The sequence below is a fragment of the Oncorhynchus mykiss genome, chromosome 29, assembly GCF_057628025.1.
Source record: "Oncorhynchus mykiss isolate SJ-2025 chromosome 29, ASM5762802v1, whole genome shotgun sequence".
Lineage (NCBI taxonomy): Eukaryota > Metazoa > Chordata > Actinopteri > Salmoniformes > Salmonidae > Oncorhynchus > Oncorhynchus mykiss.
In genome coordinates this window covers 43564639-43852996 of record NC_143050.1, presented here as the reverse complement: position 1 = coordinate 43852996, position 288358 = coordinate 43564639, and the positions used below count along the sequence as shown (strand labels likewise).

The 288358-nt window shown below is 43.0% G+C and overlaps 2 protein-coding genes and 1 pseudogene across 5 annotated transcripts; 1 reads left to right on the top strand and 2 right to left on the bottom strand.

Annotated features, from left to right (window-relative positions):
* Nucleotides 1-63374: 63374 nt before the first annotated feature.
* Nucleotides 63375-216628, top strand: LOC110509506 (netrin-G2). Of its 4 annotated transcripts, none has more exons than XM_090227289.1 (17): nucleotides 63375-64049; nucleotides 65197-66005; nucleotides 91716-92359; nucleotides 154343-154515; nucleotides 156834-156869; nucleotides 158341-158511; nucleotides 167712-168050; nucleotides 177271-177402; nucleotides 177534-177659; nucleotides 188935-189054; nucleotides 189182-189283; nucleotides 189469-189585; nucleotides 189757-189888; nucleotides 191787-191864; nucleotides 193258-193425; nucleotides 194174-194308; nucleotides 215442-216628. In XM_090227289.1, exons 2-17 carry the CDS (start codon nucleotides 65787-65789, stop codon nucleotides 215666-215668), a joined length of 2919 nt encoding a protein of 972 aa, XP_090083415.1. In that variant the 5' UTR covers nucleotides 63375-64049; nucleotides 65197-65786; the 3' UTR covers nucleotides 215669-216628. The 4 variants fall into 4 exon arrangements, with proteins under 4 accessions (XP_090083415.1, XP_090083418.1, XP_090083416.1 ...); XM_090227292.1 differs by lacking the exon at nucleotides 158341-158511 and adding an exon at nucleotides 158245-158258 and having other exon boundaries at nucleotides 167639-168047; nucleotides 177265-177402; nucleotides 177510-177659; nucleotides 215442-216625; XM_090227290.1 differs by lacking the exon at nucleotides 158341-158511.
* Nucleotides 216629-255099: 38471 nt separating this feature from the next.
* Nucleotides 255100-262112, bottom strand: LOC110509508 (dolichyldiphosphatase 1). Its single transcript, XM_021590409.3, has 9 exons — nucleotides 261800-262112; nucleotides 260601-260701; nucleotides 260181-260265; nucleotides 257532-257631; nucleotides 257312-257410; nucleotides 256955-257083; nucleotides 256665-256754; nucleotides 256491-256553; nucleotides 255100-255369 (listed from the first exon to the last, which is right to left on the bottom strand). The coding sequence occupies exons 1-8, from the start codon at nucleotides 261873-261875 to the stop codon at nucleotides 256517-256519; spliced, it is 717 nt and encodes a 238-aa protein (XP_021446084.1). The 5' UTR covers nucleotides 261876-262112; the 3' UTR covers nucleotides 255100-255369; nucleotides 256491-256516.
* Nucleotides 262113-270131: 8019 nt separating this feature from the next.
* On the bottom strand, nucleotides 270132-274704 carry LOC118945259 (mitoguardin 2-like; annotated as a pseudogene).
* Between the last annotated feature and the right edge of the window lie 13654 nt (nucleotides 274705-288358).

Here is a 288358-nt window from a genome sequence, read left to right as displayed (position 1 = left end):
TTGAGAAAAAAAAATGTACTGTGTAACATGTCCTATTACTGTCATCTGATGAAGATTTTCAAAAGGTTAGTGAAGGATTTATTTTTTAATCCTGCTTTTATAATTTTATATTTTCTGGGACAAAATGGCTGCCTCTTGTCTTCGTTTCGGTGGTGGTCTAATATAAAAATGTGGTGTGTTTTCGCCGTAAAACATTTAAAAAATCTGACATGCTGGGTAGATGAACAAGGTGTTTATCTTTCATTTGAGGTATTGGACTTGTTAATGTGTGGAGGTTAAATATTTCTAATAATATTTTTGCGTTCCATGCGCCACGTTCCAGCTGAACATGGGAGGGGTCGTTCCCAAAAGGGAACCCTCACCCGTCATCTTAAGCTTCGGCTAATTATACCACTTACTATTGAAGTTATGGCCAATTCAAATGACAGAACAGTAATTTTAGCGGACGTTTCCACCACATTTCTGCATAAAATCTAAAGGACACATACAGTACATATTGTACACATGTTTGCATATGTTTTTTTCACTTATTCTACTCAAATGTTATAACTGTTCAAAAAAATAAAGGGATACACTTAAACAACACAACACTTCAAGTCAATCACACTTCTGTGAAATCAAACTGTCCACTTAGGAAGCAACACTCATGCTGTTGTGCAAATGGAATAGACAACAGGTGGAAATTATAGGCAATTAGCAAGACACCCCCATACTTATGTCATTTTATTGTGTTCTCCACACCACCTCAAACATTTTAAGTCATCATTGGGATGTATGTATGGAGATATGGCCATGACCCTGCCCAATTAGAACCAGTGTAGCTGGTTGGCGTTCATTTTATTATTATTTTTTACCCCTTTTTCTTCCCAATTTCGTGGTATCCAATTGTTGTAGTAGCTACTATCTTGTCTCATTGCTACAACTCCCATACGGGCTCGGGAGAGACGAAGGTTGAATGTCATGCGTCCTCCGATACACAACCCAACCAGCCGTACTGCTTCTTAACACAGCGCGCATCCAACCCGGAAGCCAGTCGCATGTGTCGGAGGCTACACCTGGCAACCTTGGCAAGCGCGCACTGCGCCCGGCCCGCCACAGGAGTCGCTGAGACAAGGAGATCCCTACCGACCAATCCCTCCCTAACCCGGACGACGCTAGGCCAATTGTGCGTCGCCCCACAGACCTCCCGGTCGCGGCCGGTAACGACAGAGCCTGGGCGCGAACCCAGGGACTCTGATGGCACAGCTGGCGCTGCAGTACAGCGCCCTTAACCACTGCGCCACCCGGGAGGCCTGGTCTTTAGATCGTAATAGGTTATTAAATCTGCAATAGCACTATGGCTAGACATAGTAGTTTAATAGTAGTAGTAGTAGACATGTAGTTTACTAACTTTGTGTAAAGACTGAAAGGTCTCTCATAATGGGTTACCTGTCTCTGCTGAACAATGCATTTCTATGGGATTTTACCTAAAGTGATGTGTACAGGGCAGGTTTCCTGTCACATTTCTTAAAAGTGACACGAAAACAGCATGTCATATTATAAACTCAGGAAAAAAAATAAACGTCCTCTCATTGTCAACTGCAGTTAATTTTCAGCAAACTTAACATGTGTAAATATGTGTATGAACATAACAAGATTTAACAACTGAGACATAATCTGAACATGTTCAAAAGACATGTGACTAAAATAAATGGAATAATGTGTCCTTGCTGTGAGATGTTACCCCACTCTTCCACCAAGGCACCTACAATTTCCCGGACATTTCTGGGGGAATGGCCCGAGTCCTCACCCTCTGATACAACAGGTCCCAGACATGCTCAATGGGATTGAGATCCGAGCTCTTTGCTGGCCATGGCAGAACACTGACATTCATGCCCTGCAGGAAATCACGCACAGAACGAGCAATATGGCTGGTGGCATTGTCATTCTGGAGGGTCATGTCAGGATGAGCCTGCAGGAAGGGTACCACATGAGGGAGGAGGATGTCTTCCCTGTAACACACAGCGTTGAGATTGCCTTCAATGACAACAAGCTCAGTCTGATAATGCCTGAACACACCGCCCCAGACTATGACGTCTCACAGTACTGACATTGCAATTTATTGCCCTGGCCACATCTGCAGTCCTCAGGCCTCCTTGCAGCATGCCTAAGGCACGTTCACGCAGATGAGCAGGCATCTTTCTTTGTGCTTTTCAGAGTCAGTAGAGTCAGCCTCTTTAGTGTCCTACGTTTTCATAACTGTGACCTTAATTGCCTACCGTCTTTAAGCTGTTAGTGTCTTAACGATGAATTGTTTATGGTTCATTGAACAAGCATGGGAAACAGTGTTTAAACCCTTTACAATGAAGATCTGTGAAGTTATTTAGATTTTCATGAATTGTCTTTTAAAGACAGGGTCCTAAAAAGGGACGTTTCTTTTTTTTGCTGAGTTTATATCATTACAATCAGTAGACTTCAGGGAGCCCCATATAATAATCATTAATATTATTAAATGTATCTATTGGAACTAGCCATGAAAACATTCACAAGAAACAATATGTTTGCATATGTTTTTTTCACTTATTCTACTCAAATGTTATAGGATACACTGTTCAAAAAATAAAGGGAACACTTAAACAACACAATGTAACTTCAAGTCAATCAAACTGTCCACTTAGGAAGCAACACTGATTGACAATACATTTCACATGCTGTTGTGCAAATGGAATAGACAACAGGTGGAAATTATAGGCAATTAGCAAGACACCCCCAATAAAGGAGTGGTTCTGCAGGTGGTGACCACAGACCACTTCTCAGTTCCTATGCTTCCTGGCTGATGTTTTGGTCACTTTTGAATGCTGGCAGTGCTTTCACTCTAGTGGTAGCATGAGGCAGAGTCTACAACCCACATAAGTGGCTCAGGTAGTGCAGCTCATCCAGGATGACACATCAATGCGAGCTGTGGCAAGAACGTTTGCTGTGTCTGTCAGCGTAGTGTCCAGAGCATGGAAGCGCTACCAGGAGACAGACCAGTACATCAGGAGACGTGGAGGAGGCCGTAGGAGGGCAACAACCCAGCAGCAGGACCGCTATCTCCGCCTTTGTGCAAGGAGGAGCAGGAGGGGCACTGCCAGAGCCCTGCAAAATGACCTCCAGCAGGCCACAAATGTGCATGTGTCTGCTCAAATGGTCAGAAACAGACTCCATGAGGGTGGTATGAGGGCCCGGCGTCCACAGGTGGGAGTTGTGCTTACAGCCCAACACCGTGCAGGACGTTTGACGAATAATTTTGCACGCCCAATTTTTCAGTTTTTGATTTGTTAAAAAAGTTTGAAATATCCAATAAATGTCGTTCCATTTCATGATTGTGTCCCACTTGTTGTTGATTCTTCAAAAAAATACAGTTTTATATCTTTATGTTTGAAGCCTGAAATGTGGCAAAAGGTCGCAAAGTTCAAGGGGGCCGAGTACTTTCGCAAGGCACTGTATGTAAAGAAAAAAGTATTTAATACGAATATTTCATTTCATGTTCCCTTACTTTTTTTGAGCAGTATATATATATATATATATATATATAGCATCTTCGGGCCATTTTTTGTGTTTTTCCCAGACCCCATCAAACATTTTAAGCCATCATTGGGCTGTATGTACCAATTGTTTATGGAGATAGGGCCATGTGAATTGTGTCCAATACCACCCCATGCAGCTGGTTGGCGGCTGTACAAAAGCCCTCAGTTGAGCAGCATACTACTGAGATGAACGTGATCAACCAAGTTGATTTCAACTGTTGACTCTCTCTTAATGCCACAAACTAGTCAATCGTTACCTGACAGCCTAACTAAACACCTTTAGTTTGGATTTACATTCCTCACTTTCTTTCCAGTGTGTGTGTCCAAGTTAAGAAATTAGTTTCCTATTTTCCATGTTAAGTAATTTGAGATATATTGGTTTAATATTTTCAGCCTTATCACCTTTTCCTTTTATGTTATGCAACCTGCTCATAATGTATCTCTGCAAAACTCTCTGCAGAACCACACAAATCCCAACTTTACCAAGTCCAACCACAAGTCTTTTAATAATTATGTGAACTTTAGGACTGTCTCTGTCATCTGCTTGCTGTCTGGCCGGAGCAGAGTACCCCTGGTGACATCTATCCAACCAGTTACCTATCTTGGGTTTCTTAGCCTTTTTTCAGCGTCCATATTGGAAATGACCTCCAGTGGGGTAATGGACAAAATCTGCGATGGTATATTGAAATGGCCTAGCTGTGTGTGAAATTTGGTGCCGCTATCACGAAGTCCACATATTTTTTTCAAGTAGCTGGACTATGGTCAAAATGACCTCAATAGGACCCCTACTAAAGTTTTAAGAGTACTTTATGATCAGAGTTATTGTCTAAATTATCTGTGGTGTTTATTAAGTGGGCAGATAACATTACAAAATCCGTTTTTTTGCAGACGGCGCACTTCCACATCTGCAGTGAAAGGTGATGGCGCTAGAGTGGTGTTTGTCAGACCATGCGACATCCGGAAAATCGGTCTTCTTACAAAATTGTATGTAGTGTCCAAACGGCATACAAACTATTATGACCGCTCTATAGAAAGTTGAGACTCACACGAACCCGAAGGTGTTCACTATTTTGCTCTATGACTCCCACAAGCGTCTTCGACACGTCTGAAGTCAGTTCAGTTGATCTGCCAACTTCTGTCCGTAACTTCCGAACAGTTTGGGCTCCACATTAACTCCACAACGTGATTCTGAGAGCACTGGACCTCAGCTAGCAAGAAGCTAACACTTCATGTGACAATCTGAAAATCTAATTCTAACATGAGCATCTGACATAAGCATAAATACTACAAAACAAACTTGTATACATTGCAAATGATGCTTAATATGAGATATTCAGTACAACAATTAGATAAAAAATACTATTTGCTCATCAAAAATAACGTTTGACCCACATTGGATTACGACAGCTCTCCAGTGTAATTGCTTCTCTATTACAAATGGTTTCCAATAGCTTCTTTAACCACAAAGTCAGATTCCACAGCACAAAGTCAAAATTGGCTAAACATTTAGGCTATTTAAGGTTAGGGTTAGCGTTAGGCACAAGGTTAGCAGTGTGGTTAAGGTTAGGGTTAAGTTTAGAGTTTGAAGTCAAATTTGAAGACACATTTTTAAATGGCTGGGGTTTATGACTTTGTGACTATACTGTAATGAATACAAGCTATGTTTTTACCACTTGGCTACATAAATAGTTGAATAAATAATAACAATTACAGACATAAACAATTATGTAAAAAAACGCTATGCAGAGTAGGGCTCACACAGAGCCAGAGGGTGATGAGGTCAGGATGTTTTCCTGATCACATGACCAGACCAAGGAAAAACAATTTTAGGCTAGGAAAATTCCGGAAAATTCCAGATACCAAGGCCAGAGAGAGTGGGAGAGAGAAAGAAAGGTGTTTTGGGCTCTAACAATGGACATAATTTTGTCTCCCACTATGAATCTGTGTCGTGATGAAAAAAAGTCTGACGTGAGAGACACCTCTTCTCTCTTTCCTTCTCTTCTCGCTCTCTGCAGAAGTCAGTCAGAGTGAGAAAAGAGGAGAAGAATCAGCCTTTGAAACAGTGTGTCCCGGTGTCTCTCTCGGTCTATGCACAGTGCAGAAGGAGCTGGACCACATACTGTAGTTAGTTATTACTCTTCAGTTATGAAGCACTGACATTTGCCCCAGTCTGGAACACATTTGTCTTACTACCTTCCAGCCACCTGCATTTTTCCTGTAGAACTGCTGGCTATGGAGATATCTTCCTACCTACAGTGCAAGTAGCTGAGACGCACACAGATGACACTATCAGATCTAATGGGTAGCTAATTTATTTATATACTCAGGTGGGTCAGTGACAAACATCTGCATAGTTTCTAACTAACACTCATAACCCACTCAGTCCAACCAGATATTTTTTACTTTAAGATAATGAGAAAACACATAATGTCAATGAAATGACACCCAGCAGAGAACAAGCCACGCACCACTATCCTTGTTCCACAACCTCAAATAGTGACCTCTACAATACTGAAGCTCCCGTCACCAATGCCATAATCTCAGTACCCACAACCACTCTGTCACAGGAGACTACCAGTGCTATTACAGGAGAACCTAGAAGCTTGCCACGCGAGGCTGTAACAAGAAAAGTCTCTTGAGTCTTTTGATTCCAGGAACTTCTTAACTTCTTAACATCCCTTTGAATTTGTCAACCTCCCATGACTCCCATCTCACCATTACTTTAATATGCAACGCCTCATCTACACATCACATACTCTATATCACCCCACCTACTTTATATATCCACCAGGATAAGCCAGCAGTCAAGGTCATAGAAGTGTGGTAGCAGGATTACAAGATGATGTTATCTTCATGCACCAAATGGTTGTTTTATGAAATAGAGTAAGGTTCTTAGGACTCTCTCTCTCTCCCTTGCTGAGTTAACTGAGAGGAGTCTTTATGGAGCTTGGGCTTGCAACTGATTAAGTGATGGCTTGGTGATAAAAAAAAACTACAGCTGGCATTCCATAGATCAGATGTGATTGGTGTCACTGAGATAGAGAGAGCCTGGAGGAACAGAACAAAGGCCTCAGTATTCCTAATTATCCTGGCATTTGGGAAACAACCAGTGGCAGATGACCAGAGGATGAACCCAAAGTGGCTTATGGTGCCCCCCAAAACTATATGGGAGGGGTGGAACCAAGCATTCTGGGTATCAGCTATATAAACTGTGCAATGTCTGTAAAGGGTAGGCTGTTGGCCCAACAGTCAAGACTGTAGGGTCGACGGTTTCAGTATTGCAATAATTAATGAAATAATGATGATTGTTTGAAGAAATTACCAAGTATCTCTCTGTACTAAATTTCCACGACAGAAACCATGGATGTCATATGAACCGGCTCATAGGATTGACCTGATCTGTACTGTCCTAATGATCAAACACTCTATGATAGAGTGAACACTTAATGGGTGGGGAATACTGAATACCGGGAATACTCTATTGGATTACTGAACCCACATGGAGAGGACAGGTATGAAATAAAACTGGTAAAGCTGTCACGCCTGCTCCCGCTCTTCCTACCTGGTACTCGAAGGCTCCAGGCTCCCCAGCATTACGCACCCCTGCCACCATCATTACGCACACCTGCATTTCCTCGTCACCCGCATCAGCGATTATTGGACTCACCTGGACTCAATCACCCATGTCATTACCTCCCCTATATCTGTCTGTTCCCCAGTTCCGTTCCACACGTCTGTGTTTTACCCGGTTTTCATGTCTATTCTGATCTAGCATCCTTTCGGTTACTGGCCCAATGCTCTAACCACTAGGCTACCTGCCACCCCAACAACAACAATTGAGTTGTTGTTGACAAGGGTTCGAATGCAGGGTCAGATAGACAAGGACTAAAACCTCTGTCTGTTACATATGCACAGTTAACAGGTGAAACTGATGGACTAGCAAGCTCCCTGGTTAGATAGCCATTGTAGCTAACATGACTGCATCTATAAGTTAGCAAGCTTTGTGGTTGAAGGTTTCAAACCAAAGGAGAGAAAGATTTGTCTAAAGAGAGGAAAGAAAGGAACAGAAGGCTGAAGATAATATAATAAGATAATATAAGATATATAATATAATAAATATAATATAATATAAGATAATAATGGACGGTGAGGCGTGAAGAGAAGGAGTATGTTGTAGAGAGTGATAAAGAGGGTAGAGAAACAGGGAGAGGGGGATAGAGACCGGGGACAAATGGAGAGAGTGGTGAGAAGGAGAGTGGTATAAAAAGAGCGACAATGAGTGTAAGAGAGAGACTTGCGCCAGCGTAATGAAGTAACAAAGTAATCAATCTCCAAAGTTTAAAGGGCCGATGAGATTGAGGTCTGTGGTATTTCCTGGGTTGGGCCCTCATAAATCAGGATCCCTGGAATACACGGATGCGAGGGGACAGGTTCCTAATCAGCAAACTCATTTTGGATATAATGCCGTCTGTGGTGCCCCCAGTGATTGAACAAGTGGACCTGTGTGGACAATTCAGTCCAATTCAAAACCCTGTTTTCCCTAACTCTAACCTTAACCCCAAAACCTAACCTTAACCGTAACCCTAAACCTAAACTAATTCTAACACTAATTCTAACCTTAAACCTAAAAATAGCATTTGACCTTGTGGTGTTCCCAGTTGGTCACATTTTTGTTTGTTTACTATTCTTGTGGGGACTTCTGGTTCCCACACGTATAGTTAAACACGTCCACACACACATGCACATGCACAAACCACACGTGCAGCCGCAGTGAAGTAATTTGATGAAAGGGATCAGCATTTGATGTGAGAGAGAGGAGAGACCAGGTCAAAGGGGAGGTGGTGGTAGTATTTCGTAACTCTATTTCACCAACCTTTGGGCTTTTTAGCTCCTGACCAAGCACTTAATATTCTCATGCAGTGGATTATAATGGTGTTGGAATTATAAATCTTCACACAGATAATGATCATTTTATGAAAATTATACAAAAATTTGACTTGTTTTCAAGCCAAATCAATAGTCTCCTGGTGTCTGTAGCCAACTAAAACAGTAGGCTGAGCAGACGGAGCCAGAAGACAGCATGGTGGAAGAAGTATAGCAAACATGGTGCCGCTTCTTATCAAATGTCTCCTGCCGTCTCAGACCGGTTTTAATGAGGAATTTGTGTTAAAACAGATAAACAAACAAACTGTGATTCTGCCATTCAATCGTAACCCCCCTGCCCCATGAAAATAATAAACACACATTTTAAATATCTCAAAGTCTAAGTTTCTTGTGCCGATGAGCTTTCTGGTTTTTCTTTTTGCCTCTCTCTGAAGGTTTCTGCTCTGGCTGTTACACGTTCTTTCTCTCATAGATTGTTTTGGGTGCCATGACTTTTTCTGTTTTTGATTGAGCTGTCGGGACAACATGTTCTTTGTCATTACAGTGCAGAGAGAGTATTTCCTTTGACTCGTTAGTAAGCGTAGCGGGACACAAATGCACGTACACTGACACACACACACACAGCGCACACAGATTAGTGTGGGCTAGCTGCAGGGGTGGATCAACACTGGGTTCTGTCTACGGCCTCGGTCAACAAATGATTAAAGCCAGAGGAGAAGAGACGTGCACTGACACACACACAATGCACGTACCCATGTACACACGCACACACAAAAACACATCTGCACAAATATATCCACACATCCACACAAAACAGAAAGACAAGTCATCAGCTTTTCATATGTTGTCAAGAAACAGCACACACCCTGCCCACAATCCTGTTTGCTTATGATGACAAGTTATGACAGAAATATGGGCTTTAGCTTGGACACACATACAGCACTGTACCCTTTACAATTCAACACATTCACATATTCCACTGGAAAGTAAAGCATTCTACTGTATAGAAAACAGGTTAAATAAAGGAGGTGGTACTACTAAAGGAGGAAATGTGTCTCTCTCTCTGCGATCATTAGTTTGCCATATTAGTTCCATGCTCCCCTCAGAGCAGGAATGGAAGAGAGGAAGAGAAGGAAGGGAGGAGGAGAGCCTGCGACCTTCTGGGATACAGAGAGACCAGCGGAATAGTGCCTCTCTCTGACACTACTGATCCCTACCAACCTCCGTCCATTACACACAAAACTCTGATGCCGGTGCAAATATCAGTGATTGTGTAACACTCAATGAGTGAATTGGTGTGGAGTCAGGCACAGAGAGCAAAGGATTCGGGAAAAACACGCTTTAATGTCCAAAAATTAACAGGAACAAAATAGTATACCCAACACAGGTGTAACTATAAAACAAAATAGTCCCCTGATGTGAAATACTAGGACAGCGAGAAAACCCAACAAAAACCACGAACACCTCTCAGACATTCGGGAGAACAAAACAAAGTTACAAAATTACACCCAAAACATGATGTTGCCACCCCCATGCTTCACGGTTGGGATGGTGTTCTTTGGCTTGCAAGCCTCCCCCTTTTCTCTCCAAACATAACACTGGTCAATATGGCCAAACAGTTCCATTTTTGTTTCATCAGACCAGAGGACATTTCTCCAAAAAGTACGATCTTTGTCCCCATGTGCAGTTGCAAACCGTAGTCTGGATTATTTATGGCGGTTTTGGAACAGTGAACAGTTCCTTGCTGAGCGGCCTTTCAAGTTATATCGATATAGGACTCGTTTTACTGTGGATATAGATACTTCTGTACCTGTTTCCTCCAGCATCTTCACAAGGTCCTTTGATTGTTGATTTGGGATTGATTTGCACTTGTCGTGTACGTTCATCTCTAGGAGACAGAATGCATCTCCTTCCTGAGCGATATGACAGCTGCGTGGTTCCATGGTGTTTTTACTTGCGTACTATTGTTTGTACAGATGAACGTGGTACCGTCAGGTGTTTGGAAATTGCTCCCTAGGATGAACCAGACTTGTGAAGGTCTTAGGTCTTGGCTGATTTCTTTTGATTTTCCCATGATGTCAAGCAAAGAGGCGCTGAGTTTGAAGGTAGGCCTTGAAATACATCCATGGGTACACCTCCAAATGACTCAAGTGATGTCAATTAGCCTATCAGAAGCTTTTAAAGCCACAATATCATTTTTCTGGAATTTTCCAAGCTGTTTATGGGCACAGTCAACTTAGTGTATGTAAACTTCTGACCCACTGGAATTCTGATACATTAAATTATATGTTTGTAAACAATTGTTGGAAAAAATACTTGTGTCATGCACAAAATAGATGTCCTAACCGACTATACCGACTAACCCAAACTATAATTTGTTAACAAGAAATGTATAGATGTTTTAATGACTCCAACCTAAGTATATGAACACTTCCGACTTCACCTGTAAGAGTGAGAGAACATAGAGCTATCGTCTACTGCGGAAAAGTTTATCACTGATGTGTACAAGAGATCATCCACTGCTGTCAGCACCATTTCAACAGTAACATTCCTGGTACAAAGAATGTGCAATGAGGTCTGTGTGTAGCTGGTTAGGAGTCAGACGCAGGACAGCAGATATGAGCAAATAAACTACTATACTCAACATAAATCAAATGCAATACAAAAGAGAGCCCATATAAACGGACCTTACTACATACAAAATAATCACTCACAAAAAAGCCATATGGGAACAGAGGGTTAAATAATGAACAAGTAGAACAGCAGCCTCTGGTAAGACAAGGGGTGTGGGTCTATGTATATTTGTAAACAACAGCTGGTGCATGATATCTAAGGAAGTCTCGAGGCTTTGCTCACCTGAGGTAGAGTGTCTAATGATAAACTGTAGACCACACTATCTACCAAGAGATTTTTCATCTATATTCTTCGTAGATATCTATTTACCCCCACATACCGATGCTGGCACTGGGACCACACTCAATGAGCTGAATATGGCCATAAGCAAACAGGAAAACTCTCATCCAGATGCGGCGCTCCTAGTGGCCGGGGACTTTAATGCAGGGAAACTTAAATCTGTTTTACCTCATTTCTACCAGCATGTTAAATGAGCTTCCCAGTGACACGAGCCTACCAGATGAGCTAAATTACCTTCATGCTCGCTTCGTGGCAAGTAACACTGAAACATGCATGAGAGCATCAGCTGTTCCGGACGACTGTGCCGCAGGGCCAGACGGATTGCCAGGACGTGTACTCCGAGCATGCGCTGACCAAATTGCAAGTGTCTTCACTGACATTTTCAAACTCTCCCTGTCTGAGTCTGTAATACCAACATGTACATGTAATACCAACAGCAGACCACCTTAGTCCCTGTGTCCAAGAACATGAAGGTAACCTGCATAAATGACTACCGCCCCGTAGTAATCACGTCTGTAGCTATGAAATGCTTTGAAACGCAACATTATCCCAGAAACCCTAGAACCACTCCAATTTGCATACTGCCCCAACAGATCCACAGATGATGCAATCTCTATTGCACTCAACACTGCCCTTTCACACCTGGACAAAAAAAACACCTATGTCAGAATGCTATTTATTGACAACAGCTCAGCGTTCAACACCATAGTGCCCTGAAAGCTCATCACTAAGTACATCACTGGAGCCAAGCTTCCTGCCATCCATGACATCTATACCATTGTGGTATCAGAGGAAGGCCTGGGACTAAACACCTCCCTCTGCAACTGGATCCTGGACTCCCTGACAGGCCGCCCCCAGGTGGTAAGGGTAGTTAACAGCACATCTGCCATGCTGATCCTCAACACAAGGTCCCCGCAGGGGTGCATGCTCAGTCCCCTCCTGTACTCCATGTTCACTCATGACTGCATGGCCAGGCACAACTCCAACACCATCATTAAGTTTGCAGATGACACAACAGTCGTAGGCCTGATCACCGACAACAATGAGACAGCCTATAGGGAGGAGATCAGAGACCTGACCGTGTGGTGCCAGTACAACAACCTCTCCCTCAACGTGATCAACACAAAGGAGATGTGAACTACAGGAAAAGGAGGACCGAGCACGCCCCCACTCTCATCAACGGGGCAGTAGTGGAGAATGTTGAGAGTTTCAAGTTACTGTGTGTCCACATCACAAACAAACTAACATTGTCCAAGCACACCAAGACAGTGGTGAAGAGGGCACGACAAAACCTATTCCCCCTCAGGAGACTGAAAAGATTTGTCATGGGTCCTCAGATCCTCAAAAGGTTTCACAGCTGCACCATTGAGAGCATTCTGACTGGTTGCATCACTCCCTGATATCCCTCAGCCTCCAACCGCAAGGCACTACAAAGGGTAGTGTGAATGGCCCAGTACATCACTGGAGTCAAGCTTCCTGCCATCCAGGACATCTATACCAGGTGGTATCAGAAGGCTGTAAAAATTGTCAAGGACTCCAGCCACTCTAGTCATAGACTGTGCTCTCTGCTACCGCATGGCAAGCGGTACAGGGACGCCAAGTCTAGGTCCAAGATGCTTCTAAACAGCTTCTAGCCCCAAGCCATAAGACTCCTGAACATCTAATCAAATGGCTACCTAGGCTACCCCCCCCCCCCCCGCCTTTACGCTGCTGCTACTGTCTGTTATTATCTATGCATAGTCACTTTAATAACTCTACATACATGTACATATTACCTCAATTACCTCGACTAACCGGTGTCCCCGCTCATTGACTCTATACCAGTACCCCCTGTACAAAGCCTCACTACTGTTATTGTACTGCTGCTCTTTAATTATTTGTTGCTTTTTTTTTCTTGTTTTTTTTAGTATTTTTCTTAAAACTGCATTGTTGGTTAAGGGTTAAGTAAGCATTTCACTGTTGTATTCAGCGCATGTGACAAAAACTATTTGATTTGATCATTTATGAAAATGTATTATTAAAAGACTTTGAAAAGTCTTTACAACGTTTTGTGTTTACTGGGTTACATCTATATAGTACAGTTAGTAACTAATTTCCCTTTGTAGATCATTCACCAATGGATCAACATCTATCAGAAATTAAATGGCAGATCAGATTCATTGACTTGACTCATTCTGAATGGCTGAACTCTTAGTATTTGTTGATAATCTGGGCTGTATCAAATTGTGTGGCGACAACTCTCAGTGACACATGAGAGATCCGGCCCCTCTCGGTGTCAGATACATAACATCCTGGAACTCAGGATGTCGCTGAGCCATAGCGATTCTACTGGAGCCTCAGGTCAGAATGGCACAAACAGTTGTGATTCGTACCTTTTTGCAAAATGTCAAAATGTGGTACATATAAACTGATACCAGGCTGTAAAATTAACTTTAAACTGTAAAATGAAACAGACCTCAATGTCATTCAGAAAGTAAGCATAAGTAAGATATAAGTTAAACAATATCGTGGAAAAAGAACATCAAAAGAGCATCTGTTTCTTTCACACGCAAAAAAAATGCCTTTTCAGTTCTATACAGTACTTTCTCTACATCAATGGACCTCTCTCACTGGTTATTATGATACAGATCATTTAGAAAACATAACCGAAAGCAACAGAACGTTTCTGAATAAATAAAGATGGTTTACACTAGGATTACATCTCAGAGGAACTTGGCAGTAAATGTTGGGCCATTTGAGATGTGTTTTTTGTGTGTTTCAGTTGCCTCTGTTGTGTTCAGTCTGTCTATGGAACAGACGGAAGCTATGAATCCATTGTGGCTCCCCCACTGTAAACCTACTGTTCAGAGCCACCACAACTGGGCCTGTTGTCTTATCCTTTGTATCCTGTGATGTATGTATTACACTAGAGTGCATGCACACAAACACACTCACACTCTCTCTCTCATACACACACACACACACACACACACACATTGACGCATACCCAAGGTAAGCACTTGTTGGTTCTGATCCAACAGAACAACATGAACTAGATCCAGAGCTGGGTTGCCCCTGGTCCTGAGTAAGGGCCCATTTAAGTCCCATAGTTCTGGCCCAGCAGAGCCCTACTGCCCATTTATGACTAACTGGTTCCAACCCAGCAGAGCCCTAGCAGTCTGTGTGGGTCATGGCGATGTGAATGATATATTCCGGCCCAATGTGTCTTTTCCTTCTGGTTGGCATGGTGCCAAGCAGCCTAAATATCTCCAGTTGCAGCGGTAACAGCCTAGGTGTGTGTGTACGAGAGGGAGAGAAAGAGGAAAGATCAAATGTGTGTGTGTGTTTCTGTGAAAGAGAGAGAGAGAACAACAGAGAGAAAGAGAGAGGGAGAATAAAGAGAGACTGTGTGTGTGTGCGTTCTACTTTATGTCTTTATCCTGGCATCTCGCTGGGAGGGGATAAAGCAGGTGCTTACATGGCTCAGCGCTCCCCTATGACTAGTGTCAGCACCAGGGGCAACCTCTACCGTGCGCCCAGCTTTAATCACTGTGTTCCCTGCCATTACACACACACACACATATATAGAGGTACGTACACACACACATTCGCACTCTCTCTCTCTCACACAAGTGCGTGCACACACTGGGGCTCAGCACCCATGGGGCGTCCATGGGGAACCAGAAAGCGGGTTCATCTGACAGTGATCTAGTGACTGGGTTGTGAGAGTCACACAGTAGAGAGGAATGCTCTATTGATAACAACTGGAGGGAATATCCCAGAGGTAGGTGTGTGTGTGTGTGTGTGTGTGTGTGTGTGTGTGTGTGTGTGTGTGTGTGTGTGTGTGTGTGTACGCACGTTCATGTATGTGTGTAAAATACTCTGTGCTGAGTGGCTATTCCCAGATATGATCAGTGGAAATCTTATTTTTTCTGCTGTCTGTCATCAGTGTGTTCTGTCAGCCCGTTATCTAGATGGAAAGATCTGTAATTACATGTTATACAACACCTCCTCAGATGGCACTGACACTGGGGAGTGTGTGTGTGTGTGTGTGTGTGTGTCTGTGTGTGTGTGTGTGCGCTCATTATTCTCCTAATGGGTATGTGTGTGGGACGTTTTTCATGTGATAACAGATGCACAGCACTGTGAGGAGAGAGAGAGGGAGAGAGACAGATGATATAAGCTGGATGAAAATAGTGCATTTGGAAAGAATTCAGACCCCTTCCCTTTTTCCACATTTTGTTACGTTACAGCCTTATTCAAAAATGTATTAAATAAAAAAATGTCATCATCAATCTACACACAATACCCCATATTTTTTGAAATGTTTGCAAATTTATAACATTTATAACAGAAATGCCTTATCTACATAAGTATTCAGAGCTTTTGCTATGAGACTCGAAAAATAGCTCAGGTGCATCCTGTTTCCATTGCTCATCCTTGAGATGTTTCTACAACTTGAATTTACCAACACCTGTGGTAAATTCAATTGATTAAACATGATTTGGAAAGGCACACCCCTGTCTATATAAGGCCCTACAGTTGACAGTGCATGTCAGAGCAAAAACCAAGCCATGAGGTCGAGGGACTTGTCCGTAGAGCTCCGAGATAGGATTGTGTCAAGGCACAGATCTGGGGAAGGGTACCAAAAAATATCTGCAGCATTGAAGTTCCCCAAGAATACAGTCGCCTCGATCATTCTTATATGGAAGAAGTTTGAAACCACCAAGACTCTTTCTACAACTGGCTGCCCGGCCAAACTGATCAATCAGGGGAGAAGGGCCTTCCTTGGTCAGTGAGGTGACCAAGAACCCGATGATCACTCTGACAGAGGTCACGAGTTCCTCTGTCGAGATGGGAGAACTTTCCAGAAGGACAACCATCTCTGCAGCACTCCACCAAGCAGGCCATTATGGTAAAGTGTCCAGACGGAAGCCACTCCTCAGTAAAAGGCACATGACAGCCGCTTGGAATTTGCCAAAAGGCACCTAAAGGAATGTCACACCATGAGAAACAAGCCTGAATGCCAAGCATCACACCTGGAGGAAACCTGGCACAATCCCTATGGTGAAGCATGGTGGTGGCAGCATCATGCTGTGAGTGTGTCTTTAAGGATTCACATGTGAGGTACTAAACACCCAAAGATTTCAAGACTAAAAGTCTTGTTTATTCTACGGTTGTGTTCGTAAACTCAATCTGGAGTGACAGAGTTCGCTCTGGGCATTCGTAAACTCAAAGTGAGGGTCATTGTCCATACTGTCCCACACAGGGTCCATACACTAACTGCTGGCCCAATACTCTATGCCTGTTACACAACCGGCTCGATTGTGACCAACCGGCTCGATTCGGTCTTATGTAGCACCATTTTAAATGCTGTTTTTTAGATTGAGTACAGACTCAGAGCTAGAAAATTGAACATCATACACTCTTATTGAGGAAGAATGGGAAAGTAATTCTGCTGTGAAAGGTGATAAACTCACTTTTGAGAAAATGGTGTTTGAATGTTTTGGTAAACCTACTGGAGTACTCTTCTTTGTCTCCACCCATTCAACATCGTTCACACCCTATTAAGCCTTAACCCCGCCAATGTCTTTAAGGATTCACATGTGAGGTACTAAACACCCAAAGATTTCAAGACTAAAAGTCTTGTTTATTCTACGGTTGTGTTCGTAAACTCAATCTGGAGTGACAGAGTTCGCTCTGGGCATTCGTAAACTCAAAGCGTTGTCTCGGAGCGTTCAGAGTGAACACTGGACGCTCTGGCCGAGGAGTAAGGTTGATCCAAGAGTTCTGGCCTAACATCAGCAGTCAAGCACCACAGCTAACTAGCTAATGTTGGCTAGCTACTTCCAGACACAAATGAGAGAACAGTTCACACCATTTTACTCGCCCTAGCAGAGCTAGTTAGGCTGTTTTTATGTTATCCAGAGTGTTGGTGACTGTATCAGTGTTGCTGGCAAAAATGTAACTATGTTTTTTTGCCAATGTTTACTGACACCGGACATATTCAATGGATGTTGAGCGTTCGTAAATGTGTCAGTTATTCTGCACTCTGGCACACTCAAACGAGAGTGCTCTGAAATCGGAGTAGATAGCCAGAGCAAATTTACCAGCTACGTCTATCGACATGACATCTTGAATATTCTTTTGAAATGGTTACTTGCATAGTGGAGTCTTTTGTCTAGACATGTAGCTAGCTAGATAGCTAAACAATTAACCTTAAGCCAAACTAGTGGACTAAGGACTTTAGAGATGTGGAAAGGACCAAAAAAACGGGGGAAAGTTTACGGGAAGGTCCCGTGTAGACGGCATTGCTGTAAGGTGCACTCAAAATCTCTTGCAGTTGAGTAGCCAGCCTAGACCATTGCTCAAATGTTGCTGTCATATTCCTACATGTTTCTCCTTTTAATGGTGTTTTGTTGCAGGTTATTTCATTTTTTGGTTATTGATTGACAAGATTTTAAAACCAAAGCCAGAATGCGACATTCTGGCAGCTTAGGTAGGACTGTGGCATATGTCAGTGGTAGCCTACCCTTTCTATCCACTCCAAACAGGACACACAAAAGCAGCGTAATTGCTGTTGAATTCACCAATGTGAGCATATCAGGCTGTAATTTCATAAAGTAGGCTAGATGACTAAACTGACTCATTTATACTTGCTTGTGTGTCCTTTGTCCTTTAATAGTAATTTATACCCACGTGTGAATCCTTTATACTGTAACTAAATGACAACCAAGATGACATTTTCTGTCGGCTACTGCTACTGTTACATCAATGACACATTGGAACCCAAAATGTGGCATGGACATTTAGCCTACAACAAGTTTAAACTTTCGGTCTGGTAGAAGGTTGTTCAGTGCCATCAGTGATGATATGATACAGTGCAATGGCTGGCTCATGTTTGGCTGGGTGTGTGGGTCTGTGAGGAGGGGTGTGTGTGTGTGGCAATGCCATTTGGCGTGCAGCATGTTGGCTTGTAGTGCATCGCGGGCGGTATGGAAGTGGGCCAAAATGAAGATAGAAATCTGCTGGTCTTGTGTTTGACACATATGCTCTACTCTATCTCTACTGAGCATCTCTAATAAGAAGTCTGATCATCAGAGAGACAATGATCTCCTAATGATGCCCAGCTAACGAGCGTTCACTAACCTGATAACCCTATGGAACCAAAGTTTTACACATTGTTTAATAGCATTCTCTGTTTCCCTCTCTGATTCTATCTCCTTTCTTAGCCAGAGAAACGGAACTGTGTTTCGTTGGAGGGAAGGAGTGGAGGGAAGGAGTGGGTGGAGATCTGGACCAGGATTAGCCCAGCTCTGTGTGGTGGAGATCCCAGAACTGCAGCCCGACGACTGGATACGGTCAGGCTCGTCTACTGCTCTCCTTCTGGAGCTCAGGACTTGTCCGTTAAAGTAAACACCATCAATGTGTTTGTCCTCCTCAATCCCACAGATGTCACACCCTGATCTATTTCACCTGTCTTTGTGTTTGTCTACACCCCCCTCCAGGTGTCTCCCATTATTCCCAGTGTATTTATACTCCGGCTCCCCTCTATTTTCTCGGGCAGAGGGTTTGGCTGTCTACACGGGACCTTCCCGTAAACTTTCCCCCCGTTTTTTTGGTCCTTTCCCCATCTCTAAAGTCCTTAGTCCACTTGCTGTTTGTCTTCTTTTTCCCAGTACCCTCCGTATACATCCCACTTTTCATGTGTCCAAGATTAAGCCCTTGTCTCACAGGCCTTTGTCTCCTGTTTCCAGGCCCACCTCTCATCCCCATGTCATCGATGGCCATCCGGCATACACGGTGAGATGCATCCTGTGTGTTTGACCACGGGGCAGGGGTTTCCAGTACCTGGTTGACTGGATGGGTTATGGCCCAGAGGAGAGGTGCTGGGTTCCTGTTAAAGACATCATGGACCCGGCCCTCATCGCCGACTTTCACCGGCGGCACCCCGGTCAACCTTGGTCAACCAGGTTTGCACCCTGGAGGGGGTCACACCCTGATCTGTTTCCCCTGTCTTTGTGCTTGTCTCCACCCTCATTCAAGTGTCGCCCATTATTCACCAGTGTATTTATACCTGTGCTCTCTGTTTGTCTGTTGCCAGTTCGTCTTGTCAAGTCAACCAGCGTGTTTTTTCCGTGCTCCTGCTTTTTTCTAGTCTCTGTTTTTCTAGTCTTCCCAGTTCTGACCTTTTGCCTGCCCTGATACTGAGCCCGCCTGACTGACCATTCAGGCTGCCCTGACCTCAAGCCCGCCTGCCGCCCTGTACCTTTTGGACTCTGACCTGGTTAATGAACTTCTGCCTGTCCTCGACCTGCCTCTTTATTGACCCTTACTTTTTAATAAATATCAAAGACTCAAACCATCTGCCTCCTGTGTCTGCATCTGCGTCTCACCCTGTGTTGTTATAACAGAACTATAAGGAGCAGAACTCAGGCCAGACAAGGCTTAAATCCTTTTTTAAATCTCTTTTCTTTTTTTTCCCCCGGTACCATCTCTCTCCCTGTACAGAACAATTGTATTGCATTTTTCTTTCACTGTATTGTCCCCTCCCCCCCTCTTTCTCATACCTTTCCCTTGCTGTGTAAGATCACTATAGCTTTTCAATTTTCTCATACATTTTTTTTAATCTGCTCTGTGTATACCACTCTTCCAAGCTTTAGTGAGTCTAAGCTCTCCCTTCCCCCCACTCCCTTTCTCCCTCCCTCCCTCTCTCTTCTTCTCTCTCCCGATCTCTCTCCCCATCACTGTCTCTGTCTACATTGAGAATAAACCGCATTCAGGCCTTTCCGGTGTTACCCAACACTCTGAGAGACGTAGGGAATCTTCCCTCTGTCAGCTCTCCTGACAAATCAATGAGCAACGCTAGCCCACTAATTGAGTTGACTGTGTGTTTGTGATGTGGCTCAGGATCTCGTTTTTCTACGTTGTTAATGGCCCTGTTTCACGCCTCGGTATCTCTCCTCCTCTCTCTCTCTCTTCAAAAGACAAATCCAATAATCCATCATCCGGAAAGACTTATGTCGTGTTATATTTTTTATGATACACACACTCTCACACAAACATATACTCACACTCAAACCCACACACCAACACATAGAGTTTTGGACCACTGAGGGAGGATCAAATTCATATTTTATACGTTTTTCAATGTTGGTTTGCTGCATGTGAGAACTACAGGCTTTTTACTTTGGCCCATCAAGATACGGCCTTCAAGTTTTTGTGCATTTTTGAGTTGGTCCCCACCAAATTTAAGTTGATGGTCGTCCATATTCCTCTATCTCTACTCTCTTTCTCTCTCTGTCTCCTTCTCTCTCTTTGTATGAGAACAGATGTTTTCGGAGAACTTTATTTTATTTTTCACATCCTTGGCGCGTAAGCTTTTGCTTCAGAGAGTACTATTATGTCAGAGCTCTATACAAATATTTTGAAGGACATTTGTGACTCGTTTCAGGAAACTAGGCGTATGTCGCGCGTCACTGCTTCACAGGAGAGCGATTTGAACTTTTTTTTAAATCAAAATGCCTTCTGCAACATGTTAACTTTCATGTTCCCTAATATCAAACGTTATTGTGTTAGCTGTGTTGTTGGCTAGCTCCTTTGAACAACAGTGTCCTGACGAGTGAGCAAATTTTCTATGTCAGGGGAAACCGTAACTCATTAAATCAAATCAAATCAAATCAAAATTTATTTGTCACATACACATGGTTAGCAGATGTTAATGCGAGTGTAGCGAAATGCTTGTGCTTCTAGTTCCGACAATGCAGTAATAACAAGTAATCTAACTAACAATTCCAAAACTACTGTCTTGTACACAGTGTAAGGGGATAAGGAATATGTACATAAGGATATATGAATGAGTGATGGTACAGAGCAGCATAGGCAAGATACAGTAGATGGTATCGAGTACAGTATGTACAAATGAGATGAGTATGTAAACAAAGTGGCATAGTTTAAAGTGGCTAGTGATACATGTATTACATAAGGATACAGTCGATGATATAGAGTACAGTATATACGTATGCATATGAGATGAATAATGTAGGGTAAGCAACATTTAATAAGGTAGCATTGTTTAAAGTGGCTAGTGATATATTTACATCATTTCCCATCAATTCCCATTATTAAAGTGGCTGGAGTTGAGTCAGTGTCAGTGTGTTGGCAGCAGCCACTCAGTGTTAGTGGTGGCTGTTTAACAGTCTGATGGCCTTGAGATAGAAGCTGTTTTTCAGTCTCTCGGTCCCTGCTTTGATGCACCTGTACTGACCTCGCCTTCTGGATGATAGCGGGGTGAACAGGCAGTGGCTCGGGTGGTTGATGTCCTTGATGATCTTTATGGCCTTCCTGTGACATCGGGTGGTGTAGGTGTCCTGGAGGGCAGGTAGTTTGCCCCCGGTGATGCATTAGCTCATTGTTATGGATGTATCCAAATAAATGTCACTAGTAAACAGCTTAAACAAATGCAAATGCAGCTACTTTTCTGTTATGCTGCACTTTTTGACTTGACTGTAAGTTAGACGTAGCTGGCTAGCAAGCTGGCTAGCTGGCTAGTTGCCAGCCAGTACGGCAACTTAGAACGAACGTTCTAAGAACAAACAAAAACAGAACAAAAAGACTGAACAACTGGGTCACGTCTCTAGAACGAACGACCAGCCAGCTTGGATAGCAACCCTTGATTTGTGTTGGGACTATATCTTGTGGAAGGATGTAATAGTATGAATAAATTCATCAAAATAACGTTTGTAATGAACATATGTCAATCATTATTTGAGTATGTTGGTAACCCATTGTATGAATGTGCTAATGCCCCAGGGCCAATATATCCTCCAAACACTGGCTTCACAGGCATTATCACTTAATTATAATGACACCTGGATTTCGGAAAAATCTCTTTTGAGTTTTGAGTGGATTAACACCTGATAACAGAATGACAGTAACATAATGACATCATGTGTCCCTGATATGTACTATACAGAAATACATAATTATGGATATGTTATGCATTCATTGTGATGTATCCTGAATTGGTACATAAAGGTAGAAAAGCACAATATCCTCCTTGGCATGTTTGGGTATTATTCAACACAGCTATTATTCTAATGAGCTCCCTCCCAAACAAGACCAAATGTGGTTGGTACAGATCGGACCAAATCTGAACAATCATAGATGTCTATGTTTCACAAGTTTGGACATCACAGTTGAGAACAGTGCAGCACAGCAGAGCAGAGTAGAGTTCAGTACAGTACATTATACTGTACTCTAGTGTGCTATACTGTACTAAACTCTACTGTACAGTACTGTACTATACTGCCCTACAAAGGCACAATGCAGTAACTACACTTTTGCAAAAACAAAATATTTAAGACTGAAATCAGGCTTTTTATTTATCTTGTGACAAAGTGTCCTGGTTCAATGATGTTTTGTTTCAGAGAAAATGGAGTGTGATATTTGCAGTAACTACAAAATCCAAGTAAAAATCCAGGCAAACAGTAGTAACTGAATGTACTGCACTTTGGTTTTGTTCCACTGTGTACTGCAGGTACCCGCTCTGCCATACAAAAGCAAAGAGCAGTAACTACACAAACAGTGAATCACAGAAAAAATGCTTTAAAGTTGATTTGCTGTCCATCCAAATGGACAGAGATAAGTGATATTGCACTGATGTATTATCTTATTTTGGAGTGATTGTTTATGCATATCAGTCAAATAAATTCCCATGCAAAGTCAAACGGAAAAAGAACAAGAAAGTTAAATTAACAGATTTAGATTGAAGATGGTAAATTGTTTTTTTTTTAAGCATAAACATTCTGCGTGATGAAAAAGTCCTTAACTTATGGCGCAAAAAAAGTTTGAGGGTTATGAAAATACAACATTCAAAACATGAAAGCATAACTATATAAAACCATTAAATACAGTTGGAATGTAAGTTAGAACTCTCAAACTGTTTCCATCAAACAGAAAAACAACAAGAAAGTTAGAATAACACATTTAGATTGTAGATACTGCACTTTGCTTCTGTATTACCCATATCATTCTTTAAGGTCATACAAAGGCTGAGTGAAGTATCTGCATAGGTCAAATCAGTAGTCATGGTTGATATGCATAAAAATTACTTCATAATAAGATGATTCATCGGTGGATTATCACTTAACTACCTATACCATAGATGGCTTGCTAGTAAAAATACTTTAAAGCCATTTGGGACCCTTAATCTCCTACTTCTGTGAACTTTCATTAACCTTGTCACGTCTTCTCCCGCTCACCTGCCTCTGGCGCTCTACGTCACTGGTCTACTAACCACCAGTCCTGGCATCCCATGATTACACAGACCTGACAGCCATTATTACACACACCTGTGCACCATCTTCAGTCACACCTGTACTTCATTACTACCTTGATTACTTACCATTTATCTAGCACTCTGTTCCTTCAGTCATCTTCTGTATACCACCCCTACCTTGACATGTTATAACACGCACTTCCTTTTGAATGCAGAATGAGGAAGAGCTCTGTTTTCTTGTTTTAAAAAGTTTGTTGTTTTGAAAGTGTGTTGGAAAGATCTTAGTAGCTAGATAATTTCTTAGTTGGGATCCCGTGACGGAGTTGGCATCAGTTGCTGGGACTGCTAGTCTTTGTCCAGTGATCCAGATGACCAAGGACGGGTCTGAGGAGCTATTTGGCATTGCAGCTAGCCTAGATGCTAGCTAGCTGCATATCAAGCTAGCAAGATTTTGAGGGATTGAACACAGCCCGCGACATGGTTAGCCATTCTGGCTGGGACTGCGGATTGTCCCGAGTTTGTGGCTGTCTAGATCCTTGCTGTTTGTTGTTTTCAATCTTCCCTGTGACCTGCCCTGTCTGGAACTGCAAGGCGTAACCTACGTTGCTAGCTACCATGACAAACTGGAAACCCTACCACCAGCCCAGGCCAATAGTCAAGTTCCTGAGATTCAAGGACCAAATAGCTGTTCTGGAAAGAGCCAAGAACTTGAGAGGAACTTATATCTTCCTCAACGAGGACTATCCTGAAGCTGTGCGCCAGAATGGGAAAAAACTGATCCGAGCCATGAAAGCTGCCAGAGCGTGTGGGGACATGTCAACTTACCAGTAAATGCTAATTAAGGCAACAATGGGTATGCAAACCAGGAATTGAAGAAGTTTATTGTGACACGCAATTGTCATCATGTGTTTGCATCAGGGGCATAGACAAGAATGGGCCTGGGTGGACTGACAGGTCCACCCAATCAGATTTATGTGGTTCAAGCATTGTTGTGGACTTAGATCATCACATTTGTATTTTTTCTATAGAAAGTGTGAATTTGAATCTATAAAGCTCACACAGGGTACCTTTCCTTCGCTGAGCGTGTAGGTTTTTTGGGGGCAAAATTTGAGTATATTCACATCTCCAGGCACGACTACACCACTGCATAGGGCCAATGGAAGGACAGTCTCACAGCATTATGTTTTTGTATTTATTAAGGATGCCAAGGCAGCAGCTACTCTTCCTGGGGTCCAGCAACATTAGGACAGTTATATACAATTTAAAATGTTACATTTCATAACACTTTGGTGGAACTCCCAAGATTCTGAGCATAACTTTCCTCCTTTAGTCAACAACGCACCAGATAACCAGTCCATAAACTCAGACCTAATAAGCCAGTAGCTCCCAATCATAATGCAAAATACAACCATTAAGCATTTTCCAATCGAAAAGTACAACTATTACTTCCCATTGCAGAAACATTTCACCACTTTGTCTGTTTCATATCTGAAATCATCTTTATGTTTATGCTACAAAACCAACTTTTTAAGAGGTTTAAAAAATAGGGTCTATTTGACTCAACGTTCCATGCCAAACACTAAGGCATTGTTGGCAGAATAGACGGAAGCAGTTCAATGCATGATTAATATCATTCACCAATACATTTCTTGGGAGTTCAAAACATATTGCTATCAGGTTGTAAATCACAGCTGACCTGGTACATTGTTTGCTGCCTCTGTTTCAATTTCAAAGACTCAATATTCTGGACAAAAACGGACGAATGTAGGTATGGCTGGGAATGTAAATACAATAAAACTAACAAGGGCAATGATCACAAGTCAACAGGCTAGCATACTGCACAAGACACCAACTAGATATGTCCCTTGTTACCTGTCTTTTTACCTATAGAGTAACATCCCTGGTGCTCTCTGTCTCTCATTCTACTCTTTATTTTTCTCTCTCTCTTTCTCTCCCTCTCTCACGCCCTGATCTGTTTCACCTGTCCTTGTGATTGTCTCCACCCCCTCCAGGTGTCGTTTATTTTCCCCAGTGTATTTATCCCTTTGTTTCCTGTCTCTCTGTGCCAGTTCGTCTTGTGTGTTTACTCAAGTCAACCAGCGTGTTTTTCCCGTGCTCCTGCTGTTTCTATTCTCATTTTGCTAGTCCTCCCGGTTTTGACCCTTGCCTGTTTCTGGACTCTGTACCCACCTGCCTGCCTTGACCTCAAGCCTGCATGCCAATCTGTACCTCCTGGACTCTGAACTGGTTTTGACCTTTTGCCTGTCCACGACCATTCTCTTACCTACCCTTTTGGATTATAATAAATATCAAAGACTCATCTGCATCTGGGTCTCGCCTTGTGCCCTTTTAACCCCGCACACAAAATAGTTATTTTTTGGCAATTTGAATGCCCAAAAATACAGTGATGAGAACGAAGCCCATTGTGAGGCCCATTTTTTTTTGAGTATCTGTGTCCAACAAATGCGTTTGTGTATTCCCAGTCATGTGGAATCCATAGATTAGGGCCTAATGAATTTATTTAAATTGACTGATTTTGTCATATGAACTGTAACTCAGTAAAATCTTAGAAATTGTTGCATGTTGCGTTGATATTCTTGTTCAGTATATATTTCACAGTACTATTTTTCTTACTGTAAAACATACATTTACAGCAGGGATGCTGTATGCTGTAAAAATGTTTTACAGTAAGGAAAATAGTGCTATAAAATATATTACAGCATCTCCACTGTAAAGCAACATTTCAGTATTAAGCTGGCAATCCTAGCGCCCGTATAATACTGTAAATTTACAGGGGACATTTTTACAGGTGCAAAGTAAAACAAGAGGGAGATAGACTTTTGGCGCAAGTGCATTGGTCATCGCCGGCGAGTAAGCTGCGCATCATTGAGTGAGTCAGGGAAACTGGAAAGCTTTTTTAGGCCTACAATTTCCTACTCATATTGTACAATGTGTGTGTCTCCTCACACCTAGGCCCAGGCTATTAATGGATTCAAGACAGGGTTGTTTTTTATTGATCTCAGATTCTCAGTGTCAAAGTAGCCTGTCATTTTGATCTTTTGTGCTGTCTTAAAAAGATTCTGCTAAGTCTCCAGTCATGTAAAATGACGTTGATATTTCCCGGATATTTCCCGGAGCGTATAGACTAATAATATTCCCCATGTGTGCAACTTCTACTCTATTGCTCTATGCCACTACACACATGCGATGATATCCAGGAAATACTTTAGAAAGTTGTTGTTTTTTCATGTGTTTCTGTACCTCAGAGCCCCCCAGGTAACCCTCTCAAGCTCACTTTTGTTCCGGCACCTCCCGATTTACAAATTAAGCACTGAAGGTGAGCTATCTTGAAATGCGCTCTGCATTCTTTGTGTGTGAAGACCTTAGGGATGCCTTTTGTTTGAATTGGGAGGCTGGTTGTCAGGGTTTAACCTTAGTCGGGGACACAACCTCTTCTAACTGCATTATAACAGGGTAAGTACCTCAAAATGCCTGGCTGCCAATGCACTGAATGCACAGTTCAGTGGAGTGTGTGTGTGTATGTGTGTGTGTGTGTGTGTGTGTGTGTGTGTGTGTGTGTGTGTGTAACCTTCAATGGAGACAGACGTGGTGTAGTCTAGAGAGCAGGGGAGTGTGTGTGAAAGGCACCTCCAGAGGACCTGCATCGATCACCAGATCACACAAGGCAGCTGAGGAGATTCACTCAAGCACAGGCCGCCAAGCAGAAAAGAGTCCACTACACACACACACACACACACACACACACACACACACACACACACACACAGTAAATCACTCCTCTAACTCAATCTGTGTGAAAAAACGACTGGACTAACGACCAGAATTTGACTACTATTGGATTTAATCATCAACTCAATCCCTTTACAAATGATGAGCATAAATAATCCCCTGAGGCTTCATATGATTACTTCCACTCATTTCACTTTACCACTACAGGTCTCAATCTCTCCACTAACAAGCAGTGAAATCTCAAAGGAAGATCAGCCTACATAGTCCAAGGGCCACCCACCAAAAACCCACCGGACACAAACTAGTTGAATCAACGTTGTTTCAACATAATTTGTCAACGTATTGTGATCTATGTGGAAAATGTATTGGATTTGAAAAAATTAATCGAAATAAATTGTTGTTTTGAGGGTGAAATTTCAACCACAGGATTATGTCATCATGGTAACCAAATTTCAACATAAACAAACCTTCAACAAAATATATTGAATTTGTACCTTTTAAACAACATCAGATCTTCAAATGGTTCCATCTACAGCTACCCTTTGGTCTCACGTCCACAATGTAAATAGTCCGGGTGGCCAATTTATTAACTGTTCAGCAATCTTATGGCTTGAGGGTAGACGCTGTTAAGGAGCCTTTTGGATCTAGACTTGCCATGTAGCAGAGAGAAGAGTCTATGATTTGGGTACCTGGAGTCTTTCACAATTTTTTGGCGCTTTCCTCTGACACCGCCTAGTATATACCCAGCTAGCAATGAGGAATCGGCCCAGAAGCGTCCCTCTTCTGGGGGTGCAGGAACTGATTGAATCGGCATGGAATCGGGTGTCGGACACGGCCCGAAATCTAAATGAATGACTCCCCAGAATCGTCCCAAGTACATTGGGCCATTTCTGTCTCTGTTTCAGCCAACTTTGCTGGCATTTTACCAGAATCCCCCAGAAGCGGCCCGATACAAATGTAAATAAATGTATCCAACATTTTATACGTACATATTATACCCATCCACCATGTTTTTTTACCCCCTTTTTGTCACATCCAGTTGGTAGTTACAGTGTTGTCCCATCAATGAAACTCACGTATGGCCTCGGTAGAGGCGAAGTTTGGGAGCCATGCTTCCCCCGAAACACAACCCCGCCAAGCCGCACTGCTTCTTGACACAATGCGCTTAACCCGGAGCCAGCAGCACCAGTGTGTCAGAGGAAATACCGTACATCTGGCGACCGTGTCAGCGTGCATTCGCTTAGCCAGCCACAGGAGTTGCTACAACGTGATGGGACAAGGACATCCCGGCCGAAAAAAAACCCTCCCCTAACCCAGACGAAGTTTGCCCAATTGTACGTCGCCTCATGGATCTCCCGGTTGCCCCAATACATTTGGGCCAGATAACTCACACCGGAGTCGGCCCGAGCCCCACATAATACATTTGGGCTAGGTATCTCACACAGGAATTGGCCCGAGCTCAATCGCCGCGTCCTAGCCATAAGCAATACTGCCGAAGGTGGGCCAGACTCGGGCCACATGACATCAGCTGAGTCTAACTCTCAGCCGAGTGCCCCAACCCTCTGCCGAAATCCACTATGCTAGCTGAGTAGGTCCTAGATGGCAGGAAGCTTGGCCCCAGTGATGCACTGGGCCGTACGCATTACCCTCTGTAGCGCCTTAAGTTTGTATGCCGAGCAGTTGCCATACCAGGTGGTGATGCAACCGGTCAGGATTCTCTCAATGGTGCAGCTCTAGAACTTTTTGAGGATCTGGGATCCATGACAAATCTTTTCAATCTCCTGAGGGGGTAAAGGTGTTTGGACCACAATAGTTTGTTGGTGATGTAGATAGCAAGGAACTTGAAGCTTTCGACCCGCTCCACTACAGCCTCCTCGATGTGAATGGGGGTGTGTTCGGCCTTCCTTTTCCTGTAGTCCACGATCATCTCCTTTGTCCTGCTGACGTTGAGGAAGAGATTGTTGTCCTCGCACAAAACTGCCAGGTCTCTGACCTCCTCCCTATAGGCTGTCTCATTGTTGTCGGTAATCAGGTCTACTACTGTTGTGTCGTCAGCAACTTAATGATGGTGTTGGAGTCATGCTTGGCCACACAGTCATGGGGGAACAAGGAGTACTGGTGGGGACTAAGAACACACCCCTGAGGGGCCCCCGTGTTGAGGATCAGCATGGCAGATGTGTTGTTGCTTACCCTTACCACCTGGGGGTGGCCCGTCAGGAAGTCCAGGATCCAGTTGCAGAGGGAGAAGTTTAGTCCCAGAGTGCTTAGCTCAGTGATGAGCTTTGTGGGTACTATGGTGTTGAATGCTGAGCTTTAGTCAATGAACAGCATTCTCACATAGGTGTTCCTTTTGTTCAGGTGGGAAAGGGCAGTGTGGAGTACGATTGAAATGGCCTCATCTGTGTATCTGTTGGGGCGGTATGCTAATTGGGGTGGATTTATGGTTTCCGGCATGATGGTGTTGATGTGAGACATGACCAGCCTTTCAAAGCACTTCATGGCTACCGACGTGAGTGCTACGAGGAAGTAGTCAGCTTACCTTCGCTTTCTTGTGCACAGGGGCTATGGTTGTCTGTTTGAACCATGTAGGTATTACAGACTCGATCAGGGAGAGGTTGAAAATGTCCTGGTAATTTGTCTGTGTTGACCTGTTTAAAGTTGTTTGGAACAGCTGGTGCTCCCATGCATGCTTCTGTGTTGCTTGCCTCGAAGCAATCAAAAAAGGCATTTAGCTTGTAAGGTAGGCTCGCGTCACTGGGCAGCTCGTGGCTGGGCTTCTCTTTGTAGTTCACAATAGTTTTCAAGCCCTGCCACATCCGACGAGCATCAGAGCCGTCGTCGTCATAGGATTCAGTCTTAGTCCTGTATTGACGCATTGCCTGTTTGATGGTTCGTCAGAGGGCATAGCGGGATTTCTTATAAGCATCCGGATTAGTGTCCCACTCCTTGAAAGCAGTAGCTCTAGCCTTTAGCTCGGTGCGGATGTTGCCTGTAATCCATGGCTTCTGGTTTGGATTTGTACGCATGGTCTCTCTTGGGACGACGGCATCGATGCATTTGTTGATGAAGCTGGTGACTGAGGTGGTATACTCCTCAATGCCATTGGATGAATCCCGAAACATATTCCAGTTCTAGCAAAACAGTCCTCTAGTGTTTCATCTGCATTATCTGACCACTTCCGTATTGAGTGAGTCACTGGTACTTCCACTTTAGTTTTTGCTTGTAAACAGGAATCAGGAGGATAGAATTATGGTCAGATTTTCCAAATGGAAGGCGAGGGAGAGCTTTGTATGCGTCTCTGTGTGTGGAGTAAAGGTGGTCTAGAGTCTTTTTCCCTCTGGTTGCACATTTGACATGCTAGTAGAAATTAGGTAAAATGGATTTAAGTTTGCCGGCTTTAAAATCTCCAGTCACTAGGAACACCGCTTCTGGATGAGCAATTTCTCATTTGCTTATTGCCTTATTGTAAGGGTTTTCCTGTGGTGAAGTAGAGGCGGACCAAAACGCAGCGTGGTTGTATTGATTCATGTTTAATAAAAAACCGGGAGCTCTGGCAGTGCCGGACAGGCGGGAGACTCCGGCAGCGCTGGAGAGGAGGAAGGCCCCGGCAGCGCTGGACAGGCGGGAGCACCTATAGGGATGAGATGGAGATACAGCCTGGTGCGAGGGGCTGCCACCGGAGGGTTGGTGCGTGGAGGTGGTACCGGATAGAGCGGACCGTGCAGGCGCACTGGAGCTCTTGAGCACCGAGCCTGCCCAACCTTACCCGGTTGAATGCTCCTGGTCGCCCTGTCAGTGCAGCGAGGTGGAATAGCCCGCACTGGGCTATGCAGGCGAACCGGGGACACCGTGCGCAAGGCTGGTGCCATGTAAGCCGGCCCAAGGAGACGCACTGGGGACCAGATGCGTAGAGCCGGCTTCATGGCACTTGGCTCAATGCTCACTCTAGCTCGGCCGATACGCGGAGCTGGTATGTACCGCACCGGGCTATGCACCCGCACTGGGGACACCGTGCGCTCCACAGCATAACACGGTGCCTGCCCGGTCTCTCTCGCCCCCCGGTGAACACAGGAAGTTCCTGTGTGGCCGCCTCTCTGCTTTTGCTGCCTCCAGCTCGGCTTTTGGGCGGCAATATTCCCCTGGCTCTGCCCAGGGTCCTTTCCCGTCTAGAATCTCCTCCCAAGTCCATCTCTCCAAATAGTGCAGCCTCTCCCACTGCTGCTCCTGCTGCTGCTGCCTCTGTTTCTTCTCCTGCTGCTGCTTTTGCCATTGCCCGTTACCACGCCGCTTGGTCCTGTTGTGGTGGGTGATTCTGTAAGGGTTTTCCTGTGGTGAAGTAGAGGCGGACCAAAACGCAGCGTGGTTGTATTGATTCATGTTTAAGAAAAAAATGATAATCACGAACACTACAAAACAATAAACGTGGAAAACCAAAAACAGCCCTATCTGGTGCAAGAGACAGGAACAATCACCCACAAACACACAGTGAAACCCAGGCTACCTAAGTATGATTCTCAATCAGAGACAACTAATGACTCCTGCCTCTGATTGAGAACCATACTAGGCCGAAACATAGAAATACCCAAATCATAGAAAAACTAACATAGACTGCCCACCCAACTCACGCCCTGACCATACTAAATAACGACAAAACAAAGGAAATAAAGGTCAGAATGTGACACTTATAAAGCTCATTGAGTGCGGTCTTAGTGCCAGCATCGGTTTGTGGTGGTAAATAGACGGCTATGAAAAATCTCTTGGTAGATAATGAAGTACTCTACCTCAGGTGAGCATTACCTCGAGACTTCCTTATTATTAGACATCACGCACCAGCTGTTATTGACAAATTGACACACACCCCCACCCCTCGTCTTACCAGACGTAGCTGTTCTGTCCAGTTGATGCATGGAAAAAACAGCCAAAAATATATTATCCATGTCGTCGTTTAGCCACGACTCTGTGAAACATAAGACATTACACTTTTTAATGTCCCATTGGTAGGATATTCTAGAATGGAATCGGATAGAACGGATGGTTGAGGCGGGTTGCCCACTCGACGACTAATTCTAACAAGGCACCCTGATCTCCACCATCTTTTCTTCGCGCAAACAACAGGGATTTGGGCCTGGTCTCGGAGAAGCAGTATATCGTTCACATCGGATTCATTAAATAAAACATCTTTGTCCAGTTCGAAGTGAGTAATTGCTGTTCTGATATCCAGAAGCTATTTTCAGTCATAAGAGATGGTAGCAGCAACATTATGTACTATATAAGATGCAAACAATGTGAATAAACACACAAAATAGCCCAAATGGTTAAGGAGCCCGTAAAATGGCCGCCATCCCCTCCAGTATTCAACACTGCATTGTTTTACTCCTGACAGTTTAAAACTTTCTGAGGAGTAGCCATTCTTTACTATTTTACAAATAGGGTTACTATACATAACCTTAACCCATTGTATAAGAGATTCTCCAAAATGGAAATATTGCAGGCATTTACAGTGCCTTGCGAAAGTATTCGGCCCCCTTGAACTTTGCGACCTTTTGCCACATTTCAGGCTTCAAACATAAAGATATAAAACTGTATTTTTTTGTGAAGAATCAACAGCAAGTGGGACACAATCATGAAGTGGAAAGACATTTATTGGATATTTCAAACTTTTTTAACAAATCAAAAACTGAAAAATTGGGCGTGCAAAATTATTCAGCCCCTTTACTTTCAGTGCAGCAAACTCTCTCCAGAAGTTCAGTGAGGATCTCTGAATGATCCAATGTTGACCTAAATGACTAATGATGATAAATACAATCCACCTGTGTGTAATCAAGTCTCCGTATAAATGCACCTGCAATGTGATAGTCTCAGAGGTCCGTCAAAAGTGTAGAGAGCATCATGAAGAACAAGGAACACACCAGGCAGGTCCGAGATACTGTTGTGAAGAAGTTTAAAGCCGGATTTGGATATAAAAAGATTTCCCAAGCTTTAAACATCCCAAGGAGCACTGTGCAAGCGATAATATTGAAATGGAAGGAGTATCAGACCACTGCAAATCTACCAAGACCTGGCCGTCCCTCTAAACTTTCAGCTCATACAAGGAGAAGACTGATCAGAGATGCAGCCAAGAGGCCCATGATCACTCTGGATGAACTGCAGAGATCTACAGCTGAGGTGGGAGACTCTGTCCATAGGACAACAATCAGTCGTATATTGCACAAATCTGGCCTTTATGGAAGAGTGGCAAGAAGAAAGCCATTTCTTAAAGATATCCATAAAAAGTGTTATTTAAAGTTTGCCACAAGCCACCTGGGAGACACACCAAACATGTGGAAGAAGGTGCTCTGGTCAGATGAAACCAAAATTTAACTTTTTGGCAACAATGCAAAACGTTATGTTTGGCGTAAAAGCAACACAGCTCATCACCCTGAACACACCATCCCCTCTGTCAAACATGGTGGTGGCAGCATCATGGTTTGGGCCTGCTTTTCTTCAGCAGGGACAGGGAAGATGGTTAAAATTGATGGGAAGATGGATGGAGCCAAATACAGGACCATTCTGGAAGAAAACCTGATGGAGTCTGCAAAAGACCTGAGATTGGGACGGAGATTTGTCTTCCAACAAGACAATGATCCAAAACATAAAGCAAAATCTACAATGGAATGGTTCAAAAATAAACATATCCAGGTGTTAGAATGGCCAAGTCAAAGTCCAGACCTGAATCCAATTGAGAATCTGTGGAAAGAACTGAAAACTGCTGTTCACAAATGCTCTCCATCCAACCTCACTGAGCTCGAGCTGTTTTGCAAGGAGGAATGGGAAAAAATGTCAGTCTCTCGATGTGCAAAACTGATAGAGACATACCCCAAGCGACTTACAGCTGTAATCTCAGCAAAAGGTGGCGCTACAAAGTATTAACTTAAGGGGGCTGAATAATTTTGCACGCCCAAGTTTTCAGTTTTTGATTTGTTAAAAAAGTTTGAAATATCCAATAAATGTCGTTCCACTTCATGATTGTGTCCCACTTGTTGTTGATTCTTCACAAAAAAATACAGTTTTATATCTTTATGTTTGAAGCCTGAAATGTGGCAAAAGGTCGCAAAGTTCAAGGGGGCCGAATACTTTCGCAAGGCACTGTATATATACATTTCAGGTGTACTTTATCAAAAACCTTTCCAAAGTCAGCTATGAATACCAGGCCTAGATTTCTGTGTATTAGTTAGTTGTTGTGGAATTGTTAGATTACTCAGTTTTGCCTTAAAAGAATGGGCAAAGATCCCAGTGGCTAGATATGCCAAGCTTAGAGACATGCCCCAAGAGACTTGCAGCTATAATTGAAGCAAAAGGTGGCTCTACAAAGTATTGACTTAGGTGGAGTGAATAGTCATGCACGCTCAAGTTTTCCGTTTTTTCGTCTTATTCTAAGTCTGATTCACAATAAAACATATTTTGCATCTTCAAAGTGGTAGGTGTGTTGTGTAAATCAAATGATACAACCCCCCCAAAAAAATCTATTTTAATTCCAGGTTTTAAGGCAACAAAATAGGGAAAAAAACCAAGGGGGGTGACTTTCACAAGCCACTGTACCTCTGCTGCAGAGGATAAATTCAGAATGAACTGCATCTCAGATTGCAATCCAAATAAATGGTTCACAGAGTTCAAGTAATAGACACATTTCAACATCAAATGTTGAGAGGAGACTGCGTGAATCAGGCCTTCATGTTTGAATTGCTGCAAACAAACCACTACTAAAGGACACCAATAAGAAAATATTTGCTTGGGCCAAGAAATACGAGCAACGGACATTAGACTGGTGGAAATCTGTCCTTTGGTCTGATGAGTCCAAATTTGAGAATTTGTTGTTGTTGAGATTTCAACAGTGAAGAGGCGACTCTGGGATGCTGGCCTTCTAGGCAGAGTTACAAAGAAAATGCCATATCTTAGACTGGCCAATGAAAAGAAAATATTAAGATGGGCAAAATAACAATGATCCAGTCTATCTGGAGGCCTCTCACTCTTCAATGTTGTGATGCAAAAATACTAGTGAAATGCATAGTACTCAGAATTAAAACGGTTTTACCAGGTATTGTTCATCCTGATTAGACAGGTTTTTTTACATGGACATTACATTGGAGATAATATACAACAACTACTAGAAATAATAGAACATCATGAAAAATCTAAGAAGCCAGGCCTGGTATTTCTTGCGGATTTTGAAAAGGCCTTTGTGTAAAAGTAATGTATAACAACCCTAGGTGTAAAAGAGTAAATAGCGACTACTTCTCAGAGAGTTTTGTGTTGTCAAGAGGAGTTAAACAAGGGTGTCCGCTGTCACCATATCTATTAGTTATGGCCATTAAAATGCTAGCTATTAAAATCTGATCAAATACCAACATTGGAGGATTAGAAATTCAATGCTTAAAAAAAAGGTGTCCATGTATGGCAATGTCTCAAGTTTTATATTAAGTCCACAAGCTAGATCCCTGCAATGTCTCATTGAATATCTAGATAACTTTTCTGGACCTCTGGACTAAAACCTAATTATGATAGGTTGGATATGACATATTGGATCTTTAAAAAATACAACTTTTACATTACCCTGCAGTTTACCTACATAACGGCTGACGGTGAAGCAGACATACTTGGTATTCATATCACAAAATATATAAAATATCAATAGAAATCTTATAAAAATAGACAAGATCCTGCAACAATGGAGAGGTAAATACCTGTCTATTTATTGCAAAATTGCCTTGATTAACTCCTTAATCATATCTCAGTTGACTCATTTACTTATTTGTCACATTCTGACCTTAGTTCCTTTGTTATGTCTTTGTTTTAGGTTGGTCAGGGCGTGAGTTGGGGTGGGTAGTCTACATTCTTTTTTCTATGTGTTTGGCTTAGTATGGTTCTCAATCAGAGGCAGGTGTCGTTCGTTGTCTCTGATTGAGAATCATACTTAGGTAGCCTGTTTTCCCCATTTTGGTTGTGGGTGTTTAATTTTCTGTTTTGTGTTTTCTGCACCTTACAGGACTGTTTCGTTTTTTTCGTTAATTCACGTTGTTGTTTTGTATTTCAGTGTTCCATTATTAAAATCATGAACACGTACCACCCTGCGCTTTGGTCCACACCTTCTTCCACCTACGAAAACCGTTACGTTATGATGCTACCTACTCCTGATGAATCCTTTTTCAAATCGTATGAGCAAAACATATTTTGCTTTATCTGGGACGTTAAACCAGGCAAAATAAAGCGTGCCTATCTTTATAATGAATATGAATTGGGTGGGTTGAGATTATTAAATATAAAAGCACTAAACCTCTCCTAAAAACATTACTTACTCAAAAGTTTTATTTGAACCCTAAATGGTTCTCATGTAGATTACTAAGAAAAACTCATCCCTTGTTTAAAAATTGCCTTTTTGCCTTTGTGCAGATTGCCATGTCTCATTTTCGATTAATTGAAAATGATACTTTTTTCAAAGTATCTCTCTTTTTCAAACAAGCAATGTAGAGCTGGCTACAATTTACGTTTCATTCCTCTGAAAATAACACATTATATGGCTGAACTCAAATGTTCTGGTTGATAAAATACCTGTATTTATGGGAAAGATGTTTGAAAATGGTATTTTGTTTTTAAATGATATTGTAAATTGGAATGGGAGCGTAATGTCTTTCATGGAGTTATCAGAATTGTTTGGGAAGGTCTGCTCAATCCAAGAGTACAACCAATTGATTACAGCATTACCCCAAAAATGGAGGAGGCAGGTGGCAGTGGGAGGAGTTAGGGAACTGGTCTGTCTGCCCAAATATAAAGGATCAAAACTTGCATAAATAGGAAAGTATACCAGTTTCATTTGAGGACCAGGATGTTGACAGCTGTGCCATACAGATTGCAAAATAGTTGGGAAGAGATTTTTGATGTACCATGGTACAGGGTGTATGAGTTGACACTGGTATCTTCTGTGTGTCGCTCTGGATGGGAGTCTGTTAGATGACTAACGTGTCGAGCGGCTTCACTGCAAGTACATTGTGTGTTTTAAACATTCAATAAAAAAATTATAGTAATAATAAATAAGAAACCTTACCCAAGATGAGCTGTGATTTCGATGCTGAATATCATAACTTTGATTAAAGATTAAATAAATGATATGCTACTTTTTTTTATCACACAGTATTCATGTTCATAACATTATCTACATAATGTTGCTGAAATGTAGCAGTTTCATTTTCTGGGTCACAAAACAATACATTTTTGGTGGGTGGCCTTTGGAATATCACTTTATCCGGTATGGCAAAGAAATGGAAGAGAGAGAGAAAAGGCAGATCTAGAAGAGAGGCTTGAAAGAAACAGCTATGCTGCAGGTTGTTAACAACTTTCTTGGGATGACCAGGTAAAGGGCCAAAGGCAACCGTGTGTGGTTTTGGGGGGGGGGGGGGGGTTCAGGGTCAATGGGTGGTCATTCCCTGTTTCCTGGTGAGTGAACAGAACACCTGATGGAGGATGTGAAAAAAAAGAGCACCGCTCCCAAGGTGGAACCACTCACTGTGGGTTGCTAGGAGACCAAGCTGAGGTAACTGTGTGTGGGGGCGGAGCGGGGTATGTGTGTGTGTGTGTGTGTGTGTGTGTGTGTGTGTGTGTGTGTGTGTGTGTGTGTGTGTGTGTGTGTGTGTGTTGTGTGTGATTTTACCCCCAAACAAATCTAAGTTCACAGTTGTCTTGAAAGCACCATGACAATGAGATGTATGTACCATCAGTCTAGTAAAATAAAAAAGCTAATTATTTCAATTCATGCTCAGCTGTGCTTTGCAAGTGCTACAAAGGTTATGTTTTGAAATACAATATTATATGGTCTGAGAATAACAATATTGGCTGGCCCGACATATAGCCAATATACTGCACAAACCTAATTATTTTATTTTTATTAGGTTATGGTTATACTTTTTAAGTCATGTTTTCATGTTTTAAAAAAAATATATTCTTTGTAGATCCCTGCTTGCTTTTTGACTGTGAAAGTAGTCTTGACTCAGAAAGAGTAGATGACCACTGATCTACACTGATTGAAGTGGATTTAACAGGTGACACCAACATGAGATTATAGCTTTCACCTGGATTCACCTGGTCAGTCTACGCATGTCATGGAAACAACAGGTGTTCCTAATGTTTTGTACACTCAGTGTTTAGCCTTGGTGACAAACTGAAGAAGGTTTACATTAGCCTAATTGCCCTAAATCACTATACAGTACTACACTATAGAGAAGAAGAGAAATAGGCAACTATCTCTCAGCTTCAAATAACATCAAACCACTGGAAAGGAAGTACAGTGGGGAGAACAAGTATTTGATACACTGCCGATTTTGCAGGTTTTTCTACTTACAAAGCATGTAGAGGTCTGGAATTTTTATCATATGTACACTTCAACTGTGAGAGACGGAATCTAAAACAAAAATCCAGAAAATCATATTGTATGATTATTAAGTAATTAATTTGCATTTTATTGCATTACATAAGCATTTGATCACCTACCAACCAGTAAGAAGTTTTAAAATGTACACTTGTGTATTGATTTTAAGAAAGGCATTGATGTTTATGGTTAGGTACACATTGGAGCAACGACAGTCCTTTTTCGCGAATGCGCACCGCATCATTGCCATTAGGGATTAGAGTTTGGGCATGTTCCTCTGTCCAGGCTTTGCTGATTCAGGCCAGATCTTACAAAGCCAGGATAGGTATTTTACATCATTATCTTGGGAGCGATTTCCAAGATGGCATAGCAGTTCAGACGTATTTTTGTCCTCGTCCTGTCGTGTATATAAATATATAGATATATTTACAACTTTTTTTTTTCACATACATTTTTAATTTTCCAAAAACTCATCTTCAGAACACTCTCCTGCAATCCGCTTCACCAATTTATATTTATATAAAAAAGTATAATTTACCTCAGATCTGTAATCCTCCGAGAGGCTAGCCAGATATAAGCCAGAAGCTAGCCGGGAGCTAGCCAGAAGCTGGTCCAGAAGCTACTCTGAAGCTGGTTCAGAAGCTAGTTAGCTTATTTACTGGCTAATCGTTAGTACTCAGCTAACCACGGTTTGTGGTCATCGGCTGTCCTTTGGTTCGAGAATCTATCGCCAGTTTTGTACGGCGCGGTGCAGCGCAGCGCGGCTCGGAACGGAACATACCGGATTTCGGCCGCTGGCTCTGGACATCCATACCTGGATCTCACAGCTAGCTAGCTGCTATCCGTGTGACTATCGGCTTTCGTCGATTCCGGAGCTAACATCAATTGTTCCGGAGCTAGCCAGCTGAAGAGTTCCATCAATCACTCCTGGGCTGCAGTCACCTATCCGGACCCGTTTTGCTGCCTACGCGGAGCCCCACCGGGCCTTCACAGTTGGACTGCCGACGTTGTCTACCCGAGGGAATTGTCCGGCTGACTCCTCCGGCGCAACGTTGCCTGGGCGCCCATCTGCGGCCTGCTAGCCGTTGGCTATCTTATCGGCTGCTATTTGAATAGACAATCGGACAATTTTTATTTTATTTTATTTTTATTTATTTATTTTTCTTCTTGGGCCTCTATAACTATATTTATTGTTTTTATTTTTGTTGTTGTTGTGTGATTTGGATTAATCCCCTCTACCACACGGAAACCCACTAATCTACTGACGGAACGCAAGAGTTTGCTAATAACAGACCTCCATTCTATGCTAGCTTGCTCCTTTGCTAGCTTGCTACCGATTTAGCTGTCTAAATCGCCGTGACCCCCAACCAACCTCTCCACTCACTGGACCCTTTTGATCACTCGACTGAGCATGCCTCTCCTTAATGTCAATATGCCTTGTCCATTGCTGTTCTGGTTAGTGTTTATTGGCTTATTTCACTGTAGAGCCTCTAGTCCTGCTCATTATACCTTATCCAACCTATTAGTTCCACCACCCACACATGCAATGACATCTCCTGGTTTCAATGATGTTTGTAGAGACAATATCTCTCTCTTCATCACTCAATACCTAGGTTTACCTCCACTGTATTCACATCCTACCTTACCTTTGTCTGTACATTATACCTTGATGCTATTTTATCGCCCCCAGAAACCTCCTTTTACTCTCTGTTCCAGACGTTCTAAACGACCAATTCTTATTGCTTTTAGCCGCACCCTTATTCTACTCCTACTCTGTTCCTCTGGCGATGTAGAGGTGAATCCAGGCCCTGCAGTGCCTAGCTCCACTCCTATTCCCCAGGCGCTCTCTTTTGACGACTTCTGTAACCGTAATAGCCTTGGTTTCATGCATGTTAACATTAGAAGCCTCCTCCCTACGTTTGTTCTATTCACTGCTTTAGCACACTCTGCCAACCCGGATGTTCTAGCTGTGTCTGAATCCTGGCTTAGGAAGACCACCAAAAATTCAGACATTTTAATTCCAAACTACAACATTTTCAGACAAGATAGAACTGCCAAAGGGGGCGGTGTTGCAATCTACTGCAAAGATAGCCTGCAGAGTTCTGTCCTACTATCGAGGTCTGTACCCAAACAATTTGAACTTCTACTTTTAAAAATCCACCTCTCTAAAAACAAGTCTCTCACCGTTGCCGCCTGCTATAGACCACCCTCTGCCCCCAGCTGTGCTCTGGACACCATATGTGAACTGATTGCCCCCCATCTATCTTCAGAGCTTGGGCTGCTAGGCGACCTAAACTGGAACATGCTTAACACCCCAGCCATCCTACAATCTAAACTTGATGCCCTCAACCTCACACAAATTATCAATGAACCTACCAGGTACCTCCCCAAAGCCTTAAACACGGGCACCCTCATAGATATCATCCTAACCAACTTGCCCTCTAACTACACCTCTGCTGTTTTCAACCAAGATCTCAGCGATCACTGCCTCATTGCCTGCATCCGTAATGGGTCAGCGGTCAAACGACCTCCACTCATCACTGTAAAACGCTCCCTGAAACACTTCAGCGAGCAGGCCTTTCCTGGCCGGGGTATCCTGGAAGGATATTGATCTCATCCCGTCAGTAGAGGATGCATGGATATTTTTTTTAAATGCCTTCCTAACCATCTTAAATAAACATGCCCCATTCAAGAAATTTAGAACCAGGAACAGATATAGCCCTTGGTTCTCCCCAGACCTGACTGCCCTTAACCAACACAAAAACATCCTATGGCGTTCTGCATTAGCATCGAACAGCCCCCGTGATATGCAGCTGTTCAGGGAAGCTAGAAACCATTATACACAGGCAGTTAGAAAAGCCAAGGCTAGCTTTTTCAAGCAGAAATTTGCTTCCTGCAACACTAACTCAAAAAAGTTCTGGGACACTGTAAAGTCCATGGAGAATAAGAACACCTCCTCCCAGCTGCCCACTGCACTGAAGATAGGAAACACTGTCACCACTGATAAATCCACCATAATTGAGAATTTCAATAAGCATTTTTCTACGGCTGGCCATGCTTTCCACCTGGCTACTCCTACCCCGGTCAACAGCACTGCACCTCCCACAACAACTCGCCCAAGCCTTCCCCATTTCTCCTTCTCCCAAATCTGCTCAGCTGATGTTCTGAATGAGCTGCAAAATCTGGACCCCTACAAATCAGCCGGGCTAGACAATCTGGACCCTTTCTTTCTAAAATTATCTGCCGAAATTGTTGCCACCCCTATTACTAGCCTGTTCAACCTCTCTTTCGTGTCGTCTGAGCTTCCCAAAGATTAGAAAGCAGCTGCGGTCATCCCCCTCTTCAAAGGGGGTGACACTCTTGACCCAAACTGCTACAGACCTATATCTATCCCACCATGCCTTTCTAAGGTCTTCGAAAGCCAAGTCAACAAACAGATTACCGACCATTTTGAATCTCACCATACCTTCTCTGCTATGCAATCTGGTTTCAGAGCTGGTCATGGGTGCACCTCAGCCACGCTCAAGGTCCTAAACGATATCTTAACCGCCATCGATAAGAAACATTACTGTGCAGCCGTATTCATTGATCTGGCCAAGGCTTTCGACTCTGTCAATCACCACATCCTCATCGGCAGACTCGACAGCCTTGGTTTCTCAAATGATTGCCTCGCCTGGTTCACCAACTACTTCTCTGATAGAGTTCAGTGTGTCAAATCGGAGGGTCTGCTGTCCGGACCTCTGGCAGTCTCTATGGGGGTGCCACAGGGTTCAATTCTTGGACCGACTCTCTTCTCTGTATACATCAATGAGGTCGCTCTTGCTGCTGGTGAGTCTCTGATCCACCTCTACGCAGACGACACCATTCTGTATACTTCTGGCCCTTCTTTGGACACTGTGTTAACAACCCTCCAGGCAAGCTTCAATGCCATACAACTCTCCTTCCGTGGCCTCCAATTGCTCTTAAATACAAGTAAAACTAAATGCATGCTCTTCAACCGATCGCTACCTGTACTCTACGTCCGTACTCTGGACGGCTCTGACTTAGAATACGTGGACAACTACAAATACTTAGGTGTCTGGTTAGACTGTAAACTCTCCTTCCAGACCCATATCAAACATCTCCAATCCAAAGTTAAATCTAGAATTGGCTTCCTATTTCGCAACAAAGCATCCTTCACTCATGCTGCCAAACATACCCTTGTAAAACTGACCATCCAACCAATCCTCGACTTTGGCGATGTCATTTACAAAATAGCCTCCAATACCCTACACAACAAATTGGATGCAGTCTATCACAGTGCAATCCGTTTTGTCACCAAAGCCCCATATACTACCCACCATTGCGACCTGTACGCTCTCGTTGGCTGGCCCTCGCTTCATACTCGTCGCCAAACCCACTGGCTCCATGTCATCTACAAGACCCTGCTAGGTAAAGTCCCCCCTTATCTCAGCTCGCTGGTCACCATTGCATCTCCCACCTGTAGCACACGCTCCAGCAGGTATATCTCTCTAGTCACCCCCAAAACCAATTCTTTCTTTGGCCGCCTCTCCTTCCAGTTCTCTGCTGCCAATGACTGGAACGAACTACAAAAATCTCTGAAACTGGAAACACTTATCTCCCTCACTAGCTTTAAGCACCAACTGTCAGAGCAGCTCACAGATTACTGCACCTGTACATAGCCCACCTATAATTTAGCCCAAACAACTACCTCTTCCCTACTGTATTTTATTTATTTATTTATTTTGCTCCTTTGCACCCCATTATTTGTATTTCTACTTTGCACATTCTCCCATTGCAAATCTACCATTCCAGTGTTTTACTTGCTATATTGTATTTACTTTGCCACCATGGCCTTTTTGCCTTTACCTCCCTTATCTCACCTCATTTGCTCACATCGTATATAGACTTGTTTATACTGTATTATTGACTATGTTTGTTTTACTCCATGTGTAACTCTGTGTCGTTGTATGTGTCGAACTGCTTTGCTTTATCTTGGCCAGGTCGCAATTGTAAATGAGAACTTGTTCTCAACTTGCCTACCTGGTTAAATAAAGGTGAAATAAATCAAATAAAATAAAAATCGTTTATATGAAATGCAGGACAAGCTAGATAAACTAGTATTATCATCAACCATGTGTAGTTAACTAGTGATTATGATTGATTGATTGTTTTTTATAAGATAAGTTTAATGCTAGCTAGCAACTTACCTTGGGTTCTTACTGCATTCGCGTAACAGGCAGGCTCCTCATGGAGTGCAATATAAGGCAGGTGTTGGACTAGTTAACCATAAGGTTGCAAGATTGAATCCCCGAGCTGACAAGGTAAAAATCTGTCATTCTGCCCCTGAACAAGGCAGTTAACCCACTGTTCCTAGACCATCATTGAAAATAAGAATGTGTTCTTAACTGACTTGCCTAGTTAAATAAAGGTGTAAAAAAACTAAAGAAATTCGGCCAAATCGGTGTCCAAAAATACCGATTTCCGATTGTTATGAAAACTTGAAATCGTCCCTAATTAATCGCCCATTACGATTAATCAGACGACCTCTAATGTGGATACCTGCTAAGCTGATGAGGTAGCATTATAAACACATCTGTAGTGTAATATCTGATATGTGTATTTAAAGTGTATTACATATACAGTACCAGTTAAAAGTTTGGACACTCACTCAAGGGTTTTTCTTTATTTTCACTATTTTCTACATTGTAGAATAAGAGTGAAGACATCAAAACTATGAAATAACAAATATGGAATCATGAGGTAACCAAAAAAGTGTAAAATATATTTTAGATTTTAGATTCTTCAAAGTATCCACCCTTTGCCGTGATGATAGCACACTCTTGGCATTCTCTCAACCAGTTTCATGAGGTGGTTACCAGGGATGCATTTCAATTAACAGGTGTGCCTTGTTAAAAGTTAATTTGTGAAATGTATGTCCTTCTTAATGCATTTGAGCCAATCAGTTGTGTTGTGACAAGGTAGGGGTGGTATACAGAAGATAGCCCTATTTGGTAATAGACCAAGTCCATATTATGGCAAGAACAGCTCGTTCATGATACGTTCATTAGAGGTAACTGCACCTCAGATTGCAGCCCAAATAAATGCTTCACAGAGTTCAAGTAACAGACACATCTCAACATCAACTGTACAGAGGAGACTGTGTGAATCAGGCCTTCATGGTCGAAGTGCTGCAAAGAAACCACTACAAAAGTACACCAATAATAAGAAGAGACTTGCTTGGACCAAGAAACACAAGCAATGGACATTAGACCGGTGGAAATCTGTCCTTTGGTCTGATGAGTCCAAATGTGAGATTTTTGGTTCCAACCGCTATGTCTTTGCTAGACACAGAATAAGTGAATTGATGATCTCCGCATGTGTAGTTCCCACCATGAAGCATGGAGGAGGAGGTGTGATGGTGCTTTGCTGTTGACAATGTCAGTGAATTATTAATAATTCAAGGCACACTTAACCAGCATGGCTACCACAGCATTTTGCAACAATATGCCATCCCATCTGGTTTGCGCTTAGTGGGACTATCCTTTGTTTGTCAACAGGAAAATGACTCAAAACTCACCTCCAGGCTGTGTAAGGGCTATTTGACCAAGAAGGAGAGTGATGGAGTGCTGCCTCAGTTGACCTGGCCTCCAGAATCACCTGACCCAGAACTTTTTTTGTGTTATTATATACAGTCCGAAATAACCTTTGGATGTCTGAGCGGCGGTAACTCACTAGCATTACGACCAGAAATATGCCCTTCCCGAATTGGATCCTTTGTTCGTACGCCCCAGGGCAACTAAACTTATCCCGAAGGCTGCTCCAAGATGCCGGCGGTGGAGAAGAGCAATCCGAGGATCTCCTTCCAGAGGGACATCAGGGACCTTAACATACTCTGTTTCAAGGAATCATGGCTCTCTCTGGATATACTTTCCCCGTCCATAAAGCCAGCTGGGTCCTCAGTACATTGCGCAGACAGAAATAAAGAACTCTCCGGGAAGAAGAAAAGCGGTGGTGTTTGTTTCATGATTAACTACTCATGGTGTGATTGTGATAACGTACAATAACTAAAGCCCTTTTGTTCACCCGACCTAGAATACCTCACAATCAAATGTCTACCGTATTACCTCCCAATATCATTTTATTTGGTTATAGTCACAGCCATGTATATTCTCCCTCAAACCGATACCATGACGGCCCTCAAGGATCTACACTGGACTTTGTGCAAACTGGAAACCACATATCCTGTGGCCGTATTTATTGTAGCTGGGGATTATAACAAAGCAAATTAGGGATGCCTGTAGAACTCACGCATCAGGAACTCTCGACCATTGTTACTCCCCCTTACGGGATGGCAACAAGGCCCTCCACCACCCACCCTTTGGCAAATCAGATCATGACTCCATCCTGCTCCTCCCTTCCAATAGGCAGAAACTCAAACAGGAAGTACCTGTGCTAAATTCTATTCAAGGCTGGTCTGACCAATCGGAATCTATGCTTCAAAATTGTTTTGATCACGCGGACTGAGATATGTTCCGGGTTGCCTCTGAGAATATCATTGACATATACAGTGGGGAGAACAAGTATTTGATACACTGCTGATTTTGCAGGTTTTCCTACTTACAAAGCATGTAGAGGTCTGTAATTTTTATCATAGGTACACTTCAACTGCAAGAGACGGAATCTAAAACAAAAATCCAGAAAATCACATTGTATGATTATTAAGTAATTCATTTGAATTTTATTGCATGACATAAGTATTTGATACATCAGAAAAGCAGAACTTAATATTTGGTACAGAAACCTTTGTTTGCAATTACAGAGATCATACATTTCCTGTAGTTCTTGACCAGGTTTGCACACACTGCAGCAGAGATTTTGGCCCACTCCTCCATAGAGACCTTCTCCAGATCCTTCAGGTTTCAGGGCTGTCGCTGGGCAATACGGACTTTCAGCTCCCTCCAAAGATTTTCTATTGGGTTCAGGTCTGGAGACTGGCTAGGCCACTCCATCTTCAATGCTCTTACTGAGGGAAGGGGGTTGTTGGCCAAGATCTCGCGATACATGACCCCATCCATCCTCCCCTCAACACGGTGCAGTCATCCTGTCCCCTTTGCAGAAAAGCATCCCAAAGAATGATGTTCCCACCTCCATGCTTCATGGTTGGGATGGTGTTGTTGGGGTTGTACTCATCCTTCTTCTTCCTCCAAATACGGCGAGTGGAGTTTAGACCAAAAAGCTCTATTTTTGTCTCATCAGACCACATGACCTTCTCCCATTCCTACTCTGGATCATCCAGATGGCCATTGGCAAACTTCAGACAGGCCTGGACATGCGCTGGCTTGTGCAGGGGGACCTTGCGTGCGCTTCAGGATTTTAATCCATGACGGCGTAGTGTGTTACTAATGGTTTTCTTTGAGACTGTGGTCCCAGCTCTCTTCAGGTCATTGACCATGTCCTGCCATAGGGTTCTGGGCTGATACCTCACCTTCCTCATGATCATTGATGCCCCATGAGGTGAGATCTTGCATGGAGCCCCAGACCGAGGGTGATTGACCGTCATCTTGAACTTCTTCCATTATCTAACAATTGCGCCAACAGTTGTTGCCTTCTCACCAAGCTGCTTGCCCATTGTCCTGTAGCCCATCCCAGCCTTGTGCAGGTCTACAATTGTATCCCTGATGTCCTTACACCCTCTCTTGTCTTGGCCATTGTGGAGAGGTTGGAGTCTGTTTGATTGTGTGTGGACAGGTGTCTTTTATACAGGTAACGAGTTCAAACAGGTGCAGTTAATATAGGCAATGAGTGGAGAATAGGAGGGATTCTCAACTAGCCTCTCAAAGTGCTTCATGATGACAGAAGTGGGTGATAGTCATTTAGTTCAGTTACCTTTGCTTTCTTGGGTACAGGAACAATGTTGGACATCTTGAAGCAAGAAGGGACAGCAGACTGGGATAGGGAGAGATTGAATATGTCCGTAAACACTCCAGCCAGCTGGTCTGCGCATGCTCTGAGGAAGCACCTAGGAATGCCGTTTGGGCCGGCAGCCTTGCGAGTGTTAACACGCTTTAAACCTCTTTGGGCTAGGGGGCAGTATTCTAACGTCCGGATGAAAAGCATGCCCAAAGTAAACTGCCTGTTACTCAGGCCCAGAAGCTAGGATATGCATATAATTGGTAGATTTGGATAGAAACGCTAACGTTTCTAAAACTGTTAACATAATGTCTGTGAGTATAACAGAACTGATAGGGCAGGCGAAACCCAGAGGACAAACCATCCAACAAAAAAAAATGTTCAGCCTACCATTGATTTCAATGGCTGCTATGTTTATGAGGCGAGATCCTCCCAGATTGCAGTTCCTAGGGCTTCCACTAGATGTCAACAGTCTTTAGAAAGAGTTTCAGGCATGTTTTTTGAAAAATTAGCTAGAATTATTAGTTTTTCTTAGTGGCTCCCATTTTGGCTGTAGTGTTTTCATGCGAGCGAATGAAAGTGCGTTCTTTGTTGTTTATCTCCTGTAAAGACAATATCGATTCTCTGTCTTCAATTGTATTGTTCATTTACGTATTGGGATAGCTGAGGTTTGATTATAAACGTTGTTTGACTTGTTTCGAGAAGTTTATTGGTAACGTTTGGGATTCATTTTGTATGCATTTTGAAGGAGGGAAACAAGTGGAGTTTTTGGGGTTATAAAGAAGGACTTTATCGAACAAAATGACCATTTGTGATGTAAATGGGACCTTTTGGAGTGCGAACAGAAGAAGATCTTCAAAGGTAAGGCTTTTATTATATCGCTATTTCTGACTTTCGTGGTGCACCTGCCTGGTTGAAATACTGTTTTCATGCTTTTGTATGCGGGGTGCTGTCCTCAGATAATCGCATGGTGTGCTTTCGCCGTAAGGCCTTTTTGAAATCTTACACAGCGTCTGGATTAAAAAGAAGTTAAGCTTTATTTTGATGTATGACAATTGTATTTTCATGAATGTTAAAAATTTATATTTCTATCATTTGAATTTCACGCTGTGCAATTTCACCGGATGTTGTCAAGGTGGTTCGCTAGCGGAATGCCTGCACCGGAAAGGTTAAATGTCTTACTCACGTCGGCCACAGAGAACGAGAGCCCACAGTCCTTGAGAGCGGGCTGCATCGGTGGCACTGTGTTAAACTCTTTGGGCTTCAATCCCATTAACTTCTCGAGGATAGGGGGCAGGATTTGTAATTTTGGATGAAAAGCATGCCCAAATTCAACTGCCTGCTACTCATCCCCAGAAGATAAGATATGCATATTATTGTAGATTTGGATAGAAAACTGTCTAAAACTGTTTGAATCATGTCTGTGAGTATAGCAGAACTTATGTAGCAGGCGAAACCCCGAGGACAAACCATTCAGATTTTTTTGGGGGGGTTTCATTTGGAATCCAGATTTCTAAGGGACTTACTTGCAGTTCCTACCGCTTCCACTGGATGTCACCAGTCTTTAGAAATTGGTTGAGGTGTTTCCTTTGTGTAATGAAGAAGTAGCCCTGTTCAAAACGAGAGTAACTTCATGTGTACTGTTTGATAGAGGTGCGTGACCAGAAAGGTAGCGTCAGTTTGTTTTCTTCCTGTATTGAACACAGATCATCCCGTCTTCAATTTTATTGATTATTTACTTTAAAAAATACCTAAAGTTGTATTACAAAAGTAGTTTGAAATGTTTTGACAAAGTTTTACAGGTAACTTTTGAGATATTTTGTAGTCACGTTACGCAAGTTGGAACCGGTGTTTTTCTGAATCAAACGCACCCAATAAATGGACATTTTGGATATATATGGACAGAATTAATCAAACAAAATTACCCATTTGTGATGTTTAAGGGACATATTGGAGTGCCAAAAGAAGAAGCTCGTCAAAGGTAAGGCATGATTTATAATTTTATTTCTGCGTTTTGTGTCGCGCCTGCAGGGTTGAAATATGTTTTCTGTCTTTTGTTTAAAACCTGTCATGGATGATGCGAATTTTCGCAGCTTTTTGTAAAAAATCGCGCAACATTTCAAAGTCCTGTTACTCATGCCAGGAATATAGTATATGCATATGATAAGTATGTGTGTATAGAAAACACTCTGAAGTCTCTAAAACTGGTTAAATCGGGTCTGTGGCTATAACAGAACGTGTTTAGGAGTAAAAATCCCTGGTAAAACTGTTTACCAAAAACACAAAAAAATATTTGTCCGCCATTCAATGTATTGTTTAAGGCGACCTAAAATAAATGAGGATCCCCTGTAAACGCCTACAGCTTCCACACGATGTGTGGAATTTCTGATTCATTTATCCTTGGTTACAACATGAATAGACCCCTCCTTTCTTGAGGCGCACCACAGTATGTTGTGAAACTGAAAAAATGGACGATGATTTCCAGACTTGCTGCTATCGAATACAGATTGCCCCGTGATCAATTTGATACATCATTAACGTTTATTAATACCTAAAGTTGGTTTAGAAAAGTCGTTTGAAGTGATTTGTAAAAGTTTATCGGCGACTTTTGTAATTTTAAAAAGTGACGTTGGGTCTTGTAAATGGGCTTTTTGCAGCATCAGACTGGCCTTCAGCAAATTACATTTTGGGTATACAATGACGGATTTAATCGGGAAAAAGACCCAATTGTGATGTTTATGGGACATATAGGAGTGCCAACAAAGAAGCTTGTCTCCTCAGACAATATCATTGTTTGCTTTCGCTGTAATGCTTTTTGAAATCTGACATGTTGGCTGGATTCACAACACATGTAGCTTTAATTTGGTATCTTACATTTGTAATTTCATGAAAGTTTGATTTTTATAGGAATTTATTTGAATTTGGCGCTCTGCATTTTCTCTGGCTTTTGGCCAAGTGGGACGCTACCGTCCTACATATCCCAGAGAGGTTAAATTTGCATTCCGCCCCAAAAGATCCACAGACGATGCAATCGCCATCGCACTGCACACTGTCCTATCCCATCTGGACAAGACTAATACCTATGTAAGAATGCTGTTCATTGACTATAGCTCAGCCTTCAACACCATAGTACCCTCCAAACTCATCATCAAGCTCGGGCCATGGGTCTGAACCCCACCCTGTCAACTGGGTCCTGGACTTCCTGACGGGCCATCCCCAGGTGTTGAACGTAGGAAACAACACCTCCACTACGCTGATCCTCAACACACAAGTGTGTGTGCTCAGCCCCCTCCTGTACTCCCTGTTCACCAATGACTGCGTGGCCACGCACTCCTCCAACTCAATCATCAAGTTTGCAGATAACACAACAGTAGTAGGCCTGATTATCAACAATGACGAGACAGCCTACAGGGAGGAGGTGAGGGCCCTGGCGGAGTGGGTCCAGGAAAATAACCATTCCCTCAACATCAAAAAAATGAAGGAGCTGATTGTGGACTTCATGAGACAGCAGAGGGAGCACACCCCTATCCACATCGATGGGACCGCAGAGGAGAAAGTGAAATGCTTAAATTTTCTCGGAGTACCCATCACTGACAATCTGAAATGGTCCACCCACACAGACAGTGTGGTGAAGAAGGAGCAATAGCGCTTCTTTAATCTCAGGAGGCTGAAGAAATTTGTCTTGGCCCCTAAGACCCTCACAAACAAACTTTTACAGAAGCACATTTGAAAGCATCCTCTCGGGCTGTATCACCGACCTGATACGGCAACTGCATCACTCGCGACCGCAGGGCTCTCGAGATGGGTGGTGCGGTCTGCCCAACGCATCACCGGGGGCACACTGGCTGCCCTCCAGGACACCTACAGCACCCGATGTCACAGGAAGGCCAAAAATATCAAGGACATCAACCACCTGAGCCACAGCCTGTTAACCCCGCTATCATCCAGAAGGTGATGTCAGTACCGGTGCATCAAAGCGGGGACCGAGAGACTGAAAAACAGCTTCTATCTCAAGGCCATCAGACTGTTAAATAGCGATCACTAGCAGCTTGCTAGGTTAGGCCAGAGGCCCAGAAGCCTAGTAAATTTGAATTGATCATACAACCTTCCTCCACAGACTGGATACAGGATAAGAGAGAGAACAAATACATTTAATTCCATTTATAACATCTGAAGTTGCAACCAAACTAACCACCATTGACCAATCAAACGATCCCAAGTTTACGGTAACCTAACACTCACAGGCCCAATCTACACAGGGTGTCACAGCATTTAAAGGCAACTTTTGGGATGAGACAAATGCAAATAAGACAGAATTCCTGAGAAGACATTAATTCATAGTTCACCCTGTACAGATACAAGTAACCACAGAGATAATACATCCATACAGATAGCAGTTATCCTCTAAGAACAAGTTTCAGATTGATACCAGACATGGATAATATAGTATTATTCTATCACATTCAATAGTAAGTCCTCTGGATACTGTAACAAAGATTTACATGTTGGCCCCTCAGAGGGGACGGGCTGACTAGTCCTTGGGCAATGTTCTTTGTTCCTGGACCATTTGCCATGCGGCTCCAGGTGACAGAGAACAGATAAATTAAGGCCGAGCCTACACTACCATATAAATACTGTACATGCTACGCTGATGAGGGATTATATTGTGTTTACTAGATAAATGTAAAAGTGACAAGACATTCAGACCAGCCTTACTGGTAAACTTTGGTAAACTACGTTTAAAAAAATGTTGTCACAGTATACAGATTACACACACTTCTACTTTATGAATAAAACACTGCAGTATTTCAGTCATTGATTAACTTGTGATACCACAGTTTTGACACATGCAACCTAATCCAACCGAAAGAAACACAGAAAGCACTCTGTTTATCACAACCGCATTTAGAAAGCACTCTGTTTATCACAACCGCATTTAGGGGCTGCTATCAGAGCTGTATCACATTAGTGGAAACCAATATTGTTCTCAGGGCAGGTCTGCTGGTTTTAGCTGGCAGAAGTGACTTTTCCAAGCAGGTTAGGTTAACTAACAAAGCAGGATAGGAGAAATAACGTGGCAGGTTAGGTTAACTAACAAAGCAGGATAGGAGAAATAACGTGGCAGGTTAGGAGAATTAGGTTTGGAAAAGGGTTAGGGTTATGGGTAGCTAAAATGCTAAAATTGTCCCTAACGTGACTCAAACATATCTAGCTACGACCAGGCCTGACCTGAGAAAAGTCTTGGTTTCCAATAAAGCGATTCTACGCAATCAGAGTTTACGCACATCATCGCTGTTCCATGAACCTTTTTTATTTTTATTTTATTTTATTTTAGCGGGTAGATCAGCTTTAATGTTGCAGATAGATTGTAATTGTCTGCATCATTTCCAATCCCCCATATATTTTTTTGCAAATATATATGTCATATATATATATATATATTATATACACTACCGTTCAAAAGTTTGGGGTCACTTAGAAATGTCTTACGAATGTTCTTCTTTGTGATCCGAACACCTCAAACTTATAAAAGTCACACTTTTTTACAATCTTCCTCTGTCCATTGTCTGTGTTCTTTTGCCCATCTTAATCTTTTCTTTTTATTGGCCAGTCTGAGATATGGCTTTTTATTTGCAACTCTGCCTAAAAGGCCAGCATCCCGAAGTAGCCTCTTCCCTGTTGACATTGAGACTAGTGTTTTTCGGGTACTATTGAATGAAGCTGACAGTTGAGGACTTGTGATGTCTGTTTCTCAAACTAGACACTCTAATGTACTTGTCCTCTAGCTCAGTTGTGCACCGGGGCCTCCCACTCCTCTTTCTATTCTGGTTAGAGACAGTATGCGCTGTTCTCTGAAGAGAGTAGTACACAGCATTGTACGAGATCTTCAGTTTCTTGGCAATTTCTCGCATGGAATTGCCTTCATTTCTCAGAATAAGAATAGACTGATGAGTTTCAGAAGATAGGTATTTTGTTTCTGGCCATTTTGAGCCTGTAATCGAACGCACAAACGCTGATGCTCCAGATACTCAACTAGTCTAAAGAAGGACAGTTGTATTGCTTCTTTAATCAGTACACAGTTTTCAGCTGTAATTGCAAAAGGGTATTCTAAAGAGCAATCAGCCTTTTAAAATTATAAACTTGGATTAGCTAACACAACGTGCTATTGGAACACAGGAGTGATGGTTGCTGAAAATGGACCTCTGTATGCCTATGCAGATATTCCATTAAAGAGCAGCAGTTTCCATCTACAATAGTCATTTACAACATTAACCATGTCTACACTGTATTTCTGAGCAATTTGATGTTATTTTAATGGACAAAAAATTTGCTTTTCTTTAAAAAAACAAGGACATTTCTAAGTGACCCCAACCTTTTGAACTGTAGTGTGTATATGTACGTGTATATATATATAATTATTTTTTCACCTTTATTTAAACATGTAGGCTAGTTGAGAACAAGTTCTCATTTACAACTGCGACCTGGCCAAGATAAAGCAAAGCAGTTCGACACATACAACAACACACAGTATTACATGGAATAAACAATAATACAGTAGAAAAAGTATATATACAGTGTGTGCAGGTAAGGGAGGTATGGCAATAAATTGGCCATGGTGGCGCAGTAATCACAATATAGCAATTAAACACTGGAATGGTAGATGTGCTGAAGATGAATGTGCAAGTAGCGATACTTGGGTGCAAAGGAGCAAGATAAATAAATAAATAAATACAGTATCGGGATGAGGTAGTTGGATGAGCTATTTACAGATGGGCGATGTACAGGTGCAGTGATCTGTGAGCTGCTCTGACAGCTGGTGCTTAAAGCCAGTGAGGGAGATATGAGTCTCCAGCTTCAGTGACTTTTGCAGTTTGTTCCAGTCATTGTCAACAGGGAACTGGAAGGAAAGGCGGCCAAAGTAAGAATTGGCTTTGGGGGTGACCAGTGAGATATACCTGCTGGAGTGCGTGCTACGGTGGGTGCTGCTATGGTGACCAGTTAGCTGAGATAAGGCAGGGCTTTACCTAGCAGAGACTTGTAGATGACCGGGAGCCAGTGGGTTTGGCGACGAGTATGAAGTGAAGGCCAGCCAATGAGAGTGTACAGGTCGCAGTAATGGGTAGTATATGGGGCTTTCGTGACAAAACGGATGGCACTGTGATAGACTGCATCCAATTTGTTGAGTAGAGTGTTGGAGGCTATTTTGTAAATTACATCTCCAAAGTCGAGGATCTGTAGGATGGTCAGTTTTACGAGGGTATGTTTGGCAGCATGAGTGAAGCATGAGTGAAGGCTTCACCACCCGATGTCACAGGAAGGCCATAAAGATCATCAAGGACAACAACCACCCGAGCCACTGCCTGTTCACCCCGTTATCATCCAGAAGGCGAGGTCAGTACAGGTGCATCAAAGCTGGGACCGAGAGACTGAAAAACAGCTTCTATCTCAAGGCCATCAGACTGTTAAACAGCCACCACTAACATTGAGTGGCTGCGGCCAACACACTGACTCAACTCCAGCCACTTTAATAATGGGAATTGATGGGAAATTTTGTAAAATATATCACTAGCCACTTTAAACAATGCTACCTAATATAATGTTTACATACCCTACATTATTCATCTCATATGTATATGTGTATACTGTACTCTATATCATCTACTGCATCTTTATGTAATACATGTATCACTAGCCACTTTAACTATGCCACTTTGTTTACATACTCATCTCATATGCATGCATTTAGAGCATGCATTTAGTTATACTTGCATTTAAAAGTAGTTGGAAGCCACGGAAGGACAGCACTCAATACCATCTACTGTATCTTGCCTATGCCGCTCTGTACCATCACTCATTCATATATCTTTATGTACATATTCTTTATCCCCTTACACTTGTGTCTATAAGGTAGTAGTTTTGGAATTGTTAGCTAGATTACTTGTTGGTTATTACTGCATTGTCGGAACTAGAAGCACAAGCATTTCGCTACACTCGCATTAACATCTGCTAACCATGTGTATGTGACAAATAAAATTTGATTTGATTCTTTCTAGCGAAATAGGATGCAGATTCTAGATTTAATTTTGGATTGGAGATGCTTAATGTGAGTCTGGAAGGAGAGTTTACAGTCTAACAAGACACCTAGAATATGTGGACAACTACAATACCTAAGTCAAAGCCGTCCAGAGTAGTGATACTGGACGGGCGGGCAGGTGCAGGCAGCGATCGGTTGAAGAGCATGCATTTAGTTTTACTTGCATTTAAAAGTAGTTGGAAGCCACGGAAGGAGAGTTGTATGGCATCAAAACTCATCTGGAGGTTAGTTAACACAGTGTCCAAAGAAGGGCCAGAGGTATACAGAATGGTGTTGTCTGTGTAGAGGTGGATCAGAGAATCACCAGCAGCAAGAGCGACATCATTGATGTATACAGAGAAGAGAGTCGGCCCGAGAATTGAACCCTGTGGTACCCCCATAGAAACAGGCACACTGAACTCTATCAGAGAAGTAGTTGGTGAGCCTGGCGGTCATTTGAGAAACCAAGACTGTTGAGTCTGCCGATAAGAATGTGGTGATTGACAGAGTCGAAAGCCTTGGCCAGGTCGATGAATAGGGCTGCACAGTAATGTCTCTTATCGATGGCAGATATGATATAGTAGTTTAGGACCTTGAGTGTGGCTGAGGTGCACCCATGACGAGCTCTGAAACCACATTGCATAGCGGAGAAGGTGCGGTGGGATTCGAAATGGTCTGTAATCTGTTTGTTAACTTGGCTTTCGAAGACCTTAGAAAGACAGGGTAGGATAGATATAGGTCTGTACCAGTTTGGGTCTAGAGTTTCTCCCTCTTTGACCACGGCAGCTTTCCAATCTTTGGGGATCTCAGACGATGCGAAAGAGGCTAGTAATAGGGGCTGCAACAATTTCGGCAGATCATTTTACAAAGAGAGGGTTCAGATTGTCTAGCCGGGCTGATTTGTAGGGGTCCAGATTTTGCAGTTCTTTCGGAACATCAGCTATCTGGATTTGGGTGAAGGAGAAATGGGGAGGCTTGGGCGAGTTGCTGTGGGGGGTGCAGGGCTGAAAAATGCTTATTAAAGTTCTCAATTATAGTGGATTTATCGGTGGCGACAGTGTTTCCTAGCCTCAGTGCAGTGGGCAGCTGGGAGGAGGTGCTCTTATTCTCCATGGACTTTACAGTGTGTCGTGGAAATGTCCTCTATTTACCAAATCATGGGAGCAAACCACACACACAAGTCAGAGTTAGTTATGAAAGTCCATCTTTAATTATATCAGCTCTATCACAATCCGGTGACTCTCAGGTAACTCAGTGTCTCTCAATGAATTCTCTGAGAGCCCCTTCCACATTGCAATAGCCTTTTGACTTTCAACAGTTCAGTATCTCTAATGAAAAGTTGAGAGTCCCCACACAATGGCAAAATGGGATCCTTTATAGCAAAGATACACAGGATAAGACAGCATCGGCATAATTCATTGTTCAGCTTTGTCTCCTCTCTCAACCTCAGAACCATAAACCAATCCTCCATATCAACAGGCATATATCAAATTGTCATTTAGATACAACCAATTCTAAATACAACCAATCCTGGACAAGATCACACAGACACACTGACTGGCACACAGACATTGTGGAGCAAAATACATGTTTACACATGATGACACTTTGACCTCTCCCCTCTCTGCGGCCCATGCAACTTAGTCTTGACATAGAACAGATAACTGCAACCTCGCCACAGTATTATACAAAAATACCATTCTGATGAGAAGTAACTTACACACATTTGATGAATATAAAACATCTTACATATGTTACCAACAAATTCTGAATCTTCCACGACAAGTGTCCCAGAATATTTTTGAGTTTGTGCTACAGGATGCAAATTTCTGCTTGAAAAAGCTGGCCTTAGCTTTCCTAACTGCCTGTGTATATTGGTTCCTAACTTCCCTGAAAAGTTGCATATAACGGGGACTATTCGATGCTAACTCAGAATGCCAAAGGATGTTTTTGTGCTGGTCAAGGGCAGTCAGGTCGGGAGAGAACCATGGGCTATATCTGTTTCTGGTTCTACATTTTTTAAACGGAGCATGTTTATTTAAGACGGTGAGGAAGGCACTTTTAATTAGAATGGCCTGCTCGCTGAAGTGTTTTAGGGAGCCATTGACAGTGATTGAGGGGTGGTCATTTGACCGCAGATCCATTACGGATGCAGGCAATGAGGCAGTGATCACTGAGATCTTGGTTGAAAACAGCAGAGGTGTATTTAGAGGGCAAGTTGGTTAGGATGATATCTATAAGGGTTTTGGGGTTTGGGGTTGTACCTGGTAGGTTCATTGATAATTTGTGTGAGATTGAGGGCATCAAGCTTAGATTATAGGATGGCTGGGGTGTTCAGCATGTCCCAGTTTAGGTCACCTAGCAGCACGAGCTCTGAAGATAGATGGGGGGCAATCAATTCACATATGGTGTCCAGGGCACAGCTGGGGGCAGAGGGTGGTCTATAGCAAGCGGCAACGGTGAGAGAATTGTTTCTGGAAAGGTGGATTTTTAAAAGTAGAAGCTCAAATTGTTTGGGTACAGACCTGGATAGTAAGACAGAACTCTGCAGGCTATCTCTGCAGTAGATTGCAAGCCACTCAATGTTAGTGGTGGCTGTTTAACAGTCTGATGGCCTTGAGATAGAAGCTGTTTTTCAGTCTCTCGGTCCCAGCTTTGATGCACCTGTACTGACCTCGCCTTCTGGATGATAGCGGGGTGAACAGGCAGTGGCTCGGGTGGTTGTTGTCCTTGATGATCTTTATGGCCTTCCTGTGACATCGGGTGGTGTAGGTGTCCTGGAGGGCAGGTAGTTTGCTGCGCCTTCTTCACAATGCTGTCTGTGTGGGTGGACCAATTCAGTTTGTCTGTGATGTGTATGCCGAGGAACTTAAAACTTACTACCCTCTCCACTACTGTTCCATCGATGTGGATAGGGGGGTGTTCCCTATGCTGTTTCCTGAAGTCCACAATCATCTACTTAGTTTTGTTGACGTTGAGTGTGAGGTTATTTTCCTGACACCACACTCCGAGGGCCCTCACCTCCTCCCTGTAGGCCGTCTCGTCGTTGTTGGTTATCAAGCCTACCACTGTTGTGTCGTCCGCAAACTTGATGATTGAGTTGGAGGCGTGCGTGGCCACGCAGTCGTGTTTGATTCAGGTCTAGTGTGATTTAGGCAAAAATAATAGCTAATGTTAGCCAACTTTTGGCCAGCTCGCTCTCGAACGGTACATCAACTGGCGAAAGCTAGCCAAGTTAATTTGCTTCTGAAACAGGACAAAACAAAGGCCATAAAAACTGTTCATACAAACAACAGCTGTTAATAGTAACAATAGCCACCTCATATCGCTACCTGACAGATAACTAGAGAATAGAGCTGACCTGGCTGTGGTAGCTACCAGCTAGCATAGTTTTTTAATTTACCTCAGTCGAGAGGGGATGAAACATTAGCTAACGTTACTGTACATGTTAATTACAATACCAGCTCAGCACTGCGAATAAACACAAGTTTAGTTTTTTTCTTCTGTTAAGTTAAAAACAGCAGTTACCTTGCTTCAGTCAACTAAAGAGTAGCCAATTTCTGCTCTGCTTGTTTTTACAACTCGGTGAAAGCACATACACACTGAAACACATACACACTGAACTACGCTCAACTCTCCTGTGCTGGTTCAGCCAGCCTTCCAGAAGTTTGGCCTTCACACAGCCTATCAGCCCACTCTGTGGTGTCAGCTCAATCCTAATTCCAGCCTACCGGACTGCTCGGAATCGTCCGCATGGTCCTAAAGCACACCACCGATATTTTCTATAGCAATGATTAAACTGGGCGGGGGGGGGGGGGGGACACTGCAATTTCGGAGTGTGGGGGAGATATGACCCCGTCCCCAGTGAAAGTTGCACCCCTGACAAATTGTAATGTTTTGTTTTTTAGGTATAGGCCTATCATAATAATGGCACAATAATCACAACACATTTTTTTTTCATAACCAAGTTATAGGCTATTGCTTTCATTAAAACTATAGATTGATAAGTTATCAAACTCTTTGACTCAATCTTTGATAATGGATGTCACAAAAATTAACCAGCTTTGAAGACAACTTCAGAAGGGTATTTGAACATGGATAGCGCGTCACTAGCCACGCATCGCCAGCCATTCTGAAGGCGCAGTCCATGGTGCTAAAGCGGACTGGCAGTTTGTACTCTTGTACTTTCTCCACGGATCCCATACGCAGGGCCTACATGAGCCCAGCTGGTGACAGCTGCGTTGCACTTCAAACATTTAAAAGCTGTGACATATATTACAAGAGAAGAACCCGAAGCTACAATAGGCTATGGTGTAATAACAATGTCATGGGGTTTTCTGGTTTACCACTTTTTTATGGTGATTTTGGATAGCGAGAGAGAGGTAGAAAGAGAGAGACGTGTATTTGGAAGGGAACTCTGAACCTCTATCTGGGAACACTGACAGTACAGCATGGCGTTGATCGATAGTTTGTCCTTGCCGCGTCTCCTCTGTCTTTCTCAAAGCTTTCAGATTCTTCTTAACCCTTGCAATGCCCAACTGAGCCCCCTTCACCCATCTACAATTTTTTTTTTAACTCTGTAATGAAGTCTTCATATAAACACTCTAAAATGCCGATGACAGTTGAGAAAATAAGTAAATAAACAGGCTAAATTGGCCCGTGATCGCTTGGAGTCACATAACATGCATTAGGATATGGCATTCATCAAAGTTAGAAAAGCTGTCCATATGATATGAGTCCTGACATCTTTCTCAAAGGCCCACACATGATTTAGATTTGGTCATTTTCCTGACGTCAGCACTGTCACTGACATTAGCTAGTTTGGTCACATCAAATCCAGTTCACTTGAAACGAGACTTGGCATCAGAACATTTCCGCATCAATAAATACGTCAATGAATGACCTCATTTAGGATATTATTGACACGTATGTTTTTGTATTCCACTTTCTGGTTGTAGTCAAATTATTGGACTTTGTATTGCTAATTAAGGTATGCTAAATTATTGGTCTCTATCTTTCTGGCTACTAAGGTGCAGCATGCAGGTGTCTTATTTTTTAAAATGTATTATGTGTTTGTCCTTAAGCCTTGTCTTATCCTTGTATTCATTGATGATGCTTGAGGTGATAAAATACAGTGCCTTGCGAAAGTATTCAGCCCCCTTGAACTTTGCGACCTTTTGCCACATTTCAGGCTTCAAACATAAAGATATAAAACTGTATTTTTTGTGAAGAATCAACAACAAGTGGGACACAATCATGAAGTGGAACGACATTTATTGGATATTTCAAACTTTTTTAACAAATCAAAAACTGAAAAATTGGCCGTGCAAAATTATTCAGCCCCCTTAAGTTAATACTTTGAAGCGCCACCTTTTGCTGCGATTCTAGCTGTAAGTCGCTTGGGGTATGTCTCTATCAGTTTTGCACATCGAGAGACTGACATTTTTTCCCATTCCTCCTTGCAAAACAGCTCGAGCTCAGTGAGGTTGGATGGAGAGCATTTGTGAACAGCAGTTTTCAGTTCTTTCCACAGATTCTCGATTGGATTCAGGTCTGGACTTTGACTTGGCCATTCTAACACCTGGATATGTTTATTTTTGAACCATTCCATTGTAGATTTTGCTTTATGTTTTGGATCATTGTCTTGTTGGAAGACAAATCTCCGTCCCAGTCTCAGGTCTTTTGCAGACTCCATCAGGTTTTCTTCCAGAATGGTCCTGTATTTGGCTCCATCCATCTTCCCATCAATTTTAACCATCTTCCCTGTCCCTGCTGAAGAAAAGCAGGCCCAAACCATGATGCTGCCACCACCATGTTTGACAGTGGGGATGGTGTGTTCAGCTGTGTTGCTTTTACGCCAAACATAACGTTTTGCATTGTTGCCAAAAAGTTCAATTTTGGTTTCATCTGACCAGAGCACCTTCTTCCACATGTTTGGTGTGTCTCCCAGGTGGCTTGTGGCAAACTTTAAACTACACTTTTTATGGATATCTTTAAGAAATGGCTTTCTTCTTGCCACTCTTCCATAAAGGCCAGATTCGTGCAATATACAACTATTGTCCTATGGACAGAGTCTCCCACCTCAGCTGTAGATCTCTGCAGTTCATCCAGAGTGATCATGGGCCTCTTGGCTGCATCTCCGATCAGTCTTCTCCTTGTATGAGCTGAAAGTTTAGAGGGACGGCCAGGTCTTGGTAGATTTGCAGTGGTCCGATACTCCTTCCATTTCAATATTATCGCTTGCACAGTGCTCCTTGGGATGTTTAAAGCTTGGGAAATCTTTTTATATCCAAATCCAGCTTTAAACTTCTTCACAACAGTATCTCGGACCTGCCTGGTGTGTTCCTTGTTCTTCATGATGCTCTCTGCGCTTTTAACGGACCTCTGAGACTATCACAGTGCAGGTGCATTTATACGGAGACTTGATTACACACAGGTGGATTGTATTTATCATCATTAGTCATTTAGGTCAACATTGGATCATTCAGAGATCCTCACTGAACTTCTGGAGAGAGTTTGCTGCACTGAAAGTAAAGGGGTTGAATAATTTTGCACGCCCAATTTTTCAGTTTTTGATTTGTTAAACAGTTTGAAATATCCAATAAATGTCGTTCCACTTCATGATTGTGTCCCACTTGTTGTTGATTCTTCACAAAAAAATAGTTTTATATCTTTATGTTTGAAGCCTGAAATGTGGCAAAAGGTCGCAAAGTTCAAGGGGGCCGAATACTTTCGCAAGGCACTGTATGTCACATATGCAATATGCAGCCAACAAAAATATATGGAAATGTCTGCTCTACCCAAATTACAACCAACTAATGCAGCATTACTGCAAAAATGGAAAAGGAATGTGGAAGGGAGAGAAAGTAAGGAATTTTCCTGCATTGAAGACCATCATTGGTTGAAGAAAATTGTGATAAATAAAAAAAGAGTATACCAGTTTAATATAAGGACCAAAACATTGACAGCCGTGCCCTATAGATTGCCAAAAAGTTGGGAAAAGATTTTTGAGGTACTGATTCCATGGCACATGGTTTATGCTGAACAGATACGCAAAATGACGCCAGATTCAAAATGTTGAATTCATACAAAATTCTTGCAACTAATAGAATGTTATATATGGGGGATACAATCTTCCCAGCTCTGCAAATTTTGCTGTGAGGAGGCAGAGTCATTAGATAATTTATTTTGGTACTGTCCATATGTAGCTCGTTTTTGGTCACAGGTCCAGGAATGGCTGAAGAATTGCAACATTTACCTAGCGCTAATGCTGCAGATAGTAATACTGGGTGATTTGAAAAGCCATAGTCAATCGATCAAAAATATAATTTATACTTTTAGCAAAACATTTTATTTTCAATCTGTAGAAACAATGAGAATAGAAAGGTGCAGAACTTGTGTGAAACAGCACAGTTGAAAAATATATGGCAAATATAAATCCAATATGGATGGTGTTCAACCCGAGCAGTGTTTATGTCCCGAATCTAAAGACGCCATCTATCCAACACGTCCTAAAACGCGCAAACAATTCTGGCTTATCTGCTGCTAGCGATTTCCTGATCCAACTATCGGACCGCTCGGACGCACAGGATGAATCGGTGACAGAGAGCAGAACGATACGACATGGGCTATAGCTCCACTTCCTCGCAGGTCCTTTAAGCAGCGCGTGCTGATCGGCCAGTGGGACGGTTCAGTTTGGTGCATGTCGGCCCACGCGAGAAAGCGTCGAGAGTGAAGTTGCACCGCCCGCCCCGGAGGTTAGCAGATAAAAGCCCTGAAAGTGATTGGAAGTGATGGTGAAAAGGATTTAGCCCAGGCATTAAGAGAGAGAGAGAAGGGTTTGTGAGTACATAAGAGGGAGAGAAGGGTAAGTGAGTACATAAGAGAGAGAGAGAGGGACTGGGAGTAGACGAGAGAGAGATTTTCCACCAAGCTTTTTTCTGCCCTTGAGCATCCTGGGTAAACCCGAGCTTGTAAAGTGGGAGGAGAAGAAACGGGCACCAGCCCTTCCTCAAAGTCAATATTTGCACTTTTGATTCTCCTTCAAGCTGGAAATCACGCTCTTTTTCCCCAACCGCCCGTTTCCAGATCTAGGACACCGTTCTACTCTGTGCAGCCTTCCGCGGTGTAGTAAAAAAGTTACCCGCTGGAGAAGACCAACAAGGAGACCAGACCAGATAACAGGAGTGGAGTACAGTAGCCTACACCTCGACAGGAGCCCGATAGTGTAGATGGAGCCGTGAAAGGCTCACGGCAGAGAGGCGGTCGTATAAAGGGACAGAGAAGCTCTCCCGGATCAGATGAATGTTCTAAGTAAGTCGCAAATCCGACACGTGTCGAAATATTTGATTTAAAAAAAATAAACGAGATTACGAAACCTAGTCTAAAACGCGCAGACTATTCAATTGCCACTCACTATTCTAAATAGTATTAGGCATATACTCAACAATCAATAAAACAGTTGTCACTTCATATTATGTTTAGAAATAATATTATTTATTAGGCTACCAAATTAAATGCAGCCTGAATGGTTGCTACTTTTGATTCGCGCTGCTGAAGCTAGCAGAAGCACTAGTCAGACACACCCCTATACCGTATTTCGAGTTGAAGAACAGCTTTGGCGACTTCCAAACTAAACGCTGAATTTAGCTTTACCTAATTTTAGTGGAAAAAATATCTGTGGATAGATAGCCAAACTGTGAACAGGGTTAATCCAATTAAAACGCATTTTGCTATCTCTGGTCATCTAGCATTTGGAAAGGCAATGCCGTTTCAAACTCTCGCGCATAGGCGGCAGAGGGTCCCTGGTTCGAGCCCAGGTTGGGGCAAGGCGAGGGACGGAAGCTATACTGTTACATTTACGCAGGTGTGCAATCAGGACAGCAGAGTGACGGTGCGTCTAATAATTTATGCTATGTCAGATATAATGCATGGCGATGCAGGTGAAGTTAGGATGCCTCATATTTTATGGAACTGATGCACAAAGTGGTGGAGTGACCTTTTCACTTTCCTTCAAACCCACCTTCCAAGACGCAATGCATATGCTACATCATAAGTTAAGTTTTAGCTCATATGTCTTTCCTGCTTTCATTGAAAGTCCAGGCCCAAAGCACACCACCCACACATTCCCACCTTTTGAAAATTGGCACCAAGCCCTGCATATGAGTAAAAACTTGTGCATAATTCTGGAAATAAGATCTCTGAAATATGTCACCTCCACGATCACAATGACATACTGTTTGCTTACAATATCCTCTCTGTCAGCCTACATGGTTTGGTCCAATTTCTGGGAAGTTCAGTCATAGGCCTACTCTCCCAATACAACTTAGGTTATGTAGCCTAAATGTCCAATATTGGAAAATAAAATAAGCGAAACATGATGAACAAGATAAACTATGCTATGTAGTCTCTCTCTCCCTCTATCAGTCTAATATCTTAATAATTTCCCTCTTCTTTACAGGACAATCACTGAGGCAAGGCTCCGGGCCGCTGCATCACAACCTGATGGCTGTATCTAAAGACGTAGTCCACTCTCCCTTATCATCCCTAGTGGGCAGCTCTCACCTCTCCCAGGCGAAAAGGACCTCTGAAGTATGGATTTGTTCTGCTGATTCTCCAACCACCACCCCCACCACCGCAAATGCAGCGCTGGCGCCACTATGGTTGAAGTAGATATGAAGTTTCTCTGACTTTCGACGCCCCCTGCTCTATTATTTGTCACTTTTTCATATCCGACAACGAAGCAAGTTAGTGTAATTTCCTAAAGGAGCTGTGACTATTTGTAGGGCCACGTTTGTTGAACGGCTGTAAATTGACTTAGCCAACTCAGACACTTTTGTTTCTCTTGCGTTTTGTATTTTTTCCATCATCCCCAAAACGTCCCCTTAAGCTCAGGTGAGCATGCAGACGCATCTCGGTGACAACGAAGTTACTTACTGTGTCCATATGATCCTCAGTCGAGTTCCATGCTCTTCGCCTCAACTCTGACTACTGTGGCCCCCCTCGCCCTTTTCCGCCAGACCCCACTCGTCCTCGGACCACTCTCGTGCCATGCTCCGCCAGGCCGTGTTGCTCCTCCTGCACTGCTTTGCCTCCTTGACGCTGGGCCAGTACGACCTGTGCAAGTCTCTGGTGAGCACGGACGATGGCGCAGTGTGGGAGCAGTATGCATGCCAGCCCAAGGCCCAGTCCATGAAGGACTACATGCGGGTGAAGGTGGACCCGCCGGGCATCACCTGCGGCAACCCGCCCGAGAGATTCTGCACTCTGGTAAGTTGGAAAGGTGGAGTGGTTGGTTTATTGTAATGCACTGCAATTGATGTTGGAAGTTGCTGCAGTGAGGGCGATGAATTAAAGAATGAGTTGAATTGACAGGTCTGAACTATAGTCCAGGGAACATCCAGGCAAAGGGTAACCTATCGCAATGCCTATTTGCAATCAACACTATTTCAGTGTGACTTTGGGAAAGCCTAATTTGTTTGCGGACTTAAATAACACAGTAAGAGGCGATATGCATAGTTTTTGCTCAATAAAGGAAATGTGAGAACAACAGAAGCAGAGTTGGATTAAAAAAAACATACCAGGCTACTGGGCTTAGTCAGGTCAGAACTCCTGATGCAATGTGAATTTGAGCAGGCTTGAGCGGTCCTTGGCCAAGTTTGGCAGGCTCCAAAAGCCATGACATCAGTGAAATGACTTGGCCATGGGCTCGAGCTCACTGAGAGAGGTGCGGAGGTGTTGTTTACATTCACATTGTGTTGGCAGACTGTCAACCGGCTTGATTGCGTTTTCGGGAGGACTTCAAATTTCGCCTGCTAAACAGCATCAAGACGAGAGAGAGGGTGGAGGACCTTTCGTTTCAAGGGCACTCGCAGGGCGAGAGTGGAGAACTGCGGGAAAATACTAGGCATTAGAATGCAAGGCTCAACATTATAGTTCCCGCTTTAATAGGTTGTTGAGTGGAATTAAACTCTAGAAGTAGGAAGTTTGGATAGTTTGAAACTTTTTAGAATAGGCTGTGGGCCTGTTTTAGCTACAGCGTACTGCTTACTTTTAATTGTCACAACTTGGACACAATCCGAGTGTCTACTTAATGTGTTTGGCGCAGGATCCCTATCACTTGGCTGGACAATCCTTGTAACAGCTACCCAGTCAATGAGTCAGTGAGGTGATCAGATGAGGAAGGACTTACAACCGAGGACAGGGATACAGAACTCTAATAGAGTAGAAGTGATTTATTCATTATCCACTGATGTCTTAGAACCACACTTTCGCATACACACACTGTGTATTATACACTCTTAGAAAAGGTGCTAAGTAGTACTGTTTAGGGTTCTTTGTGTTGTCCCTATAGGGGAACCCTTTTTGGTGCTGGGTAGAATCTTTTGCTGAGGGTTCTAGGCTTTTTTAAAGAACCGTCTGTATATGGTTCTACCTAGAACCCTCTATGAAGGGGTCTGCTTAGAATCCTCTATGGTTCTACCAAGAACCATTTAATCATCAAAAGGTTCTCCCTAGAACCGTCTACGAAGGGATCTACCGAGAACCCTTTTGGAACCCTTTTTTCCTAAGAGTGTATGGCGGCTACCTTAATCCTGCATTTTACAAACATATCTACACACACACACACACACTCCTCATTGAGACTAATAACAGGACTCAAGGATCATTTGATAACGTGAAGCAGAGTGGATATGCTCCTTCCTCGGCTAGCTAATGGTTAATGATTTGTTTAATGTAGAAGTAGCAGAAACTGCTGACGGCCTGAGAAAGCCCTCTCCAGTGACTGCTCCTCAGAAGGAGAGCGAGAGAGATGCTGAGGCGTCCTGTGAGAGAGAAAGAGAGAGATGCTGAGGCGTCCTGTGTGAGAGAGATGCTGAGGCGTTCTGTGTGAGAGAGATGCTGAGGCGTTCTGTGTGAGAGAGAGAGAGAGAGAGATGCTGAGGCGTCCTGTGTGAGAGAGAGAGAGATGCTGAGGCGTCCTGTGTGAGAGAGATGCTGAGGCGTTCTGTGTGAGAGAGATGCTGAGGCGTTCTGTGTGAGAGAGAGAGAGAGAGATGCTGAGGCGTCCTGTGTGAGAGAGAGAGAGATGCTGAGGCGTCCTGTGTGAGAGAGATGCTGAGGCGTTCTGTGTGAGAGAGATGCTGAGGCGTTCTGTGTGAGAGAGAGAGATGCTGAGGCGTCCTGTGTGAGAGAGAGAGAGATGCTGAGGCGCCCTGTGTGAGAGAGAGATGCTGAGGCGTCCTGTGTGTGAGAGAGAGAGAGAGAGAGAGATGCTGAGGCATCCTGTGTAAAAGAGAGATGCTGAGGCGTCCTGTGTGGGAGAGAGAGAAATATGCTGAGGTGTCCCGTGTGAGAGAGAGAGAGAGAGAGAGAGAGAGAGAGAGAGAGAGAGAGAGAGAGAGAGAGAGAGAGAGAGAGAGAGAGAGAGAGAGAGATGCTGGGGCCTCCTGAGAGAGAGAGAGAGAGAGAGAGAGAGAGAGAGAGAGAGAGAGAGAGAGAGAGAGAGAGAGAGAGAGAGAGAGAGAAAAAAATATATGCTGGGGCCTCCTGTAATGGCATGGCCCGAACCTGCAGCTAGAAACTTTCACAATTATGTTTCTGAGCGATGAAATATTGATGTTCTCCTTAATGGGCTACAAGGAGCTCCGGACGCTAGCCGCCATTCAGTTCCAGATCCCAGTCTTAGGCTCCCTCTATCCTCCTGGAATGTTCCATAGGGGAGGGGTTGTGGGTGGTACCTGGGACAGCAGATTAGTCTTAGTCATCAGTTTTTATACCAGCTGGGATCTATAGGCTTGAGTAGAGCAGACTGGTCCCTTCCTCTTAGATAATGATGCATTTTTGGCCGATACTGATATCCAATATTTTCCTTGCCAAAAAGAACTATACCGATAACCAATATTTAACAGGCTGACCACACTGCTTGCGTCGCATGTGCGAGCTTTGCAAAAATAAATGTATAAATCTATGTTTTTCAATTATTGCACCCACACTGCTCGCGCGCGCCAAAGAGCGTCTGCGCTGCCACAGGCTAAAATAGAAATCAGTTCTATTTCTGACGCAGATCGCGCTGCAAGTCCTGCCTCTCCCATCTCCTCATTGGTTAATAGAAGCAGGTACCCACGTGCCATCTCCTCATTGGTTATACCCACGTAGGTGACTGAAAGATGAACGAGGGCAGTGGTGGTAATGCACCTAATTTATGAAAGTTGCCAATCGCAATTCAAAGCCAAGAAAAGAAAAAGCATGGAAGGAGGAGAGATGACTAGAAATGATGACCGTTTTATGTGTAGATTAATTGTCGTAGTAGAGGACCTTGTGCATTTCAGGTAAAATAACAACTCAATGTTTATATCCCAGGACAAATTAGCTAGCAACAGCAAGCTAGCTAAATAGGACAAATTAGCTAGCAAGTGCAAGCTAACTTGCTAAATTGCCATAAATGTTTAATGCTTTTCGACCTGTCCCCTAATTAATGTAATTGGTTCAGAGTCTGTTTTGATATTTTAACCTGCGTGTCGTGATAGCGTTTGGTGTGGGGGGACAAAATACATTTATGCACGATGGCCCACGCGCGAAGCCGGTTTCGTTTCATTCTCAACCAGGCTTTCCATGGAACGCCGTTTGGGTCTTTGTATGTCAAAAAAGATACACGTCAAATAACACAATGTGACGTGTCAAATAAGCTTGTTGACCAATCAGGACCTGAATATGACTGCACGTCACATAATAATTGAATGCGTTCATAAATGTTTTACATAGTTACTACACATACACACTATCACTCGTATTTCATATGTCACAACGATTTATCGATACGTATGTTATGATGCTGGTAAAGTATTTCACTGCACAGCCTTACCTATGGATTGTGGCTCAATGACATGGGGTATCAGTTTACTCAGTGACACCCAGAGAACATTAGCATCGTAGCTCTTATTGCGGGACTCTGAAACAACTGTTAATTGAGCCACATTTATTGTCAACCCATGTGCATTGACCACCATTCCAGAGGAAAAACAATACTGTGTGGATGTTTTGGAGTCTGATAACTCTGAGGAGGATGTTGGGAAAATATATATAATGAGTAGACCGTTACCCCATTTCATTGATCCCCAATCCTTAGGTAAAACTGTACAGTGCAATATGAATGTCAACACACACAATAGGCTGACTGTGGAGGGGATTTCACACAGTCAAAGTCCCGCGATAAAAGCTACAGCGCTAATATTTGCATAAACTCTTCATAGTTGTGTCCTGTGGGTGTCACCGAGTAGACAGACACCCCATTTCATTGCTTCACATTACAACCTTATTTAACATTATCTAGTCTAAATATGGCATGATTCCACCAATTGTAACCCTCTGCATCAATTTCAAAGAGGTACTTTTATTTTGAAGGCGAACCGTAAATTCCACTTGTGCCTAATCGTTAATGTGGCTAGCTTCACAACACATAATCCTGTCAGGTCTCACTAGCCAGATGAAGCTAGCTGGCTGCTTTGGGCAACAGGGAGCCAGCTAGCTTCATCTGGCTAGTGAGACCTGACAGGGTAAGTAGCTGGCTAGCTATTTATTTTCATGAACTGAAATTCAATTTCAATAGGCGAACAACAAGTGGCTACCAAGTTAATACCATTAATAAGAATAGTGAAAATGACTGCAGTTTCAACTGGTCATTGTTTTCAGCCTGGTTGTATTGGCGCTATCTAAGTACCAAGCTAAAGCTAGCTAGCTACCCCAGTTGCGAAGTTGCGTTCGAAGAAATAATGCTTTATTACCAACACGGTATTGTAAACACATTGTTCGTGTTTGCTTATTTTCAGGCTTTTTTGTACAGCTTTGACAGTGCTACTGATAGTGGTGGCGCTTGGCTTGCATGCTTAAATTCAGAACACACAACATTCTATAATAGAACTGTGTTATTTGACGTGTCAAATTAAAAGCTTATTTAATTAGTCAAATAATGGTGTTTGACTTGTATCTTTTTTGACACGCAAAGACCCAAACGGCGTTCCATAGTATGTCATGAAGATAATAGCAGTGACGCTATTACTGTGTACTCCGGTAGGGCAACATCTGAAAAATAGCGCACTTGGTAACGTTAGTGTGTACTGGTGCTTTATCAGTTGAGAATGCCAACATCACCCACGACAGGGAACGGTTGATTGTCAAGGACAATGAATTCCATTATCTTGGCGTTAATAGATTTCGCCTTTGATTTGCCTCGCTGAAATTTTGCTTATCTTTCAATTGACTGCTCGATCCACACAGCAGAAATTGTGGGCTAGGTTAGGGATGCTGTGTTGCACATGTAGCGGAACATTTTTACGTGGGGCCATTATATAGGTCAGCTTTCACATCGGCGTTATACTAGACATCAAGCCGAGACCGATGTTTGCATTTTTAGCTAGTATCGGGCGATTCTGATATGTTCACCAATATATTGTGCATCCCTACTCTTAAATCATCTAAGGCTGTGTGTTGTCACCATTCTGCATACTTCATTCCTTCACTGATGTGTGCACTCGCTCCACCAAAATCCTTTATTTAGAAAAGTTAAAAAGTGATTGAAGTTTCAACCATCTTGGTGTTCATCGGAATAAGTAACAAACAGAGAAAGTGTGTGTGTGCATGTATGTTTGTGTGCATGGATGCATACAGTACATGCATGTGCGTGTGTGTGATGGCAGTTCAGTATCTGTGTACAGTATGCATTGGTAGACAGCGCCATGGTGCTGAAATGGTTTGAGCCCCAAAGAGAGAGAGCAGCACTTGGAAGACACCGACGTGGTGCTGAAGTATATGAATGGACATATGGACAGTAGTCAGATCCCAATGCTGTTTTCTATTACGTTATGCAATAGTGGGAAAGATGTAACTTAAAGACCTACATTACAGTAAATACACACACACACCGTGTGTGTGCATGTGTATGTGTGGGTGTTTTATGCATGTGTGTGTTCTGTGTTTTATGTGCGTGCGCTTTTTCACCAATGTATGTCCCCACTGTACCTTAATTATTTTTCACATGAATACACTGTTTCCCCAAAACGAAGGCCGTGAAATTCAGCGGATGCTAGTTTGGTGTTGAGATGGTGTTGAGATGGTGTTGAGGCACAGATTTCCTGCCTTCATTTAGCCCTGTTCCTCCTCTCCTCTGGGATACACTGTTATATTCATCTCCTGTTCATGGGGAGTGAAGCTAGCTATAGGTAGTGTCCTCTGCCAACTGGGCAGTATGGTAACTCCTTTAAACATGGCGGCCCTCTTTCTTTTGAGGACGATTCTACTGTACTGTAGCGAGCTCTCTATACATGGTAGTTGTACTGTTTTGGTGGTGTTTAACCCCTGGGGATGGTGTGTGTGTGTGTGTTGCAGGGAGGGAGGGAGAGAGAGATAATGATGAGGGAGAGGTGGAGAAGATCACATCTTAGCTAAGCAGAAAGATGAAATCAGACCAGCACTGTCCTCGTACACACACACACACACACACACACACACACACACACACACACACACACACACACACACACACACACACACACACACACACACACACAGACACACACACAGACAACAAGCCTGTGTTAGTGTACAGTACGTCTTTCATGTGGCTTGGTTTGAACCAAAACCTTCAATCAAGTCCCTTAGGTAAAGTACCCCCATGAAAATGTATTCCTCGCCGTGTATGTGTACGAGTGTGTGTAGTGACAGATGAGGGATGAACGGAGTGTGTATGTACAGTATGTTCATGTGTAAAAGAAGAGAAAAAACCCTTCCTCTTCCACAACAGATTTTGCCTGTTTTAGAAGGTAGAAATTAGCCAGCTCTAAAAATAGACGAGAGAGAGAGAGAGAGAGAGAGAGGGAGAGAAGCTTAAGCGGAAGAGGAGCATGCTTGAAAGGAGAGGAAGATGGCAGCTGGTAGTGTGGTGGAGTAGAGAATAGCAGAGAGGAAGAGGTGAAGCTAGAGGTTTCACTCTTGCCAAAATCGGTCCAAAATATGCCCAATGCGTTTCTATGGACCTAAGCTTGTCGCCTGCCTTCCTGCCTTTGGGACAACAACTCCCATTGTTATGGCGGAGACATGAGCGTCTCGTCTTTATATACAGATCTATGAGAACAGTCAGTAGATCACGGCTGTCCCAATCTGGGCCCAGGGCCATGCCACCTCCCCCTGCTAAAGCCAGGCTTTCCCTGGCTACCTCTGCCCAGGGTAACATACAGGGCCACCCAAACCCAGCAGGCCTTGTGTTAGGTCTGTGTTCTCCTATCCTGATTATCCAGAGTGGTTGACTGGGTACCGCAAGGGTCTTGGGCAAGACCCAGGAGCTTGATATTGGAGACCGAGGTGGGAAGACCCGGTTCACCGGCAACCCCCGATCCCCTTCGGACACGGCCAGCATGCGGCCGTGCCTAACAGGGAAAGGGGGGATGGAGACGGTCAGGCGCAACCCAGGCAACGTGAAATACGGGGAACTGAGCTCGGGCGAGAGCCGACGCCACCCTCCCGGCCCAGAACACCACACCGAGGGAAGGGAGAAGCCTACCCGGCCTTCAGAGAGTTATAAATACTTGCGCTGTTTATCCACGCTTCGTTGGTCTGTTTCGCTTGACGGACCTCCTATTTGCTTTTGTTAGATGGCCATCCAACCTGCAACCTTTTTTTTACTGTTATATCTGTGTTCCCTTTCTTGTAATGTCACTTATTGCCCACTTTACTATCATCCTGGGCTTATAGATTGAGATCTGCTGTGGATATGGGTACGGCCCGGCGTGAGATTTACACCCTCTACCCCAGATTTTCAAGGGCCATTGAGAGCTCACCGGACGCCGCCGTAACCGCAACTCTTTCCAGGGCTTGGGTCCCTCTTTCGGGGCGAACCCATTCCAGGGCTCCCTGTCCTTCACAAAGAAAAGATAACTCTCCCCGGGATTCCCGCCAGCTTCTCTGGGAAAGGGTTGCGTTACCGCACTGGACGACTCGCGGCCCACTCCGGATTCGGGGATCTGAACCTGACTCTCTTTCGAGTCCATCGCCCCTCCTTTCCGAACGGCGTTCGCCCAGAGAGCATACATCTCTTAGGACCGACTGACCCATGTTCAACTGCTGTTCACATGGAATCCTTCTCCACTTCTGCCTTCAAAGTTCTCGTTTGAATATTTATCCATTTTCAGGGCTAGTTGATTTGGCAGGTGAGTTGTTACACACTCCTTAGCGGATTCCGACTTCCATGGCCACCATCCTGCTGTCTATATCAACCAACACCTATTCTGGGGTCTGATGAGTGTCGGAATCAGGCGCCTTTACCCGGCGTTTGGTTCATCCCGCCACACCAGTTCTGCTTACCAAATGTGGCACACTAGGCAACTCGCATTCCACGCCTGGCTCCAAGCCAGCAAGCCAGGCTTCTTACCCATTTAAAGTTTGTAGAACTAAGAACAGATATAGCCTTGGTTCACCCCAGACTTGACTGCCCTTGACCAGCACAAAAACATCTTGTGGCGTTCTGCATTAGCATCGAATAGCCCCCGCGATATGCAACTTTCAGGGAAGTCAGGAACCAATATACTCAGTTAGGAAAGCTAAGGCTAGCTTTTTCAAACAAAAATTTGTATCCTGTAGCACTAATTCCAAAAAGTTCTGGGACACTGTAAAGTCCATGGGGAATAAGAGCACCTCCTTCCAGCTGTCCACTGCACTGAGGCTAGGAAACACTGTCACCACCGATAAATCTACGATAATCGATAATAATAACGATAATAGCCAACAGCTCAGCACCCCCTGCAGCAACTTGCCCAAGCCCTTCTCCTTCCCCCAAATCCAGACAGCTGATGTCCTGAAAGAGCTGCAAAATCTGGATCCCTACAAATCAGCTGGGCTAGACAATTTGAACCCTCTCTTTCTAAAATGATCTGCCGAAATTGTTGCTACCCCTATTACTAGCCTGTTCAACCTCTTTCTTGTCGTCTGAGATCCCCAAATATTGGAAAGCTGCCGTGGTCATCCCCCTCTTCAAAGACACTAGACCGAAACTGTTATAGACCTATATTCATCGGGTCCTGCCTTTCTAAAATCTTCAAAAGCCAATTTAACAAACAACTCACTGACCATTTCGAATCCCATAACTTGTCTACTATGCAATCTGGTTTCCGAGCTGGTCATGGGTGCACCTCAGCCACGCTCAAGGTCCTAAACGATATCATAACTGCCATCGATAAAAGACGGTACTCTGCAGCCATCTTCATTGACCTGGCCAAGGCTTTCAACTCTGTCAATCACTGCATTCTTATTGGCAGCCTCAATAGCCTTGGTTTCTCAAATGACTGCTTCGCCTCGTTCACCAACTACTTGTCTGATAAGAGTTCAGTGTGTCAAATCGGAGGGCCTGTTGTCCAGACCTCTAGAAATCTCTATGGGGGTGCCACAGAGTTCAATTCTTGGGCTGACTCTCTTCTCTGTATATATCAATGATGTCGCTCTTGCTGCTGGTGTCATACAACAAACCTTCCGTGGCCTCCAACTGCTTTTAAATGCAAGTAAAACTAAATGCATGCTCTTCAACCGATTGCTGCCTGCACCTGCCTGCCCGACTAGCATCACTGCTCTGGACGGTTCTTTCTTAGAATATGTGGACAACTACAAATACCTAGGTGTCTGGTTAGACTGTAAACTCTCCTTCCAGACTCATTTTAAGCATCTCCAATCTACAATTAAATCTATAATCAGCTTCCTATTTCGCAACAAAGCCTCCTTCACTCATGCTGCCAAACATACAAGGGTATGTATGTCCTACCGATCCTTGACTTTGGCGATGTCATTTACAAAATAGCCTCCAACACTCTACTCAGTAAATTGGAAGCAGTCTATCACAGTGCCGTCCGTTTTGTCACCAAAGCCCCATACACTACCCACCCCTGCGACCTGTACACTGTGGTTGGCTTGCCCTCACCGCATATTCGTCGCCAAACCTACTGGCTCCAGGTCATCTATAAGTCTTTGCTAGGTAAAGCCCTGCCTTATCTCAGCTCACTGGTCACCATAGGAACACCCACCCATAGCACACGCTCAAGCAGGTATATTTCACTGGTCATCCCCAAAGCCAACACTTCCTTTGGCTGCCTTTCCTTCCAGTTCTCTGCTGCCAATGACTGGAATGAATTGCAAAATCCCTGAAGCTGGGCTCTTATATCCCTCTCTCTAACTTTAAGCATCAGCTGTCAGAGCTGCTTACCAGTCACTGTACCTGTACACAGCCCATCTGTAAGTAGCACACCCAACTACCTCATCCCCATATTGTTATTTATCTTCTTGCTCAGTTGCACCCCAGTATCTCTACTTGCACATCATCATCTGCACATCTATCGCTCCATTGTTAATGCTAAATTGAAATGCTTACACCTCTGTGGCCTATTTATTGCCTTACCTCCCTACTCTTCTACATTTGCACACACTGTACATAGATTGTTCTATTGTGTTATTGATTGTACATTTGTTTGTGTGTAACTCTGTGTAGTTTTTTTTGTCGCACTGCTTTGCTTTATTTTGGCCAGGTCGCAGTTGTAAATAAGAACTTGTCTCAACTGGCCTACCTGGCTAAATAAAGGTGAAATAAAAAAATGTTTGAGAATAGGTTGAGATTGTTTTGGCCCCAAGACCTCTAATCATTCGCTTTACCAGATAAAACTGCGAGACTTTGAGCGCCAGTTATCCTGAGGGAAACTTTGGAGGGAACTAGCTACCAGATGGTTCGATTAGTCCTTCACCCCTATACCCAGGTCGGACGAATGATTTGCACTTCAGGACTGCTACGGACTTCCAACAGAGTGTCCTCTGGCTTCGCCCTGCCCAGGCATAGTTCACCATATCTCGGGTGCTATCGCACGCGCTCACGCTCCACCTCCCCGACAGAGCGGGCTAGACGAGCCGGTGGTGCTGAGGGATCCCACCTCAGCTGGCGTGCACCGTTCCTCACTTTCATTGCGCCACGGGGTGTGTTTGGAGAAAACCCTCTGACTTGCATGCGCGTTGGACTCCACAACATAACCTACCCACAGGTGCGCCATACGGCCTTGCCTAACGGGGAAAGGGGGGGTTGAGCTGGTCGAGCGCAACCCAGGCGACATGGAGAAGCGGGGAACCGGGCTGGGGCTGAAGCCACCCCCCTGGGTGGCCAAGAACCCTCTGCCGAGGGAAGGGAGAGGCGGGGGGCGTGAGCCCACAGTTTTGTTTTTGGAGCATATTAATGGTCACCAATGGAAACCTTGATAGTCAAGTTTGATCATCTTCTCGACGCTCCGCCAGGGCCGTGACCGACCTCGGCGGGGCCGATCCAAGGACCTCACTAAACCATCCAATTGGTAGTAGCGACGGGCGGTGTGTACAAAGGGCAGGGACTTAATCATCGCGAATTGACCAACTATTCACCAAGCTCTTGATCAGATGTTAGTATTGGGCTGGAAAAAAAGTCTGCACACCAAGGGTCTGCATAGATACATTTTTAGATCATGGCAGAAAAAGATGGAGCTGAACTGGGAACATAGAACAACTAGCTTTTAACAAAGTTGCAAAAACTACACAGAAATAAAAGATTGAGGAACTTTGTCAGGTGCGCCATGACAGAGGGGGAGGAGTTCAACATAAGCAACAAAGGAATGATTCAATCATCAACAACAAATGAATAGTCCTAAAAGAGCAAACCCAGTGGGCACAAAGTGGTTGAATAAAAGTTGTTTCAACTAAATTTGTCAACGTATTGTGACGTGGAATCTATGTGGAAAACACATTGGATTTGGAAAAAGGGTGAAATTTCAACTACAGGATTATGTCATCATAGACAAATATTGTATAACATATGTTGGATTTTTACCTTTGAAACAATGTTCAATTCGTCACTGACTGCTACCAATGTGCTATCATGAGAATGATTATTGAGAGATCTCCACCTAATTACTAAATAGATTAATTGTTGCTATCAAAGTCATTCCAAAGGTTAGGTTTAACACAGCAAATGAAACGTAAAAAAAAATAATAAACGCAACATGTAAAGTGTTGGTCCTATGTTTCATGAGCTGAAACAAAAGATCCCCAAAATTTTCCATATACACAAAAAGCCTTTTAGTGAGTGGGCAGTTCTCCTTTGCCAAGATAATCCATCCACCTGACAGTTGTGGTATGTCAAGAAGCTGAATAAACAGCATGATCATTACACAGGTGCAGCTTGTGCTGGGGACAATAAAAGGCCCCTCTAAAATGCATGTAATCGGCATGCTGATTGCAAGGAATGTCCAACAGAGCTGTTGCCAGATAATTGAATGTTAATTTCTCGCAGGAAGATCCACTAAGTTTCAACCTCCTAGCAGAGGCAACCTGGTTTTTGGCTATAATGTCCTGGTACGGTGTAGTTCATGATGCTGTTAACCTTAACAAGAGCCCCAGGACCACTGGCCCATAACATCAAAGGTCCACCACCATATTTTACAGTAGATATGGGGCTCTTTTCTGCTCATGCTTACTAATTTCGATGCCAAACCCACCACTGGTGTGAGTAGCCAAAGAGCGATTTGATTTGGTTAGATTATATGAAAATAGAGCACTTTGGTGTCAAAATGAGAATGTATAAGCAGAAAAGAACCACATACCTACTGTTAAAATTTGGTGGTGGATATTTTCATAGTTTATAATTCTATTTATTTTAGGTGCAATGTTTTGTGTGTGTGCGTACATGATGTACATGCATGCTGAGACTGTTTAGATACACATGGTTTGTTGGTGGAATGATATCAATAAAGCCTTAGGCGGTTCAAATTCGGACTTAGGGAGGATCTGTTACTGGGCTCAGACAGTCTGAGGTGAAGAACTCACACCACCTCTAAGCCTCCCAATGATACCACTTCACCTCTCTGCCTCTTGGATCCTTGGATGGTGTACAATATTGGGAACATAGCCGAGGGTTCGTAAGTTAAGATTTCCGGTCTTTAGCCATGGGATACTTATAGCAAAAAGATAGCAGGATATCATGTGTCCCTTGAAATATGTCCCCAAAGCTGATGAAGTTGGTTGAGTATTATTTTATTAGTACTTAGGCTGAGTTTCATAAATGGAACATAGGCTAGTGTTACATTTTCCTACAGCTATGGTAGCCATAGGCTCAATCTCCCCCTAGTTCTCTGTCCCTCAAACAGAGCAACTAGTGGTAAGGAGAGATAAGTAACCCTGGGGATTGGGACATCACTGTTTCATTTGCACACAGCAGAAGCTGCCAAAGGATAGCCTATTACACAATGCAGACCTGGCTGCTGGTAATCTGGGCACACTGTCCTGTGGTGGAGCAGCAGCCAGATGACCCAACCCTCATCACCCCTCTCCTCTCTCGTCACCTCTCCTCTCTTCCAGTTCTGGGATTTGTCTCTCATCTTTTGGCCTGCTTTTCACAGCTGCATGCATGTGCACGTACAGCACCAGGCAAAAGTTTGGAGACCTATTCATTCGAGGGTTTTTCTTTATTTTTACTATTTTCTACATTGTAGAAAAATAGTAAAGACATCAAAACTGTGAAATAACACATGTAATCATGTAGTAACCACAAAAAGTGTTAAACAAATCAAAATATATATTTTAGATTCTTCAAAGTAGCCACCCTTTGCCTTGATGACAGCTTTGCACACTCTTGGCATTCTCTCAACCAGCTTCACCTGGAACGCTTTTCCAATAGTCTTGAAAGAGTTTCAAATAGCCCTTAATCAGCATGGAGGTGTGTTGGGTCATTGACCTGTTGAAAACAAATGATAGTCCCACTAAACGCAAACCATATCACTGCAGAATGCTGTGGTAGCCATGCTGGTTAAGTGTGCCTTGAATAAAAAAAAAAAAATCACAGACAGTGTCACCAGCAAAGCACCCCCACATCATCACACCTCCTCCTTCATGCTTCACGGTGGGAACCACACATGCGGAGATCTTTCGTTCAACTACTCTGCATCTCACAAAGACATGGCGGTTGGAACCAAAAAAAGACCACATTTCCACCGGTCTAATGTCCATTGCTCGTGTTTCTTGGCCCAAGCAAGTCTCTTCTTATTATTGGTGTTCTTTAGTAGTGGCTTCTTTGCAGTAATTTGACTATGAAGGCTTGATTCACACAGTCTCCTTTGAACACTTGATGTTGAGATGTGCCTGTTACTTGAACTCTGTGAAGCCATTATTTGTGCTGAATTTTCTGAGGCTGGTAACTATAATGAATTTATCCTCTGCAATAGAGGTAACTCTGGGTCTTCCTTTCCTGTGGCGGTCCTCATGAGAGCCAATTTCGGCATAGCGCATGATGGTTTTTGAAACTTCTTGAAAGTTTCCGTATTGACTGACCTTCATGTCTTAAAGTAATGATGGACTGTTGTTTCTCTTTGCTTATTTGAGCTGATCTTGCCATAATATGGACTTGGTCTTTTACCAAATAGGGCCATCTTCTGTATACCATCCCTAACTCGTCACAACACAACTGTTTGTCTCAAACGCATTAAGAAGGAAAGAAATTCCGCAAATTAATTTTAACAAGGCACACCTGTTAATTGAAATGCATTCCAGGGGACTACTTCATGAAGCTGGTTGAGAAAATGCCAAAGTGTGTGCAAAGCTGTCAAGGCAAAGGGTGGCTACTTTGAGGAATCCAAAATCCAAAATATATTTGGATTTTTTTAACACTTTTTTTGGTTACTACATGATTCCATATGTGTTATTTCATAGTTTTGATGTCTTCACTATTATTCTACAATGTAGAAAATAGTAAAATATAAAGAACAACCCTTGAATGAGTAGGTGTGTTCAAACTTTTGACTGGTACTATATAGACGAATGCATGTACATACAGATGCATAGATGCAGATTCATGCATTCATATGCACACACACACACACCACCCACTCCTCTGTCACTGGGACTCCTCAGGAAAACTGAGCCTGTAATTAACCAAAAGGGTTAGCAAAATAACGCAGACACACACTCTCGGTCTCACAAATCAGCACACACACACATTTCATCACTCATCCTACTACATCTCACTACTACTCCCACTGTCTCTCACACTCACCAGCATCACACTCACCAGCAAGTAACACCAATAACAGACACACACATGTTTCTGTACAGGACAATCACATTTCCCAACAGGGAGACAGAGTCCTCTAGTGACCTAAACTCACATCTTTGAACAAAACAACATAATGCAAGAAAGCAATATCCCCATGTCTGTCCCACTGTGTGTTTTTTTTATTTTTATGGGAGGCTCATTTCATTTGATGATTGTTCTAAACACTACATTGTGTTCTTCGGCTGTCATGGTCTTTATTCCCCTTGCTGGCAATACCTGGAAAGTACTATAACGAGAGAGAGCGAGAGAGAGAGTTACAAAAATAGTTACAGAACATCCCTCTTGTTGGTGTAGAGTCCTACTACTTTTTAGATAAACAGCCACATTGCATTGATATTGTGAGTGATTATTTTTTAATTGAATATATGAATGTTTGGTACGTAGTTCTCCAGTGTTGGGATGTCTCTTAACTTGTTATAATGTTTCCTCTCTCATCAAGATGGATGTGCCCACCTATACTGAGTGTGCAAACATTAGTAACATCTAGAGTAGATGACATAGACTGACCAGGTGAATCCAGGTGAAGGCTATAATCCCTTATTGGTGTCACTTGTTAAATTCACTTCAATCAGTATAGATAAAGGGGAGGATATAGGTTAAAGAAGGATTTTTAAGCCTTGAGACAATTGAGACATGGAATTTGAATGTATACCATTCAGAGGGTGAAGGGGCAAGGCAAAAGATGTCAGTGCCTTTGAACGGGGTATGGTAGTAGGTGCCAGTCGCACCAGTTTGAGTGTGTCAAGAACTGCACTGCTGCTGGCTTTTTCACACTAAACAATTTCCTGTGTGTATCAAGAACACTTAAAAAAATAAAGGAGAGACGCACACACTAGGAGCTCAGATGCAAAAAAATATTTATGTCCAACAGACAAGCTGTCTTCATCAGGGTATAATGACAAACACTGTGGGGTGACTCATTTATATAGTGTCAAAATACACACAGATGTCTAATCCTGGCCGGGTGTTGCCTGATATCATTGGTTAATTGTCATATTAAAAGAGCATGCAAAAAACGCAACATATCAAGAATGTTCCACCAGCCTGGAAACAGCTGTTGGAAGCATTAGAGTCAACATGGCATCCCTGTGGAACGCTTTCGACACCTTGTAGAGTCTATGACCCAAAGAATTGAGTTGTTCTAAAGGCTAAAGGTGGTGCAACTCAATGTTGTTCCTAATGTTTTGTACCCTCAGTGTATAAATTCTCCAAATTACATATCAAAATGTCTCAGCGTATCATACTTAGGTTTTAGTCTTTTTAGGCCATGAATGCTGAGTGTTGGTATCCACATCTAGGTCCCTCAGGTGTAGGGATCGAGGGCTCAAGCAAGCTTCTGTTCCAATTGGGACGTGTCATATTGAATCATAAAACACTCTATACTTTTTGGACCATGGTTATTGAGTGTTCTGAGTAAGACATATGTACCTAAGGAATGAGCAAGCTTCTGTTCTGATTGGGACTTGTCCCGCCCAAAACAAGAACCCACTTATCACCATGGCCCGCTGCATGTAGATACGGCGACAGAGTTCCATCGCGCTGGTCGTCACAGTGACAGGATCCCAGCGAGGATAATTGCTGGAGGGACTTAGCGGTGCCGGCCACCTGCCGTAGCAGTTGGCCAGGATCTCTCTGTGTGTGTGCATGTGTGTGTACACACTGCTGGCAGAAGGTAGCTATGTGGGCCGGAGAAGAGGAGAGAGCAGCAGGATAAGGAGAGAGGGGGTAAGGAAAGAGGGCATGAGAGGGGGAGGGTTGAAACAAATACACTCGCAACCCTCCCATACAAAATCAAATACATCCCGTCCCTGATTATCTGAGAGACAGAGAGGACAGACAATCAGGTCATGTGCAGCTTTCAGTGAATCATTTAGCGCATCACAGCTCAGTCCCTCAAACTCAACACACGCACCAGATCCAGATGTACAGTGGCGTCTGACATTTTTGTCACCCTTGATAAAGATGAGCAAAAAATTATACAAAATTAATAATATAAATACTGCGCTGTATTGTATGCTCATTTTTTGGTGGGAAATTATATTATTTTATACTAATGCAATTGCTCAGAGAAAGCAATTTTGTTTAATTAGTCATATTTTCTTCTCAAAGATATCTTTCAATACCTCACCTTGCATGTGAGCCTTTTTCCAAAATATTTTATGATATTGGAGAACACATTTGGAGGGATCTAAAGCTTTGTTCACACTGCAGGCCTTAATGCTCAAATCAGTTTTGTTTTTCAAATCTGTTTTGGAATGCTGACTGTCCAAACAGCAAGTTACAAGTGACCAGATTTATTGTGTTCAGACAGCAGTCATTTGATGACATGACTACGCTAGTTGCCATAGTAACAACGGGTGTGAGTGGTGTAGGTTGATTGGTGGTGGTTCTTGTGTTTCCCATCACTCAGAAGCTAAGGTGACAACAATGCCTGCCATGGACGTTTCCCAGTTACTTTGAATGTTCAAAATCATAGTGTTAGAACACTTTTAAAGCCTCAAAGGATATGATGATCCAACTATCGAAACACCAGTCAACTAGCTAGCTGTTTAGCTTACTAGATCATTCACTAATTTATTTGTGAACAATTAGCAAGATGGTTAGCTACCACATGTCCTTGTCAAACTGTCAACACTAGCTATGCCAAATAACAGTCTAGAGACCACTTGAGGAAAAATACATCAGATTTGACCGTTCAGACACAAGTAGCATCTTTCCAGATCCTTGACATCCTTGACAAAATCAACATTTTGCAATGGCCATCTTTCTCCGGGAACACTATTGAATAGCTGTGGTTGAATTGAAGTGGGCCGTCCATAAGCACAGACCATTGATCTCAAGGATCTGGAAAAATGCTGTATGGAGGAATGGTCTAAGATCCCTCACAATGTGTTCTTGTACAACATAAAACATTTTAGAAAAATGTTCTGTGCCGTTCAGTGCTGGGAGCTAACGTGTTATGTAATCAGATTACTTTTGAGTAAGCGAGTAAAGAAGTGCGTCCTTTTTTCAAATTGCGTAATATTATTACAGATATTTTGGCAAACGACTTGTGCATTACTTTCACAATCATATCTTTACTGAGCACGTGTTTCCATAATCCAATTTGTTTCCTCATTTAGTTTTTGAGCGAGCAGAGAAAGGCTGTTTGGAGAAATGTCATGACAGCTGCTGTCCGTAGAAATGTATAGAGGGTGCACCTCTGATCTTTGCCATTGATCGCTTCCGTGGTAACAAAGCCCACAGAGGGCTTTCCCGTTTAGTGGCAAGTGTGCCCTTGATAAATCTCCAGGGGTCCGTGTACGTGTGGTCTATAACCAGAATTGTCGGCTCGATAGAAAGATGTTGAATGAAAAGATAGGAAACCTGTACAGATGTTTGGCTGACATTAAATATGACGAATTAAGCAGCCCTTATGATAGTGTAACAGATGTTTGGCTGACATTATATATGACGAATTAAGCAGCCCTTATGATAGTGTAACAGATGTTTGGCTGACATTATATATGACGAATTAAGCAGCCCTTATGATAGTGTAACAGATGTTTGGCTGACATTATATATGACGAATTAAGCAGCCCTTATGATAGTGTAACAGATGTTTGGCTGACATTATATATGACGAATTAAGCAGCCCTTATGATAGTGTAACAGATGTTTGGCTGACATTATATATGACGAATTAAGCAGCCCTTATGATAGTGTAACAGATGTTTGGCTGACATTATATATGACGAATTAAGCAGCCCTTATGATAGTGTAACAGATGTTTGGCTGACATTATATATGACGAATTAAGCAGCCCTTATGATAGTGTAACAGATGTTTGGCTGACATTATATATGACGAATTAAGCAGCCCTTATGATAGTGTAACAGATGTTTGGCTGACATTATATATGACGAATTAAGCAGCCCTTATGATAGTGTAACAGATGTTTGGCTGACATTATATATGACGAATTAAGCAGCCCTTATGATAGTGTAACAGATGTTTGGCTGACATTATATATGACGAATTAAGCAGCCCTTATGATAGTGTAACAGATGTTTGGCTGACATTATATATGACGAATTAAGCAGCCCTTATGATAGTGTAACAGAAGGTAATCGTACTCTCCTTGCGTTGTGTTTTGTCCAAATAAATCACCCCAGCCAGTGGTCCCAGTTGAACATTATTATCTGTTGTTCAATAGGAAACAGCACGTTAGTTGTGCAGGGCCTAATGATGTTGATGGCAATCGATGGTAAAATCTGTAGCATGAAAACAACTGTGTTAGCAGTGAGCTTATGTGGCCATTACATCGGTGCATGCTAGCTAACACACTTATATACAGAAATCATATACCAAAGCACATCCCCTCAATCCCTAACAGGCACCATATACCCACACATGTATAAATCAGCAATGTACAGCAAACTTGTACACATTGTAAAATAGTATTCAGAACGTGACCTACCCCTTGCATCACATTTTCATACTGGGGAGACCTGATGTTCGCGAGCGGGGCCAATAACAACACGCCTTATCGGAATTGAACCAACCAATAAGATTGCTTGAACATGAAATACACCTTTCTTTAGAGGCAAGTGGAAACATAATCAACCCTGTTACAATAGCACAGCATAGGAAAACAGCGCTACATATGAAAGGAGAAAATAGTTATCAAGCTTGACAGTCAAACAAACAGTGCAATCTTTTTTTTTCTTTCATAAAGGTAATGCAAAGTAACATAAAAAGTATTATAAACTGGGTGGTTCGAGCCCTGAATGCTGATTGGCTGACAGCTGTGGTATATCAGGCCATATACCACGGGTATGACAACATTTTATTTTTACTGCTCTAATTACGTTGGTAACCAGTTTATAATAGCAATAAGGCACCTCTGGGGTTTGTAGTATGTGGCCAATATACCACAGCTAAGGGCTGTGTCAAGGCACTTAACAGGTGACATCAATAAGGGATCGTAGCTTTCACCTGGTCAGTCTGTCATGGAAAGTGCAGGTGCCCTTAATGTTTAGTACACTTAGGTATGTACTTGTTCAACAATATCTCTTTCTCTGAGTAATTGTATTAGTATAAAATAATATAATTTTCTAAATGTTTTGGGCATGCAATATAGCTCAGTATGTGTATTATTTATTTTATACAGTCTTTTTTGCTAACCTTTATCAAGGGTGCCAAGTGATCTCACTGTACATGCAAAACACCCAATCCAGAAACACTATAATATATTTGCGTCATTCTTTATACAGACCTTCCGTCACTCTGTCCTACGAATTGCGATACATTACCGGTATGTCAATCAAATTCAATCACATGTATTTATAAATATACAGAAACCCAGCCTAAAACCCCAAACAGCAAGCAATGCAGATGCAGAAGCATAGTGGCTAAGAAAAACTCCCCATAAAGGCAGGAACCTCGGTAGAAACCTAGAGGTCCTCTTCTGGCTGTGCCAGGTGAAGATTAGCAGAGTACATGGCAATTAAGACCAGATTGTTCTTCAAGATGTTCAAACATTTATAGATGACCAGCAGTGTCAAATAATAATCTGTGTTTGTAGAGGGTGCAACAGGTCAGTACCTCAGAGCAAATGTCAGTTGGCTTTTCATAGTCGAGCATTCAGAGGTTGAGACAGCAGGTGTGGTAGAGAGAGAGTCAAAAACAGCAGGTCTGGGAAAAGGTAGCACATCCGGTGAACAGGTCAGGGTTGCATAGCCACAGGCAGAACAGTTGAAACTGGAGAAGGACCACGACCAGATGGACTGGGGACAGCCTGGAGTCATCAGGCCAGGTAGTCCTGAGGCATGGTCCTAGGGCTCAGGTCCTCCAGGAGGGGAGAGAGAATTAATGGGCGCATACTTAAATTCACACAGGACACCAGATAAGACAGGATAATTACACCAGATATAACAGACTGACCCTAGCCCCCCAGCACATAGACTATTGAAGCATAGATACTGGAGGCTGGGTCGGGGGGGTCGGGGGACACTGTGGCCCTGTCCGAAAATACCCCCAGACGGGACATCCGGACAGGGCAAACCAGGCAGGATATAACCCCACTCACTTTGCCAAAGCACAGCACCCACACCAATAGAGGGATATCAACAGACCACCAACTTACTACCCTAAGACAATGCTAAGTATAGCCTATGAAGATCTCCTCCACCTCACAAGCCCGAGGGGGTGCAAAACGGGACAGGAAGATCACGTCAGTGACACAACCCACTCAAGTGACGCAACCCTCCTAGGGACGGCATGGAAGAGCACTAGTAAGCCAGTGACCCAGCCCCGTAATAGGGTCAGAGGCAGAGCATCCCAGTGGAGAGAGGGGAGCCAGGCAGAGACAGCAAGGGCGGTTTGTCGCTCCAGTGCCTTGCCGTTCACATTCACACCCCTGGGACAGACTACACTCAATCATAGGACCTTACTGAAGACTTGGATAGCCAGACCATTCCATAAAATTTGAGCTCTATTGGAGAAAGTCCTGCCTCCAGCTGTTTTCTTAGGAATTCTAGAGACAATAAGGAGGCCTGCGTCTTGTGACCATAGTGGACGTGTAGGTATGTACGGCAGGACCAAATTGGAGAGATAGGTAGGAGCAAGCCCATGTAATGCTTTGTAGGTTAGCAGTAAAACCTTAAAATCATCCCTTGCCTTAACAGGAAGCCAGTGTAGAGAGGCTAGCACTGGAGTAATATGATCAGTTCTAGTCAGGATTCTAGCAACTGTGTTAAGCTTCTAAGTTTATTTAGTGCTTTATCTGACTAGCTGGAAAGTAGAGGATTGCGGTAGTCTAATCTAGAAGTGTCAAAAGCATGGATTTGTTTTTCGGCATCATTTTTGGCAAAAAGTTTAGGATTTTTGCAATGTTATGAAGATGGAATAAAGTTGTCCTTAAAATATTCTTGATATGTTCGTCAAAAGATATATCGGGGTCGAGAGTTACCTATATGTTCTTGTGCATCTGGGACAGTGTCTGTACAGTCTAACGGTGGTCGTTTCCTCACTAATACTCGTTGTGTCTGAAGCAGGAGTGAAGGTTGGACAAATATTTGTACCTTTTTTTTGGCCCAGGACCAGATCCTGGTAACTTTCTGAAAATTCCCAGCTTTTCCACAAATCCTGGTTGGAGGATTCCGAATGTCCTGCTTATTCCCTGCTGATTCTAGGAATCTTCCAACTGGGATTCCTGGAAATCCTGGAAATGTAGTAATAGTTACGGAGAGGAAACAAGCATGCCACCTCTCCCCAGTGAGAGTGGGAGGTTCTCATCTAATGTTGTTGTTGGGAGAGAAAACCCAGTCGTTTCAATATTAAGTCATAGTGCAATATCTTCTGTAGCAGGGCTGTTCAATTCCGAGCTTCAAAATCTGTAGTACTGCTGGCGTTTCATTCTTCCCCTCTTAACAGGGATTGATGACTTGAACACAGCAGGGTAGTGTGCAGTAGGGCACACCGAAGTGAAACATTTTTCAACCTCTGTTTCAAAACATTATATCTCTACTGAACACAGCCTCGAGTGGAATCTTTGGCCAATCAGTAACCAGGTTTCCATCCAATATTTTATCCCCGTAAAGGCCTGATGGAAGCAGATCATTTGTTGGTAAACTTTCCAAATATCGACAAAACAAAATACTCTAGACAAGGTGGTATCTTTTTGTTTCTGTTAAACTTTAGAGAAATGGTGCTTTTATTCGCAAATATTGATATACAGTGCATTCAGAAAGTATTCATACCCCTTTACTAATTACACATTTTGTTTTTAGACTGAATTCAAAATGGATTAAACATGTTTTTTAACCCATTTACACACAATACCCCATAATGACAAAGTGAAAACATGTTTTTAGACATTTTTGCAAATTTATTGAAAATGAAATACAGAAATATCTAATTTACATAAGTATTCCCCCCTAGTCAATACTTTGTAGAAGCACCTTTGGCTGTGATTACAGCTGTACGTTTTTCTGGGTAAATCTCTAAGAGCTTTCCACACCTGGATTATGCAACAATTGCCCATTATTATTTTCAGAATTCCTCAAGCTTTGTCAAATTGATTGTTGATCATTGCTAGACAACTATTTTCAGGTCTTGCCTGTGACTCTGCCACTCAGGAGCACCCACATCTACTGTGTTTTAGGTTATTTTCTTGGTGAAAGGTGAATGTATCTCCCAGTGTCTGGTGGAAAGCAGACTGAACAATGCTTTCCTCTAGGACTTTGGCTGTGCTTAGCACTATTCTATTTTTTTTTTAATCCTGAAAAACACCCCAGTCTACCAATAGGTGCCCTTCTTTGCGAGGCATTGGAAAGCCTGGTCTTTGTGTTGAATATGTGTTTGAAATTCACTGAAGGACCTTACAGATAATTGCACGTGTGGAGTACAGAGACAAGGTAGTCATTCAAAAATCACGATAAACACTTTTATTGCACACATAGTGAGTCCATGCAACTTATCATGTGACCTGTTAATCAGATTTTTACTCCTGAATTTATTTAGGCTTGCCATAACAAAAGGGTTGAATACTAATTGACTCAATACATTTCAGATTTTCATTTTTATTAATTTGTAAAAGAAAAGTGAAGAAACATGATTCCACTTTGACATTATGGGATATTGTGGGTAGGCCAGTGGCACAAAATCTCAATTTGATCTATTTAAAATTCAGGCCGTAACACAAAACAATTTGTAAAAAGGGGTGTGAATACGTTCTGAAGGCAATGTAATAACCATCATATCGATGTAAACTTGGAGTTGTTGGAGAGTTTCCAGTCATCTGATGATTCTCAGTACCGATACTGTTCTCTTTGAAGTAGAAAGAACAATCGGTATACGTTTAAATATTAGACATGTGTAAGCAGAATGAAGGCTGAGCCCATGTGAGTGTACAACGCTGGATCAACATCGAGTCAACTATTAGACATGTAAAAAACAGAACGTAAGCAGAATCTGTGTGGATGAGGCAAGGTAGACCAACAAGACGTGACTGGTCGGGACCATATCTGATCTTGTGAAGGTTACTGGACATGCACATGGGTTAATCATACATAGACAACATCGGCCTGAACTTGTGAAGACATTTGGACAGGAACATTAGATAATCAGTGATAGGCACCAATAGGAGTGTGCATGTCACGCCACAAATAGAATCTATGCCCCAATGTCTGAGTCAATAAGAGAATGGAAACTAAGTAAGACAACAAGATTCATAAAGTGGAGTGACGATGTAAGGGTGTAAGGGTAAGACTGTATAAAAGCCAAATACTAAGAATGAAGAGTCAGTTGTTCCATGGAATTGCCCGGCTCTGTTACTTTGTAGTAAAGTCTAATTGAATTTACAAGTTCCGGTATCTGTGAAATATTTTGATTCCATAATTCCACAACAGAGTCTTGTGATGACATGTTGTATGGGTCTCCCACTACGACTCGGGAAAGCATGCAGTTTATTAGGCTACAGATGAAATAAGTTACGATGAACTTCACAGGGTGGTGAAAGTGTAAGGTGAGAAGCTTGATGCTCCTTTCCAATAAATATCCAGGGTTTTATTCTGGTGACATGATGATCGATGATGCTTGGCTGCCGTATTTACAACTTAAAATAATCTTGCTCTTATGTCCATAATAATCTAAACTGTATCTGTAAACTGTTAGCTAGAGCACACGTGCCAAAACCAGAGTGGGCACAAAACTATCAGTAAAGTTGAATTTGTATTTTTTAATCTGTACATTTAAACGCAAAATAATTTTTTTGTGCGCTACGTCATCACGCAGAGACTTTTATCCTGAGGCTAGGATCTGAGTACCCCACTCAAGCAGGCGGCAGGTAGCCTGGCGGGTAGGAGCATTGGCCCAGTAACCAAAAGCTTGCTGGATCGAATCCCTGAGCCAACAAGGTAAAAATCTGTCATTCTGGCAGTAAGCAAGGCAGTTAAGGAGAGGAGTTGGGTTAAATGTACAAGACACATTTCAGTTGAATGCATTCAGTTGTAGACTAGGTATCCCCTTTTCCTTTCTTCTGAGAAGTTTCTCTTACCCTCGCACCACTAGATTTTGCATATGCTTGTTTTTTCTCTTAGCTCAGTGTCATCATAAATCAGATGATTTATAAACTCAGCCTGCACAGAACTGTAAACTTTATTTTGTTATTAGTGTGGGTTTGACTGACTGGTTAGTTTTTTGTACAGGCACAGTTCACCAACTTGATTAAGCATGAAATCATTTACTTTTCACTTTTTTTTATTGAATATTAAATGTTTCGGTTTAAGTTTTAGGATGAATGCCAGGAGCATGAAAGTAGGTACAGGAATTTCTTCTTTTGCATCATATAGTCCAGGATTTTGCATTTTTTACGATATTTGTGGACGAAAATGCTTGATTTTCCTGCGTAAGTTCTGACATTTTGCCAATATATTAACCAATATGTTGGTTAAGAGGGGTTTAGGGTAACGGGACCATGTGACTGTCTGCCAGTAGGTGATTTTGTCAAATCTCTTGTGAAAATTAGCTAACGAATGAAAAGGATTGTTGATGTGAGGCTCGATTGAACCATATTATGCAGTAAAGTGCAGTGATTGGTTGAAATTGCAAGCCCTCTATGTACTGCGGTGATGATAATATTGTGATGATTTGACAGTTTTATGCTGAAATAGTTGTGATTGGTCAAATTTGCGGGGAAATTGATTTTGCTAAAGAAAATTGTGATTGCAGAATCCTGGAGGGACTGATGATAGACTACATTCCATTTCACCTAAGACTTGAGAATCATTTAGTGCATCCATTTACTGTCTTTCCACTAACTCATTTGTGTTCTTTTTACTCTGCAGGAGAACCCGTACCTGTGCAGTGACGAGTGTGACGCCTCCAACCCGGACCTGGCCCACCCTCCTCAGCTGATGCAGGACCGTGAGCACACCGGCCGCATCACCTACTGGCAGACAGTCACATGGGCCCGTTATCCAGAACCCCTCTTGGCCAACATCTCCCTAGCCTGGAACAAGAGCCTGGAGCTGACGGACGACATCGCCATTACCTTTGAGTACGGCCGCCCCACCTTAATGGTGCTGGACAAGTCCATGGACCACGGCCGCACCTGGCAGCCCTACCAGTTCTACGCTGACGATTGTCTCGAGTCCTTTAACATGGCACCAAAGCGTGTCCCCGACCTATCGCCTGCAAATATTACCCTTGTCATCTGCACCGAGCAGTTCTCACGCTGGGTGGGATCGAAGAACGATAAGAACGTAAAGTTCGAGGTTCGGGAGCGTTTCGCAGTGTTCGCCGGGCCTAGGTTGCTCAACATGGACAGCTTGTACACCCGTATGGAGAGTATGAAGGGCCTGAGGGAATTCTTTACCTTCACTAACCTCAGGCTGAGGCTGCTCAGACCGGCCCTGGGGGGAACCTACATGCAGAGGGACAACCTGCTCAAGTACTTTTACGCCATCTCCAACATCGAGGTGCCCGCAAGGTAAGATTGAGTTACTGTTAAATGCGATAGAGAACAGCGTCATGTTCAGTACGGTGGAGACGTTGAAACAGAGTGAAACGGGGACGTTCTACCTGAACTTGTCCATTTTCTGAGGCTAATGTTCTGCTACGTTCTACTACGGTTTGCTCTCTACTGAGCAGGACCAAGGTGTTTTATAGAGAGAAGTGTTGGCTGCTGGGTAAATGAGTTTACTTCAAGGTTCATACACTGAAAATAGGTCAAACACCTGAAACGTTACTCTTATTGTTAGTTTAGAAAGCTATAATTAAATCACTGTTACATTCATACCCACTTTCACACTCCCTAACATACATAACCACACTAATCATAGGTCCTTTACACTGATCCTCTGTTACTCCCTGTGCATGAATCCTAGTACTGTCGCTGTCATTGGTCTACTAAGGCGTGATGATGAACGACGCTAACACATGCCCTCGGTGGTCTTAACATAAACCTGTGTCCACATCTACTGTGGCACTGTGGGGCCGGGCAGGAACTGGGAACCTCTTACACGGCAACTTTGTGACAGGGAGAGATGGCTTTCGCTGTTGCACCACCTGCTTAGCATCAACAAGCCATTTCTCCCTCCTCTCAAAATTATTATTCCAATCAAAATGGCAGGGGTGACATTTGAATGGTATTTAACAGCCACATTGGAATGGAGGGAGGAGGGGAGGAGAAGAGAAGGGGGGTGGAGGTGTGTAGTGTTAAAAGTGAGAAACGTGTGACTGAGGGATTGTGTTGAAGAAGTGTTGGTTGACAGAGGTGATGAGAGAAGAAGAGGAGTATAGGGGTGTTTGAGGTCTTGAGTGGATGCTGACACAGCACTCCAGCCCCCCAGGTAGCTCTGCCACCCCCCGGCCTGTGGTTAGAAGCAGGAGAAGGCCTGGAGGTATTGATCACAGACACTTTTCATGCTTAGCATGGAGATCCAGAGGGAAAAGCTGAGCGAGCGATAGAAAGAAAGGTGTAAAGAGGGGAGGGATATGCAATTTCACATGGTTGGGCTTGGAGTTTTTCCTGACCACAAATAGCCTAGATGTAGAGCCTAGAGTATCCTGGTTACTTTCTGGTCACTTGGTCAGGAATAACTCCTGACCCTATCTCCCAAACCCAACAACCCTGACCAAGCCCCTTTGCCCAATACTTAACTTACCAATGTTGTGCAATTTCCCCTAATCAAATACATCAGTTGTTTTGTGATTTCTCACTAGAGCAATAGCTACTGAACAACCGCATTGACAAAGTTGCTTTGCATAAAAGCGTCTGCTAGTTAAATGTCCATATAATATTGTAATTTCCTTACCTACAGAACATACCTCATCTCTCAGTCTCTCCCTTTACATCCGGATCGAGCAAAGAAGCTATAACACAATACTGACTATGCTGTTGCATCCGGTAACAAGGGGGACCCAAATAGCCCCCACAGAAATGACTGACGCCTGATGTCTTCCTCCATCCCCACCCACACCCCCAGTAACATAATCACTGATCAATGCTGTTATTCTGGGATTGAATGGAGGGAGGGAAGGAGGGAGGGAATATTGGGTGATGGGGGTTGGTCGGTCAATGGGCCGGTGGGGGGGGTCTCCGGACACTACTGTATAATCGGAGGTGTCTGATGATTACCGTTGGATATTGATTTCCGAAGGCCAGGCGATTAGTCAATGTTCCCTCGGGACAATAGGGCTGAGCCATCTCATCTGGCACGGAACATATTTGGATTTCCAAACTGCTCGGGAGAACATTTTAATAATGAATATTTACCCCCGTTGCGGATGCACCGCTGGGACCGCTCACGCTGAAATTGGTTTTATATTATAAAAGAAGACCAAATGGCGTGCTTCCTAGTCCAGGTCGCCGCAGTAATGACATAGGGTGGTGATATCGACAGTGAAGGGCTCGTGTGGCCTGAAGGGCTCGTGTGGCCCCTGCACTTCCCACTCCTGGCCCCTTCAGCAGCAGCTCAGTGACTGAACACTACACAGGGAAAGGTAATAATCAGTAATTTAACTCAATGAGAAAGGTGAGAGAAAGCAATGGGTAATCCTAACCCGATAGGCCATTAAGTGGAGAGGTTGTGTGTGTGTGTGTGTGTGGGGGGGGGGGGGGGGGGGGGGGGGTTGTTAGATCTGTGTATGTGCCGGATGTTTGGAATCATTTAGCAACCTGGATGGGAGACAAGGTTGTTGGAGATCATACAGGGTAGAGGACAGTACAGGGATGGAGGGATGAAGAGGAGGGGAACAGAGGATAGAGAAGGGGACAAGGAGGGAGAAAGAGAAGAGAGAGGTTTGGGGAGGGACAAGGAGAATGACAGAATAGAGAGATGGAGGGATGATGAAGAGGGGGACAGTGAAGAGAGATTAGGGTGGTGAAATTGGAGAGAGGGTTAGCAAGGTGGTGGAGGGACAGAGGGGTTGGGATATTTGGATAGATTGATTCTGATTGTTCCATTTCCCCTCAAGGATTGACCCATTTCCCCTCAAGGGTTGACCCATTTCCCCTCAAGGATTGACCCATTTCCCCTCAAGGGTTGAAGAACTGTCTGTTTATGTATTTTTCTGTTCTTCACTTATTATAGGTCTATATTCCCCAAGAGATTAAATAATTTCTATACTACTCAATATGCCTTGCTTGGTCATACTGTATTGATCAGGCCCTATAAAAACGGTGCTATCTCACTGTATAACCGGAACTCTGACTCTCTCTCTCCCCTCTTCATCTCCCCATCTGTCACTGGCTATCCAGAGCTATGGAGTGGGGAGGGGGGTGGGGGGGTGCTGCTACCAACGACCATTCTAAACCATTCTAGAATGTATAATGTATTAGGATTAGGACTCTGCACAGACGTGGATTGGGCCTTTCTAATGGAATAGGCAGCAGGTCGTTGAGTGAGTCTGTATAATGGAATCGATGTTCCGGCTTAGAGCCATACAGGAAGAATAGAAAGAGCCACCTAAGTGGATTATAGGCCCAAGACAGAAAGCCCTGCTGTGGCCAGAGACGGATGAGGATGAGGGCAATGAGGGTGAAGACCTACATTTGTCTCCCTGGTAATCTGACAGAAAGCATAAGGCAGGGTGGCAGGCTATAGGCGGCATCAAGACGTCTGTTAAAAGGCACACAGAGGGTGACTTTTTCCTGTGACAAAGACACCTGCGCTGTGAGCTAATGCATAGTGTAAACAAAATTATATCTGCAGCGCGATTTATGTTGTAGCATTTCTTTTTATCAATTACAATGAGGAGAAACTTACATTTAAGCACAGATTTACGGAGCATTTACACTATACAAGCAGCACTTGCCCAGCCACGCTAGCATCGCCCTCATGTGGGTGCCAGCAAGCAAGCAAGCTAGTGCTACGTATCAACAGCCATTGTCAGACAATCCAGTAGGGGTTGGAAGCTATTGTGAGCATCAATTGGTAATTTACGTCATGATATTGCAGAGTATTTTTTTTACAATGTTCAGCTTTCCCCAACTTTAGTGCAAGTTTAGCTTTCCCGCCTATGCTCGCATCGCTCAACGGTTCCCCCGACCACTTTGCTTCTCTCACTTTCCTTTAATTGAAAGTGAATGGCTTCCGATATTTCACCACGCGATGCCCCTTCCTAATTTAAATGGCCAATTACTTAAAGCGCGGTACACGCGCCACAAGCACTGCAATCGCGAGGTATAGTATTCTACCATTATTTTGAATGTTGCAGTGCGTTAGTTCACAGCGCAGCTGTTTAACTTATTGGTGACAGGGGGGCAGTATTAAGTAGCTTGGATGAATAAGGTACCCAGAATAAACTGCCTGCTACTCTGTCCCAGATGCTAATATATGCATATTATTAGTAGTATTTGGATAGAAAAAACTCTGAAGTTTCTAAAACTGTTTGAATGATGTCTGTGAGTATAACAGAACTCATATGGCAGGTGAAAACCTGAGAAAAATCCAACCAGGAAGTGGGAAATCTGAGGCTTTTAGTTTTTTAAACTCAGCTCCTATTGTAGATACAGTGGGATATTGGTTATGTTGCACTTCCTAAGGCTTCCACTAGATGTCAACAGTCTTTAGAACTTTGTTTGAGGATTCTACTCTGAAGGGGGGCCGCATGAGAGGGGAATGAGTCAGGTGTCTGGCAGATTGCCACAGGCTCTGAGGCAAGGTCCAGAGAGAGTTAGCTCTCGTTCCATTGCTTTTCTACAGACATAGGAATTCTCCAATTGGAACATTATTGAAGTTTTATGATAAAACATCCTAAAGATTGATTCTATACTTAGTTTGACATGTTTCTACGTGCTGTAACGGAACTTTTTAAACTTTTCGCCCGACGTTCGGCGCGACCTGAACATGCTTTTGAATTTGTTTACCAAACGCCCTAACAAAATAAGCTATTTGGACGTAAATAATGGACATTATCGAACAAAACAAACATTTATTGTTGAACTGCGATTCCTGGGAGTACATTCTGATGAAGATCATCAAAGGTAAGTGAATATTTATAATGTTATTTACGACTAATGTTGACTACCCTGGTTCTCTAGTAAATCGGTACGAATGTCTCATCCTATGTTCAAGAAGGGCCCTTTCCCCTTTATTCAGATTACACCGGCCCGCTTTCGATTGTTTGAAAAGGAAATAATCTCCAATCTCTTTTTTAAACAAGCCTTAGAAAGTTGGTTGCAATTTCAGTGTAATCCACCTGAAAAGACTGAACAAATAATACAACAAATATTGTGGTTAAATTCAAATATACTATTTGATTAAAAAAACGATTTTTTTGAAGAAAGTTTTTAAAAAAGGTATAATTTTAGTGAAATATCATAAATAGGACTAGTGGTGTTATGTCACACATGCAGCTAACACAGACATATGGAAATGTCTGCTCTACCCAAAATTACAACCAATTAATTGCAGCATTAGCACAAAAATGGAAAGAGGCAAGTAAGAAGGGGAAAAAAGTAAGGAACTTGTATATCGGCCCTGTATTGAAGAACATAAATGTTTCAAGAAAAGTGTGATAAATAAAAACATATACCAATTTAATTTAAGGACCAAAAAACTGACAGCTGTGCCATATACATTTTCGATGTACCCATTCCATGGCACATGGTTTATGAATTGATACGTAAAACAATGCCGGATGCAAAACTTTGAATTTTTTAATTTAAATTACTATACAATATTCTTGCAACTAATAGAATGTTATATATATGGGGGATACAATCTTCCCAGCTCTGCAGATTTTGCTGTGAGGAGGCATTAGTTCATTTATTTTGGTACTGTCCATATGTAGCTCGTTTTTGGTCACGGGTCCAGGAATGGCTGAAGAATTGCAACATTTGCCTAGAACTAATGCTGCAGATAGTAATGCTGGGTGATTTGAAAAGCCATTGTCAATCAATCAATAATATAATAATTATTTTAGCAAAAATGTTTATTTTTAATTTACAATCTGTAGAAGCTATGAGAATAGAAAGGTTCAATTCGTTTGTGAAGCATCATAGCACAGTTGAAAAAATATATGGCAAATAGAAATCCAAAATGGATGATGTTGAGAGACAGATGGGAGGGGTTGAATGGAGCTGAAGGGTGGGACTAATAGCAAGATAAAACATGTAGAACATACGGGGTCTGTAAAATGTATATATGTTCAGAACTTTTGTGAAATAGCTCAGTTACAAATAGAAATCAAACTGAAATAGAGGAAGGACTAAAAACAAACAAAAAATAACTATTGTAAAATAGACTGTCTGTAAAATGTGTATAAGATGTGTAAATTGAAGGTAAAAGCCAAAGTGTTTATTAGTTTACTCCAATTGGGGGATTGGCGGTAGGGATTGCAGGGAATAATAATAAAGGTATTTTATTTTAAAAAGTATGTATGCCTATATACTGTATATATGTGTAAATGTATGCATGCATGTACGGATATATACAGTATATATTTACCCCAAAAATATATGGGGGATTGGAAATGACGCAGACAATTACATTGATGGAACCAATATTCTTTCCTCAATATTAAGCTGATCCACCCCTAAAAAAAATATGGCGGATATCTTTTTGGCTGCTTTGTTGTCTGAAAGCTGTACTTAGATTATGGCATGGTTTGTTTTTTTTCTGTAGAGTTTAAAAAAAAAAATATGACACAGCGGTTGCATTAAGTATATCTCTAAGAAGAATATCTCTAATTCCATGTATAACAGTTTTATTTTCATCAACATTTATAATGAGTATTTCTGTAAATAGATGTGGCTCTCTGCACAGTCACCGCATATTTTAGAACTACTGAACTACTGTAACGCGCCAATGTAAAATGAGATTTTTTGATATTAATATGCACTTTATCGAACAAAACATACATGTATTGTGTAACATGAAGTCCTATGAGTGTCATCTGATGAAGATCATACAAGGTTAGTGATTAATTTAACTCTATTTGTGCTTTTTGAGACTCCTCTATCTGGCTGGAAAAATGTCTGTGTTATTCTGTGAGTTGGTGGTGACCTAACATAATCGTTTGTGGTGCTTTCGCTGTAAAGCATTTTTGGATTCAGACACTGGCTGGATTAACGAGAATTTTATCTTTAAAATGGTGTAAAATACTTGTATGATTGAGGAATTTTAATTATGAGATTTTTGTTGTTTTGAATTTGGCGGCCTGCACTTTCACTGACTGTTGGCGAGGTGGGACGCTACCGTCCCACATATCCCAGAGAGATTAAGCAAAATGAAAATGTTGCCCAAAGACTTTCTTAGTTGTGCTTGAACAGGCCCATTCCCAAGTTGAGGGAACAACTCTTCTTTTAATTATTTTTTCTTTACTTTCTCAACACGTTGGAGACACCTCAAACTCATCTCAAACTACCTCAAACCAAGTGACCATACGATGTTAATGCTAATGAATCGGAGTAGTGTTTTTCAGATGAACATGTTGTATCGTGCTTGTTTGGCATGTTTGTCTCTTGGCCATGTGTATCTCCCTTTGATACCTGGGCCCCCTGCTGAGTGAGATAATGTGCTGAGAGCTCTTGGCTCCCTCAGTCTCCTTCTACCCAGCTGTTTGTGCTGGTAGGGCGGAAACGGGTGGAGCTAGGCTTCTGCAAGTTTGTGGGAGTGTGGGGTGGTAGGGCTGAGGGTTGTAACAGGTGCGGCTACGCCTGGGGTACTACAAGTTTAGGGGACGGGGGGACGGGGGGGGGGGGACGGGGGGGTAGGGATGGAATGGGTGAGGCTACTGCAGGTTTGGAGGACTGGGGAGTGGGGGGTGGGGGGGTGAGACCTTCCTTGATTTGAGGGATATTTCTTGTTTTATTTATTTTATTTTTTACAATTTGCATTTGTTTATGCCGATCTAAAATAAGACATACATCTCTAGTGCTTTAGGCTAGAAACAAGCTGTAAAATGCCAGAGGAAGATGCAACATTCAGAGGCTAAGCTACAACCTTCTAAAGTTGAAAAGTCTAAGTAATTGGGCTTTGCTTGGGAAGAAATCTTATACAATGTGTGACTCTGTCGCTATCAATTGATCAAATCACTTTCTGTAAAATAGAATGTGTAATTAAATTGAGCGTTCATATGAACTAAGGGCTGTTCGGGTGAGAGGAGAGGGGGGGGCTTAACATTACCTTCATGGCTCAAAGACACAGTACATCTGGGTATTGCAGATAGGACTGTATTTGTTTAACAGCAAGGTCTGTGTAAACTTTGTGTGATAGGAAGTTATGTGTGACATTCAAGAGCTCTGTGTGAGGTACATATGTGGGTGACAGATAAGACTGTGTGACAGGTAGGTTTGTATATATTATGTGAAAATGACAGGTTGTTAGTCCCAAGTAGTGAGTAATTTTGGTTCTCAAAGCTCTGTCTACTTTACCTCCTGTGGAGAATTAAGGATTGCTGCTAGCTAGCCCTTTGTTGTTTCTCTGTTTCACAGCACTCTTTTTTTAGGACTTGATTATCGATGTTATTGGAACTTTGTCTTTGGAAACTGCCACACTGACTGGGTTTTGAATTATGCCAAAGTTTTCTTTGGTGTCCTTTACCTTGTGAAGGTGAGGGGAGAGGAGGTAGAAACCCATAGAGGGAGGGAGGGAGGGAGGGGGGTGATAGATGTTGAGATGATGAACCTCCAGTATAGAAGCATGGTACTGGGCTGTGTGATTTTGTGTTGAATTATGGTGTGTGTGTGTGTGAAGCTCTGTAAGTGTCATCCAACACACAGCTGCCTACATGGTGAGGGAGTAGCATTCCACCTCCAAAACTGATAATGAGGTTATACGTGACTGCAGTTCCACCAAAAATATGTTAAGATCTCAGGTAATAAATTGAAGTTAACACAATGATTTCTGGATATCTGATCTCATATCATAACACTTTTTAAAAATGTTCTGTTGATTTATTTTTAGCATTTCCATCCAACTAGTAAATGCAAACATACTGTATCTTACGTGTGAGAAGTGTCTTGGAAAGATACATTCTACACATGCATTAATGCAGATAAGGTGGGACCATTCTAGCCAATGAGAGGGCAGATACGAGTGTGAACCACAGACACAACTCCGATATAAAGTGTGTTTTTTTCCAAAGTTGCCGAAATTCCACACGTCTCCATTTATATCAGTGCATTCATAACAACCTAACCATTACGAAACGTCATCTTGATCAAATAAACCTCACGTAGCAAATTAGCAACAACAAAAAATATGTTGACCAAATTCGAAAGGTCATTGAACTCTGTACAATGTCCCTCACTTCATGGTTTTATTTTCGTGGACAGATTTTGTGCGGAGTAGACCCACGGCCGGCCCACTCATTAGACAGGATTAGGGCTGACAGATTAACAAGTGCTGCATTTTCTGAGCTAAACTGACCAAGACGCACCTCCAACAACAACACATAAAACCTCAGACAAGTCTGCCTAAAAACATTGACAATTTCTCTCAACCAGTGGCATATGGGTGTTTTAGGTGAGCGCAGATGCTGAACATTGATAGCAGTGCCCACTTTGTCAAAGGCAGGGGGGCAAAATATTTTGTTTGTGCATTCCAAGCGCGCCTCTCCAGGGTCCTGTTGGAGAGACGCATCTCTGCAGCGCTCCACCAACGTTCCTTCAAAAACATAATCTATCATAAATCATGTAGCAGATACAGGATATGGTGGAAAGAATATGTGGCCTTTTTTGTAGCCTACAGGCTGGAGATAAAATGTATGACTATGTAATGAGAGGGACACTTTTTACATCATGCAGCCGGTCAAATAGCCTAACCTAAATGGCGCTCAATCAAATATAAAATGCGCTGTCATGTTAACAAAAAACATATCCTAAAAAGAGGACAGGTCCAAGTAAAATTGACAATATGGAATGGACAATCATTCCATATTGTCATGGTCATGGTTTTAAATGTACCTCAGTAAGCATGGACTGATGCTGATGCCTTTTGGATGTCTTTTGGTGCAGTTCCGGACCATCCATGGACTTTGGTTTTTGGTCTGGACCAAATCTGAACCAATACTAGACGTCTATGTTTGGTTCCGATTTGGTGCAGTCCAGACCCGGATTGATTTCAACGTCCACAGACATAGATTTTTGGTCCGGGCCAGACCAAATCTGATCCAATCATAGGCTTTCGATGTTTGGTTCAGATTTTGTCCTGTCTTGATTTGGCCCAAACATAGAAATCTATAAATTACTTATTTTCAACTTTCCTTCAGAACCAAAAATGTACCTGATTTCAATGTCCGGAAAATACGTCTAGAAAATGTGCCTTTTCAACGTCTTGGAAAATATGTCTTTTAGACATCTTTTCAACATAATTTTGCTCACTGGGACTATTCTAGTTTTGCAGGGGGTGGCATTTTTTGGTCTTGCCTATGGTGGTAGAAGGGCAAGGATTGGCCCTGAGTAAACCCTGTGGCTTTCCACGCCCCTTATATGTTACCTCAGGCAAGCTCCTCCCCTCAGAGGTTAACTTCCAGCTAGAGAGACGGCTTTCTCTCAGAAAACAGATCGCTCTTTAAATCATTCATGAGAGGGCTCTTCGGGAAAAGAAAGACATGCAGAAAGGAGAGGAGAGGAAGGGCAACAAAGCGGCAATGAGGTGTCATTCTTCCTCTCATATGCAGTGATTTATGACACAGAGGTTGTAACTGATTTGATAATCACTGGTTATTTCCCCTCCAAGGCAGGAGAAAGTAAGAAGTCAGCAGTTTTTTTTATTTGTATGTTTGTTTTTTTGTTTCACTGGTCTGGTCTTCTTTCTTCTCCTCTTTCAGTGAATCTTGCTTTCTTCTCTATGCTTTACGCACACACTTTCACACACGCACCCCCCTTCTTTCATTAATATCCTTTTAAATTTACAAACACAATACATAATTATCCTCTTCTCCTTGTGGTACCCTATGGAGTCAATTTGTTCAAAAGAAAAAATTACGTAAAATATTTTTTTTATTGTAAGTGAAAGTGATGCACATTGAAACAAAAAAATATATATACATTACCAGTCAAACGTTGACACGCTACTCATTCAAGGGTTTTTCTTTATTTTGACTATTTTCTATATTATAGAATATCAGTGAAGACATCAAATCTATGAAATAACACATATTGAATCATGTAGTAACCAAAAGAGTGTTAAACAAATCAAAATATATTTTAGATTCTTCAAAGCAGCCACCCTTTGCCTTGATGACAGCTTTGCACACTCTTGGCATTCTCGAGCCCTTGGAGTCCCGAGCACCGAGTTTGGGAAACGGAGCATTATGCGGTATTGTTTGTAGGCTATTGACAAAATAATCTCAATGTAATCCATTTTAAATTCAGACTGTAAAACAACAATGTGGAAAAAGTCAAGTGGTGTCAATAGTTTCTGAAGGCTCTGTATGTAAAACAGTCTGTACACTTTATTCAGGTGAACAGTGTTCAATGACTATGCAATTAGAGCAATCTCTAAGGTGCAGGGTACAGGTCGACCAATTAGGATTTTTCAACGGCGATACCAGTACCGATTATTGGAGAATCAAAAAAAGCAGACAGTTTTTATATATATATATATTTGTAATAATGACAATTAAAACTACTGAATTAACACTTATTTTAACTTAATATAATACATAATTAAAATCAATTTAGCCTCAAATAAATAATGAAACATGTTCAATTTGGTTTAAATAATGCAAAAACAAAGTGTTGGAGAAGAAAGTAAAAGTGCAATATGTGCCATGTTAAAAAGCTAACGTTAAAGTTCCTTGCTCAGAACATGAGAACATATGAAAGCTGGTGGTTTCTTTTAACAGGAGTCTTCAATATTTCCAGGTAAGAAGTTTTAGGTTGTAGTTATTATAGGAATTATAGGACTATTTCTCTCAATACCATTTGTATTTCGTATACCTTTCACTATTGGATGTTCTTATAGGCACTATAGTATTGACAGCCTGGAGTTGATAGGCGTGAAGTCATAAACAGCGCAATGCTTGAAGCACAGTGAAGAGCTGCTTGCAAATGCAGGTAAGTGCCGTTTAAATGAATGCTTACGAGCCTGTTACTGCCTACAACCGCTCAGTCAGACTGCTCTATCAAATATCAAATCATAGACTAAATTATAATATAATAACACACAGAAATACGAGCCTTTGGTCATTAATTTGGTCAAATCTGGAAACTATAATTTTGAAAACAAAACGTTTATTCTTTCAGTGAAATACGGAACTGTTCCGTATTTATCTAACGGATGGCATCGCTAAAGTCTAAATTAAGTCTAAATATTGCTGTTACATTGCACAACCTTCAATATTATGTACAATTCTGGCAAATTAATTACGGTCTTTGTTAGGAAGAAATGGTCTTCACACAGTTCGCAACGAGCCAGGCGGCCCAAACTGCTGCACATACCCTGACTGCTTGCACAGAACGCAAGCGAATTGACACCATTTCCTTAGTTAAAAGAAATTCATGTTAGCAGGCAATACAAATATATGCTTGTGTATTGATTTTAAGAAAGGCATTTATGTTTATGGTTAGGTACACATTGGTGCAACGACAGTGCTTTTTTCGCGAATGCGCTTGTTAAATCCCCCATTTGGCGAAGTAGGCTGTGATTCAGTGATAAATTAACAGGCACCGCATTGATTATATGCAACGCAGGACAAGCTAGATAAACTAGCAATATCATCAACCTTGTGTAGTTAACTAGTGATTATGTTAAGATTGGTTGTTTTTTACAAGATAAGTTTAATGCTAGCTAGCAACTTACCTTGATTCCTTGCTGCACTCACGTGACAGGTGGTCAGCCTGCCACTCAGTCTCCTTGTGGAGTGCAGTGTAATCGGCCATAATCGGTGTCCAAAAATGTTGATTACTGATTGTTATGAAAACTTGAAATCGGCCCAAATTAATTGGCCATTTCGATTAATCGGTTGACCTCCAGTGCAGGGTAGAGTACCAGGTGATAGTCGGCTAGAAACAGTAACTAAGTTAAGGACAGGGTACTGGGCGACGGCCAGCTACTGGTGACTATTTATGGCCACTGAGGAATGAGGTCGTCACTCTTTCATCCAAGTACTTGGCATGATTTTGATAATTTTCATGTTGTAAAATAGTTTAAACATTGTGTTATCAATACAGTAAGAATTTCCTTGAATGTGATGTTAAATAAAATACACAATACAACAATGTTACATTAAATACACACACGATGCATCCACACTCAACCTCCTTAAAACATTATTATGCTGCTGCCAACAAAATGGCTGTGCAGGACCTATAAAACCAACAACAGTTATTTGATAAAAATGTACAGCAATGACATCAAACTAATCAATTAGATATGTGTGTTGCCTGTGTTTACTGAGACAGCGTTGCAACCAGTGGATGAGCTATTCCTCTTCCTCACACATCTCACTCTGCGGTTTAAGGACAGAGACCTGGGCCAACACTTTCACATCCATCCCTCTACAGTCAGTAGGATCATCAAGTGGGCCAACTTCCTCACACATCTCACTCTGCGGTTTAAGGACAGAGACCTGGGCCAACACTTTCACATCCATCCCTCTACAGTCAGTAGGATCATCAAGTGGGCCAACTTCCTCACACATCTCACTCTGCGGTTTAAGGACAGAGACCTGGGCCAACACTTTCACATCCATCCCTCTACAGTCAGTAGGATCATCAAGTGGGCCAACTTCCTCACACATCTCACTCTGCGGTTTAAGGACAGAGACCTGGGCCAACACTTTCACATCCATCCCTCTACAGTCAGTAGGATCATCAAGTGGGCCAACTTCCTACACACAGCTCAGAGCAGTGAACATCTTGATGTCACAAGAGGAAGTAAAAGCCAACATGCCTGAGGAATTTAAAAGCTACCCAGACACGCAGGTCATTACTGACTACACAGAACTTGTCAGACATCATCCTCTCATCTGCTGAGGAATGAGATGTTCTCCAACTACAAATCCCACTGCAAAATGGACGCATTAGTAGGAATAGCTCCTCATAGGCGATTAGCTTTGTTTCCTCACTGTATGTAGGCTCCATCAGCAACAAATACCGTCAGGCATCCAACATTATCTCACCGAGGACATGGCAGTAATGGCCAACAAGGGGTTCCTCATCGATGACCTTGTACCAGGGAAGGTATACCGTCGTCCATAGCTCTTAAAACAGAGCCAAATAACACTCGTCTGAGGATCCATGTGGAGCGAGTGATTCGGCACGAAAAGGATAAGTTGTTCGATGCCAACATTCCCCTAGCTATTGCAGGAAGCATCAACCAGCTCTTCACTGTGGCATGCCTGCTCTCCAACTACCAGTATAAAGCTCTTGTGAGATGTAAAGCCTTGTGGTTGGTGTGATGACACTGTTGTGCAGTCAGTTTGCTTCAGCATCGAGGGAAAATGCTGATGAACAGTGGTGGAAAAAATACCCAAAAGCCATACTTGAGTAAAAGTAAAGATACCTTACTGGAATATTACTCAAGTGAAAGTGAAAGTCACCCATTAGAATACTACTTGAGTAAAAGTAAAGATACCTTACTGGAATATTACTCAAGTAAAAGTGAAAGTCACCCATTAGAATACTACTTGAGTAAAAGTCTTAAAGCACCTGATATTAAATGTACTTAAGTATCAAAAGTAAGAGCCATGAATCCAAAAAGCAAAACAGTCAGGTTTGAGCTTCAGTTTTTCTGAAAGGTAAACAGTCTTACGGATAAATAGAAGTATGTCTTAGTGAAGGAATATAGCCAGTAAACATAATCAGTTACAATCAGTCACTTTGCTATAGAAACAACATCCTATAGAAAATGTAGATGATGAGCTCATAAAAAGTATATGTACAGAACTGCACACAACCTCACTGTAGGAATATGTGGACATCACCACTGATGGAACTGTATTAGAAATCAGTGTCAGGTCATACCTTTAACAAGGACACCTATAACTTGTTAATTTTAAACATACATTAACAAAACGCACAAGGCATCCCTGTCCGTGGGCTTGTTAGCATTAAGCTGTAATTAATTGCTTGACGCTGAAAAATCTGTAAAAGCTGGTTTTCAAAGTTTCTGGAATCCAGCCTTTCTTTCCTGAGGCTGAAAACAAGTCCTGCAATACTGAACAGCCTTTCACAGGCAGCTGAGGTAGGTAAGGGTGTGTTCAGCCTCAGAGACAGCTTACAGACTGCTGGGAAGGACTTGCGCAACTCTATATCATCAGCCGAACAGGCCATGTATCTGTCCAGCTGTTTGGAGCATTCTTGTGCTTGAGACCTCTTCATGGCAGAGATTAAGTCCTCATCTGATGAACTGGTGCCATCACTTAGCTGCAGAAAGCTGCTCATATGATGAACTGGTGCCATCAATTAGCTGCAGAAAGCTGCTCATCTGATGAACTGGTGCCATCAGCTGCAGAAAGCTGCTCATCTGATGAACTGGTGCCATCACTTAGCTGCAGAAAGCTGCTCATCTGATGAACTGGTGCCATCACGTAGCTGCAGAAAGCTGCTCATCTGATGAACTGGTGCCATCACTTAGCTGCAGAAAGCTGCTCATCTGATGAACTGGTGCCATCACTTAGCTGCAGAAAGCTGCTCATCTGATGAACTGGTGCCATCACTTAGCTGCAGAAAGCTGCTCATCTGATGAACTGGTGCCATCACTTAGCTGCAGAAAGCTGCTCATCTGATGAACTGGTGCCATCACTTAGCTGCAGAAAGCTGCTCATCTGATGAACTGGTGCCATCACTTAGCTGCAGAAAGCTGCTCATCTGATGAACTGGTGCCATCACTTAGCTGCAGAAAGCTGCTCATCTGATGAACTGGTGCCATCACTTAGCTGCAGAAAGCTGTTCATATGATGAACTGGTGCCATCACTTAGCTGCAGAAAGCTGCTCATCTGATGAACTGGTGCCATCACTTAGCTGCAGAAAGCTGCTCATATGATGAACTGGTGCCATCACGTAGCTGCAGAAAGCTGCTCATCTGATGAACTGGTGCCATCACTTAGCTGCAGAAAGCTGCTCATCTGATGAACTGGTGCCATCACGTAGCTGCAGAAAGCTGCTCATATGATGAACTGGTGCCATCACTTAGCTGCAGAAAGCTGCTCATCTGATGAACTGGTGCCATCACTTAGCTGCAGAAAGCTGCTCATCTGATGAACTGGTGCCATCACGTAGCTGCAGAAAGCTGCTCATCTGATGAACTGGTGCCATCACGTAGCTGCAGAAAGCTGCTCATCTGATGAACTGGTGCCATCACGTAGCTGCAGAAAGCTGCTCATCTGATGAACTGGTGCCATCACGTAGCTGCAGAAAGCTGCTCATCTGATGAACTGGTGCCATCACGTAGCTGCAGAAAGCTGCTCATATGATGAACTGGTGCCATCATTTAGCTGCAGAAAGCTGCTCATCTGATGAACTGGTGCCATCAATTAGCTGCAGAAAGCTGCTCATCTGATGAACTGGTGCCATCACTTAGCTGCAGAAAGCTTGTCATCTGATGAACTGGTGCCATCACGTAGCTGCAGAAAGCTGCTCATCTGATGAACTGGTGCCATCACTTAGCTGCAGAAAGCTGCTCATATGATGAACTGGTGCCATCACTTAGCTGCAGAAAGCTGCTCATCTGATGAACTGGTGCCATCACTTAGCTGCAGAAAGCTGCTCATCTGATGAACTGGTGCCATCAATTATTTGCAGAAAGCTGCTCATCTGATGAACTGGTGCCATCAATTAGCTGCAGAAAGCTGCTCATCTGATGAACTGGTGCCATCAATTAGCTGCAGAAAGCTGCTCATCTGATGAACTGGTGCCATCACTTAGCTGCAGAAAGCTGCTCATCTGATGAACTGGTGCCATCACTTAGCTGCAGAAAGCTGCTCATATGATGAACTGGTGCCATCAATTAGCTGCAGAAAGCTGCTCATATGATGAACTGGTGCCATCAATTAGCTGCAGAAAGCTGTTCATATGATGAACTGGTGCCATCAATTAGCTGCAGAAAGCTGCTCATCTGATGAACTGGTGCCATCACTTAGCTGCAGAAAGCTGCTCATATGATGAACTGGTGCCATCAATTAGCTGCAGAAAGCTGCTCATCTGATGAACTGGTGCCATCACTTAGCTGCAGAAAGCTGCTCATCTGATGAACTGGTCCTTGATGTAGTCCATTCCTGAAATACAAGGGTGATGACAATATAAATTATGCAGTTATAATTGTTGTGAGCCTACATTAATCCATCCCCATCTATATAAAGCAAGCAACTGTGCTAAATAGGTTACCCATTGTACTGAACCACAAAGTCAGGAATGTAGTTGAAATGGGTGTTTCTCAAATCTATCAAGTGTCAAAATGTACAATATACAAAGTTGTTCATGTATAATAAAATATTGTTAATGTTGTCTTACCCATTCTGATGGTGGCGTCATCATTTTTCCACGTTGTTGTGAATGTGGGGAGAAGGATTGCACCTGCGATCAGCTCAGGGTCTTGAAATATGTGGCTGAAGCGCTTCTTCAGTCCCAGTTGTAGCACATTGACCAGAGGTTTACAGTACTTCAGGGACAACTTGATCCAGTCAAGTTTTGTGATCAGCAGGTTGATAGTTGGAAGTAGCCACCCCATCTTGACATTGGTTTCAACCTGCAGGATGTTGATGGCCTTTGCGACTGGGCTCATGGTGGCAGCATACTCTGTGAGGAAGGCGAGTTCAACTGGATTGAACCAGTGAATTAAAAAATAATAATAATACTGTGTTTCCTTACCTACAAAAGGGGACCACTAACTATTTCACCTGATTTAACTACAATAATCAATGGCTGGATGAGTAGTTGACTAAGTTATAGAGTAGGGCTACAATATGGGAAAGTTATTAGTCCCCAAGCAAAAGGTCAGGAAACACTGCAACAGATTTAGACGATATTCAAGACCTTACATTATGATAAAAGAATACATAATTCTTACTTACGTTGGAACCTCGAGGTCTGTGCAGAGAACTCTGATGGCCGCCTTGCCTTTGTCTTTGATGATCCTCAGGAGTCTTTTTACAGCCATGAACCAGGAGTTTCACCTTGTAGCATTCCGGCACAGCAGCTGGTCGTTGCAAGTATCTTCAACGGTTTCGGCTGCAAGTGTAGATATCCCACATTTGTTTCAAAGTGCTTGACACTTGCCAAATGTTGAACAGGACACTTTTTTTGTAAGCCTAACTGCATGTTGCTTTCAGGGCATCAACTGTAGATACTAAGTTGAGTAGGTGGCAAGCACAGCGCTGGTACTTTGGCAGCTGGTACTCAAAACCATCATCTTCATTCAGGATCGTTGCCACATCAACAAACTCCACTTCTTCAATCTCCTCTTGTTCCTCTTCACCATCGTCCTGTCCTGGCTGAGCTGCTTCACCACCACCCACTGTTTCGACTGCCTCGTTGTTTTAATCTTCTCCAAAAACTTGGAAAGCTTTCAAGAAGTTAGAGCCATTGTCTGTTGCTCTCATAATCTTAATCCGGATTGCGAACTCCGAATGGATGTCATTTAGGGTGCCTGCCAACACATCAAAGGTGTGCGATCCTCTCAACCGTTTACAGGCCAGTGCTGTGGAGCATCTGTTGAGACTGTCAGGGTCTATCCAATGGGCAGTAACACCAATGAAGCTCCATCTTCTTGCAGACCAGCAGTCGGTGGTGGTGGCAATGTGGTCAACTCCGATCATGGCCTCAGTCACCTTCTTAATTTCCTTGGATGCTTCATCAATCCTGGAGCATAGTGTGAGCCTTGATATTATCTTTGAGTTCCTGCACAAATACTCTGAATGGTTCTTGTTCTATAACAGCGAATGGTTGGAGCCCTTGGACCACATACTTCACCACTTCAGCATCCACCTTCCTCTCGATCACATTCCAGAGGTTTTCAATGGGGTTCAGGTCTGGAGATTGGGCTGGCCGTGACAGGGTCTTGATCTGGTGGTCCTCCACCAACACCTTGATTTTCCTGGCTGTGTGGCATGGAGCATTGTCTTGCTGGAAAAACAAATCCTCAGAGTTGGGGAACATTGTCAGAGCAGAAGGAAGCAAGTTTTCTTCCAGGGCAACCTTGTACGTGGCTTGATTCATCCTTCACAAAAACAAATCCAGCCCTGATGAAGCACCCCCATATCATCACTGATTCTTCACCAAATTTCACAGTGGGTGCGAGACCTGGAGAGGCCTACAAGCCACCATGTCTCGCAACCACTGTGAAATTTGGTGGAGGACCGGTGATTGAAAACCTCTGGAATATGATCAAGAGGAAGATGGTCACAAGCCATCAAACAAAGCTGAGCTGCTTGGATTTTTGCGCCAGGATTGGCAAAAAGTCACCCAACATCAATGTGAAAGACTGGGGGAGAGCATGCCAAGATGCATGAAAGCTGTGATTGAAAATCAGGATTATTCCATCAAATATTGATTTCTGAACTCTTCCTAAGTTAAAACATTAGTATTGTGTTTAAAAATTAATATGAACTTATTTTCTTTGCATTATTCGAGGTCTGACAACACTGCATATTTTTTGTTATTTCGACCACAATATTTTTATTTGACATTTGTGAGAAATGTTTTCAGTAGTTTATAGAATAAAGCAAACATTTTCATTTTACCCAAACACATACCTAGAAATAGTCAAATCAAAAGTAACAGTCAGTATCTGGTGTGGCCACCAGCTGCATTAAGTACTGCAGTGCATGGACTGCACCAGATTTGCCAGTTCTTGCTGTGAGATTTTACCCCACTCTTCCACTGAGACACCTGCAAGTACCCGGACATCTCTGGGGGGAATGTCTCTAGCCGTCACCCTCCGATCCAACAGGTCCCAGACGTGCTCAATGGGATTGCGATCCAGGCTCTTCGCTGGCCATGGCAGAACACTGACATTCCTGTCTTGCAGGAAATCAGGCACAGAACGAGCAGTATGGCTGGTGGCATTGTCATGCTGGAGGGTCATGTCAGGATGAGCCTGCAGGATGGGTACCACATGAGGGAGGAGGATGTCTTCCCTGTAACGCACAGCGTTGAGATTGCCTGCAATGACAACAAGCTCAGTCCGATGATGCTGTTACACACCGCCCCAGACCATGACGGACCCTCCTGCTCCAAATTGATCCCACTCCAGAGTACAGGCCTTGGATGTAATGGTGTAACGCTCATTCCTTCAACGATAAACGCAAATCCGACCATCATCCCGGGTGAGACAAAACCATGACTCATCAGTAAAGAGCACTTTTTGCCAGTCCTGTCTGGTCCAGCGACGGAGGGTTTGTGCCCATAGGTGTCGTTGTTGCCAGTGATGTCTGGTGAGGACCTGCCTTTCAACAGGCCTACAAGCCCTCAGTCCAGCCTCTCTCAGCCTATTGCGGGCAGTCTGAGCACCGATGGAGAGATTGTGTGTTCCTGGTGTAACTCGGGCAGTTGTTGTTGCCATCCTGTACCTGTCCTGCAGGTGTGATGTTCGGATGTACCAATCCTGTGCAGGTATTGTTACACGTGGTCTGCCACTGCGAGGACGGTCAGCTGTCCGTCCTGTCTCCTTGTAGCTCTGTCTTAGGCGTCTCACAGTATGAACATTGCAATTTCTTGCCCTGGCAACATCTGCAGTCCTCATGCCTCCTTGCAGCATGCCTAAGGCACGTTCACGCAGATGAGCAGGGAACCTGCTCTTTCCTTTGGTGTTTTTCAGAGTCAGTAGAAAGGCTTCTTTAGTGTCCTACGTTTTCATAACTGTGACCTTAATTGCCTACCGTCTGTAAGCTGTTAGTGTCTTAACGACCGTTCCACAGGTGCATGTTCATTAATTGTTTATGGTTCATTGAACAAGCATGGGAAAGTGTTTAAACCCTTTACAATGAAGATCTGTGAAGTTATTTGGTAAATCCATTTTGTCCAATGGACTAGCAAGATACCCATCCAGCTCCCTTGTACCTTCTGACCCTTTGGTTGTCAGTGATGAGAATAAATCCTCTTCATCAGATGAATGTTGCCTTAGATGCTCAGTCTGGTCCTGTGTGATTGTGTCAGGATGATTCTTAAGATACGGCAAACCTGTACATTGGAAACAACACAACATTCACATATTCAGTGTTTCAGCCAACTCTGTTGTATGTGGCTGGCAACACAATCATATTATTGGCATTGCAATAGCTCTAACACAGACTTCCACACTTGTTATTCTCAGATACTGAGATTGATTTGAGTTGTTCAAATCCATTCAGACCTAACAAACTCTCTAATGCTGAGTTGAGTCCATGGCTGGCTGTACCCAAACATAGTTCCAGTATATGCATAGGTTATTGTCCAACACATCAAAGGTGTGCGATCCTCTCAACCAGGCCAGTGCTGTGGAGCATCTGTTGAGACTGTCTGGGTCTATCCAATGGGCTGTAACACCAATGAAGCTCCATCTTCTTGCAGACCAGCAGTCGGTGGTGGTGGCAATGTGGTCAACTCCGATCATGGCCTCAGTCACCTTCTTAATTTCCTTGGATGCTTCATCAATCCTGGAGCATAGTGTGAGCCTTGATATTATCTTTGAGTTAGGCTGCAGATCCTGCACAAACACTCTGATGCTGAGGTGAGTCCATGTCTGGCTGTACCCAAACATAGTTCCAGTATATGCATAGGTTATTGTCCAGCACCAGCATGTAACTTAAATAATGAAAAAAGAAAAACATAAGAAAAAACAAGTAAAGAAAAGACTCAAAGAACAAAATATATCATCATATGGACAATGAGGTGCAAACCTTTTGGAGTAAAGAAATCACACCGGCTGTGATGACATCAGCTTTGCCAGTCCACGACGTACAGCAGCAATAAGCTGTCGCTCCTCCATAATTTCTCAAAGCACTTTTTGTAGACTGTTCTGATTGGCTATGATAAGTGGTAGGCACATTTGGCAAGGTGCTTCCAGCCTTTGAAGTTTTGCTTTTAGTAAGAAGATCACTGGCAGCAGCCACCCCATATGCGTGTTGGTCTCAGACTGGAATGTTCAAAGCTGAGACCAAAGGCTTCATCACTTTGCAGTACTCATTCAAGAAGGACATTTCTGCCGGGCTCAGCCTGAAAGATAAGGTAAGGTAAATGTAATACATCTTAGAATCCTAACATTTCATGGACCATAAATATTGCTACAATAGGAAAACATTACATTGATTCAAAGAATTGCTTGTATGATACGTGTGATCCTCTCCACAGCCAGGTATGTTGAGTTTAGAGGTCGACCGATTAATCGGAATGGGCGATTAATTCGGACCGATTTCAAGTTTTCATAACAATCGGAAATCAGTATTTTTGGGCGCCGATTTGCCATTTTTTTTTTTTTTTAAATAATATTTAACTAGTCAGTTAAGAACACATTCTTATTTTCAATGATGGCCTAGGAACGGTGGGTTAACTGCCTTGTTCAGGGGCAGAACGACAGATTTTCACCTTGTCAGCTCGGGGATCCAATCTTGCAACCGTACAGTTAACTAGTCCAACGCAATAACGACCTGCCTCTCTCTCGTTGCACTCCACAAGGAGACTGCCTGTTACGCGAATGCAGTAAGCCAAGGTAAGTTGCTAGCTAGCATTAAACTTATCTTATAAAAAACAATCAATCAATCATAATCACTAGTTAACTACACATGGTTGATGATATTACTAGATATTATCTAGCGTGTCCTGCGTTGCATATAATCTGACTGAGCATACAAGCATACAAGATTCTAAGTATCTGACTGAGCGGTGGTAGGCAGAAGCAGGCACGTAAACATTCATTCAAACAGCACTTTCGTGCATTTTGCCAGTGGCTCTTCGGTGTGTGTCAAGCATTGCGCTGTTTATGACTTCAAGCCTGTCAACTCCCGAGATGAGGCTGGTGTAACCGAAGTGAAATGGCTAGCTAGTTAGCGTGTGCTAATAGTGTTTCAAACGTCACTCGCTCTGAGCCTGTGGTTGTTTCCCTTGCTCTGCATGGGTAACGCTGCTTCAATGGTGGCTGTTGTCGTTGTGTTGCTGGTTCGAGCCCAGGGAGGAGCGAGAAGAGGGACGGAAGCTATACTGTTACACTGACAATACTAAAGTGCCTATAAGAACATTCAATAGTCAAAGGTTAATGAAATACAAGTGGTATAGAGGGAAATAATCCTATAATTCCTATAATAACTACAACCTAAAACTTCTTACCTGGTGTCACGCCCTGGCATTCTGTGTTTTCTTTTTTATGTTGGTTAGGCCAGGGTGTGACATGGGTGATTTATGTGTCTTGTTTTGTCTAGGGATTTTGTTGTCTATGGGGTTGTGTTCAGTTGAGTGTTCTAGGTAAGTCTATGGTTGCCTGGAGTGGTTCTCAATCAGAGGCAGGTGTTTATCGTTGTCTCTGATTGGGAACCATATTTAGGCAGCCATATTCTTTAGGTATTTTGTGGGTGATTGTTCCGTTCTGTGTTTTGCACCAGTTAGGACTGTTTCGGTTTTTCCATGTTTTCTTATTTTGTATTGTGTTCACGTTTTCATCTTTCATTAAAGATGTTTATAAATAACCATGCTGCATTTTGGTCCTCCTCTCCTTCCCAGGAAGAAAACCGTTACAGAATCACCCACCACAACAGGACCAAGCGGCGTGGTAACGGGCAGCAGCAACAGCGGCCAAAGACACAGGACTCTTGAACATGGGAGGAAATCCTCGACGGGAGAGGACCCTGGGCTAAGCCAGGGGAGTGTAGCCGCCCCAAGGTGCAGCAGGAGAAGCGGTAGCAGGAGCAGCGCAAAGAGGAATGGACATGGGAGGACGAATTGGACGGTAAAGGACCCTGGGCACAGCCAGGAGAATATCGCCGCCCCAAAGAAGAGCTGGAGGCAACGAAGGCGGAGAGGCGCTGGTATGAGGAGGCAGCACGGCGGCGTGGAGAGTCAGCCCCAAAAACGTATTGGGGGAGACACACAGGGAGTATGGCGAAGCCAGGTAGGAGACCTGCGCAAACTTCCTGTGCTTACCAGGGGGCGAAAGAGACCGGGCAGGCACCGTGTTATGCTGTGGAGCGCACGGTGTCCCCAGTGCGGGTGCATAGCCCGGTGCGGTACATACCAGCTCCGCGTATCGGCCGGGCTAGAGTGGGCATCGAGCCAATTGCCATGAAGCCGGCTCTACGCATCTGGTCTCCAGTGCGTCTCCTTGGGCCGGCGTACATGGCACCAGCCTTGTGCATGGTGTCCCCGGTTCGCCTGCACAGCCCAGTGCGGGCTATTCCACCTTGCCGCACTGGCAGGGCGACCGGGAGCATTCAACCAGGTAAGGTTGGGCAGGCTCGGTGCTCAAGAGCTCCAGTGCGCCTGCACGGTCCGGTCTATTCAGTACCACCTCCACGCATCAGCCCTCCGGTGGCAGCTCCCCGCACTCGCCCTGAGGTGCGTGTCTTCGGCCCAGTACCACCAGTGCCGGCACCACGCGCCAGGCCTACAGTGCGCCCCGTCTGTCCAGCGCTGCCAGAGCCTTCCTCCTCTCCAGCGCTAGCAGAGTCTCCCGTCTGTCCAGAGCCGCCAGAGTCTCCCGTCTGTCCAGAGCCGCCAGAGTCTCCCGTCTGTCCAGAGCCGCCAGAGTCTCCCGTCTGTCCAGAGCCGCCAGAGTCTCCCGTCTGTCCAGAGCCGCCAGAGTCTCCCGTCTGTCCAGAGCCGCCAGAGTCTCCCGTCTGTCCAGAGCCGCCAGAGTCTCCCGTCTGTCCAGAGCCGCCAGAGTCTCCCGTCTGTCCAGAGCCGCCAGAGTCTCCCGTCTGTCCAGAGCCGCCAGAGTCTCCCGTCTGTCCAGAGCCGCCAGAGTCTCCCGTCTGTCCAGAGCCGCCAGAGTCTCCCGTCTGTCCAGAGCCGCCAGAGTCTCCCGTCTGTCCAGAGCCGCCAGAGTCTCCCGTCTGTCCAGAGCCGCCAGAGTCTCCCGTCTGTCCAGAGCCGCCAGAGTCTCCCGTCTGTCCAGAGCCGCCAGAGTCTCCCGTCTGTCCAGAGCCGCCAGAGTCTCCCGTCTGTCCAGAGCCGCCAGAGTCTCCCGTCTGTCCAGAGCCGCCAGAGTCTCCCGTCTGTCCAGAGCCGCCAGAGTCTCCCGTCTGTCCAGAGCCGCCAGAGTCTCCCGTCTGTCCAGAGCCGCCAGAGTCTCCCGTCTGTCCAGAGCCGCCAGAGTCTCCCGTCTGTCCAGAGCCGCCAGAGTCTCCCGTCTGTCCAGAGCCGCCAGAGTCTCCCGTCTGTCCAGAGCCGCCAGAGTCTCCCGTCTGTCCAGAGCCGCCAGAGTCTCCCGTCTGTCCAGAGCCGCCAGAGTCTCCCGTCTGTCCAGAGCCGCCAGAGTCTCCCGTCTGTCCAGAGCCGCCAGAGTCTCCCGCCTGTCCAGAGCCGCCAGAGTCTCCCGCCTGTCCAGAGCCGCCAGAGTCTCCCGCCTGTCCAGAGCCGCCAGAGTCTCCCGCCTGTCCAGAGCCGCCAGAGCCGCCAGTCTGCATGGATCCGCCATTCAGCCAGGATCCGCCAGAGCCGCCAACCTGCCTGAGCTACTCTCAGTCCTGAGGTACCTCTCAGTCTTGAGCTAACCCTCAGTCCCGAGCTAACCCTCAGTCCCGAGCTACCCCTCAGTCCCGAGCTGTCCCTCAGTTCGGAGCTGCCCCTCAGTCCAGTGGGGCCCTTTGTTAAGGTTACTAGGCCAAGGTCGGCGGCGAGGGTCGCCACTCAAGGGACGCTAAGTAAGCGGACTAAGACTGTGTTGGAGTGGGGTTCACGTCCCGCGCCAGAGCCGCAACCATGGACAGACGCCCACCCAGACCCTCCCCTATGGGTTAGGTGTGCGGCCGGGAGTCCGCACCTTTGGGGGGGAGGGGTACTGTCACGCCCTGGCCTTAGTATTCTGTGTTTTCTTTATTATGTTGGTTAGGCCAGGGTGTGACATGGGTGATTTATGCGTTTTGTTTTGTCTAGGGGTTTTGTAGTCTATGGGATTGTGTTCAGTTGAGTGTTCTAGGTAAGTCTATGGTTGCCTGGAGTGGTTCTCAATCAGAGGCAGGTGTTTATCGTTGTCTCTGATTGGGAACCATATTTAGGCAGCCATATTCTTTAGGTATTTTGTTGGTGATTGTTCCGTTCTGTGTTTTGCACCAGTTAGAACTGTTTCGGTTTTTCCACGTTTTCTTATTTTGTATAGTGTTCACGTTTTCATCTTTCATTAAAGATGTTTATAAATAACCACGCTGCATTTTGGTCCTCCTCTCCTTCTCAGGAAGAAAACCGTTACACCTGGGAATATTGTTAATACTGGGAATATGCATGTTAAAAGGAACCACCAGCATTCATATGTTCTCATGTTCTGAGCAAGGAACTGAAACCTTAGCTTTCTTACGTAGCACATATTGCACTTTTACTTTCTTCTCCAACACTTTGTTTTTGCATTATTTAAACCAAATTGAACATGTTTCATTATTTACTTGAGGCTAAATTGATTATATTGATGTATTATATTAAATAAGTGTTCATTCAGTATTGTTCTTATTGTCATTATTACAAATAAAAATAAAAAAATTGGCAGAATAATCGTTATCAGCTTTTTTTTCCAATAATCGGTATCGGTATCGGCGCTGATAAATCATAATCGGTCAACCCTTAGTTGAGTTCCAACGTGTTTGATTTGGACGGATAAACTGCAGTTTGCATTCATTCCCTACAACTTCAGGACCACCTGGACAACCTTTTGTAGCTATCACAATTTTTCTGCCAACTCAGAATCTGTTGTTGCAATGAGGTTCAGCAGGTGACATGCACACCATTGATGCTGAGGGAGTTGATATTCTAGGCAACTGTCATGGCCTAGAATATGCAGGGTGGTTACCAATTTTTTAAAAGCTGGTTGTTTGACCACAGAATGGCTTTTGGCCCTCACAGATCAAATGAATGACAAGCTTGTCAACGGTTGCCTGCCTGTGAGACGCACCTGGCTCCTCCCACTGCCATCAAGTTGAAGAGGTGTTTGATAGTTCCTTAGTTCATTTGTTTGTGGTTGCAGAGGTGAAGATATTGTAGTTTATCTTTAATGGATGTTTCCTCTGTGGACAAAATGATTGCATCAATCTTGGCAAAATGTATACAGCCTGACCAGTTTGGTTTTATTCAAATGAACTTAAACCAGCACAATGTGCAATCTGTAAGTATTGCATATTGACAAACTTTGTAAACGGCTAAAAATCAAGCTAGGGTTCCTCTATAGAAACAGGACATGTTTGTCCTCTACAAATAGAAGACAAATTGTGCAAGCTACTTTTATGTCTGTTATAGATTATGGGGATATTATTTACATGCATGCTACGGCATCAACACTTAAATCGCTGGATGCTACTTATCATTGCGCACTTAGGTTTATTATGGGTACTAGCTACAGAACTCACTACTGTGTTTAATATCAAAATGTGGGTTGGACTTCGCTGTCCGTGAGACGAGAACAACATGCTCTCGTGTTTGTCTATAAAGCACTCCTGAATAAGCTACCTTCTTATTTATCATCACTCATCAATATTAGAATTAGAATTCCTAAAACCAGGTCTCAAGCATGGATCACACTTGAGGCCCATGTGATTTCCACAGAGTTGGGTATGGGTGCCTTTTCCTGTTATGCTCCTTGCCTATGGAATAGCCTGCAGACTAAACTTAAACTTCAGACTCTTGTCCCCCAGTCGCCCATTTTAAACATTTATTGGAGGATTTTTATTTTTGCATTGCTTGTAACTGTTTCGGGTAATGCAAGTTCTTGTGCTGTTAGGTTATTCCCCTAACAGGTTATTCCCCTATGTGTAAATGTAATGTGTTGCTGTATGTTTTTGTGTTATCTGTGATGGTTTTGTTTGTCTTGTGTAGTTTCTTAATAATTTTACCTAAACTGTATGTGTGAACATGTCTACGCAGGGCCCAGCTGTAAAAGAGACCTTGGTCTCAGTCTGTGTTCCTTGTTGAAATACAGTGCCTTGCGAAAGTATTCGCCCCCCTTGAACTTTGCGACCTTTTGCCACATTTCAGGCTTCAAACATAAAGATATAAAACTGTATTTTTTTGTGAAGAATCAACAACAAGTGGGACACAATCATGAAGTGGAACGACATTTATTGGATATTTCAAACTTTTTTAACAAATCAAAAACTGAAAAATTGGGCGTGCAAAATTATTCAGCCCCTTTACTTTCAGTGCAGCAAACTCTCTCCAGAAGTTCAGTGATGATCTCTGAACTTATAATATAAAGCAAACCAGACGGCACCATTCTCTTGTTTTTTAAATGTACGGATAGCCAGGAGCACACTTCAACACCTTTACAAAAAAAGCATTTTTGTTTAGTGAGACCGCCAGATCAGAGGCAGTAGGGATGACCAGGGATGTTCTCTGTTTAGTGAGTCCGCCAGATCAGAGGCAGTAGGGAGGACCAGGGATGTTCTCTGTTTAGTGAGTCCGCCAGATCAGAGGCAGTAGGGAGGACCAGGGATGTTCTCTGTTTAGTGAGTCCGCCAGATCAGAGGCAGTAGGGAGGACCAGGGATGTTCTCTGTTTAGTGAGTCCGCCAGATCAGAGGCAGTAGGGAGGACCAGGGATGTTCTCTGTTTAGTGAGTCCGCCAGATCAGAGGCAGTAGGGAGGACCAGGGATGTTCTCTGTTTAGTGAGTCCGCCAGATCAGAGGCAGTAGGAATGGCCAAGGATGTTGTCTTTATAAGTGTTTGAATTTGACCATTTTCGTGTCTTGCTAGGCATTCAAAATGTAACGAGTACTTTAGTGTACCAGGGAAAATGTATGGAGTACAAAGTACATTCTTTTCTTGGTGGTAACAATGGTAGATGGAATGAATGAAAATGAATGTCGATTTTGTTATGTTATTTAACGTTAAATGAAGACGTTATGACAAACATTGTAACTTTACGATATATTCTTTGAGTGAATTCTGGAAACGGTTACTCATTAAACAAACTTTTCCCATGGTGCCCCAGGTTACTGAGTTAATGGTTACAGGGTTAATTTAATCACTTAATTATAAACCTAGTTAGTTAATTATTTGATAAATAGCATGTCATCACATGAACAATAATACGTCACACATTGTCCTTGGAAAGACTGCTTGTTTTTGCTCTGTCAGCCACTATTATTACAGAGTTTAGTGTTTCGCACAAGCCATTTTACTATCATCAGCTTGTCTGTGAGTGTCATCAGAAACATGTAGATAGACAAGGAATAAACAACAACAAAATAAATGTGTGACCACCAAAAAACGATTTAAAACAAAGCACACTACTGTATCTGCTGCCACCTTTTTATGGAACAGTAAGAGACTACCAGAAGTTTTCAGAATCAAACTGAAGTTATCGTTCATCACTCCATCATTCAACCTGGCCACACATGGTAAGCAAACTCTTACAGGCCAGACTTAGGCATCACAGAGTCATCCATATACTCTTACAGTAGGATAATAATTATAAAAGAGACAATATGAATATTTAAACAGAACAATAATAAAGAAGTCAATGGAGATGCTGAGAAGTAGGAGTATTATATTACCCAAAAAGTATTTCTAGAGCGCCAGTAAATATTCATAGTAAAAGACCTCCAAGAATTAGGCCTTGTACTTGCCTTGTTAACTATGGCTGATTTTTGACTCTCTCTCTCTCTCTCTCTGTTTTTTGAAGCACTCTCATGCGCAAACACATGCACACACACACACTCTCTCTCTCGCCCTCCCTGCCTCCCTCCCTCTCCCAGGCCTGAGGCAGCTCTGTGCTCTCTATCTCTTCTATGACTGATGATTTTCCCTCTCAATGTTTTAGCAAAAAAGTTGTATTAACCTCTGGCTGATTTCAGCTCGTCTTTCCGCACAGCACCTGTCAAACCCTGAATTATGCACCAATACACACACACACACACACACACACACACTTCCATTAGGCCCTCAAGGAAAACAGATCTTCAGTAACCCAGTACCAGCACACTGGGAGGCCAACAGGCCCTGTAGGGGCCCAAGCTTTCACATCCCTCCATCGCTGCTGTCCCTTTCTTTCAACCCTCTCTTTTTCTTTTCCTTATCACTTTGACTTTTCTTTTTGGAGCCGTTCCATAACTATGAAATCCTCTTCTCTTCTTCCTGATTCCACCCCTTTATCCCTCCCTCCTTCCATCCCCCCATCCCTCCCCAGGTGCTCATCCCGTCTGCTGCGTTCATTAAAACACAGCAGTGGCACCGTGGTGGACTCGGGAGACACGCACACACACAGGCAAACTCTTCCTAATATCCACAGAAGCACAATATTATGCCCACAATATTATGCCCATACGGATCTATCCACCTACAAGGTGCAAGGGCGGGATGGGCTGGATGAGTGAGTGTGAGGAAAGTGTGGAGGACAGGGAGAGGGACTTGGGGACAGGGCGTAGCCCTACAGCAGAAGTACCTTAAGATGGCACATCAGATGATCACATAGTGTGTAGAAGACATTTACACAATACACTGTTATTCACACACTGGGGATTGAGCCTGTAGCAGAAGGGGGGGGGCTAAGCTGACATATGGAATTGTTATAAGACGGTCATACTATGGATCATTTAGCTATTTGACTTTAAAATATTAGGACCCCTTTCGGTATTTGTTAAAGATATAGATTGTGCCTTTTACTAACTATAGCCCATAGAAACTCATTGAATAACACATTCATAAATGGCAAAAAGGACAGTCAAAAAATAAATAAGTCCCAAGGTTTTGAAGTGTCTGTCCCAAATCTAGGAGATGTAAAACTAAACCCAGTAAATTCCTCAGCAGTCTACACACAATACCACATAATTGCAAAGTGAAACAGGTTTTTAGAAATGTTTGTAAATGTATTAAAAATAAAAAACAGATACCTTATTTACATACAGTACCAGTCAAAAGTTTGGACACAGCTACTCATTCAAGGGTTTTTATTTGTACTATTTTCTACATTGTAGAATAATAGTGAAGGCATCAAAATGATGAAATAAGACATATGGAATCAACCAACAAAAAAATAAGTGTTAAATCAAAATCTATTTTATATTTGAGATTGTTCAAAGTAGCCGCCCTTTGCCTTGATGACATTTTTGCACACTCTTGGCATTCTCTCAACCAGCTTCATGAGGAATGCTTTTCCAACAGTCTTGAAGGAATTCCCACATATGTTGAGCACTTGTTGGCTGCTTTTCCTTAACTCTGCGGTCCAAACCATCTCAATTGGTTTGTGGTCAGGTTATTGTGGACACCAGGTCATCTGATGAAGCACTCCCATCACTCTTGGTCAAATAGCCCTTACACATTCTGGAGATGTGTTGGGTCAGTGTCCTGTTTGAAAAACAAATTATAGCAAACTAAGCGCAAACCAGGTGGGATAATGTGTATCGCTGCAGAATGCTGTGGTAGCCATGCTGGTTAAGTGTGCCTTGAATTCTAAATAAATCACTGACAATGTCACCAGCAAAGCACCCCCACACCATCACACCTCCTCCTCCATCATTCACAGTGGGAACCACACATGCGAAGATCATCCATTCACCTACTCTGCGTCTCACAAAGACACGGTTGGAACCCAAAATCGTACATTTGGACTCATCGAACCAAAGGACAAATTTCCACCGGTCTCGTGTTTCTTGGCCCAAGCAAGTCTCTTTTTCTTAATGGTGTCCTGTTGGTAGTGATTTCTTTGCAGCAATTCGACCATGAAGGCCTGATTCATGCAGACTCTTCTGAACAGTAGATGTTGAGATGTGTCAGTTACTTGCACTCTGTAAAGCATTTATTTGGGCTGCAATTTCTGAGGCTGGTAACTCTAATGGACTTATTCTCTGCAGCAGAGGAAACTCTGGGTCTTCCTTTCCTGTGGCGGTCCTCATGAGAGCCAGTTTTATCATAGAGCTTGATGGTTTTTGCGACTGCACTTGAAGAAACTTCCAAAGTTCATGACATTTTCCGTATAGATTGACCTTCATGTCTTAAAGTAATGATGGACTGTCGTTTCCCCTTGCTTATTTGAGCTGGTCCTGCCATAATATCGACTTGGTATTTTACCAAATCGGGCCATCTTCTGTATATCACCCCTACCTTGTCACAACACAACTGATTGGCTCAAACGCATTAAGAAGGAAAGGAATTCCGCAAATGAACTTTTTAACAAGGCACACCTTGTTATTTGAAATGCATTCCAGGTGACCACCTCACGAAGCTGGTTGAGAGAATGACAAGTGTGCAAAGCTGTCAAGGCAAAGGGTGGCAACTTTGAAGAATCTCAAATAGTAAATCTATTTTTATTTGTTTAACACTTTTTTTGATGACTAGATGATTCCATGTGTGTTATTTCATAGTTTTGATGTCTTCAATATTATTCTACAATGTAGAAAATAGTAGAAAAGTAGGTATAGGTGTGTCCAAACTTTTGACTGGTACTGTAAGTATTCAGACCCTTTGCTATGAGACTCGAAATTGAGCTCCGGTGCATTCTGTTTCTATTGATCATCCTTGAAATGTTTCTACAAATTGATTGGAGTCCACCTGTGGTAGTCCACCAACTTGATTGGAGTCCACCCTTTGCGATGAGACTCAATCCAATTGATTGGACATGATTTGGAAAGGCATACCTGTCTTTATAAGCTCCCACAGTTGACAGTGGATGTCAGAGTAAAAACCAAGCCGTGAGGTCGAAGGAATTCTCCTCAGTGCTCCGACACCAGATCGTGTCGAGGCACAGATCTGGGGAAGGGTTCCAAAAAATGTCTGCAGCATTGAAGGTTACCAAGAACAGTGGCCTCCATCATTCTTAAATGGAATAAGTTTGGAACCATCAAGAGTCTTCCTAGAGCTGGACCCCCGGCCAAACTGAGCAATCGGGGAGAAGGACCTTGGTCAGAGAGGTGACCAAGAACCCGATAGTCACTCTGATAGATCTCTAGAGTTCCCCTGTGGAGATGGGAGAACATTCCAGAAGGACAACCATGTCAGCCAAAGGTGTTTCAACCAAGTAATGAGTAAAGGGTCATTTTTTTTATTTCAATAAATTTGCAAAAATTTCAAAACCTATTTTTGCTTTGTCATTATGGGGTATTGTTTGTAGATTTTAGAATAAGGCTAACCTAACAAAATGTGGAAAAATCAAGGGGTCTGAATAATTTCCAAAGGCACTGTGTGTATATACAGTTGAAGTCGGAAGTTTACATACACTTAGGTTGGAGTCATTAAATCTTGTTTTTCAACCACTCCACAAATGTATTGTTAACACACTATAGTTTTGGCAAGTTGGTTAGGACATCTTCTTTGTGCACGACAGGTCATTTAAAAAATGATGTCATGGCTTTAGAAGCTTCTGATCGGCTAATTGACATAATTCGAGTCAATTGGAGGTGTACCTGTGGATGTATTGAAGGCCTACCTTCAAACTCAGTGCCTCTTTGCTTGGCATCATGGGAAAATCAAAAGAAATCAGCCCAATTGTAGACCTCCACAAGTCTGGTTCATCCTTGGGAGCAACTTCCAAACACCTGAATGTACCATGTTCATCTGTGCAAACTATAGTACTCAAGTATAAACACCATGGGACCACGCAGCCACACTACCGCTCAGGAAGGAGACGCGTTCTGTCTCCTAGAGATTAACGTACTTTGGTGCGACAAGTGCAAATCAATAGCAAAGGACCTTGTGAAGATGCTGGAGGAAACGGGTACAAAAGTACCTATATCCACAGTTAAACGAGTCCTATATCGACATAACCTGAAAGGCCGCTGAGCAAGGAAGAAGCCACTACTCAAAAACCGCCATTAAAAAAAACAGACTATGGTTTGCAACTGCACATGGGGACAAAGATCGTACTTTTTGCAGAAATGTCCTCTGGTATAATGAAACAAAAATAGAACTGTTTGGTCATAATGACCATTGTTATATTTGGAGGATAAAGGGGGACGCTTGCAAGCCGAAGAACACCATTCCAACTGTGAAGCACAGGGGTGGCAGCATCATGTTGTGGGGGTGGTTTTCTGCAGGAGGGACTGGTGCACTTCACACAACAGATGGCATCATGAGGAGGAAATTATGTGGATATATTGAAGCAACATCTCAAGACATCAAGTTAATGCTTGGCCGCAAATGGGTCTTCCAAATGGACAATGACCCCAAGCATACTTCCAAAGGTGTAGCAGAATTACTTAAGGACAACAAAGTCAAGGTATTGGAGTGTCCATCACAAAGCCTTGACCTCAATCCTATAGAAAATTTGTGGGCAGAACTGAAAAAGCGTGTGCGAGCAAGGAGGCCTACAAACTTGATTCAGTGGACGGCTACCCGAAACGTTTTACCCAAGTTAAACAATTTAAAGGCAATGCTACCAAATAATAATTGAGTGTATGTTGACCTCTGACCCACTGGGAATGTGATGAAAGAAATTAAAAGTGAAATAAATAATTATCTCTACTATTATTCTGACATTTCACATTCTTAAAATAAAGTGGGGATCCTAACTGACCTAAGACAGGGAATTTTTACAAGAATTTAATGTCAGGAATTGTGAGAAACTGAATTTAAATCTATTTGGCTAAGGTGTATGTAAACTATCGACTTCAACTGTATACACTACCGTTCAAAAGTTTGGGGTCACTTTGAAATGTCCATGTTTTTGAAAGAAGAGCAACATTTGTCTATTATAATAACATCAAATTGATCAGTGTAGACATTGTTAATGTTGTAAATTGCTATTGAGGCTGGAAAAGGCTGATTTTTAATTGAATATCTATTACTCCTTTCACAGAACAGCACAAACTGTCTCTAACCAGAATAGAATGTGTGGGTGTCCCCGGTGCACAACTGAGTAGAGGACAAGTACATTAGAGTGTCTAGTTTGAGAAACGGATGCCTCACAAGTCCTCAATTGGCAGCTTCATTAATTAGTACCTTCAAAATACTAGTCTCAACGTCAGCAGTGAAGATGCGACTCTGGGATGCTGGTCTTCTAGGCAGAGTTGCAAAGAAAATGCCATATCTCAGACTGGCCAATAAAAAGAAAAGATTAAGATGGGCAAAATAACACAGACACTTGTGAGGCATCTGTTTCTCAAACTAGACACTAATGTACTTGTCCTCTTGCTCTGTTCTGCACCGAGGCCTCCCACTTCTCTTTCTATTCTGGTTAGAGCCAGTTTGCTCTGTTCTGTGAAGGGAGTAGTACACAGCGTTGTACGAGATCTTCAGTTTCTTGATAATTTCTCGCATGGAATTGCCTTCATTTCTCAGAACAAGAATTGACAGACGAGTTTCAGAAGAAAGTGCTTTGTTTCTGGCCATTTTGAGCCTGTAATCGAACCCACAAATGCTGACGCTCCAGATACTCAACTAGTCTAAAGCAGGCAAGTTTTATTGCTTCTTTAATCATTACAACAGTTTTCAGCTGTGCTAACATAATTGCAAAAGGGTTTTCTAATGATCAATTAGCCTTTTAAAATTATAAACTTGGATTAGCTAACACAATGTGCCATTGGAACACAGGAGTGATGGTTGCTGATAATGTGCCTCTACACACCTATGTAGATATTCCATTAAAAATAAAATGATTAGTTTCCTGCTACAAGAGTCATTTACAAAATAAAATATGTCTACACTGTATTTCTGATCAATTTTAATGGACAGAAAATAAATAAAATAAAAACAAGGACATTTTGAAGTGACCCCAAACTTTTGAACTGTAGTGTATATATTTTACCCATTGTTTTGGCTAGGCACAAAACTACCTTCATACTAGCATTCATTTTATTTTTTTTTCGGTTACCTGCAGACGAGTCCCATGACACTTATGGGGGTCCTAGAGCAAAACGGAGAACACCATTGAATCCCATTAGTTTGTAGCCCAAACGGTTCGGACACAGGATGTTCTTCTACCAACCATATTTCTAAACTACTGCTCTTCTGTGCGTGAGAAGATGAGAGTTTGAAATAGGCCGTGGCTTGTTTCATCATTTCTATATTTCCAGTAGGGCTGCTGCTGCTCAGCATTCATACATTAGAGCGGCCCTGTATTACTGTACTCCGAATAGGTCTCTCTCGCTCTCTGAGTCTCTCTCTTTCACCACCTAGCCCAGTTCCCAAGCCATTTACTGCATCCTGTGTGAATTATTGACACATGTATACTCACACAGCAGTACACACACACACATACCAAGACACTGGGCAAACGTCCTCATGCATGTTCACACGTAGACATAGATACACACCCTCACAGCATGTGCTTATGTAACTACCCCGCCTGCCCATTTCTACTCTACAGACACAACTATTTCTAAAGCAATCAAGGTCATTTCAAAGTGTCTTAGTGCTTTTCCCATTTTCCTCTGAGTTGGGTCTAATGGCAGTGAACTCTCAACCCCAAATGCTTCTCAGCTTCAGCGTGTGTGTGTGTGTTGATTTTGTGCATTCTCGTGTGCGTGAGTGCGTGTGAGCGTATGTGTGTGTGTAGAGAGCGGGGCAATGTGCTTGTTTTGCTTACCCTAAAAGCACAGTCCCTTTGGCATGTCCAATGGTCCCTCAGATGTTACAGTAGAGAGAGTTTCCATCTGATGTTATCTGGAATACAAGTCCAAAACAACAGTGAAAATGGACAGGGAATAGATTGAATGTACATTACAAACTTTAGAAGCTTTTACTGTCACAATAATGTTTCCGGTAACAATGAAGAGATCTAAAGAGAGTCCGCTGAACAGGTTAGAGTTTTCCGTCATGAATCTTGTTCTGGAGGCAGCTCTGCAGAGTGATCACTAACAGAAAAAAAAGCTACTTTTTGTTTTCATACATTTTTACAATATAGCCAATTTAGACTTTGCAGCTGGCCTATAAAATGGGATATATAAAATGGCAATACTCAATCATGAGGCATCAAAGCCAAATGAACTGAATAATATTAAGAAATGCCATAGATGGAAGGACTGTAGTGTGGAAACCTACCAAAAAACAATTAGGCAACAACAAATTCAATCCCTTTAAGACATCTTCCTGGACAAAAAATTCCACTGTAGTAGTGAAGGTGTACACTTGGCAGTAGAAAACCTAAACAATATATTTGACCTCTCAGCTTCCCTATCAAATCAAAAAACTTTGAACAGAAAACTTAAGAAAATTAACATGCTGTAGAATGCAAAAACCTAAGAAATTGAGAAACGTATCCAATCATAAACATGGAGACCCAGAAAACCTGAGTCTATGCCTTCAAGTTGGTGAATCACTAAAACAATACAGAAATACACTACAGAAAAAGAGGGAACAGCATGTCAGAAATCAGCTCAATGTAATTGAAGAATCGATAGACTAACTTCTGGGAAAATTGGAAAACACGAAGAAAAAAAACACGAGGAGTTATCTATCAAAAATTGAGATGTATGGCTAAACCACTTCTCCAATCTTGTTGGCCCTATAACAAAGAATATACATGATCAAATACAAATCTTAGAATAAACTATTACAGACTACCAGAATCTACTGGATTCTCCAATTACATTGAATGAACTACAAGACAAAATACCTTCCAACCCAAAAGTCTGCTCTCTCGGGCACCAGGCGGTGTCTGTCCTCACAGAATGCAGTCTCCCAGTGTCTGTCCTTACGGAATGCAGACACCAATATTGGATCAGGGAGTTTTTTTGTTTTTCTTTTGGTGATGTCGGATCCGGGTGCTGCTGACAAAGAAACCGGAGGTGCCTCAGCTGGCTCGACGGGCTTCCATGGCTTAGCTGGTTCGAGAGGTTTTCTTGCCTCGGTTGGTTCGGCGGGCTCCCATCTCATGTCATGTCAAGCTCGTCGGGCCCCGACACTTCAGCAGGCTCCCATCCCACACCATGCCTCAGCCAGCTCTTTGGTCTCCCACGCCACGTCATGCGCCAGCCGGCTCGTCGGTCTCCCACGCCACGTCATGCCTCAGCCGGCTCATCTGGGCCCCCACGCCACATCATGCCTCAGCCGGCTCATCTGGCCACCCACGCCTCGGCCGCCTCCCACACCACGTCAGGCTCACTGGGTGGCAACCTTAGAGGGGGGGGGGGGGGGGGTACTGTCACGCCTGCTCCCGCTCTCCCTCTTTGGCGCTCGAGGGCACCAGGTGGCCCATTATTACGCACACGTCACCATCGTTAAGAGTTCCCTATGCAAGCTGGTCCTCGGGATCTGTTCACAAACACAAACAGACCACACAGAGCCCCAGGACAGCAACACAATTTGACCCAACAAAATCATGACAAAACAAAAAGATAATTATTTGACACATTGGAAAGAATTTACAAAAAACCAGCACAAACTAGAATGCAATGTGACCCTAAATAGAGGTTACACAGTGGAAAATACCTGACCACTGTGACCGACCCAAACGTAAGGAAAGCTTTGACTATGTACAGACTCAGTGAACATAGCCTTGCTTTTGAGAAAGGCTGCCGTAGGCAGACCTGGCTATCAAGAGAATACAGATTATGTGCACACTGCCCACAAAATTAGGTGGAAACTGAGCTGCCCTTCCTAACCACCTGCCAAATGTATGGCCATATTAGAGACACACATTTCCCTCAGATTACACAGATCCACAAAGATTTAAAAACAAACCCAATTTTGATGAACTCCCATATCTATTGGGTGAAATATCAGTGTGCAATCACAGCAGCAAGATTTGTGACCTGTTGCCACAAAAAAAGGGCATCAAAAACCATTGTAAATACAACCCATATTTATGTTTATTTATTTTCCCTTTTGTAATGTAACTATTTGCACATCATTACAGCACTGTGTATACAGTACCAGTCAAACGTTTGGACACTGTCACGTGTGCTCCCTCTCCAGCCTCTAGGTCACCAGGCTGCTCATTATGGAGCACACTTGTCACCATCGTTATGCGCACCTGTGTGTCATCAGACTCACCTTGATTCCATCAACTACCTGATTACCTTCCCTTTATATATATGTAATTCCCTTTGGTTTCTTCCCCAGGTGTCATTGTTTCTGTTTCATGTCTGTTCGTGGTTCTTGTTTTGTATTATGTTGTGTTTATTTATTAAAATACTCCCTGAACTTGCTTCCCGACTCTCAGTGCACATTGTCACAAAATAATGCCACACCTAAGGGAAGCATTAGGGAGTGTTTTTTTTGTGTCAGTTGGAATGACGTTGGGTTCGGGAGACACTACAGGCTTTCATGCCTCAGCCAAATCGCCAGGCTCCCCTGCCTTGTCAGGCTCTCATGCCTCAGCCAGCTCGTCGTGCTTTCATGCCTTCGTTGGATCGCCAGGCTCCCCTGCCTTGTCAGGCTCTCATGCCTCAGCCAGCTCGTTGTGCTTTCATGAGTTCGTTGGATCGCCAGGCTCCCCTGCCTCAGCCAGCTCGTCGTGCTTTCATGCCTTCGTTGGATCGCCAGGCTCCCCTGCCTCGTCAGGCTCTCATGCCTCAGCCAGCTCGTCGAGCTTTCATGCCTTCATTGGATCGCCAGGCTCCCCTGCCTTATCGGGTCTGTCAGGTTCCCGTGTCCCAGCTGACGACAGGTTCCCGCACATCAGCAAGGGTGACTGGTCCGCTCCTGAATCCCGGGATTGTCCCTTGGGTTGGCGTCCTGCGGCTGGAGCCGAACGTGCCGGGGAGGGGGTACCGTCAGTTATGCTCTCCCTCCGGCGCCCTAGGTCGCCATGCTCCTGCGTCTCAGCCGTATTGACAGGTTGACATCGTATTGACATCTTTATGCTTTCGTTAATCTTCTCGATCTTCCTTTTTTTCTGTAGCAATTTTGAGCAAATTGCTCAAGGGCCACAGTTGATTAGTCTGTGAAGATGACGTTATTGAATGTCTCGCCAGCTTTGATCCATGACTGGGCCTGCAGGACGCAAAGTTCTTTGTTTGTCAGACGAATCATTGGGTCGAAACTACAGAACAGCACAACACAAGGGAACACACGGTTAATGTTCTGAGAATGTAATTTTATATATACACTGCTCAAAAAAATAAAGGGAACACTAAAATAACACATCCTAGATCTGAATGAATGAAATATTCTTATTAAATACTTTTTCTTTACATAGTTAAATGTGCTGACAACAAAATCACACAAAAATGATCAATGGAAATCAAATTTATCAACCCATGTAGGTCTGTATTTGGAGTCACACTCAAAATTAAAGTGGAAAACCACACTACAGGCTGATCCAACTTTGATGTAATGTCCTTAAAACAAGTCAAAATGAGGCTCAGTAGTGTGTGTGGCCTCCACGTGCCTGTATGACCTCCCTACAACGCCTGAGCATGCTCCTGATGAGGTGGCGGATGGTCTCCTGAGGGATCTCCTCCCAGACCTGGACTATAGCATCCGCCAACTCCTGGACAGTCTGTGGTGCAACGTGGCATTGGTGGATGGAGCGAGACATGATGTCCCAGATGTGCTCAATTGGATTCAGGTCTGGGGAACAGGTGGGCCAGTCCATAGCATCAATGCCTTCCTCTTGCAGGAACTGCTGACACACTCCAGCCACATGAGGTCTAGCATAGTCTTGCATTAGGAGGAGCCCAGGGCCAACCGCACCAGCATATGGCCTCACAAGGGGTCTGAGGATCTCATCTCGGTACCTAATGGCAGTCAGGCTACCTCTGGCGAGCACATGGAGAACATGTATGTATATATATATATACATTTGAAGTCGGACGTTTACATGCATCTTAGCCAAATACTTTTCAACTCAGTTTTTCACAATTCCTGACATTTAATCCTAGTAAAAAATTCCCTATCTTAGGTATGTTAGGATCCCCACTTTATTTTAAGAATGTGAAATGTCAGAATTATGGTAGAGAGTGATTTATTTCAGCTTGTATTTCTTTCATCGCATTCCCAGTGGGTCAGAAGTTTACATACACTCAATTAGTATTTGGTAGCATTGCCTTTAAATTGTTTACCTTGGGTCAAACGTTTTGGGTAGCGTTCCACAAGCTTCCCACAATAAGTTGGGTGAATTTTGGCCCATTCCTCCTGACAGAGTTGGTGTAACTGAGTCAGGTTTGTAGACCTCCTTGCTCGCGCAAGCTTTTTCAGTTCTGCCCACACATTTTCTATAGGATTGAGGTCAGGGCTTTGTGATGTGGTTGAAAAACTAGTTTTAATGACTCCAACCTAAGTGTATGTAAACTTCCGACTTCATCTGTATATTTATATATATATATGTATATATTTATATATATATATACATTTCTTACTGAGTCGTGATGCCCGCAGATTACATTTTGCCTTTGCCAATCCCTCATCATCTTCATTCATCAGTGAGTCAATGGCTTGAATAGTCATTGACTCACTCGCGCATTGAAAAGGAACGAGATGGCATCACAATCCATGCCAGGCACACCTGTGAGCTCTGGAACTCCACCTCCGACAGGCAGTGTCAACATACAGTACGTGGCGGGTTTGTCAGCTTTTCGTTTCACCCTGACATTTCCATTCCTCTTCTGACAACAGACCTTGACCAACTGCTCACCAGGCACAGCAAGGGCCGCCCGGGCCGTTATGCTGTTCTGCTATTCCAAGGATGTGTAACCGAAAGAGAGATACCACGAGTGGGCACAGAATACATACCCTCCCGCTGTGGCCGTCTATTTCAGCACTGTTTCGCGCTGCTCTGAGACAAGCATGGAGAAACAAAAATGTTAAAATATTCCATGATATTTTTTAAGATATGTTTTGACTGAATATAAGCAAGTGATGTCTGCTAAATAATCAAGTTAGGTTTCTCCAGAATTAAATAATTCTAAATAACTGTCTTAATTTACAAATTAGTGAGAATGTCTCACCCCATGTTCAAGAATTTTCCTTTTTCTCGCTCACTCTAGGTTAAATGAAAATGAAATCTCCAAAATGTAGTTACCTTTAAAAACAAAGTGATTACTATTATTATTAATTAATTTAGAATGATATAAAAGTCCCTTAGATATTCTCAGACATTCTCACATTCTCACTCCTAACGGAAAGTGCACCTTTATATTAATATCAGAGTCCTCCAATCCTCGAAATGTAATTATTGGCAGAGAGTCACATCATAGATTTTTTGTTGTTGTTGATATACTGTCAAAAATGATGAAGGTCTTATTTATTTAAAGAGCATATTGATGTTAGAAGCAAAAGCCTACAACTATTTTAGAACTGTTTCATGCTGCTCTGAGACAAGCTAAATAGCCCAGTACTGTACTGCCGGACATCACGTTGTACAGCGACATATTTTCCGTTCCATCCTAACAGAAACCCAGGGTGTTTTTAGTTTTTCATGGAATAGAAACATCATAATATTAATCTAATTCATTTAGCAAGTACCAGTCAAAAGTTTGGACAATCATGGATTTTTCTATATTTGTACGATTTTCTACATTGTAGAATAATAGCGAAGACATCACAACTAGCAGGTGTAGCCCATCATACAACTGTTTTCTATTATACTGTTGTGAAAATCCCTCAACTTGCAATGTATTCGATGCTGGAAATCTACAATGGATTCACCAAAGTCTACTGAGAATGAGTAAATGTCCAAACTAAATGAAAGCAAAGTCAGATTTTTCAAGAGTAAGGCGAGAATTCTACCACTGAACAACCAATGCCTTGGAAAACTGAGATAACCCCAAAGGATGGAAATCGTATCATAAAGCTTTATTTCCAAGCATATTTTCAGCTTTGTGGGCTCAGCTACATTGTACACCTGAAAAAAAGCAGTCCTTTCTCCCCGTCGGGGAATTGAACCCCGGTCTCCCGCGTGACAGGCTGGGATACTCACCACTATACTAACAAGGAGCAGGTGGGTTGGACCTTTGAAAAAACGTGGAGCATTGGTACTAACCATAAGTTTGCAGTGTTGGGCTTTAACACTTCTAACAAAAACATCTGTATAGACTGAATGGTTAGAGCTAGAAACTGTTACTGTGACCCCTCTATGGAAAGCTGGGACTCTCACGAACACCTACATGTAATCAATTTCGCTCTATACCACTCACAGGCCACACACTCGTAGTTAGAAGGTGACGCGTTTGTGGGATGTCCCAGGACATTGTCACAAATGCCAAACTCAAGACAGTTGTCACTGACTAGTTGGTTACTCGTTTCCCATTTAAGTACTCTAAAGTGTAACATTTATAACTCAAAACAGCAGTAGAGTATTTTTTCATTAACATCTTTATGCTTTTGTTAATAAAAAAAAATAGAAAGAAAAAAAAGATCATTCCAATGCGGATGTTTATATTTCACTTAATCTCAATTTGGTTATTGGTTAAACAAGAATTAGAAAATGAGGGTGCATAAATGTTATGCTCTTAGTGTGACCTTTATTTAACTAGGCAAGTAAGTTATGAACAAATTCTTATTTACAATGACAACTTACTCCTTCCTCGTAAATAGCCCAGTACTGTACTGCCGACCGTAATGTTTTGTTCCAGCAAGTACCAGTTAAAAGTTTGGACACACATACTCATTCCAGGATTTTTACCATTTTTACTATTTTCTACATTGTATAATAATATTGAAGACATCACAACTATGAAATAACACATATGGAATCAGTTAAGAACAAATTCCCATTTACAAGGACAGCCTTCTCCTTCCTCCCCAACAGGGATTTGAACCCCGGTGTCCCGCGTGCCCAGCATTCTGTAGTACAGACATGGCCTGCTCTCCCTTATGTAAGGAATTAGGCACTTTCCCATGTTAACTACAGTATGTATTGTAGACTGCATGGTAGCCTAATAAACAAATAAACACATTTTGTTAATAAAATAATGCTAAAAAAATACTCTTTCAAAATGTAGATGTTGATTTAGTTTTGGATTCATAACGAATTACTATGGGAACCCAGAGTTACCTCTGTGGCAGAGAATAAGTTCATTGGTGTTACCAGCCTCAGAAATTGCAGCCCAAATAAATGCTTCACGGAGTTCAAGTAAAAGACACATCTCAACATCTACTGTTCAGAATAGTCTGCATGAATCAGGCCTTCATGGTTGATATGCTGCAAAAAAACACTACCAAAGGACACAAATAATAAGCCCAAGAAACACGAGCAATGGAGATTAGACCGGAGGATATCTATCCTTTGGTCTGATGAGTCCAAATTTGAGATTTTTGGTTACAACCGCAGTGTCTTTGTGAGACATATAGTAGGTGAATGGATGATCTCCACATGTGTGGTTCCCACTGTGAAGCATGGAGGAGGAGGTGTGATGGTCTGGCCTTGCTTTGCTGGTGACACTCTGGGTGATTTATTAAGAATTCAAGGCACACTTAACCATCATGGCTACCACAGCATTCTGCAGCGATACACCATCCCATCTGGTTTGTGCTTAATGGGACTATTTGTTTTTAAAGAGGACAATGACCAAACACACCTCCAGGCTGTGTAAGGACCACTTGACCAAGAAGAAGTGTGATGGAGTGCTGCATCAGATGACCTGGCCTCCACAATCACCCAACCTCAAACCAATTGAAATGAGTTGGACCGCAGAGTGAAGGAAAAGTAGCCAACAAGTCCTCAGCATATGTGGGAACTCCTTCAAGATTGTTGGAAAAGCATTCCAGGTGAAGCTGGTTGAGAGAATGCCAAGAGTGTGCAAAGCTGTCATCAAGGCAAAGGGTGGCTACTTTGAAGAATCTAAAACATATTTTGATCTGTTTAACACTATTTTGATTACTACATGATTCCATATGTGTTATTTTGTGGTTTTGATGTCTTCACTGTTATTCTATAATGTAGAAAATAGTAAAACATTAATTACAACCCTTGTATGAGTAGGTGTGTCCAAAGGTTTGACTGGTACTGTAGACATATTTTTGGGGAACTTTTATTGTTTTTTTTCACTTTGCCAAATCAAGTGAATTAGATAACAAACCAATGTTAACATATGTTTCCCATGCCCAGAAAGCCCTTTAATTGAATTAAATTAAAAAGAGAGAGGATTGGTCAGGCGAAGATCGTTTGAAGGAGATCCACAGGCGCATAATTATTCCGGTCACCAGATCATCGAAGGGGAGTTCCGTTATAGATTTACTGAGCCCATCAAAGAAAAAGAGAGCGATAGAGAAAAAGAGGATTGGTGAGGCGAGGATAGTTTGAAGAGACTCACACACGCATGAGCACACACACACACACACACACACACACACTCCAGGAAGACTGCACTGCACACCAGGAAAATCGATCCTCCTCCTTCAGAGTAAAGAAATTTATGAAGCGGGAACATAAAGGCAGTCATGTCCAATTAGCTCTGCTGAATTTACAATGGGACGAGGGAGGGGAGGAAGGAAGGGGGGGGGCGAGGCCGTTGGCCTGCTGATCAATGACCCGGCTGCACACTATGGTGTGTGTGTGTGTGTGTGTGCCACAGGAGGTTGGTGGCACCTTAATTGGGAAAAACGGGCTCAAGGTAATGGCTGGAGCGGACTAGGTGGAATGGTATCAAATACATGAAACACATGGTTTCCATGTCTGATTCCATTCCATTTGGTCTGTTCCAGCCATTATTATGATTCATTCTCCCCTCACCAGCCTCCACTGGTGTGTGTGGGTGTGTATTTGCATGTACAGAAAGTATTCAGAAAGTATTCACACCCTTCCATTTTTCCACATTTTGCTACTTTACAGCCTTATTCTAAAATGTATTAAATTATAAATGTTCCTCACCAATCTACACACAATACCTACCCCATAATGACAAAGTGAAAATAGGTTTTCAGATATTTTTGCAAATGTATTAAAAACAAAAAATTCAAATTCAAAACACAAATACGTTATTTACATAAGTATTCAGACCCTTTGCTATGAGCCTCAAAATTGAGTTCAGGTGCATCCTGTTTCCATTAATAATCCTTAAGATGTTTCTACAACTTGATTGGAGTCCACCTGTGGTAAATTGAATTGATTGGAAAGGCACACACCTGTCTATATAAGGTCCCACAGTTGACAGTGCATGTCATGTCAGAGCAATAACCAAGCCATGAGGACAAAGGAATTGTCCGTAGAGCTCTGAGACAAGATTGTGTCGAGGCACAGATCTGGGGAAGGGTACTACAACATTTCTGCAGCATTGGAGGTCCCCAAGAACACAGTGGCCTCCATAATTCTTAAATTGAAGAAGTTTGGAACCCTCAAGACTCTTCCTAGAACTGATCGCCTAGCCAAACTTAGCAATCGGGGGAGAAGGGTCTTGGTCAGGGAGGTGACCAAGAACCTGATGGTCACTCTGACAGAGCTCCAGAGTTCCTCTGTGGAGATGGGAGAAGCTTCCAGAAGGACAACCATCTCTGCAGCACTCCACCAATCAGACCTTTATGGTATAGTGGCCAGATGAATGCCACTCCTCAGTAAAAAGGCATGACAGCCCACTTGGAGATTGCCAAAAGGCAGCTACAGGGCTCTCAGACCATGAGAAACAAGATTGAACTCGGGAGGAAACCTGGCATCATCCCTACGGTGAAGCATGGTGGTGGCAGCATCATGCTGTGGGGATGTGGGGATGTTTTTCAGCAGCAGGGACTGGTGGCACCTTAATTGGGAAGAACGGACCGATTTCAAGGCAGCAGCAGTAGGCTCGGCTCGTAAGCATTCATTCAAACAGCACTTTCCTGCATTTGCCAGTAGCTCTTCCCTGTATGACTTCAAGCCTATCAACTCCCGAGATTAGGCTGGCAATACTATAGTGCCTATAAGAACATCCAATAGTCAAAGGTATATGAAATACAAATGGTATAGAGAGGAATAGTCCTATGAATCCTATAATAACTACAACCTGAAACTTCTTACCTGGGAATATTGAAGACTTATGTTAAAAGGAGCCATCAGCTTTCAAATGTTGTCAAGGAACTTTAACGTTAGCTTTTTTACATGGCAAATATTGCACTTTTACTTTCTTCTCCAACGCTTTGTTTTTGCATTATTTAAACCAAATTGAACATGTGTCATTATTTATTTGAGACTAGATAGATTTTATTGATGTATTATATTAAGTTAAAATAAAAGTGTTCATTCAGTATTGTTGTAATTTTTACAAATATATATATATAAATTGTCCGATTAATCGGTATCAGCTTTTTTTGGTCCTCCAATGAATAAATCGCTCGATCTCTACTTGATTATAAATAATTTACAAAAAAAACTGAGCAAACTAGAATGCTATTTGGCCCTAAACAGAGTGTACACAGTGGCAGAAAACCTGACCACCTGACCCAAAATGAAGGAAATATTTGACTGTGCACGGTCCACAAAATGAGGTGGAAACTGAGCTGCACTTCCTAACCTGCCAAATGTATGACCATATTAAAGACACATACAGTTCCTTGCGAAAGTATTCGGCCCCCTTGAACTTTGCGACCTTTTGCCACATTTCAGGCTTCAAACATAAAGATATAAAACTGTATTTTTTTGTGAAGAATCAACAACAAGTGGGACACAATCATGAAGTGGAACGACATTTATTGGATATTTCAAACTTTTTTAACAAATCAAAAACTGAAAAATTGGGCGTGCAAAATTATTCAGCCCCCTTAAGTTAATACTTTGTAGCGCCACCTTTTGCTGCGATTACAGCTGTAAGTCGCTTGGCGTATGTCTCTATCAGTTTTGCACATCGAGAGACTGAAATTCTTTCCCATTCCTCCTTGCAAAACAGCTCGAGCTCAGTGAGGTTGGCTGGAGAGCATTTGTGAACAGCAGTTTTCAGTTCTTTCCACAGATTCTCGATTGGATTCAGGTCTGGACTTTGACTTGGCCATTCTAACACCTGGATATGTTTATTTTTGAACCATTCCATTGTAGATTTTGCTATATGTTTTGGATCAATGTCTTGTTGGAAGACAAATCTCCGTCCCAGTCTCAGGTCTTTTGCAGACTCCATCAGGTTTTCTTCCAGAATGGTCCTGTATTTGGCTCCATCCATCTTCCCATCAATTTTAACCATCTTCCCTGTCCCTGCTGAAGAAAAGCAGGCCCAAACCATGATGCTGCCACCACCATGTTTGACAGTGGGGATGGTTTCTTCAGGGTGATGCTTTAACGCCAAACATAACGTTTTGCATTGTTGCCAAAAAGTTCAATTTTGGTTTCATCTGACCAGAGCACCTTCTTCCACATGTTTGGTGTGTCTCCCAGGTGGCTTGTGGCAAACTTTAAACGACACTTTTTATGGATATCTTTAAGAAATGGCTTTCTTCTTGCCACTCTTCCATAAAGGCCAGATTTGTGCAATATACGACTGATTGTTGTCCTATGGACAGAGTCTCCCACCTCAGCTGTAGATCTCTGCAGTTCATCCAGAGTGATCATGGGCCTCTTGGCTGCATCTCTGATCAGTCTTCTCCTTGTATGAGCTGAAAGTTTAGAGGGACGGCCAGGTCTTGGTAGATTTGCAGTGGTCTGATACTCCTTCCATTTCAATATTATCGCTTGCACAGTGCTCCTTGGGATGTTTAAAGCTTGGGAAATCTTTTTGTATCCAAATCCGGCTTTAAACTTCTTCACAACAGTATCTCGGACCTGCCTGGTGTGTTTCTTGTTCTTCATGATGATCTCTGCGCTTTTAACGGACCTCTGAGACTATCACAGTGCAGGTGCATTTATACTGAGACTTGATTACACACAGGTGGATTGTATTTATCATCATTAGTCATTTAGGTCAACATTGGATCATTCAGAGATCCTCACTGAACTTCTGGAGAGAGTTTGCTGCACTGAAAGTAAAGGTGCTGAATAATTTTGCACGCCCAATTTTTCAGTTTTTGTTGTTGATTCTTCACAAAAAAATACAGTTTTATATCTTTATGTTTGAAGCCTGAAATGTGGCAAAAGGTCGCAAAGTTCAAGGGGGCCGAATACTTTCGCAAGGCACTGTATTTCCCTCAGATTACACAGACCCACAAAGAATTTGAAAACAAATCCCATTTGGATAATCTCCCATATCTATTGGGTGAAATACCAGTGTGCAATCATAGCAGCAAGATTTGTGACCTGTTGCCACAAGAAAAGGGCATGAAACACCATTGTAAATACAACCCATATTTATTTATTTATTTTTCTTTTTGTACTTTAACTATTTGCACATCACTACTGTATAAAGACATGACATTTGAAATGCCTTTATTATTTTGGAACTTGTGTGAGTGTAATATTTACGGTTAACTTTTTATTGTTTATTTCACTTTTGTTTATCCATTTCACTTGCTTTGGCAATGTAAACAATGTTTCCCATGCCAATAAAGCCCCTTGAATTGAATTGAGAGAAAAAAAGACTAATAAAGAGAGAAAGAACAGGGGGCAGATCTCCCCTGCTGTGTGTCTGCCATCCCAGTTAGAGAAGCATCCATGCAGACCGTCCTCCTGGTGTTCCCCTGCAGTCAGGGAGCAAGGCAGACCGGCAGCACTTTGATAGCCCCTCTATAGCAGAGTAGTAAACCCTCCTCCTCTCCTACATCATCCCTTCATCTCAGAGGAAGGGATTCTCACATCCTCCCCTTGCCCCCACAACCCAATAACTTTACACTGTATGGTCCATTGGGTGAGAGAGAGAAGAGACATGGAAAGTGAAGAAAGGCAGAGAGGGCAAGAGTAGGATGGGCAGAAAGAGGTTCAGGGAGTCACTCTAAATGAGAAGAGAGAAGAAGAGTTCCACACCAGAAAAGAGGGAACTATTGGGCCAGCGATAGAGAGATAATGATCAAGGGAAAGAGAGAGGGAGTGATAGTTGAGTCCCTGGAGAGAGAAAGGGAGAGAGAGAGGGAGGGAGGAACATGCGTTAAAGACAGAGAGTTAAAGGCCTATTAACGGCTGCTTCCCCAGTCTTTCTCTCCTCTATCCTTCCCTCGCCTCTTCCCTCTGCCACAACGCTCCCTTGATGTTTGTTTATGTTTTATTCGTATTTATTCCCCTAATTGCTGCATCTCTCCAACTGGCTCTCCTCCCCGCGTCACACACAAACACGTGCATGCACACACACACACACACACACACACACACACACACACACACACACACACACACACACACACAGGTCTCTCACACAAGGGGAGCACACATTGTACGTTACTGCCAGGGAGGGAGATAGAGAGAGACAGGTGCACAACTTAATTCAGACCATACACACAGACAGGCAGGCACAAAGACAGACAGTCCACCATCTCTGTCCATCTGCGCGAGTGGGGCTACTAACTAGTGGACAGAGGGATGCGTTTGCATATCTCTCTCTCTCTCTCTCTCTCTCTCTCTCTCTCTCTCTTTCTCTCTCTCTCTCTCTCTTTGTGTGATGGATCCTGCTGTCCTATCTTCACGTCCCTTGACTAAGAGCTCTCTCCTTCTTTGCTCCTCTTACTTCACGTCAATGTCTTTGCAGTGGGGGATATGCAGCAGTTAGACATCTTGCACATTAAGATATGATTGTGGCCCATGTATTATTTGTCTGCGGAGGGACTGTAAGTAGAGAGACTGAGAAATCCCACAACAAGCTGTCCTCAGCAGGAGAGCAGAAGAGAGAGAGAGACACACACTCTTCAAAACCCTCAGTGTCACCGTCACTCATCCGTAAAAACAAAGTTGTGCAATAGTGGAGATGGGAGGGGGAGATGGTGAGTGTCAGGAGTTGGGGAAGCAGGTGTGCATGCGTGCATACGTTTGTGTGTGTGTGAACGAGAGAGAGATAGAGAATGTCATGGAGTCATAGGGGAATGCAGCAAACCTGCCCCCATAGAAAGAGAGATGTCCAAGTGGACTTAGTGTGTGTTCATGTGTGTGTGTGTGCGTGTGTGAGCGTTTGTTTTACTAAGTGGACGTGTGGATCGAGTGTGGCGTCTCCCTCCAATTTATCAATTTGATCAGAGGGAAGTTTCTGTCATTGTGAAACTGTCTACTGACAATGGAGTTGGCAAGACTCAACTATGCTATGTTAACCTTTCTGATCTCCCCATCCCGGATCCGGGATCGTGAATACAGACTCAAGCTCATTACCATAACGCAACGTTAACTATTCATGAAAATCGCAAATGAAATGAAATAAATATGCTAGCTCTCAAGCTTAGCCTTTTGTTAACAACACTGTCATCTCAGATTTTCAAAATATGCTTCTCAACCATTGCAAAACAAGCATTTGTGTAACAGTATTGATGGCTAACGTAGCATTTAGCGTAGCATTTAGCGTTAGCATTCAGCTGGCAACATTTACACAAAAAAACAGAAAAGCATTCAAATAAAATAATTTACCTTTGAAGAACTTCAGATGTTTTCAATGAGGAGACTCTCAGATAGCAAATGTTCAGTTTTTCCTGAAAGATTATTTGTTTAGGACAAATCGCTCCGTTTTCTGCGTCACGTTTAGCTACGAAAAAACCCCTGTATCCAGGATTGTGTAAATCTATCAGCAAGCTCATTAGCATAACACAACGTTAACTATTCATGAAAATGGCTAATGAAATGAAATTAATCTATTTGCTCTCAAGCGTAGCCTTTTGTTAACAACACTGTCATCTCAGATTTTCAAAATATGCTTTTGAACCATAGCTAAACAAGCATTTGTGTAAGAGTATTGATAGCCTAGCATTGCATTAAGCCTAGCATTCAGCATGCAACATTTCCCACAAAAAAACATAAAAGCATTCAAATAAAATAATTTACCTTTGAAGAACTTCAGATGTTTTCAATGAGGAGACTCTGTTAGATAGCAAATGTTCCGTTTTTACAAAAAAATATTATTTGTGTCGACTAATCACTCCGTTTTGTTCATCACATTTGGGTAAGATAATTTTTTTTTTTTTTTTTTAAGTCATTAAAACGCAAACTTTTTTCCAAATGAACTCCATAATATTGACAGAAACATGGTGCTGGTCCAGGACATTATCATGGTGCTATTTAGTGCTGTTCCAGGACATTATCATGGTGCTATTTAGTGCTGGTCCAGGACATTATCATGATGCTATTTAGTGCTGGTCCAGGACATTATCATGGTGCTATTTAGTGCTGGTCCAGGACATTATCATGGTGCTATTTAGTGCTGGTCCAGGTCATTATCATGGTGCTATTTAGTGCTGGTCCATGACATTATCATGGTGCTATTTAGTGCTGGTCCAGGACATTATCATGGTGCTATTTAGTGCTGGTCCATGACATTAGCATGGTGCTATTTAGTGCTGGTCCAGGACATTATCATGGTGGTATTTAGTGCTGGTCCAGGACATTATCATGGTGCTATTTAGTGCTGGTCCAGGACATTATCATGGTGCTATTTAGTGCTGGTCCAGGACATTATCATGGTGCTATTTAGTGCTGGTCCAGGACATTATCATGGTGCTATTTAGTGCTGTTCCAGGACATTATCATGGTGCAATTTAGTGCTGGTCCAGGACATTATCATGATGCTATTTAGTGCTGGTCCAGGACATTATCATGGTGCTATTTAGTGCTGGTCCTGGGCATTATCATGATGCTATTTAGTGCTGGTCCAGGACATTATCATGGTGCTATTTAGTGCTGGTCCAGGTCATTATCATGGTGCTATTTAGTGCTGGTCCATGACATTATCATGGTGCTATTTAGTGCTGGTCCAGGACATTATCATGGTGCTATTTAGTGCTGGTCCAGGACATTATCATGGTGCTATTTAGTGCTGGTCCAGGACATTATCATGGTGCTATTTAGTGCTGGTCCAGGACATTATCATGGTGCTATTTAGTGCTGGTCCAGGACATTATCATGGTACTATTTAGTGCTGGTCCAGGACATTATCATGGTGCTATTTAGTGCTGGTCCAGGACATTATCATGGTGCTATTTAGTGCTGGTCCAGGACATTATCATGGTGCTATTTAGTGCTGGTCCAGGACATTATCATGATGCTATTTAGTGCTGGTCCAGGACATTATCATGGTGCTATTTAGTGCTGGTCCAGGGCATTCGTGTGCGTTCCTCCACTACGTAGTGGAGCTCGGTGCTATCATCAAACAAAATGAATGAAGATAATGCAGTGGAAGCAGTGGAGGAGAGAACTGGTGAGAGAGTGAGAGGAGATTGAGAACAAAATAGGAAATTGAGAGAGAGACAGAGATTGAGAGAGGAGAGAGAGAGAGAGGATATTGAGAAAGAGAGAGAGATTGAGTTTTAAATAACCTTTATTGCGTCTGGGAACCCACAACATGGTAAACACTCATACAAAACCATGATTACACATCAATTAAAAATCTTCCTCCACAGTAACTAAACACAACAGCCTCTGAATACCCGATATACTCATAAACAGATCAATATTGTTAACCATTTTGTAATAGGCAAACTCAACCCTGCAAACATCCCCTCCAGCATTCCCACCACATCCACAGATCCCTGTCCCCGAATACTGTTCTTTTGTGTCTTCCATATTGCTAATTTAGCTGCCCCCGACACAAAATTAAGCAAAATAACTACACCCCTTCGATTAAACCTACACTGTAGCCCAAATATAAACTGTATAAAATATAAACCAAATATAAACAGAGCTGAAAACCATCTAGTGATCAGGTCAATCATCCTGACCAACCTGGAACACTGTAAGAACAGATGTGCCAGAGTTTCAGACTCAGCACAGAATGGACACCCTTCCCCAACAGTAGGATCCAGATGTACCAGATGCATGTTGGTGGCAATGGCTCTGTGTATTATCCTCCATTGGAGGTCAGCTGTCCTCTTTTCAATAGGCAGTTTGTATAAAGACCCCCAACAGCCTTTTGGGGAGGCACCTGGACCAAACACCCCCACCCACCTCGTCGATTTTACCCTTTCTAGGGTAGAAGCACGGGACACTTTTACACATTATGTACATGGCCTTCTTTCCCACCGCCTTGAACTCCCCCAGCTCCGGGGTATGGATGGAAAGCAGCATCTCCACGTCCTCCTCGAATGCCCCCGCCGCAGCACTAACATTCAGCGCAGGGAACACATAATCCAGACCCTCCATCCACCGATCAGAATTGGAAGTGTCAATCACATACTGCCGATGAAGTACTGGCAAGGAATTACAGACCTCAGCAGGCGAGATGATCGGATCCCCGCTCTTTCTCCCAGCTCCTGCAATGATCTGCTCCTACTCCGCATCAAATGACCCAGCTTGGTACACCCCACACCTAGCAGGCATGAACGTAGGCTGGATGAACCCATAGCAGTCCTGGATGACAGTGTTGTAAAAAGAGAGGCTCTTCAAAAAGCCACAAAAAAAAGCCCTGGTGGCATGCCGGCCTTACGGGACTTGACAAGAACTCTCCAAACCTGCATATCAGACTCATAAAATGGAGTCAAGCCAGACAAATCACCCCCCTCTAGCTTTAAGAGGAAAATATGCTTGTCTAAGCCCAAACAGCCCGGTATCCTCATCAATGTGTAGGCTGTGTCGACCCAGCTAGGACAGTCACTGTACAACAGTCTCTGGCTGCTTGAGGCCGGAAAGCCATGATCCTGGAAGAAATGTCCACCAGAACTTGCCCACCCTCGTGCAGTGGCAGGCTCAGAGCCGCAGCTTTAATCCAATTTTATCCAGACCCCCCCCCCCCCCCCGCTGGCCGTAAAATCATTAGTCTGTGCCACAGGGTAGAGACAGCTAAATTATTGGCAACCAGAACCCTTCCTCTGTAAGACAGCTGGGATAACACCCATTTCCACCTTGACAATCTGGCATACACTTTCTCCACTACACCCTCCCAGTTATTTTTCTGAAAGACATTGGAGCCTAGAAAACAAACCCCCCAAAGTCTTCATCCCATCTCTGCCCCACTGAAGCCCCCCTGGTAACCATGGAGTGGACCCCGTCTGAAGCTGACCTGCCCACAGCGATTCGCTCTTTTCCCAATTGGCTCATGCTGAGGAGGCCCCCTCATACACCTTTAGAGCATTTGAGAGAACCATAACATCCCCACTCCCTGTAATAAAAAATGTCACGTCATCTGCATACGCAGACAGTGCTATCGTGGGACCCTTCATTACTCCTGGCACAGAGAAACCAGTAAGCCTCGCTCTTAAAAAACAAAGCATTGGTTCAATTGCCAGACAAAATAACTGCCCTGAAATTGGGCATCCTTGCCTGATACCCCTTTGAACAGGGATGTGGCAACTTAAACCACCCCCACCTTCACCATACATGAGGCCCCAGCATACAGTCAACTCATCCAAGACAAAAAAACATCCCCGAACCCAAAGGCTTTCATTGTTTTGAACAAGTATTGGTGGTCCACACGGTCAAAGGCCTTCTCCTGATCCAAAGAAAGTAAACCCACATTCACATAAGACAGTTTACAAATGTCTAAAACATCTCTTATCAGAAACAAGTTATCAACAACAGAGAGGTCAGGTACACAGTAAAACTGGTCCTTCTGGACCAAAAGCCCCAGATATTATTTTAACCTGTTTGAGACATTTAGATACAATTTGATATTCTTCACACAGCAATGCAACAGGTCGCCGATTTTTTAGAAGAGACAAATTCCCCTTTTTTTGGCAACAAAGAAAGCCCAGCACATTGACAGGAAACAGGAAGAGAACCCTCATGAAAAGATTCACACACCACTTCATAAAAATCCCCCCCAACAGACCTCCAACTGCTTATAGAACTCAGATGGTAAACCATCGATGCCAGGGACTCGGCCTGATGAGAGCTGCATAACTGCTGTGGACAGCTCCTGCAGAGTCATGTCAGAGTCCAAAGCAACTCTCTGCTCAGGGCCCAATTGAGGAAGTCCATGTAACAACTGTTCAGTACACAGAGAATCACAATCCTTCACCTTGTAGAGGACAGAGTAGAAATCCACGGCATGTTGGCGCATCTCACCATCATCCGTGGTCACTTTCCCATCAGGGAGATGAAGGCATCTGTTTGCGTTGCAATGTTGACTGCCCTAGGTTTTAAAAAAGGGCTAGGAGCATCCATATCCTTGAGGGTAGCAAAGCAAGACCTAATCAAGGCACCCTTCATTCTTTCATGTAGAAGCGACCTCAGTTCATGTCACTTGTCCTGTAATTTCATGACTAGTGTTGGGGAATAATCAGAATTAGTTGGTAACATAGGTAAGATGTATTCATCATGTGTTTGTAAGTTACTTCTCATCAGAATGTTTATTTTTGTATAATACTGTGGCCGGGTTTGCCGTCATCTGTTCTCTGTCTGGACTAAGTTACTTGGGCCGCAGAGAGGGGAGAGGTCAAGCGTGTATCTCTTGGCTCCACAATGTCTGTGTGCCAGTCAATGTGTCTCTGTGATCTTGTCAAGATAGGGTGGATTTGATGTATGCCTGTTGATATGAGGATTTGTTTAGGTTCTGAGTTTGAGAAAATAACATAGTTTAGGAGACAAAGCTGAACGATAAATTATGGCCAATGCTGTCTGGCTATGTGTGTCTTTGCTATAAAGGATCTCAGTTGCAATGTGTAAGGGACTCTCAGAGAATTCATTTATAGACACTGAATTGATCTGAGAGTCACAGGGTTGTGATGGAGCTCATATAATTAAAAATTGACTTTGTGATAACTCTGACTTGTGTGTGGTTTGCTCTCATGATTTGGTAAATACAGGAAATTTCCACGACACTAGTCCGGGGTCATTCTGGGTGAGCAATTTCAATTCAATATATTTTATGTCCTGTTCAAGGGCCCTGATAGTCTCTTTAACTTACGAGACAGAGCAGGATACAATACAATCGTATTTGGGCCTTCCCAACCTCCCACCATTGTCTCAAGGACTCAAAATTCCCTTTTGTAACCCTCCATTTTCCCCCAAAACAACAAAAACAGTTCACAAAACATGACATCATGTAACAATTTAACATTAAAGTACAAATAAGGTGATGACCTGCTTGGACAGGACAAGTGAATATCAGCAGACACATTATGGTGATCAGAGAAACCCACAGGAGTAATGTCACACCTTCCGACCCTACTACAGTCGTGCTCGGATACATACGAGCTGTCTACCTTCCAACCCTACTACAGTAGTGGTCAGATACATACAACCTGTCTAACCTTCCAACCCTACTACAGTCGTGCTCAGATACATACAACCTGTCTAACTTTGCTGCACTGGCACGACCTTCATTAACTTTTAACCATGTGTACTGCCTAACGTTTGCATTCCTTACTCTCCACACATCAGCAAGCTCAAACTCAGTTAATAGACCAGACAGGCAAGTAGCTGACTGCAGGTGAGGTCTTCAGCAGTGCGGTCAACAGTAAAATCCACTGTACAGTTCCATTCCCCCCCTAAAACCATACACTCCTCTTGGTCACACTGTCTTAAGGTTTCCTATATTTTACCAAATACAGCAATACGCTCTCTAACCTCATTAGGAGCATAAACATAAAAAAACAAAAAAATAACATCTGCCTTGACTAATAAAACCCGACCCTTGACAATCTCTGTTGTAGATACCACCCAGCACTGAAATTAGTACCATGACTGAGTATATGCTGTCCCTCCCATCACATACCCCAGTCAACCTCGTTAGCTTCATCACTATGGGTCTCCTTTTCTGTTTTATTACTTCTAATACCCAAGCCCTCGTATTCCTTTCCCTGTCCTCATTAATATTGAGCGAACCTACCCTTAGTACCTCCATATAGAAAAGAGAAAGGAAAAGCAGAAGAAACCACAGAGAAACCAGACGAAGAGAAAAAAACACCCTATGAGGCATGATCATCATCATTGTTTTAATTTTCTCTTAACCTTACCACGTTTCCCACTATCTTCTGATGCCGTGACAGCAGTAACACAGTTCCTCAAGTGAAAAATATTTTTCTCACTCAACTGGTCTAACCCCACCATCCTCTGTAACATCACAGCTGACCTCACAAACTTATCAACATAAAATAAATCTGCCAATTTGACAGATTTCCCAAAAGTCTGATCCAGGAACCAATTAACCTCCTCCAGATTGTAAATTTAGTCGTCACCAGCTGCTATCATATCAAGAGAGATATCCATATCCTTCTCCTGATCCTCCTCAACTGAGGACACATCTGACTCCCCTCAGCCGCATCCCTCTCAACACTCCCCACTTGCACCCCATTACTCGTACCGGGAATCTCCTCCACTACCTGGGATAATAGCCCCACCTGATCCCCCTCCTCTACCCCATTACTCGTAGTGGGCATCTCCTCCAATACCTGGGAGACTAGCTTCACATGAACCCCCTCCTGTAACCCATCACTGGTACTTGCTCTCCAGATCTGCTGGATAACATTCCCCTCTGGTACAAATCAAATCAAATCAAATCAAATGTTATTTGTCACATACACATGGTTAGCAGATGTTAATGCGAGTGTAGCGAAATGCTTGTGCTTCTAGTTCCGACAATGCAGTAATAACCAACAAGTAATCTAACTAACAATTCCAAAACTACTGTCTTGTACACAGTGTAAGGGGATAAAGAATATGTACATAAGGATATATGAATGAGTGATGGTACAGAGCAGCATAGGCAAGATACAGTAGATGGTATCGAGTACAGTATATACATATGAGATGAGTATGTAAACAAAGTGGCATAGTTAAAGTGGCTAGTGATACATGTATTACATAAGGATACAGTCGATGATATAGAGTACAGTATATACGTATGCCTATGAGATGAATAATGTAGGGTAAGTAACATTATATAAGGTAGCATTGTTTAAAGTGGCTAGTGATATATTTACATAATTTCCCATCAATTCCCATTATTAAAGTGGCTGGAGTTGAGTCAGTGTCAGTGTGTTGGCAGCAGCCACTCAATGTTAGTGGTGGCTGTTTAACAGTCTGATGGCCTTGAGATAGAAGCTGTTTTTCAGTCTCTCGGTCCCAGCTTTGATGCACCTGTACTGACCTCGCCTTCTGGATGATAGCGGGGTGAACAGGCAGTGGCTCGGGTGGTTGATGTCCTTGATGACCTTTATGGCCTTCCTGTGACATCGGGTGGTGTAGGTGTCCTGGAGGGCAGGTAGTTTGCCCCCGGTGATGCGTTGTGCAGACCTCACCACCCTCTGGAGAGCCTTACGGTTGAGGGCGGAGCAGTTGCCGTACCAGATTGTAACTCCCTGCCCTCAACACAGACAACTTGTTCCTCAGCAACAGGTGCTTGTGACTGCTCTACCACTGTCGGACCACCTCTTCTTACATCAGTGGGCCCAGGCGTTACGAGGACCTCCTGCGCCCCTCCCTCCGCCTTCTCCCGTTTCGGGCAAGCATGTCGCTTATGGCCACCATCCCCACACTCAAAACACTGTTGACTACCCATACTAGCATAAACCATAGACAGTCTGTTGTCATACTTGACTTCAAACGATAACTACAAAGACCGCTCCGGCGAGTCCAAAAACATAAACACCTGTCGCCAAAACGACCTGTTTCAGAGCCGGGTGTTTGCAACCCAATGGGACAATCTTAATTGAACTTGCAAACTTCCCAAACCGCAATAACTCACGCTCCAATAGCTCATTGGGAATAAACGGCAGTACATTCTAAATCGTTACCCTTGTTGACGGAGAAAAAAGCGGCGTAACTTGAATAAACATACCTTTAAGAAGTACGCCATGCTCAACCATCCGATCAACAAGACGCTCTTCCTTAAGAAAAAACACCACCGTTTTATTCATCCGTGACGCATAAGCAACATTTTCATAGCCGACCTTCTCTCCTACCGCGACCAGAAACTCCTCCACAGTGACATTAGCTTCAGTAACACACCTTGCCATGCCGAAGTGACAGGGACGGCGTCTCCATGTGGGTCGCCATCCCCGCCAAAGCTAGGACAATTTCAACAAGAAAAACAATATACTTAATTCAACCACGACCAAAAAATAAAAACAATCACCTTAATCATGCATAGGAAAAGGAAAACCACCAAGAGAAGTAAAACTAGAAAGAAAAAACAGGCCAACTAACTCCAGACAACACTCGCTCATACAATTCCCAGCATGCAACAAACACTCCCAGCATGCAGAGAGAGAAAGAGATTGGCAGACAGAGAGAGATGAAGATTGAGGTGGTCATTTTGCCAGCATACAGGGTTTATTCTTTGAATATATTATGCAGACATTCAGATATCTGTTCACTCCAGCGGAAACAATCCGTATTGGAATCCAGCCGCTCATCTGGAAAAGGCGCTAATTTAGTCACATAATACGAATGCAACAAGATATCACAGATTCACATCATTTCTTGACATCCTTGGACAAACATCTATTTTTGACTAGTAAACTGAGTTAATCTCCCACATAAACTCCAGATGATTTAGGCATATTAGCCACACAGGAACAACTCTAACGTTAAGTTACGCATTCATTCCGACTGGGATAAGTTGAATGGGAAGTGCAGTTTTTTTGATTATATTTCCACACTAGGAAGTTAAAAAGTGGAATTTCAACCTGTTCAGGTGGGATGGAATTGTTTTCCCGCTTCATAATGTTACAAGGCGAACTGACAACAACCTTTCATTGCAGTCTGGTTTCTTTATTGGCTTTCAACAACAGAATTCAAGAGTGTTTACTCATTCGAAAAATGTCAATACATTTTGCAAAATTCTGAATATACTTTGTGATGATACTGAAGATTACACCATGGGCCATTGCATAATAGGCTTAACACAACAAGCAATACTAAGTATGTGTTTGGCCTCTGAGATGCAGAAGCCTATAGTTAGCCCTGTAGATAATCATGGCATTCTGAAATGAATAGATGGCAGACAGGGTATAGGCCAGGATGGTCCCACATGCAAATAGGCTGTTCTGTTCCTGCATCTTCTGGTGGTCTAATGAAAACAGTACAATAATGATACAACAAATTAAGATGCATTATGTACTGTATGCCTTTTGTTTTGATGACAAAACAAAGAAGCCTACACACCTGTGGAAGTTCCTCACTTTCAGGGTCCAACTCCAGCTCCAACTGACAGGTTGAATACCATGAGCCTTTCAGGGTCCAACTCCAGCTCCAACTGACAGGTTGAATACCATGAGCCTTTCAGGGTCCAACTCCAGCTCCAACTGACAGGTTGAATACCATGAGCCTTTCAGGGTCCAACTCCAGCTCCAACTGACAGGTTGAATACCATGAGCCTTTCAGGGTCCAACTCCAGCTCCAACTGACAGGTTGAATACCATGAGCCTTTCAGGGTCCAACTCCAGCTCCAACTGACAGGTTGAATACCATGAGCCTTTCAGGGTCCAACTCCAGCTCCAACTGACAGGTTGAATACCATGAGCCTTTCAGGGTCCAACTCCAGCTCCAACTGACAGGTTGAATACCATGAGCCTTTCAGGGTCCAACTCCAGCTCCAACTGACAGGTTGAATACCATGAGCCTTTCAGGGTCCAACTCCAGCTCCAACTGACAGGTTGAATACCATGAGCCTTTCAGGGTCCAACTCCAGCTCCAACTGACAGGTTGAATACCATGAGCCTTTGTTGTTGTTTTTTGAAGGTGTAAGGGGTGGGGGTGGGCTCTAGACCATCCAATCAACCAATCAGGCTGTGTACACATATCTCTAATTTCATATGAAATGTTTTTTTACTAACGCTCACACAATCAGACTGAGCATTCCACTGGCCCAAGGAGGCTCTGGGAAATAAATTGTAAACAATTTTTTATTATGGAGTTAGATATAATTTTAAAAAACACACACAGTGATGAATTAGACATAAAGTGATGATTTCAAAATCACATTAAAAAGACTGCATGTGGGCTTCAACCCCCCAAGGTTGATGTCCACACCTCCCCGGAAATCTAATTAGCATTATAAAAATAAAATGACCATGAGGCATCCCGAAAATTGGTCTTCTCACAAATCGTCTGCAGCGTCTGAACGGTTTTACCTAGAAATGATTATGACCCCTCTATGGAAAGATGAGACTCTAAAGAACACGATGGTGGTCTCCATTTCTGCGTCTTGGGACTCATCTGAAGTTGGTACAGCTGATCTGTAGCATCCGAACAGTTTGGGCTACACACTAATATGACCCCTCTGTGGAAAGGTTTTGCTCTAGGATGCCCACAGGCCTCACAAGACTTGTCTTAAGGTCACCCGGTACCCGTTGAAAAAATGAATGGAAGTATACAGTAACAGTCAACATTTTTGATACAACTACTTATTCTAAGATTTGTCTTTATTTGGCCTATTTTCTACATTGTAGAATAATAGTGAAGACATCAAAAATATGAAATAACACATATGTAATCTTGTAGTAACCCAAAAAATTGTTAAACAAATCAAAATACATTTCATATTGAGATTCTTCAAAGCAGCCACCCTTTTCCTTGATGACAACTTTCCACCCCCCCCCCCCCCCCCCCCCCCCCCCCCAAGGGATCTGAACTTCTTGACAAGGTGCCTAGGTGTTGGGTTAAAGTCGCTGCAATATGCTTAAGCGAGTACACACCACACATGCACACTTCTGTGCCTCCTTTCACACACACTCACACCCTTCTTCCTATCCCTTGTCCTCAGGTGTAAGTGTAACCTGCATTCGTCGCTGTGCCTGCTGCAAGAGGGGAACCTCCAGTGTCAGTGTGAACACAACACCACGGGACAGGACTGTCAGCGCTGCAAGAAGGGCTTCAAGGCCAAGTCTTGGAAAGCTGGCTCCTACCTGCCCACACCCAACGGATCTCCCAACACCTGTACGTATCCCCCATTTATACAGTAGAGTTCTATTCTATTCTGTTCCTTGACCACTTTGAACAGGACCCACTTACATACTGTAGCTCACTCATACCAAGTGAATTGTTCATTTGTGAATCGGGAGGTGACGGAACAAAAAGTGAGCGCGAGAGTAGAGTTACCTGGGGGGCTCTGAGGTTCTGGAACATTGTTAGAGTAGGGTTACCTGGGGGGCTCTGAGGTTCTGGAACATTGTTAGAGTAGGGTTACCTGGGGGGCTCTGAGGTTCTGGAACATTGTTAGAGTACTGTTACCTGGGGGGCTCTGAGGTTCTGGAACATTGTTAGAGTAGGGTTACCTGGGGGGCTCTGAGGTTCTGGAACATTGTTAGAATAGGGTTACCTGGGGGGCTCTGAGGTTCTGGAAAATTGTTAGAGTAGGGTTACCTGGGGGGCTCTGAGGTTCTGGAACATTGTTAGAGTAGGGTTACGTGGGGGGCTCTGAGGTTCTGGAACATTGTTAGAGTAGGGTTATCCGGGGGGCTCTGAGGTTCTGGAACATTGTTAGAGTAGGGTTACCTGGGGGGCTCTGAGGTTCTGGAACATTGTTAGAGTAGGGTTACCTGGGGGGCTCTGAGGTTCTGGAACGTTGTTAGAGTACTGTTACCTGGGGGGCTCTGAGGTTCTGGAACATTTTTAGAGTAGGGTTACCTGGGGGGCTCTGAGGTTCTGGAACATCGTTAGCCTATAGAGTCCTGGAAAAGTTTGGCCTTTTATAAACTCATTTGATAAATAATGAAATTTTAGATCATTTTACATGACTGGACACTTAGCAGAATCTTTTTAAGACTGCACAAAATATTGAAATGACAGGCTATTTTGACACTGACAAACTGAGAATCTGAGATCAATAAAAACAACCTTGTCTTGAATCCATTAATAGCCTGGGCCTAGGTGTGAGGAGATATTGTACAATATGAGGAGGAAAGTATAGTTCTAAAAAAGCTTTCACTGACTCACCCAATGATGCCCAGCTCACTTGCCGGCGATGTCTGATGTACTCTCTTGTTTTACTTTGTACCTAGGCTACTGTTCGCTAGGCCTATTTGGAAGTTGCTCAAATATTTTGGCAGCATACAAACAGATTAGAGACTTCTCTTTTCATCTGAAGGCATTTGCTTTCCAACCTGTGTTTTCCCGCAATTTTATTTGAAATATTGCAAAAGGCCTGTTTTGGCTGCATGCTGTTCACTGACAGATTTGCGGCGCTTTCCTGACACCTTGTGATTGGCATAGACACAATTCACAGCGAGGCAATTTTTTTTAAAGGGAGCTATTGATCCTCTATGGCGAAATGATAGGCCTAATCCTGGTGGACTGTTCTGAATGATTTGATTTATTTTTGAACAGAGAGCAGTAGTCCTAATTCTATAACTTTGACAAATGTATTTAAATTTATCAGAGGTGCTGCAGCATAAATCCCACGACTATGATTCTATAAGGAAAACATTAAAAAATATTTCCACGAGAGGTACTGGATCCTGGCAAATAGGTTCCGTAACCAAACTAGAGGTTCCAGATCCTGTACCTCAGAGCAGAGAGCAGTGTAGTGTAGTGTGGAGGGGGGGGATCTTGTTGGAGAATGTACTGTTGCTCGCACTGGCGATGATAAAATAATAATCTAGGCCAGGCAGCACATCCCATCCTGCCATAACTCCCCCCCCCCCAACCCCTCCTCTGCCTCCCTTCGTCCACCACTGCGGAGCGCCCTCCCTGCCTCCCAGCCTGGACTCTTCTGTCAGCTCTCTGGCAGATCAAGCCTGCTCTGGGGGCGGCCCAACTCCCCTGGCACTTGCCTGGTGGCGAGAGCCTATGCCTCCCCTATCATCCCATGATCAGAGAACCAGAGTTGGGTAGAGAACAGGGGCCTGGATGAACAGATTTGAGTGGTGTTCTACTGCAGAGGATCTAGTAGCAAACTGCATACAGATCAGAGTTCCTCTGTCCTCATCCCACAGACTGTGCAGGCTTTTATTCCACCCCAGCACCAGCACAACTAATTTAACTAATTATGGCCAAATTATTAATGGTAGTTGATTGGTTGTATCAGATGTGTCGGTGATGTTGGGCTGGAGCAAAAGCCTGAACACTCCTGTGGGTACCCACCAAGGTCAGGCCAGGATTAAAGAAAGCTGATATACAGTTTTTTGACACACAGCACACACAAGATTATTCTACAGAGTGTGATTAACAAGGTCGGGAAGACTGCATAAATAAACAGATACTTATACACTTTCTTTTTCTTCTTCCCTCTCCCCCTCTCTCGCCCTGTTTTTCAGGTGCAATCGCTGGTGCCCCCACAGGCGGTGGTTCTAGTAAGTAATAACAAGCCAAGAAGAGGATGTTGCATCCACATTTACACTCTCTCTCTCTCTCTCTCTCTCGCTCTCTCTCTCTCGTTCCATATCTCTGTTCTTCAGCTTCCGCTCTTCTTCTTTTGTTGGTTGCAGTGCTGGACTTGTCTTCCATATCATTGATAGGACGTCCTGTACGGTTGCCACCATGGCATCGAAATGTCCTTTTTTATCCCAGCTACACTAGCTTCCACTGCAGGAATCTTTTCACAGTTCTGTCTCTCTTATGTTAGAATGAAGTCACTGGTGGAGAGGCATGGGAGAGAAAAAGAGATTTAAATAAAGAGGGGGAAGAGAGAGAGCAGGGAAATGTGGGCTGTAATGCGGTGTGTGTGTGTGTGTGTGTGTGTGTGTGTGTGTGTGTGTGTGTGTGTGTGTGTGTGTGTGTGTGTGTGTGTGTGTGTGTGTGTGTGTGTGTGTGTGTGTGTGTGTGTGTGTGTGTGTGTGAGAGAGAGAGAGAGAGAGAGAGAGGGATAGGAAGTGAGTATGAAAGGTAGAGAGGGGGAGCAGGGGAATTGGTAAGTGTGCTGTAATGCGGTGTGATTGTGGGTGAGGAGCTCCTAGAGGAATGAATAAAATGGAATTTGATTAGGGATACTCTCTGTGGAGACACTCTCAGCTCAGAGCGCTTAGATGGAAATGATCAGCAAAGTGGCAACATCAGACCTGACAGACAGCACTGGGCTCTCCTGGTTAGTCTACAGGACTTTTTTTGCTCGGAATTGATCTTTTTCACAAAATATAGCATGTTACAAACGGCACCCCATAGGACTGACTAGGGATCTTTGGGGTTAAGATAGACTTGCAAAACTATTATTAGACTTGGCTTAAAGCTATTCAAGGATAAAAAAATATGACATATGCTTTTAGACTAGTCATATGTAGGACTAGCCAATGTTGTAGTGCAGGAGCAGGCAACCCTGGTCCTGGAGTACTGCAGGAACTTCATGTTTCTGATTTAACCCACCTGGAAGACCAGGAGGCAATCACTGAACTGATCAATTATCTCAGTTGGTTCAGTACATGAAAATGTAATAGAATTTTTAATTGAACAGAAGCAGTGCTGTACTGAATGACCAGTTGAAAAACCGGGACGGGTTGGATTGTGGGTTCAAAATGTACCGCTGCTCTTTAAATAAGTCACTCGTTGCCTCAAGCCACACCCCTGCACACCCACTAAATGGACCAAACGTATCTCAAAGTCTGTTCAAGAACGTTTTGGGAAAACGTGTCGTTAAGTACAAACCATTCCGCAATGTAACAAATGTTCAAGCAGCAGTGGTTTAGGGCCTAGTTGGAACAAAATCCTGCAGTACCTGCGGCACTCCAGGAACAGGGTTGCCTTCCCCTGTTGTAGTGTTTCAGTGGATTTTATGAGTGGAGAGGTGGCATGTTTTGTTTGTTCGTCAACTTGGAATCTGTTTTCTCACAGAACTGTCAGAAACTTTGCCTTTGACCACCACAACCACTACTTCAGCCCCCACTACAACCTCCATAAGTGAAAGTGAACCTGAAACTACAACCGTATTCCCCACTACCACACCAGAACCAGACCTGACCACAACCGCTACTCAAGAAGCTTCTTCTACTACTACTCAGGAAGGTGGGCACCTAGAGAAGATAGAGTTAGTGGTAGTGGGTAGAGTAGATATAGGTACAGTAGAAAAATATAGACTTATCATAGACAATAATTGTGTGTGTGTGTCATGTGTCTGTGCCCATGCACACGTGTGTGTGCATTATCATTAAAGTGCACTCTCTTTTGTCAAACCATCCATCATCTTGGTTGACATTAATGCCAGATGTGATGTGTCCGTGTAGTCCATCCATAGGAGAGAGTGGGCGTTGTGCTACTATAGAATGGATAGGTTGGCTGGATTCTTTCTGATTGACTGGATTTGAGGAGCCCCTATCCGACAGGACCAAACACCCTGTCAAGACCGTGAATATAAAGTGGTCCTCAGAACCAGGTCTAGTCCCGACCGACAACGGTCCTAGGTTAAATTTAAACCTGACATCTTGGGAGCCAGAGGGCCAATCGTGTTCCTCCGGGAAAAGCACTTAGTGTGTAGGGAGGAGGGAGGGAGAGGACGGCGAAAGAGGGAATGCCAGGAACGTCGTGTCTGATGTCATCAGAATTTTCTTTGAGGAAATCCATTAAATACTGTTGTTGAATTGATCAGCACTTTTCTGTATTTTAAGGCCGATGTCAAGAGCTCCTATAGAGTCACTGATGAGCTGTGATTGAGGAGCAGTTAACTAAAGCTTTAAAACAGAAAAAAGAAACAGTCGTCTCGTTACCAGTCTTGTGTGCATGTGTGTGTTTATGGATGGCTCAGTGAAACTCATATATCATCCTCCCGGGGATCCGAGCTCTCACTCACTCCCCCACCTCCCCATCACCTCCCTACAGGTAGAGTATGCTGTGACCAGGAGTCCACCCCCTTCTCATGGATCTAAGAATAAAAACCCCGATAATTCCAAGTCCAGTCATAACACACGTGTGTGCGTGCGTGTAGGCACAGGGATGCTTCTTCCCTGCAGAAAGAATGCACATTCCATCCACACGAGTTTGTCTACAGAGTTAGAGAAGTGTGTCATACTTAATTAAATAAGGCACAAGAGGCAGTGCTGTGTCATGAATACAGTTGCAGGTAAATGGCGTTGTTTGGCCCTACACAATAACCGTCATCATGGTAGCATTCACATTAATGTAGAAGTGTTTAGAAACATATTCTATTTTTATTTACAATAAAAGTGACACCAAAATGACAGTACATTATTTACTGTTAATTTCTATTGGGCACAAAATAATCTGAAACGCAATGTGAAATGCTGTAATTTCTAAACGGTTCACCCAATATGGATGAAAATACCCTCAAATTAAAGTTGACAGTCTGAACTTCAACCTCAAAGTCAACTCAAATCCATGTTATATTTCAAATCCAAAGTGCTGAACTACAGAGCCAAAACAACAAAAAATGTGTCACTTTTCAAATACTTTTGGAGCTCACTGTAGGGAAAGGGAAATGGGATACCTAGTCAGTTGCACAAATGAATGCAATTCTTACAAAATGTGTCTACCGCATTTAACCCAACCACTCTGGATCAGAGAGCTGCAGAGGGCTGCCTTAATCTGTAGATCCACTCTCCCTTATTAGTCTCATGGGCCTCCCTCCCCCAGCCAGTCAGCCGGTCAGTCTTTGCTACTGAGCATGCTCAGATGGACAGGGAATTAGTAGTCCAGTGGCCAGCCAGAAGGATCTACAGAGCTCTGACCCCATTGGTCAATTTGGCCAGATGGGTGTGGGGAGGGGAGAGGAGAGGAGGGCTGGTCAGATGGAGAATCTCAATTGCATTCTATCCGCGTCCTCTCTCGTTGCTTCCTTCTCAAAACTCATTGGAGGAGAAGGTCGGAGGGGAGGGATCTTTGGCTTTCTCATGCAATGGGATTTGAGAAGGAGGCGAGGAGAGGACACGAGGAGTATGCTATTGAGATTCTCCCAGAGAGACCAAATCCTTGGGCCCACTTGACCCCTCCCCTTCCTAAATCTGCCTTTGCAGATAGAGGGCTTGGCAGGTCAAGCGGCATTCCCTATCTGCTAACTAAGAAACACAGACACTTGCTGCGCAAGCATACAAACAGTCTATCCTCCTATGCTCTAGTAAAAGTCCAGTAGGACTCAACTTTGCATAAACATTACCATTTATTAAACCCAGAGAAATCCAAACCTAATAACAATGTAGTCTGTAGGATAACACATGTTGTTTTTTTTTACATCCTGTCACTCATCTGGGTGTTATTAGGTGTTCTGGGAACGTTATCTCGATCCCTCCCTGAATCACATTACCATTGTTAGCGTTGCACAAATGGCTGTCTAGCACTGCAGTAACAAATGCCAGGCACACCAAAACTGGCAGGCGGCATTAAAAGTCATTGTGATCATTTATCCTGCCTACATTAACCCAAACAAGTGACAAATTGTCTCATTTTACGCACATGTGTTTGCGTGACAGGAAAGAGTAGAAATACAAGGGACGTAGGAGTATATGTGTTGTGTGTGTGGTGTGTTTGTGTGTGTGTGTGTGCATCTGCTTGCATCCATCTGCGTGTGTGCTTGTATATTCGTACATACAGTACATATGTGCACCTAGTTAAGCTGCAGCTGGCCCAGAACATCTTGCTCTTCATTGCAAATCGGAGGGCCTGTTGTCTGGACCTCTGGCAGTCTCTATGGGTGTGCCACAGGGTTAAATTCTCGGGTCGACTCTCTTCTCTGTATACATCAATGATGTCGCTCTTGCTGCTGGTGATTCCTTGATCCACCTCTAAACAGACGACACCATTCTGTATACATCTGGCCCTTCTTTGGACACTGTGTTAACTAACCTCCAGACGAGCTTCAATGCCATGCAACTCTCCTTCCGTGGCCTCCAACTGCTCTTAAATGCAAGTAAAACTAAATGCATGCTCATTAACCGGTCGCTGCCCGCACCTGCCCGCCCATCCAGCATCACTACTCTGGACGGTTCTGACTTAGAATATGTGGACAACTACAAATACCTAGGTGTTTGTTAGACAGCGAACTCTCCTTCCAGACTCACATTAAGCATCTCCAATCCAATATTAAATCTAGAATCGGCTTCCTATTTCGCAAAACAAAGCACCCTTCACTCATGCTGCCAAACATACCCTCGTAAAACTGGCCATCCTACCGATCCTCGACTTCGGCGATGTCATTTACAAAATAGCCTCCAACACTCTACTGAACAAATTGGATGCAGTCTATCACAGTGCCATCCGTTTTGTCACCAAAGCCCCATATACTACCCACCACTGCGACCTGTACGCTCTCGTTGGCTGGCCCTCGCTTGATACTCGTCGCCAAACACACTGGCTCCAGGTCATCTACAAGTCTCTGCTAGTTAAAGCCCCCTGCCTTATCTCAGCTCACTGGTCACCATAGCAGCACCCACCCGTAGCACATGCTCCAGCAGGCGCGTGCTGTACAAATTTGATTTGATTTGATTTGAGCTGTCAGACCAGCTCAAAGATCACTGCACCTGTACATAGCCCATCTGTAAATATCCCATCCAACTACCTCATCCTCATACTGTAATTATTTATTGATCTTGCTCCTTTGCACCCCAGTATCTCTACTTGCACATTCATCTTCTGCACATCTACCATTCCAGTGTTTAATTACTATATTGTAATTACTTCGCCATCATGGCCTATTTATTGCCTTACCTCCCTTATCTTACTTCATTTGCACACACTGTATGTAGACTTTTTTCTATTGTGTTATTGACTGTATGTTTGTTTATTCCATGTCTAACTCTGTTGTTGTTTGTGTCGTACTGCTTTGCTTTATCTTGGCCAGGTCGCAGTTATAAATGAGAACTTGTTCTCAACTAGCCTACCTGGTTAAATAAAGGTGAAATAAATTTAAAATTATCAGAGGGCTGATATTAATAGTATGCATTCCCGTCTATCTTAGCTAAGAGTTGAGGAAAGACTGACTGCGTCACTTCTTATTTTTATAAGAAACGTTAATGTGTTGGAATTTCCATATTGTTTGCATAATCAACTTACACACAGCACTGACACACACACTTACTCCACCAGACATGCCACCAGGGGTATTTTCACAGTCCCCAGGTCCAGAACAAATTCAAGGAAACGTACAGTATATACGCCATTCCATCTCATATAGAGCAAGTGAATAGCAAACCTAGTTTATGTACTGACATGTATGTGTTACTGATAGATGTGCACACACACACACTACATGTTGATGTTTTTAAATGGTTGTTGCCATTGGCGTCAGCTAATGTGGATCCTAATAAATCAAATCAAATAACAGTGTGTCATTGGATGTACTAACTCAGCACTCAAGGGGCTTTCATTTTTGAGCTCTCCCCGTAGATTTTGCAGAGACATAATGAGTGACAGAATGAGTGACAGAACACAGAGCCAATCACGGTGCAACTAGAGAACGTTACCAAACCCTACGCTCTGTATTTTCCACTGGCTGCCCCACCAGCACAGAAAGCACTGAGCTAGGCTGAAACACCTGCATTTTGGAGCTGCCTTACTCAAAGAAAAAAATAGACTATATTTGTATGCAGCACATATAGCTTAACACATATTAATGCCAAAATAACAGGCAAAACAGGCAACAAAAACCATTTATATTTTTTGCATTTATTTCTTTAGCTAAACAGGTGGGGCTCAAGACAGGTGAGGCTCTGCCCTGTTTGATGGGTCACCAATTACCTATAGTCATCCACAGACTATTCACTCTTAGAAAAAAGGTTCCAAAAGGGTTATTTGTGGAGGGGCCTACCAAGAACCGTTTTAATCTGAACAACTGCTTTTGGAAGACAAAGGTTATTTTAAAGGCAAAGGGTTCAATCGAGAACCTTCAACATCCTAAGATCCGTTTTTTGGAAGAAGTATTATTTGATGATTCCTTAGAAGGCAAGAAGGGTTCTTTGAAGGCGAAAAGGGTTCTACATAGAAACATATATAATATTTCCCGGCATGCTCTATTGCAGGGCGATTTTCTAAATGGTTCCTTTTAATATCTGTGTTTTTGCATGTACATTGAATGATTGATACGTTTTATGCTACACAAAGATACATAGCATACATTTTTCTAAACTAATCCAATCTGTTAGAAGTTTGACTCAATGCACCCGTTACTGAGATAGTTGTTCCAGTTTAGATTATTGAGGTAGTCGGTATTCAATCTTCCCTACCCTGGCAGTCATTCTGAATGCAGGTTGCGGGTGAATACAAATTCCAACTGTTGGATATCCTAAGTCTGGCTTGATTCCTATAGGAATTACAAATCACTTTGCAAGCCAGCATGATGTGACTTGCAGGCCTGATGTGGCATGTAAAACCAAGAGTTTCCCAACACCACTGTGTTATGGTAAAACTAGGCCATCAAAGTAAGGCCTTGTGATATATGTAATGTAATGTATTGTCATGAAGTTCCATTTTAATGATAACATTTGCCTAGATCAGGTTTTCTTAAACTATAGTTTGGAACCCAAATTGGGCCCTGGGCATCTATTTCTTCTTAATTTGGGTTGTTTGAGGACAGTCTCATTTGGGTCTCGAGCTGAAAAAGCTTAAAACGGCAGCCATCTCCTCCGGCTCCATTATTATAATGTATCTAATTCTGACCTAGATAGTAATTTGGTGAAATCCACAGGCCTTTAAAAGGAAAGAAGTGAACAACCATGTCTGTGGTCACTAATACTGCTTTCACACAGTATTTAGCCTTCAGAAAAATTGGGGCAATGTTTACATGACCCCCCCCCCCTTACAAACAGGCCCCTTTTATACCTCCCGTGTACATGCCAGCATACAGGGGACAAGTGTTAGTAGTGGTGTGCAGATGTATGTAGGTGGTTGTCTATTTTCATAAATCTATTGAGAATATACACAATCAAAAATAAATACATTATTAATTCATTTAGGCAGGTCCTAAAAAACGTTTTAAGACTAATCAAATGTATTTTAAAATGTTTAATTAGGCCTATGTTGCGAGTCTGTGCAGCCATGGCTTCCACAACGTCTGTGTACGCTATCCCTGATGCACTGAAAATGAAGTATGAACAATGAAGTAAGCTTCATGCGACATCTTTTTGAGAGCGAACCCATTACACATTTTTGTGCGCCATCCAAATGAAATCAATAGTTTGTTATTTTGTTAATTAAACTGACAAGACACCCAATCACAGTCAAAACACATATATTTTATAGTAAGAATAAAATACAACAAATATTTTCCCCAGACAACTTGTGTCATGGGAACGTCTGGAACAGCTGTCATATAAAACAGTTATATTTTGAAACAGAGCCCAAGACCATGCTTTTTTAAAATCCACATTTCATCTCTTTCCTAGGCCACATTATTACATGCTAAATGTTTCTGATAAGTTATAGATGAGCAACTAATAGATAAGCTACAACCTCCACTTATTTGCCCAGCCAGAAACCAATTAGCCAAATATCCTATACAGTCAGTGTTCCAGTGAAACAAGTCCGTGTAGTCACAGGCTTTTGGTTGGCCTCGGCTACTAAGTGACAGATGATCATAGGCAGCACTCACCTCAACTTAGTCAACATTTTCCCGGTGTAATTGTAGCCTAACCAATATCCAAACGGAGATTCAGGGAAAACTAAAATCAGACATTTATTGATTTACCAAGACGAGTCCCCATGCTTGTCTCTTAGCAGCTTGATGGCGTCAAAACGGTGCTGAAATGATCATCTAGTTCAGGGTTTCCCAAACTCGGTCTTGGTGCACGTTTAGTTTTTTTTCCCTATCACTACACAGCTGATTCAAATAATCCAAGCTTGATGATGAGTCGGCTATGTGAAAACAAAACGTGCACCCAGGAAGGGCCCTAAGACCGCGTTTGGGAGATCGAGTTGACCACACGCGGGTAGGCAATTACTTCAAATGTATTACAAGGATTGGTTGACTTTGCAAGTTTCAGTGTGCAACAATTTGATACTGTACATGACTTCAATTGCATTAGCCTATATTTTCATCATTCGGTGATATTTATTCCCACAGTAGCCTAATTCTTTATGTATCCATCCAGTTGTGGTTCGGAAGACGTTGCATGCTTAGTGGTGGGCTATGCGAAAAGATGGGCGAAGGGACATGCCTTGCAAAGTTTAGAACTGGTAGGAAGATGGTTAACAGGCGAAGCCTTAGCCACCATCAAGAGTTTAATTGAGAGTGTAATGTGTGCCAAATCCGCCTTCAGCGTTTGCAAACATTGTATGCAGAACTTTATTGAAATGATTACTAGGCCGTTTGGAGGAAATTCAAGTTTTGGCAATACCTTTCAGATATAAAGAAAAGGTGATAAACTGGTGGGGAAATGCCTTAGTATGAAAGGGATATTACAAAAACAGTGGGGTGGTAACTCTACAATTCACTCCAAAAGAAAAGTTACCTTGGAAAGTATGAAAATTAGGCTTTACACCATACAGTGTTAAAACAACACCAAAAATGACTGACTGTAATAGTGTTTTTGTTTAACACTAATAGGAGTTAACTCTAGATCAACACTAGTGTTGACAATAAATAACTCTGTGAGTGTTAATTAGCCTATAGTGTTACATTTTAGTAACACTGGCAAGTGGAATGCAGTGTTAATATTTTACATTAACACTCAAAATGTAATACTATAATCAGAGTGCTTTTTACACTCTGTAGAGTGGGACCATATGTACTCTGAGATAGTGTTAACATGAACTCTTTAAGTGTTGATTTAACACTGCAAATTATTTTGTGATATAGCCAACCATGGACTATTGAGCTATACTGTATGTATTTAGCTTGATATTTAGAAAGCCAACATCCAGCTTGTTATTAATGCTTTAACACAAAGAGCTAGTGGCCTTTGTAGTACACTAGTGCAGGGGTTCCCAAACTGGGGTCCGCGGAGGTACTGTGGCAATATTCAATATTGCTAGCAACAACAGATTAAATGAATTTGGCCAAGGGGTCCGTGGAACAAGTTTAGAGGGTGCAATACAATAATATGTAATACTATTAATCTACAATATAGGCTACCTTAGATGCACAGCAGGGCCTGGGAGGCTCACAGGGATCCATGGTACTCGGTAAACATTTACAATATAATTTAAACTTGAAAACTACAATGTGTAGAATTGACAATGTGTAGACTTGCAGGAATGTGCATTTAAACTGCAATTTTTTTATCTCTGGAAAATGGTGTAGAATTGCAGGAAATTACCGTGAAAAAAGCAATAGAAATGATCCCTGATGCTAAGAGGGGGGCCTTTAAAATGTTAGTTCCCAGGGCCCCAGACCCAGGGCCCAAGACTTGGTTAGTCTGGCCATGCGCTGCACCAGTCATAGTAAAACGCCTTGTATGTTATTTTTATCGCACTGTAAAGTCAGAGTTGTGTTCTGATTTTGAGGGCGTCCCTAATAAATTTGCTATCACAGAAGTGCCCAAAAAGTTTGGCAACCCCTGTATATTAGCTAATAGGGCTAGCATATAGTACACCAGCTCTAGTATACATCTTTGCTTCTATACTGTATATCTAATGTGTATGTATGACATCAGTATTTACATGTTGTGTAGATTAACCTCTTAAACTGATGTATATCATTTGCATTTATCCATATATCTAATGTACCACAAAAGGTTGCAAGTTCATATCCCCGAGCTGACAAGGTACAAATCTGTCGTTCTGCACCAGAACAGGCAGTTAACCCACTGTTCCTAGGCCATCATTGAAAATAAGAATTTGTTCTCAACTGACTTGCCTGGTTAAATAAAGGTTAAATAAAATACTGTAAGCCTGAAGTGGACCATTAGTATTGCAATCAGTGTTCTCTTACCACAAGCATCTTCTGCAGTAAACTAAATAGAACTTGTCTTTGCAGTAATGCCCCCCTCCCCCCCCCCCCCCCATAGGTGGGAAAGGTACAGCTTTTGAGTTTAGTCAATCTCAGCTGTGTGAAATCACACTTCCATCATGTCTTCACTTCTGTGCGTGTGCCTGCAAGTGTTTCGCGAGTGTGTGCTTGTGCATGCTGACACTTTTGTGCATGTGCTTATATGCACATTTTGCAAGTCTGTCTATGTGTGTTTGTGTGTGCGCGTACGTGCGTGGGTCAGAGAAAAGAAAAGCTTGGCTTTCTTTGGATAACCAATCTGAGACAACATTCCCTATGCCTAATGCCTTACACCACTCATTTCTCATCCCTTTCACATTCTCTCTCTTTCCTCAAGAGCCCATCCTTTCAACCGAGGCCCCAACCGACACCACCACCACTCCCCCAACAGAGCCCCCTGTTACGGACCCTGAGCCTCCCCTCATTTACACCATCACCCCCACCGATTCCCCTCCACCACCTCCACTTATAGAGGAAAAACGTACAACTTCCATCTACATTACCACAGAGGCCACGCCCCCTACAACCACCCCTCAGTCTATCACAGAAGAGTCCACATCCCCTCCACCGATCATGGAGGAGCTCACGTCACTGTTCCTGACCGAGAGCACTGCCCCTGTTACAACACCGCCCCCAACGGAGCTGCCTAAGCCAATGGTTGTAGAGAGTGAAGAAGGTAAGCCAGACCCATAGAGTAGTAGTTTAGAGTAGATGTAGAGTAGAGCTATAGCCTCTAAACTGAAAAGCATTCTGATTTATTTGAAGGATTCCTGTGGTGTGGCGTCATAGAACTATAATCTATTTTCTCTCTGACTGGCTTCCCTCAGAGGTAAGGCCTGGAACAAAAAGAGCTATTTAATAAGGAGTGTCCCCTTACATTACACAATAATCATATTCGATGTCAGAGCTGCTCATTCAATTTAGATAATGATACTGAAACCCAGTTAATGTATGTGTGTGTGTGTGTGTGTGTGTGTGTGTGTGTGTGTGTGTGTGTGTGTGTGTGTGTGTGAGAGAGAGAGAGTCTAAGTGTGTGAGAGAGTCTAAGTGTGTGTGAGAGTCTAAGTGTGTGTGAGTGTGAGTCTAAGTGTGTGCGTGTGTGAGTCTAAGTGTGTGTGAGTGTGTGAGTGAGAGAGACAGAGAGAGAGAGAGAGAGAGAGAGAGAGAGTGATAGTGAGAGAATGTGGAAGGGGGGGGAGAAAAAGCTAGAGTGAGAGAAAGGGAGAGAGGGTGGGATAAAGTCCTGCTTCACTGTCAGTGTGAAATCAATGTGATTTCAACACGTTTCCGAGACACTGGGTTCCTGTCAAGCTACTGGCAGAGGAATAGCAGGGAGGGAGTGAGAGAGAGTGAGAGTGAGAGAGAGGTACTGTAGAGAGGGGCGGCCAAAACAAAACCCATCCATTTGCATCATCACTCCCAGAGAATGGTTTTACACAACTCATAAAGAGGCCTTGAACCACTCTTGATCAAACTTGCTGTCAACACACAATTTCAAAGGTCTATACTCTATTCACAATTTGCTCCATATTCGACAATGCATAAATTCACCTCCTTCACAATTTACAATTCCATGTAGGCTACCTCCACATCTACGGCATTCATATTAGGAAGATGTCAAATTTCAGGTAAAACTCTGTCACGACTTCCTAATATGGATGCAGTATTTCACTTTATGTCAAGGAATTTTGGTGGCTGGAATGACATGCTGCCAGGCACTGTGAACATGATTCTGTAGGGAGGCAGTCTGCCTGCTGGTTGAGAATTGGTGTGGGGAGTCAGGGAGCTCTAGAGGGCAAACAGTGTTGCTGTGTTGACTCTCGATCAAACTGCTGGCAGTGACCAGAGCAGATGATCTGAGAGCTCCATCACTGTCCTGCTCCGCTAAGCTGCCCTCTACACACACACACACACACACACACACAAATCCAACCCCATCTCCCTGGGTGTGTGTGTGCGAACGTGCCATTCAGACAGTGCGGGTTGAGCTGACGAGCCGATTGAGATTAATGCCGGTATGGCTGTGAAGCGCTCTCTCCCCCAAAGCAGCGTGGGTAACTGAGATTAAATGCATTTATGCTCTCTGTTTTGCTAGATCAGCCAGTGTAACTTCAGTGTCCCTGAGAGATCAGCCCCCATAGGGAGGTGTGTGTGTGTGTGTGTGTGTGTGTGTGTGTGTGTGTGTGTGTGTGTGTGTGTGTGTGTGTGTGTGTGTGTGTGTGTGTGTGTGTGTGTGTGTGTGTGTGTGTGTGTGTGTGTGTGTGTGCGCGCGCGCCCTGGGACTGTCCTGTTGCAGAAGGCCACTTCACACCTATGTATTAGGGACCAGGTTGCCAGAGAACAGAGTCAGCTGGTCAGCAAACCAGTGGCCCAGCCTGGGGTTGGAGACCCCAGTCTGCCCTTGAACTCTTTAGTTGTTTCCAGGATGGCAGGTTGAAACAACCTCTATAAACTCCTGTCCTTCACCTCAACTCCCATCTGGACTTTTTCCACATGGACAATCCTGCCTCTGGGCTTCCTCTGGACATCCTTTAGTGCATCACTGAACATAAAATGATCACTTACACTATCAATTACACCTGTTTCCTTCTATTCTTGTTTCCAGTGTGCCTGTCTGTCCGGTGTGGCAATAAAGTGTGAGTTGTATCCCTGTCCCCTGCTGGTTATTCAGTCCTCTTACCGGGACTCTGGGACTGTTGCACCTATAATCGAAACTGGCATCTTTCAGAGTCCACCACCATTTGGTGGCACTCTTTTTCAATGGGTGTGTGTTTGTCCCCACTGGGCAAAAACTGGTTGAATCAATGTTGTTTCCATGTCATTTCAACAAAAAAAATGTAGAAAACTGATTGGATTTGAAAAAAGTCATCAACGTTTTTTCAGCCAACTTTTAACCTAAATCCAATGATATGGTGACATTTTTTGTTGATTTCACATTGAATTAACATTAGTTGACAACTCAACCAAATGTAAACCAAAATTAGACAATGATATGATGTCTGTACCCAGTGGGTCTTCTCTGTGGTATCCCTGTGTACATGCATACGTGTGTGTTGTGTTTACGCACGTGTGCATGCATGTATGAGGAGGTGTTAACCAATCGCTACCTATTCCGTATGGAGAATGGGAAGAGGGAAAATCACGAGACTCAAACATGAGGGGGGATGGGGGCGGGGTCACGTTGATGAGGTATAATGGCTGGGAGCCAGCTGTGTAAAGCGGGACGAGGGGGACAGGGTGCTCTGGGAACAGCTGCCAGTGTCCCCTCTCTCTGCGGCTCAGCAGCACGATCTATACTAGGATCAGTTGGCGTGGAAGGGTCACCGCCTGGGAGGAAAATCCTCAGGGAGCGTGTAAGCTAAATTATCCTCTAGGTAAGCTCCATAGAGATGAATAGCGGGCTCTTATGTGTCTCCGTCACAGAAAAGGCCATACCTATGAATAGATAGGCAATGGCTCTCTATGGCAGACTCTCATGTCACCTGGCTGTTGATAGAGACTACTTCTAGGGTACACCTGGAACCATACATAGAACAGATTGTATTTCTATGGCACCCATACACCCAGTAGTGCTGCGTAATCAATATGTGGTCATTGAATGGTCAATAGTCTGGTCATCTTAAAGGTCCCTAACAGTCAAAATCATGTTTTTCATCCAACTGGATGATATTTGGATGAAACTAGATCAAAGTACAGTATCTCAGCAATGTGAAATGTATCTATCTCCAAAGTATGTCAAACACTTTGATGCAGTAGGCTGGATGGAGGCAGGATTATTCAGGGCTTTTTGTGACGTCACAAAAAGCCTAATTTTAATACATAAGTACAGTCTTGTAACCAACATCGCAGAAGGCATCTTCGCAGAGGGGCGTGGTTTACATAGCTAGGTAGCTAGTCTACTGGTGCCAAAATTTGACTGCAGTGTGTCAGCAAATATAATAAGTTGTTTCCCCTATTCATCAAAGGCAAATATACTTGTGTCTGGTGTTAGCTAGTTATTGGCCAGCTAGGTCTTCAGCCAGTATTTGGGGGAATGGTTGTCCCAAACACTGACGCAGTTGTCATGTCATTACATTAAGAGACATGCCAAACAAGAAATTCATACAAACTTCTTGACATCATTGATATTCAAGATACACTATATATACAAAAGTATGTGGACACCTCTTCAATTTAGTGGATTCGGCTATTCAGCCACACCCATTGCTGACAGGTGTATAAAATCGAGCACACAGCAATGCAATCTCCATAGACAAATATTGGCGGTAGAATGGCCATACACTGAAGACTTCAGTGACTTTCAACGTGGCACCGTCATAGGATGCCAACTTTCCAAGAAGTCCGTTTTTGAAATTTTGTCAATTGTAAGTTATGGTGAAGTAGAAAAGTCTAGGAGCAGCACAAGTTCACAGAATGGGACCGCTGAATGCTGAACCGCTTAGCGCATAAAACTTGTCTGTCCTCGTTAGCAACACTGACTCCCGAGTTCCAAACTTCCTCTGGAAGCAATGTCATCACAAGAACTGTTCGTCGGGAGCTTCATGAAATGGGTTTCCACGGCCAAGCAGCCGCACACAAGCCTAAAATCACCATGTCCAATCCCAAGCGTCGACTGAAGTGGTGTGAAGCTTGCCGCCATTGGAGCAGTGGAACCGCGTTCACTGGAGTGATAAATCACGCTTCACCATCTGGTAGTCCGATGGAAAAATCTGGGTTTGTCAGATGCCAGGAGCACACTACCTGCCCGAATGCATAGTGCCAACAGTAAAGTTTGTTGGAAGAAGAATTAAGGTCTGTGGCTGTTTTTCGTGGTTCGGGCGAGGCCTCTTTGCTCCAGTGAAGGGAAATCAACGCTACAGCTTACAATGACATTCTAGATGATTCTGTGCTTCCAACTTTGTGGCTACAGTCGGTGTGGAAGAACTTGACTTGCTTGCACAGAGCCCTGACCTCAACCCAATCGAACACCTTTGGGATGAATTGGATCACAGACTGCGAGCCAGGCCTAATTGCCCAACATCAGTGCCTGACCTCACTAATGCTGTTGTGGCTGAATGGAAGCAAGTTCCCACAGTAATGTTCCAACATCTAGTGGAAAGCCTTCCCAGAAGAGAGGAAGCGGTTTTAGTAGCAAAGGGGGGACCAACTCCATATTATTGCCCATGATTTTGGAATGAGATGTTCGACCAGCAGATGTCCACATACTTTTGGTCGTGTAGTGTATATGAATATTGTCTGAGGGTCAACATATATATGTAATGTACCAAGACCTCACCCTGTTAAATTTAATCTAAAATTGTCCAAGATTAACCAGCTACCTAGCTATCTTAATAAACATTGCTGACAGTTCTATTTGGGCTAGCTAATTTATATAGACAAAAAAAAGAATATATATATATATATACAGTGCCTTGCGAAAGTATTCGGCCCCCTTGAACTTTGCGACCTTTTGTCACATTTCAGGCTTCAAACATAAAGATATAAAACTGTATTTTTTTGTGAAGAATCAACAACAAGTGGGACACAATCATGAAGTGGAACGACATTTATTGGATATTTAAAACTTTTTTAACAAATCAAAAACTGAAAAATTGGGCGTGCAAAATTATTCAGCCCCCTTAAGTTAATACTTTGTAGCGCCACCTTTTGCTGCGATTACAGCTGTAAGTCGCTTGGGGTATGTCTCTATCAGTTTTGCACATCGAGAGACTGAAATTCTTTCCCATTCCTCCTTGCAAAACAGCTCGAGCTCAGTGAGGTTGGATGGAGAGCATTTGTGAACAGCAGTTTTCAGTTCTTTCCACAGATTCTCGATTGGATTCAGGTCTGGACTTTGACTTGGCCATTCTAACACCTGGATATGTTTATTTTTGAACCATTCCATTGTAGATTTTGCTTTATGTTTTGGATCATTGTCTTGTTGGAAGACAAATCTCCGTCCCAGTCTCAGGTCTTTTGCAGACTCCATCAGGTTTTCTTCCAGAATGGTCCTGTATTTGGCTCCATTCATCTTCCCATCAATTTTAACCATCTCCCCTGTCCCTGCTGAAGAAAAGCAGGCCCAAACCATGATGCTGCCACCACCATGTTTGACAGTGGGGATGGTGTGTTCAGCTGTGTTGCTTTTACGCCAAACATAACGTTTTGCATTGTTGCCAAAAAGTTCAATTTTGGTTTCATCTGACCACATGTTTGGTGTGTCTCCCAGGTGGCTTGTGGCAAACTTTAAACGACACTTTTTATGGATATTTTTAAGAAATGGCTTTCTTCTTGCCACTCTTCCATAAAGGACAGATTTGTGCAATATACGACTGATTGTTGTCCTATGGACAGAGTCTCCCACCTCAGCTGTAGATCTCTGCAGTTCATCCAGAGTGATCATGGGCCTCTTGGCTGTATATACAGTGCGGAGAACAAGTATTTGATACACTGCCGATTTTGCAGGTTTCCCTACTTACAAAGCATGTAGAGGTCTGTAATTTTTATCATAGGTACACTTCAGCTGTGAGAGACGGAATCTAAAACAAAAATCCAGAAAATCACATTGTATTATTTTTAAGTAATTAATTTGCATTTTATTGCATGACATAAGTATTTGATACATCAGAAAAGCAGAACTTAATATTTGGTACAGAAACCTTTGTTTGCAATTACAGAGATCATAGTTTATGACCAGGTTTGCACACACTGCAGCAGGGATTTTGGCCCACTCCTCCATACAGACCATCTCCAGATCCTTCAGGTTTCGGGGCTGTCACTGGGCAGGACGACTGCACCGTATTGAGGGGAGGGGAGGGCCCGGGTGGGCATCTACCCTCGGTGGCTGCTCCGGTTCGGGACGTAGCCCCCGCTCCCTACGCTGATCCCTCCGCTTCTGTGGAACTGGACCGTTGATCGTCGCCGGAGACTCCGGACCTTGAATCGTTGCCGGAGGAACCGGACCGTGGATCATCGCCGGAGGCTCTGAACTGGGAACCACCGCTGGAGGCTCCGGACTGCAGCTCGTCGCTGAAGGCTCCGGACTCGGATCGTCGCTGGAGGCTCCGGACTGCGGATCGTTGCTGGAGGCTCCGGCCTGGGGGCCGTTGCTGGAGGCTCCGGACTGCGGAGCGTCGCTGGAGACACCGGACTGGGATCCGTTGCTGGAGACTCCGGACTGGAGACTGTCGCTGGAGGCTCCGGACTGGGGACCGTCGCTGGAGGGTCCGGACTGGGGACTGTCGCTGGAGGCTCCGGACTGGGGACCGTCGCTGGAGGGTCCGGACTGGGGACCGTCGCTGGAGGCTCCGGACTGGGGACCGTCGCTGGAGGCTCCGTGCCCTGGATTTTCAATGCAGGCTCCGGGCCATGGATCATCACTGGAGGCTTCGTGCCATGGATTATCACTGGAGGCTCCGGGCCATGGATTATCACTTGGAGGCTTCGTGCCATGGATCATCACTACAGGCTCCGGGCCATGGATCATCACTGGCGGCTCCGGGCCATGGATTATCACTTGGAGGCTTCGTGCCATGGATCATCACTACAGGCTCTGGGCCATGGATTATCACTGGAGGCTCCGGACAGCGGAGCGTCGCTGGAGACACCGGACTGGGGGCCGTTGCTGGAGACTCCGGACTAGAGACTGTCGCTGGAGGCTCCGGACTGGGGACCGTCGCTGGAGGGTCCGGACTGGGGACTGTCGCTGGAGGCTCCGGACTGGGGACCGTCGCTGGAGGCTCCGAACTGGGGACCGTCGCTGGAGGCTCCGTGCCCTGGATTTTCAATGCAGGCTCCGGGCCATGGATCATCACTGGAGGCTTCGTGCCATGGATTATCACTGGAGGCTCCGGGCCATGGATTATCACTTGGAGGCTTCGTGCCATGGATCATCACTACAGGCTCCGGGCCATGGATAATCACTGGAGGCTTCTTGCCATGGATCATCACTACAGGCTCTGGGCCATGGATCATCACTACAGGCTCTGGGCCATGGATCATCACTACAGGCTCTGGACCATGGATCATCACTAGAGGCTTCGTGCCATGGATCATAACTACTGGCTCCGGGCCATGGATCATAACTGGAGGCTTCGTACATGGAGCCGGAACAGGTCTCACCGGACTGAGGAGACGTACTGGAAGTCTGGTGCGTGGAGCTTCCACAGGGCTTTCCAGAGTGGGGAGACATACTGGAGGCCTGGTACGTGGAACCGGAACAGGTCTCACCAGACTGGGGAGATGCACTGGAAGCCTGGTGCGTGGAGCAGGCACCTCATCCACTGGGCCGTGGAGGCGCACTGGAGGTCTCGAGCGTAGAACTGGCACAACCCGTCCTGGCTGGATGCCAACTTCCGCCCGGCAAATGCGGGGCACTGGCACAGAGCGCACCGGCCTGTAAATGCCCACTGGAGACACCGTGCGCATCACCGCATAACACGGTGCCTGACCAGTCACACGCTCCCCACGGTAAGCACGGGGAGTTGGCTCAGGTCTGAACCCTGACTCCGCCAATCTCCCTTGTGCCTCCCCTAAAAAATGTGTTGCACACACTGGGGCTGCCTCTCGTGCTTGCTTTCGTTGAGCTATCTCCTCGTATCGTCGCCGTTTCACTTTCGGTGCCTCTATCTCCTCCTTCGGACGGCGATACTCCCTGGCACTTGTCCAGGGTCCTGCTCCCTCCAGGATTTCCTCCAGGTCCAGTCCTCCTGACCACGCTGCTTGGTCCGTTGGTGGTGGGATCTTCTGAAATGCTCCTCGTTTGTAGAATGACCGGATCAAGGTGCACTCCTGCATTGTCTTGGCTGGGTGCTTAGGGTTGTTGTCCTGTTGGATGGTGAACCTTTTCCCCTATCTGAGGTCTTGAGGTCTCTGGAACAGTTTAAAAAAAATCTAAGATCTCTCTGTACTTTGCTCTGTTCATCTTTCCCTCGTTCCTGACTAGTCTCCCAGTCCCTGCAACTGAAAACATCCCCACAGCATGATGCTGCCATCACTATGCTTCACCGTAGGGATGGTGCCATGTTTTCTACATATGTGACGATGGCATTCAGGCCAAAAAATGTAATATTGGTATCATCAGACCAGAGAATGTTGTTTCTCATGGTCTGAGTCCTTTAAGTGCCTTTTGGCAAACTCCATGTGCCTTTTACTGAGGATTTGCTTCCATCTGGGCACTGCCATAAAGGTCTGATTGGTGGAGTGCTGCAAAGATGGTTGTCCTTCATAAATACCTTATTTACATAAGTAGCGCCTTTCTCCCCCGATTGCTCAGTTTGGCCGGGCAGCCAGCTCTAGGAATATTTTTGGTGCCTCGACACAATCTTGTCTCGGAGCTCCATGGTCAATTCCTTCAACCTCATGGCTTGGTTTTTGTTCTGACTTGCACTGTCAACTGGGGGACCTTATATAGACAGGTGTGTGCCTTTCCAAATCATGTTCAATCAATTGAATTTACCACAGGTAGACTCCAATCAAGATGTACAAACATCTCAAGGATGATCAATGGAAACAGGATGTACCTGAGCTCAGTTTTGAGTGTCATAGCAAAGGGTCTGCATACTTATGTAAATAACGTATTCATGGGGGGGTGCAAAAATGTATAAAACCTGCTTTCGCTTTGTCATTTTTGTGTGTAGATAGAGCAGGGGAAAAACAATTCAATCCATTGTAGAATAAGGCTGTAACTTTAAAAAACATGGAAAAAGTCAAGGGGTCTGAATATTTTCCAATATTTTCCAGAGGGAAACCATGACGCTGTTTTCCCAAATGCGGATTACATCTTTAAAGGAGAATGTTCCATATTTACAACTTGTTTCCCACATGCCTTGACATATTAGTCATTCCTATTTTAAAGGTTAGATACCCCTTAGAGCTCTTTGAAAATAACAATATTTTTGCACATACTTCTTTTGGAGGTTGCAATGTTTTTTGTACAGATGCTAATAGGGAAGTGGCAGAAGATGCAGGAGAGACTGAGATGCCCTCTGAAAAGGAGGGTGAGGAAGAAGAGATGAAGGAGAAAGAGAGGGGGGAAGAGACTGAAGAAGGTATAGCTGGTGTATTGTAGCCTCATTGTGTAGGTCTAGTATGTGGGTACTGTAGTTCTGTAGTACTATGCGTTTTGTAGAGAGACATGCATATTCGGACTGTAAAGGACAAAATCTTTCAATGTTCACAGTCACCTCCAAACCTGCTGAAGCAGAGGACAATGCGAAGAGTGATACTCCCTCTAAGATAGGACTAAAGAAAGAGGGTGTGGAGGAGAAAGAGGGAATGGAGAAGAAAGAGGAAAAGACTGAAGAAGGTATAGGTCTATTGTGCATTGTGTGTACTGGTAGGTTAATTTGTAGTAGAAGTAAAGTACTTGTAGCTGTGTCATTGTTCATAGACAGACTAATACACTTACTATAAGGTAGCTACAGTATAGTCCTGATAAATTATGTCTATTAAGAGTCTGTTTTTTAAATCCCCATTGACCCATCCTTATGGTAAAATGTTAGTGTTGATTTTCTGTGGGTGAAAAAATAAGAAAAAATAGAAAAATATGCACATCCAACTTATCAGGTACAGAACAGAACAATGTATCAAAGACAAAAGTAATGTCCGCAACTCTGCTATGCTCCAATCATGACTTAATCAGATGCACAAAACAGACAGATGCCACTTTTTTATTATTTATTACTTTAGTTTATTTGGTAAATATTTTCTTAACTCTTCTTGAACTGCACTGTTGGTTAAGGGCTTCTATAAGTAAGCATTTCACGGTAAGGTCTACACTTGTTGTATTCGGCGCCAATGACAAATAAAGTTTGATTTGATTTGACAACGTGTCGATCTGAGTTGGATCTTTATCAGGTCATACACCACTGTGAAACACACCTACTTAATTAACCTCTGGACTAGAGGCATGTAGGCTACAACCGGTCATTGAATACATCCAGTCAAATTAATATGATACATTAACATCAAAATAAATATTACACAGTCGACATATATAGAAAAATATGAATACATTTTGATTAGTTTATTCTTGTCAAGTAATATTGATGTGCAATAGGTTAAAAACAGGTGAGACAAATGCATTAATAATTTTGTATACAATATTATATAAGAAAAACGGGAAAAGGCAGCCCCCTATGAGCAGAACACATTTTATAGAAAACCTCTTGGAGACAGAGTGTTGAACAAATGATCGTTGACTTCAGAAAACAACAGAAGGAGCACCCCCGTATCCACATCGACGGGGCAGCAGTGGAGAAGTTGAAAAGTTGTATATTACTCGCCGTACACATCACTGACAAACTGAAATGGTCCACCCACACAGACAGGGTGGTGAAGAAGGAAGCTGAAGAAATGTGGCTTGTCACCTAAAACCCTCACAAACCTTTACAGATGCACAATTGAGAACATCCTGTCGGGCCGCCTGGTACGGCAACTGCACCGCCCACAACCGCAGGGATCCCCAGAGGGTGGTTGGATCTGCACAACACATCACAGGGGGTAACCTACCTGCCCTCCCTCCATCTACAGCACCCATTGTCACAGGAAGGCCAAAAAGATCATCAAGGACAACAGCCACCCGAGCCACTCTCTGTTCAACCCGCTACTATCCATTTGATCTTGCAACCTTTCGGTTACTAGTCCAATGCTCTAAGCACTAGGCTACCTGCCGCCAAGATGTTGTGGAATTGTTAGATAACTTGTTAGATATTACTGCACTGTCGGAACTTGAAGCACAAGCATTTAGCTACACTCGCAATAATATCTGCTAACCAATACAATTTCATTTGATATATCCAAAAGCACTCTCGTCTCAGGAGGAAATTGAGAATATCCCCTTTTACGTGGCATTTTCACATGTTTAATTCCCAGGTAGCAAAGGTAGGACAAGTTGTACTTTGCCTGGGAAAAGTGCACGGCAAAGGGACTTTTGATATCATTATTTCTTAAGCAAATCCTGTGTTATTTGATTCTGGTTTTAAGCGCTCTGAATGTGTTTCCCACGTACGCCAATCCGCATGGACACTTGATCAAATAAATTACATTTGTGGTGTTGCAGTGTGGCCTTTAATTTGTTTCTCTTCGTCAGTCTCTTTGCCAGTCTCTGAGTTGTAAAAAAAACTGCCATTTGTGAGTAAAGTTGTCCCGAGTGCACAATCCACATAGGGTGAATTCTGAATAAGTGGGACACTTTCTGTAATCTGCATGTATAACCTTTTTCGACATCTATCCAACATACCCAACACATGACACATTTCTGAAATCCTCAAGATGTTGATATCGTTGATATCCAATGTTGATATCATATTCACAGGAGGCATGACACATCCATGTATACACTTAGTCAAAACCATATTTTAGTTTGCTTTTGGCACACTGGAATAGCAGGTTAGATAAACTGGGACACCATTATTCTAGTCCTAATTGTACCCCAATTACAATATAATTGACATTTGTGTGATCAGGAAACATCTGACAATTTCAGAAAGGTATCATATGTTGGATAGATGTCTGAAGAGGTTACAGAAGACGGACCCTGCTGGTCATCTATAAACGTTTGAACGTCTTGGCCATGTACTGTTATAATCTCAAGAGGACTGGCCTGGTTCCTCTCTTGGTTTCTTCCTAGGTTCCGGCTTTTCTAGTGAGTTTTTCCTAGCCACTGTGCTTCTACATCTGCATTGCTTGCTGTTTAGGGTTTTAGGCTGGGTTTCTGTACAGCACTTTGTGACCTCAGCTGATGTAAAAAGGTCTTTATAAATACATTTCATTGATTGATTGATCTGCAAAAAGTGTCCCACTTTTTCTGAATTCACTCAAATAACAGTACTAATAACATTACTACACGGATATAGTACTACAAGAACCAGAGAGCCCTACATAACCTAAGTACAGGTGGTCCCTAATGTAAATTGGATCTCTTTCCTCCATTGGAAAAGCCTATAAGACTGTCCCTCTTTAGCTACAATTCTATGGCACGTTATTTAAGTGTCAGCCATTGTTGCAATTTACCACAATCTGCCACCATCGACCACAAACGGTAGCGGCATAACTTCAAAAAGGAAGAACTACTGCACTCAATGCTGTCCTACTTTAGCTAAATATGGTTGGTAAAGCGGGACAACTAAAAAAATGACTGAAATACAAAACAAAAAAATTGTATTGTGATACAGCAGTACATAGTAATCACATTTACGTCACAATTTGTCACTGTGCATTATTTATGTTGTATAACCTTAAAAGGGTAGGAAGCATGGGTTTTTACTCACCAACGTAACAACACAGTATGGTCAAAGACGTATTAACTTAATTGTCTAGATCTGGTTACCTATAACTACAAACATAGTTATGTTTAGTTTTTTTATTTATATAAATATTAACTTATTTACAGATATCTTTGGAACTACCCGGAATACACTATTTCTCAATGTATATAATTGCGCCGGAGGGATGGCTGCTGTTTTACAGGCTCCTAATCAACTGTGCTATTTTTATTTGTTTTTTTGCATTGCTTGTAACTCATTTTGTACATAATGTTGCTGCTACTATCTCTTATGACCGAAAAGAGCTTATGGACATCAGAACAGCTGTTACTCACCTCGAACTGGACAAAGATTTTTTTCTCTAATGAGTCTGACTCGAAGGAAATACTGCGTTGTCAAGACAAGGCCCAAATCCCCATCATCAGTGTGAATAAAAGGGGGAGGAGGGCGGGGTGCCTTGTAAGAATTTGCCGACGTGTAGGTAAACCACCTCTTGCCTCTGTATTATTGGCCAACGTGCAATCATTGGAAAACAAACTGGACAATCTACGATTAATAGACTCCTTGCTGTCCCCAGTCCACCTGGCTGTGCTGCTGCTCCAGTTTCAACTGTTCTGCCTTATTATTATTCGACCATGCTGGTCATTTATGAACATTTGAACATCTTGGCCATGTTCTGTTATAATCTCCACCCGGCACAGCCAGAAGAGGACTGGCCATCCCACATATGCTCTCTCTAATTCTCTCTTTCTTTCTCTCTCTCGGAGGACCTGAGCCCTAGGACCATGCCCCAGGAATACCTGACATGATGACTCCTTGCTGTCCCCAGTCCACCTGGCTGTGCTGCTGCTCCAGTTTCAACTGTTCTGCCTTATTATTATTCAACCATGTTGGTCATTTATGAACATTTGAACATCTTGACCATGTTTTGTTATAATCTCCACCCGGCACAGCCAGAAGAGGACTGGCCACCCCACATAGCCTGGTTCCTCTCTAGGTTTCTTCCTAGGTTTTGGCCTTTCTAGGGAGTTTTTCCTAGCCACCGTGCTTCTACACCTGCATTGCTTGCTGTTTGGGGTTTTAGGCTGGGTTTCTGTACAGCACTTTGAGATATCAGCTGATGTACGAAGGGCTATATAAATAAATTTGATTTGATTTGATTTGATTAATACTATCCTACCAAAGGGACATTAAAAATTGTAATATCTTATGTTTCACAGTGTCACGCCCTAATCTGTTTCACCTGTCCTTGTGCTTGTCTCCACCCCCTCCAGATGTCGCCCATCTTCCCCACTTATCCCCTGGGTATTTATACCTGTGTTTTCTGTCTTTCTGTACCAGTTCCCAGGGAGTTCTTTCTTCCTGTCCGTGCGATGTACGGAAAACCCTGCTGACTGTAATGGACAGGGACAGTATATCCAGAGAGAGCAACGATTCCTTGAAATAGAGCATGTTACAGTCCCTGAGGTCTGTCTGCAATGAGATCCTCGCCCTGAGCTCGTCTACTTTATTGTTTAGGGACAGAACATTGGCAAGTAATATACTCAGAAGCGGTGGACGGTATGCACGCCTCCTGAGTCGGAATAAAAGCCCACTCCAATGGAATTGCCTTGTGAGGTACAAACAAAGGATCAAATTCAGGAAAGTCAAATTTTTGGTCGAAATGCTGGTGAGTGACCGCCGATCAAATATCCTCAAATTAATTTTGGCTGTAGGGAATAATTCAAGAAACGTTCTGAACTAATAATGTAAGGAATAAGACTAGGAGCTAGGAACAGGGTGATGATGTTTGTCAGCGCCATCTTGTCTAGGAACTCATGGAGCATCTCAAGTTCAATGGGAGTCCCAGCAAATAATACCAATATACACTACATCAACAAAGGTAATCGGCTATTTCAGAAACATCGGTTGCTGACAGGTGTATAAAATCGAGCACACCTCCATGCAATCTCCATAGACAAACATTGGCAGTAGAATGACCTTACTGAAGAGCTCAGTGACTTTCAAAGTGGCACTGTCATAGGATGCCACCTTTCTAACAAGTCAAATTTCTGCCCTGTTAGAGCAGCCCTGGTCAACTGTAAGTGCTTATATTTTTGAAGTGAAATTGTCTAGGAGCAACAATGGCTCAGTCGCAAAGTGGTAGACCACACAAGCTCACTGAACAGGACCACGAGTGCTGAAGTGCGTAGCATGTAAAAATCGTATGTCCTCGGTTGCAACACTCGATACTGAGTTCCAAACTGCCTCCGGAAGTAACATCAACACAAGAACTGTTTGTCGGGAGCTTCATGAAATGGGTTTCCACGGCCGAACAGCCGCACACAAGCCTACGATCAACATGCACAGTGCCAAGCGTCGGCTGGCAAGCGCCGCCATTGGACTCCGGAGCAGTGGAAACTCGTTCTCTGGAGTGATGAATCACACTTCACCATCCTGGCAGTCCAACTGACAAATCTGGATTTGGCAGATGCCAGGAGAACGCTACCTATGCTACCTGCAAAAAACACTAGATATAGGTAGATGATAGGATAGGATGAAAAATTGTCTGGAGCTGTTTTTCATGGTTCTGGCTAGGCCTCTTAGTTCAAGTGAAAGGAAATCTTAATGATACAGCATACAATGACATTCTAGACGATTCTGTGCTTCCAATTTTGTGACAACAGTTTTGCGAAGGCCTTTTCCAGTTTCAGCATGACAATACACTAAGCAAGGTCCATACAGAAATTGTTTGCTGAGATCGGTGTGGAAGAACTTGACTGGCCTGCACAGAGCCCTGACCTCAACCCAATCAAACACCTTTAAAATGAACTAGAATGGAGACTGCGAGCCAGGCCTAATCCCCCAAAATCAGTGCCGGACCTTGCTATTGCTCTTGTGACTGAATGGAAGGAAGTCCCAGCAGCAATGTTACAACATCTAGTGGAAAGCCTTCCCTGAAGAGTGGAGGCTGTTATAGCAGAAACGGGGAAGACAACTCCATATTAATGCCCATGATTTTTGAGTAAGATGTTCGACGCGCAGGTGTCCGCATACTTTTGATAATGTAGTGTATCATCTACAGTTGATGTCGGAAGTTTACATACACTTAGGTTGGAGTCATTAAAACTCATTTTTCAACCACTCCACAAATTTCTTGTTAACAAACTATAGTTTTGGCAAGTCGGTTAGGACCTCTACTTTGTGCATGACACAAGTAATCTTTCCAACAATTGTTTACAGACAGATTATTTCACTTATAATTCAATGCATCACAATTCCAGTGGGTCAGAAGTTCACATACACAAAGGTGACTGTGCCTTTAAGTAGCTTGAAAAATTCCCATTAATAATGAAGCTTTAGAAGCTAATTGACATCCTTTCAGTCAATTGGAGGTGTACTTGTGGATGTATTTCAAGGCCTACCTTCAAACGCGCAATGCCTCTTTGCTTGACATCATGGGACAATCAAAAGAAATCAGCCAAAACCTCAGCCAAAGCCTCAAAACCTGAAAAATAATTGTAGACCTCCACAAGTCTGGTTCATCCTTGGGAGCAATTTTCAAATGCCTGAAGGTACCATGTTCATCTGTACAAACAATAGTACTCAAGTATAAACACCATGGGACAACGTAGCCGTCATACCGCTCAGGAAGGAGACGCGTTCTGTCTCCTAGAGATGAACGTACTTTGGTGTGAAAAGTGCAAATCAATCCCAGAACAACAGCAAAGGACATTGTGCAGATGCTGGAGGAAACAGGTACAAAAGTATCTATATCCACAGTAAAAACGAGTCCTATATCGACATAACCTGAAAGGCTGCCCAGCAAGGAAGAAGCCACTGCTCCAAAACCGCCATAAAAAAGCCAGACTACGGTTTGCAACTGCACATGGGGACAAAGATCGTAATTTTTGGAGAAATGTCCTCTGGTCTGATGAAATGAAAATAGAACTGTTTGGCCATAATGACCATCTTTATGTTTGGAGGGAAAAGGGGGAGGCTTGCAAGCTGAAGAACACCATCCCAACCGTGAAGCACAGGGGTGGCAGCATCATGTTGTGGGGTTACTTTGCTGCAGGAGGGACTGATGCACTTCACAAAATAGATGGCATCATGAGGTAGGACAATTATGTGAATATATTGAAGCAACATCTCAAGACATCATTCAGGTAGTTAAAACTTGATCGCAAATGGGTCTTCCAAGTGGGCAATGACTCCAAGCATACTTCCAAAGTTGTGGCAAAATGGCTTAAGGACAACAAAGTCAAGATATTGGAGTGGCCATCACAAAGCCCTGACCTCAATCCTAGAAAATTTATGTGCAGAACTGACAAGCGTGTGCGAGCAAGGAGGCTTTACAATCCTGCCTCAGTTACACCAGCTCTGTCAGGAGCAATGGGCCAAAATTTACCCAACTTACTGAGGGAAGCTTGTGGAAGGCTACCCGAAACGCTTGACCCAAGTTAAGCCATTTAAAGGCAATGCTACCAAATACTGTAAACTTTTGACCAACTGGGAATGTGATGAAAGAAATAAAAGCTGAAATAAATCATTCTCTCTACTATTATTTGGAAATTTCACATTCTTAAAATAAAGTGGTGATCCTAACTGACCTAAGACAGGGAATGTTTACTTGGATTAAATGTCAGGAATTGAGTGTATTTAAATGTATTTGGCTAAGGTGTATGTAATCTTCCAACTTCAACTGTATATAACATTGATATAGTTTGATCTTGGATAGAAAGTTATTTTGCTCAGGGTTGTGAATGTGTTCATGTTCTAAGAGTCCCATATAATGATTGGCATAATTGGGTGCCATCATACTCCCCATAGTGGTTCCTTTTGTTTGTAGGAAAAAGTAACTTCTAAACATAAAACAGTTATTTGTGAGTACCAGCTCTGCTAAGTCTCTGATACATGAGGAGCTAGGCTGAGAGGCTGTAGGGCATTGTTCCAAGAAGGAGCTCAGGGCCTCTAGTCTAACTTGGTGGGGTATAGACATGTATAGGTTTTCAAAGTCAAAGCAGGCCAGTAGTGTGTTGTCATTGATCTGGGGAATTTTCTTGAGTACATTAATCATGTCACCATAGTCCCCAGTGAAGGAGGGTAAGGAGGAGACACATGGCTTGAGAAATGAGTCAACAAAAGTGGATATTTTTTTGTCGGGCTCCCAATTCCGGCAATAATAGGGCGTTGTACTCATTCTTACGGATTTTCTCTCTGCCAAGATATGCAGTAGCATGAGCTTGTCATGAATAGAGGCATTTAACTGGGAAGTAAGGTCCAAAGGGAGTTTCTGATACGAAACATTGTCAGACAATTGTCGATTCATCTCTGTCTCATAGTCCACCAGGTTCTGTACCAATATTGCACTACCTTTATCGGAAGGCTTCACAATGACAGTTAAATATTTGTTCAAATCGCTCAAAGCTTCTCTCTTTGGCCAAGTTACTCAACACCTGGTATTCACATGTTTTACTTGGTCTTCAATATGTTTCCAGTGATGCATTCTTTCTCTGAGGCATAAAGGTGGATTTACCCCTGAAAATAGCAGACTTGCTACATATTCGTTGCATTGAGGGTAAGTTTATTTCTGATGCATTCTCATTTTCCATGTAATTTGTGTCAACATTATGGGCATTTCCAATAGACACAGTATCATTTGTAGCAAATAATTTCATCAGTCTTAGAGTTCTGAAAAATGTTTGAAAATCAGTCAGTACAATGTGTTGTTAGTACAAATGATATGCCTTTGCTGAGAGCAGATACAAGGTTCAGATAGGGACTTGCTGGACAGATTTATCACATTCAACTTTTCTGGCTCTGTGTCATGTAGGCCTACCTGCGTTCTCCATAGTAAGTGTTTGCGCTTCCCCCACCGCATCTTCTTCCGTGGTGAGGCTATGATGTTGGGCCTGTATTTCCCCTGCCCCGGCCTGGCTGGGAAGGCTGGAGTTGAAATTGATGTCAAGGGAGGAGTAGGAGGAACCGTGTGTAAGGGCGTACGGTCCAGCGCGCTCTCTACGCACACCTGCCCTGTGTGAACACCCCAGCAAGATACTTTCTTAGTGATATTCCAAATGGGAATTATGTAGGCTTATGCACTCAGGACAACTTGATTCACAAATAGCAGGGTTTTTTTCACCCAGAGACTTGCAAAGAGACACAAATTAAAGGCACAATATCCCGCAACACCCCAAACGTCCTTTATTTGATCAAGTGTCCATGCGGATTGGGGTATGTGGGAAAGGCGATCAGAGCGCTAAAAATTACAGAACACAGGAGATGCATAAGGAATAATGATATCAAAAGTCCCCACTTTTCCCAGGCAAAGCACAACTTGTCCTCTCTTCAATACCTGGGAATTGAACATGTGAAAATGTCACATAGAGGGGGAAATATTGACAATTTCCTCCTGAGACGAGAGTCCTTTTGGATACATTTCCTCAACAATAAGGTTGAGGATAATCCACCTCTCCAAGAGGTCTAAATGTGGAACTAGATATGTTCTGCTCTCCAGGGGCTGGCTGCATTTTCCCATGTTCCTTATATAATATACAAAATGATTGACACATTTGTCTCACCTGTTTGTAATCTATTGCACACCCATAAGAATAAACAAATCAAAATGCATGGATGTTTTTCCATATACAGGGCATTCGGAATGTATTCAGATGTTACAGCCTTATTCTAAAGTTGATTAAATCGTTTTTCCCCCCTCATCAATCTACACACAATACCCCATAATGACGGAGCAAAAACAGGTTTTTATATATTTTAGCACATTTATAAAAAACAAACATTTGAAATACCACATTTACATAAGTATTCAGACCCTTTACTCAGTACTTTGTTGAAGCACCTTCAGCAGTGACTACAGCCTCGAGTCTTCTTGGGTAAGCTTGGCACATCTGTATTTGGGGAGTTTTTCCCATTCTTCTTCTCTGCAGATGCTCTCTCAGGTTGGATGGGGAGCATCGCTGCACAGCTATTTTCAGGTCTGAGAGTCCTTTAGGTGCCTCCAAGCTGGCTGTCATGTGCCTTTTACTGAAGAGGGGCTTCCACTCTACCATAAAGGCCTGATTGGTGGAGTGCTGCAGAGATGGTTGTCCTTCTGGAAGGTTCACCCATCTCGACAGAGGAGCTTTGGAGCGCTGTCAGAGTGACCATCAGGTTCTTGGTCACCTCCCTGACCAAGCCCCTTGTCCCTGATCTCTCAGTTTGACCGGGTGGCCAGCTCTAGGAAGAGTCTTGGTAGTTCCAAACTTCTTCCATTTAAGAATGATGGAGGCCACCGTGTTCTTGGGGACATTCAATGCTGTGAAGGGTTGTTCCTCGACACTATCCGGTTTTGAAGCTCTACGGACAATTCCTTTGACCTCGTGGCTTGGTTTTTGCTCTGACATGCACTGTCAACTGTGGTACCTTATATAGACAAGTGTGTGCCTTTCCAATGTCCAATCAATATAATTTACCACAGGTGGACTCCAATCAAGTTGTAGAAACATCTCAAGGATGATCAATGGAAACAGGATGCATCAGAGATCAAATTTAGAGTCGCAGAGCAAAGGGTCTGAATACTTATGTAAATTAGGTATTTCTGTTTTGAATTTGAATTTCATTTGCAAACATTTCTGAAAACCTGTTTTCACTTTGTCATTATGGGATATTGTGTGTAGATTGATGAGTCAAATATGTAATTGAATTAAGGCTGTAACGTAATAAAATGTGGAAAACATCAAGGGGTCTGAATACTTTCCAAATGCACTGTATGTATACTGTGTAATATTTATATTCATTTATTTAATTGATCAGATGTAGCCTACATGCCTCTGAGGATATTTATGTAGGTGCATTTACAGTGGTATGACCTGACGAAGATCCAACTCAAATCGATACATTGTCTGTTTTGTGCGTCTGATTAAATCATAATGGGAGCATACAAAAAACGTCAATTAAATGCTGAGTCTCAAATAGCCGCCTGTCCCATTTAATACCTGGGCAACAGCACACATTTCAGCAAATAAACGCCTGTTTCAAATAAACATGATTGATTTAATGTTTTATTTGTTACATTCAATCATTTTGTAATGACTCGCCAGCAAGAAACTGCTAGCCATTAGCTGCTAACAGCAGAGAACTGCTAGCTAACAGGCAAGCAAAAAAACAGTAAACAACTTTGGGAGTACAAACCCTTAGAAATCTCCCTGTTGTGTTCAGTGATTTAAGCAAATAAACGCCTGGGCTGTTAATTGAAGTTTTGCGGTACCAGAGTTACGGACATAACTTTTTAAGTTTTCTGAGAGTGCTCATGTCTCACTGGTGCTCGCTTCGCAGTCACCCAAAAGCCTGAAGCAGTGGACTCTGGGAAAAGAGAAAAGCCCTCTGGCAAAGATGAGCGGATGGTGGAGAAAAAGGAAAAGAAAGAGACGACAACAGAGAAGGAGAGAAATAAAGGTTATAGCTTGCTAGCTGTGTAAAATGTTACGTTTTTCTAAGTGACCTGTAGTTTGTAGTTCATAGGAGATGAGGCGAAGTGAACAAATTCTGACTTCGGTTTTTCGGCCCTTTCTGACTCTCACAGTTCCCCCCCAACCTGAGGCAGAGGGCCCTGGAGAGAGTGAGAGCCCCTCTGAGGGAGAAGGAAAGAAGGAGGAAGTGGTAAAGAAGGAGATTGAGGCAGAAGGTATCTGTCATGGTTTAGGATTTGAAAGACTGCATTAGTTAGTAGTTTTATAACTCATTGTGCTCCTTTGAAATAGACTGGATCAATTAGGTACACTAGTATTATGAATGAATGAATTAACAGACGGGAGGATAAACAAACAAAATAACAAATCAATGAATGATGTGATCCTTTGGTGCTCGCAGCCCCTCCAATGCCTGAAGTGGAGGGGATGGGTGGAACACAGGAGACCGGGAAACCCTCTGAGAAAGAGGTAGAGAAAGAGGAGGGGAGGGAGGAGGACACAGGAAAAAAGACTGAAGGTATCTTCTGTGGATGAGCTGTACATGTATAGAGCTAGTGAGTAGTGCTAGTGAGTGTATAGTCGAAGCCTGTCGAAGTTGGAGCTTGAAAATGGGAGCAGTCAGACAGCACTAATCAACCTGTAGAGAAATAGATCTCCAACCTCTCATTCTTCCTCTGTGGTGATCCAGAGGAAGTTCGCAAATCACCTGAGTGGGGAAGCTTGGGTCAGGAGACCTTGGAGCCCCCTGAGAGAGAAGAAGAGAAGAAGAAGTGGGAGGATGAAGAGAGTGAAGAGGAGAGAGAGTATGCAAAGAAGAAAGGTAGAACTTATGCTAGTGTGTAGTGTACACACCCTATAGGCTAGGATCCGGTAGACTCCATCTCTCCCAAGTAGGGTGACCACATGTCCTGGATTGTCCGGTACAGTCCCACATTTGGCCCTTAGTTCCACAACCAAACAATCACGCATTTTATCAACAAATTCAAACACCGCTAATTTAGAAAACAGATAGATTTGTCCTGTATTTCAGTCAGACATTCCAACCTGTCTCTTGAAGTCATGTTGCACTAAAGAAAAAATATTTAAACACTTCTCCAATCGTTGCTGAGATCTGACATAGGCGAGACAAGACATCAGGCTACATTCCAGCTAAACTTAGATAGGACAGTTGCCTAACTACTTTATTCATGCTTCTGACAGCGAGCTACTAATGTAAGTAAATAGCCTTATTAGACTGAAAGATATAAGGTGATTTCGTCAAATTTATGAGGCTCTCCATGCTCATTGCTCATTCAACATATTTGCTGCTACTTCACTCAATCCTGTTTTAAAAGTCTCCCTTCCTAACTGTTTTACATTCCCCGAGACCAACCAGAAATGTTTCCTTGGCCAAATATTCCCAGATTTTCATAAAAACAGCCACACACGGTCTCTCGTTTCTGCAAAAGAGTAGGCTAATTAGCTCATTTTGGTGCAGTAGGGATGTAGTGCTGCCGGATCCTGTGATTGTTTAGTAAAGTTAGATCAAAGCTGAGTCAATGTCTTCGACGATCACATAATGATTCATTAGTATTATACATAACATAACCAAATATAATAGCATATTATAATGTTACTGATGCACCAAAAACACCACGTTGGTCATTTCTGAATAGTCCCAAAAATATTCTCATGCTTTCAAAACTCAACAGCGGCCGCCACTAAATCAAATGTATTTATAAAGCACTTTTTACATCAGCAGATGTCACAAAGTGCTTATACAGAAACCCAGCCTAAAACCGCAAACAGCAAGCAATGCAGGTGTAGAAGCACGGTGGCTAGGAAAAACTCCCTAGAAAGGCAGGAACCTAGGAAGAGACCTAGAGATTTTAAGAGTACATGGCCATTAAGGCCAGATTGTTCTTCAAGAAGTTCAAACATTCATAGATGACCAGCAGGGTCAAATAATAATCACAGTGGTTGTAGAGGGTGCAACAGGTCAGCGCCTCAGGAGTAAATATCAGCTGCCTTTCATGCCAAGCGTTCAGTGGTTGAGACAGCAGGTGAGAGAGAGAGAGAGAGAGAGAGACAGAGAGACAGAGAGAGAGAGAGAGGGGGTTTGAAAGCAGAAGGTCTGGGACAAGGTAGCACTAGGCAGCATTTTCTTTGATTGAAACTAAATACAAGAAGGTTATATAGTTTGTTAACACCATCTTCTCTAATTTGCTCACGAAAAAGTAATTGAAGAGCTAAATGCATGTTCCCATGAAACCGATTGAGATCCAATGATTGTCATGCAGATGCAGTTTTGACGTTTCACCAGTAAAACGTGAAGAATGCTGCCAACATTTTGTATTCATGTAGGCTACACTGTCCCACAACATAATTCTGTTGTCCCTCATGTGGGTATTTTAAATGTGGTTACCTTACTCCCAAGCCATGTCCTTACTATATCTAGATGATGACCAACCCATAGAGATAAAACTAGCTGGCTTTGAACTGCCAAGCAAGATTGGCGACAAACTGTTCCATTCCCAGGACATTAGGGCTGTATAACATCAGCCTCTCTATAATTATATCTCTATGGAACAACTTCTCAAAAATATGCAGCTGCAATAGGTAGCCCATAGGCTACATTGTTGTGCTCTAGCATGGGCTGTTTGCATGTTGTGCTGGGTTGCAGATTCAGGTTGGATCCAGGAAACCCTTCTAAAACAATGATTCCTTCATCTCCTGAAGGGATTCTCAAGCTCTTGATCTCAGGAGGAGAGCCCCAGGCCAGACAGTTGTATGGGATCATATATGATGATTTCAAAGGTAAGACACAGAACAATAGTAGCTAGCAGTGGAGTGACTAGGGATGAGTACAGGAGACTGAAGCATCATCCGGCATGGAATCTTGTTTAGTAAGTGGCCATCAGTTAGTAGAGTAGATATTTAGAGGAGTAGATTGTAGGGTAGAGAGTTAGTAGAGTAGAGAGTTAGTTGAGTAGCATTGAAGACATTTTCACTGTCTGAATGACCAGATCAGTGGCAAAAACTGTGAAAAGATTCCTTTTCTCTGCGTGTCTTTGTTGTCTTCCTTTTCATTGTTTCTTCTGTCTGACTCGATCATCCCTCCTCATCGTGTTGGTGTTGTTTGGCTCACAAGGTAAGCATCTACATGTCTTAATCTCTGTCACTATGTTGTATCCACGGTCACTATCTAGTCATTGCTAATCACTATTTGTCACCATTCAAACAGGTCCATTTGCTCCCTGTCCAACACTTCTCCTAATGTGTGACAGAAATATTATTCATCCCTATTTTGAATGTCAATTAATATAGGCATACGGAATCTTCAAAATAAGAGCCTCTCCCTAGTTACAATATTTTATTTACGGCCTTCCATGAAGTCCCATCTTGACTTTTCCTGCATTTGTGGAACAATGCCCCATTCTCCCTCTCTCCCGTCTGTGGTGTAATTTGGCATTTATATTGAATTACTGAGTAATGTTTCTCACCTAACCCATCTTTTATCACTGAGAGAAGCATTTTATGTGAGTCTGTGCAAGTGTGTGTGCACGTTTTATTTGACTTCTCAGTTCGCAGTTCTCCCCTCTCAAAACAGCCCATAAATATTTCAGTGTCATCAACCAAACAATAATAAATTAATAATGTGATGGCTAATTAAACAGCTAAACGCCAACTTTTTAGTGTGCATTTAAATGTGTATTTGCATAAACATGCCTGGTAAACGCCTCCTTAGAGGACAGCGATGCCTTGCAGCGCACACACACTGCAGCTGACTTCTGAAGCTTAATAAAACCTTAATTAGGTACAAACCTCAGCAAAGATGATCGCAGGAAGGATCTCTCTCTCTTTCTACAATGATGAAAGCACTCATTATCGATTAATTGACTCAGATTGCCTGACGTTAAGATATTTGAAGCCTTCCTAAATTGTTAATATCCTAAACCTACTCTAACTGTTTACTAAAACTGTTGGGGGTACTCGAGGAGTGGAGTTGGGAAACACTGTCCTATGTCCCACTGTTAACAACACTAACTCTTCTCTCTCCCCTCCAATGTCACTACTGTACTCTAACCATCCCATAACCATTCTCAAACCATTCTTTAACTCTTCTCTCTCCCCTCCAATGTCACTACTGTACTCTAACCATCCCATAACCATTCTCAAACCATTCTTTAACTCTTCTCTCTCCTCTCAGACTGTGAGTGCTACGGCCACTCTAACCGCTGCAGCTACATAGACTACCTGAACATCGTAACGTGTGTCAGCTGCAAGCACAATACAAGAGGACAGAACTGCCAGCACTGCAGACTGGGCTACTTCAGAAATAACTCAGCTGAACTGGATGATGAGGGTGTCTGCATCGGTCAGTCACTCTGTGTGTGTGTGTGTGTGTGTGTGTGTGTGTGTGTGTGTGTGTGTGTGCGTGTGCGTGCGTGCGTGTGCATTTACTGAAGAATAGTCATGAGGCATTGTGTGTAAACAAACAAAGCGTGTGATGTTGATTCACCAAGGCATCATTGATCAACCATGCAGTTTAGAAAGATCAGCATTTCCATCTCCAACCGATACTGCGCGGAAAAAAGAACAACAAAACAGATAAAGACAGTAGAAAATCACTGACTATTTATTCTTATTGTCAATGACAGCCTAGAAACAGTGGGTTAACTGCCTGTTCAAGGGCAGAATGACATTGTCAGCTCGGGGGTTTGAACTTGCAACCTTCCGGTTACTAGTCCAACACTCTAACCACTAGACTACCCTGCCACCCCAGGGTAGCCTGGAGTTGACTGTGGATTCTGGAGTTGACTGTGGTGTTGATGTAGTCCATCTGCAGGTGAGCGGGGGGGGGGGGGGGGGGGGGGGGGGGCAGGGACCAGGCCTTGGAGTCAGCACAAATGAGGCCCCATTAGCTCACCTGCCAGGCTACTGGCACACTGAGACTGGCACCGAATCAATACAGAGCAGAGAGAAAAGGAGAGAGAGAACGCAGGGAGAGAGTGTGTGTGTGTGCGTCTCATGCACTCATGCAAGCACACACCAAATTAAATAAATATATTTTCTAACATGTCCTTTCTCTCGTTCTCGTCTCCCCCTCCCTCCTCTCTCACCAGAGTGTAACTGTAACCAGATGGGTTCTGTCCATGACCGGTGTAATGGGACAGGCTTCTGCCAGTGTAAAGATGGCACTACGGGGCCCAAGTGTGACGACTGTTTCCCTGGGTACTACTGGAAACAAGGCTGTTACTGTGAGTATACAGCGGGAGAAGGCCTTGGAGTGGGGGTGGGGGGGGGGAGTGGAGAGGAGAGGAGATGTTTTTTTTTTTAGGTGCATCTATGTACAGTGGGGCAAAAAGGTATTTAGTCAGCCACCAATTCTGCAAGTTCTCCCACTTAAAAATATGAGAGAGGCCTGTACACTTCAACTATGACAGACAAAATGAGAAGAAAAAAATCCAGAAAATCACATTGTAGGATTTTTTATGAATTTATTTGCAAATTATGGTGGAAAATAAGTATTTGGTCACCTACAAACAAGCAAGATTTCTGGCTCTCACAGACCTGTAACTTCTTCTTTAAGAGGCTCCTCTGTCCTCCACTCGTTACCTGTATTAATGGCACCTGTTTGAACTTGTTATCAGTATAAAAGACACCTGTCCACAACCTCAAACAGTCACACTCCAAACTCCACTATGGCCAAGACCAAAGAGCTGTCAAAGGACACCAGAAACAAAATTGTAGACCTGCACCAGGCTGGGAAGACTGAATCTGCAATAGGTAAGCAGCTTGGTTTGAAGAAATCAACTGTGGGAGCAATTATTAGGAAATGGAAGACATACAAGACCACTGATAATCTCCCTCGATCTGGGCTCCATGCAAGCTCTCACCCCGTGGGGTCAAAATGATCACAAGAGCGGTGAGCAAAAATCCCAGAACCACACGGGGGGGACCTAGTGAATGACCTGCAGAGAGCTGGGACCAAAGTAACAAAGCCTACCATCAGTAACACACTACGCCGCCAGGGACTCAAATCCTCCAGACATGTCCCCCTGCTTAAGCCAGTACATGTCCAGGCCCGTCTGAAGTTTGCTAGAGAGCATTTGGATGATTCAGAAGAAGATTGGGAGAATGTCATATGGTCAGATGAAACCAAAATATAACTTTTTGGTAAAAACTCAACTCGTCGTGTTTGGGGGACAAAGAATGCTAAGTTGCATCCAAAGAACACCATACCTACTGTGAAGCATGGGGGTGGAAACATCATGCTTTGGGGCTGTTTTTCTGCAAAGGGACCAGGACGACTGGTCCGTGTAAAGGAAAGAATGAATGGGGCCATGTATCGTGAGATTTTGAGTGAAATTCTCCTTCCATCAGCAAGGGCATTGAAGATGAAACGTGGCTGGGTCTTTCAGCATGACAATGATCCCAAACACACGGCCCGGGCAACGAAGGAGTGGCTTTGTAAGAAGCATTTCATGGTCCTGGAGTGGCCTAGCCAGTCTACAGATCTCAACCCCATAGAAAATCTTTGGAGGGAGTTGAAAGTCTGTGTTGCCCAGTAACAGCCCCAAAACATCACTGCTCTAGAGGAGATCTGCATGGAGGAATGGGCCAAAATACCAGCAACAGTGTGTGAAAACCTTGTGAAGACTTACAGAAAACGTTTGATCTCTGTCATTGCCAACAAAGGGTATATAACAAAGTATTGAGATAAACTTTTGTTATTGACCAAATACTTATTTTCCACCAGAATTTGCAAATAAATTCATAAAAAATCCTACAATGTGATTTTCTGGAATTTTTGCCCCTCATTTTGTCTGTCATAGTTGAAGTGTACCTATGATGAAAATTACAGGCCTCTCATCTTTTTAAGTGGGAGAACTTGCACAATTGGTGGCTGACTAAATACTTTTTTGCCCCACTGTAAGTGCCCATGCTTGTATGAAATGAGAAATGTTGTAGGGAATAAGTCACAGATATGGTGCCCTTTGTTCAGATGCAGAAACCTCTCTCTGCCACTTGGTCTTTGTGTTAATCTTAGCATCCATATCTCCTTGCTTACCCATGGGACTGGGGCGTGTATCACGTTCGTAGCATCCCCTGTTCCTTTAATTGATGACCCTGTCACACCTTAACACAATTTTTGGGAGCCTCTTTCGCCATATCATATACCATACAGCAGCATTTTCCAAACCTCGGTCCTAAGGACTCCAAGGGGTGCACATTTTGGTTTTTGCCCGAGCACTACATAGCCAATTCAAATAATCAGCACATCGTCAAGAGTTTGGGTGATGCTGCCATACAGTCAGGGCAGGGCCACGTCTCAAACACATATAGCCCCACCTACCTCTTTTTCCCTACAGGCTAGAATCGGAAGGAATCCCTCTTTACTGCAGTTGGTTAGTTAGCCAAATGTGTAAGTAGGACATAGTGGATCCCATATTTAGATTAAAGTGAGAGAGTAAAAGGTTAGGTATTTAGGTCGCTTTAAGAAATATGGCACCAGTGGACCATATTTACTTTCTTCAGCAAGATCCAGAACAGAAAAGCTTAAGCATGCTTTTGTGTCATGCCATACACATCTTCACGTCTCTGTCACACACGTGCATCCACGCACACACACACACACACACACACACACACATGCATGCACGCACGCACACACACACATGCATGAGGCAAACACACATACACGCTCTCTTGTACACATACTATGGTTTTTAAGTCAACTATCTTGTACAATAAAAACTACCAGAGTGCATTTCACCACCCTGTTTATAGCTTTTTAATGATCGTATGTTATAAGGGCACGAAGCAAGACCCAAATGCAGACACAGGAGGCAGATGGTAGAGCTCCGATATTTATTAAACCAGGTCAGAGTCCAAACAGTACCAGACGATAGGCAGTCTTGAGGTCAGGCGAGGCAGGGGTCAGAAACCAGATCCGAGTCCAAAAACAGTACAAGGGGATAGGCAGGCTGGTAGTCAAAACAGGCAGAGTGGTCAGGCAGGCGGGTTCGGAGTCAGGACAGGCAGGCTGGTAGTCAGAACAGGCAGAGTGGTCAGGCAGGCGGGTTCGGAGTCAGGACAGGCAGGCTGGTAGTCAGAACAGGCAGAGTGGTCAGGCAGGCGGGTTCGGAGTCAGGACAGGCAGGCTGGTAGTCAGAACAGGCAGAGTGGTCAGGCAGGCGGGTTCGGAGTCAGGACAGGCAAGGGTCGAAACCAGGAGGACTAGAGACAAACAGAGACTGGGAAAAATAGGAGCAAGTAAAAACGCTGGTTGACTTGGCAAACAAGACGAAGTGGCACAGAGAGACAGGAAACACAGGGGATACACCGGGGATAATAAGCGACACCTCGAGGGGGTGGAGACAGTCAGAAGGACAGGTGACCAGATCAGGGTGTGACATTATTCATTCAACCTATGATGTATAGGCAAATAAGAGTCTATATAAGAGTCTTCTCAATCAATCAATGGCAGTTTATTGGTCGCGTACACAGATCTGCAGATGTTATTGCAGGTGTAGCAAAATGCTTGTATATCGGGGCTCCAACAGTGCAGTAATATATTTAAATACATATTTGTGTGTACAGCAGTAGTTATATAGGATGAGCCATGACTAGAATACAGTATATACAGTTGAAGTCGGAAGTTTGCATACATCTTAGCCAAATACATTTAAACTCAGTTTTTCACAATTCCTGACATTTAATCCGAGTAAAAATTCCCTGTCCTAGGTCAGTTAGGATCGCCATTTTATTTTAAGAATGTGAAATGTCAGAATAATAGTAGAGAATGATTTATTTCAGCTTTTATTTAATTCATCACATTCCCAGTGGGTCAGAAGTTTACATACACTCAATTAGTATTTGGTAGCATTGCCTTTAAATTGTTTCACTTGGGTCAAACATTTCGGGTAGACTTCCACAAGCGTCCCACAATAATTTGGATGAATTTTGGCCCATTCCTCCTGACAGAGCATCTTCACAAGGTCCTTTGCTGTTGTTCTGGGATTGATTTGCACTTTTCTCAGTACGTTCATCTCTAGGAGACAGAATGCATCCCCTTCCTGAGCAGTATGACAGCTATGTGGTCCCATGGTGTTTAAACTTGCGTACTATTGTTTGTACAGATGAACGTGGTACCTTCAGGCATTGGAAAATTGCTCCCAAGGATGTACCAGACTTGTGGAGGTCTACAAAAAAAATTCTGAGGTCTTGGCTGATTTCTTTTGATTTTCCCATGATGTCAAGCAAAGAGGCACTGAGTTTGAAGGTTGGCCTTGAAATACATCCACAGGTACACCTCCAATTGACTCAAATTATGTCAATTAGACTATCAGAAGCTTCTAAAGCCATGACATTTTATGGAATTTTCCAAGCTGTTTAAAGGCACAGTCAACTTAGTCTATGTGAACTTCTGACCCACTGGATTTGTGATACAGTGAAATACACCGCTCAAAAAAATTTATAACACAATGTAACTCCAAGTCAACCACACTTCTGTGAAATCAAACTGTCCACTTAGGAAGCAACACTGATTGACAATAAATGTCACATGCTGTTGTGCAAATGGAATAGACAACAGGTGGAAATTATAGGCAATTAGCAAGACACCCCCAATAAAGGAGTGGTTCTGCAGGTGGTGACCACAGACCACTTCTCAGTTCCTATGCTTCCTGGCTGATGTTTTGGTCACTTTTGAATGCTGGCGGTGCTTTCACTCTAGTGGTAGCATGAGACGGAGTCTACAACCCACACAACCCGCTCAGGTGGTGCAGCTCATCCAGGATGGCACATCAATGCGAGCTGTGGCAAGAAGGTTTGCTGTGTTTGTCAGCGTAGTGTCCAGAGCATGGAGGCGCTATCAGGAGACAGGCCAGTACATCAGGAGATGTGGAGGAGGCCATAGGAGGGCAACAACCCAGCAACAGGACCGCTACCTCCGCCTTAGTGCAAGGAGGAGCAGGAGGAGCACTGCCAGAGCCCTGCAAAATGACCTCCAGCAGGCCACAAATGCGCATGTGTCTGCTCAAACGGTCAGAAACAGACTCCATGAGGGTGGTAAGAGGGCCCGACGTCCACAGGTGGGGGTTGTGCTTACAGCCCAACACCGTGCAGGACGTTTGGCATTTGCCAGAGAACACCAAGATCGGCAAATTCGCCACTGGCGCCCTGTGCTCTTCACAGATGAAAGCAGGTTCACACTGAGCACATGAGACTGACGTGACAGAGTCTGGAGACGCCGTGGAGAACGTTCTGCTGCCTGCAACATCCTCCAGCACAGAGGTAGCCTGACTGCCATTAGGTACCGAGATGAGATCCTCAGACCCCTTGTGAGACCATATGCTGGTGCGGTTGGCCCTGGGCTCCTCCTAATGCAAGACTATGCTAGACCTCATGTGGCTGGAGTGTGTCAGCAGTTCCTGCAAGAGGAAGGCATTGATGCTATGGACTGGCCCGCTCGTTCCCCAGACCTGAATCCAATTGAGCACATCTGGGGCATCATGTCTCGCTCCATCCACCAACGCCACGTTGCACCACAGACTGGATGCTTTAGTCCAGGTCTGGGAGGAGATCCCTGAGGAGACCATCCGCCACCTCATCAGGAGCATGCCCAGGCGTTGTAGGGAGGTCATACAAGCACGTGGAGGCCACACACACTACTGAGCCTCATTTTGACTTGTTTTAAGGACATTACATCAAAGTTGGATCAGCCTGTAGTATGGTTTTCCACTTTAGTTTTGAGTGTGACTCCAAATCCAGACCTCCATGGGTTGATAAATTTGATTTCCATTGATAATTTTTGTGTGATTTTGTTGTCAGCACATTCAACTCTGTAAAGAAAAAAGTATTTAATAAGAATATTTAATTAATTCAGATCTAGGATGTGTTATTTTAGTGTATTTTAGTGTATAGTTTGAGCAGTGTATAAGTGAAATAATCTGTCTGTAAACAATTGTTGGATAAATTACTTGTGTCATGCACAATGTAACCGACTTGCCAAAACTATAGTTTGTTAAAACCTCTCTGGGAGAGGCCAGGGAAAATGCAGAGCCCCAAATTCAAATAAATTACTATAAAAATCAAACTTTCATTAAATCACACATGCAAGATAGCAAGTTAAAGCTACACTTGTTGTGAATCCAGCCAACATGTCAGATTTCAAAAAGGCTTTTCGGCGAAAGCAAACGATGCCATTATCTGAGGATAGCACCATAGTAAACAAAGAGAGAAACCATATTTCAACCCTGCAGGCGCGACACAAAACGCAGAAATAAAAATATAGTTAATGTCTTACCTTTGACGAGCTTCTTTTGTTGGCACTTAAAATATGTCCCATAAACATCACAAATGGTCCTTTTGTTTGAATAATTCCGTCGATATATATCCAAAATGTCCATTTATTTGGCGCGTTTGATCCAGAAAAACACAGATTCCAACTTGCTCAACGTGACTACAAAATATCTCAAAGTTACCTGTAAACTTTGCCAAAACATTTCAAACTACTTTGTAATACAACTTTAGATATTTTTTTACGTAAATAATCGATACAATTGAAGACGGGATGATCTGTGTTCAGTACAGGAAGAAAAACTGAAGCATGCTTTCTGGTCACGCGCCTCTATCTAACAGTACACTTCAAGTGACCCTCGTTCAAAGATGGCCGTACTTCTTCATTACACAAAGGAATAACCTCAACCAATTTCTAAAGACTATTGACATCCAGTGGAAGCAATAAGGAACTGCAAGAAGGTCCCTTAGAAATCTGGATTCCCAATGAAAACACATTGAAAAAAGAGTGACCTCAAAAAAAAATCGGAATGGTTTGTCCTCGAGGTTTCGCCTGTTAAATAAGTTCTGTTATACTCACAGACATTATTCAAACAGATTTAGAAACTTCAGAGTGTTTTATATCCAAATCTACTAATACTATGCATATATTATCTTCTGGGGATGAGTAGCAGGCAGTTGAATTTGGGCATGCATTTTCATCCGGACGTGAAAATACTTCCCCCTGTCAACAAGAAGTTAATAAGAAATTTGTGGAGTGGTTAAAAATGAGCTTCAATGACTCCAACCTAAGTGTATGTAAACGTCCGACTTCAATTGTACATAGAAATTGGGTAAAACAGTACGTAAACATTATTAGTGACCAGTGTTCAATGACTATGTACATTGTGTAGTATAGTGGATTAATATTTATCCTATAGCTAAGCATATATTAGATATACACACCTCACATGTGACCCATGATAAGATGAAAATAATGTCATTTGTATGTTAACAAGTTCTATTAAACTGAATATACAATAGCACCGTGTCCATTTTGAGATGCGGTAGCCAGTATACACTTTCTAAGTTAACTCAAGAAATCTGACATTAATTTGGAAGTTTTTGCCAAGTCGCACAATTTGACATCTAACTAGGATATTTGGAGCAGTATTTCTTAAGTGAAAACAATTGCATGAAACAGTTAGTCTCTAGTTGAATGTGCGACCTGGTGAGACAATACGATAACCTCTACAACCCTTCAATTTTGTATTTATTTGATTAGGATCCCTATTACCCAACCCCAATGGTGACAGCTAGTCTTACTGGGGTCTGACACATAAATAAAAAGACAGTGCTGTGTGTAAGTTGACTATGCAAACAATTAGGAATTTCTAAAAAAATGTATGTGTCTTATAAAAACAAGAACTGATGCACTTAGTCTTTCCTCAACTCTTAGCCAAGAGAGACTGGCATGCATAGTATTGATATTATCCCTTTGATTACAATAAAGAGCTAAATGTACAGCTCTGTTCTGGGCCAGCTGCAGCTTAACTAGGTCCTTCTTTGCATCACTTGACCATATGACTGGACAGTAATCAACATAAATTAGAGCCTGCAGGAGTTGCTTTGTGGAGTGTTGTGTCAGAAAAAGTAGAACATCTCTTTATCACAGACATACCTCTCCCCCTCTTTACAACCATTGAATCTATTTGTTTTTTGACCATGACAGTTTACAATATAAGGTAACACTAAGTAATTTAGTTTTCTCAACTTTTTCAACAGCCACACCATTCAGTACCAGATTCAGCTGAGGTCTAGCACTTAAGGAATGATTTGTACCAATTACAATGCTCTTAGTTTTAGAGATGTTTAGGACCTGTTTATTTCCGGCCAACCATTCCAAAACCGACTGCAACTCGTTGTCAATGGTTTCAGTGGCTTCATTAGCTGTGGTTGCTGATGCGTGTAGGGTTGAATCATCAGCATACATAGACACACAGTCTTTGTTTAATGCCAGTGGCAGATCATTGGTAAAAATATAAAAGAGTAGAGGGCCTAGAGAGCTGCCCTGCGATACACCACACATTACATGTTGACATTAGATAAGCTTCCATTAAAGAAAACATTCTTAAGTAGATAGCTCTGAATCCACGATTCGGGGAGGTTGAAAAGCCATAACTAGGACTGTGGCGGTCATGAAAGCCATTTATTGTCATGCAAAAGACTGCCGGTCTTACGATAATTGACCGACAATCCAGGCCTCCATGCATACAAGCTGCATACAAGCCGCTGATGCGTGCCTTTGGAACATCTACATTTAAAAAAGCGTAATAAATCAATGTAATATACACTATCACAATAAATCCATTATTTATTTTAGTCAGGTGTGGTAAACCGTGGGGTGTTGGGTTGAGTGTACAGAGATTGACACAGAGACCGGGAGGCTTTAGTCCGCAAAAACAACTTTACTAAGACAGAAAATAAACAAAGAAAATCACTTAGGTTTGGCTCGGTCCTTCTCTACTGTGGCTTGGTGTCATACTCTCTCACGGTGTGCCACCATGCTCATTTTATTTGGGCTCCACGGCTGGTTGGCACTTTCCTCTAATTACCTCCACTTAGAGCTGTCCGTGTCAGGTGCCCAGCTCCCGTATTCCCAGCAGAGGGAGCCAACGTCGCCTCACTTACCTCCCCTCTATTACCATCTCCCGGGGTAGACCTCCTGGGATCCAGATCTAAAGAAACATTATGATGTGAAGAAAAATGCATTTAGCTGAATGGCTTTGTTGAGCGTAAAAGTAAAATCATTTGAAACAGGCCCTATACACCAGAGTCATTTGGCCATTTTAGTTGTGAATGATACAAACCTTAGAATGTCTTAGAAATCCAAATATATATGGGCTAAATTATGCGATAGGCTATTAATGATTTGAAAAAGTTGCAAAAAAGCTTGCGCTCTGTTCCTCGCCTCAGGCTGCACAGCTGTAATCTCATCATATTTTCACCCATCCAACTAATCAGACTATTCTCAGTTTTACTAATATGTCAAATTTGTTTTGATTTAGAATAACAAACTCGAGGCCACAAGCTTTCCCGCCGGTCTATTTTTCCAATTATGCCTGGTAGGCTACTTCGGTGTTATAGCGGAGCTGTGCTTAATATGAGCAGATGAGAAATAAACACTTATTTGACTCCATGCATCAACCACTGTTTGAGGAGCATGCTCTCGCTGCACAACAGGTGATATACCTCCCTAACTCCATATGCCATGAGCTCTCCAACCCTGTTCCTGGAGCTACCCAGTGGTTCATTTTGAAAACCAAGTGAAATCTGGTCGGGAACATCGATAGTAACTGTTGACAGCCCCTCTGCATGCTCGAGAAAGGAATAAAGGAGAGAGAGGAGATGGTTAGCATGTTAGTGAGATATTTTGAATAGCTAAAGGATATTATTTATTTAACTAGGCAAATCAGTTAAGATCAAATTTGTATTTTCAATGATGGCCTGGGAACAGTGGGTTAACTGCCTGTTCAGGGGCAGAACGACAGATTTGTACCTTGTCAGCTCAGGGATTTGAACATGAAACCTTTTGGTTAATAGTCCAACACTCTAACCACTAGGCTACCCTGCCGCCCCGATATGTGTCACCCAATGAATTATCCCTAAACTATTCAAAATCAAATACAAATTCACAATAATTGTAGGCTAACTGTAAGCCACCCTGCACAATCAATGAACTAACAGCATTGTCTAGGGCTATACGTTCTCTCCCAGACTCATGGATAGACATTTCAGAGAGTGGCATAATAATACAGTACACACTCAAATACTATTAGGTCTACTCTAATTATTTAAGTTGAGTAGATGCTAGACCAATTATTCACAAAAGACATCTTAAATCAGTTCTGTTTTAATGTTTTACTGGCTTGCGTAATATGTGGTTGGCTATGTATTGTATAAGGAACAATCAGGGCCTCCCGAGTGGCGCAGTGGTCTAATCACAGTGCTGGCTGTGCCACTAGAGATGCTGTGTTCGAGTCCAGGCTCTGTTGCAGATGCACAATTGGCCCAGCCTCGTCCGGGTTAGGGGAGGGTTTGGCCAGCAGGGATGTCCCTGTCCCATTGCAGACTAGCGACTCCTGTGTCGCCAGGTGCATGGTGTTTTCTCCGCCACATCCGGGTTAAGTGGGCATTGTGTCAAGAAGCAGTGTGGCTTGGTCGGGTTGTGTTTCGGAGGACACACGGCTCTTGACCTTCGCCTCTCCCAAGTCCGTACGGGAGTTGATGAGACAAGACTGGGATCAATAAGGAACTATCATAATTTTTACTGTTTTTTTCAGTCTTGGGCTCATAAGCCTATGCATAAGCTCTAATATTGCGTATGGGTGTTTTTAATGAATCAACTTAGAAAGCACTGCCCATTCCGTTGTGTTAGGCTTTACAACAACATCCACAACAACCATGTTTTACACTCAGTTTCAACCTGCTGTTGAACTTCTTTCTTCAAATTGATCATCATATTGTGAGTTTTAAAAGCAGGATACTGTTTTGGTAAGTGTTTCGTGTAATTATCGATTTCATTTGCATTGATGTTAGAGTGGTTAGAGGGACAATAGAGCCCTGAGTACCAGGCCATTAGAACCTGATGGTCATTAGCAAGTTGAGTACTACCAAATTATGTCCAGAGTGCATAAAGGGAGATTACTGTGGACTTTTACTGCGGTCATGACTCATGACTGCCGGTGTGGTGGTAACCACAACAGCCCTAGCCATAACATACACATTTCTCAACAACAAGTTGTGGTCAATAATATCAAAGGCTGCACTGAAATCTACCAGTACAGCTCCCATAATCATACTAATATTAATATCTTTCAACCAATCATCAGTCATTTGTGTCAGTGCAGCACGGGGATGCCGTCTGGGCCGGCAGCCTTGCGAGGGCCCTTCTCTATACTATAAGAATGATAAAAGTATGTTGTTCATTTGTTAACAGAGAAAAAGCATTGTATTTGGTCAAACACCATGTTTTACAAACGTTTCATAGAACTGGCAGCAAGCTGAGCGTCAGTATAGAGACAAAGTAGAGTCGCAATTCAACGGCTCAGACACGAGAGGTATGTGGCAGGGTCTACAGTCAATCATGGACGATGTCTTGCTCCCCGACAAACTAAAACAACTTCTTTGCTCGCTTTGAGGACAACACAGTGCCACTGACACAGCCCGCTACCAAAACCTGCGGGCTCTCCTTCACTGCAGCCAACGTGAGTAAAACATTTAAACGTGTTAACCCTCGCAAGGCTGCCGGCCCAGACGGCATCCCCAGCCGCATCCTGAGAGCATGCGCAGACCAGCTGGCTGGTGTGTTTACGGACATATTCAATCAATCCTTATCCCAGTCTGCTGTTCCCACATACTTCAAGAGGTCCACCATTGTTCCTGTTCCCAAGAAAGCGAAGGTAACTAAGATAAATGACTATTGCCCCGTAGCACTCACTTCCGTCATCATGAAGTACTTTGAGAGACTTATAACTGCGTGGCCATGCACGCCTCCAACTCAATCATCATGTTTGCAGACGACACTACAGTGGTAGGCTTGATTACCAACAACGACGAGACGGCCTACAGGGAGGAGGTGAGGGCCCTCGGAGTGTGGTGTCAGGAAAATAAACTCACACTCAATGTCAACAAAAGAAAGGAGATGATCGTGGACTTCAGGAAACAGCAAAGGGAGCAGCCCCCTATCCACATCGACGGGACAATAGTGGAGAAGGTGAAAAGTTTTAAGTTCCTCGGCGTACACATCACGGACAAACTGAAATGGTCCACCCACACAGACAGCTTGGTGAAGAAGGCGCAACAGCGCCTCTTCAACCTCAGGAGGCTGAAGAAATACGGCTTGTCACCAAAAACACTCACAAACTTTTACAGATGCACAATCGAGAGCATCCTGTCGTGCTGTATCGCCGCCTGGTACGGCAACTGCTCCGCCCACAACCGTAAGGCTCTCCAGAGGGTAGTCAGGTCTGCACAACGCATCACCGGGGGCAAACTACCTGCCCCCCAGGACACCTACACCACCTGATGTCACAGGAAGGCCAAAAAGATCATCAAGGACAACAATCACTCGAGCCACTGCCTGCTCACTCTGCTATCATCCAGAAGGCGAGGTCAGTACAGGTACATCAAAGCTGGGACCGAGAGACTGAAAAACAGCTTCTATCTCAAGGCCATCAGACTGTTAAACAGCCACCACTAACACTGAGTGGCTGCTGCCAACATACTGACTCAACTCCAGCCACTTTAACAATGAAAAATTGATGTAATAAATGTATCACTAGCCACTTTAAACAATGCCACTTTGTATAATGTTTACATACCCTACATTACTCATCTCATATGTACAGTGCCTTGCGAAAGTATTCGGCCCCCTTGAACTTTGCGACCTTTTGCCACATTTCAGGCTTCAAACATAAAGATATAAAACTGTATTTTTTTGTGAAGAATCAACAACAAGTGGGACACAATCATGAAGTGGAACGACATTTATTGGATATTTCAAACTTTTTTAATAAATCAAAAACTGAAAAATTGGGCGTGCAATTAATTAATTAATTAATCACATCAGACCAACAAATATTTTTTTATATAATCCACATAAGAGTCACATCAAAATATTTTCTAAGGTCTCTTATACACTATTTTAGGCCCAGCTTTTGGAACTTTGGCTTTCCTGGATATAGCCACTATATTGCGATCACTACGTCCAATGTCTATCAATACAGTTTCAGAACAAAGATTACAGACATTGGTTACAGTGCAAAGCTTCCTCTTGAGCCGACAGCTTGATGAAAACCAGAAAATATTCAGGTCCCTCTCTGTTTACATCACATACACTGTCAAGGATATCACACACATTATTTAGATACTGTTAACACTTGATGGCCTACAGCAACACCCCAAAATAACAGGCTTTAGAGTGAAAGGGTTTGGTTTTGATGAATAAAGTTGTAGGTGTGAGGAGGCCTTGGCCAGTCACTGGCCAATCAAGCAGTTCCATGGCTTAATACTGCATGTGTTTGTCTCAAATTCTGTAGATTATTGACGGTCTTTGAGTTGTCATCAACTCCCATTTGGCTGGGGGCACGAATTATATCGTCCGATCCTAGTCTATTGTGGATTGATACTGCAGTTTATTAAATAGCAATGGCTACATTAACGTGTGACAGTAAAAGTAAAAACAAACATCCAGTGTTTGCTCATTATGTGTTGACAGTCAACATTATGTTGTAATTGGTTTCAACGAGTATACGAAAGTATTCGGCCCCCTTGAACTTTGTGACCTTTTGCCACATTTCAGGCTTCAAACATAGTCAGGTGAACCTGCAACCACCGCACTTCAATAAAACTTGAAATTATATTTTCTGTAAGCATTACAGGGATATGGCAATCTACACCCAATACCCCATAATGACAAAGTGAAAACGGGTTTTTAGAAATGTTTGCAAATGTATTAAAAATAAAAAACAGAAATACCGTACTTACATAAGTATTCAGACCCTTTGCTATGAGACTCGAAATTGAGCTCAGGTGCACCCTGTTTCCATTGATCATCCTTGAGATGTTTCTATAACTCGATTGGAGTCCACCTGTGGTAAATTCATTTGATTGGACATGATTTGGAAAGGCACATACCTGTCTATATAAGGTCCCATAGATGACAGTGCATGTCAGAGTAAAAACTAAGCCATGAGGTCGAAGGAATTGTCCTTAGAGCTCCGAGACAGAACTGTGTGTAGGCACAGATCTAGGGAAGGCTACCAAAAAATTGTCTGCAGCATTGAAGGTCCCCAAGAACACAGCGGCCTCCATCATTCTTAAATGGAAGAAGTTTGGAACCACTAAGACTCTTCCTAGAGGTGGCCAGCCAGCCAAACTGAGCAATCGGGGGAAAAGGGCCTTGGTCAAGGAGGACCATTAACCCAATGGTCACTCTGACAGAGCTACAGATTTCCTCTGTGGAGATGGCAGAACGTTCCAGAAGGACAACCATATCTGGAGCACTCCACCAATCAGGCATTTATGGTAGAGTGGCCAGACGGAAGCCACTCCTCAGTAAAAGGCACATAACAGCCTGCTTGGAGTTTGTCAAAAGGCACCTAAAGGACTCTCAGACCATGAGAAACAAGATTCTCTGGTCTGATAAAACCAAGATCTTTGGCCTGAATGTCAAGCGTCACGTCGGGAGGAACCCTGGCACCATCCCTAATCCCTACGGTGAAGTATGTTGGTGGCAATATCATGCTGTTGGGATGTTTTTCAGTGGCAGGGACTGGGAGACTAGTCAGGATCGAGGGAAAGATGAATGGAGCAAAGTACAGAGAGATCCTTGATGAAAACCTGCTCCAGAACGCTCAGGATCTCAGACTGGGGCGAAGGTTCACCTGCCAACAGGACCACTACCTTAAGCACACAGCCAAGACAACACAGGGGTGGCTTTGGGACATGTCTCTGAATGTCCTTGAGTGGCCCAGCCAGAGCCCAGACTTAAACCTGATTGAACATCTCTGGAGAGACCTGAAAATAGCTGTGCAGCAACGCTCCCCATCCAACCAGACAGAGCTTAACAGGATCTGCAGAGAAGAATGGGAGAAACTCCCCAAATACAGGTGTGTCAAGCTTGTAGCATCATATCCAAGAAGACTCGAGGCTGTAATCACTGCCAAAGGTGCTTCAACAAAGTACCAAGTAAAGATTCGGAATACTTGTGTAAATGTCATATTTATGTTTTGTATTTACTAAATTAACTAAAATATCAACAAAAAAAAAACATTTTTGCTTTGTCAATATGGGTTATTGTGTGTAGATTGATGAGGGGGAAAAATGTATCCATTTTAGAATAAGGCTGTAATGTAACGTGGTCGACAGGATCCCCGGACAGATAGCAGCGGATCCAACCGCATCACGTGATCCAAACTCAAAAGGGTAGTAAAAACAAACTTTTTCAATTGAACACTTTTTTCAGAGACTTTCAAAACTTTCCAAAACAACAAACCAAGCTCTCCCTCATTCATCATTCAACAGGAAGTTGTATTCGGCCAAGCACACAAAAGACAACAGCTGGAGGGATAGATAATGAAATTTGAACACTGATACTGAAATAGGGAGAAATAGTCGGGACCGGTATGTTTGCAGTCTGAAAAAGGTGAAGGAGATGAGGAGTGGGGCTGCTGACGGTTTTTGTCCGACAACTGGATTGGCTTTGTGTTTACGTGAAACATCGTCAGACAGACACCAATATGCCAGATACGGTATGTACTCTTGTCATGCAGCCGACTCCTTTTGTACAGTGTGTTTGTGAACTTATGTTTAGCAGACCTAGTTAGAACATGTGTATTCAGCTCTTTTCTGGGAGAAATTGTGAGTGGAAAATATTCAGTGCCTGTGTTGTTATCATAATGATTAGCAGGGCTAGTTCAAACATTTGACACACAGGCACTATGGTGTGTGCTAATTAGATTGAGATGTTTATGAAATCAGCTATTTTGAGTAAGCATTTTCACTCAAAAGGAGCCCATGGAGATGTTTTAAGATTTAATTGCAATATATTCTAATGTATTTGCCATCTGCTTGTAGTTGTTGGAGGGGGGTGGTGTTTTGGACAGTTTATCACCCCCCGGCCATTTTCCCCAACGCCCAGGTCCCTCTCACCAACACCCATCCCACCGTCCAGGCTCACCCTTGCTCTCTGCCCTGCAACTCCATCAACCTCCGCCCCATCTCCCCGACCCAGCTAGTTAAAGGGCTCCCGAGTGGCGCAGCAGTCTAAGGCACTGCATCTCAGTGCTAGAGGTGTCACTACAGACACCCTGGTTCGTATCCAGGCCCAGTGTTGTCTGGGTTTGGTCAGTGTAGGCCGCGATTGTAAATAAGAATTTATTCTTAACGGACTTGCCTCGTTAAATAAAGGTTAAAAATATAAATAAAGGCCTCCCGGGTGGCTCAGTGGTTAAGTGCAGCGCCAACTGTGCCATCAGAGACTCTGGGTTCGCGCCCAGGCTCTGTCGTAACCGGCCGCGACTGGGAGGTCCGTGGGGCGACGCACATTTGGCCTAGGGTTGTCCGGGTTAGGGAGGGCTTGGCCGGTAGGGATGTCCTTGTCTCATCGCGCACCAGCGACTCCTGTGGCAGGCTGGGCGCAGTGCGCGCTAACCAAGGTTGCCAGGTGCACAGTGTTTCCTCTGACACGGCTGGCTTCCGGGTTGGATGCGCGCTGTGTTAAGAAGCAGTGCGGCTTGGTTGGGTTGTGTATCGGAGGACGCATGACTTTCAACCTTCCTCTCTCCCGAGCCCGTACGGGAGTTGTAGCGATGAGACAAGATAGTAGCTACTAAAAACAATTGGATACCACGAAATTGGGGAGAAAAGAAACTGCAGCAGGGTCCAGCAAAGGGTGGTGTCTATTCCTTCTGATCAATGCCTCCCATTTGTCGGGACATGACAATGTACTTCACAGGACCATCAGTACTGTGTCCACTCTCGAGTGAGACCTCCGTCTCACCCCAAAAACTGGTGTGTGTACTTTTTTCTTATTCACTGGGGTGGAGGGGTATGTTTTTCTATATTTACTCATGCACATGTTAATGTGTTGGTTAAATTACTTGTGTTTTCTTAGTTTTTTTGTCTTATTTCCCCTTTCATCACATTTCACCTGTGTATTACTCTTATGATTGCAAATATTTATCTAAAAGGTCTGCAAATGTTTTTGTCTTGTTATTTTTACGTTTTGTATGGTTATTTTTACAAACCAGGCAACTCAAAGCAACTTTCAAAAACAATGTTTTTGTTCGTTTCTAGCTTGTTAGCTAGCTAGCTAATGTTAAGTTAGCTGGCTAGCCAGTTCAAATAATTACCTCATATAGCTGACAACTTCTTCACTTTAATTTGTCTTCATTATTACAGAAAAAACTCACAAGATCATTATTTACAAGTTAATGGTGAGCCAATTACAGAGAATAGCTTTCTGAGAATTTTAGAATGTGGATACGTTGGCCTAACTTTATATCCTAATTTGACTTGGTTGCAGGTCATGTTCTTCACATTACCGTCTCTGGTAAACACACACTATATCAAATCAACGTTTATTTGTATGCACAGGATACAGAAGGTGTAGTGTAGTGAAATGATTACTTGCATAGTGGAGTCTTTTGCTTAGACATGCAGCTAACTAGCTAGCTAAACAATGAACCATAATCGCAACTCATAACGTTACTACCCTGCATGAATCTGCAGGTAGCTAAACAACCAGGTTCAATTTACGAATAATATTACCACACCGATCATACACATAGCCAGCCAGCTAACATTAGCTAGCTAACAGTACGCAACAATATCTTGAAATGAAAATGACTTTTTTAGACACATATGATATATGAAAATGTAGCTAGCTAGACTATCTTACCTGTATACATGTATGGACGCTTCTCCCTCTCTGTCACGGATGCCATTGTTGCCCTTAGTTTGTAGATGTAATCCAGAGACAGGTGTTTTATACAACAGCCCTACTTTCTATGAAATAGCAACATTAGCACAGATAGCTTGGAATCTAGACCATAGGCAATGGCATTGCCAAACAACGCTACTGCCACCTTCTGGTTTGGAGTATTTTAACTATAGAAATATACTGTAGAAATATTTTTTTATTTAAATCAATGAATGTCAAGTTCCGTTACAGTGTGTTCTCTTTTTGACACCCTCTGCATATTTGCAAACGCTAGAATTTTCTCCATCTCCTTAGCTATCATACTCAAATTCCACCGGGCATTCCACTGATTTCAAAACTCGGTCCTCCAGAAAGTGGAGAGCAACATTTATGCAGTTTTACTACATGATATCTATCAAAAAAGCAGCAGTAGAAAGGATTTACCTACACATATTGACCAGCGTATGTTATAGACAAAAGTGTGTTACATGGCAGACCAATCCGAACTCATCCCTCTGCATTTCCAGGCCATCATGGCTAGCGGGAAGGTTCTTGTCTTTTCCCGTGGCTAAACCAACTAGGCTTGTAATTTCACAATTGTATTCGTATTTACAGATGGCAAACAAGTTTGTTATTAAGGCACATGAAAGTTCACATGTTCCAGAAGGCATTTCTGCCAAAAAGCACATTTTGATTTTAAAAAGTTTACGTTCAAATGCACAACATACGCTTAGTTTCCTGAAATTAGTCACATATGGGCTCGGTGTTTGGATCCTCGGCAAGCACTCTGGCATTGGTAGCAAAAGCTGGCCTGCCATGACTTGGGAGCTAAACTTGGTTTATGAGAAGATTCCCGCATCTCCCTCCCGACCATATGCTCGTATGTCGATCATCGTGAAGCGGGACTTTACGTCGTAGACTGCCATCAGGACCATACAGAAAAGTCATTGTAGTAGTAGTACTCGTTGCTAGAGTTTGCTAGAGCTCAGATCCTAATATGTTTTCAGTCGACTGCTCCTGCACAAAACAAATAATTGCAACAATCCCCAAACTCTCTTGTGATTTCTGCCCATTTTGCCACAGAGGGATAAGCAACAAAATCCTTCATCAGGACATGCAAGATAGTCTGGCACACTTCTGTGACGATGCCACAAACTGTCAAGATTCCTAGCTTAACTGGCAGCGATACTTTGTGTGCTGCCATTCGTCAAAAACATCAATGCTTCGCATGGGTCCCCTCTTGTAGTGGTCAGTGGATGAACTTGCCATTTTCTCAGTCGTTTATTTTTTCTTCTGTAAGAGCTGTTCAAGATCTAGCAATTGCAATTCATATAGAGACAAGTTTGCTTCTGTGGCTAAAAAGTAGCATCGTAACGCATAGAACACAAGACTAGCCAGACATGTAGCTAGTTAGCTAGTATTTGTAAACAAAAAGGCATATAACACCAGACCCGGAAGTTCAAATGGCGTCCCTAGCTTCAGTCAAAGAGTGCCTTGGAACCTCTTGCTTGGTAACCTACTCTGGCACCCCAAGACCACTAGTGGATATACACTACACAAGGCAGAATTCCTCTCTGGGTGGAACTCAACAACAAAATTTGGACAAAAGTGCGCGATGCCCCAAAAATACTGCCTCCGCCCTTGCACATCCACGCACATTGATCGGCTGAGTGGAGCTTGTAGCCTCCTTTAAAGTGACTAAGGTTCCGGGCAGGGTACTGGGTGTAGGCCGGTTAGTGATGACTGATAAACGGCTTCTATTACAGACCATCAGACTGTTAAATCGGTCTCTCTGTCCCAGCTTTGATGCACCTGTACTGTCTCTGCCTTTAAGATGGTAGCGGGGTGAACAGGCTGTGGCTCGGGTGGCTGAGGTCCTTGATGATCTTCTTGGCCTTCCTGTGACATCAGGTGTAGATGTCCTGAAGTGCTGGCAGTGTGCCCCCAGTGATGCGTTGCTGTACCAGGTGGTGATACAACCCGACATAATTATTTTGATGGTGGTGCATCTGTAGAAGTTTGTGAGGGTCTAAGTGGCCAAGCCAAATTTCTTCAGCCTCCTGTGGTTGAAGAGGCGCTGTTGCGCTTTCTTCACTACTTTGTCGGTGTGGAAGGACCATTTCAAGTCCTCAGTGATGTGCATGCCGAGGAACTTTAAGCTTTTGACCCTCTCCACTGCGGTCCCTTCGGTGGGGGCGTGTTCTCTCTGCTGTCTCCTGTAGTCCACGATCAGCTCCTTTGATTTGTTGACGTTGAGGGAAATGTTATTTTTCTGGCACCACTCCGCCAGGGCTCTCCCTCCCTCTCGTCGTTGTTGGTAATCAGACCTACCACTGTTATGTGGTCAGAAAACCTGATGATTGAGTTGGAGATGTGCATAGCCACGCAGTCATGGGTGAACAGGGAGTACAGGATGGGTCTGAGCACACTCCCTTGTGGGGCCCCCGTGTTGAGGATCAGCGTGGTGGAAGTGTTGTTGCCTACCTGGGTCGGTCCATCAGGAAGTTTAGGACTCAGTTGCACAGGGCAGGGTTCAGACCTAGGGCCCTGGGCTTAGTGATGAGCTTGGAGAGCACTATGATGTTGAAGACTGAGCGTTGTCTATGGATCTAGTCACTTTAATAATGCCATTTTAATACTGTTAACATATCTTGCATTACTCATCTCATATGTACATATCGTATTTTATACCATCTATTGCATCTTAGCCTATGCCGCTCTGACATTGCTCATCCATATATTTATATTTATATATTCTTATTCCATTCCTTACTTAGATGTGTGTGTATTAGGTAGTTGTTGTGGAATTGTTAGATTACATGTTAGATATTGCTGCACTGTCGGAACTAGAAGCACAAGCATTTCGCTACACTCTCAATAACATCTGCTAACCATATGTATGTGACCAATTTGATTTGATTTGATTTGTTGGGGCGGTATACAAATTGTAGTGTGTCTAGGTTGTCGAATAAGGTGATATGATAGCCTCTTAAGGCACTTCATGATGACAGAAGTGAGTGCTACGGGGCGATAGTCATTTAATTCAGTTACCTTCGCTTTCTTGGGTGGACATGTTGAACCAAGTAGGAATTAAAAATAGCAACATTGACTTAAAAATGTATTAATTGATTAAAAAGAGACATTCAACTGACCCAGAGAAAATGCATGCTTGAGAAAAACAGAAAAGAAAGAGGGCAGAAAAGAAGGCAGGTGTTACTTGTTGGCTAGGCTTGGAGAATTCATATTTTCTTCCCTTTTTTTCTTCCTTCCCCCTCTCTTTTTATCTTTACTTTTATCTTTTGCTCCCTTCTCACTCCATCCCTCTTCCCTATCTTGTTGTTTTTGTGGCAAAACTTGTCCTCTCATCTTCCACCTCATCGCTCTCACCTTCTATCCTAATACTCTCCTTCTCTTTGCTCCCCATCCTCATTTTATCTTTCATGAAACCGTTGTTTTGCCACTTTACATCTCTCCTTTCTTCCTTTCTCCTTCCTCCACCCCCTTTCTCTGCATGTACCGTTCCTCTCGCTTTTTTCTTCTTCCTCCCTCTCTACCTTCATCCACACCTTCTCTCTACCACGTCCTTCACCTTCCTCTCTTCTGCCTGCCCCTCTCTCCTACAGCTAATGTGTGTGACGAGGAGCTGCTCCTGTGCCAGAATGGTGGGACGTGCTCCCAGAACCAGAAGTGTATCTGTCCTCCAGAGTTTAAGGGTGTGCTGTGCCAACAGTCCCGCTGCGATGGGGGCAAGGCCTGCAACACCGCCTCCACCCTCCACCTCCTGGCCCTCGTCCCCCTACTGCTCTGCGTCCTGCTACCACACCTTTTGGCCACATTAACTGCACACTGAGTCACCTGCTGCCTCCTCAAATACAGGGGTAACTGTTGTGTGTGTGGGCAACCCCAGAGAGGGAAGAGTGGGAAAGGCCTGCTAGCTGGCCAAGGACCCTATGAGCACACAAACATCACAAGACTGTTACTGACTCGGGGAACCCCCCCTGTTGTGAAAGTAAAATGACACTTCAGAGGAAGACTGAGGAAAATCAAGACAACCAACCCACTGTCTCTCCCTTTATACGAGAGACCTGGAGAAATCGCATACCAAAAAGCATTATTATTACTATTAAACAAGCAAATGAGAATCATTACTGTTCACTATGAAGAAGAAGGGAGGGAGGAAATGGCTGATGTAAAACAATGACGTTTCCTTTGTCTTTATTGATTTGAGTTAATGCACCCCACTTCTCTTGAGACACTGCACTTACTGCTGCGGAAAGAAAGACAGGGATTGTTTGACTAGACATGGGTGGGGAGCTAGAGGGAGGGGGAGGGCTAGGTCGTGATTCGCTGCTGAGGACTACTTAGAATATTAACCAGGTTCCACGACTTCGACTCGAAAACAGACTTGTTTTTACCTTTTTCCTTTTTCTGCTGCTGTTTTTTATTTCAGCATCTTTTTCTGTCATTAATGTATCTTATGGGCCCACCGACAGACTGAGATGATACATTTAATTATTACAATATCCAGAGGTTTATCAATATTAAGATTTTAGTCACTATTACGGTCATTATAGGAATGAGTGTTGCCACCATTTAGCAAGATTTAATCTTCACACAGTATTCAGGAATAAAACAATCTAACTTATCAACAGTCTAAAAAGAGAGAAAGGGGGAGAAAGTATCAATATTATTAGTCATTATTTGAATATTTTTTGTGGAGATTCTTTTTGTTTAGTTATTATACATTAACTATTCCAGAGGAGCATTTTATTACACTGTAAGCTTTACAGTAAATGTGAATTATTTACCTGTGCTTGTACTTTATTGATTCAATTCATTCTTTCAAGAGAAAGAAATGTGTCACTACCAACCAAAACTCTCAATTGTCTACTCCAGATTGGAACTGTCTGGATTGCTGAAAAGTGGGGAAAAAAGACAACCTCATTCATTGGTATTTGATTTCATTTAGGTCTGACATGTTTTATGCAAATGGTAAAAGAACTGACATGATGAGTGACGCCAACAACTGAACCTGTCACTATGAGATTCACTCATAACGACAGACAACCCCAATGCACATGAGAATACAATCATAAAAAGTTTAACAAAAATTGCACCATAATGTCCAGACAAACATTTTCCCCGTAAGGTTTTGACAAGTGTTCTCCTCGTAGAAATAGACTTACTAGAATGTAAAAAGCGCCCAGACCACTATTTTTATTTCTATGGTTCTCCCACTCTCTCTCTCTGTCTCTTGCAGAGATCATCATCGTCGTGGAAACCCCAGGCTTACAGGGTCATGTTAATGACACCCTAGGCACTGTGTTGCATCTTTTACTAAGCTTTTGTAAAAAATCAAAAACATTTCAGTGAAAGAGTAGTACCTGGCTTTGTAGTCACTGACATTTTGAATAAATAGAGAACTATAGGAGAAATGCACCATTACTCCAGCACTCCACAAAGCATACCTGGGAGGAATGCAAAAAAGGGTGGGGGGGTGTCCGCAGGCAATAAAAAGAAAAGACGTTCAGTGGTAAAATAAAAATCATTAGGTATTCTAGTCTATTCTGTCTGTAAGGCATCTCTATTCTGGGATCCATTTCAGAAGAAGTCCAAAGTGTTAAAATGAAGGGCAAAGTGGAGATGTAAGTGAGGAGTGAATTGAGAAGTGTGGGGGAGATCCTCACAGAATAATCTGGGTGCAGATCAGAGATCTCAAGGTAGGAGTTGTCCTGGCTGAACAGCACAGAAATAGGATGAAACTATCCTATATCAATAAACTGAAGTGTTCGGTGGATGAAAACTATGACCTTACTTAGGCGCAACCCAGTAGCAGTGTGTGGGTAAAATCCCAGCAAATTCATGGGAAAAAAGCCATATTACAACCTGTGTTGTGAGAACTCTGTTGTTTGCTCTATAAGTTGTTAGTTCATATGCCTTGCCACCATGATATATGCCACGTTCAAAACAACTGGGAACATCTGTCCGGTGGAATCCACAAAGCATATTGTATGTAACAGTTTCATGACCTACATCATGGTCAATAATTTCAGACATTTTCGGACTACAAAACAAGTATTGATTTAGAACACCTGAGGGTTACCACAAGTTACAAAGAAAACAGGAGCTGCCTCCACTACTTCAGCACCATTTCAACTTCAACATCAAATCACCTATGTTTAGTCTAAGACAGTGACAACTAAAAGACTCCAAAAACAATTTAGTTCAATCAACATCAGTTAAACATGATGTAGCTGTCCATGGTACTGATTTATGTGTGTGTATGTAAGTAGATAAAACATGTTGTTGACGCACCTGACATGTAGAGAAACGCCAACGCCATCCTCTCTTTCATGTTGCCGAAACAGTCGATGAGTCTGTCATACAGTACACACTTTTAGTTTTTGTTGTTCTAGTCTACCTGGCTAAAATGCTTGCTCACGGGCCTCCCGAGTGGTGCAGCGATTTAAGGCAGTGCTTGAGGCATCACTACTGACCCGGGTTCGATCACAGGCTGTGTCACAGATGGCCGCAACCGGAAGACCCATGAGGTGGCACACAATTGGCCCAGCGTCGTCCGGTTTAGGGTAGGGTTTGGCCGGCCGAGATGTCCTTGTTCTATCGCACTCTAGTGACTCCTTGTGGCGGGCCGGGTGCATGCACGCTGACTTTCGGTCACCAGTTGTACAGTGTTTCCTCAGACACATTGGTTTCCGGGTTACGCGAGCATTGTGTCAAGAAGCAGTGCGGCTTGGCAGGGTCATGTTTCGGAGGACGCATGGCTCTCGACCTTCGCTTCCAAGTTCGTACGGGAGTTGCAGCAATGGGACAAGACTAACTACCAATTGGGAAGAAAAAGGGGTAAAAACGTACAAAAAATAAAACAATTAAATAAACAATTCTTGCTCACTAGCCTAACTTCCTTCGATGGGCAATGATTAGCCAGCTGGTTAACATTAGCCTTGTACATCTAGCTACATATTAAACTTCCATCCTCTCAGGCCAGAGGCACAATGTATGAATTTATTGTTGGAGCAGAATCTCCGTTATAATCATTAGCCAGTAAAACCACAAGTCCATATCCCTATCTCCGTCCATGGCTAATTTAGGAAAGGGCCCATTTTAACTAACTAGCTAGCCACAAGAGGACAACAACACAACGAGATGAAACAATTCAAGTTTTTTTCTGTCAATGATGTGTGGCTTGCGATGTGATTGGTGTGAAGCCAAATCCAAACTGGCTTCCCTTAATACTTTTTTTTGGTGCTCCAGGGCCATTCACAGTAGAGCTCACGCAGTTTAGCTCAATGATGATTAGCTATTATTGAATATAAAAAAATATCAAGGGAGGCCAAATGCTCTCTGGCTTAAATGCTACGGGCGGCAACGCTATCATACTCTTTTTGACCAGACAGCATCAGATAGATCAATCAATCAATCAAATTTATTTTATATAGCCCTTCGTACATCAGCTGATATCTCAAAGTGCTGTACAGAAACCCAGCCTAAAACCCCAAACAGCAAGCAATGCAGGTGAAGAAGCACGGTGGCTAGGAAAAACTCCCTAGAAAGGCCAAAACCTAGGAAGAAACCTAGAGAGGAACCAGGCTATGTGGGGTGGCCAGTCCTCTTCTGGCTGTGCCGGGTGGAGATTATAACAAAACATGGTCAAGATGTTCAAATGTTCATAAATGACCAGCATGGTCGAATAATAATAAGGCAGAATAGTTGAAACTGGAGCAGCAGCACAGTCAGGTGGACTGGGGACAGCAAGGAGTCATCATGTCAGGTATTCCTGGGGCATGGTCCTAGGGCTCAGGTCCTCCGAGAGAGAGAAAGAAAGAGAGAATTAGAGAGAGCATATGTGGGATGGCCAGTCCTCTTCTGGCTGTGCCGGGTGGAGATTATAACAGAACATGGCCAATATGTTCAAATGTTCATAAATGATCAGCATGGTCGCATGGTAGATGGGCTTCACAAACAAAGGGGCGGTGTTTCGCTCGCTCGGATGCTTTCTCCAGTGAGATACATTCAGCCTCTTGCAAATTGAAGAACAATTATGAAACACAGAGAGATGAAAGATACATTTTTGGAGAAGCCTGGCTTCCCTTGGCATCCATGAACACACGCCAGTGGGGGCAACTTATACCAACTTCGATCAAAATTTGTGTGCGATTGTGGTATGTGTTGCTGTGAGAGGATTTAAGATTATGGTTGTGTGTGCGGGTATTGTCTCACAATCCTACTGCCAAAAGGACCAAATGTACAGACAACGAGTAAAGTACATTAAAATATCATTTTAACGTACTTTACTGGCTCTCGGTGCGCTTGGTCTTTTTGGAGCTAGGAATGTGAGACAATACAGTGCATGTGGAAAATATTTGGGCCCTTTCACTTTTTCCACATGTTGTTACATTACAGCCTTGTTCTAAAATTGATAAAATTCTATCTACACACAATGCCCCACATTTTCAGAAATGTTTGCAAATGCATAATTCTTTTTTTTTTTAACGTAATATTGCATTTACATAAGTATTCAGACCCTTTCCTCATTACTTTGTTGAAGCACCTTTGGCAGCGATTTAAAGCCTCGAGTCTTGTTGGGTATGACGCTACAAGCTTGGCAAACCTGTGTTTGGCGAGTTTCTTTTATTTTTCCCTGCAGATCCTCTCAAACTCTGTGAGGTTGGGGTGGCAGGGTAGCCTATTGGACCAGTAACCGGAAGGTTGCAAGTTCAAATCCCCGAGCTGACAAGGTACAAATCTGTCGTTCTGCCCCTGAACAGGCAGTTAACCCAGGCGTCATTGAAAATAAGAATTTGTTCTTAACTGAACTGCCTAGTTAAATAAAGTTGGATGGGGAGCATCGCTGCACAGCTATTTTCAGGTCTCCAGAGATGTTCAAGTCCAGGCTGGGCCACGCAAAGACATTCTGAGACTTGTCATTGTCATGTTGAAAAATGAACCTTTGCCCTAGTCTGAGGTCCTGAGCGCTCTGGAGCAGGTTTTCATCAAGGATCTCTATGTACTTTGCTCCGTTCATCTTTGCCTCGATCCTGAATAGTCTCCCTGTCCTTGCCGCTGAAAAACATCCCCACAGCAGGATGCTGTGAAGATATCCACCAGGTGCCAGGTTTCCTCCTGACATGATGCTTGGCATTGAGGCCAAATAGTAAAATCTTGGTTTCATCAGACCAGAGAATTCTGTTTTTCATGGTCTGAGAGTCCTTTAGGTGCCTTTTGGTAAACTCCAAGCGGGCTGTCATGTGCCTTTTACTGAGGAGTGGCTTCCATCTAGCGAGTCTACCATAAAGGATGATCAACAGAAACGGGATAAACCTGAGCTCAATTTCAAGTCTCATATCATATTTACTTATGTAAATAAGGTTTTTCTGTTAGATTTTTTACATACATTTACTAACATTTCTAAAACTTTGTTTTCACTTTGTCATTATGGGGTATTGTGTGTAGATTGATGAGGGAAAAAATGTATATAATCCATTTTGAAATAAGGCTGTAACATAACTAAATGTGGAAAAGGTCAAGGGGTCTGAATACTTTCCGAATGCACTCTACTGTATATACACAGTATAATGACATAAACTTTTCAAAGCACTAGTAATGAGTTCAGGTTTATATCACCTGAAGCATGTGCAGAACCATGTTAACACTTGCACGAGCTTGGCAAGTATGCATGCATCTTGTGCATGTATTTCTATATTGTGTGCATGCTTCAGGTGATAGAAATCTGAACGCACTACCAGCGCTTTGAAAAGGTCATGTAATTATACTTTCCCGTGGATACAGTGAGCTCCGCTGTTGTTTTATCTCTGTATTCCAACACTTTTTGTACATAGTCTCTCCCCCCCCCCCCCCCCCCCCCCCCATTTTAGGGGACCAAAAGTAATTGGGACAAATGCACTTTTGTGTATTAAAGTAGTCAAAAAGTTTAGTATTCCTAGCACGCAATGATGACATCAATCTTTCAGATTATTCTGTGCCCAATAGAAATGAATGGTAAATAATGTGTGATCATTTTGGAGTCACTCATTGTAAATAAGAATAGACTATTTTCGAAACACTTCTACATTAATGTGGATGCTACCGTGATTACAGATAGTCCTGAATTAACCGTGAAAAATTATGACTGAGAAAGTTATGTACACATGTCATACCCCCCCCCCCCCAAAACAAATGTTAACATCCCCTGTTATTGTAATGTTGAGAGGTTAGTGTGTCTTGGTTGTATGATATTTGTGCGTCTGTAACCTTCTCACTCATTATTCACGATTCTTTCAGGACTATCCAGAATCATGGTAGCATCCACATGAATGTAGTATTGTTCAGAAACATATTCTATGCTTATTTACATATTCTATGCTTATTTAAAAGTGACTCCAAAATTATCATACATTATTTATCATTCATTTCAAATTGGACACAAAATAATCTGAAACAAGAACCAAATGCATCCAACAAGTTTGTGGATTCACAAGCTTGGATGTACATTCGGGCTTTTCGAGGTCACGAGAGGAAACTTTCCTGATTCAAATGCTAATTTCTGCCTGATGTAGAACTCTATGCAATTAAACGTCTGGTTTCCAGGTAACTAGGAAGACTGTTCTTACCAAGGTCCAAGGCGATCTCGGCCTTGACTTGGTAGGCAACCAGTGCATGCAGTTCTATTTGGTGCAGAATGGTAACGAGAAATAATAAGGTAAAAATAATAAATAGAAGGGAAAATACAAAGGCATGCAAGCCCGAAAGAAAAGTATTCAAACAAGCAAGGGAAGGCCATCCAGGCTCTTCTTATTTGGTATATTGGTGATCGCACAATTTAATGTGCATCTCGCCACATACGGTGCGGGATGGAAACAGGATTCCCAAAAACAGAACAAACTACCAAACTACCAACAAAAAAACCTAAAGATAAACTGAACAACTTTTCTGTCAAAAAAAATCTAACTAATTTGACACCTACACAGGCTCAAGGGGAACCTGGGAGGGCGGATCTTCTGGCGCCAATAACTTTTCTGCCGCAGCCACAATAATGTACAGTTTCAAAGAACAAAATCCATATTTGTAACTTCTCTAGGGTAGGGGGCACTATTTTCACCTCCGGATGAAAAGCATGCCCAAGGTTAACTGCCTGCTACTCAGGCCCAAAGGCTAGGATATGCATATAATTGGTAGATTTGGATAGAAAACACTCTAAAGTTTCCAACACTGTTAAAATAATGTCTGTGAGTTTAACAGAACTGATTCTGCAGGCAAAATCCTGAGAAAAATCCATCCAGGAAGTAGGATTTATTTTATTTTTGTAGTTTTCTATTCAATACCATTACAGTATCCATTGACTTAGGACTCAAATTGTAGTTCCTATGCCTTCCACTAGACGTCAACCGTCTTTAGAATTTGTTTCAGGCTTGTATTCTGAAAAATAAGGGAGTAAGAGCGCCTTTCTTGTTAACATTTTATATTGACGACGTTATAGTCCGGTTGAAATATTATCGATTATTTAGGCTAAAAACAACCTGAGGATTGAAAATAAACATCGTTTGACATGTTGCTATGAACTTTACGGATACAATTTGGATTTTTTTGTCTGCCTGTTTTGACTGCGTTTGAGCCTGTGGATTACTGAAGAAAACGCGCAAACAAAACAGAGGTATTTGGATATAAAGAGAGACTTTATCGAACATTTATTGAGTAAATGAATGTCTTCTGAGTGCAACCATATGAAGATCAAAGGTAAGTGATTAACTTTCTCTATTTCTGACTGGTGTAACTCTTCTATTTGGTTACTGTTTGTAATGATTTGTCTGCTGGGCGATGTTCTCAAATAATCGCATGGTATGCTTTCGCCGTAAAGCCTTTTTGAAATCTGACACCGTGGTTGGATTCACAAGAATCTTTAAACCTATGCATAACTCTTGTATGTTTTCTGAATTTTTATAATCAGTATTTCTGTTTTTGAACTTGGCGCTCTGCAATTTCACTGGATGTTGGTCAGGTGGGACGCTACTGCCCCACGTACCCTTTTAACAAACAGGGTATATTTTGACTGGCAGCAAACATTTACTATAGGCTTTGGTGCGTCCACTACCATATCTACCAGCATCACTTGTTCTCTCAATTCTTTTAATTGCCTCCGCATAGGAGATTTGATTGACCGCTCAAACTTTTGCCTCCTCAATCTCCTTGACCCTTACAGGGCACTCCAGGAACTCAGGATCATTATCCCAACCACAATTGCAACCCCCGTTTTCCTTCTACACATCGTTCTTCAGTTTACTCTGTCCTTCTGCACATACTTGAAATATGGGCAAATCCTTTACAATTCTTACACTGTAATGGTTTTAGGACGAAAGCTCTTACAGCGTATCTTACATAACCAAGCTTCACATGCGTAGGTATTTGCTCTTTATCAAAAAACAGGAGTGACAGACTTTATTTTTTTTCTCCATTCACAACACCAGGAATTCTCTTCAAGTATTCAACCTGAACATCCGTCGTCACCCCTGAGATGACTCCTTTGATAAATGCAACCTCAGGATATGTGGTTTCCAGTTTACATAGAGTCCAATTAAGTTCTTTCAGAGCCGTCGATGTGTCTGCTTGGGGGGGGGATTATGTGATTATAATCGAAGAGAATTCTCTTGGTAGATAATGCAGACCGCATTTGATTGTAAGGAATTCTAGGTCAGGTGAACAAAAGGACTTTGAGTTCCTGTATGTTGTTATGATCACACCACGTCTCGTTAATCCTAAGGCATACCCCCCGCCCTTCTTCTTACCAGAGAGATGTTTGTGTCACACTCGCTATCCTCAAACTCCCTGTCATAAATCAACCAAGGCGCAGCGTGCATGTAGTTCCACATCTTTTAATGAAAGTGAAACCGAAATAACCAAAAAACAAACAGGTAAACAGCAAAGACCGTGACGCAACCGAGGTGCACACAAACACACACAGAAAAATAATTACCCACAGCACACAGATGGGAACAGGCTACCTAAGTATGGTTCTCAATCAGAGACAACGATTGACAGCTGCCTCTGATTAGGAACCATACCAGGCCAAACACATAGAAATAGAAAACATAGAAAAAACATAGAATGCCCACCCCAACTCACGCCCTGACCAAACCAAAATAGAGACATAAAAAAGGAACTAAAAGTCAGGACATGACAGTTTGTTTCTGTCGGTGCGATGCGTGAAGAAACCAGGGGGCTGTACCAACTCTGATAACGTATCCCGAATGAGCCATGTTTCCGTGAAACAAAGAACAATCTCTGATGTCTCTTTGGAAGGCAACCCTTGCTCGGATTTCTACTGAAAAATGATAAATGCTATTTACATGTGAAAAATGAATGCCATATGCTGCTTTGCTATAGGCCTATTGTTTACCTTTTTTGATGAGGACACTTTGACATCTTGATAATATGCAGCTGTTTAAAGGGCAAATCCACAGATGAAACAAAACAATGGGTGCCCCACCTCTGTTTTGGTAAAAAGCTGAGGGATAGACGTGGAGAAATATAACCACTCTCAGATTAATAGACAGAGCTATGGATGCAAGGACTGACAATCCATGATAAACATTTTTGTTTTAACCATATTATGAGGCTATACAGTGTTTGTTTATATTTTCAATGTTTACTAACATTGGAGTAAAACAAGCGTATATTTGGGGTTCTCAAGGAGTGTGACAGTTGAACTAAGCTCATGAGGCATTTATAAGTTATATTCTTCAAGAATCAATGGATATATACAGGACCAGTCAAAGGTTTGAGAACACCTACTCATTCAAGGGTTTGTCTTTATTTTTACTATGTTCTACATTGTAGAATAATAGTGAAGACATCAAAACGATGAAACACATGGAATCATGTAGTCACCAAAAAAGTGTTAAACAAATCAAAATATATTTTATATTTGAGATTCTTCAAATAGCCACCTTTTTCATTGATGACAGCTTTGCACACCGGAGAGAAACCGCCACCTGACTCCTCGGGAGAAGAAATGGAGGAATCTGGACAATCGGTTGATTCAGAAACTCCTTCAATAGTCCTGCACCAAAAAGAAAGAAAAATAATTGTCTCTGCGCAAACTGGGCAACTTAATTAATGCAAAGATAAACGAAAGAGCCGATGGGCTGGAGAAAATGATACGTGAAAACACCGAAAAAAATAGTTGACCTCGAGACCTCTCTGAATCATGCATACGAGAGTATCAAAGAGTTTAAACGTGCAATCTCTGATAAATGTGACCGTTTCAGGAAACTAAGCGTATGTCATGGCTCACTACTTCACAGGAGAGCCGTTTCAATGTAAACTGTTTTGGGGGGCAGAAATGCCTTCTGAAACATGTGAACTTTCATGGGCATTAATAAAAAACTTGTAGACCATCTGTAAATACAAATACAATTGTTAAATTAAGAGGCTAGTTGGTTTAGCCAGATAAAAAGACAGCAACCTTCCTGCTAGCCATGATTGGCTGAGATAATAAGTGGGCTGTACATGCCGAGAGATGACTTTGGATTGGCCTGCCATATAGCATGCTTCTGTCTATTTGAGCTGGTCAGTATGTCTAGGTAATCCTGTCTAACATTTTATTTTTATATTGTGTAGTCAAACTGCATAAGTGTGTCACGCCCTGACCTTAGAATGACGTTTTATTTCTCTATTTGATTGGGTCAGTGTGTGATTTGGGGTGGGCATTCTATGTTGTCTATTTCTTTGTTTTTAGCTGAGTATTGTTCCCAATCAGAGGCAGCTGTCTATCGTTGTCCCTGATTGGGGATCATACTTGGGCAGCCCCTTTCCCCCACTTTCTGTTGTGGGATCTTGTTTTTGTTAGTTGCTGGTTTAGCGCTACAATACTTTACGTGTCATTTATCTTTCTTGTTTTTTTGGTGTTCATTTAATACATTTTAAAATGTACCCCTACCACACTGCACCTTGGTCTCATTCTGACGACAGCTGTAACAGAAGATCCCACCACCAATGGACCAAGCAGCGTGGTCAGGAGGACTGGATCTGGCAGGAAATGCTGGAGGGAGCAGGACCCTGGACAAGGGCTGGGGAGTATCACCGTCCGAAGGAGGAGATGGAGGCAGCGAAAGCGGAACGGCGACGTTACGGGGAGTTATACCAACAAAGCAAGCACGAGAGGCTTGGGGAACACTTGGAGATTGGCGAGATTGGCGGAGTCAGTTGGCGGAGTCAGTTCAGACCTGAGCCAACTCCCCGTGCTTACCGTTGGGAGCGAGTGACCAGTCAAGCACCGTGTTATCTGGTTCTGCCCACCATGCCTTCAGTGCGCATCCACAGCCCGGTGCGCTCTGTGCAAGCTCTCCGCAGTTGCCGTGCTAGAATGGGCATTCAGCCATGATGGATTGTGCCGGCTCAGCGCTCCTGGCCTTCGGTGCGTCTCTTTGGTCCAGGACATCCTGCGCCAGCTCTACGCACGGTATCCCCAGTTCGCCAGCACAACCCAGTGTGGCCTGTTCCAGCGCCCCGCACTTGCCGTGCTACAGGGGAGATTCAGGCAGGACGCGTTGTGCCAGCTCTATGCTCCAGACCTCCAGTGCGCCTCCACGGCCCAGCATATCCTGCGCCGGATCTACGCACTATGCCTCCAGTGCGCCTTCATAGCCCAGTGCGTCCCGTGCCAGCTCTCCACACTGACCGCGCTAAAGTGGGTATCCAGCCAGGACGTGTGGTGGCAGCTCCCCGCACCAGGCGTCCAGTACGTCTCCTCAGTCCTGTGAGACCTGTTCCGCCTCCACGTACGAAGCATCCAGCGACGGTCTCCAGTCCGGAGCCCCCAGCGATGGTCCTCGGTCCGGAGCATCCAGCGACGTTCCCCGGTCCGGAGCCTGCAGCGACGATCTACAGTCCAGAGGTCCCGGTGACGATCCCTGCACCAGAAGCGCCACCGACGTGGGGGGAGCCTCAAGTGGAGCAGGGTCTGCGTCCCGCACCAGAGCCCCCACCGAGAGTAGATGCCCACCCGGACCCTCCCCTATAGGTTCAGGTTTACAGCCGGAGTCCGCACCTTTCGGGGGGAGTACTGTCACGCCCTGACCTTAGATCCTTATTATTCTTTATGTTTGGTTAGGGCAGGGTGTGACTCGAGTGGGAAAGTCTGTTTTCTATTTCTTTGTTTTTTGCAGAGTGTGGTTCCCAGTCAGAGGCAGCTGTTTATCGTTGTCTCTGATTGGGGATCATATAAGTTGTCATTTTCCTGTTAGGTTTTGTGGGATCTTGTTTTCTGTTTAGTTTCTTAGCCTTACAGAACTGTGAGCTTTTGTTTTTGTCTTTGTTATTTTGTTTTGGTGTCATCAATAAAAAGACCATGTACGCCTACCACGCTGCGCCTTGGTCTTCATTCTACAAACGAGAGCCATAACAAAGTAAGTATCTGCTGTAGGTATATTTGAATGTTGAATGTTAATGTTTTGGGTTGGTATTCAAAGGAATTTTCTCGTTATATAGTTCAAACAAATTACAAAATGACCATTGTTTCCACAGACTGCAAATATTTTGCAATTTGGGTGAACTACTCCTTTAATAAAGTAAGACCCTGTTCCACATACTGAAGTGAGAGCTGCAGTACCTCGGAGATGACAGTAGGGGGCAGCTGATCAGGGTCTCCCACAAGGATGAGGTAGAGCATGGGAATGAGTGTCTCCGTCTCAGTGGTCTGCTCTGCCTGCACACAGTGCCATAGGAACACAACAAACACAAAGACAAGGGGTTGGTCCTCACATTCATACAGATCGAGTAGAGGAGATGCAGTCCAACTGGGGAAGACTGGTGTTCCTGAGTGGCGCAGCAGTCGAAGGCACTGCATCTCAATGCAAGAGGTGTCACTACAATCCTTGGTTTGAATCCGGGGTGTATCACATCCAGCCGTGATTGGGAGTCCCAGAGGGCAGCGCACAATTGGCCCAGTGTCATCCAGGTGTGACCAGGATAGGCTGTCATTGAAAATAAGATATTTTCGTTAACTGACTTAAATAAAGGTTTTAAAAAAAATCAACAGGGCTTGAAAGCTTTTATTCCAATCAAGCCATCAATTCGTTGAATCAGTTGTGTTACAGCACTGGACAGGAACAAAAGCTTGCACATCGTGCATCTCCATGACCCCAATGGTATATAGAACACTATTGCTGCTTTACACTATTGAAATGCAGTCAAACTAAAGGAGCTACAAATTCTGACCACGTCAACGATGATGCAACTGAAGGGCTCATGTCCCAGGCACTGTAAAGCCGACTCCAGGGCGGAGCTGCAGCTCGTGCTCTGGGTACAGCAGACCACATGGGTATCCTGTAAGACACAGGGCTGGGTCTCCTGCTTCCTAATGCGAGACTATGGGAGAAAGACAGGAAAGGAAGAAGAGGAAAGAGGTCAAGAAAGAGAGACAGGAAATAGAAGAGAAAGCGAGAGCTGAGAGAGCCATTTCTAATAAGACTTCTCTCCCCAAAGCAGTTTTTTCAATCCCCTTTTAATTCTGAATAATAATATCTCTCCTCTTATCTGATAAGCCCTTATACGCATGACAAAGTTGCTAACATCTGTATGCACATAATGTGGTACAGTGCCTTGCCTGTTTTAGCTCGTAGCTGAGTCTGTCTCTCTCGGAGCAGTCGGTACTTTCTCTGCCAGCTCATGGTGCTACACACCAGCCAATAAGAGAGGGAGGAAATGAAAGAGAGAAGCCATGAACAACAACTCTGAACAAGTCTTAGGATATTAATGGGATTTCCAGTTCCTAATGCATGTCTGAGCCGAGGTCTACATTGATTATGAGCGAGACCACAGCGTATGACTAGAGCTTTGAATAGTTTTGGCAAGTGTAGGTAGGTGGCTAGCCCTCTAGCGGACCCTGCTGGTGAAAGCTTGTGGTTACCATTTTCTCAGTCTGGCAGTTTGGGCAACATCCTGGAGATCTTCTCGATGCTCTCATGTAGCTGCACTCATGTAGCTGCGTTGGTAGACGTCTGCGTCCTCTGACATCAGTGCTTGATGATACAGAGCAACACAGGGAAAATATATCAACGTTTGAATGTATCAATGCTATTAGCCAAGGTTGTGTTCAGCAGGAAAGAAACAGGAGCAAGATGAAAAAAATAGACACTCTCTAGAATGCTAGAGCAAAAGAAAAATGTCCAGACAGAATGTCCAGAAACAAGATAAACAGCGTACCTCAGAGAAAAGATTTTGCAGCAGGCCCACAATGGTTTTGGTCTTTCCTGTTCCTGGGGGTCCGTGTATCAGGCAGATTTTGGGGGTGTGCTGTTGGTTTCTGATGATGGACATACTGTTTTCTCACCGCCCTCACCTGGCTTGGGTTGTAACCCTGGGACAAACACATCATATAGTTGTATTGTTAACATACAATTACTAGAAAACCTGTATACAAGGCAATTATCACACATGCAAGGGGCCACCTGATATCAAACAAAACATTTGACAGATTTACAATTGTATAGTAAAGAAGGAACGCAAATTCTAATTATTTGAATGTTGATAAAGACTCACTGGAGTCACACAAATACTCTGTAGTTGGTTACCCAATAGTTCCACAAAGGAATATCTTCCATTTAAAAACGCCAAACTCTCCCAATTCAAATGCCTATTATAATGAAGTTCAGGTTAGGGAGTATGAGACCTGTGGGCTGAGGAGGGGTGGGACTACCCCCTCATGGTGCTGACCCGGAGCTCACCACATCACAGTGCACCGCCTGCTTGTTCACCAACGTCACGTTGCCCCAGGTCCTTATCATCAGGTTCAGGGTGGGGAGTATGAGACCTGTGGGCTGAGGAGGGGTGGGACTACATGGTGCTGACCCGGAGCTCACCACATCACAGTGCACCGCCTGCTTGTTCACCAACGTCACGTTGCCCCGGGTCCTTATCATCAGGTTCAGGGTGGGGAGTATGAGACCTGTGGGCTGAGGAGGGGTGGGACTACCCCCTCATGGTGCTGACCCGGAGCTCACCACATCACAGTGCACCGCCTGCTTGTTCACCAACGTCACGTTGCCCCGGGTCCTTATCATCAGGTTCAGGGTGGGGAGTATGAGACCTGTGGGCTGAGGAGGGGTGGGACTACATGGTGCTGACCCGGAGCTCACCACATCACAGTGCACCACCTGCTTGTTCACCAACGTCACGTTGCCCCGGGTCCTTATCATCAGGTTCAGGGTGGGGAGTATGAGACCTGTGGGCTGAGGAGGGGTGGGACTACATGGTGCTGACCCGGAGCTCACCACATCACAGTGCACCGCCTGCTTGTTCACCAACGTCACGTTGCCCCGGGTCCTTATCATCAGGTTCAGGGTGGGGAGTATGAGACCTGTGGGCTGAGGAGGGGTGGGACTACATGGTGCTGACCCGGAGCTCACCACATCACAGTGCACCACCTGCTTGTTCACCAACGTCACGTTGCCCCGGGTCCTTATCATCAGGTTCAGGGTGGGGAGTATGAGACCTGTGGGCTGAGGAGGGGTGGGACTACATGGTGCTGACCCGGAGCTCACCACATCACAGTGCACCGCCTGCTTGTTCACCAACGTCACGTTGCCCCGGGTCCTTATCATCAGGTTCAGGGTGGGGAGTATGAGACCTGTGGGCTGAGGAGGGGTGGGACTACATGGTGCTGACCCGGAGCTCACCACATCACAGTGCACCACCTGCTTGTTCACCAACGTCACGTTGCCCCGGGTCCTTATCATCAGGTTCAGGGTGGGGAGTATGAGACCTGTGGGCTGAGGAGGGGTGGGACTACATGGTGCTGACCCGGAGCTCACCACATCACAGTGCACCGCCTGCTTGTTCACCAACGTCACGTTGCCCCGGGTCCTTATCATCAGGTTCAGGGTGGGGAGTATGAGACCTGTGGGCTGAGGAGGGGTGGGACTACATGGTGCTGACCCGGAGCTCACCACATCACAGTGCACCACCTGCTTGTTCACCAACGTCACGTTGCCCCGGGTCCTTATCATCAGGTTCAGGGTGGGGAGTATGAGACCTGTGGGCTGAGGAGGGGTGGGACTACATGGTGCTGACCCGGAGCTCACCACATCACAGTGCACCACCTGCTTGTTCACCAACGTCACGTTGCCCCAGGTCCTTATCATCAGGTTCAGGGTGGGGCACTGGCCTGAAGGGCGGCAGAGAAATACAATCACACCAAGTTTGAAATAAAGTGCATTTAAAATTATCCACACACTAACGGTGTAAAACAATACAATATGTTACATACAGTACAGCATAACAATACAATATATACATCCATATTTATGATGAGAATGGATGAATAGAGGTAACAACAGAAAATAACAATGGAAGAAGTTAAAGAAACATGACAGTCTTTTGTGTAGAGGATATTTACATTCAACTTTCAATATCAATACAACCCCGTTCCCTCTTTCCATGTAAGCCTATCCCTTCCTGGCCTCTTACACACAAACGTGCTTTCACCCACACCTCTGTTGAAAACATCTCTGCACATAGCCAAAATGTTCCTTGGTATACAGAAAGCCCTGCTCATGCCATTAAGCACCTGTATTCTGGGACAGCCATAGAATGACCAGGTCATCCTCCTTAGGGTACAGCTGACGGGGGTCATTATTCTCAGTAATGCTCGCGGACAAAAATAGGTTTGTTGTGTGGATCAGCCTTGTAACACAGCATTACAAATAAACACAATTAATATTTTTAGCATCATCAAATTTGTATCATCAATGTTTGTAGTATGTCGATTCTAGTGCAAGCGTCAAGCTTCATTGTTTTTAAGGTTAGCATAAGCAATATAATCTGTTACTTTATTAAGCTTACCTCTAAAACTAACATTGCAAAACACTGTGGCTGTACTCACTTGCCAAACTTTCAAATTCTGATACCACCTTTCCTGATTCCTTGTTATTTAGCCATTCACCTGAAAGCTTTGATGAGGGAAAGGAATTTCGAGACTTTAATTTAAGAGATCGATGCTAAAAGACGGCCTTTTCCAATAGCTTCATGACTCATTACTCACAACTCTAAAGTTAGCCAAAATGTTAATGCTCTTTGTAATGCTATATTGACTATCATTTTCGGTTGCCAATAGCCTAAATGGACCTAAAATCACACCTAACCGAGTTACAATCTGCACTGAACAAAAATATAAAACGCAACAATTTCAGACTTTACTGAGTTACAGTTCACATAAGAAGAACAGTCAATTGAAATAAATGCATTAGAACCTAATCTATGGATTTCACATGACTGGGAATACAGATATGCATCATTGGTCACAGATACCTTAAAAAAAAGTAGGGGTGTGGATCAGAAAACTAGTCAGTATCTGGTGTGACCTCCATTTGCCTCATGCAGTGCGACATCTCATTTGTATAGTGTTGGTCAGGCTGTGGATTGTGGCCTGTGGAATGTTGTCCCACTCCTCTTCAATGGCTGTGTGAATATAGTTGCTGGATATTGTCGGGAACTGGAACACGCTGTCATACACGTTTATCCAGAGCATCCCAAACTGCTCAATAGGTGACATGTCTGGTGAGAATGCAGGCCATTGAAGAACTGGGACATTTTCAACTTCCAGAAATTGTGTACAGATCCTTGCAACATGCATTATCGTGCTGAAACATGAGGTGATGGCGGCGGATGAATGGCACGACAATGGGCCTAAGGATCCTCGTCACGGTATCTCTGCGCATTCAAATTACCATCGATAAAATGCAATTGTGTTCATTGTCCGTAGCTTATGCCTGCCCATACCATAACCCCACAGCTACCATAACCCCAACATCACATTGTTGACATCAGCAAGCCGCTTGCCTGCGCAATGTCTGCTATATGCCCGGTACAGTTGAAACCGGGATTCATCCATGAAGAGTACATTTCTCCAGGGTGCAAGTGGCCATTGAAGGTGAGCATTTTCCCTCTGAAGTCGGTTACGACGCCGAACTGCAGTCAGGTCAAGACCCTGGTGATGACGATGAGCACGCAGATGAGCTTCCCTGAGATGGTTTCTGACAGTTTGTGAAGAAATGTTTCACTTGTGCAAACCCACAGTTTCATCAGCTGTCCAGGTGGCTGGTCTCAGATGATCCTGCAGGTGAAGAAACCCGATGTTGAGGGCCTAGGCTGGCATCGTTACACATGGTCTGAAGCTGTGAGGCTGGTTGAACATATTGCCAAATGGTAGAGAAATTAAAGTTAAATTATCTTGCAACAGCTCTGGTTGCAGTCAGCATGCCAATTGCACCCTCTCTCAAAACTTGAGACATCTGTGGCATTGTGCTGTGTGAGAAAATGGTACATTATAGAGTGGCCTTTTATTGTCCCCAGCACAAGGTGCAACTGTGTAAGGATCATGCTGTTTAATCAGCTTCTTGATATGCCACAACTGTCAAGTGTATAGATTATCTTGGCAAAGGAGAAATGCTCCCTAACAGGGATGTAAACAAATATGCGCACAAAATTTGAGAGAAATATTTTTTTTGTCAATATGGAACATTTCTGGGATCTTTTATTTCACTTCATGAAACATGGCACCATCACTTTACGTGTTGCGTTTATATTTTTGTTCAGTATACCTTTTTTACTGTTAAACTCTAAGGTTGGGTTAATGATTTTTCATTCCTATTAAAGACATTTATTGTAAACAAACTTCGACACTGTCTCAGAAGCTCGACTAATAGCACATTAAACATTGAAATGTTATGTAGGAACGATAAGGGAGAGTAGTTTGATAATGATAGGAACTTGTTAAAGCCGTTTGTTTTTCTACATTGTGTCCTTCACTCTAAAGGTCCCATGTTGGGAAGGTTTCAGCTCAACAACTGTTCAAATTAACACGCAACCTCCAGAAATACTCCATCCCTGTCTAATATGTGCAACTAATAATATACACAAGCACAGAATAAGTGACATTACCTTGCTCGCTTTCACGTTGGTGTTACAGTCAAAAACCCTCTGACTGCATGTCATCATTTCATCATCATAGTTAGTTTTGATTTCAGAGCAAAAGAAGAATAGTATCAACCATATGCTTAACTTAAGCATGTCTTAATCTTATAGAACAACGGTGTCAAACAATTTGTCCCAGGGTCCACATTAGTTTTCAACAAGGTTCGGAGGGCTGCACTCAATTTTTAATATCTGCTCACTGTCAAAATTTGCTAAAAAACTGTCCTCTCCCTCTAATTTTGGACAGAAACATATATATTTTATATTTGAGATTGTTCAAAGTAGCCACCATTTGCATGGATGACAGATTTGCACAGGATTGGCATTCTCTCAACCAGCTTCATAAGGTTGTCACCTGGAATGCTTTTCCAACAGTCTTGAAGTAGTTCCCTCATATGCGGAGCACTTGTTGGCTGCTTTTCCTTCACTCTACGGTCCAACTCCTCCCAAACCATCTCAATTGGGTTGAGGTTGGGTGATTGTGGAGGCCAGGTCATCTTATGCAGCACTCCATCACTCTCCTTCTTGGTCTATAGCCCTGACACAGCCTGGAGGTGTGTTTTTGGGTCATTGTCCTGTTGAAAAACAAATGATAGTCCCACTAAGCCCAAACCAGATGGGATGGCATATCGCTGCAGAATGCAGTGGTAGCCATACTGGTTAAGTGTGCCTTGAATTCTAAATAACTGACTGACAGTGTCACCAGTAAAGCAGCCCCACACCACCTCCTCCACAGCGGTTGGATCCAAAAATCTCGAAGAGTAGATTTCCACCGGTCTAATGTTCATTGCTTGTGTTTCTTGGCCCACGCAAGTCTATTTTTTGTTGTTGGTGTCCTTTAGTAGTGCTTTCTTTGCAGAAATTCAACCATGAAGACCTGATTTACGCAGTCTCCTCTGAAGAGTTGATGTTAAGATGTGTCTGTTACTTGAACTGTGTGAAGCATTTATTTGGGCTGCAATCTGAGGTGCAGTTATTTGCCTATTTCTGGAGGCTGGTAACTCTAATTAACTTATCCTCTGTAGCAGAGGTAACTCTGGGTCTCCCTTTTCTGTGGCGGTCCTCATGAGAGCCCGTTTCATCATTGCGCTTGATGGATTTTTGGACTGCACTTGAAGAAACCTTCAAAGTTCTTGAAATTTTCCAGATTGACTGACCTTCATGTATTTAAGTCATCTTTTTGCTTATTTAAGCAGTTCTGGCCATAACATGGACTTGGTCTTTGACCAAATAGGGCTATCTTCTGTATACCAACCCTACCTTGTCACAACACATCTGATTGGCTCAAACGCATGAACATTTAACAAGGCAAACCTGTTAATTGAAATGCATTCCAGGTGACTTCCTCATGAAGCTGGTTAAGAGAATGCCAAGAGTGTGCAAAGCTGTCATCATGGCAAAGGCTGGCCATTTTGAACAATCTCAAATCTCAAATATATTTTGATATATTGATTCTCTCGATCTCTCTATTGTAGCTAGGTCGCCCTATGATGACCCCAAAATCTTAGAGCCCAAACACTGTAACTGGCCAGAAGGGATCCATGGATGTTTCTTCGTCTGGGGAGTGTGTGGAAATAAATGTTCACACGTTACTCTCAAAGAGAAAACTGAAAATACCAAATGAACGATACTGACCAGCGTCATTTATCTGTATTTAACCTTTATTTTGACAGGAAGGCAATGCTGAGACCAAGGCCTCTTTTCCAGATGAGCCCTGTACAGCAAATCAAATATATTTGTTTTTGTCAAGTGTCGAATACAAGCAAATGCATACTTACAAGCCCTTAACTAACAATACAGTTAAGAAAAATAAGTGTTAATTAAAAAATGGAGGAGTAAAAGATGTAAAAGTATGTTAAGGAAGAGGTTGTTGTTCTGGCACCACACGGCCAGGTCTCTGACCTCCTCCGAATAGGCTGTCTCATCGCTGTCGGTGATCAGACCTACCACTGTTGTGTCATCTGCAAACTTAACAATGGTGTTGCAGTCATGAGTGAACAGAGAGTACAGGAGGGGACTGAGCACGCACCCCTGAGGGGCCCCCGTGTTGAGGATCAGCGTGGGGAATGTGTTGTTACCTACCTGTACCATCTGGTGGTAGCCCACCAGGAAGTCCAGGATCCATTTGCGTGGAGAGGTGTATAATCCCAGGGTCCTTAGCCTAGTGATGAGCTTTGAGGGCACTATAGTGTTGAATGCTGAGCTGTAGTCAATTAATTGCATTCTCACATACTGTAGGTGTTTATTTTGTCCAGGTGGGAAAGAGAAATGTGGAGTGCAATAGAGATTACATCATCTGCGGATCTGTTGGGGCGGTATGCAAATTGGAGTGGATCTAGGGTTTCTGGGATATGGTGTTGATGTGAGCCATGACCAGCCTTTCTAAGCACTTCATGGCTACAGACCTGACTGCTATGGGTGAGTAGTTATTTAGGCAGGTTAGGTTGCCTTAGTGTTCTTTGGCACAGGGACTATGGTGGTCTGCTTGAAACATGTTGGTATTACAGACTCGGACAGGGAGAGGTTGAAAATGTCAGTGAAGACACTTGCAAGTTGGTCAGCGTATGCTCAGAGTACACGTCCTGGTAATCTGTCTGGCCCTACAACCTCCTGAATGTTGATCTGTTTAACGGGATCTGTGTCCCTATACCGGGAAGGTTGTTGCTAATGTGCGCTAATGTGACTAGAATGACATTGTAAGTAACATCCAACTTTCCAGGACATGTCTTAAATGTGCAGAAAGATTAACAAGAATTTAATCTAACTGCACTGTCCAATTTACAGTAGCTGTTAAGGTGCACAACAACAAAACACGTTTAGCACGGCACTTGGTTTGATACATTCACCTCTGAAGGTAAATAATGTACTTACTTGTAATCTTGCTCTGATTTGTCATCCTGAGGGTCCCAGAGATAAAATGTAGCATAGTCTTTTTTTATAAAATCTTTTTTTACATTCAAATGTAGGACCTGGGTTCTAAAGTTTGAACCCCTGCTGTTTCTCCATTCAAATGATTTCAAGAATATGCTTATCCTTGCTTCATGTCCTGAGCTACAGGCACTTAGATTTGGGTGTCATTTTAGGCTGAGAAAAAAGGGTCAGATCCTTAAGAGCGTCTTACACACAGTCTATGCAGAGTGTGATCACATAGTCGTCCGGGACAGATGATGCTCTCATGCATGTTTCAGTTTTACTTGCCTCAAAGCGAGCATAGAAGTAATTTAGCTCATCTGGTAGGCTTGTGTCACTCGCGGCTGAGCGTCCCTTTGTAGTCTGTAATAGTTTTTAAGCCCTGCCACATCCATCAAGCGTTGGAGCCGGTGTAGTACGGTTCGACCTTAGAGTTAGTGAGGGAGAGATGATTCTCCAGCTTCAGTGATTTTTGCAAATCGTTCCAGTCATTGGCAGCAGAGAACTGGAAGGAAAGGCAGCCAAAAGAGGAGTTGGCTTTGGGGGTGACTAGTGAAATATACCTGCTGGAGCGCGTGCTACGGGTGGGTGCTGCTATGTTGACCAGTAAGCTGAGATAAGGCGGGGCTTTACCTAGCAAGGACTTATAAATGACCTGGAGCCAGTGGGTTTGGTGACGAATATGAAGCGAGGGCCAGCCAATGGGAGCATACAGGTCGCAGTGGTGGGTAGTATATGGGGCTTGGTGACGAAAAGGATGGCACTGTGATAGACAGCATCCAGTTTGCTGAGTAGACTGTTGGAGGCTATTTTGTAAATGACATCACCGAAGTCAAGGATCGGTAGGATGGTCAGTTTTACGATTGTATGTTTGTCAGCATGAGTGAAGGATGCTTTGTTGCGAAATAGGAAGCCGATTCTAGATTTAATTTTGGATTGGAGATGCTTAATATGAGTCTGGAATGAGAGTTTACAGTCTAACCAGACACCTAGGTATTTGTAGTTGTCCACATATTCTAAGTCAGAACCATCAAGAGTAGTGATCCTAGGCGGGTGAGCAGGTGCGAGCAGCAATCGGTTGAAGAGCATGCATTTAGTTTTACTTGCATTTAAGAGCAGTTGGAGGGCAAAGAAGGAGAGTTGTATGGCATTGAAGCTCGTCTGGAGGTTAGTTAACACAGTGTCCAAAGAAGGGCCAGAAGTATACAGAATGGTGTTGCCTGCGTAGAGGTAGATCAGAGAAAAAACAGACGCAAGTGCGACATCATTGATGTATACAAAGAAAAGAGAATTGAATTGAACCCTGTGGCACCCCCATAGAGACTGCCAGGCAGGATCTTCTTGACTTCTTATCTGGTAAACTGCTACTGTGTGTCCAGAAAAGAGCCCCAATTAGGGGTTAGTGTACTCCATTGAATACATAGAGGTCAAGGGTGCCAATTGAAAGTCAAGGGGTGTGTCTGTGTCTTTTGGATTATTCTCTCATTATAGAGAACCCCTGTGGTTCAAGTCAAGAGCTACCCTTCCCCCTCAGTCTGCTCTGCGCATGTCTGAAAGTGACAGAGCCAGCAACCAAGAGAGTTACACTTATGAATATACAGTGGGGCAAAAAAGTATTTAGTCAACCACCAATTGTGCAAGTTCTCCCACTTAAAAAGATGTGAGAGGCCTGTAATTTTCATCATAGGTACACTTCAACTATGACAGACAAAAAGAGAAAAAAAATCCAGAAAATCAAATTGTAGGATTTTTAATGAATTTATTTGTAAATGATGGTGGAAAATAAGTATTTGGTCACCTACAAACAAGCAAGATTTCTGGCTCTCACAGACTTGTAACTTCTTCTTTAAGATGCTCCTCTGTCCTCCACTCGTTACCTGTATTAATGGCAGCTGTTTGAACTTGTTATCAGTATAAAAGACACCTGTCCACAACCTCAAACAGTCACACTCCAAACTCCACTATGGCCAAGACCAAAGAGCTGTCAAAGGACACCAGAAACAAAATTGTAGACCTGCACCAGGCTGGGAAGACTGAATCTGCAATAGGTAAGCAGCTTGGTTTGAAGAAATCAACTGTGGGAGCAATTATTAGGAAATGGAAGACATACAAGACCACTGATAATCTCCCTCGATCTGGGGCTCCACGCAAGATCTCACCCCGTGGGGTCAAAATGATCACAAGAACGGTGAGCAAAAATCCCAGAACCACACGGGGGGACCTAGTGAATAACCTGCAGAGAGCTTGGACCAAAGTAACAAAGCCTACCATCAATAACACACTACGCCGCCAGGGACTCAAATCCTGCAGTGCCAGACGTGTCCCCCTGCTTAAGCCAGTACATGTCCAGGCCCGTCTGAAGTTTGCTAGAGAGCATTTGGATGATCCAGAAGAAGATTGGGAGAATGTCATATGGTCAGAGGAAACCAAAATCGTACTTTTTGGTAAAAACTCAACTCGTCGTGTTTGGAGGACAAAGAATGCTGAGTTGCATCCAAAGAACACCATACCTACTGTGAAGCATGGGGGTGGAAACATCATGCTTTGGGGCTGTTTTTCTGCAAAGGGAACAGGACGACTGATCCGTGTAAAGGAAAGAATGAATGGGGCCATGTATCGTGAGATTTTGAGTGAAAACCACCTTCCATCAGCAAGGGCATTGAAGATGAAACGTGGCTGGGTCTTTCAGCATGACAATGATCTCAAACACACCGCCCGGGCAACGAAGGAGTGGCTTCGTAAGAAGCATTTGAAGGTCCTGGAGTGGCCTAGCCAGTCTCCAGATCTCAACCCCATAGAAAATCTTTGGAGGGAGTTGAAAGTCCGTGTAGCCCAGCAACAGCCCCAAAACATCACTGCTCTAGAGGAGATCTGCATGGAGGAATGGGCCAAAATACCAGCAACAGTGTGTGAAAACCTTGTGAAGACTTACAGAAAACGTTTGACCTCTGTCAGTGCCAACAAAGGGTATATAACAAAGTATTGAGATAAACTTTTGTTATTGACCAAATACTTATTTTCCACCATAATTTGCAAATAAATTCATTAAAAATCATACAATGTGATTTTCTGGATTTTTTTTTTCTCATTTTGTCTGTCATAGTTGAAGTGTACCTATGATGAAAATTACAGGCCTCTCTCATCTTTTGAAGTGGGAGAACTTGCACAATTGGTGGCTGACTAAATACTTTTTTGCCCCACTGTATGTAAAATGCTAATATGTACTAGAACCAGTATAATGGAATAACTAAGACCTGAATTTGAATGCAGCGTGTTTCCGATTCCTCCTTCTCTTTCTGTCCAGCCGGGTCAACCAAAAACACTTGGCCTGATGGTTCATGCAGATACTGGGGAACTATATAGAAATGCATTGACCCCTTAAATTATTTTTCTATTAAATGACCCATATCACAACCCTCATACCTCTTCACAAAAAAATTTATCTAAGTCAAATTTGGGAAAAGGATTTTACTCACAAAAGACGTGGAATTTATTTTCCCAGTTAGAAATAGTAAGCCATGCATCAAATAACTATTTTCATCAGAAAAAGGAACCCTCAAATGCACTATTGCATTTTGTAAGTTGTCTGCAGGTGGCTTGTTGTGAATGCACTCAAATATCAAGTCATTATCAGGTTCTGTAAACTACTAAGTGATGCTATGAAAATGATTCTTTCCACGTTATCAAGCTCACTCTGACTGACAAATCACTGCCTATTACTGTGATTAAAAACAGCATATGAAACATTGTTTTTCACGAGGCCTACCTTTGCGCCTTCCTTTAAGCACCTCTGTTCGAACACCTCTCATGTGCTTGATCCATACCACATACAGCCACTTGCGAATCTTTTCAGTGTTCATGTGAAAGATAGTTATTGCGAGGCTGGAACATTTGTTAACTTCAAAAAAAGTTTTTTAACACCCATGTAAAATGAAGGCCCGCAAAGCTTACAGATGTAAGTCTAATAGCATGAGATGAAAGTAGACAAACATCAGTGTGCGATATGAAGGCCTAGTCAGTGGACATTGTGAACCTTGTTTGAAGTCACTAGGTCACATGACCAAGGAGCTATTGAGATTCTAAATTTGGAAAAATTCATGTAAAATCATTTGAGATGAAAATGGACAAACTAAAGGGTGTACAATGTTTAGGCCCACTGAGTGGACATTCTGAACCTTGTTTGAAGTCACATGACCAAGGAGCTATTGAAAGAAGAATTCATGTAAAATCTTGTGAGATGAAAATGGACAAACTAAAGGGTGTGCAATATAGAAGGGTAGTCAGTGGGCATGCTGAACCTTGTTTGAGTCAAGTAGTTCACGTGACCAAGGAGCTATTGAAATTTGAATGTAAAAAAAATGTTGTACTTTGTTTACGATCCCTAACTAATTCAAGTATGAATACAAAATTCTGCTCACATTTCCACGTTTATTAGCTTTGGAAAGCGAATTAATTAAGTCGTGAAAATAAAACCTGTGCAATGTTGTGCGCAATTTTTAGAACATCATGACACTTATTTGGAGCTCAAGTGGTTTGAAAGCGCGAATATCCACCTTGAAACTGTCTTTACCTCGGTCATTAACAGCAGAATAACCTGGCAGCTCGGCTAGCTGGTATAACGTTGCTTTGTCTGTAAATAATGGTTTGTTGCGGGATGAAGCAAGCTGTAACCAAATATTTTTTTATTTTTTATAACTAAACCATCTCATTGTTCTATCTGTGCTATAACCGTAACTGTTTGCAACTGCCTAGCTAGCTAGTTATATAGCTAGCAATGAAAACGACTTTTTGATACAGTTGAGACATTAACGTATGTACATGTAGCCATCTTGGCATTTTAACTGTAGACATTTGCCGGTGTGTGGATTACTCACAGCAGACTGAAACACTTTCAAAATAATCCTTCCCACTCAGCTTTTAGCAACAGAAGCCAGAGCTGTGTTGATACCAGCAGCTGTTTTCAGGATTATACTGGTATTGAAAGCTGTAGTAACACTTTGCATGTAGTAAATGATGGAAATATTAGTAAATCCAATGGATCTTTCAAATATCTGAAGTAGCAGAGGGCAGGATGTGCCATTTGACAGAAAATCCTTGAGTGACAGAATGGACTTTCTCGTGAATGTCCCAGACCCCTCAGTATCTCAACCAATCATGGCTAGGCAACAATCTGTATTTTCTCCATGTCTTAACCGTTTCTTGATTTCACATTTCATTTATATTTACAGATTACATACGAGTTTGTTTTAATGCACATGTTCAAAGAAGGCATTTCTGCAAAAAAAAATGCACTTTAATGAAAAAAACGTTGGTTTTATTCAAATTAATCTCCTGTGAAGTAGTGACAGGAGATTATTAGGATTAGCATTCGGAATGCATTACTATTTAGCATGCTTATTAGCGATTAGCATTTGTCTGTGGTGATAGGCTATTTTCGGTTGTAGATCGAAAATATTTGATAATTTGTAGATATGTCTACATTTCTTTGTTTCTTTGTGCATCTAGCATGTGTTTGGGTCCACATGGCCTGTTTAGTTTGTTGTCATGCAAATAGGCATATTTTTCCCATACTGTGCTATAGCCTAAGTTCTCTTCTTTACAGAACCACAATTAGTATCCGAGAGAGTGGTTTTGTATGTGTGTGTGGATCTTCATTAAACCCTTGAACTGGAACTACTGCTTCCTCGTGTTCTGAACAGATACCCTGTGGTGGTTGCTACCGGCCTAAAATCCAGCACCTACGTTTTTTTGTCCCTTTTTATTGCTCCTTCGAATTCATAAACAACCCATCATGTTCATGGTCCTTTGAACCGGATGCAGTAACTGCCAGAGTCCAAGGATGCCAGTCACCAGAGAATATCCTCCACAAGTTGTGGTTCGTCCCCGCCATCAGACTTGCCCCCCACATCGCCTGATTGACTATGAGGTAAGTTACGAGTCAAGGCAAACACCACACACAACTCCAATGTGGGACCACAAGCAGAGGGCACTGTGAGTGGAATTAATTACTCTCACAACAAGACCAGCAGCAGCTACCCTCCTGTACAAGAGGAGAGAGAAACCCGTTCTTCTTCCAGAACAGTCGTAACATGCCTGAAGCTGACAGAAGAGGAAACTGAGAAGTTGACACGGTGTATGCTTCAATTGCCTCGGAATCAGTTTCGGATGCTTTGAGAGAATATTATACTTACCGTCGGCTCCAATCGTAGTAATTCAGGGTCGAGACTCCGGCCTAAATATGTATCAAGGTCCAAGCTCGAAACACCCGCCTATATGAAGCTACCTGACTGGCACAGTCAAGCGTGGAGTCGGTGGACTCGGTCAAGCGAGGACCGGTAGCCTACAGCACCGCTGTGCTCCGTGATCACAGCAAAACTTCAAGCGAGGGAGTGGTAATGCTTGATCAACGGGCTGGTGTGGAAGTCAGAGACTGGCACGACACCGTGGGTCAACAGTAACCAACAACAGGTTCAACAAGCTAAATACAGAAGCTAGCTATGCATAGCTAATTTAGCTAGTCATCTACAAGCTAACTTCTGAGGTAACAGGACAGACCTGAAGCTAACTAGCTAGCTAACACACAATGAAAATGCCAGACAAAAAGCACTAAAGTTAGCTAGAGAGAGGGGGGGGTAGATTAGATCAAATACTCATGGCACCTCCTCAAGTTGTTGAAGAATCGTAAGAAAATAATCCGAAGGGGATTAATAGCTATTTTGTAAACTAAAACACAAACATGAGAGTGAAGAAAAGACAGTATGTCACGGCACAGTGCCTTTTATAGTGACAGGTCATGTGGGTTCAGTAAGGGTTTGGCATGACTGTAAACTTCTTTGATATTATGCATCTCAATCATATCACATAAAGGGGAAGGAGTTCCCAAAGGTCGTTTGGTGACCCATTACGAAAATGAAAGAGAACTAACATTAGCTAGCCTAAAGAATCCGACATTACTGTCGCTGTAAGTACATCTTCCCTGTAAGGTCAGAATGGCAGGCTGCCATGATCAGGACACCGCGGATCAGGACACCGCGGATCTGGAGATATGGCATACCTCAATCCTGGGATTGGTGCTGTCATCCTAAGTATCCCATTATCCAAAATTATACATTGAGAAGACTGAAATACTGCTAGTTTTTTAATTCAACTGCAATTTTGGTCTAGCTAATGCTAAAGCAACCCATTGGATTCGAGAACACTTCCGGTTGCTACTCTCCCCAACGCTTAGTGTCGAATTAATTTCATCCAGTAGATACACATGGCCAAGCATGGCTTAACATGACCACCACCCCGAGTAGGGTACAGCCGTAGGGTACTCCCATTTTAAATGGCCTACTTTACTCATAACCCAAATGTACATCATGATTATCAGCCAAAGAGCCAATTCCAACATTCTAACTAGCTAACTAACTAACCCAGCGGTTAAGATGCCAAAAATCTGGCATACTGTTTTGTGAGAACATTAGTAGGAGAAAATGCCACCAAATTAAGTTTCATCAAGGACCAGGTTAGACAAACCTCATATTTTCAGGCTATTACGCCGCAATGATGATAGAAATCTGTGTGCTCCAGTTACTCAATACATTTGTGTGTGTTCAAAGCACTTCATCGCACTTCATCGCTTACACTTGTTTGTATCAAACTAGCAACAGTTGAAGTCGGAAGTTTACATACACCTTAGCCAAATACATTTAAACTCAGTTTTTCACAATTCCTGACATTTAATCCTAGTAAAAAGTCCCTGTCTTAGGTCAGTTAGGATCACCACTTTATTGTAAGAATATGAAATGTCAGAATAATGGTAGAGATAATCATTTATTTCAGCTTTTATTTCTTTCATCACATTCCCAGTGGGTCAGAAGTTTACATACACTCAAATAGTATTTGGTAGCATTGCCTTTAAATTGTTTAACTTGGGTCAAACGTTTCGATTAGCCTTCCACAAACTTCCCACAATAAGTTGGGTGAATTTTGGCCCATTCCTCTTGACAGAGCTGGTGTAGCTGAGTCATGATTGTAGGCCTCCTTGCTCGCACACACTTTTTCAGATCTGCCCAAAGATTTCCTATAGGATTGAGGTCATGGCTTTGTGATGGCCACTCCAATATCTTGACTTTGTTGTCCTTCAGCCATTTTGCCACAACGTTGGAAGTATGCTTGGGGTCATTGTCCATTTGGAAGACCCATTTCCGACCAAGCTTTAACTTCCTGACTGATGTGTTGAGATGTTGCTTCAATATATCCACATAATTGTCCTGCCTCATGATGCCATCTATTTTGTGAAGTGCACCACTCCCTCCTGCAGCAAAGCACCCCCACAACATGATGCTGCAACCCCCGTGCTTCACGATTGGGATGTGTTCTTCGGCTTACAAGCCTCCCCCTTTTTCCTCCAAACATAACGGTGGTCATTCTGGCCAAACAGTCCTATTTTTGTTTCATCAGACCAGAGGACATTTCTCCAAAACGTACAATCTTTGTCCTCATGTGCCGTTGCAAACCGTAGTCTGGCTTTTTTATGACGGTTTTGGAGCAGTGGCTTCTTTCTTGCTGAGGTTATGTCGATATAGGACTCGTTTTACTGTGGATATGAATACGTTTGTACCTGAGCGCGTCTCCTTCCTGAGCTGTATGACGGCTGCGTGGTCGCATGGTGTTTATACTTGAGTGCAATTGTTTGTACAGATGAAAGTGGTACCTTCAGGCGTTTGGAAATTGCTCCCAAGGATGAATCAGACTTGTGGAGGTCTACAATTTTTTTCTGAGGTCTTGGCTGATTTCTTTTGATTTTCCCATGATGTCAATTCTGACCAGTTTCCCAGTCTCTGCCGATATTTTATTTTTCCTTTATTTAAGTAGGCAAGTCAGTTAAGAACAAATTCTTATTTTCAATGACGGCCTAGGAACAGTGGGCCTGCCTGCAGAACAACAGATTTGTACCTTGTCAGCTCAGGGGTTTGAACTTGCAACCTTCCGGTTACTAGTCCAACGCTCTAACCACTAGGCTACCCTGCCGCCCCGATGAAAAACATCCCCACAGCATGATACTGCCACCCCCATTCTTCACTGTGGGGATTGTGTTCTCGGGGTGATAAGAGGTGTTGGGTTTGCGCAGCTCTGCGGAGTGTACTGCTTAAAGTTCTCCTATTGACAGATACTCCAATCTCCGCTGTGGAGCTTTGCAGCTCCTTCAGGGTTATCTTTGGTCTCTTTGTTGCCTCCCTGATTAATGCCCTCCTTGCCTGGTCCGTGAGTTTTGGTGGGCGGCCCTCTCTTGGCAGGTTAGTTGTGGTGCCAAATTCTTAAAAAACGTTAATAATGGATTTAATGGTGCCTCGTGGGATGTTCAAAGTTTCGGATATTTTTTTTTATAACCCAACTCTGATCTGTACTTTGTCCCTGACCTGTTTGGAGAGCTCCATGGTCTTCATGGTGCCGCTTGCTTGGCGCTGCCGCTTGCTTGGTGGTGTTGCAGACTCTTGGGCCTTTCAGAACAGGTGTATATGTATATATATATACTGTGATCATGTGACAGATCATGTGACACTAAGATTGCACACATGTTGACTTTATTTAACTAATCATGTGACTTCTGAAGGTAATTGGTTGCACCAGATCTGATTTAGGGGCTTCGTAACAAAGGGGGTGAATACATATGCACACACCACTTCCATTTATTTTTTTTGAAACAAGTTATTTTTTTAATTTCACTTCACCAATTTGGACTATTTTGTGTATGTCCATTACATGAAATCCAAATAAAAATCAATTTAAATTACAGGTTGTAATGCAACAAAATAGGAAAAACACTAAGGGGGATTAATACTTTTGCAAGGCACTGTATGTGTATTCCATAAAGCTTGCTAGTTAGCGTCTAGCAAGGACTAGAGAGCTGTATCCTCCAAATAACAGCTTTAATATTCTTCTGCATTTGGATATTCCCAGTTGTCTTGAACACACTGAAGTCGGAAGTCTGAAATTTCTGAGTTCTCAGTTGTTTTCAACAGGGCATTACTGTCAGTGTTAGCATGTCGGGTAACAGATTAGAGTGGCAGAATAAGTATCATGCCAATTATTTGTTGTTGTGACGGTAAAGTAATGATACGTGAGACTGCTGAAAATGTTTATTGAAATGAGAAGTGTCAGTAGTTTGTTTACGATGACGTCAAAGTTACGCTAATTACATGGGAGAACCCTACGGATGTACCCTTTTCTGGGGCGTGGTCACTTTAAACGATGCCTCGCAGTGTGTATCTATGGGCTGCTATAGCATTAGCTAGCCTAGCATGCTGACAAAAACAGCAGCATAATTAAAAACTAGCAGTATTCCAATCTTATAGATTCATCATTCAGTGTTTTGGGTTAATTAGGACGACAGCGACATATTCCATCCCTCGATAGAGGTATGTTTTCTGGGCTCTGGTTGTCCACATTCTGGCATAGCACCATTCCGACTAGTAGAGAGAAGAAATTAACAAAAGTCGTATTCTTATGGCTAGCTGTAACGTTAGCTAGCCGTGTCAGGCACCTTTCCCCAACAAAAGGGAAAGGGGGATACCTAGGCACAGTTGTATAACTGAATGCATTCAACTGAAATGTGTCTTCCGCATTTAACCCAACCCCTCTGAATCAGGCCTCCAATATTGCTGATATTCCATATGTTGGCATCGTAATGTCTTATGTAAGGACCGACGCTGGAATAGAGAAGCAGGTACGGGGAGTCAACCATTTAATCATGGAACAAGACAGGAAGAGTGTCAGCACATGGGTATACAAGGACATATGGCAATCAATGCTGAAGCGGGTTACAGAGCGGGGGGAAACAGACAGCTATAGGGCAGGTAATGACAGGTGATTGAGCAGGCGTGACAGTTTTATATGGAAATAACTTGAATTCGTCAAGTGACTGGTTAAGTAGCTAGCTCACTAGAAGATATTAGAAGGTTTGTAGCTATAGGTAGCATCAAGGACGCAAATGAAGGAGTAACACTATTTTTACTCCACTTCGATACACCAACGTCTGGAAGTGACATTTATCGTAGCAGGTTAGGAGAACTTAAGCATCAGGTTAGGAGAATTTATGTAGGTTAGGCGACTGAGGTTAAGGTTAGGGGAAGGGTAAAATCACTTCCAGCCTTAGCTACAGTACCAGTCAAAAGTTTGAACACACCTACTCATTGCAGGGTTTTCCTTTATTGTTTTACTATTTTCTACACTGTAGTAACCAAAAAAAAAGTGTTAAATCTAATAATCTAATATATAATATATATTGTACCCTTTGCCTTGATGACAGCTTTACACACTCTTGGCATTCTCTCAACCAGCTTCATGAGGTAGTCACTTGGAATGCATTTCAATTAACAGGTGTGCCTTGTTAAGCCTAGGCGTCCCACTAGTGGGACAACTTCCAGTAAAGCTGGAGGGCGCGCAATTCAAATAAATAATCATAAATATTATGAATAAACATTTAGGTACATACAAGTGTCTTATATCGGTTGAAAGCTTAAATTCTTGTTAATCTAACTGTACTGTCCGATTTACAGTAGCTATTACAGCGAAAGCTAATATTTTTCCACCGGCACAGGTTTCATAAATTCACAAATTGCGATTAAATATTCACTTACTTTTTGAAAATCTTCCTCTGACTTGTCATCCAAAGGGTTGACAAGGAGGGAACATTATGTGGATATATTGAAGCAACATCTCAATACATCAGTCAAGAAGTTAAGGCTTGGTCGCAAATGGGTCTTCCAAATTGACAATGACCCCAAGCATACTTCCAAAGTTGTGGCAAAATGGCTTAAGGAAAACAAAGTCAAGGTATTGGAGTTGCCATCACAAAGCCATGGCCTTAATCCTATAGAAAATTTGTGGGCAGAACTGAAAAAGCATGTGCAAGCAAGGGGGCCTACAAACCTTACTCAGTTACACCAGCTCTATCAGGATTGAATGGGCCAAAATTCAACCAACATTATTGTGGGAAGCTTGTGGAAGGCTACCTGAAACGTTTGGCCCAAGTTAAACAATTTAAAGCAATGCTACCAAATACTAATTGAGTGTATGTAAACTTCTGACCAACTGGGAATGTGATGAAAGAAATAAAAGCTGAAATAAATCATTCTCTCTACTATTATTCTGACATTTCACATTCTTAAAATAAAGTGGTGATCCTAACTGACCTAAGACAGGGAATCTTTATTAGGATTAAATGTCAGGAATTGTGAAAAACTGAGTTTAAATGTATTTGGCTATGGTGTATGTAAACTTCCGACTTCAACTGAATATGACAGCTGTGTGTTGGTCGCTGAGCCGGAGGAGCACGTGTTAATCCTGCTGTAGAATTAATTGTGAACAGCCAGCAGGTCAAACGAAAGACTGAAATGAACGAGACTCTCGAGTCAGTAAAAGAGTCTTTCAAAAAGAACAAATCATTTGCAATCTGCATAATAGCTAATAGCTAATAGAAATCCCTGGGTATCGTTAGTATGCTTAGGCTTACTTTATTCGCTAGTTAGCTAGTTACCTGTCATTATTTTCCTCATCAGCGAATTACAATCAATTTATTAGCAGTTTTAGCAACGTTTTGCAGGATAACTTCTAGCTGTGTTGACAAACTTGGCTAGCGAACGGGTGTGATACTGTAGTGTGGCAAGAGTTGAGTCGAACTCCGCGAAATGCCTTGTCTGGGAAGTCGTTAGCTGACTAGCTAGGCTAGCTACATGTCTTGTTCATAGCCAAAACTGTCTGCTTAATCCAAAGTGTGCAGTAATTTAATTAATCCTGGTAGACAAATACATTCACGAGAACGTTCAATGATATTTCTCGCTAACATGTTGTTTCCACGTAGAAAGTTTGCTCTGCAATGCCAGCCGTCCGCCCCACAGTGCAGATATTGGCAAGTGACGTTCTCAGCTCGTGCTCCTCTAGTCCCGTGCAGGTGCTTGATGGTCAGGGCCTAAAATTAATATCTGCCAAATGCGGGTAGATTTCTATTTCACCAGCCACCAGGCCCGGTCCTGGCCATTCTGCCTCCCAAAAACATTGGGTACAATCGTGGGTAAAAACACTGGGGAAGCCAAGCAAAAACAAAAGCCATATTACAACCTATGTTGTGATATTTGCGTTGTTTGCACTATAACCTATTCGTTCATACACCACTGGTATATACAATAAAGCAGTGACAACAAAAAGACAACAGTCACATAGTGGCTGAATAAATTCAACAACACATTGTTTCATCACAAAACCGGAGAGCAACATCTGTCTGGTGAGGTCCACAAAGCAAATATTGCATGTAACAAACAGTTATATGACCTGCAGCATGGTCAAGCAAGTTAATGTTTTTGACAATTTACTAAACAACTACTGATTTAGAACTACAGAGTTACCGCAAGTCAGCACAAAGATAATAGGAGCTCTGCTTCCACTATTCCAGCACAATTTCAACTTAAACATTTAAACATAATCAAATTAACAAGGCTATATATGCATAGTTTAATACACTGAAAACAAACTTAAAGACACCAAAAACAATTTAGTTCAATAAATGTTCCTAAATATCATGTGGTACTGATTGCTGTCTCTGTGTGTGTGTGTGCACTTCTGTGCCTGCGCAAAACAAAAAGTTGACTCACCCTACTTATAGACTAGTTGAATGCCAATGCCATCATCCTCTCTTTCATGTTTTGTAAAACGGTCTATCGCTCTGTCATACAGTACGCTTTTTTGTTTTTCGTTTTACATTGGCTACCTAGCTAAAATGCTTGTTTGCCTAACTTCCTTGCATGGACAAAAATTAACCAGCTAAGTTAGCTAGGCTATATATTGAACTTCAATCGTCTCAGGCCAGTGGCACAATATATTAATTTCTCGTTTAGATCAGAATCGCTGTCATAATCATTGGCCTGTACATAGAATTAAGTCAAAATCACATGTCCAAATCTACACCTTCATCCATGGCTTAGGAAAAGGCCAATTTAGCAAGCTAGCTACTTCAGGACATCAACACAAGCAGACCAGAAACAGACACATTTGTCTGACAATGATGACGTTTTGCTTAGGATGCGATTTGATTGATGTGAAGCCAAATCCAAACTGGCCTCCCTTGGGGGGTGTTTTTCTGCTCCAGGACAATCCACAGTTGAGCTCAGCTCAACGCTGATTGGCTAATTATTTTATAATTGTTTTATCAAGGGAGGCCAAATGCTTGCTGGCATCAATCAAACAAAATGCTATGGTGACAACTTGTCATATTCTTTTGTTCCAGACAGCATTGGATACATGGGCTACACATACTGAGAAATGCTCCAATGATTTCTCCGGTATGAAAACACAGTGAGACAAAATGTATTTTATAATTTAAAATAATGTATTGGTCAAATATTTGGGGAAGCATGGCTTCCCTTGGCATCCATGAATACACGCCACTGCGCAACAAACACCCTCCTATACCCCGCAAAACTAGAATAGTCCCAGTAAGCAAAATGACATTGAAAAGAAGTTTAAAATACGTATTTTCCAGACATTGAAGTTAGATTCATTTTAGTTTTTGAATGAAAGTTGAAAATATGTGTTTTCTAGACGTTGAAAATACATATTTTCTGGACATTGAAATCAGGTTCATTTTCAGTTCTGAATGAAAGTTGAAAATACGTATTTCTCGGATGTTGAAAATATGTATTTTCCAGACATTTAAATCAGATTCATTTTTGGTACTGAAATTAAAGTTGAAAATACGTCAAATCAAGGCCGGTCCAGACTGGTATTTTTTCATATTTTATTTCCATGTCCACAGAAGTCGATTTTTCGTCTGGTCCAAATCTGAAACAATTATAGATGTCTATGTTTGTTCAGATTTGGACCGGACTAAAAATCTACGTCTGTGGACATGGAAATAAAAAATGAAAAAATACATCCAGAAGAGGTGTGTGTCGGTCCGTGCTTACTGGGGTGTAGCCTACAGTGTCAGCCGGCAAAGGCATTTTATGAATGCTCATCCATGTGGCAGGCCTACCGTTTGTAAAACAGAAAAAAAGATGGCCGGTCCAAAAAAGATGTAGGCATTGGTCCGTACTTACTGGGGTGAAGCATACAGTTTCGGCCCCAATTGAATTTTACAAATGCTCATCCATGTGGTTAGCCTACCGTTTGTAAAAAGGCAGTTGCATTGGTTGATTCCTGTGACAATTTGGCTATTTAAGTTCTGAATATCAGCTACCCAACTTTATCAGGAGTTATCCTGAGCCTATTTGCAAGGAGAATCAATATGTTTACACAGTGGGAATGCAGAAATATATATTTTTTTGCAATGATCAGCTCGTCAAAAATAGACATATACAAACTTGAAACCAATGATCATGATAATTAAGCCCTGGGTGAAACTCATGGACACCAGTTGTGAGTAGCCTGATTGTCCATTCCATATTGTCCATTTTACTTTGACTTGTCCTGTTTGTAGGATATGGTGTTTGTTAACATGTCAGCAAAATGTTTTATTTGCTTGGACACCATTTAAGTTAGGCTATTTGATTGGAGAAACGTGCATGCTGTAAAAAGTCTCCATCTCATTACATTGTCATACATTTTATCTCTAGCCTGTTGGCTACAGATAAGGCCACACAGCCTACTTTCTACCCTAGGCTATATATGCTACATGATTCATGTTAGATGATTTATTTTTACGTTGGTGGATCGACGCAGCACTCTGGAGAAGTGCGCTGGGAATGGACAAGTGAAGTATTTTGTGCCCATGCCTTTGACAAAGTGGGCACTGCTTATAACAGGACGGCATCAGCGCTCACATAAAAAGCGTATAAGCCACTGGTTGAGAAATATGGTCATTGTTTTGGGGCAGAATTATGTGAGGTTTTATGTGTTATTGAAGGTGCGTCTTGGTCAGTTTAGCTCGGAAAATGCCGCACTCACCAATCTGCTGCCAGCCAATTTATGCTTGCTCTGAAATGCGATCAGGAGGCTCTGTACCAGTGGAGGTTGCTGAGGGGAGGACGGCTTATAATAATGCTGGAGTGGAATATAATGGCTGGAATGGATTGAATGGTCTATAAATTACATCTCTGTAACCAAGCATGGTAGGATGGTCATCTGAATCAGGGTTAGTTTAGCAGCTGGGGTGAAAGAGGAGTGATTACGATAGAGGAAACTAAGTCTCAATTTAACTTTAGCCTGACGCTTTGATATGTGCTGAGAGAAGGACAGTGTACTGTCTAGCCATACTGCCAAGTATTTGTATGAGGTGACTACCTCAAGCTCTAAACCCTCAGAGGTAGTAATCACACCGGTGGGGAGAGGGCCATTCTTCTTACCAAACCACATGACCTTTGTTTTGGAGGTGTTCAGAACAAGGTTAAGGGCAGAGAGAGCTTGTAGGACACTAAGAAAACTTTATTGTAGAAAATGTTGAATTTTGCCTGGTAAAAAATCTGAGTGGCTGGTACATTTAAAATCTACCTGCCATAGTGGCTGGTGGACCAAAAAGTTCATTTTAGGCCATGTTCATGGTCATGCTGGTCATGGCTAGTAGGGATACAGCTTTTGTCAAATTAACATCAAAAGTTGAATTGTTTTTGCATTTTATCTAACCATTCAAATCATTTTATCCTAACCTTCACCTAATTAAAAACAAATGTTATTTAACCTTTAAGCTAATTATCCAAACCTACTACGTTAATTGTCCTAACCTGCTGCATAAGTACTCCGAACCTGCTACAAAAAGTTTTTTTAAAAGCTGGATCCCATCTAGCCATTACCATGTTTCATTACTGTACCACTGAGAAGTGGCCCTCATTTATAGAAAATTGGGCCAGACATGTAGTACTCCGACTCAGGGATTTGTTCTTCATTACACAAATAAACAAAGAAATAACTTGACAGAATGAATATCATTCATGACATGTCCAAGTAAATTGATACATTGACAACTAGGGCTGAGTTCCACAAAAGCATTGTAGCACTAAGATAATTTAGTTTAAATGGAATTAAGATGAACAAAAGATATTAGTTCTACAATGCTTTTGGGAAACAGCATAGGGCAGGTACACCCTCCCAACCTCTTCACATCAAGATAGGAAGACCATGATCATTGTATGGTGTGCAAATTTGATATCAGACAAGGTCTGGTTCATGCAAATTGTTCACTGGGGGATTTGACCAATAAATTGAATGAATTGAATGACCAATCATTGAATTTGACTGGCATAGTTGATGATTGGGCCGCAAACAACCCCTGGTCTAAAAGCCATAATGTGGTTTCTTACAGTGCAGATCTCCTGAACATAGTCATCTTATGTGACATGCTTGTGTCTGATCTCTGTGCAGGTAGGTTCTACCTAAATGTCCAAATAATCCAAAATGACCTTCAGGATTGCATAATGATTCTTACATAAGCTCTCTTTTAATTTACTATTATTCACTGAAGAATTCGAGGGGGTGGGGGAAAAGCATACAATTTTAGATAAACACTTCATTTATTTATTCAGCCTGATATGGGTTACACAAAATTATAATCTAAGAGAACTACTTCCCTTTATGGAGCTAATGACATGACAATTCCAAATCAGCTTTTAACCTTCACCAGACAGCTTCAAACATCAGCTCTTGCATTTCCGAGGACTGCAGCATTAACACATGCTACAGATTGACCTGAGGTTTAATAGAAGAAAAAAAAAGAAAAAAAAAGAAAATCACCATTAACATTTCCCCTCAGCAGTCATATCATTTGTTTTTTCACCAGATGATATGGAATGTTTTGAAAAGACAGGTAAAAAGAAAGTTAGGAACGACAAGTGTTAAGCCACCGTTTCATGTTCTCTAGAACCGCAAATGAAAGGAAAAATACGTCCCAGGTTTGTGCTCCTAGGGTGTCAGACATGCAGGGAGAAAGGGGTTGAGAAAACACTCCTTCACTCCCTGTGTGGAAGAGGAATAGAAAAAGAACAGAGCCCCTTGTGTTATGGCTCATTTCTCTTCTTCTGCATCATCTCAAACATAATCGAGACCTCAAGTTGTACAGAAGGTACACTAGCCTTGGCTTGTACAGTATGTGAGGGCTTAAACGCCTGCAAGTACATTTTGGAACCGAATACATTGGGCTGACAAGATGTATCAGAGGGGGAAACAGGGGTCTTTCACATGTAAATAAAGTTAACCCACCCACCTTTCTCATGTAAATAGTGTTAACCCCCCCACACACTTCTCTTTAATTTGAACAAAGTACACATTTGTTTATATATTACATGTTACACCAGAGTTTTAAAAATGGTTCTCTTTTCTGTAATATAAGACCCCCCCAAAAAACGAGGGTTTACCCCACCAATCTCATATTTCCCCCACCAGCAAACCCAAAACAAAAGAGTGACAAATGTCATGGTGTATTAACACCAGCCAATGTTTTGTTAATTGACAGAGCCCTCCGTTGGTTTCTGAAAATCTATTTCTTACAGTAAATGGTTCCTGTCTGTGTGTGAGTTTACAGTTAAAGTATATATTAATTTGTCATTAAATAGTATGCCTCTTTCACGGTCTTTTATGCGTCGGGGGAGCATTTGGGCAAGCTGTACAAAGTGAGGCATGTGGACGGACTTGCTCAGGCTGCAGGCTCCGGGCCGTGTCCTGGCACTCTCTTTAGGTCCACCTGTAAATGGGTTGGCCCTTTTTTCATTGCAATCAGGTCAGTCCAGAAGATGATTCTCCAGTGTGTTTTTTTATGTGTGTGTGTGTGTGTGTGTGTGTGTGTGTGTGCGCGTGTGTGTGTGGTCCTTTACTCAGTTTCACCAAGGAACTGCTACGATCACTGAAGTTTTGTTCCAAGCTTCCGTTGTCTGTTTCTGGAGGATAAGCAGACATTCAAACTATTACTAAACATGGTTGAAAACATTTCAATATGAAGTCACAGATTGCTTTCCCACCTAATATGGTGAATAAAATAGATAACTCACCTTGCCTCTGATCTGGTCACCGTGTACTCAAACCAAAGGATGTTGGGGATCAGGCTTGTGTCCCTCACCAGAAAAAACTCTGATATCGGCCTGTCAGCAGTCAGGGTTTGGGAGAGAGGTGGGACAAAGTTAAACATTGAGAAACAATAGAAAAAAATACATCATATCAAATGAAAAACATCAGATTCACTGAGAATCTGTAGCTACAGTGCATTCTGCCCAAATCTGTGCCAGGCACTTTCTTCTAAGCCTGTGTGCCCCCCCCCCCGAGATGTGTCCCCATTCTTTACCATGCTGCCATCTTGGGGAATAGCGGTGTCAGCACCTCCTGTGTGAAGAAGAACCAGACTACTCCGATGGTGCTACCGGTCACTCCCCCGTAGAATACCTGACTCCAGGTGTGGTACAACAGGTAAACCCTGAGAAAGGGAAAAAACACAATTTAGTCATTGAGCATATTTTTTTAATAAAAATTGCGCAATTTTTGGGTTGAGCTAATTACGACAGTTATTAACAGCAAAACTATTTGAAGAGTTGGGACCAAATTGAGCAACTGTGTCATGCTCTAAAAATACATTAAAATCAATATTTTTTTTATTTATACTAAGTCTCCTCCTTTCCTCCATTGTCATCCCTCCCACCCTCACCTGCTGTATGACACGGAGAAGGCCACACCTAACAAGGTGATGGACAATATATGTCTCCACAGCAGCTCCACACAGCGAGCGTTGTTCGTTTGATGCATTCTAGACATGGGCAAAGTGCGTCAGCCAACATCAAAAGTCACTTATGAATAATGACTATGAAAAATAATTATTTTCGTGACCATTTTTAAAAGAAATGTAGTCTGGGAGAGAAGTCACTCACCTTAAATAAAGAAAAAGAAAGAAGTAAACAACAAAAAACCAGATGAACTGGGAATGACTGGAGGGCATCCCATACTCAGTGGTCAGGGTTGCGTGAGCTCCTGGAAAAATATTGGGGAAGAGAATAGACATGGGGTTAACCACATGCTACGAAATTAATCACAAATAGATGCTTTAGGCCGTGGCCAGACATGGATGACAATAAAACGGATGAAAAGCAAAGGCCTTCGTCAATGTCCATTTTTGTAGGTCAAAAGTTTCATTGAACTTTTGATGGACAGTTGGGCGAGTTTCGCATGTAAAAACGACAGGCAAAACTGGAGATACTTCCATTCCCCTCCACTGTCCAACATATAGGCCCGTAGAAAATCCATTGTCTCATCTGTGTTTGACAGAGACAAAATCGCTGTCTGGCCAGGCAAGACAAAACCTATTCCCCCTTGGGAGACTGAAAAGATTTGGCATTGGTCCTCAGATCCTCAAAAAGTTATACATCTGCACCATCGAGAACATTCTGACTGGTTGCATCACTGCCTGGTATGGCAGCTGCTCGGCTTCCGACCGCTAGGCACTACAGAGGGTAGCGCGTACGGCCCAGTACATCACTGGGGCCAAGCTTCCTGCCATCCAGGACCTTAATACCAGGCAGTGTCAGAGGACGGCCCTAAAAATCGTCAGACTCCAGCAACCCTAGTCATAGACTGTTCTCTCTGCTACCGGAGCACCAAGTCTAGGTCCAAGAGGCTTCTAAAGAGCAGCTTCTACCCCCAAGCCATAAGACTCCTGAACAGCTAATCAAAAGGCTACCCAGACTATTTGCATTGCCTTCCTCTTTTACACTGCTGCTACTCTGTTGCTATTATCTATGCATAGTCACTTTAATAACTCTACCTGAATTACCTCGACTAACCGGTACCCCCTGCATATAGCCTCGCAATTATTATTTTACAGCTGCTCTTTAATTTGTTAAATAAATAAGTTTCTTACCTACCAGGTATTTTTCTTAAAACTGCATTGTTGGTTAAGGGCTTGTATGTAAGCCTTTCACAGTGTACAGTCGTGGCCAAAAGTTTTGAGAATGAAAATTAATATTTGTATCAAAGTGTGCTGCCTCAGTTTGTATGATGGTAATTTGCATATACTCCAGAATGTTATGAAGAGTGATCAGTCCCTCCTTGCCATGCAAATTAACTGAATCCCCAAAAAACATTTCCACTGCATTTCAGCCCTGCCACAAAAGGACCAGCTGACATGTCAGTGATTCTCTCGTTAACACAGGTGTGAGTGTTGACGAGGACAAAGCTGGAGACCACTCTGTCATGCTGATTGAGTTTGAATAACAGACTGGAAGCTTCAAAAGGAGGGTGGTGCTTGGAATCATTGTTCTTCCTCTGTCAACCATGGTTATCTGCAAGGAAACACGTGCCGTCATCCTTGCTTTGCACAAAAAGGGCTTCACGGGCAAGGATATTGCTGCCAGTAAGATTGCACCTAAATCAACCATTTATCAGATCATCAAGAACTTCAAGGAGAGTGGTTCAAGTGTTGTGAAGAAGGCTTCAGGTCGCCCAAGAAAGTCCAGCAAGCGCCCGGACCGTCTCCTAAAGTTGATTCAGCTGCGGGATCGAGGCACCACCAGTACAGAGCTTGCTCAGGAATGGCAGCAGGCAGGTGTGAGTGCATTGGCACGCACAGTGAGGCAAAGACTTTTGGAGGATGGCCTGGTGTCAAGAAGGGCAGCAAAAAAGCCACTTCTCTCCAGGAAAAACATCAGGGACAGACTGATATTCTGCAAAAGGTACAGGGATTGAACTTCTGTGGAATGGGGTAAAGTTGTTTTCTCTGATGAATCCCCTTTCCGATTGTTTGGGGCATCCGGAAAAAAGCTTGGACAAGGTGAGCGCTACCATCAGTCCTGTGTCATGCCAACAGTAAAGCATCCTGAGACATTCATGTGTATAGTTGCTTCTCAGCCAAAGGAGTGGGCTCACTCACAATTTTGCCTAAGAACACAGCCATGAATAAAGAACACATCCTCCGAGAGCAACTTCTCCCAACCATCCAGGAACAGTTTGGTGACGAACAATGCCTTTTCCAGCATGGTGGAGCACCTTACCATAAGGCAAAAGTGATAACTAACTGGCTCGGGGATCAAAACATCGATATTTTGGGTCCATGGCCAGGAAACTCCCCAGACCTTAATCCCATTGAGTACTTGTGGTCAATCCTCAAGAGGCGGGTGGACAAACAAAAACCCACAAATTCAGACAAACTCCAAGCATTGATTATGCAAGAATGGGCTGCCATCAGTCAGGATGTGGCCCAGAAGTTAATTGACAGCATGCCAGGGTGGATTGCAGAGGTCTTGAAAAAGAAGGGTCAACACTGCAAATATTGACTCTTTGCATGAACTTCATGTAATTGTCAATAAAAGCCTTTGACACTTATGAAATGCTTGTAATTATACTTCAGCATTCCATAGTAACATCTGACAAAAATATCTAAAGACACTAAAGCAGCAAACTTTGTGGAAATTAATACTTGTATCATTCTCAAAACTTTTGGCCATGACTGTATATTTGATGCACAGACAGACACTTATTGTGTATGTACTGGGTCACTGCAGTAAGTGGCTTGTCGCTTTCCTCACCTTCACATGGGCGGGGCTCCCTTAAAATATTCTTCAGCAGCCAGTTCACCCCTTCGTTCAGTACGAGCCCACCGAAGAAGGAGATCTATGAAAGAGGAATGGGAAAAGGATTAGGTGTGATAATTTGCTTAAGTCCACACTGTGAATGGATACAGCTTTTAGAAACGTGCTTACAGTAATGCACCTTTCAATAATACCCTAATCTTTAATATTAATGGCCAATGATAATCTAATCTATATGACCTTGTACAAGCATTTCTGCATGTAGAGTTTTAGCATGCGTCATGTGTGAGTGTGACACGTGTCCTGTCCTCATTTAGTGGTCCAGCAGGGACTTGGGTAGCCCCATTTGGGACCTCTTTTATGGATTTCTGTAATAGAGGTCCCATATGGGGCAAGGATCTGGGTTATATTACTTACTGTGTGCAGTTCACGCTTGAACACTATGAGGGTGACAAAGCCCACAAGGATCACTATGGGTAGCAGGCTGGTGTAGGCCAACAATTGTCCCGTCAGATCACCTTTGGGGGAAAAAAATAATATAAACAATCCCTTTGCAAGACAATTTGAACACTCGGGAGGGGCTCCCAAGTGGCTCAGCGGTCTAAGGCACTGCATCCCAGTGCTAGAGCCATCACTACAGACCCTGGTTCGATTCCAGGCTCTATCACAACCGTGATTGAGAGTCCCATAGGGTGGCGCACAATTGGCCCAGCATCGTCCGGGTTAGGCAGTCACTGTAAATAAGAATTTGTTAACAAACTTTAAATAAAATAAATACAAATTCAGGGGAATGTACAGTAGGGCATGGGGGTATTTAGGTTGTGGAGTGGCTACCTATCTAGTATGCTATGGCAGAGTTCTCTCACCTTTCCAATACACTTACTGTCAGATCAGTGATGATACATCAAGCAGAAGTTACATTCTCAATGCCTGGATATTATACAGATAATTAAATGAATATCCAAACACCATAAATGTAGCTTGTTTAATTGCATGATGAGATTAATTGTGTATCCACATCCCATTACAATGGATGCAGGGTTAGTTTGCCAGTCTACTAGCTAACGTCAAGGTGTGTATACATTACAAATGATCAATTTGCGTGATAAAAAGGTACAGAACCTACATTTGGTTTGGCCATTTTCTAGGCTTGGAAGGCGTAACCTTGCTAGCCAATTTACTACCGTAGTGTCTCTCAGCTAACTAGCTACTTTGCGATCAACAAAACCTAGTTGGCTATACCGGGCCAGTAACAAGTCAAGTAGGAAATTATAAGCGACAAACTTTAAACTACATTTTATTCTGAGCATACGCTGTTTCGTGACCATTTAAGTTCAACATTTTATGTAGCAACACAAACTCGAACTAGTTAACTTAGCATTGTGGACAACTTTTCCAACTGCGCATGCGGAACTGTCCCACTATTTGGCATTTAATGTTACCAACGTTGTCTGCGGAGCTGTGTATATGCTTTTTATTGTCTCACTATTTGGCAGGTCACGTCGGCCGTGCCAATTCAATCGCAAAACATCCCACGATATCTTGCAGATTACCAAAGCATCGAGTATCTATCAGACAAATGTAAAATAATAATAATGATTAGTCAATACACTTACCAGCAGGGAACTCTACGTGGGTTAGCGATATCGACCGCCATCGAGGTGGTACCGAGCAGTATTCTTCCGACGCCATTTTACCCGGACACCGGGCAATGTGGATCAACGAATCAAAACGTAATACCAGAGTCCGTCTAACCAATACGAAACACAATCCTTTCAACCATTCACAATACTCGAACAAACCTGAACTGGAATATAAAGGAGGAGTTATCGTCCAAAGAGGGGGTTCGATTAATCCCGCCCGCAAAATCGGTTCGAAACAAAAGTGATGTAATTAAGCACGTGTAGTAACGCCGTGTTCAAAACCACTGGGAACTCAGAAATCTCGGACTTCTGTTAGTTCACGACAAAATGGAACTCGGAAAAAACGACTCCGACTGGGAAAATTCGTTTTGGTCATACATCTCGGAATTCCAATTCGGGAACTCGGGCACTTTATAGAGCTCGACTTTCTGATCTGAAAATGACTGACGTAATTCAACCTTTTTTGTATGAGTTTCCTGTTGTCATGAAAGCGCCATATTTACAAGGATTCTGTGTTTCCAATGCAAAAGGGGTTGCTTTTGGTAATGAAAACAAGTTATTATGTGGAAACATTTATTACATGGAAAAGTGAAGTATGTTTCTGTAGGATGCACCATGCTGCCTTGTTGACAAAATGACAGAGTGGTGCAGATTATTGTTCGATTTGGGAAGGGTGCGCCTCCCATCCCCCTTTCGCTGGATGATGTGACAGGCCTTGCCCAGGGCCCCAGGCTCAGCATAATCTAATCCGCCCAATGATCATAGTGCTATTGCTCGAGTCTTGTCCAATCACAGGTTCGCAACTTTCACTGGGTACAGGCGGGACATGATGTGCGTGATGAATTGTCTCTACCTTCTTGTCCTTTGTGCTGTTGTCTGTGCCCAATAATGTTTATACCATGTTTTGTGCTGCTACCATGTTGTGTTGCTACCTTTCTATGTTGTCGTCTTAGGTCTCTCTTTATGTAGTGTTGTCTCTCTTGTCCTGATGTGTGTTTCGTCCTATATATATATATTTATTTTTTTGCCAGCCCCCCTCCCTGCAGGAGGCCTTTTGCCTTTTGGTAGGCCGTCATTGTAAATAAGAATTTGTTCTTAACTGACTTGCCTTGTTAAATAAAATAAAAAATGATCCCCCTCCCACATTCTGAAATGGCATTTTTGTCCCCCCCAATTTTATCATTGCACTGTGATACAAAATGCGGCACCAGTGTGCTTTAGGACCATGCGGATGCCTCAGAGCTGTCGGGTAGGCTGCTTTCTGGCTGAAATGCAAGGACAAAACAGAACGTGCGGACAGGCCTTCTGAAGGCAAAGCTTCTGAAAGGCTGGTGTATAGGACCAGTATGGGAGAGATTAATAGAGGGAGCTGCTGTCAGTGTACTTGCGCTTTTTCTCTGAGTTGTACAAGCAAGCAGAGCAGAAACTGGCTACTCTTTAGTTGACTGATCTAGCTGGCAAGGTAACTGCTGTTTGACAGGAGAAAAATACTTGCAGTGCTGAGCTAGTAGTGTAACTGATGTGTTACGTTATCCAATGTTTCATCCCCTCTCGACTTAAGTGAATGAACTACTAGCAGCTAGTTAGCTAGCTAGTAACTACCACAGCCAGTTCAGCTCTAGCTAGCCTATGGCTATCTGTCAGGTAGCAGTATGTAACAGCTGTTGTGTGTATGGAAATGTTTTGTAGTCTTTGTTTCCCATTTCAACAGAAGTAAATTGATATACCATTATACCATTAGCTAGAGCTAGCCAAATGTTTGCTAATGTTAGCTAGCTAGTTCACAAACTTTAGCTATTTTTGCCTCAATCACACTAGACCTAAATACAGATATGTTAGAATGCCCAGTTATGCTCATATAATCTCAGGCATAAATGACTGCAATGTAAAACCATCCATAGAACTACAGTGGGGCAAAAAACATATTTAGTCAGCCAAAAATTGTGCAAGTTCAACCACTTAAAAAGATGAGAGAGGCCTGTAATTTTTATCATAGGTACACTTCAACTATGACAGACAAAATGAGAAAAAAAATCCAGAAAATCAAGCATTTCAAGGTCCTGGAGTGGCCTAGCCAGTCTCCAGATCTCAACCCCATAGAAAATCTTTGGAGGGAGTTGAAAGTCCGTGTTGCCCAGCAACAGCCCCAAAACATCACTGCTCTAGAGGAGATCTGCATGGAGGAATGGGCCAAAATACCAGCAACAGTGTGTGAAAACCTTGTGAAGACTTACAGAAAACGTTTGAACTCTGTCATTGCCAACAAAGGGTATATAACAAAGTATTGAGATAAACTTTTGTTATTGACCAACTACTTATTTTCCACCATAATTTGCAAATACATTCATAAAAAATCCTACAATGTGATTTTCTGGATTATTTTTTCTCATTTTGTCTGTCATAGTTGAAGTGTACCTATGATGAAAATTACTGGCCTCTCTCATCTTTTTAAGTGGGAGAACTTGCACAATTGGTGGCTGACTAAATACTTTTTTGCCCCACTGTATATGCCAGTTAAACTGAATATCATGCACTCAGAAATGTTTTTACTCTGCTGGAGGTGAGAAACATAAAAGGGGACATATTTTGAAGGCTGGCTGATTTCTGATAAAGAGTATGTTCTTTTATCGCAGCATGTCTACAGATTCTCCCTGTTTTTGTTTGCTTGCTGGTGTTGGGGAGAGAGTTGAGTTATTGACTAGACTGGTGGGGGTCGGGCGTACAGGCCGCTTAGGCTGGCTGGGCGGTCTGGCTGAAATGTTATATAGAGGACGTCTTAATAAAGTAGATCAAAAGTGAAGTCTTTGTACTTTATTTGTAAGGTTTGTTCATTTATTAGGCTATTGGTTAAAAGGTGGAATGATTTAGTTCAGTCTTAATACTTAAACATTTAATAATGGTCTCTTACCTACAGTAGCATGATGACTGTGGGTATATTTGCTTACTTTTTGTTTGTTAGTCATGGGTCAAATTATGTGGTCTGAATATTCAGGAAATTATCTTTAGATGCCTCCAAAAATGGGAGGATCCCCAGACACCCCGCCAAGTTATGTCCACCCCACTTCTACAAACTAAAGCTGTGCCCCTGTCCAATCGTGAAGAATCACCAGTAATTATTTTTAAATAATTCAGGTTATGCTGTACGATATCTAACCAGTCTCAACTGATTGGATATCATTGGCTCATTCAATTTAATACATACATTAAATTGCTACACTACCTTTCCAGGTTGATTATTGGAATAATACGCAAACTAATGTGTTCTAACCAATGAGACATAGTTAAACCTTTCCACATTAACTTAGAGATAGCAACTCCTTCAAGTGAATTAAATTTAAAATTCCCAAATAGCCTATACAGGTTAGATTTATCATTAAAATCGATTTAATCAATTAAATCTGTTTTGGCAAGTTCAGTAATAACCAACTCGCATTACTGACCCCGTCTTGAGGATTCATTGACATTTACAAACTGAGTTAAATCGTGTTTGCAGCCTCCAACTCAAAAACCCAAACATTACATAAATTGAAATAACTGATAATCATAACAATGAGCAATCCATCAAATGGGTTTCCACCCATTTCCCCTCTAATCAGTGGACCTCCACCCACGGAAAGATTGATCGCTGACCTCAGCAACAATGCAAATCCTAACTATGCCGAGGGGCTGGAAATGTTAGATTTCGATGCCATAAGCGAGAAAAATGCAGACATTGCGACAGATGCTCTTCAAAATAGACTATCAGGCGGAGGCCTGGTAAAGGTTCTCTCCAGTTTAGCCCTCAACTATGCCCACCAGCAGAGATGGACAGTGTACCAGTACCTCAGTGCCCAGCAGAGGCACGAGCAGGAAGGGAGTTCAAGGCACAGGTGGAGAGAACCAGGGAGCTGGCATCGAAAGCCGAAAAGGAGAAGCTACTGCTAGCCGAGGAACTGTGTGTGAGGACAGATAAATTGGAAGATCTGCCTAACACTTATAACAAAGAACGCAAACAAACTCTTGACCAAGTCCGTATTCTTAAAGGAACAACTCGTTTTAGCCAAAACTAAATACGATGAAGTCCACGCAAAGCTAGATGAATCTGACGAGCTAGCTAGAAACCGGGGCAAGCAACTTGATGCCCTGCAAGCGGTTGTGAATGAAACCACTCAAAGCAATAATGCTCTATTCCAAAAGCTGCAGACCAAAGACGATCAGTTAATGAACACAATGACCAAGTTGGAGGACAAAACAGCAGAACTCATTGAAGTCGCTGATTTACTGAAGGATGAGAAAGACCAGGTGAGAAAGTTGGAAAATGGGACCTCTAAACAAAAGGAGGATATCATATCACTGGATCTCTCACTCCACACTCAAGACCTCTCACTGCAAACCATGACAGATAAGTATGAGGCCGAGCGGAGCAAGGGCGACACCTACGTGTCTAAAATACACACCCTCCACTCCCAGGTGGACTCTGCGATGCAGCAGAACACCACCCTTAGGTATCATCTGGAGGAACTCCAGAACAGTCACGAGCTATCGCAGGACAACCAAACCAAGCAACCTAGCTCACACCCGGAGCTCAGAGACCGAGGGAATGTAGATGACAGGAGATTTCAGTCTCTTTCTCTTGGCCATTCGGCCCACAGTGAATTGGGGCCTCCTTGCCAACACAACCACAGCTTGACTTTTCCTCTTGGCCTTTCGGCCCACAATTCCCCACGGGAGAGGGCAGATGCTCATTAAAATCGATTTAATTAATTAAATCTGTTTTGGCAAGTTCAGTAATAACCAACTCGCATTACTGACCCAGTCTTGATGATTCATTGACGTTTACAAACTGAGTTAAATCGTGTTTGCAGCCTCCAACTCAAAAACCCAAACATTACACATTACATACATTACACATTATGATCCCGCACTTGGCTATTGTTACAGCGGTGGTTGTCGGGGTGGTGGTTACTTGGTAGCCACCCCCTTTGATCGTCATCTTTTACCGCACATGTCCCCAGTGCAGCACCTTCTAATTCTCGCCTTGACAAAATCGTCAAAAACTTCCACCTCTTTGACCCTGTTCCAGGAAAGCCAAACGACACTGAGATATTCTTAGCAGACATAGAGGACGCCTTGGATGGCTACCCAAATGCTACGAATGCAGACAGGCTCTACCTTTTGAAGCGAACGTCCAACAGACACGTGACATGGTTCAAGAGCAACACGTGCAAAACGACTATGCTAAACTTGCCACGGTTTTGAAAATAGAATTCAGTGGTTCTGCGACTCGCAAACACGATAGCTCGTTGGCTAACAATATCAGACAAGCTCGAAATGAACATCCACAAGCCTACTATCACCGGCTTCGTTCAGCTTACTTTGGCATGCTCACTGAAGCTGGAATGGAAGATCTATTGCCATTTAAACAACTGTTCCTGTCAAACATGTCTCCCAACTTCATTAACTATTTGGGCCCTACTGCCCACGTTGGGTTGCCAATCTCGACGCTCCGAGAACTTGCAAGCACCGCTTTCGAAGCATCAAAAGCAAACCGGGCTGAGAGCCCGGACACCTCGACTTTCGAGCTTACGCGTGAACCATCACTCGAATTAGAAGGTGCTGCACTGGGGACATGTGCGGTAAAAGATGACGATCAAAGGGGGTGGCTACCAAGTAACCACCACCCCGACAACCACCGCTGTAACAATAGCCACGATGAACGTCCCCAATCTAACAGGTCCCCTAGAGATCAACCTAGCCGATATGCCCCTGCGCCTAGCCCTCACAAAGGGTCAGGACCTAAGGGTAACAAGCGTAACAAGGGCAACAAAGTGTTCAACAATGATCTAAACGCTAACCGAAATGATCTAGAAGCTCTGATAAGAGATGTGCTGCATCGTAAGAAATCTGAGAAAGAGTACAAGGATAAGTCATCATGACTAGGCGTAAAATCGTTGGAAACCAAGTCCGCCAAAACTCATGCAATTCGAGAGGACGCAAACATTTCCATTACCCCCGCCCCCAATCAAATCCCTGTCCAGAAACAACTCATTCTAGACACAAGCAAGGACTGTTTGACCTGTCACGCTCTGATAGATTCGGGTTTGACAATTTCCCTCATATCCAAAACCTTGCTGGATGAACTAAAAAGGACAGTGGACCCTGCAAAACGTTGGTTGAAAACGGAGCATTGAGATACCTTCGAGGCTTCACTCAAGCTACCTCGTCCCTAACCAAACGTCTCCTACTTAAACTCAACTTCGAAAGTGTGTCACTGATCCACCCCGTGTATGTGACTAGCATCGAAATTGAACGGATGCTGATTGGGATCGATTTAATTGACCGTTTGGTACCACTAATGGATTGGAAAACCAATCAAATCTGGTCACATACAGTCTATGTGGGAGCAGACATTTTGGTAAGATTGGGTGTGAAACTCGATACCATACACCAAGTTCTTTGGTCTTTGGTGCAGCCAAACCAACATGCCTTGTCATTCTACCCGGTGCAAATGGCATCCGGGCAGACTATTCCTGAAGCTTGCAAGGTGCTATGTTGATTCCGGCAAGAACCACAGAGGTTTCTGTAAGACTGAACCTGGCGCCCGGACACCGGATGGAAGGCAACACTGCATTCTTCCAACCCTCTCCGCAACTATTCGACTTGGGGCTAACTATCAATGGCAACCTGCTGTTGGAACTAACCGCTAGATCCACTTACTTCCTGATACAAAATCTGACTCAAGCGGATATTTCCATTTCTCGGCACACTCAGCTAGGAACATTGATCAATTACTCCTTCCATGATTTTGAACTGATTGTTCCCATGAATTGGGCCTCTTCCGTCCTCCCTAGACCTAGATGGAGAGGGAGGTAGTCTGTTTACTTGTCAGTCAAAAGCAATCGCACTAACTCTCGTATTGCCACTTGACGACACATAAACGTTCAGGCTGGATGTCGATTCTGACAGCAAGGTCGGCCAGGGCGGCCAGAGGCAACAAGTATCTCCTCACAGTGACTTGCGCATTCACAAAGTGGGTGGAGTGCCTGCCGGCGACCAATGACACAGCGGAAACCACGGCCGTTCTTTTGCTAAATGTCACGATCGTCATATTGAGGAGACCAAAGCGCAGCGTGGTGTGAATGCATACTTTAATGAACGGACGAAAAAACACGAAGCACACTAAAACAAACAAACAAACTAACAAGACGAGCGTGACAGCTAAAGAAACACTGTGCTAACAAGCATCATAACATAGACACAAACAACGCAAATAATGGTCAGAGTGTGACACTAAACCACGTTTTCAGTCGTTTCGGCCTGCCAGGAGAAACCGTGGACAGCGACAGAGGAACCCACTTTTCGGCAGCTGTAATGACCGAACTGTGGAGGCTTCTGGGAGTCAAAGCTAAACTCCACATCGCATACCACCCTAGGAGCTCGGGCAGGGTAGAAAGAAGCAACCAAACAGGGAACCGATGGTTGGTCAAGACACTGTCCGCGTCCGCCACTATGACTTACGAACGCCATGACTCCATCAGAGGGGGCGATTATTCACATATACGACCTCACTCTATACCAACTTCCCGACGACAGGATAAACACAGAGATTGAAATGCCGGACGCTTTTGCTAAACATTCCTTTGAGTTACCACAAGCCATTCAAAACCAAATCCAGTATGAGGGACCCATGACTGTTGATCTTAGCGTAACGGATGAGGCACTTTTCACCCGCTCTTGGACGGTGCCGGACAGTATCCTGACTGTTACCATGATCCTTGGTCTTATTTCCCTTGGAGTGTGCACCTACTACGTACACAGGCGCACACGTGCAATGGAAGACCTAATGAGGTCTTATACTAGGATCACTTGTGGGACGGAAGAGATCCCGATTTTTGGAAAGTTGCCAATAGATCCTGAAACCCCCTTAAGGGGCCCAGTCCCAGCCTCCTCTCCCGAACTTGCTAGGTCAGCCCAGTAATGTTCCCAATGTAAGCTTTGGCCTTCAGGGGCCAAGTTTTTCCAAGTGCCTTAACTACCCACCTGCAAGTAGGATCACCCTAGACATGACATTAGAGACAATGCCATGATAGAGTCATTTAGCCAAGACCTTGGACATATATAGAACATAGTCCAAATTAGATGATTAAGGTGTGGTAGACACATTTAGCATTTTTTTAATGTTTTTTTCCATTATTTTTCATTTAATTGTCTTTGACACTTAGGAAGCAGTAGAGCCCCAATGCCGCTCATTTGGGGAAGAAATGTAATGATGTATTGCCTGAGTGTTGTATGTTATTAACGTCTGCCAAGTTACTGCCTAGATCCACTAGCCGGGATAACCGGACAACGGGCCGGAACACAGAGCCACTGCCAGACCTCCCAGATCCATTCTGGTGGTGGTCCGCAGCTTGCGGAAATCCTACCAGGGTGAACCACCAAAGGGGGGAGGGGAACTGCTATGATGATCCACAAACCAGGACATCCGATGGTCATTCTTATGGTGGGTTGCAACATGCAGAATCATTCCAAGTTGAACCTACCAGAGGGGGACTGTCATGACTGTCTTGATCAGGTCAGGTTGCAGGAGACCACAACCCAACAGATTATCTCTCAACCGCAACTGAAGAGGAGAGATCTAGGGGTCTGAAGATGTGGGGGTTTTATGACCCCTCACACCCCTGGTAAATCTTAGGCCACAGACAAATTCCTTTTGTCCTGTTACTATGGAGAACCAGCCTCAGAACATTAAACATGAAATAAAGGGACTTTGGAACAATGGTTTCCGTCAGATATGCAGTCGATGCAGTCTTTCCATGAGTTCAGTACATTGAGCAATGTCATCATGAGATGCAATTTGTTTCTAAGAAAAATCAAGCTTGTGGTCATGACGATAGATGGAATATGAAAATGTATGTCATTTTTGTTTTGTTATTAAAGGTTAATAGATGACGTTATTACGAAAACATTGTAACGTCAACAGTTTACCTAGTATATGTTTGATGTTTATACATTGTACGTTGTATGGAAAATGTCCAAATCAAAGAGAATGTTTTGGTAAAGATTAAATGTGAAGTTAGTTGTCTAAAATTGGATTTGAGTAAAATCTAGACCTTGTCTCTTAACTAGGTACACCCAGAGAATTGCCCTAAAGGCGGTTACGCCCACTTTTGACACGAGGGTATAAAACCTGTGAGTAAAGAATTTACAGATAAGACAACGTGACCCAAGCTGCTGCCGAGGTCTAAAAAGTAAACGAACCCAAACGCAACACAAGTTTGAAGACAAATAAATATTTTTCTACCCAAGCTACGGATGAGTAGCTGTGTCTAAGCGGGTGAATTCAAGTCAAACCACCTAGCCTCCATCTCCCTTCGAATCGTGGTATCTACACTGTCTCATTCCTATGCTGTGAGCTCTAAGCTACAGAGCTGTCTGTCCTCAGAAGAGCCCTTCCAGAACAAGGGCGAGGGAACAGACTCCTAAGCCAAAAGGACACTGACATCGTGAGGACGACCAGAGAGGTGTGCCGGAGAAGTGCGTCATTGAGCAGCCTGGACAGTCCACACGGAGAATCCACAGAGACCTTCCCCACGTAATTACATCATTATATTCTGACCCATAAGAGCGGCAGTTTGGGGCAAGGCTAGGGTTACAATAAGCATAGCTGACAAATTCACCCAAATGTATATTTCTCTCGTGTACTTTCTCTTTTTCTCTATCTTTTAAATCCCCATTTTGGGTAACATGTGCCATAGTGTGTTGTCCCGTTATACTAAGTTCTAATCAATAGCCTAGAATGTGTTTTTGTGTATGTGTATCTTTTATCATCATTTTAGCTTTCTAGTAAATAAATACTCAACTAAGATTGGTGTGGTACAAACTCATTGGTGAGACCCGGGTCCGTGCAGATTCCCGGATTATACGACGTTCAGAACGAGATTGTAGAGGTAACTGATTAATTAGCGGCTGTTGTAAAATCGGTATTCTGATATTCTTTGAGTTAATTTGGGAAATCGAGACTCAATAAAAACTTATTTTCCCATGGTGCCCCAGGTTAATGAGTTAATAATTGCTTGATTCAGTTAATCACGCAATTAGAAACTTTTAATAATTCGATGAGCAACAGTCACATTAACTAATACAACGTCACAACACTTTTCATCAATCAGGCTCCTAGCACTATCGATGCCCAGGTAGCCAAGCAAGATGTCGCTGTGGCGGTGGGACAGGCTCAGGAGGTCCTCGGCCAGAGACTGGGCTGAGGTGAAGCGCACCTTGACATGGTCAAACATGTCCTTCAGGTACTGCATTATTTGTTGCTGTGCAGTAGCAGAGAGAGAGTGAGATATGCAGTCGATGCAGTCTTTCCATGAGTTCAGTACATTGAGCAATGTCATCATGAGATGTAATTTATTTATAAGAAAAATCAAGCTTGTTTTCCACATGCATTTCACTTCTGAAAATCTGGGTACACTGTCTACAGGAATTACAATACTTGAGAGATTAAGGCATCCCAGAGATTAAAGCGCCGTAGAGATCACTTTGATTCAATTTGTGATTTAAGGTGAGCTCTATGCAAGAATCAAGGTAACACCAGGACAAACAGACAAAGCACAAGCATGACATTCCTTGCAAAATCATGAGTAAAAGAGCAAATTAGCAGAAAATGAAAAAACAAAGTGATGTGTGACCTTTAAATACTGGTAGTAGATACATCAGGGACAAAAGGTCAGGGGGAAAAGTCCAGATTAAAACTCCCACCTTGAAGATGGTGCAGACCTCACTGAGGTGCTGTCTGGGACCCAGGAAGCCAAAGGCCAGGACAGGGCTCACGTATTCTGATATGGCGTAGAAGTGGGAGATGAAGCCGTCTGGAACCATCAGCAGATGCCTCTTGGCCTTCAGAACGGACCAGCACGCAGTAGCCAGGGCCTGAGAAACACACACAATGCATGATTTATTACATTTCAGGATATTTTCACCAATGGTATAGTTGAAGTGAATGCAATAGACCCTGTTGTCCAGCATGTCAGCCTGTGTAAATATGTTATGTTTGTATTACAGTTGTTATTAAGCCTGATAGGATCAATATAGCTTGATGGCTATAGGAGTGTGTGTGTATGTGTTTTTCAGTGTGTGTGTGAGAGATTCTGTGTGTGGTCTCAATGTCTCCTTAAAGCTGTCGGAGAGCCATCAGTTCCTCAGCACGGCCACCACGGACAAGGGTGGGCTCTCCAGGTCCTCGAAGGCATCCATTAGGATGAAGTCCAGCACAATGTCAAAGAAGTTCATTACCACCACCTGGCAGAGGTCATAGGTCATACGAGGTCAGGAGCTTCAAATACACCTGGGTTGTATGTATATTCATTAGTGCACACAATAGCAAAACGAGCATTTCTTATTAGTAGAAAATAAGTTCAGGTAGTCCCTCCCTGTTTTAGTTGTTTGGTGTGCAATGAATATGGCCCAGCTCTACACCACATGTAAAGTGTGAGAGTTCATGAGTTGTCACGCACTAGTCAATCTACTCAGAGGGATTTATAGACACTGATTCTAGCTATAATTATCTTATGAAAGATTTACTAGAATCTCTACATACTTTCATTTATGTTTGAGGATTTGTTTTTTTAAATGTCTCACCCCTCAACCCTCTAGCTCCATCCATCTTGCTGACCAGCCAAGTCTCCTCTCTCTGGGTGTAGAGAAGCATGTCCTCATACGCTTCCAGGAAGGCTTTGGGACTCTACAGGGAACAAAGAGGAACAAAACAATGAAGTTACAACTGTAGATACTGTGTTAAAAAGTAACAAACATGTTCAGAGAGATAGTGAAGATACAGGGTTTTTGGGGTAAGGATATATACAGTATGTACACAAACGTATGTGGACACCCCTTCAAATTAGTGGCTTCGGCTATTTCAGCCATTCTGTGCTTCCAACTTTGTGGCAACAGTTTGTGGGAAGGCCCTTTTATTTCAGTATGACAATGCCCCCTTGCACAAAGCAAGGTCCATACAGAAATTGTTTGTCGAGATCGGTGTAGAAGAACTTGACTGGCCTGCACAGAGATCTCAACCCCATCAAACACATTTGGAATGAATTGGATGGCCGACTGCGAACCAGGCCTAAACACGTAACATCAGTGCCCGACCTCACTAATGCTTGTGGCTGAATGGAAGCAAGTCCCCACAGCAATGTTCCAACATCTAGTGGAAAGTCTTCCCAGAAGAGTGGAGGCTATTATAGCAGAAAGGGGGGGACCAACTCCATATTAATGCCCATGATTTTGGAATGAGATGTTCGACAAGCAGTTGTCCACATACTTTTGGTCACGTAGTGCATGTATCGGTACGGATATAGGTGAGTATTGTCACCTTGTTTGCCTTGGTCATGAGTCCTGTGATCCTCTGCTTGCCGGTCTCCATGAAGAACGTCCGGTGAGTTACGTCCAGCAACAGAACCTGTCAAAAACACCAACTGACCACTGCGGACTTCAGCAAAGACCCATATTGGTCACATCAAATCCACAGTAACATTGTCAATTTAAGCAATAAGGCAACGAGGCGGTGTGGTATATGGCAAACATACCACATCTAAGGGCTGTTCTTTGGCACGACGCAACCACAAACCCTAGAGGGGCCTTAATGCTATTATAAACTGGTTACCAATGTAATTAGCACAGTAAAACATATTTTTGGGTCATACCCGTTGTATACTGTCTGAAATACCACGACTTTCAACCAATCAGCAGTCGGGGCTCGAACCACCCAGTTTATAAATACCAATAAATCATCTTCAGTAAGCATTTCAGACCTGGAAAGCTTGTCTCACACAATGGAGCTTGGCTAGGAAGCCCTGATCACCATAGCATTCTAGCAGCTTAGTTCTGAGGGACGGAGAAGGCGGAAAGATGAGAAAATGAAACGGCAATAGATATCAGTTTGTTTTATGTCGGAAATACAGTGGGCTCCAAAATGACTGGCACCCCTGACTGGCAATGCACAAACAATACTTTTAAAAAACTATATAATTATAGAGAAACTCAAAATATCAACATGTGAGAAATATTGTACTTTATTAATGTTTCAATGGAACCAACCAAAATCATTCAATTATTTAATACAAAATACATTTAACCAAAATCAAGGTTTCATAATTATTGGCACTCAAATCAAATCAAATCCAATTTATTTATATAGCCCTTCATACATCAGCTGATATCTCAAAGTGCTGTACAGAAACCCAGCCTAAAACCCCAAACAGCAAGCAATGCAGGTGTAGAAGCACTCATCATTTAGTACTTAGCGCAACCACCTCTGGCAAGGATAACAGCATGGAGTATTTTCCTGTAATGTTTGACAAGGTTAAGGAACACATCTGGAGGGATTTTGGACCATTCCTCTCTGCAGATCTTTTCAAGATCCTTCCCATTCTTGGGTTTGCGCTTATCAACTGCCCTCTCCACTCAGCCCACAGGTTTTTGATTGGATTGAGGTCCGGCGACTGAGATTGATTTTGTTGTCACAGAACCATTTCTGTGTGGATCTTGAGGTATGTTTCGGGTCATTGTCTTGTTGGAAAGTCCACCTACGGCCATGTCCCAGCCTTTTGGCAGAGGCAACCAGATTGTCAGACAAAATTGCCTGATACTTGGTAGAATTCATTATGCCATCAATCTTAACCAGTGCCCCTGGACCTCTGGAATTAAAACAGCCCCAAAACATCACTGACCCCCCTCCATATTTCACCGTGAGTATGAGGTGCCTCTCCTTGTATGCATCTCTGTTTCGACGCCAAACATGCCGATGCTGTATCTGACCAAAACATTCAATTTTGGTCTCATCTGACCAGAGCACCTTCTTCCAGTCATAATTTAAATGACGTTTGGCAAACTCCAAGCGCTTGCGTCTATGTCTTGGTGTCATTAAGGGCTTTCTTCTGGCAACCCTTCCAAAGAGCCTGTGGATGTGGAGGTAGCGTCTGATGGTGCATTTTGAAACCTGGTGACCCAAAGACGCCACCAAGGCCTGTAATTCTTTCACAGTGATTCTTCGAGATTTTGTTGCTTCTCTCACCATCCTCCTCCCTATCCTGGGGGGCAAAATGCATTTGCGTCCTCTACCCATGAGGTTTTCAACTGTTCCATATCTTTTGAATTTTATAATAAGTGCCCTGACAGTGCTCAGTGGTATATTCAATTGTTTGTGGATCTTCTTGTAGCCATTACCAGATTTATGAAGGTCTACAACCATCTGCCTCTTTTTAACTGCCAGTTCTTTTGTTTTCTTCATGGTGTTGGATGATAAAGGGATATTGCATGTGTGTTACCTCATTTTTACACCCTAGTGAAACAGAAAGTGATGTAATGGCTCAATATAGTTCCTTAAGACTTAAATAAGTGGAATTTAATTTGTGGTTTAATTTTGGTAGATGTTATTTACAATAATCTTTAAGGGTGCCATTAATTGTGAAACCTTGATTTGGAGGACATTGACTTTTAATTAAATCAATAAATTATTTTGGTTGGTTCCACTGAAACATTTTGAAAGTACAGTACTTCTCACATTTTGAGTTTATCTCTATAAAAATATTGTTTATATTTGTTTAAGCATTGTTTGTGCATTGCCAGTCAGGTGCCAGTAATTTTGGAGCCCACTGTATATGGTTGTTGGTAGGGCTGTGGCAGTCACGAAATTTAATCAGCTGGTGATTGTCAAGCAAATAACTGCCGGTCTCGGTAGTCTCAGTAATTGACTGTTAACTAACATAAACACATGTAGCATCTCCTGGCTTCCACTCATAGCCTACAAGCCACTGATGCAGCCCTTTGGAACATATACATTTTAAAAAGCATATTACATCCATGTAATACAGCCTACACCTTCACAATAAATCCATTATTTATTTTAGACAGGTCTAAAGAAGCATGATATGAAGAACATGTTGTCTATTTCAGAAGAAAAGAATAGCCTACTGAGTTGTCCTTATGTTATACCAGAATGGCGCCGGAGGGGATGGCTGCCGTTTTACGGCTCCTAACCAACTATTTTGTTAGTTTTTTAGCGTTGTTTGTAACTTCTTTTTTAAACTTATTTTGGACATAATGTTGCTGTTACCATCTCTTATGACCGAAAACAACTTCTGGACATCAGAACAGTGATTACTCACGTAGAACTGTAGGAAGGTTTTTCTTTAACGAGTCCAATGAAGGATAAACTGCTTTCTCAGGAATGGGTCCAAATCCCCATCATTTACGTGAAGAGAAAAAGGGGGCGGAGGTCGGGATGCCTTCTGAGAATTAATAGGCGAGTGAGTAAACCTCCAATACCATTCGTTCTATTGGCCAACGTGCAATCATTGGAAAACAAAATGGATGATATAGAAGCAAGACAATCCTACCAACGCGACATTAAAAACTGTAATATCTTATGTTTCACCGAGTCGTGGCTGAACAACGACTGATAATATAGAGCTGGCGGGATTTTCCATGCATCGGCAGAACAGAGAAGCTACGTCTGGTAAAACGAGGGCCGGGGTGTGTCTATTTGTCAATAACAGCTGGTGCGCAATGTCTATTATTATAGAAGTCTCTAGGTATTGCTCGTCTGAGGTAGAGTACCTTATGAAAAGCTGTAGACAACACGATCTACCAAGAGAGTTCTCATCTATATTATTCGTAGCTGTCCATTTACCACCACAAATTTCAACTAGCAAGCAAGTCACAGCAAGAAGAATTGAGTGCGTGCGCGTTCACGCGAGGGGGGGGATTCTGGCATGGGGGAGCTTTTCGGCACAACGGCGGCCCCATCTTCTCATGGAGAGTCGGAGGTTCCTTCGGTATCAGATCGCCGAGGACTAAGGTGCGTCACCAGGATTTACGGTGGGCTCTGTTATTCCTATAATTTGTGGGGGGCGAATTAGGGGAGCCCCTAATTGGGCTAAGGTTGAGGGCTCCGGCTCCAAATGGACAGCAGCCATCAACCATTTTTATGGGAAGCTCCATGGTTAGATCGGTGGAAGTCCGAAATACCTGTACATTTTGTTTTCCTGGAGCTAACGTATTGGATATATCAGAAGCCATGCCCACCATCAAGAAACAGATTCCTGCTCTGAAAAGAATTGTGTTGCATATTGGGTCTAATGATATTATGCATATGAAATCTGTAAAGCTAAGAGACAATTTAATTGTCTCGGGCCCAATTCCATCTCCTCACCGTTGTGGGACTGAGTGTTTTATAGCCGTCTTTGGTCTCTTCACCAGTGGTTAATGCATCTGACCAAGTACTTGGACATGTTCTTCGTCGACAATTTTGACTCCTTCTGGAATAGGCCTGGCTACTTGGTGGAAGACGGAACTCGCCTGGGTGAAAATGGCTCCCGGCTGTTGTCATCAAACATTGGAAAGGTTGTTGGTCATCAAAATGTATATGAGGACAATATTAGCATTACATGTAAGTCGGTTTTCTCTTTGGTCACTGTGAGAGTTCCACATGTTGTATCTGAAAGTGGTGACATGCCTAATGGTGCTAACCGGAGAAATGTCATTGCTATTTCTACTTTGTTTTCTTTTCCTAATATGTATAATCCAATCATTGTATCCTGTTGTTCTGAAATCTCAAAGTATTGAAACTCTGTATGATTTCAAATGTAGAAAAGGTTTGACATTTTCACATGTTAATATTCATAGTTTATTACCTAATATCGATCATGTCAAGATCTGGGCCTCTCAGGCAGACCCTGATATTTATATTGTACCTGAGACCTGGTTAACTGATAAAACCCTGGACTCTGATGTTGCTATGGATGGTTACAATGTGTTTAGGGCTGATAGGAGAGGCAAAGGTGGTGGTGCTGCTATTTCAGCCCAACCTCACATTCAGTTGGTGCATATATGTACATAAAGTATTTCAGCGGATTTCGTGTGTTTTTGTGCATTTTCTCCTACTTAATTAGTGTGAAAAGACACAAATTGAACCTGTACACACAAGCCTTTGCAATAACCATTGACGCGATAGCCTATATAACCATTGACGTGATAACCATTGGCGCGATAGCCTATATAACCATTGACGTGATAACCATTGGCGCGATAGCCTATATAACCATTGACGTGATAACCATTGGCGCGATAGCCTATATAACCATTGACGTGATAACCATTGGCGCGATAGCCTATATAACCATTGACGTGATAACCATTGACGTGATAGCCTATATAACCATTGACGTGATAACCATTGGCGCGATAGCCTATATAACCATTGACGTGATAACCATTGACGTGATAGCCTATATAACCATTGACGTGATAACCATTGGCGCGATAGCCTATATAACCATTGACGTGATAACCATTGACGTGATAGCCTATATAACCATTGACGTGATAACCATTGACGTGATAGCCTATATAACCATTGACGTGATAACCATTGACGTGATAGCCTATATAACCATTGACGTGATAACCATTGGCGCGATAGCCTATATAACCATTGACGTGATAGCCTATATAACCATTGACGTGATAACCATTGGCGCGATAGCCTATATAACCATTGACGTGATAACCATTGACGTGATAGCCTATATAACCATTGACGTGATAACCATTGGCGCGATAGCCTATATAACCATTGACGTGATAACCATTGACGTGATAGCCTATATAACCATTGACGTGATAACCATTGACGTGATAGCCTATATAACCATTGACGTGATAAACATTGACGTGATAGCCTATATAACCATTGACGTGATAACCATTGACGTGATAGCCTATATAACCATTGACGTGATAACCATTGACGTGATAGCCTATATAACCATTGACGTGATAACCATTGACGTGATAGCCTATATAACCATTGACGTGATAACCATTGACGTGATAGCCTATATAACCATTGACGTGATAGCCTATATAACCATTGACGTGATAACCATTGGCGCGATAGCCTATATAACCATTGACGTGATAACCATTGACGTGATAGCCTATATAACCATTGACGTGATAACCATTGACGTGATAGCCTATATAACCATTGACGTGATAACCATTGACGTGATAGCCTATATAACCATTGACGTGATAACCATTGGCGCGATAGCCTATATAACCATTGACGTGATAACCATTGACGTGATAGCCTATATAACCATTGACGTGATAGCCTATATAACCATTGACGTGATAACCATTGGCGCGATAGCCTATATAACCATTTACGTGATAACCATTGACGTGATAGCCTATATAACCATTGACGTGATAACCATTGACGCGATAGCCTATATAACCATTGACGTGATAACCATTGGCGCGATAGCCTATATAACCATTGACGTGATAACCATTGGCGCGATAGCCTATATAACCATTGACGTGATAACCATTGACGCGATAGCCTATATAACCATTGACGTGATAACCATTGGCGCGATAGCCTATATAACCATTGACGTGATAACCATTGACGCAATAGCCTATATAACCATTGACGTGATAACCATTGGCGCGATAGCCTATATAACCATTGACGTGATAACCATTGGCGCAATAGCCTATATAACCATTGACGTGATAACCATTGACGCGATAGCCTATATAACCATTGACGTGATAACCATTGGCGTGATAGCCTATATAACCATTGACGTGATAACCATTGACGCGATAGCCTATATAACCATTGACGTGATAACCATTGACGTGATAACCATTGACGCGATAGCCTATATAACCATTGACGTGATAACCATTGGCGCAATAGCCTATATAACCATTGACGTGATAACCATTGGCGCGATAGCCTATATAACCATTGACGTGATAACCATTGGCGCGATAGCCTATATAACCATTGACGTGATAACCATTGGCACGATAGCCTATATAACCATTGACGTGATAACCATTGGCGCGATACCCTAGACTTTTTTATATTATTTTTTTACATTATGAATATATAGATATTTTGTCTTTATTTAATCCCTATTAAAACATTGTAGTTGTATGCCTATATGTACTGTTTTAGATTTTTCTGAACATCCTTTTCAAAATAGAATGAATATTAAGCAATGCATGATGGCTAATGGTATTTTATTCGGTTATAGTTTCATGTATTTATATTTATTACAAAAAACAAATGTGTAAACCATTTTTGTTGACCAGAATGTAACTGAAAATACAATAGCAGCCTTGCCATTGTCCATCAATACCACTTTTTTTTCCCGTATAACATTTTGGGAAATGTATGCAGTCATTGTAGTCTTAAAATATCGTTGGCCAACCAAAATGACCAAAACGCTAACCCGTAATAAGGCTAGGGTGTAATTGTACTATGAGCTGGCTGAGTGTAAATACGTGGCTTTGAGTGTAAGCACCTTTTCACTAGAAACTTTCTCGGGTTAAAATTACCGTCAATGCGAAATAGCTAGAAAGATTTTGGATTTAATGTAATGTAACCCCCATAGCTCCCATATGCGCACAAATACTCCCAACACACCCCCAGCACCACAGATTTATGATTTATCATTGCATTTTGTTTGTCAAAGTAGAGCCCACATGGCACAAATGTCAATATAAACGTGGACTCCGTGATATGACCTGATCACAGGCATCAATGATATTGCCCATTGAGCATGAGGCACAAGGGTGCACTTGTTAGCATCCTTGTGAACCTCTACACATGTTAACTGTGTGAGTGAGCCAGAACCTGGCTTGTGGGAGACTTTTACTAGTGGGCCAGCCATGATAATTGAAATGCACTTTTTAGGAAAATAATAAGAAAAAGACAATCAAGCCTCCAGGGACAAAGGGATGAGAGAGGACAGATTGTTCCTCCAACCAGGAAGGCAACTACATCCACTTCTCTTGGTAAGTTTCATCCTGTCTAGGTGTTTCATTTTATTCGTCTCTGGTGTGACTTTTTCCTTTCAAACATACTGTATCGTAGCATATCAAACGTTTGTTGCCGTTCCATAGGCCGGTCTAGTACCATTTACCCACAGCACATAATATTTTACATGCGGGTCTGATCCCACTTTTCCCTGTCTCTAACTGTTGTCTGTCTCTGATGAAAATACATATTTATTTATTTTTTAATAATACGTTTATTATTGTACAATAATTTAACAAAAGGAGAGTCAGAACTCCAGCAAATCTTTTGAATTAAAAACCTTTCTTTCAGCTCCAAGAGCCAGTACACCAAGAGCCAGTACACCAAGAGCCAGTACACCAAGAGCCAGTACACCAAGAGCCAGTACACCAAGAGCCAGTACACCAAGAGCCAGTACACCAAGGGCCAGTACACCAAGAGCCAGTACACCAAGGGCCAGTACACCAAGAGCCAGTACACCAAGAGCCAGTACACCAAGGGCCAGTACACCAAGGGCCAGTACACCAAGAGCCAGTACACCAAGAGCCAGTACACCAAGAGCCAGTACACCAAGAGCCAGTACACCAAGGGCCAGTACACCAAGGGCCAGTACACCAAGAGCCAGTACACCAAGGGCCAGTACACCAAGGGCCAGTACACCAAGGGCCAGTACACCAAGAGCCAGTACACCAAGGGCCAGTACACCAAGGGCCAGTACACCAAGGGCCAGTACACCAAGAGCCAGTACACCAAGGGCCAGTACACCAAGAGCCAGTACACCAAGGGCCAGTACACCAAGGGCCAGTACACCAAGAGCCAGTACACCAAGAGCCAGTACACCAAGAGCCAGTACACCAAGAGCCAGTACACCAAGAGCCAGTACACCAAGGGCCAGTACACCAAGAGCCAGTACACCAAGGGCCAGTACACCAAGAGCCAGTACACCAAGAGCCAGTACACCAAGGGCCAGTACACCAAGGGCCAGTACACCAAGAGCCAGTACACCAAGAGCCAGTACACCAAGAGCCAGTACACCAAGAGCCAGTACACCAAGAGCCAGTACACCAAGGGCCAGTACACCAAGAGCCAGTACACCAAGGGCCAGTACACCAAGGGCCAGTACACCAAGGGCCAGTACACCAAGAGCCAGTACACCAAGGGCCAGTACACCAAGGGCCAGTACACCAAGGGCCAGTACACCAAGAGCCAGTACACCAAGGGCCAGTACACCAAGAGCCAGTACACCAAGGGCCAGTACACCAAGGGCCAGTACACCAAGGGCCAGTACACCAAGAGCCAGTACACCAAGAGCCAGACTAGTGCAAAATTGTTGGCCAGTCACTGAGGAGGAAGAATATGGTATTGATGAGCGATTGAATAGATTATTCTATACAATTCCTTGTTATTCAGTAGCCTTATAATTAATTTATTGTATTTGTATTTTTATTAAAGCCCTAATCGGTAGTTGAAAAAATTACAGCACACTCCCCTCCCCTGTTTTGGTTAAAAGCTGAGTAATGGGGTTGGGGAAATGTAACCACTTTTTAAATGTTTTGTATTTCACCTTTATTTAACCAGGTAGGCTAGTTGAGAACAAGTTCTCATTTACAACTGCGACCTGGACAGCTATGGATGCAATAACTTACCATCAATGTTATTAAAATAATCGTTTTAACCATGTTTTAAGGTGTTTGTTTTTTTACATTTACTTAGTTTGCAAACATTTGACTAAAACAAGCTTATGATTTGGGTAAAACAAGCTTATATTTTGGGTTCTGATGGTGTACGACAGTTGAATTAAACTCATGAGGCATTAATAAGTTAGAATCTTCAAGAATCAATGGGTACATATCATTAATATATGTCCAAAAAATGGCTTCATCAACTTCTGAATGCCCCATTAGTCAAATCCTTTTTTGACAAGGACCAGTGGATTGGAATCCACTCCAGTTTTCGGCATTGATGAAGAAATAGGTATGTTCAAATTGTTTCACTGCCAAAATTGGGGTCATCATGATGTTACTGAATTATACTGCACTTCATCTTTATTTTGACAGTGATGCAACATTTTTAAATGTGTCTCTATTCTCCAGAATTTCGGTTTTGAGATCAAATGTTTGATATGAGGTTACAGTACAGAATGTCACCTTTTATTTCAGTGTGTTTTCAGACTTATCTGATTTACCATTTAGAAATAACAGCACTTTATATGTCTAGTCCCCCCATTTGAAGATGTCAGGTATTTGGATACATATTCCTTGCACACAATGACTACATCAATATCTTCTATTCTTACTAGCAGTTCTTGACACAAACCGGTGTACCTGGCACCTACTACCATACCCCGTTCAAAGGCACTTAAATATTTTGTCTAGCCCAGTCACCCTCTGAATGGTACACATACACAATCCATGTCTCAATTGTCTCAAGGCTTAAACATCCTCCTTGAATCTGTCTTCTCCCTTTTATCTACACTGAAGTGGTTTTAACAGGTGAAATCAATAAGGGATCATAGCTTTCACCTGGTCAGTCTGTCAGGGAAAGATAATGTTTTGTACTCAGTGTGTTTTTGCTGTTTTAAGAACATTCAGAATTTATATTTGACAATGGGATCAAGTTCTATTGTTTGATATTCCATATTAGACTTAATACTCAATATTTTGGTCTGCCCTGTAATTGAATTTACTGTATAATCAAAGCTGAGGTTTATGGCTTGTCACATCATAGACTGTGCAGAGATATATTTGCTGTCACCTATTTACAGCCCTATGTGCGTTTTAATAATTTAATTTTATAATATTCTTAATTAAATTTTTCCCCCCATTTTTTTGTGTTTTCAATAAACAATACTTAATTGAAAAATTAAGATCCTCCTAGCTGACTTAGAGGACCCTGAGTGTGCAAATCCTGCTGTGCCTGGTGCATCACGCAGTTGGAATGTGAGGAAGGAACTCTCACAGGATAGGTGGAGGGAGTCCAGGCCTGAGATTGTAGATTCTCTGCTGGCTGCAGAGCATGCTTCTCAGAAGATCTGTCAGCCATGCAATGTGAAAAAGGCTATTCTGCGATGTAGAGCCCAAAACAGCTTTACTGCGAAGACTTCGATGTCTCTACATATGCCATGTTCCCCTTGCACAACAGAGAGTCCATGATCGAGGGATTCTACACACCCCTTCCTCCAACCACAGCCATATTTCTCCACAGTGATGGGAAATATCCACTTCATGAACAGGGTGTGTTTTTTTTAATGTTTTTTTTTTGCGGCTGAATGTATTATATCAAAGTTCAAATGTATTCTTGTTCAATGTTGTATAAAATATTGTCCCTAGATTGTGTTCTTACCATTGGACACATCAGAGGTGATATGTGGTTGCCTGAAAAGCACCGTCCATGTTGGCCCTCAGAAACATAATCCTCGTAGGAATAAATGGCATGTGCAATATCTACAGTAACTGTCAGATGTGTACTGGTAGCGAAGTCAGGTGCAGGAGAGCAGAGATTTGTGAACAGGCGCACACTTTATTTAGGCAAAAGTGCAAAACGCGCAAAACAGTCACAAGAATTATGTTTAACAATAAACATCTTTGTGAAAAATAACACGGAAAAAACAAGCCAGACTGGCACGTCAACAATACACACATAACACAAACAATCTTACACAAAGACCCGATGGGGAACAGAGGAATAAATACATGTAGATTGATTGGGGAATGAAAACCAGGTGTGCAGGGAACAAGACAAAACAAATGGATACATGAAAAATGGAGCGGCGATGGCTAGAAAGACGGTGACGTCGACCACCGAACGAACAAGGAGAGGAGCCGACTTCGGCGGAAGTCGTGACTGTAACCAAACAGTGATGTAGCAATGCAATGTAAAACAACATTAATTCAGACTGTACATTTTAATCCTCAAGGTCTCTATAATGTCATATTGCCTCTACTGACCTGCACAACCTGTCTTAGCACCTGGACACCAAACTTGGCAGATCTGATAAAGAATGTGTTCTGGCCTGCCACTGTCAACTGTGACACCATATACCAGGTAGATCTGTTCAGCTCTTTTGAGGAGCTGAAAGTGTCAGCCCCAGGAATGTCCCGTCTGGCGTTTATGTGGATTTTGGAGCAGCGAACTGACTTCTTTGGCAAGGTAACAATAAATTATACTCAGCCTTACAAATGTATGACTTCAGGTTAACAATATGTTAAAGTTATGTTGCACAAAGCGTTGTAACAAAATGTATTTCCAGTACTACATCTAGGTTAAAACGTCAGTTCTCTTGCTACAGTGTTAGCCTCCTGCACCACTGTCCTGCCATGCCCCTTATCTGTGCCACTCTTGTATCCAATATTTCCTGCTCTTTACAACATAAGTACTCATCCTACTTTTGCATTGGCTTTCACCTGCTTTGCTGTCAACACTATACACTGGTCCTGCTTTAACTCAAATCCAGTCAGCCATAGTGAATTATAGTATGTTTTGTTTATAGTATTGTTGTAAGTTATTTCATATCTTTCCCATATGTATTTTTTCCTTACGAGAACAGAATGATCTGTGCGGACACTTTTCAAAAAATCTGCTTTGAGTGGATGTACTGCCGTTCTGAAATTGATCAGGTCTGTGATATACAGGACATTGACTGCCCAGCCTGGTCTGTGATATACAGGACATTGACTGCCCAGCCTGTTCTGTGATATACAGGACATTGACTGCCCAGCCTGGTCTGTGATATACAGGACATTGACTGCCCAGCCTGGACTGTGATATACAGGACATTGACTGCCCAGCCTGGTCTGTGATATACAGGACATTGACTGCCCAGCCTGGACTGTGATATACAGGACATTGACTGCCCAGCCTGGTCTGTGATATACAGGACATTGACTGCCCAGCCTTGTCTGTGATATACAGGACATTGACTGCCCAGCCTTTTCACCCAGCATGCTTGCAGTGTCAGTGGACGGGAACAAGAAGCTATATCGATTCAAAAAAAGTTTAACTATTCATAATTTATCAAATAACACCATACTCTATACCATTTAAACAATCCAAACAAGGTTTGCCTTTGTCCAGTGTGAAAGTTTTCAAATGCAGTTGAGCTCATTTTTAGCTTAAATGTTTTGAGTTTGTAATGAAATGAATTATCAACATTGTCAAGTGTCCCACAATTACTGAGCTTGATTGGTATTTCATATAGCAATCAACCTCAGTAATTGTGGGACACTTGACAATGTTCATAATTTCAAAAAGATTTCCCAAGCTTTAAACATCCCAAGGAGCACTGTGCAAGCGATAATATTGAAATGGAAGGAGTATCAGACCACTGCAAATCTACCAAGACCTGGCCGTCCCTCTAAACTTTCAGCTCATACAAGGAGAAGACTGATCAGAGATGCAGCCAAGAGGCCCATGATCACTCTGGATGAACTGCAGAGATCTACAGCTGAGGTGGGAGACTCTGTCCATAGGACAACAATCAGTCGTATATTGCACAAATCTGGCCTTTATGGAAGAGTGGCAAGAAGAAAGCCATTTCTTAAAGATATCCATAAAAAGTGTCGTTTAAAGTTTGCCACAAGCCACCTGGGAGACACACCAAACATGTGGAAGATGGTGCTCTGGTCAGATCAAACCAAAATTGAACTTTTTGGCAACAATGCAAAATGTTATGTTTGGCGTAAAAGCAACACAGCTGAACACACCATCCCCACTGTCAAACATGGTGGTGGCAGCATCATGGTTTGGGCCTGCTTTTCTTCAGCAGGGACAGGGAAGATGGTTAAAATTGATGGGAAGATGGATGGAGCCAAATCCAGGACCATTCTGGAAGAAAACCTGATGGAGTCTGCAAAAGACCTGAGACTGGGATGGAGATTTGTCTTCCAACAAGACGATGATCCAAAACATAAAGCAAAATCTACAATGGAATGGTTTCAAAAATAAACATATCCAAGTGTTAGAATGGCCAAGTCAAAGTCCAGACCTGAATCCAATCGAGAATCTGTGGAAAGAACTGAAAACTGCTGTTCACAAATGCTCTCCATCCAACCTCACTGAGCTCGAGCTATTTTGCAAGGAGGAATGGGAAAAAATGTCAGTCTCTCGATGTGCAAAACTGATAGAGACATACCCCAAGCGACTTACAGCTGTAATCGCAGCAAAAGGTGGCGCTACAAAGTATTAACTTAAGGGGGCTGAATAATTTTGCACGCCCAATTTTTCAGTTTTTGATTTGTTAAAAAAGTTTGAAATATCCAATAAATGTCGTTCCACTTCATGATAGTGTCTCACTTGTTGTTGATTCTTCACAAAAAAATACAGTTTTCTATCTTTATGTTTGAAGCCTGAAATGTGGCAAAAGGTCGCAAAGTTCAAGGGGGCCGAATACTTTCGCAAGGCACTGTATATATATATAAATATATACATATATATATATATTTCATGTATCCTTTCAAGGACAGATGACAAAGGATTATTTGATGGCGTATGTCTGACTTTGAACTATGTCCATACAAAGACTAAACATGTACGTTTCCTGTGTATCTTCTAATATGTGAAATAGGACTGACCTCGGGCCATCTGACTCAAAGGCAGACTTGTTGTACACTATTCCAATAAAAACATTTCAGGGTCCAGGGTCATTACACAACTCCATCCGTTCAGAAATG

What these genes read in the sequence shown, in the direction of transcription:
- LOC110509506 (XM_090227289.1), top strand. Translation starts at nt 65,787, where the DNA reads ATGCTCCGCCAGGCCGTGTTGCTCCTCCTGCACTGCTTTGCCTCCTTG. An exon ending in GAAGGAGATTGAGGCAGAAG is followed by an intron (nt 189,284 to 189,468) that starts GTATCTGTCATG and finishes TGGTGCTCGCAG; the next exon opens with CCCCTCCAATGCCTGAAGTG. An exon ending in AGAGTATGCAAAGAAGAAAG is followed by an intron (nt 189,889 to 191,786) that starts GTAGAACTTATG and finishes CATCTCCTGAAG; the next exon opens with GGATTCTCAAGCTCTTGATC.
- LOC110509508 (XM_021590409.3), bottom strand. Translation starts at nt 261,875, where the DNA reads ATGGCGTCGGAAGAATACTGCTCGGTACCACCTCGATGGCGGTCGATA. An exon ending in CCACGTAGAGTTCCCTGCTG is followed by an intron (nt 260,702 to 261,799) that starts GTAAGTGTATTG and finishes TTTCCCCCAAAG; the next exon opens with GTGATCTGACGGGACAATTG. An exon ending in TTTCTTTTTCTTTATTTAAG is followed by an intron (nt 257,411 to 257,531) that starts GTGAGTGACTTC and finishes GCCCATGTCTAG; the next exon opens with AATGCATCAAACGAACAACG.